Below are 280,327 nucleotides of genomic sequence, written 5' to 3'. Positions count from 1 at the left end.
CTCCCCAGCCAGACTTTGCAAATCCTCCAGAGAGAAAATCAGCACAAGATGTTGGGCTACAGAGAGCCCAGAGCAGGCAACCTTAAGTTTCCCCTTAGACTTGGAGGAGTTAAGTGTCAGAGCAGAGGGAAGCATCCCAACACTGCTGTCAGGGATAAGAGCTGGGGAGGGATTGCAGAGCTTACAGGATGAGAAAGAAATTAAACTGCAGCACACAAAACCCCAATATCCCCGCTGCAGGCTCATCCATTCGGTGAAACCAATCTAATTTGTTGGACTCTTTATTCCCAAAGCCTCCTGAGACCTTGGGGCAACAGAATGAAGCTTCCTGGGGAGAAAAGAAAGTTTCCAGCCCAGAGGAGCAAAAGGGATGTCACGTTTGTTTAAAAAGAGAGAGGGGACAGTGACACAGGAGGAAATCCTGGGTGCCTCCAAGCCCTGCCAGGCAGATCCCAGAGGACAGGTATTGTCAGAAGTTGGGTTTTACTGAAACAGCTCTGATACCACCAAAGGAGGAGCCCTGGGTGGTGGCAGCAGTGGGAAAGGCGTTGGTGCAAAGGTGAAACAAGAGCTGGAAGAGCCAGTCCCAACCTCTCCCTGACAGGCAGCACAGATCTCACCTTTGGAGAGATCATCCTGGTTTGCTGCAGGCAGCTGTGGAGGAGAAACAGCCCAGGGAGAACAGAGCAAAGGGCTGTGCTGCTTCCTGAGCCATGGGGAAGTGGGAATAAGCCAGCTGGGAAGTGGGAATGAGGTGGGCAGGAAGGAGCAGCCTGGAGGAGCAGAAGTATCCAGGAGTTTTCTTGTGGGCCAGCTGGTGTGGGAAAGAGCCGAGAGGAAAACACTCCAGGCTATGAAAATGATTTCCTTAACAGGCTGAGAAGAAGGCTTGCTGTGGATCACAGAGGAAGAGGCTGGCTGGGCAGCAGCCACTGGCAACATTTCCATGAGCACTCCTGGGAGCTGCTGTGGACATTCCCCCAGTGCACAGAAGGGAGTGATTATAATGGCTGCAGCTTCCAGGGGATGCCAGAGCCTCAAGGTGATTATTCAAGGATTTGAGACTGTCCTCTCTCAGCCCCTCAGCTGGACTTGAATCCAGCTCCACATGTGCTGGAGATCCATGGTCTCCTGTTCCAAGCCTTGCCCAGTTGAATTTTTGATATCTCACAGCCTCTTTTGCACCCCTGCTTCAGTGTCTGATCACCCTCAGCATGGTTTTCTTTCCCCTTCTGGCTAACAAGGATTTCCCATGGTCCCACTTGTGGATTTTGACCTCTTCCCCATGAACCTCTGGGAAATGCAACCTCATCCCCCTCCTGTCAGGCCATTGCAGACTACGATGGGATCTCAGCTTCCCCTTCTCTTCTTCAGGCTGAACAGCCCCAGCCCCCTCAGCCTCTCCCTCCCTGATCATTTTGTTCTCCATCCCTGCCCATTTTGTTCTCCATCCCTGACCATTTTGTTCTCCATCCCTGACCATTTTGATGGCTGGACCCACTGGCCTTGCACTGGGGTCCAAGAGGGCAAGGATCCCTTTCCCTGCCACTCTGCCACCCTCACTGACAGCTTTTGCAGGGGTTCAGTGTCCATTCATGCCTCACTTGTCCACCTGCAGCCCCAGCACTTTTTCCTGCAAATCTTTCCCTGGATCCAGCAGTGTCAGCTCCTGGTGTTCCTCTCAGGATTTTGCTTTTGAATTTATTGACCTTTCTGAGGCTCCCAGCAGCTGCCCCATGGCCAGCAGCCCTGTCCTCAGGGTCCCCACTGACCCCAAAACGTGGGGAAGCTCATCCAGTGCTGCCAAGCTGAGAGGTTTTATTCTGAAACAGCTACAAGAACATTGCTATGTTTCCATACAATTTAAACCAGAAAATAATAAGATTATTTTTAATTGAAATGGAGTCGGCATTCTGTGCTCCAAACTCTGCCCAAACCAAAATTTCTGATGCCTGACCTGTTCATGTGTCTAAATCTGCCTTCCCTCATTGAGATGAGAGCTGCACACATTAATACATTATTCAGTGGTTCAGTCCTTCTGTCCAGGAGCCAAACCCATTTTTCCAAATGTATTCATTGCTCCCTCCTGTTTGTTGACTTGTTCTGTGAAGGACATTCAGCCTGGGGGCAGGATTTAGGAACACTTTGCTTTGTTTGCCAAAGAGGGGATGCAGAATGAGAATTATTACTCAGGGGATGACTGAGCTCAGTGCCACCCTGACATGAACCTGTCCCACATGGCTGCCAGGGAGGATTGAGCCCTCAGGAATTCCTGAGCTTGGCCTCAGCTCTTGTTGTCCATGTGCTGGCAGGGCTAGGCCAGAGAAAATCTTGGATTGTGTTTCCATTATATTATCATCAGATTCCTTCATTTGGCCATTGAAGCATTTCCCCCTTCCCTGGTTATCTTACTGTGATATTTTTTGAAGTGCTACTTTTAAAATTTCCTATCAGGAAATGCCCAGGATTTGTCCTCTCACAGAAAGATAAACAATAATGTGCAAAAGGAAAATAATCACATTTTCTTTGAACAGAAATGTCCTTTCTGAGTCCTCTGGGACACCTACAGATCTGGCACCCCTGGGGGTACCCCTGGCCCCCCTCCCACAGGCTGGAGCCTCTGTCCCAAAGAACATCTGGATCCTACTGATAGTAAAAGATTTTAAAATCATAGAAAATCTGGGGAGTTAGAAAGAAAGTTAGGTTTGGTAGGCCCTGGGAGTGTTAAAGGCAGGCCCTGGGAAATGTTAGGCCTTGTGCTTGCTAAGATCACGTGAAACTGCACTTGTGTAGTCAGTGTATGATAAATGATATAATTGTTAGATGTGATTAGATATAATTATTATTTAAAGAATCATGAAAAACTGTATTAGGGGTTTGGGGGGATCTTGAGAAATCCATGCTTGGATGGAATCAATGTATACAATAGAACAATGTAAGTTTAATAAGTAATATGTAAGTTATATAATAATAGAGTATAAAACATGTTTACCTTGAAACCAAGTCGGGTCAGATTTGGGTCTGTGTACCCCTGACACCCAGAGCTGTTTAATAAAAGCACCTAGATATAATTATTTTGTGATTTTGTGTTCCTGAACACTAACAGCACCTCTGGCAGCCCCCAGGGCTGTGCACAGCCCCAGCTCCCACGAGCCCAGGCAATGTCCCCCACTGGAGAAGCCACTGCAGGGGCAGTAATTTGGCCATGAATTGTTGCTGGAGGTCTGCTCTCCTTCCTGCCCAGGGTGAAGGATTTACAGTGTTTTGGACAGGCAGGGTTATCCTTCACGAGATGGGAACAGTGACAAGCTGGGTTGTTTCATCTTCATTCCCCTCCTGAAATCCCTCTTGATTCATTACACTTTGTCCTTCCCGTTGCTGTAATGAAATAAAAATGTTTATGTTGATATATAAAGATAGCAACATTGATTTTCCTTTCTGCAGGAGATTTGATTACTATCAAGCTTCCAAAGCCTTCCCGAGGTCTTTCTTTATTTTATTGCAACACCTTTTCAAACTCACAGCTTTTTCCTAATTGTGTTTTGTGCTGAGAGAAGCATGTGGAAGGACTGGAAAGGGAAGCAGGTGAGCTCTCAGAGGGGTCCTTTCCATGCATTAAGATGTTGAGATGCTCTGATTTTACCAAAATGTTGCTCCGCAAATTCCATATTTGCAAAGACTGGAGATGAAATTATAAATATGAGACTGCAAACAAAGTTATTTCAGATTTATTATTGCTGCCTCTGGATTTTCATTTCATCTCCCATCCCTGGGGGTTTTAGAGGTTTACCAATATTCTGACACTATTTGTATTCCTGTCTCAGTGCAGGATACTTGCGATGTGCTCGTAGGAAGGGATGAGCAGCTGTGGGGAAAATGTTCAGCTGCCTTAAAAACAATCAAAACCAGAGCCAGATCAAAAGTTTAGACAGCATGATTGTGTCTCTGTGTTAAACCAGAAGAGGGAATTCCAGCCTTGAAACCTCTGGGAGCACAGAAGGAATTGATATTTGCACCTGAATTTTACACATTGGTCTCAGTTCTTTATCCCTGTGGCAGGGGGAGAGGCTGTGCTGGTGCAATATTCCCAATCCTGGAGGTACAAAAAGCACTGGAATGTTCACAGTGCCTGTGCTGTTCCAGAGCAGGACACAGGAATCACCCTGAGGCTCTGGGACAGCTGCTCTGGTTCCAGGGCTAAGCTGGTCCTACAGCAAAGCCTGCCTTGTTAAGCTGCTTAGAGTTATTGATTACTGAGGCAGAATGTTCATTATTCTGGAATCCATGGAAAGGCTGCTCCTTTCCATTTTTTCCTAATGACCAGTGTTCCCCAATTAATCTTGGCTTTGTTATGAATGCAGGAAAGATTCCTTGTAACTGCTGAAGGAATTGATTTTTTGGGTTTCAGTGTGTTTCTGTTCACAATTTCCTTGTTTGCCTCAAAAAGAAAGGGATGTCCACGAAGCCAGAGCAGGCTTTTCCCTCCAGGTGTTCATTTAGTGGTTTAAAGATCAGTTTCCCAACCAAGTGTGCCTGAAAGTTCATGTTTGAATAAGGCTGGATTCAAAATGTTTGTGGAATTCAGCTGCTTCCCGGGAAGATCCTGGATGAGCCTTCCCAATCCTCCAGCACAGAATGTTAAATGTGCATAGACATGGCACTGATGGCCACACATCTTTCTTGGGAATCCTGGAATTCTTCCATGGTCCTACAGTAGCAATTCCACAGGTTTTTCCTAAAGTCCTTTTGTTTTCCAAAAAAATCACTCACTGGAGATGAAATCTCAGCAAGCCAGCAGAAGTTTCAGAACATTTCCATTCAAAGGAAAGATGATTATTTTCTTTTTTGCACATTATTGTTTATCTTTGTGTGAAAGGGCAAATCTTGGCCATTTCCTGCCTCAGAATTTTTAAAGTAGCATTTCAAAACTGCCTGAAATATTATTACAAGATATTTAGGCAAAGGGAAAATGCTTTAATGGCTAAATGAAGGATTATGATGCTAATAAAGGGGAAACACAATCCAAGATTTTCTTCAGAGAGTGGTTCAGTCTCTTTTCAGATGGTTGACTTGGGGATTTTCCTGTATCTTTTCTGAACGTTGATTTTTATTTTTTTTTTCTTACTTCTAACTTAAAAGCTGTTAGAGAATGCCCAAAGGAGGGATATGAGGATGATGAAGGGCAGGCCCATGAAGAGCACTTATTCTGTTCAGCTGGAGCAGAGGACACTGAGGTCAGACCCCTCTGCTCTGTGACAGGGACAGGAGCCAGGGAACAGCTGGAGCTGTGCCAGGGAGGATCAGGCTGGATGTCAGGGCAAGGTTCTTCCCCAGAGGTGCTGGCACTGCCCAGGCTCCCCAGGGAATGGGCACGGCCCCGAGGCTGCCAGAGCTCCAGGAGCGTTTGGACAGCGCTGCCAGGGATGCCCAGGGTGGGGTTGTTGGGGGGTCTGGGCAGGGCCAGGGCTGGGCTGGGGGATCCTGGGGGTCCCTCCCAGCCTGGGACAATCCATATTCTATGACCCCCACGGTCTGGCAGCCCAGTTCCCTGCTCCTCCTTTCACCCAAAGAACTGAGTGTGATTCCTCACCCCACACATGCTCTGAACCCCAGCTGGTCTCAACAGAGACACGAGGAAGTGATGATGTGACCCTAAACCTTCCCCCATGCTCAGCCTGAGGGGCTGCACTGCAGGACCAAAGAATGACCCTGAGCTGGAGCTTGAAAAATGTCAGGCATGAAGTCACAGAATCCCAGAATGGTTTGGGTTGGAGGGGACCTTAAAGCTCATCCACTGTCACCCCTGCCATGGCAGGGACACCTTCCACTGTCCCAGGCTGCTCCAAGCCCTGTCCAACCTGGCCTTGGGCACTTCCAGGGATCCAGGAGCAGCAACAGCTGATCTGGGCACCCTGTCCAGGGCCTGACCACCCTCACAGGGAAGAATTTAATGTGTTTCTCTAATCTAAATTTCCCCTCTTTCAGCTTGATCCCATTCCCCCTTCTCCTGTCCTGACAAAAAGTCACTCTCTGGCTTCCCTTCACACCCTGGGAAGGTTCTGGGAGGTCTCCACACCTTCTCTTCTGCAGGCTGAGCAGCCCCAGCTCTCTCAGCCTCTCTCCAGAGAGGGGAGCTCTGGGCAGTTCCACACCTGCTGACAGGCAGGAGTTTTGCTACTGTGGTTTTGGTGAGATAAATGCTGGTGTCTCTTGGCTATTTCCACCCCCAAGACCTACTGGGGGAGGTGACAACCTCAAATTTCAACTCCAGAATTACACCTCCACCAACATAACCCTGAGCTGAACACCTTCACTGGGCACTTCTTGTCTCCAGATGCATCTGACTCCTCAGGAAACTCCCTCAGCATGAAAGCCTTTGGCAGCTGGATTAGCCCAGGAGGTTCTGGAAAGGGAAGCATTGTCAGGGCTGCTTTTCCCTGTCAGAGATGCCTTCACACACACAATCCTGCAGCTTTCCTGCCAGTGGGCTGGGCACAAACCCCTCACTAAGCTGTCTTTTCTGTAAAGTCAATTACTGTAGAAAATCCAGCAATACAATGGGCATAATGCAATTATTTGGAATTGATTTCTAATAAGCTTATGAATAGACACGTGGGCAAGTTCAAGTTTGCTGAGGGAGTTTATAATAATAGCTGTCACATTCCCATTAGCTTCCATCCCAGGGGATTTCCCTGCACTCTGCAAATCCTGAACTCACATCCCTAAAGAGGAAGTGTTGCCCAACACCCACTTGCCTTTTGCTTGGGAAATCTGCATTTAATTCCTCTTTCCACCACCAGCACAATCCTCCTCAAGTCTTCCAACAAAGCAAAGAAGAAAAAACCATGTGTTCCTTCTGCAGGAGACTGGGAGGAGAGACCCCACAAGGAGCGAGCAGGGACAGGAAGGTGTAAAACAAGGTGAGAACCTGGGCTAGGGGAAGGGACAATGACAGGGGCTGGAATGACATTTAAGGTCCCTTCCCACCCAAACCATTCTGGGATTCTCTACATTTGAAAGAAGCCCATTTGGACCAAAAACAGCCCTAGGAGGGAAGGATCAATCCAATCTCCAGGCCTAAAGTGGGAGACATGTCCCACTGCCAGCTTCTCTCCGTGGGCTTTAAAGGAACATGAAAGGGAAGAACATGGATTGACACTCGCAGCTTTTCACAGCCTAAAGCTCCTCCCCACTCTGCCATGAAGTCCCAGCACAATTCCAAGCTGTGGGCATTTGGATTCCAGCAGGAGAGCCAAATGAGGATGGTAGCAGCAGCCACAGGGATGGTAACAAGCCCAGAGTGTCTCCAGGAGGATGCAGCACCTGCCAGCCAGGGAGGAGGGGATGGAGCCGGGCACAGGGCACAGATGGCACAACAGAGCTCGGTCCTGAGGGCTCACAGGGGCTCCTGCTGCCTTCACTATAACTTTTTACTGTTTTCTGATTCTGCTTCTGTACTTCTCCTCACTCCTGGATTTCTCAGCTTCTCAGAGCTGAGCTCCTTCGGGATGGCCCCTCATGGGGAGTTCCACTCATCTCAGTTCTCTGGCTCTGAAGAAAACTCCAGAGCTCCTCAGGATCTTGTTTCTTGTGTTTATCAGGATGTTATCACAAAACTTGCCAGGTCTCTCCAGACTTTCTGCACAAGTTTAATTCACTACAGCCTGACACATTTTGGGCTCTGATGGCACAAAATGGCCCCAAACTGTGCAGCCTTTTTATCTTCATACTTATTCTTATCCAATTAATAATAGACATGTACCCAAAAACCTCGAGAAGAAGAACATGAAGAAGAAAGGACAAGAGACAACACCCTAACTCCTCCATCTTGTTTTCTATTTTCTAAACTATTTTAAACTCTAAACTTTAACTTTTTCACCCAGTGACTTAAGAAAACTTTCTAATCTACACACTCCCACTTTTACCTTTTCTATCTAACTTTAACAGTTGTATTCATGTAACAACATGAAAACATGCCCATAAATTTTATGTTATATGAAATTCAGTGTTCTCCTGGATCTCAGAGCCAGGCATCAGAGACCAGGGCACACACTCTGTATCTCAGACTCCAACATTCATCAGAAACTTAATGTGCTCACTTTGCAAAGCTCCAGAATCAGCCACAGGCAGGAGATGCCCAGGGAAAGAGAAATGACAACAGCAGGAGCTTTAAGGAGGCTGCCAGGGCTGGTGTTGCCCTTTCCTGCCCAGGGCAGCCTGGCCCTAGGAGAGATTTCCTGGCAAATCTAAATAAGGCTGAGGCACCCAAGAGAAACTGAGGCATTTATGCCCCCTACAGTAAATATCTCCTGCTCTATAAGGAACATGGAATCATGGCTTGATTTATTTTTCCTTCTGAGATGAGCTTCACTTTAGTTTGCAGACTAGGAAAAGCAGCAGCAGCATAGAGAGGATTGTGCTGGAATAAATCCATTTCTTCATCTGGCATCCCTCATCACATTTATTTGGCCTCCTGGTCTATCCTTTTTTAGATTTTTGGGGTTTTTTTGGTTGTTTTTTTTTTTTAACAGTTGCAATGGACATGAAATAAACCTGACCCTTCTTAATTTATATGCATCTCAGCTGATGCCATTTGAAGAAGAGTTCTCACTTTCTAAGCAGACCAGATAATAATTAATAGACTGGATAATTGCACCATCAGGCCTGCCATTTTGCATGAATGGGGATGTGTTACTTTAATATTTTAAAACTTCCCAGATTGTTTCAGGCATATGGGGATTTTAGAATATTTACTGTGCCAGGCTGCTGAAGGACCAGGCTTAACTGAAGTTATTGTAATCATGCCATTGTTTTCAAAAAACCCTGAAAAAATAGACATTGTAAAGAAATATTGACAGATTCCAGGATGGGAACTGGGAAATTGCTCCATTAGAGCACGTGTGGATTACAACATGAGGCAATTATTAAATTAACAGATGGCACAGGCTGCTCAGAGCCCTGCAAACAGAGCCCAGCAGCAAGTGAGGAAGGGAAATTCATGCTAATGCAGGCAGGAGCCTGAATACCCCCTCAATCACTGGCCCCTGGGAATTCCAGGGATTAAAGGGATGCCTTGGTCTCCCAGCAGCAATAAAGTGATTAATCACTCACTAATGGAAATCTGTGCATTCCCCCACTCCCCCAGTTTGTGGCAAATTGGTCCCCAAAAGGTGATTTTCCTGGTTCCCCCAGCAGCAGAGGGAAAATAGAGAGGAAAGAGAGAAGTCACAAAATAGGACAACGCGGATTTTCACCCAGGAGCGAGTCTGGGAATGCTCACGGGGGACACAGCAAAGTCCAGAGAGACCAAAGACACCTCTCCTGGAGGGATCCCAACCACATCCTGCATCTCCACCACAAACTGCTCCACAGCACAGCCCTGGGGACACAATTCCTGTCCCTGCTCTGCGCATGGAGGAGGATTTGGAGCCTCCAGGAGAGGGACTCTGCTCCTGCCGCTGCAGTTCCTCAGCTGGGAGGAGTTTAATCCTTGGTAATTCCAACAGCAAAAGCTTGGGAAAGGCTCATTAGCCTGGAGGAAGGAACAGGAGCTTGGGAAGAAACAATTCTGAATTGTTTGGACAAAGCTTCAGAGCTGGAAAAGTGGGATTTTCCATGGAGGCATCCAGGGCCTCTCCTTGGAGTGCCTGTGGCCAGAGCACTTTCCTGGGCACATGGCTGAGCCCCTAAATCCCTCAAGCAGCAAGAAAATTCAGATGACACCAACTTCTTGGGCAGTCTATAACCCCAGCCTCTATTTTCAGCATGAGAAATTCTGCATGAAGTGGAAAAGCATGCATTGAGCCACATGAAGTATTTAGGAGCTGGATTTTTGGGAGATGGACAGTGAGTGTTGTTTCAGCTCTCCAAAGCTCAAGAGTTCCTCGAAAAAGTTTGGGTTTGGCTGTCACATGGAACAAGAAATCAATCATTCACACCACTCTAGAAATTATCCCCTTTTTTAGAATTAATTTGTCAAAATTGGAACCCTGGGGTTCAATTCTAGCCCAAAATAGCTGTTGCATTGTTCCAGACTTTACAATATTTACTAATTTCATATTCTATAAAATATAAGTAAAATTTCTCTTTTTTACATTTTTTTCCCCCACTCCTGGCAAGGTCTGGTCCACACACAGATCTCCCCTGGATGGCAGCAGGGATTAAACCAACCCCTGCCTGAAGGAACTATTGGGTTTTAAGAATGAAATAGGCAATGGGTGCTTGGAGGGGCTGTACCCACAGCCCAGCCTGATCCTCCCCTGACACAACCCCATGTCATTAATATATCTGTGATTAACTTCTATCTTCTGATTTAAAGATCAGCCACAGCTTGGCTTAAAACTCAGAACTCTTCCATTCTCCCAGACAGGGACTGGGGATGATTTACCCGTGAAGAACATGGAAAACAAGGACATTTTGGAGATTTAGGAGCCCAAGTTGTGTTTCAGCAGGGCCATGGAAACTCAGGCATGCTGAGGACCAGATTCCCAAAGGCATTTGGGGGTTTAGGGATGCAGATGGACAGGGGCTGCTCAGAGGCACAGCAGGCAGGGAAAAGGATGGTTTCAAAGCCAGATGCAGGAACAGGAAGAGCTCAGATGCAGGTCAGGGATCTCAGGCTGTGACCCAAGAGCTGTGGGGAGGGGACAGGAGGTTGAGGACCAAGAGCCAGGTCAAGGGAGTCCACAGGGGACTTTAAAAATGACTTTCACCCACACAGCTGCACAATCCACAATTCCCAAGTGTTTGCTTCTCCACCCAAAGCTGAAGTAGAATCCACAGAGATTCTGGAGATGTTTGAAAATTCCTGGTCTGGCCCATTTGGAAGACCCAGACTCCATCAAGAAGGGCAAAACAACCCTAATGATCCTTCTCCCCAAAGAAATAATTTATGCTTGCAGAGAAAGTAGGAACTGAATTGGGCATTATGAAAAATTCTGTGTAGCTGCAACTACAACCCAGATAATTCATTTAGGCTAAATATACGGCTGTAATTGAAAAATCCAAATAAGGGATGCATATGCATTGATCCATATGATTTAAATCAAGCTATAAAACATCAACATTATCCAGCAAAAGCTGCTGAGGAAACAGCAGCCAAGCAGAATATGAAATTCCAGGGAGACCATTGCACTGGCTGGGAGGAGGACTTAATTGATTTTGACAAAGAAACCTATTTGCTGTTTAATTGATTCCTACTCTAAATTCCCAGCACTTTCAGACCTAGCAGAGAGAAGCAGCAGAATAGTGATTACCCAGAGCAAATTACAGCTGGCCAGGGCTAGAGTACTTCAGGTCTGGTAATTCTCTATTTACCAAATTACTGCGCTGTGGATTTTCAGAGAAACACTAAAATGAGCTCACAGAAGCACACAAATCATCCTGAGTTACAGGAGGGTTGAAAGAGCTGCCAAGGCCCCAGAAGGACCTGGGGGGAAGCAGTAACATCCTCACTTTATCCCAAAAGTGTCCCTGCTCTTCTGCACCTCTTTAGGGTACAAGAGCTGTGTTTGCTGGGAGGGATGAGCTCATAAATTGTGCCAGTGCTGTAAAATCCTCTTGGAATCCCTTCCCAGCTTTCAGAGGTGTCTGTGGCACACTTCCCCAGGAGTTTCCACCACCTGACTGAGCTCCAGGGTGTCTTCCCTGCTCCTGGAGAGAAGCTGCTCAGCAGCCCCAGGAGCAGCAGCACATCTGGGTACAGATGTGTAACCCCAAGTTAGGCTGAAGCCCTGGGGCTGCTGCCCCTCTCACATCTCCAGAGCCTTCCCAGGGGCTTCCTGGGCATCACTGAGCCTTTGCCTTCACATCAGGGATGGGGAGAGAATGATTTCCTTCCCCCCCTTAGAACAGAGAAGCAGCCCCTGCAAGTCAGGCACTGATCAGTGATGGTGTGAAGGTGCTCAGCAAAGTCATGGAAATGGAGAAGGGACCTCAGAAATTGCTCAGGACCTCAAAATTGGGAAAAGAGACAGAAATGGGAAAAATACCTTAATGGTGCTCTCCACAGCTGCCTGAAAGGAGATTGTGGCACCGTGGGGGTCACCCCCTCCACCCAAGCAGCTGCAATAGGACATGGGAGAACAGCCTCAGGTTGTGCCAGGAGAGGTTCAGGGTGGAAATGTGGGAAAAAATTCTTAATTGAAAGCCTTGGAAACAGCTCCTTGGGACAGTAGTGGAGTCACCATCTGTGGAAGGTTCAAAAAGACAAAAAAAGAGCAGATTTCACAATCTGGTGTAGAAGTCAGGATGGAGCTTGGTCAAAGGTTGGGCTTGATGGTCTTGAAGGGTCTTTTCCAACCCTACTGTGATTTCCAGGATGATGAGGAATGCACAGCTGGACATGTGGAGCCAGGCACAGCTCCACGGGCCCTTTCCCGTGCTGGGGCTGTGCCAATTCCAGCTGTGACCAACAAGGAGCCAAATTCCTTCTGCTGCCAGCCCTTCAAGCACAAACCAGCACCCCCAAGGCATCACCTCACTGTTTGTTTCCCCAACACCTCCCTAACAGTGACCAATGGACTCAGGGCAGAGATTTCTCCATTTGAGAAATCCCTTCCCATTTCTGAAGGCCTCCCCCTCCCAGCTCACCCATTTGTCCCACGGTGCCAGGCAGAGCTGGGGCTGGCACACTCCTCTGCCACAGGGAAGCAAAGCTCCATGGAAAGCTGGGGTAGAAATGTGACAATTACAGCCCAGACAGAGAGAATAAATCACTGGCTTTAGTTCAAAATAATTAAGGAAAGGATGTTTGGAAGCATTAAGGGGCAGGCTGGACTTAGGAAAATATTATTATTACCTGGCAGGAGGGTGCAAGCAGTGGGGGGGTCAGGCTCTTCTCCCAGGGAAGAAGGGACAGGACAAGAGGACACATCCTAAAATTACAGCAGGGGAGGTTCAGATTGAAATTGGGGAAAATGCCTTGACTGAAAGGGTTGTGAGCATGGGAAGAGGTTGCCCAGGGAAGCAGTGGAGTCCCTGTCCCAGGAACATTCTAAAAACGTGTGCATGTGGCACTTGAGGACGTGGGTTAGTGGTCAATGTGGCTGATGGCTGGACTCAGTCTCAAAGGTCTTTTCCAAACTTAGCAATTCTATGATTCTGTGATAATTATCATCAATATTTTAGGACAGATCTCATTCTTTCAGGACTTAGACACTTCTTCCACCTCTCCTGCCGAAAGCAACAGAGCACAACCACCTGGAGACCTCACCTCAAACCTCACCCAGAGCTGGGACTTGTCCACAAACCACTGAAGTTTTCTGTAACCTCCAGAAAATGCTGAAGCCTCCTACAGCCCCACCAGTTTGGGAATGTAGATGACAAACTCTGCAGATTGACCTTCTGCAAGCTCTCCCCTCATTAAAAGGAGAAGCTCTGACCATCCTCACCAGAGCCATGGCCTGAGGGACTGCACCAGCGACTGAACTCCTCGGTGCATCCTTTCAGAAAGATCTGGCAGACCTGGAGCCCCCCCTGGAATTTTTTCCCCTCACAGATGCCCCACTGCTGTGGGTACCAAACCAGAAATGGAGCCTCTGATCTGCTTCAGCAGAGAACAGCCTGAAAATTTCCTTCCTGCTTCCAACAGAGCAACTTCCCAAAGCAAAGCAGTCTCCAGCCAAAGGAGAAGGAGCAAAGAGAAGCAGGGCTTTGCTGTTAAGACTCACTGAGCTGCACTTCCAGCTGAATTTCTCACAAATTCCAGAGAAAGGAGGATGGAAACTGTGGTTTGGATGGGAAGGGACTTCAAAGCTCAGCTCATGCCCCCTTCCACTGTCCCAGGTTGCTCCTAGCCCCATCCAGCCTGGCCTTGGACACTTCCAGGGATGGAGGTCACTGTAACAGGTTCCCAAGGAAAGGAGCTTTGAGAGATGAAGCTCAGTGAGGAGGGATAACCCCAGGAAAGGCTGAACCCCTCCACCTCCCTGCAGTGCTGGGGCAGGCCATGAATTACAGGAGTCCTGGAACCCCCATTCCCTGGGCCTCTCCACCCTCCCAGGGAACAATTCCTGCACCTTTTCCCACCTGTATCTCCACTCTGTCAGCTCAAAACCATTGCCCTTATCCTGTCAGAGTGAAGCAGGACTGATCCTTCCCTGCTTTAGCCACTTCTCCAGTGCCCAAACCATCAGTGAAGCACAAAACCCTTTGTGCTCTCTGCACCTGGGGCTCACCTGCCCTCCTTGGGGGCACAGTTCAGCCTCCCCAGGAGGATGAGAGTCCCCAAAACAGCCACAACACCACATGAACTGAGTGTCACACCCTGACCTGCTGGGGATCAGTGGGAGGGGACACAAGACACAGCCAACAGGAGACATCACAAGCAAAAAGACTCCAAACCCCTAAAACTGCTTTTTTCTATTCCACAAACTGGCACAGGTGTTCCCAATCCATCTCTCACAAGGTAAACACTGCATTTGGGTTGTAATTTGTTTAGCAAACCTTACATTTCCAGCTATAATTACCCCATCGAGGCAGCTAAATGAAGATGGCATTTCAAGTGACCTTCAGCTCCCAGCTGCAATCACCATCCCACGGGAGAGATGGAGCAGGGAGGGGAGGCAGCACAGGGTTCCCCAGGTGAGAGGTGCCTGGATCTGCCAGCCAGGTGTTCCTCCAAAATCAGCCAGCTCCAGGCAGAGCAGGGTTTTAGGGAGGACAGCAGGCACAAACCCAAAATGTTGGATTTCTCTGCTGGGAAAAAGGCCACTGGAGTTGGTATTTCCTCAGCTGGGAGAGCTCAGGATGTGTTTTCTCACAGAAACATCCTGCAGAGCCAAGGTGTGTGAGGACAGTGCCCTGCAGGATGGTCCATGCAGTGTAAATATTTTGGGGTTCCTCTTGCAGGGGAATAGGGGAATCAATGTTTCTCCAACACTCCCTTGCCAAGGGGCAGAGATGGTGCTTTGCCTCGCACTAAGACACCCAGTGAATCAACTTGATAAGAAACACACACAGTGCCCTTAAAATAACTGTAAAAAAGGAATTTCCAGCTCCCTTCCATCTGTTTCCTCTCCTGCTCTCCAGTCCTCTGCACCCTGCCCCAGCTCAGCCCCATCCCAGTCCAGAATTCCCTGCTCCCATCCTCCAGATACTCAGTTCACTCCTCCTCCTCCAGACTCACCGAATTCTCACCTTTATTCCCAATCCATCTTGGAGGATTTTCCACTGTTTTCTCTCCAGCCTCTCACCTGCTCCCCAGCTGTCCCCAGCCCTCCTGCTGTCTCCTCCTCCTCCTCCAGGTCTCCTTTTCCCACTCCACCTCATCCCAGCCTTAGTCCCAAACTCCTCCCCAGCCTTCCCAGCTGTTTCTTTCCCAGATAATTTCCTTTAAGAGCCCCCATGCCACCCTGCCTCCCAGGGCACCTGGGGGGAGCCAGGCAGGAATCTGCTCCTCCTGCACAAAACTCCTGTCACTATGGAGCAAAAACATGAATTAAAAGTGAAATCCATACAGAGAATGGCACAAACCCCAGCCCTGTCAGCATCCAGTCACCCTCTGGATCACCTCCCCTCCAATGCCACTGCTGGATCTAAACAAATACAGGAATCAGAGGAAGTCCAGCAGATGAACTGCTCCTGCAAATGGATTTTCCTTTCCACAGGGGCAGCTCCAGAGGCAGCACAGCAGGGCAGTGACTCCCTGGCTGTGCTGTGTAACCCCCAGGAGGAGCAAAGGGCAGCCCAGCATCGATCAGGGCAGCAGCCTGTCAGTGCTGGAGGCATCAGGGGCTTTTACAATCCCTGCAAAGATCGTTTGGAGCTGTCACAAGCTGACACTCGGTTTGTAAAGAGGTCTGAAGTGGATTTATTGACCCCCCACACCACCCACAGGGCACAGAGGGACAGAAAGCAAAGGAATGCTCCAAGTCCAGCCCAAAGTCCTGCCAGGACCTGCCACAAGCACCTGAATGGGGCAAGAGCTGAATGCTGCCAGCAGCAAAGGTTCTGGCTGGAAAAGCATTGGAATGCTTCAATGGGAGAGCAGGGCACCCAAAGTGATGGCACTGCAAGGACCTGTGTCCTCTGGGGCTCCCAAAGCCACACTGATCTCACCTGGCCACTGCAGGCTGGCACAGAGAGCAGGGAAATCCCTCCAGGGCTCTCTCCCCTGCCCTGTGTTATAAATGAAATTAGAATTTTGACAACTAGGTCCTTTGAGTTAACAGTGGTTTAATTATAAATGAATAAAATTTAGTGAATTGAATAGTGACTTGGTATAAAAGAATACAATTTAGTAAAAGAATATAATTTAATAAAAAATACAATTTATAGATATAATTTGCCAGTAATTAAGTGTGATTAAAGCATAAGCAAAACCCATCAGGGTACGGGGAGGGCTTCTCACCCCACCTCACAAAAACACTTCAAGCTAAGCCTACATACTGTGTGCTTATACATATTCATTAATGTTGCCTGTAAGTTTCCTCCTATTTCTGATTTTTCTGACTTTACATCACTTTTCTTCATGGCCCTCACTTGTTGTTAGGGGGTCTTCAGTCTTCTTTTGGGGGTCTTTTGGCAAAGGCTTCTCCTCTTCCTCGCTGTCCTTTGGATAACCTCACAGGTTTGCACGTGTGTACTAAGTGTTGTGTTATGTAAATCTATTAATTCGTCTTACATTTTATAATTTTCAGGCCCTATACTTAAAGTTGTTCCAATTTTGTCCATCTCAAGGTCATTTTTGTCTTGGGACATCACTTATCTTCCAAACTACACCCTGTCCCTCAATTTTAACATGTAACATCTGTAAAGGGGTACATCTGCTTTGTAACACTGATTCTTTTGGTTGCTTCTAATAATAACTTTAATAACAGTTACAATTTAGTTAGCACCAATCAATTCCATTTATTACACCTGGAACACTTGGCTTGCTCTAATACAAGGGAAGCTGCAGTAGGAGAGGGGACACAAGGAAAGCACAGAACCAAGTGCAAAGCAGCAGAACAGAGCTCCTGCCTGCCCACATCAGCCACCACAATCTGATTTTGCTCCCACACTGACCAGCCACAGCCACTTCAACCCATCCCATTCCAAATGAATTCCTGTGAGCTCTGAGCATCTTGAATTTTCCCAATCACAAGAACTCAAGGTGACACAGAAGTTGGAGCCAGACAGCTCCTGGCTGTGCAGGGCCTCACTCAGCTCCCTGAGCAGCCCTTCAGGGAGGCCTCAAACCTTTTATATTCTCAGTGTATTTTGCAGCAAGCAATAACACAGCTCTGGAGAAGGGATGACAATATCCAAGAGTGACAGGAAACATGAAAGGGAGAAGAGGAAATTAAGCCCCTTGCAAGCAACTACAGAGCTTTTGCCTTCCAGCACTTGCTGAGAGCTTCACTTTCCCAACCTATTGCCTTAATAAAGCTGCTTGGGAAACTCTCCTTAAGCCCTTCCCTCTGCCAGGCAGGAAAACACGGACACAGGTTGGTTAATGCCTCCTAATTTCACTGATAAAAGTGTCAGCCTGCTGGAGCCATGGCCTGGAGGCAGCAGCAGCACACTCAGGCTCTGAGCCACAGGTCAGGCACTGGGGCAGAGAGCAGCAGGGCTGGGAGAACAGCAGCAGGACGTGGATGTGAGAGTGAAATCACTGAAGTGTTAAGAAAACCGGCACAGGGATGTGGTGGCATCCACCAAAAGTGGAAGAAGAAGCAAGTGCCCCCTGTGAGTGCATTTAAAGTTGAAATCAGCCCAGAGGTGAGCTGGCACAGGGGCACAGCAGCAGCAGGGGAGGGTGAGACACAAGCACCAGGGCAATAATGACCAGAATCAAGGAGCCCTGCATCACTCCCCAGGGCTGCTGAGAGCCAGAGGAGATGCCTCAAGGCACATCTTCCCTGCCAAGGTGTTTGCTTAGGGTTGTCACATTACCAACACATTTCTCATTTCTATCCAAAACTACTCAAAACAAGCATGGATAATCAGACAAGCTTGGAGACAATGAAGAACAACCTGGATACTTTCCCAGAGCTCAGATGAGCTGCAGCCCTAAACACTGCAGGAAGCCAGTCCATTCATCATTCCCAGCTTCTCCCCACCTCTATCCCCTGCTGTTTCTGCAGCATGGATGAGAGCAGCTCAAATAAAAAAGTCCAACTATTCCCATGTGCAGCTGCTCAGACTTTTCCCTTCTAGTTTGGTGTAAGAAGTTTCCATGGCTCCCTGAATCTTGGGATGTTAAAGAGTGAAAGAGGGAGAGGCTTCCACTCCTCAAACTCTGCTTGAGGAGTCTCCTCTTTTCAAGCAGAGCTTTAGGAGCTGCCACAGGAAGGTCATTTCAGCCTGTGGTAGCTCTTCTGCTACAGTCTCTGTAGCCTTTTTTAGCTTTCCTGGGCTGTTCATCACTATCTCCAGCACAGGGAGGTTCTGGCCACACACAGGACTGGAGTTCCCAGAGCATTCCAGGAGCTGGGGGCACAGGCAGCCAAGAATATTCTCTGTAAAGGGATTTAATGACCATGCAAGAGCACATCCCACTGATCCATGGGCAGGAGCAGCAGGATTTGCTGGGCTAAGCACTATGTTAGCATAGCTCAGATGTGCTGCACTGACAAATCAATACCAAGAGCAGGAACGCCCAGCTATTCCTTTAAAAATCACTTTTATAATCAGGCAAGTTTACATTTCAAGCATTCCTAGAGGTAAGACACAACTTTGCTATTAAGAAAACAACACAGTTTACTCCCACCAAGCAGCAGGACTGGTTCCAATATCCCCAATTCCCACTCCAAAGTTCAGCAGGAGTTACAGGAGGCAGAACTGCTGAGCTTTTTTCCAGGGAGAATTCCCCCTGCAGCTGAGAGCTCACAAGGATGCCCCCTGCAATTTCTCTCTCACATCTCAGCAACACCTTGGCCTGGCAAATTAAACTGCCTGATGATTTTGCCTTCAACACAAACTGGTTGCTACAAGAGGAAAACCCTTGTTTGGTACATGCTGAGCTCAGGGGATCTGGATCCAAACCTCCCCTCCATGAGGGGGCTGTGCTGCATAAAGGAATAATTGCTGCCCAAGCCCAGAGCCCACACACTGCTGCCTCAGCACAAAGCCTTTACACACAGGGCTGGAGGATGAGGAGTGCTGCTGGAAAAGGGGACACTTTCATGTGAGAGGGGAGGAAGTTCCAGCTCTTCAAGCCTGCATTAATCATCCACAAAAACATCCCCAGTCCCTCTTTCTGACCCCTGCCATGAAACAAATTTAGTTACCTTTAAATTAAAAAAAAAAAACACTTTTAAATAAAAAAAACCCTCACTTTTATTAAAAAAAAAAACTTTAAATAAAAAAAATAACTTTGGAAAAAAGCAGTACTCACATGAGAGCAGATTGCACTTCTGGTCTTAAATTCAGAAGGATGAAGAGTCAGGAGCAGAGCTTTTCTTCTCAAAGTCCCACAGGCAGCTGCTCCATCAGCCCAACCCACAGCATTGCCTGGCCAGGCTGAAGGCATTGGGCTCCTCATCCTCTTCCAAAGGGGGCTGGAAGAGCTCTGAACTCCCCAGAAACCCTGGAGGGGAGAGGGCAGCAAGGATTTCACCCAGAGGCCGGTGCCTCCCTGGGCAGCTGCTCCCACACCTTCCATCCCACCAAACAAACAAACTGCTCCAGGCAGCAGCAGATAAACACAGGAGGAGAATTTGGAGGAGCAATGCCAAGGGATGCCAGGGCTCTGACAGCTCCCCCAGGCACAGGGCAGTGCCAGCAGGGCACACAGTTACCTCTGGGGACAGAGAAGGAATTAAGACTTCCCAGGACATCAGAGGGGCTCACAGCTGTGATCCTTCCTGTACCACCTTCCTGCATCCCTGAGCCCACAGTGCAATTCCATCAAGGAAGAGGTGGGAAGAGCACAGTTCACACCCACTGCTCCCAGGCTTTGTCCAAGAGAGACCAGAGACAGGGTTTTTGTATGCAGCAGTTTTATTTTAAGCAGTTATGACCCAGTACAAGCAGCTTTTAGGACAATTCTTTACACTTTGAGAGCTTAATGCCAACAGCAAATATTGTTTTATCCTTCACATGGGGGTGCTGGAGGTTTCCGGATGCCCAGCTCCTGCTGCCTCTTCCTCCTGGGAGGATTGATCCTCCTCCTCCTCTCTGGGGGAGAAGGGTCCCACCAGCCAGGACAGAGGAGTGTTGTTCTTCAGGTAATGCAGCAGCTCCTCCATGTACTCCTGGATCACAGCCAGCTCCCTCTGGCTCTGGGTCAAAACACCGCTGGACAGATCCTGGAAGGAGTTTGCCAGCGAGAAGGCAGCATGCAGCTCCTTGGTGGCAGCAGGAGCCCATTTCAGCTTGTCCTGCAGGCTGCAGGGAAGGCCCTGCACGGCTGCCACCACCCCACAGCAGGTGAGGTGCAGCTGCTGCGTGACCCTGCGTGCCATCAGCAGGGTCAGACTCTCCAGCTCCTGGGAGGAGACAGGAAGGACACGATCAGGAATGAGTTATTTAAAAGTTAAAAATGCAGGGGATGCCCAGAGCCCTTTACCTCCCTCCCCAGGAAGGTACCTCTGGCTCCGCAGAGCTTTCACCTCCACTCTCTTTGAGATACTTCCTACTCCAGTCCAGCCACATCTGGTGTAGTTTCTCCTGTCCCTCCTGAAGCTTTTGATTAAATCCTTGCTTAAACGCCTCAATCTGTGGCAGGGGAAGATCAGAGTGCCAGGACAGAGAGATCAGCTGGGGAACTGCAAAGCTCCTCAGCACAGCAATGAAGCTGAGACAAGACCAGGGCTTTGGTCCCATCCTTCCAGGGGCTGGGCTCTACCTACCAGCTCGAGGATGCAGCTGAGCTGTGCCAGGGCCCCCTGCATGCCCTGCCAGACCTGCTGGATCCTGGCTGTGGAGTGCAGGTGGGCAAAGAGCTGAAGTTCCTCCGAGAGAGAGCCCAGGCGCACAAAGTACCTCCTCTGCTCCCGCTGCTGCTCCAGGGGCAGCGCCTCTGTGCCCTCCTCACACACTGCCAGCTGGGCTGGGGACAGAGACACGGCCTGAGCACAGATGGCACAGCAACAGGCCCAGGAGAGCCCAGACTGGCAGCCAGGTACCCCCCAGTGAGGCCCTGGCACAGGGTGCCCAGAGCAGCTGGGGCTGTCCCTGGATCCCTGACAGTGTCCCAGGCCAGGCTGGACAGGGCTTGGAGCAGCCTGGGATGGTGGAAGGTGTCCCTGGCCATGGTGAGAAGCCCAAAATGAGCTTTAAGGTGCCTTCCACCACAAACCATTCTGGGATTCTCTTCTTCCACCACAAACCATTCTGGGATTCTCTTCTTCCCCCACAAACCATTCTGGGATTCTCTTCTTCCCCCACAAACCATTCTGGGATTCTCTTCTTCCCCCACAAACCATTCTGGGATTCTCTTCTTCCCATTAGGCCCACTCCAGAGTAGCAGGGTGATGAATGGGGCTGACCATCCCCAATAGTTCCCACTTCCACAGGCACATCCCCCTTTCCTTACCTAGCTCCTCATTTCCAATAGGGAGGGAGTCACCTGGTGCTGTCCCCAGCACAGCCTCTGCTCCACACACACCCGCTCCAGGCTCCAGAACCAGCCCAGCAGCGCCGGTCCCAGCGGGTCCTGCAGCCCCCTCACTGCTCTGCAGAGCATCCCTGCTGACATCCAGGGCCTGCAGCACTTTGCTGCTCACAGCCTCCTTCACCTCAGCCACTCTGGATGACACCAGCTCCTTTGTGCCAGAGAGGATCTGGGGAACAGAAGGAATGGCAGATATTGGAGTGGGTTGTGTCTCACACTGAAATTCTGAACTGCACCAAGAGGACAAACAGCACAGTCAGGTGTTTACTCTGCTAGGAGCTCGCATCACACACTCAGGTGTGTGAGCCTGCATCACTCCCTAGCTGAGAAATCCCACAAGAGCCAGGCCCCTCTGCCTGCCAGGGACAGCACAGCCTTTCATTCTTACCTGCTCCACTGGCTTTTGAAGGAGTGGCAGCTTCTCCCCCAGTTTATCCAAACCCTTGGAAGCATACTCACTCACTGCAGCAACTGAAGAGAGAACCAAAAACGTGTCAAAATGTGGTTTTCTGCAATTTCACCTCAAGTTCTACCTCGCAAAAATCAGTTTTAGGAAAGCCAGTCAAAGTCAATCAGCCAGAAAGTCAATCCCTGACTCTCCATCTCACTGCTGGATTGGGGCCCAGCTGTAGCCTCATTTATAAGCCAGGAGTTGTCCTTTCACTGTGGCAATGGAGAGGTGCATTTCCTCACCCCAGGACTCCTCCCAGGTGTGGAAGGAGCCAGAGAATCCCTCCCATGACCTTCCCCAGGGATTTACCGTGGGGCTCCAGGGTGGCCAGCACTGGCTGCACGCAGCTGGCCGTGGCCTCGCTCACGCTCTGCACTCCCTTCTCTGCAGCATCACACACAGACCTCACAAAGGGGTGGCTCTCCTTGCTGGAGGCATAAACTGCAGAAACCACATCACAGGCAGAGCCCACCAGGCTCAGATTGGCCACCTCCTTCACCACAGCCTGGAAGAGCAAAGAAAAGTGCAGCCATGAAGCTCCAAACATGGCCCTGGGCAGTTCTGCCCTGAAACTCCCTGTTTGGGAGGAATTGTCACCAAATCACCTGGCCCACCTGAAGGAGAAACTCTTGCCTTGCTCACACACGTAATTAAATCCATAACTCAGCTGTGACACGAGCTGGGGAGCTTTGCCATTATTGATTGTCCACCCCAGGAAAATGTTCCTCTAGCACAAAGAGCAACCAAGTCTGGGGGCAACCTCAGCCCTTCTGCCACACATCCATCTCCACTTCACCTGGAATGGTTCTCTGACCAGCCAACATGACAAGAAAAGCTCCAGCAGCCAGGACTGAGCTGGTTTTAAGCTGACAGATGTCACCCTTGCCTGCAAGGATGCTGCTGGTCCCAGAGCAGAGCAAGAGCAGCAGATCTCAGGGAGGCTGAGACATTGGAGTCTTTCCCTGGGAGCACTGCTTGCCAGGAGCCAGGCTCTTGAGTTAGAGACTTTCCTAGCCAAGAACCAGGGAATTTTGCTGAGTCTAAGAGCTTACAGGGACTTTAGGTCCACATCTTTGTCTGGGTTGCCACCCAGAAGCTGCAGGGCACAGCCTGAGCAGAGGAAACTCCTGTTTTTGGGGCTCAGCTCCCCTCAGCCACAGCAGGACCACCTCCTCACATCCCACAGGGAGCACCAACCTCCTGCTCCTCCTCCTCCTCCGGGGGGCTCTGGGCCACCTCCTCCTTGTCAGGCACAGCAGAGGCCATGGCAGCTGGAATGCAAGGAACACCGAGGCTTTAGGGAGAGTCCCCCTTCCAAAGGGACACTCTGAAGTCATAAAAGAGAGAAGTTCCTTTACTGCCTGCTCAGGGGAAATCCCAAAATGGCCTCATAGGAGGGGCTCTGTGCCTCTTGCAAATCTACCTGGTTTCAAGTTTAAATTCCAGGTGGTTTGTGATAATCAAAGGAACAAGGAAAACATTCTTTCCTCACCCTAGAGGCCAAACATTATTAATATATTTAGGAGAGGCACAGGGTCCTTCCTTCCTCTGATTCCTTAGGATTTTAGCTGTTATATTTTCCATCTATTTGTAACCCTGCAGTTCTCAGTGTATAACTCTAAACTCCACACACAGTGGGAGCTGCTGCTTTCCCAGTTTGGGCAGACACAACAATTCCTCTCCAGGCCTGGCAATCAAGGACACCTCACTGCCTCAGGCCCCCAGAGATGGAAACAAAAGGGAGTTGTGGGGGAGCAAACCTGGGCTAAATGACTTCATTACCTGAAGCTGTAATTGGAATATTAACCCCCAATATGCAAATGAACCAAGTTTATAAAAGTGTGACACCCCTGTGACCCCTGATCCATTTTGGGTGCAGCCTCCAAGGGGCTTCATCTGCCAGAAATGCACCTGGAGGCCCTTGAATATATAAAATTGCTTTTTCACTCTCTTAATTTTGCCCAGCCTCTGTTTTTAGGTAGCCACAGAAAAGGCATCACCTCCCTACCAAGGTTTTAAGAAATTCTTGAATAAAAGAAACAACAACAGCAGAACTGGGAGAAAACAGAGCTCAGGGGGCTGCTATAACACCCCAACACGTGAATATTCCAGAACAGTACCTTTTTTTAACCTGTTGGAGGCAAACAGACCAGCAGCAAGGAAGAAGCAGGCACCCAGCATGCTCCATCAGCCCCTCCTGCCTTTTTATAGTGGCTGGGATGGGGCAGGGCAGGAGCCTCAGGGACTGACAGCTCTGGGGAGCAGCAGGAAGGAGCCCAGCCCTGTCCTGGGCAATTAGAGGGGAATGGGGCTGAAATGGGCCCTGCTGGAGCTCATTAATTCCTCTGGGTTAGGCTGGCACACCTTGCCTGGGTGCAGCAGCTTCACTTGGAGATCTTCACTTCATCAGCAGTGACTACGGGAATGTGTGAAAGCAGTTTCCTATTGCTGCATAAATGATATTTAATGATTATTCATGCTCCTAGATTAGGGATGAGCAGTAAGATTTTGGGTTATTTAAGGGCACCTTAATTCATAAATTTGTCTGAGGTGCCACAATCCTTTGCCAAGCATGTTCAGGGCTCTCTGACCTGTTGTCTACAGCTCTCCTTTTAGATTCTGAATCTTCCTGGATTCTGAACATTTCAAGTAATTGAGTTTTTTTTAATTTGTTTATTAAAATGGGTTTTCTGATGGCAGACAGTACCAAAGATCATAATTTCTACACTAAATATATGGCATTATCTGTGCGTTCTCAGGCACATCTAATGGTAAACTCACTGTTAGAAAAAGGTAAAAAAAGACCACTTTGGAATGGCCTGGCTGCAAAAGATCACAGTCCCAAGCAGTTTTCTATGTGCTGAGCCTGGCTGATCGTGGGGCTGCCAAATAAACCTGTTTTAATGGCCATGGAGCTGCTGCAAGCTCTCTGCTGGAGGCTCACCCAGGAAATCTGGGGGTTCTGACACACTGGCTGTTATCAGCTCTGTTATCAGAGCTCACTATCCCCACAGCAGAGGCCAGGAGAGTGATCAGTGAAATGTTTCTGTGTATTCCCTGGGGTCTGTGCTACAAGAGAGGAGAAAACCCCTCCAAGCACCTCCTGTCCTCCAGAGCAGCCCTGGAGCAGTGCTGAGGTCCTGGAGGAGGATCCACCAGCCCTGGAGGGGGGAGCAGTGGTTGTGCTTTGCCTCCAGGTTCATCTTTCTGCTTTAGGCTGTGACAGCAGCAACCCTGGAAGGTGTCACCCCCTGCACAGAGCTCCCACAGCTCAGTCTCACTGCTCCTGGAAGGCTTTGGATGAGCAAGCTCACAGTGGTTGTCACCTCATACAGGGACAAAGAGGTGGCCTGAGATGTCCAGGCAGTCCCCTCTGCCTGCAGCAGCAACAGCCTTGAGTTTCACCAGGAGGGGTTTAGGGTGGATATTGGGAAAAAATTCCTCACCCAAAGGGTGGTCAGGCATTAGAAGAGCTGCCCAGGGCACTGGTGGCATCATCATCCCTGGAAATGCACAAAAAACCTGTGGGTGTGGGGCCTGGGGACATGGTTTGGTGGCAGTGCTGGGGGAATGGTTGGACTCCATGATTTAAATGCCTTTTCCAACCTTAATAATTCCATGATCCCATGATTCTGATTCCATCTTCTGAGGATGTTTACATGGGAAATTGGATTTTCAACCTGCTGAAATGGGAGCTACAATGTTCCAGAGGATGAGCTGCTGTCACTGTCAGACATGAAAACACGGATGCAGCTCAAAGTGTGGTGAAAAAAGAAGTTTATTTTTTCTTTCAGTATTTATAGGTTTTTGACCAGGGATTGGATAGTCAGGTTAACACCTTCCCAACCACACTGGCCATGAGAGACATCCATCAAAAGGCAAATCTTTAATGGAATGTATAAACACCTGTGTTTATAGTTACTTTCCTGGGAAAGTGGCTGGAAATTGTGAAAACAATGTGGAAAGGCCTGATTCTCAGGGCAACAAGCCTCCAACCATATTCCAGAGGATGAGCTTCCTCTGGCTCATCAGCACAGCACAAGCCAGGCCCCGGGGCTGCCAGAGCTCCAGGAGTGTTTGGACAATGCTCTCAGGGATGTTCAGGGTGGGGCTGTGGGGGTGTCTGTGCAGGAGCTGGACTCCATGATCCTTGTGGGTCCCTTCCAGCTGAGGATATTCCATGACCCTATGAAAAAAAAGTGCATGGGAAGAGGCCAAAACAGGCTTTGGCTGCACTTTTTCCCCATAATCCAGACGATTTCAGCTGAGTTCTCAGCATTCCAGGTTGGTTTTCACCTGCAGGGGATGCCTGTGTGTGTGTGTGTGTGTGGCTGGGGTGTCTCTCTCCCCCTGTTTTGGAGGAAAGACACCCCCAAGGCAGGGGCAGGGAATGAGAGGTGCTGTGGTGCTGGAAGGGCACCAGCTGTGTGTAAATCCTGCAATTTGGATTCCAGGATGGATGGAGGTGATTCCAGGATGGATGGAGGTGACTCCAGCAGGTCCTGGCAGCTGTTGGTGCTGGAGAGGTCTGTGAGCACCAGCTCGGTGGGTCCAGAGGTGCCAGGCTGGGAATTAATCACCCTGCCTGTGCTGATGGCTGCTCGGGTGTCTGAAGCCCACAGAGCTCCTGTGGAAGAGCACAGGCACAGCCTGTGGATGCTGTATCCATGACAACAGCTCCTTCCATCCACCCTCAGCCAGCTGACAGCAACTGAAGTGTCCATCCCAGTGCTGGTGATGGGAATGGGAGGGCTGGAGCACTGGGCTGGGCTTCAGGACTGTGGGGCTGAGTGTGCAGCCCTGCCAGCTGCCTGTGGGTGACTCTGTCTGAGGCTGCTGGGGTTTGTGTCTCAGCTTTAAAATGGTGTCCACGATTGTGACCTTTTTCCACAACAGGCTTTGGGATCAGCTGATGCAAAGTGCCAGGGGAGAGCTGGGGTCACTGCTAATAAACTCCACACTCACCACTAAGAAAGCACATCCTGCTCGAGTCACAGCCCCTCAGCCAGGGAAATAAGAGTTTCCCAGAGCAGATCTGGCCAGCACAAGTTGCCAAATCCTTGGATTTGCTCCCCTCTGGGAGGAGGAGGCACAGCCAGTCTCTAACATGGCAGAGTTCTCATGCAGGAGCTCCAGTCCAGGTGAGAGCAGAGCTGCCAGGAGGTCAGGCTGGGCTCTGCTCTCCAGCCCATCCTGCTCCTCCTCCAGATAGGAAACACATCCAGCAAGGGCATGGAACCTTCTGGAGGGGCTCCAGACAAGCACCGAGGTGATCAGAGGGATGGAGCAGCTCTGCTGTGAGGAAAGGCTGAGGGAGTTGGGGTTGTTCAGCCTGGAAAAGAGAAAGCTCTGGGGTGATCTAATCACAGCCTTGCAGTGCCTGAAGGAGTCAACAGGAAAGATGGAGAGAAACGATTGACAAGTGTTGCTGCTGAAGATGAACAGATCACACGGACACAGGTCGAGGTGTGGTGAAAAGAAGAGCAGAGTTTATTTTTCCCCCCAGGATTTATAGGCTTCTGACCACAGCCAGGGATTGGATGGTCAGGATAACACTTTCTCACTGCACTGGCCATGAGAGATGCCCATCACAAGACGTGTAACAGAAAGAATGTACACATATCTATGTTTACAGTCACTGTCCTGGGAAAGTCTTTAGAAAACCATGTCAGCAAGCTCAGAAGCTGAGTTTTCAGGGCGACAGACAAGGGCCTGGAGTGACAGGACAAGGGGCAATGGCTTCAAACTGAAAGGGAGGTGGTTTGGATTGGGTATTGGGAGGGAATTGTTCCCTGGGAGGGTGCTGAGGCCCTGGCACAGGGTGCCCAGAGCAGCTGTGGCTGCCCCTGGATCCCTGGCAGTGCCCAAGGCCAGGCTGGATGGGGCTTGGAGCAGCCTGGGACAGTGGAAGGTGTCCCTGCCATGGCAGGGGTGGCACTGGATGGGATTTAAGGTCCTTCCAACCCATTCTGTGATGATTCTATGATGAAATTGGTGCCTGTCCCCCAGAAGGTGCCTTCCACCAGCACCCCCTGTATCCAGACCAGTCAGCTGGACCAAGCTATCCAAGCAGGCTGGACTGCTGGACAAGTTCTGGCTGCAGCAGGCAAAGTGGAGACCCAGAGGAGACCATCCACACCCCTCCAAGAGCATCCTTAGAGAATTCAGTACTGGAATTGGAGGATTGGCATGGTGCACGTGCACAGAGGGAGTCACAAAGCAGAAGAGGAGCTCTGGGTGCCCCTCTGCCCCATTACACACTTGCTTCGAGTGCCCTGGCCTCTTTCAGACATCTCCATATCATGCCATCAGCAGGTGGCATATATTTGAAGAGGGTGACCAGCAAACTGTCATAAACAGCCCTCAGAAATATGATTCGAAGTCCTTTCCATAAAAAGAAACTGGAGCTTGATATATGTGCAGAGCACAAAGAATGGGCTCCAGCAGCACATTTTGAAAATCACTGCTTTAGGCAATCTCCTTAGCAGCTTGTTAGATGTTTTATAAGTGTCCTTCCCAGCTCCAAAAGAAATAATACCACTAATGATTGTGTCAGATACAAAATAATTTCACAGCCTTTTTTTGTCTGCAAGCTTTCCAATTTCAATAAATCACGTGCCCTTCTGTGCAGCTGAAGGAATCCAAATCCAAGGAGCGGGCAGCTTGGCTGGGAAAGAAAATAAAACTAGGAAGGACACTGGGGCCATTTTTTCGCTGTATTAATTGCAGCAATACTTTGTTGGCCTTAGCAGGACAGGCCGTGCTGAGCTGCGATTCCTGCTCTGCTCAGCACACCCAGGATCCCACAGGGAAGGGATTAAACATGGAGAGGGATAATGAGGGAATCTGCACACCCCTGCAGGGCTCACCAGTTTGCAGAGAGGACTGGTGTCCCTGAGAGGGCTGGGGGACATCCCAGCTCCTGGGGAGGAGTGGGAGCTGTGCTGTGACAGATCTGTCACATCCCAGGATCTGCACGGCTGAGGAGCTTTGGCCAGGGAGCTGTGGGGACCTTGAAGCTCCCTGCACATCCCCCAGTGGCCCAGAGATTGTCCTTGTGGACACAGCCCCACCTGAGGGGCAGCATCAACCCACCAGGAAAAGCTTTCCTGCCAGTGACATCCCCGGGGACAGCAGGGATGAGGCAGGGCAGGATGGACACGAGCAAAGCCTTTGGGCTTTACCTCTTGGATTTAAAGATGGAATATTGTACAGGGGAAGTAGGAAACTCATTGCACACCTCCCTTGAATCATAAAATCTATGAATGGTTTGGACTGGAAGGAAACCTTAAAGCTCATCTTATTCCAGCTTCCCTAAAAGGGCACCTTCCACTATCCCAGGGTTCTCCAATCCCGGTCCAAACTGGCCTTGGACTCTTGCAGGGATGGGGAAATGCTGAATAATTACAACCCAGGCCACAGTTATTTTAAATACCCAGAAACAATCACTAGAAATTCGTATTTCTGGGAAACGTGCATTTCCAGTTTTTTGAGACTCCCTGTTGAATTTTCACTGGGAGTTATGGGGGAAAGGGCCCAGGAAAGAATTGTTTACAAACACAAATAAAATGAGATGCATTGAAAAGAGCAGAGGATGGCGCCTCTCCAGGGCCCAGGGCAGCTCCAGACCATGAATAAATAACATGCACTGCTGGACCACCCTTCCTGTGGTGCCTGCATGCACCAACTCCTGCTCTCAACAGCAGCAAAAACCTCTCCAGGCTCTTGCAGAAGGTGGGGTAAGGCCAGAAGTTCTCTGGCATCAGGGCCTGATGCTGCAGAGGCTGTGGAGCACTTGAGGAGGATCTCAGTCCTGTGTGTCCCCACGCTGTCCCCACACGCTGGGGCCCTGCAGCAGCTTTAATCTCATCACTGATTCCAGCTCCTGGCTGAGCTTCCCCTGGGATTTGGACACTCCCCACCCAATCCTCCAGTGGCTGCTGCACTCCCAGATCACACAGCGATGTCTCCAGCACTTAGGATGCTTCCCCTGCCTGTCTCTTAGCCAGCTGCCTATTTTTTTAACATTTTGTAAGAATTTAATTACCTTTGAAACCTTTTTCGTGCTCTCTAAGATCTGGTTGAAATTTAGTAATGGATGCAGAAAGCACAATTTAAGCACCCAAAGGAGACAGTTACTCTGCAATGTGAAATAACAATTGATCCAGCTGAGTATCATTTACCCACAGAAATTACAATTTTTCCTTTTTAGCTGACATCATGATAGAGTTTTGAGAAATTTATTCCAGTCCTGCATGACCCCTCATTTCCCACTGAAATTTCTGGAGTGCCTGGCACCACCAGGGAGATGATCCCACTCAAGGAACCTCTCTCTGGGCAGAACAGCAGCCTCAGCTCATCATCTACAAAATAAAAAATATAACTCAAATGAGAAGGAAAAGCTCAGAAAGCACATAATTAACTGAAGTTTTTTGTGTGTGCGTGGATATTTACGTTTTTAATTGTAAAAGCTGTCCCTGAACTCCTGGGCTTTGCCCCAGAGGCGAGTGGGTAACTCAGGTGTGATGATCTTCATCTCCCACCCGTGGTTTTTGCAACTGCTTTGGGTTGGGGTCTTCTCTTCCTTATTCCCCTGGGCACAAATGGTGCTAAACCCCCATAAAATCCCTGTTCCCTTCATCCCTGGTCACTGCCATGGCTCACAGGCTATGGAGAGTGTGGGATGCTTCTTCCAGGCAGCAGAGACTCCCAGGAACTGCAGGAGATGGATAAGAATGGTTGGGGCATTTGGGTGTTCTGAATCCTCCTGTTTATTGTCTTTATTTTTTGACAATCACCTGACCATTATTGTCTGAATTGTACCTCTGGCTGATCCCAAAGGGAAACCTCTTTTCCCCACAGCTTGAGGCTTTCATGGGAGGATGAGGATGAAATGTAGAGCCCTGGAAACATCATTCCCCAGGGGACAATCTGTGCTGTGCCCCTTGGCAGGGAGAGACCAGGGATGGGAGTCACTGACTGTGTGGGTCCCAATGAAGGTTTCCAGTGGAATTCCAGCTCCCAACCCAAACCCTGAGGCTCAGAATGCCCACAGAACACTTGGGATTTATTTCCCCATGGTTCAATTTGAAATTTAATCAGGGTCAGGATGGGTCACAGCCATTCCCTGTGCCCTTGGCTGGAACTCCAGTGCCAGGCATTCCTTGCTGGATTCCAGGAAGTTTTTGGGAATGTGGTGGGGATGGAAGCAGCAGCCTGTGCCCCAGCTCAGCTATTCTGCATTTGAATTTCAGACCTGGCGGCCTGAGGGCTAAAACAGCTTTAATGCTTGGTTCTGCAAATAAACATCCAATCTTACATGGCTACACGATGGCAGGCAGCCCAGATAACTTATAAATGTAGGAATATTATGGGATAACCCCGCTGCAATCAGAGGTGACTTGCCTGTAACACTCACATATTGCTTCCCCATTTCCCAGCAGCTTTTTCATTGCCTTTTTTTAGTGGTTTGGATTTTTGAGGGCAGAAGTCACAGATGTTAGAGCTGACTTTAGAGTGATGCCTTCAGCTCCAAAGGGGGATTTTTCAGCAGCCCCATTTCCAAGCTGGTGCTGCCCTGGCTTTGTGGCAGGATGCTCTGGGAGGAGAATGTGCATTTCTGTAAATCTTTCTGAGGCCCTGGAGGCTCAGAGCTCCCGGCAGTGGTGAGCCATGGCCTGGAGCTCCTCTCCCTGTTCACTGGGATCAATGGCACTGCAGACTTTTCCAGAAATCCCTGTGTTCCATGGAGCTCACAGCCCACGAGCTGCTGGGGTTTTATCCCAGTGGTGCTCTCAAGGAGCCTTTGTTTGCGTTTTTATCCCGAGCAGTGGGATAGGGCTGCCCTACTTTGCCTCCCATAAAAATAGCCCTGAAATAAGGTTTGATCTTTTTCCAGCCACAGAAATAATTGTGAGCTGTTTGCTTCCACGCTCTTCCCAGTCAGTTGCTGGAGCTATTTTAAAATTATTCTTTCAGTGCCTTTTTTTTTTTACTGATGGGGTCACTGTGATTGCTGGTAAATCTCTACACTTGTCAAAACACCTTTTTTTCCCACTAACAGAACATTTTGTATTCGATGTTGCAGCATTAGTGTATTTTAATATGTATCCCTTTCTTTTGCCATTCTCTAAAGTAGTCGGAAGATGCAATTTTCAAATCTTTTATTGTACAGCCTTTTATCAAACCGTCTCTATAGCTGCTGCTTTTTTTTTTTTAAATCAGATTTCTCTCTGATAGGATCAGATCTGAAATCATTTGTTACATTCCTTGCATTTCTCATTTCTAAAGCCAGGCATTGCTTTTTTACACAGTTTCTGTGGGGCTTTTTTGAGCCTTTTGTACTTCTTCTCTCCCCTTTTAATATAGATTCTAATGTTTGTCAGACTATTTTATTTCTGCCTTCTTTGTTCTCTGCTTTTTTGATCTTTCCTGTTGGTGCTTCCCTATGAGTTTTATAACTAAATTTCTTTAATTTCCACTTGATGTTCTTTCTTAAAGTACTGTTGATATGGAAGAAAAGCAGAAGAAATGTGATAGATTTTCTGCTGGTTTGACAGTCTAAGAAGAGATGGAACAAACCACACACTCCAGCTCCTCATAAATCCTACAGATTCCTTGTAATGGGAAGAGAATGTGTCTGAAAAATATGAGTGACATCCAGGGAACATCATCAAGGTGTGGATCCAGTTAAGACAAATTTGGAACATAAATTGCTTTACAAAGCGGATCTCTGTTTCAGGAATCATAGAATCATGGAATACCCTGAGCTGGAAGGAGCAAAAAAAATCCAGTCCAAGCCCTGGCCCTGCACAGACACTCTAACAATCCCACCCTGTGCATTCCTGAGAGCAAAAGGAGGAGAACTGGAGAGACTTCCAGCAGATTCTGAAATATGGTGTACTTAGAGCTGGGTAGAGATGGATCTCTTCACTCCCTTCCCAGAAGAATTCAGGAGAGGGATTTGTCACACAGCAGGCTGAAAGTCCAACTCCAATAATAGAGTCTCTGAAGAGTGATGTGAAAAATTAATGAGCAGTTTAGAAAAGCTCAGTATCCAGCTGCTGAGGAAGGCTGGGCTGCCTCGTGCTCAGCTGCTGCTCTCTCCATTCCTCATGCTCTGCTTCTTCCTTCCCTTCCTTCCCACCCTCTTTGTTCTGGACCTTGTCTTCACGTCCCCATGCAGCCCAGCTGGGCTGGGGTGAGCAGAGCAGCCCAGGATCACAGAGGGGCACTCCCAAACCATTATTTAATCCATGAAATCTGTATTTTGCAGCCCTGATGTGGAACTGAGAGTCTGGGCTGTGCTCACACACACAGGATGGGGTGATGCAAAATCCTCCAGGCAGGACAGGGCAGGCAGCAAGCAGAGAAATGTCAAGACACTGTTCTGATTTTAGTGCAAAATGAGCTGGTTTTTGAGCTGTTGCTCAAAAAGTGAGCTGTTTGCTGATAAATCCAGCCAGGGGTGGCAGTGCATGGCAGGGAGCTCGGGCAGTGCCAGCCACACCGAGGTGTCAGGCTGGGGACATTGGGGAGAGCTGACAGAGGAGGTGACAGCCTGGGAATGCCCTGGAAGGACAGGGATGGCATGTGCTCACTCTGGAGTAGCAAGGCAAAAAGAGCTGCTCTCCTTGCACTAATTCCAGCCAGGAAAGGCATGGAATATTTTTCTTTTTTTTTTTTTCCAAAATGCTGAACTTCCCCATCCCTCAGCAGCGTCTCCCCAGAGCCCCCTTGGCTCGAGAGCTGCTCATTTCAAACCATCCTCTTCTCTGTGTTAAGGGGAAAGTCCCAGGGCTCCCAAAGGAAAAACTCAATAGAAATACAACCTTTTAAAAGGGCTGTTTTCTGTGTGAGGAAACCAAGCCAGCCACAGAGAAATTGTTCCCTGAGGAGCTGGAACATCCCGAGTCCTTCCCTGCGTGTTTCCAAGAATGAACCCTTGCTGCTGATCAGGCACAGCCTCCATCCATTCCCTGCTTCCTCACTCAAGAGCCTGCTTTAAGAAAGATACAACTCAGCTGCTGGGGCTGGAACAAAGGAGGAAGTGACAGGAATTCTGCTGGAAGATGCCACTTGCAAATGGTCTCTTCTCCCACCCCTTGGCAAGCCTGGCCCTCCCTGAGGACTCATCTGAAAGCAGGAATAAACACTGCACTCAACAGCCCAAGGGAGGAGAGGTCTCCACCACCTTCTCCTGCAACCTCCCCCTTCTCTTTAGACAGAGCAAAAAGAATAAAAGTTAAAAAAAAAAAGCTTTTATAAAATTATAAGATGATGTAATTTTTATTTTTTTTTTTGCTTAGGAGAGAATTTTTGATTTGGGTTATCTTGCTGCCTTTGTTAAATTGCAAATAACAAAATGGGGTTTTCTTTAGGAAGCCTGGAGGTGGCACATGCCCCAGCTGTGCCAAATATCCATAAAATTTGGGTTTTACCAGAGGTTCCAGTGCCCAAACTGATGGGCCGTGAGACACACCCAGAGTCCTGCTAAATCCTCATCCCCATATGAGCCTTTTCATCATCCAGGAATGCAGGATTGCAGTTTAAATCACTTTGGGCTGATGAACAGCCCAAAGCCAAAACTGCCCATGTTCTCCTGTCCCAGCCCTGCTGCATTGTGCTCAGAGCAATGATTTACTGAAGTGCAGCTGGCACAGGGCCCCAGCCATGCTCTGAGCCCCAGAAAAACAAACCCTGGCAGAAAACTTATTTCCTTGCAGGCAGAAGAAGCTGGACCAGCAGGAGCTGCTCTGCAAGTCAGGAGCCATTGAGATACCCAGCTTGAGGAAATTAATGCAGAAGGGGGTGCAGAGTTGTTCAGAGAAGGTTTGGTGAAGATAAAACTGAGATAAAAAAGAGATTTTCTGCTTCTTTCTACCAAATTTCCAGTGTTTGATGTGTTTGCAAAGCCCCTGCTTTGGTCAAGTGGCACATGACCATTTTCTCTCTCTCAAGAGGGGGAGCACAGGGGAAAGAGGTGCCTGTGTGGCAAATCTTGATATTTCCTGCAAAACAGTGGATTGCCTGAGTGTAAAAATAAACATCATAAACATCAACATATTATAATAGCAAATAGTTGTAGTAGTAGTAGTAATAATAATAATAATAATAATAATAATAATAATAGTGATGATGATGATGATGGCAGGGTGGAGGCAAGGGCTCCCTGCTTCTGCAGCAGTGGGAGCACAGGTGGCCAAAACCTGTCTGGCCACAAGCTTCCTGAACTTGGAGAACTGGTGAGGACTCTGAAAAGCCTCTCCACTCCAGACCCCTGCAGCCAAAACATCTTCGAGACAGCAAGACAATAAAATTCCCTTTGAAAAGATCAAAGGGCAAAACTCCACTTAAAAATACTCCAAGTATTTTAGGGCATTTTTCTTTTAAATCTTTTTTCTCGCTCAAAACCATTCAGTGAACCTCACCCTGGGCTGTTTCACGCCCTAGAAATGTGGTTTTAGGGCAAACACCCTGCAAATGACAATGTTTCACCCAGCTCTTGTTTTATAGCCAATGAGCATCAAATTTACAGATGCAGGAGGCACAAAGGTGCCTTATCCCAGTGCCAAGAGCTTGGAGCAAGAGGCCTGGGCTGTGCAGTCCCTGCTGTGAGCAGAACTGAAATGAGTGCAGGTTTCTATGACAGCCCCCAAATGGCAGATCTGTGCCTGTCCATGCACAATCCTGTTTTCTGAACCTCCAGCCCTGAATCTCATCACTCTGGGAGGTTTTGTTATCCACATCCTATCCTGACACTGAAGATCTCAAGGAGATAAGGGCTCAGATGCTGCTGGTATTGGACACCAGCACCATCTGCTCCCCATCCTCATTCACTCTACATTAAAGGCTAGAAAGATCTCATGAAGTCAGAAGAAAGAAAAAACCATGGATATGTCATCTGGGATTCCTGCTGTTTGCTGGTAATTAAGTTTGTCACGATCTTGACAGAGCTGGGAACGATGGAGGGAATCAGAAAGAAAAGGCAGAGGGAGGGAAAATATAATAAGAGTCACTCTGGAGCTTTTTCCTTCTGATTCTCTTGCCAAAGAAAATGATTAAAGGAAATAACGTTATCTCCATGGTGGTTGCTCTCCAGTTCCACTAGAGATAGGAATTCAGCCTAACAATTTGTCAATTTTTTCTCAAGCTCAGGTAATGTCATTCCAATATTTACTGGGCTGCACACCACTTCCTGGGGTTTCTGTCAATTCAAACCCAGGCTCTCCCTTTTTGTCTCTCCCTCTTTGTTGTTTTGTCCTACTTTCAGCCTATCTTTTACTTTGGGAGAGAAAACAAAGCTGAGCCCAGCTCGGCAGCAGTGTCCCAGTGTTGGGCTGAAGGGAACCTCAGCAGAAGGACTTGCCCATCCTCATCTTCCTGCAGGAAAAGGCATCACTGGAGTTCATTTTCATCTCTTGCTGTGCTCACTGCAGCTCATTTGGGCTGGGAAAAGCTCTCAGATCATCAGACAGTGTGCAAGGATGCAGCAGAAGCAGGAGGTGTTGGCAGAGCTTCTTTTGGGTGCTGAGAGCTGCAGAGCCCAAACCAAGGGACCACCACAGGCTTTGCCCTGCAGCATCCACAGAGTGCAAGAAGGGCTCTGCTGCTGGGGCTTCTCCAGTGGAGAGGAGTTTCTGGGCTGGAAAGACACATTTCCAGGGAAAACAGCAGCCTTGGTACCAGGAGTAGAGGATTCAGGAGTGAGGGGGGGTCATTGGGAAGCAGTTCTGGACTCGGCCTCATCCCTGCTCTGTCACAGCTCTGGGGCTGCTGCTGGCACCTCCCTCTCCATGGGATCACTGGTGGGCCTGGAGAAGTTGGCTTCATGGTTGGATTGGATCTTAGAATCTCCTAGATCTTAGGATCTTTTCCAACCTAAAAACTTCTGTAACTTCTCCTTATGTTCCTTTAGTTTCCTGGACCGAATAATAATAATAATTTGCTCCTTATTTGAAAATACCCTACCAAAATAACAGCAGGAAGTTGGAAGAATTCTCGAGGAAACAGGAGGAGAAATTGAGTCCATCTCACCTGTGTCCTCAGAGCTAAACTTTAGAGGCATTTCCTGTGCATTCATGGCCAGAGTTGGGACAGGGTCTGGAAAATGTGGACACCACAGGGCTGCTGCTGTGATGTGCAGCTCGTGCTGCCCCACCTCCTCCCAAACTGCTACATCTGCAGAGGGTTCTCAGAGTGGACTTTGCAGAGGGCCATGAAAACAGATTTATTTTGGAATATTTTCACTTGCCATTACAATTAATCAGCAGAAGCCAAGGAAAAGGAGTGGAGTTTATGAAAACATCAAGCAGGGAATGTGCCTGCAGGAACCTGACAAATGGGACAGCCACACAGAGAGATGGTTTAGAATAATCCATTTTCATGCCAGCTCCAGTAAAGAGAACAGGGAAAGACTGAGCAGCATCCTTCCTTCTGACAACCTCCAGAGCATAATTGTGGCTCTCATCTGAAACCTTGCAGTGGCTCCTCAGAACATTTTTGAAAGACAAGGCACTGTATTTTTCAATCTCTGTCTCAAGCAGGAAACTCAAAAGAGTTCCTTCTGCTGTGAAAAAATAAATGTTCCTCTATAAAAGAAGTAAATCCACATTTTTCAAACCCAGCCTCAACTCTGGCCATGAAGTTGGGAATACACAGAATAATGCCTTCTAAAGTTTTGCTCTGAGGCATTGGTGAGATGGACTCAGTTTCTCCCCCTTTTCCTTGGGAATGCTTTCACTTCCTTCCAGCACCTGCCAGGAAGCAACAGGCTCCTCTGGGATGGGTCTTTGTAGGGTAATGATGGGTTGCCATCATTAGGATGTCAGAGAAGTGGGGAGTGGCCTTTCCTCACTCAGCCTGGGTGTCCCTGCCCCAGTGAAGTGTCCCAACCTCCAATTTACCTGTGATGATGAAGAGAGCAAGGAGGAAGAGAAGATCCCCTTGTAGTGACACCACCTTTGGCTCTGAGCAGTGTCAGGCACTCACAGGAGAGCAGATGGTTCAGGCCAATAGGAATTCCTCCACACTTTCACTGCACACACCAGAAATGGATTTTGTGTCCATCCAAACCAATGTCTTTGTTGCATCCTGGCAGCTGAGCTGTAAAAGCAAAATAAACAAATGCCCAAAGTGCAGCCCTGCCTTGGGGAATCAGCTCCTAAATGCCCTGGATGCAGGTGTTTGGGGAAGGCTGGGGGGTCTGCAGTTTGCCCCCTGTGGGACAGAGGTGTCGGAGGGTCAGTTCATCATCACGTCGGGGTCACCAGATGTCGTTCTAATTGAAAACAGCAGAAAGAACGACAGGGACTCTCAAGGGAGTCAGAACAGGAGAGAATCTCTAGTTTATTGCTACAGCCATGTTATATAGACTAGTTCATGGAAAGTACAGAAAAGAAACTCTTATTGGTTAGTAAAGTGCTACATTACCATCATTGGTCAGTGGGGTTCACCACCCCCTGACTTTCTCCTGCAAGGAAAACACGGGGACAGACAAACAGCACCTGCAGGCTGTTTTCTGTCTTTGAGGATTGTTTGGAATCCTCCCATGAAATTCCCAGGCTAGCTCTCAGGCAGGGCTGGCAGGCCATGGGCCTACAGCCTGCTCCAAAGCTAGCCTCCACACAGAGGGATGGAGTTCCCATGCCTGGGCAGTCCAGGGGAGGATGATCCAGAGCCTCATGGCTCTTGTCAAGTCTCTGTGTGAGGCAGATTTCCCCCAAGACCTCACTCCAGCCTTCCAGGAAGCAGACAGTTCTGTGTTCTGCTCCCCCAGACCTCTGTCTCTTCATCTGCTCCACCCTCTGAGTGCACTCACAGCCAGGCCAAAAATAATTAAAAAGTTTTTTGTGGCTGGCAATTCAAAAACTATGAAAGCTCACAGACATATTCTGTGGGGTTGGGGTTGGTTGGAAAGACAGAGAGAGTTTTGGAGGGTCTTTGTTCTCTTTGCTCTTCATCTGCACAAGTCTTCACACTTTCCATTACAAGTCCCAGCCAGAGCTCCTGCTGGGGGAAGGAAAATCTCCATAACCATGAAGTGGAGCATTCCCTTCATTCCAGCAGCACCTCATTGACCTGGAACTCCACAGGTCACTGTGAGGAAGTTCATAGCCAAATTTCACCAGGAGTAATTCATAATTCATAATTCATAATTCATTTTCATAAAAGGCACCCCTGGGACCCCCCAAACTCCTGAATAGCTCATTATCCAAGGCACAATGCCTTCTGAACATCCTCCTAGCAAGATACACCAAAATCCTCTCCAGCATTCCCCAGCAAGGAATCCCTCAGCTGGCATCTGCAGAGGGAGGGAGCTCATTGCTGCAATAGCTGAAATTTAATTTGACCTTAATAATTAAACCTCCAAATAACAGCTTTCACATGCCAGCTGAACCATTAAATTCCAGGAGTGGATACAAGCCTTTTTGCAGCGAGTGGAGTTTACTCATGTGGAAATTTCCTGGTGCTCTACTGGACTTGTTATTGATGCAAATTTTGTGGCACTGAATAAAAATGTTTCTTTTCCCTTTCAGACTACGATAGAATCCGTGAGTTGTTTGGTTGGGTTGGTTTGGGTATTTTTAATCCACTTGGCACAAAGAAACTCCTCATTGTTTGAGCTGTGCCTCAGTGCTGATGCACAGGACCTTTTCCAGAGCTGGTTTTAGAACTGGAGTCACTTCACAGCAGCCTCAGCTGGAATCTGTGAGGGTAAAAATCAACAGTGGTGCCTCCAGAACCCCTCTGAGAGTCTTCTGCAGGGCCTTGTCCTCATCCTCCAGGACACACCACCCAAAAAATGCAGTGGGACCACCATGGCACCAGCGCTCCCTGATAGACTCAACCACAGGAAATTAAACCAGAGGGTCTGAAATATCAGATTTTCTCTTGTCCCTTGCTCTACTCAGTGCCTGTGGTTGTACAACACAGCCAAACATCCATCCCTGAGTTTGGCTCAGGAATCCTGGCAGCTTTGGAAAAAACCACTTTGCCACCACACGTGTAAGGCCAGCAGAAAGGCTTCCCTTGAGCAGCTCCTCCTGGATTCCAACCTCTTTTTAAACCTAAATAATTTAAAAGGCACAAGCAAGACCTCTCTAGCTGCTCACACACCCATATCTGAGTATCTTTACTCACCGAAGAAGTGCACTAATGAAATTGTAATGTACATGTTAATTAATGTACATATTTTCTCTGTAAATTTTGCACAGCTGTAAGTGGCCAAATAAATAATGAATGCCGTGGAATAATTTATGTGAGCTCTGTTTCTTACTGTACATGTTTTAATTACCGATATGGACGCATCTCGATGAATTATTGAAAGTCAAAGAATAAATAATATTAAAATTAAAAAGTACACGAGAAGCAAAGTTCAAATAGATATTTAATTCTACTAACACGCTGCGGTGTAATCCTTGCCCCATAATTGGCAGCAGGAGAGGAAATGTTCCTCCTGGCCAGCTTGAGCTCCATTTCTTCTGGGGTTTTTTGTGCCTTTCAGTGTTGAAACTCATCAGCTGAAGCTACAAAGATGCTTTTCACCATTGGACCTTCAGAAAGAACTATGTTAATTATGTTAATTATGTTAATTATGTCAATTCTTCCCTGTGAGGCTGGCACAGGTTTCCTGTGGCTGCCCCTGGATCCCTGGAAGTGTCCAAGGCCAGGCTGGATGGGGCTTGGAGCAGCCTGGGATAGGGGAAGGTGTCCAGGCTCCTTTGTGATGCCCCAACACCCACTCAAGCAATATCAGCAGCTTGTCACACTCAGATCCTCCAGCAGAGAATTCCACACCACTCAGGGGTTAATTGGGGAAGCTCCAAAATTCCCACGTGGAGCTACAAATCCAACTTTTACACAGTCAGCCAAAGGCCAGGGATGTTCTGGGCCTCCAAATGCAGTTGTTGCACAGTGTGGGCTGGTTTTGCAGCTGGGACCAGAGGTGAGGAACAGCTGGGGGAAGTGGCCGGTAATTAACACTGCTGGTGATTAGCATGCTTGATTACTTACTGCTTATGCACTGCAGAGTAATTGTGTGCAATCTGCTGTGAACTGTGGGCTCCTCAAAGGCGCTGCCTTTGCAAGAACTGCCCTGGATGCTTTGCCCAGGGAGATGTTGGCAGACCTTGGGCAGAAGCTGTGCCTAAGGGCCTCCCTCAGGAGATGTTTGACACACACTGATGTTTCCTGAGTGGATGGGTGCCCTCAGCCCAGCAGGAATCCTCCAGCCAGAACTGCTGCTGGCCTGTTCATCCTCCCTTCACTCAGTGCAGCACCAGGATGGGTGTCACTGCTGGACACAAAATGAGTCACAGGGACACAGTTCAAGGTGTGGTGACAGAAAGTCCTTTATTTATCCTCTCAGTATTTATGTATTTTTGACCACAACCAGGGATTGGATAGTCAGGTTAACACCTTCCCAACCACACTGGCTGTGAGAGGCATCCATCAAAAAAGCAAATGCTGGCTTGGAGATGCCAAGTCCAGATCCCTGCACTCGTGGGTGCATCCATGGGGATCAGGAGCTGCTTGCCCAGAAGGAGCTGGGCCACCAAGCCCAGTCTCTGCTGAGGGACAAAATTCCCTCTCCCTGCTCACGGAGCGATCCCAGCCCAGCACAGGATGGGAGGCACAAACACCAGGGCAATGAGACAGACTGGAAGTGACATTCTTAAATGCTGTCACTTCCAATTAGTCTTTGTGCCTGCAGAATGAGAACTATTTTTAAGTTATGTTGGAGATTTGTTTTCAAGTTTTTCCAAGGTATATCAAACATTTTGCTTTCTGAGATGTCACAGCTTGCGCTTTTGATCCTTTTTATGACTTGTCTTTGCTTCTTTTCCTTTTTTCTCTCTCCTGTCATATCCCAAACATTCACCAATTTTCCCCACAAAGACAGTATCCACTTGTGATTTTTTATAAAGGGGTTTTCTATGGAAGTTCTCAGTGAACAATTAATTCTTTGGCCAGCTCTACAAATGGAAAATACTTGATTGAAGAGCAGCAATATGTGGACAACTCAAGAAACACACAAAATATCCTTAAGACATTATCTATTTTTCAAACAAAGATGCAAAAATAAATTGCAATTTGCAAATACACTGAAGGTAAAATTCCCCCACAGAATGGGTTGGGTTGGAAAGCACCTTATAGATCATCTCATTCCACCCCCTGCCATGGCAGGGACACCTTCCACTGTCCCAGGCTGCTCCAAGCCCTGTCCAGCCTGGCCTTGGACACTTCCAGGGATCCAGGGGCAGCCACAGCTGCTCTGGGCACCCTGTGCCAGGGCCTGCCCACCCTCACAGGGAACAACTTCTTGTGTATTTCTAACTTAAATTTCCCCTCTTTCAGTTTGATCCCATTCCCCCTTGTCCTGTCACTGCAGCTCCTGAGGAAGAGTCACTCTCCCACTTCCCTGGAGCCCCTTCACACCCTGGGAAGGAGCTCTGAGGTCTCCTCACATCCTTCTCTTCTCCAGGTTCAGCTTTCCCAGCCTGTCCCCACAGGGAAGGAGCTCCAGTGCCCTTGCCAACATCTCCTCCTGGTTCCTCGTGGGACACAACCGATGGAACTGCTCAAGCTCAGCTCATGGACAAGATCCCAGCAGCCCCAAACCAGGACAATCCCAGACACTGCAATTTAAACCCAAAATGCTCGGGATGGTGAGGCTGAACATGAGGCAGCACAGCCCACATCTCAGACCATATCCATCATTTTATTCTGGGTTAAATCCTCCACTGCTGACATCCCCTTTCTCACGTGTCCACCTGCAGGACTGAGCCAATCCTCTCTCCTGGCTGAGATTTCCTTTGCTTCCCCAGAGGGGAAGGAGATGGAAAACCAAAGCCCTGGAGAAGAAGGAGGTGGGAAACCATCCCCTTTTCACCACCTGGGAGCAACACAAAATTCTGCTGTTCCAAACAACACCTGGGGCTGTTTGCTGAAGAGGAGGAGCACAACACAGGGGCTGTTCAGCTCCAGACCAAAAATAAAGTCAAAAAAGCAAAGTTAAAATCCTTTCCAGGCTGTCCCCTGCCCCCTGGCCAGCCAGGTGACTGTCACTGAATACTGAATTCGTGCATCTCACAGGAACTTTGCCTCAAATGATAAATCAAGCAGGTTTTTTTAAAGCTCCACCTTATCACAGTCTCTCCTCCAGCACTTCCATGGGAAGGAATAATTATTTTGTGCTCACTGCATGTATAATGAATTTTCAGGCATACTTGTTTGATCTATAGCCTTGAAAATAAAAATCCCATTAGTCTAACAAGCTCACCAATTATTTCCTGGGATCACTGAGCCTATTCCAGCAGAGAAAGTTGCATAAAATTGAAAGTGAACAGGGAACAGTGCAATATGTTGTTTTACAGGGTAAAACATTCTAAAGCAGTGTTTCACATCATGTTTGGGGGCAGAGGAAAGAGAACTGGAAAGAGCAGTGAGCTTGGGTCTGCCTTAGCTGGGTGGAAATACCTGGGCAGGGAAGAAACACATTTAAATTTCCCTGAATTTAGATATTAACTACTCATGTAGTTAACTGCTCTGTCCAAGCTAGCTTTTGCAGGTTCCATGTTTTAAAAAAAGGCTTTTCCAGGACACACATTCTCACTCATTTCAGATATTGAAATCCAGGGTGATGAATGGCACTCCAGAAAAATCAGTGTCTCTCTCTCAGCTCCAAAGAAAGCCTGAATAACTTGCTCAGACTGCACTGGAGGTACACAAAGTTGGATGATGCAGATTTCCCCTCCCCACCCAATCTCCCTCAGTCCCCATGAGCTCCTGGGGGCGGTGGGGACACCACTAAGCTCTCTCCAACCTCCAAATTAGTCCTGCTGCCCTCTGGGGTGACCACCTCTCTCCACTGCTGTGGCCAAAATAAAAAAGAATTCAAATTGCTCCCAGGAGCTGCCTCAGCTTCAGCTGGAAGCTGGACCCAGCACACAAAGGGATTCATTCACTGAAGGCAGCAAGGGGCCAAATCCAAGGCAAAGATTCCCAAGTAAGTCTGCAGCTTGGAATAAGCTGGGGGTTGGCATGGACAGGTCACAGCTTCAGTCTGAGCATCTGTGTCAAAGCAGCAGTAAAACCCCCAGAAGTGAGTTATTGCTGGGGGTTTCCATCAGGATCACACCCAAATCTTGCTCCACATTTGGCAGCTCATGGATCAACACACTGAGGAAGCACCAGGAAAGAGGCTGCACGTGGCAGAGGTGGCTCCAGGCTTTCATCAGCCCTTTCCCTGCCACTCTGAGTGTTGGAAAGAGAACATATCTGAATTCAAAGCACAATTTAAATCTTGTTTGCTCTTTAGGGATGTTGAGAGATGTTTTTGCTGTGGTTCTGGAGGGGCAGCAGCAGCAAAGGCAGGCAGTGATTAGAGAAATGCCTAAAATAGACAATGTTATACACACTGGCATTCCTCACTTCCAGCACTCCACACTACACCCAGAAAGGTGGAAGTGACTGCTCAAACACCCATGAAAATTACAAATTAAACAAACCATGAAAACAGAACTATTTTGTGCTGGGGGATGGGGTCAGCAGCAGAAATGGACCTTCATGGACAGAGAGGATGATTTGACTTAATCTAACAGGATAACTGCAGGCCTGAAGAGTTTGGGGATTGAGAATGAAGAGTTTTGAAGGTTCCATGGCACCAAACCAAGCCCAGGGTTGTCCCCAGGATGCCAGCCCAGCCCTGGGAGAAGCCATGGCCAGAGGCTGCAGGATCTTGTCTGGGCTCACCCAAACTGCTGCCTTCTCTTTCAGCACCAGCACATCCCCTTTTCCTGTGCCTTGGAGTATCCATCTGTGTTCCTGCCCCTCACCCTGTGCCTCCCTGCAGGTCACAGCTGCTCTTCTGCTCCTTGCAGCCTCCTCCTCCTCCTCCTCCTCACAGCACTGACACAGAGAGGTGTCCCCAGGTGGAACAGGATGTGCTGAACTGCTCTGGCTGAACAGATCCCACCAGGAATCAGGGGGTGCAGAGCAACACCAGCACAAATGGGCTCTCTGGGGGCTGGTGCCATCCCTGCCCAGGTAAATGACCATGTGCAGAGTCAGACGAGTGTATTTCTATTACAAAAACATTTTTTGTATGCAAAATGTATGTAAAATATATGTAAAATGGGTTTTTACCCACCACCACCAAAAATCCCACACATTTTCTCCCTGTCCCTGTCTCTGGAAAAAGATCCACAGCTAAAAATACAACAAGGGAGTCTTAAAAACAACCAGGAATGATGAGAGAAAGGGCACAAGTGGAGTAATTGAGGCATAAAAATGGGGTTTTAGCTTGTCACATTCAGCACTGCCTAGAGGACCCTGGAAATACTGACCCCCCTGTCACCTATCTAAACTTTAGAGATCCATCCCAGCAGGGCCATGAGCCATTTCTGGCTAAGCTGAGGTCTGTCAAGCACTCCTCAGGCACACAGCAGGACACCAGTGAAGGCTTTGAACAGCTCTGGTCACATCTGCTGAGGTGCAGGGTGCCCCACTCTTCCCAGCTGATTCCCAGCACCAGCAGCACATCACAACCCCCCAGCTGTGAGCAGGGCTGGAGTCTGGCTGCTCCAAGGAAAGGTTTTCCCAGCTGCAGGAGAGCCGAAGCCCAGCCTGTGTTTGCCAGCCCTCCTGGCTGTGAGTGAAGTGCTTTCCCTGGGGGAGCAGCGCTGTCAGATTCTCCCTCCAGCTGCCTTGGCTGGCTCTTACTGACCCCTTCAGCCACAGGGCTCTTCCTGGAGCACGTCCTGTGCAGCAGGATTGTCTCCCCACACCTCCTGGCCAGCACTCCTCAAAGCCTGGCCACCCAGCAGCTCTCCTGTGTCGTTCTAATTGGGAACGGCAGGAAGAACGACAGGGACTCTCAAGGGAGTCAGAACAGGAGAGAATCTCTAGTTTATTGCTACAGCTATGTTATATAGACTAGTTCGTGGAAAATACAGAAAGGAAACTCTTATTGGTTAGTAAAGTGCTACATTACCATCATTGGTCAGTGGGGTTCACCACCCCCTGACTTTCTCCTGCAAGGAAAACACGGGAACAGACAAACAGCACCTGCAGGCTGTTTTCTGTCTTTGAGGATTGTTTTGAATCCTCCCATGAATTTCCCAGGCTAGTTTCTCAGGCAGGGCTGGCAGGCCATGGGGCCTGCAGCTTGCTCCAAAGCTAGCATCCATACTCCTGTCCTACAGGACCCAGCCCGCTGGGAACCTTCCCTGGCCCTGGGGACACTGGCAGCTTCACCTGCTCACGTGGGATGGTCCAAATGGGATTTGTCCTGGACCCAAATCAGCCCAGGACTTTGCCCACATGGAAGTTTCAACTCACTCCTTTCCAAAACAGAAGCACACTCTGACACTGAAGAGAAATTTTTTGGCAGCCAACCCTGCTTCTGCCAGGAATTGGAGACCCACTGGGGATGGACATCTCCTTCATCCAGGAGCTTCAGATCAGGCCTCAGCAGGTCCCAGAAAGTCACACAAGGACAAAGCACTGAAGTGGAAGTAGAATTCCTGGGCACAGCCCTTCCCTGGGGACCCTGGGGGGTGCTGGCTCAGTAAAGCAGAAGGATTTTGGAAAAGTCTGCTACTGGCCTTGAAACTGGGCTGGCTGCTAAGGCTGGGAGCAGGGTCATCAAGAAAAGGGGGCTGGAATGTTCTGAGGCAGGAAACTGCTCAGGGAAGCTGGGACAGGGAGGTGGGACACAGCCTGACCCAGCCACGCAGCTCCTCTGCCCCAGCCAAGGGCTACACGGGGAATTTGGGAATTGCACACCCTGTGATCCCCCTGTGATGCTCCCAGGAGCCTCAGCCTGGGCTCCAAAGGAAAACTGCTGCTCCTGAGGAGCTCTTCAAGGACACTCAGCAGTGGATGAAGGAGGCTCAGGGAACAGAGGGCAGCTGAGAGGCAGGGCCAGGGCTGGGGCTCATGGTGTGTCCTCAGAAAAAAAGGGAGACAAGATCTTCTCTCAGAGCTCAGGACCACTGGGAGACTCTAAGGCATCACTTTTTAGGGACATCACACCACAGAGAAGGAAAGGAACAGAGCTCTGGAAATTGGTCCACTTGGTCTTCACTTAAAAAAACAACACTGACAATAACTGGGGCTGAAGAGGAAAAATTATCACAGAAAGGTTTGTGGTGGAAGGGACCTTAAAGTTCATATTGTCCCTCCCCCTGCCATGGCAGGGACACCTTTCACTAACCCAGGCTGTTCCAAACCCCGTCCAGCCTGGCCTTGGAGACTTCCAGGGATCCAGGGGCACCCACAGCTGCTCTGGGCACCCTGTGCCAGGGCCTGCCCACCCTCACAGTGAGGAATTCCTGCCCAATATCCCATCCAGCCCTGCCCTCTGGCACTGGGAGCCATTCCCTGTGTCCTGTCCCTCCATCCCTTGTCCCCAGTCCCTCTCCAGCTCTCCTGGAACCCCTTTGGGCACTGGAAGGGGCTCTGAGCTCTCCCTGAAGCCTCCTCTTAATTTCTGCTGGCCCAAGCAGTTGCTCTGCCCACAGAAACTCCCAGAGCTCCTGTCTGGTCTCCAAGAAACAGCTTTTCACCTTTCTTTCCCCTTTAAAAGCCTGTTTATCATTTGCTGTCTATCAGGCTGTCTTCCATCACCCAGCTTTATTCCTACCTGTGAGTCCAGCTGGAAATCTCCACATTTACTCTTGGCCACCCAAGACCAGAACCCCAAAACCAGAGAGCCCAGCCCAGCCCCCCCGAGCTCTGCAGCAGACTTGGTTTAAATGCCAAGGTGAGGCTGTTGAATTCTGCCTCAGTTTCAGATATATTATCCCAAACCCAAAAGGTTTCTTGAATAAAACATGAAAATCCAGAATGCCATCTGTGCAATATCATTGAGCTAATTAAGTTGATATTAAATACAATTTGTTTTACCCAACTCCTACATTTTTAATTTTAAGCGAGTTACAGAATATTCTGGGTGAAATAAGTGTTAGAGAAACTGTTACTGGAAGCTCCAGCAGCTGAGCTGGAAACACCTGGGCTGTACATGAAGGGGGAGTCTGAGCAGAATCTTCCTGGAGCTCTTGTTAGCAAAAGAAAAGTGACAAAGCATCCCTGGTAAAAGTGACCCTGCCCCCATGGGGCTCTGTTTGGGAAGAGTCCTTTGGAGCCAAAAGAAAATTATGTTTTTCCAGGAGCAGCCCTGGGGTCTGACTGAGGGAAAGCTGCCTCAGCATCCCCACGAGCCTGTCCAGCCTCTGCCACTTTCCTGCATGAAAAAAAAAATAAAAATCTTGTAATCCAGAGGCAGAGCAAGCAGCCCTGGGCAGGTGACCCCAGCAGCTCTGCCCTGTGCCTTGCAAACCTCAATGAGAAACATCTCCATGGGCTGCCCAGCCACCCCTCAGACCCATGGGGAGAGGTGCCAGCCCCCAGATCCATGCTGTCCCCAGATCCATGCTGTCCCCAAACCCATCCTGTCCCCAGATCCATGCTGTCCCCAAATCCATGCTGTCCCCAAACCCATGCTGTCCCCAGATCCATGCTGTCCCCAAATCCATGCTGCCCCCAGATCCATCCTGTCCCCAAATCCATGCTGTCCCCAGATCCATGCTGCCCCCAGATCCATGCTGTCCCCAGATCCATCCTGTCCCCAGATCCATCCTGTCCCCAAATCCATGCTGTCCCCAAATCCATGCTGTCCCCAAACCCATGCTGTTCCCAGATCCATGCTGTCCCCAAATCCATCCTGTCCCCAAATCCATCCTGTCCCCAAATCCATGCTGTCCCCAGATCCATCCTGTCCCCAGATCCATGCTGTCCCCAGATCCATGCTGCCCCCAGATCCATGCTGTCCCCAGATCCATCCTGTCCCCAGATCCATGCTGCCCTGGGGAATTCCATGCCAGGAGAGCACCAAGGGATGGCTGGGAGCTGCTGAGAGGGGACAGGACTGGTGGAATAACAATCTGTTGGTTTAAGGACCTGCACACATACCCAGAGCTGTGCAAAGGCAATTCCTACAGCCTGGGCCAGCAGCAGGAGGTCTGAGTGCCCCCAGGTCACCTTTCCAGGGCCAGCCAGCCCATCCAGACACCAGCTGCCCTTCCAGGAGAGGGAATATATCAATAATGCCCTTTGCTCTGACACAGGGGATGTGACATTCCTGCAAAGCACTCACAGGTGAAAAGACTCTGGAAGCAACAGGCTGGAAAATTCTGCTTCTGCCAGAGACACCAACCCCTGCCCCTCTCACAGCTCTCTGGGGGAGAGATCTGCACCTCTCCATCAGCAGGGACACATGGAACACCTGCCCCAGCAGCCTCCATCCTCCCACTTCCCAGCCTGCATCCACAGGACTCACTGAAACACTTGCAGGAGATGCAGCAATGCAACTGCCTGCTGCTTAACTTGAGGTGAGCAGTGGGATTTTCATCAAATGTATCCCAGTAAACCCCTGCCACAGGCTAAGGCTGCAGGCAGCCCTGAGCAGATGGTGATTTTCCCAGTGCCACCTCTGTATCCCAAGGGCCCAGCAATGGATGTGCTCAGTGCAGGGAATGCCTGCAGGATGCAGTTCTCAGGCCAGGAACAACCTCCTGCTAAAATCCAGGACAGCTCTAGGAAATACTGGACAAGCCAGAGGAGTGCTGTGCTCTCACAACTTCATGGGAGGATGGAATTTTCCATAGTTTTGGACAAACACTGAAAATGCTGAGAACTTGGTATTTGCCACCTAAAAAAACCCAACCAAACAAAAACCCTCACCCAAAAACAACAACAACAAAAATTCAGCTCTGCAGAACAAGTTGTTTTGTTACATCAATGGCAATTATTGGTACACATTCCTGTGCACAGGCGGGTTCTGAGCAGGGTGAGTTTATCCTGCAGCGCTGCAGGGCCTGCAGGAAAAGCCTCCCTGGTTATGCAGGGCTGGGACACATCTCCTCACCTTTTCCTTGTGGATCTAACAGGATTCAGGCTCCCAGCTGCCATCCCAGCCCCAGCTCTGTGTGCTGAGCCCATCCCAAGGATCCAGCCGGGATGTGATGGAGCCCAGCAGAGCCAGGAGGCAGCAGCACCTCTGGAGGCAGCGCCAGCTCTGCTGCCCTGCATGTGTCCCCTGGCTGTGCCCAGCTCCAGGGCACACAGCAGAGCTCCTGAAGCCACCACAGCTCCGTGGCACTGGTGTCTGCCCGGCTCTGCCACGTGGGATCGCTGGCAGGGACAGCAGGAAGGGTCCCTGCTCCTCGGCCACCACCCCTGCAGTGCTGCACAGTGGCTGGGAAGGGACCTGGGCTGCTGGACACGAGCCCAGGTGGGCAAGGAGAACAATCCTGGCTTGTGTCCGAAACAGAGAGAGCAGGAGCAGCAGGACAGGGATTGTCCCCTGTGCTGGCACTGCTGGGACATCCCCAGTGCTGGGCCCAGTTCTGGGCCCCTCACGAGAAAGGCACCGAGGGGCTGGAATGTCCAGAGGTGGGAATGGAGCTGGGGAAGGTTCTGGAGCACCAGGAGGGGCTGAAGGAGCTGGAAAGGGGCTCAGCCTGGAGAAAAGGAGGCTCAGGGGGCCCTTCTGGCTCTGCACAATCCCTGCCAGGAGGGGACAGCCGGGGGGGTCGGGCTCTGCTCCCAGGGAACAGCAACAGGAGGAGAGGGAACGGCCTCAGGCTGGGCCAGGGGAGGCTCAGGGGGGAGATCTGGAAGGATTTCTTCATGGAAGAAACTGATTTCTTCATTGTCAGGCACTGGAAGGGGCTGCCCAGGGAGGTTTGGAGTCCCCATCCCTGGAGGTGTCCAAGGAAGGTCTGGATGTGGCACTCAGAGCTCTGGACTGGGGACAAGGTGGGCATTGGGCACAGGTTGGACTCAGTGACTTTGGGGATCTTTTCCAGCCTCAGTGATCCTGGGATTCTGTGAAGGGGTGCTCACATCAGGAACCTCAAACATAACCAGTGTTGGTTTCACCTGTGCTTTCCCCCCCTCCCCACACACCTCTGCTCCTTTGGCCTCTGGGAAGAGCAGGGATGTGCCTCAACTCCAGCAAATCCCAGCTGTTAAATGGATCTGGGGCAGCAGGGAGGCGGCACAAAGAGAATCCCAAGTCCAGCCACTCACAGCCAGGCCTGCCATGCCTGCAGCTGGTGAGATGGGCACTCCTGGACACACAGCAGCCACTGGGACACTCCTCACCCCTCCATCCTACACAGAACTACAAGTTCTTGATGTCAAAGAGCTTTCTTTGCTATGGATAGAGGGGAAAAATGCAGGAAAAACAATAAAAAAATAAAAGCCAACCTGAGGAAGTCCAAGCAAGAGTTGATCTGACTGAGGTTCAGGACACTCTTGTCCCCCATGATTCCTCCCAAAACCTGCTGAGCTTTAAAAAGGACACTGAAATAGGCTTAATTTTGTGCCAAAGTCTCTCACAGCCTCTCCAGCACCAAGTTTTAGTGGATCAGCCATCAGGATTCCCACCAGGCTGAGTGAGAGCTCCTGCATTCCCTGGCACCCTGAATTCCAAGGCCAAAGCCAAACAAAACAAGCAGAGCAAACCCTGCTCCTTCCCCTTCCCCCTCCCAGTCAGGTGGGCAAGGCAAACCATTCCTGCTGAAATACAGCTCTGAACTGGAAAGGGCTCAAAGATTGATGTGTCCCCTGGACGAGAGAGCTGGCAGGAGGGGGAAAATATTATTAAAAATAAAATACATCAATCACTCCACAAATTATACTCCAATACGTCCTTCAGGCAGGAAGGTCCCTGCTTGGTGCCATATTCTCTTTCTTTGGAATTTGCTTTCTTTAGGGAACACAGGGATTGCAGCAGCTGAGTGGATCATTTAGGTGGATCCTGCACATAACAGACACAAAATGTGTGTGGGGCATTGCTGTGAGGTGTTCTGGGAGGGATGGGATCATTCCAGAGCATCTCTGGGCTCATCTCTGCAGCACAACACACTGAGAAAACCAGCAAGGGCTGGGGAGCACTGGGAGAAACCCCTGAGCCGCTTTCCTTCCTCCTCCCTCCTTGCAGAGGATGCTCCTTCCTCATCCCCTGAGCCACAGGGCTTTTCCCTCTCTTGTCATTCCTTCTCTTCAGCTGCATCCCAGTGCTTGTGTTTGGATTTGATTCTGGGAATGAAAAACCAAAGCTTTCCTGGTGTTCCAGGGCTGGCTGCAAACCCCTCACAGGGACCAGCCGGGTCTGGCACAGCACCCTCGAGTTAAAGCTCCAAACAAGATCTGTTCTCACCTCTGCTTTTCACATCCAGGTAACTTTTCCTTTTCCATTTCCAACTTTTACTATTTAAAGGTGAAACGTACTGGGTTTTGTGTCTGCCTGAACTGTTTGAGAAGGAAAATGGTTTGAAGAACATTGTGTCATTTTTGGGGTTTTTTGGGAATTGAAAGATGCTTTCCCCAGTGATTTGAAAGGAAAATAAGCATAGATGCATTTTTCAGAACTGGAATAACACCAGTTTAAAAAAAAAAAAAAGCACAATAAACAGTTTCAAGTGAAACACTTGAAAATCAGATTAATAAATCAGGTCACTTCTGAGCAGGAGCAGCTGATCTCTGTCCCTTCAGTCAGCTTCTGTGTGATGCTTTTCTTTGCTTCTTTCTGTAGAGGAGCCAAACTAATTCCTTTCCCCTCCACTCCTCTTCTGGCACTGGTGGAAAATCTTCTCCCATCCCTGCTGGAGTGTTCTGCAGGAGGCTGGTGTGGCTTTGTCAGGGGTAAAAGCAGTTTGAGGAAGGTGCAAAGTGGGAGCCTGGGAAAGGATGGAAGGTCTGCAGCCTCTGTGCTGTGTAAAATGCTGCAAAAACTGTCCTGAAGACTCCAAATCCCCCCTCCCCACTGTTAAACACAGATTTCTGTCAGGAATGAGGGCTCTGGCCTCAGCTCAGCACTTGGGGACTCCCCATGGAGCCACCCCAAGCATGCAGAGGGCACTGGCACTCTGTGGGATGAGGTTTGTGTGGATACAGACCCCAACAGCAACCAGAGCTCCCTTCTTGGGTTCCATAAAGCAGATTTTGCTCCTAACCCATCTCTAATATGTCTGCTCCTCGTAGCCAGATGAATAATGAACAAATATAAATCACAAGGAATTTATCTGATGATGGCAAGGAGAGAAAGGGATGAATAATTTATTTGATGGATATTATTCATCCATCCATGGAGCCAGCCAAGTAATGAAAACATTTATTCACAAATCACTCTGTTGACAATCGAAAACTTTGTACAAGAAGTAATTCATATGTATGATTTGACTCCTGAAAAACCCAAACTAGAGAGCTGACCTTGCTGAGGAGCAAGAAGTGCTAAAGCTGGGCTTATCTTAGACACACCCCATGATTTCCATCTCTTTTCCATCTCTGGGACTACAGAAAACGGATTTCCAGCTCTGAACTGTGGAAAACCTGACTTTCACCCACAGTCACCACCAAAAATCATTAAAACATGGCACATGACTTTCCCATGAAGGCAGAGATGCTCTTCCCACCAACCAAGCCCCACTCCAAGAGTGCAGGAGCTCCCTCCATAAATAAACCACTAGAAAAGCCTAAAAATAACTTTTTATTTTTCTTCCAGAGGACATTCAGCTGCTTTCCAAGCCCTGTGCAGTTTATTCCATTATCAGAACTCCTTCCTCCATCCCATCTTGGAGCTTCCAGACTGTTTTATTTAAATAACCCAAAGTGTCCATATTCCCTCTAAGTAACAGGGAACAACAGTCAAGCAAAGTTAGATCTGCCACAGATGGAAATATGCTATTTATGGCCCCCTGAATTTCAGTCACTATTATATGGCCTCAGCTCCTCTAAAAAGGATCACAAATCTACACAAAGTCCCCAAGTGCAGCTCTGTGCGTTTGGGTCCTCCAAGATATTTAAAATCCTATGGAGATGGACTGCTCCCTATTGACCATCCAAACACAAAGAAACACACATTATCCCAACATGACTATGGAATAAATCACCATCTGCTACCAAGAAGGTGAGGAGGAAGAATTCCTACAGCCACAGCTCTGGAGCTGGTGAGCCAGAAAACTCGTCATGGTTCAATTAATCTCACAAAAAGAATCAAAATCATGGCTGTCTCTCTGAAATAGATGCAAATCTCCATTTCCCTCTGGTGAGTGAAGCAGGACTGGCAATCCTGTCTGAGCAGGTTGCTTATGAGATTTTAGTGCTTGTGGGAAAGCACAAGGGCACAATCCTGGGCATCTGGCATTTGCAAGGTGCTGTCTCCTCCCAGCTGAGGGCAGGAGAATGAACAGAAAAGCTCGGGCAGGGCAGTGGCTGGGGGCTCTTTGTAACAGACCCCAAAGACCTAAATTTGGGGGAGAAAGGTGGGAGGGATTAGAGAAGCCTGGGATGATTCAGGATGCAGAGACAAGCTTCACACTTAATTCCCAGCAGAAGCTCAATAAAGGCAGATGTGCTCACAGGTAAGAAACTGCTCTTGGAATCTCAGACTGGTTTGGGTTGGGAGGGACCTTAAAGGTCACCCAGTGCCACCCCTGCCATGGCAGGGACACCTTCCACTGTCCCAGGCTGCTCCAAGCCCTGTCCAGCCTGGCCTTGGACACTGCCAGGGATGCAAGGGCAGCCACAGCTGCTCTGGGCACCCTGTGCCAGGGCTTCATCACCCAGAGTAAAAAATTTCTTTCCAATATCCAATCTAGGTTTGTCCAGTTTCAAACCATTCCCCTTGTCCTGACACTGTCTGCCCATATGAAAAGCCTCTCTTCCTCTATTTCATAAACCACTTCAGGCATGGGAAGTGGCTCTGAGGACTCCCCAGAACCTTCTCTTCTCCAGGCTGAACCTCCCCAGCTCTCCAGGTCTGTCTCTACAGATCAGAGGTGCTCCGGCCCTCCCTCATCCCTATCTCCACCTGCAGCAGGATGGGATCTGAGCAGCAGGACCTCAGCCAAACTCCCAGCCCAGGCACTCAGATTTTGGTCCAAATTCAAAAACCCCTCTGTCTCTTTCTCCCCAGCACCCAAAGGGAGATCACCCAGAGGGACCATCCCCTGCTCAGAGCCAGCTCCAGGGGTGACCAACCCTCACCCCAAAGAGCAGCTCCCTCCTCCCCCATCCTCAGCCAGGGCATAGTTCCCATGTTCCCATGTAAGTTTTCAGTGGCCCACAAAAACAGCCACAAAATTAGCAAAATTTCATCTGAAAAATAACCCAGAGCTGGGCTTGGAGCCTTCCCTGGAAACAGAGCTTTGGTTGAGACACAATTCCCTGTTCCCCATGGGAATATCTGATCAATTAGAGAACAAAAGATGCTTTATCCAGCTCTGCTCTCCCGCTGAGGGGCCATACTGAATACCAATACTCCTTAAACCAGAGAGATTCCCCATTCCAGCAGCCTCTGTACAGCCCAACACCTTTGCCTAATAGATAATGCTTCCATTTCTAGAGCCCTTCAGTAGCACTGTACTCAAAAGAACTACAAAAATAATCACAGTTAATATTCTGGAGTCTTAACAGAGGCTTTAATACCATTTATAAGTGGAATTTGTAGTAAAACCACTCCTGCCTGGAGAGCAGGATCTCACTGAGAGCCCAAGAACTTCAGAAATATTGAAAAGCTCCACCACAACCATTCACCTGCTGCATTTTCATTCATTCTCCCCTAATTACAAACCCAGCCCTTCCTATCAGCTCAAATTAAACCTCCATAGGTGTCTTCTAAGCTGGATTTAAGGGAAATTTGAACCACAAGAATTTGCCAGCAAATTTTATTTAAAGAAGCAGAGAAATCTCTACCCTCAAGTAAATGTCTCCAGATTCAGCCAGCAGCAGGAGAACTGAGGGCAAGATCTGCTGGCACTTCTCTGTCCTCATTCCCAGGAGGATGGGATGGGATGCTCCTGCCTCAAGCATGGGGCTGACCACAGGGATGGAAGAGGAAAAGAGGAGTTGGTATTTCACATTTTTTAGACTTTTTTTTGGTTTTGCAGGCAGCCAAGCCAGCCTGGAGGCACCAAACAACATCAGCTAAAGGCATCCTGAGGGCTTTGCTGGGATGGGCAGGGTGGTCACTGGTGTCCTTGTGCAGGTCACGTCCAGCAGCTCCCTGTGTCCAGGCACCTGGCAGTGCTGGGCAGGAGCAGGAGCTGGGCACTGAGCAGAGCCAGCTGTCCTGGAGCTCCATCTAGTGCAAGGCACCCTGGGTTTATCCTGTCTCCACATTTGGGGAAGCTCCTGCAGCCACAGGATTTCCAGAGACTTGTGCTTCACAATTCCCCCCATTTGCAGCTGTTGCTGCTGCTGGTGACACCATAAAAACACAGTTCAGGTGCATTTACAGCCAGGAAGGTACTAAAACGACAGGGATTCTCTCTTCTTTTAAATCCTCTGGTTAGTTTTCAACTTGGAAGTACTTGGGGCTGCAAAAAGTGTTGTTCACAAGCTCTGCAATCTCTGAAAGAGCAGAGCAGCTGCAGGGCTCGGGTGGCTCAAACACAGCTCTGGTTTTCAGAAGGATTCAGACTTTTCACATCTTGACTCTTGCTCCATTGTCTTTGAAAGCCTCCACCACACCAGAAGGGCTCAGAGCTTCAGAAAAAGGTGGTTTCCCCTGAAAATCTTGCTGGGAGGTGCCAGCAAACAGGGAACCAACCACACCATGAGCGTGAGAGGGTGAACTCCTGGCTTTATTTTAAATACCAGTATCAAAAAGGGGGGGAGAAAAAAGAAAAATAAAGAGGCCTTTTTGGAAAAACAGAAATGTTAATTTTCAAAGGAATTACAGAAAAAATGGGATGAGATCCTTCTCATTGCTTTTTCCCCAGATACACTGAGCTGGACACAGAGACTGAGGATCTCTCTCCCCAGTACTCAGTGAAAATCCTTTTCCTAAAGCCCCTCTGCCATCCATGGCCACCACAACATCCCCAGATCCCAGTGTTTTCCCCTCCTCCTGCACAGCTGCTCCTCAGGGAAGCCAAGACTTTGTGCACCTCATTCTATTTTTAACTACACACAATATTCAGGCACTTTCAACTCCTGAGATTTAAACAAAGGGAGTTGTGTAAATACCTGAATAAAGACATGAATGATTAACAGAAATAACTGTTAATAACTGTTAATTGTTTCCATGCCAATTGCCAAGATGCATTAAAGAGGCTACAAGGGATTTCCAGCTATTAACAGGTGAGGAGGCAGTGGTGTTAAATGAAGGTCAAAGAGTGATTTATACAATGTGCTACAACACTTTTGCTCACTTTTTTATTAAATGTCTCTGCAGTGTTATTACCTGGGAATTCCTGTTTTACACAACTTAAAACTGCTCAGCTTTCCATGAAATCACAGGATCATTAAGGTTGGAAAAGCCCTCTAAGATCATCAAGTCCAACTTTTAACCAAACACCAGCATTCCCACTAAACTGCATTGCCAAGTGCCACAAATACTTGGTTTTTGAACACTTCAAGGGATGGTGACAACAAAATCTGTGGCCAAAATGTGAGGGTTTGGAGCCAACAGTGGGATAGCCCCTAATGCACAACTCCTGCTGGAGAAATCTCAGGGAAACTCCATGCTGCCAGGCTTGGGAGTTTGAAAACTCTCAAAACCAAAAAAGAAATCAAAGCACAAATGTGTTCATTCCTTGGAATAAAATACCTGTGGTTTCCTGTGCTGGCTGCAGCCCCCATCCCAGGGGATTCTCCATTTTGTGTGGGCCCATCAGCTGCTGGTTTAATTTGGCCTTGAGTTCCATATGTCTCACAAAACCTCTTTAAAGAACTTCCAGAAATGCTTTTATTCTGAGGATGCTCTGACTTGAATGCATCTGATTCATCCCCCCCCTCTAAATGACCCTTTTACAGCACAGCCTGAGCAGCTGAAGGGAAGCAGAGTTGTTTTCTCCCTGCTATCACAATCAAGTTGTTTGGTATAAAATGTGGCTGAGGAGTGAATCCATAATGTTCCTGGCCATGTAAGGAAACTGCTATTACCAGGAGGAAAATGCAGGTAGTAACTCTGTGGGTTTTTCTCCACTGGAACTGTAATTAATGTGGATGCTGTGCACTAAGTACAGGGAGAAATACAGACTTCACAGCAGTGAAAATGCATCTCATTAACACCGGAACTACTGTATCGTCCAAATGCATTATGTTCAGCAAGGAAAAGCTGGGTAATTGAATTCCCACCAAAGCACAGTTCATCTGCATCAAACAGCACCATGCTCATCGTGCAGCTCCTTCGGGCTGCTGCTGGAAATGAGGATTAATTAGGATACCTGCTCGTTACTCACCAAGCAGGCACACACACTGTGGTCAGGCTGTAGTGCAAAGCTCTGCTTAAACCCCAGCCAGGCAGAGCAGGGCAACTCCAAAAATTTGGATCTTCTTGCACTCAAGATGCACCAAGAGTCAACAATTTTTTTGTCCGTGCAGAAAAAGCTGGCAAAAAACCCCAACAATTCACAGGAAGACACCTCTGCTGCATAAATATTTCAGTAATAACTAATAAGTGATTTATGGAATTGGTTTTGAATTATTCTAGGCTGGATTGGCTCGAGTGGCAGGGATGTGCATAAATCATTCCATGCACAGCACCTCCCAATCCCAACATGCAGCTAATGAACCCTCCGGAGCCAAACACGCTCCTCCTTCAGGAAGAACCCACTGATCTGCAGCATTTTAATGGGTAAATTATTATTAATTTAAATAAATACATTAAAAACTCCCAAATACATCAGAGGAGAGAGTTTGGGAAGGGGAAGGAGGCATCCAGACAGAAACAGCAGAGAGGGTTTGGAGGTTTGGAGCTGGAAATCTGTGCTTTGAGCAGTCTTTCAGTCAGATCCAAGTGGGACTAATCCATCCCTTTGCTGCAGAACCTCCCATCCATGAGCCCCAGCACTGGGGTGTGTAAGGGCAGCAGGAGCTCGTTAAATGCATTTTAACTCATTATCATCATGTATTCTCCCTTTTCCTCCCCTGTCACACGTTCACCAGAGCCCCAGCACACGGCTCTCCAGTATCCCACCAGCACAACTTCCAGGCTGAGAGACCCCTGCAAAGCCAAACCCCAGAGTTACTCTGGGCAGAGGCATCTTGGGGTAAAGCAGCACAGAGAGTGGAGGTCACCCCAACTCATGCTGGGGTCCTGGTATGATTTTCCTCCACATTCACCCCAGACCCTGATTCCCCCAAGCCCCCCACAGTGAGAAGGGATCAGCCCCCTCAGCATTCCCTTTGAGTGTCATTTTGGGCTGTAGGGGAGGCAGTGGGAGCAACCCATCACCCTCAACCTTTGGAAAACCAGTGACTGCTGGGATATCATTTTAAGCTGCCACTTGGGTGAATTTTACTCCCTAGAGGTGCAAGGGATGCTGAGCTCTGGCTCATTCTGGCTCCCTAAGGTGGGACATGATCCCATCACTCCCAAGACCTCACTGTGCTCACCAGTGCCTCAGCTCCCATGCAGCCTGGCACACCCCATTACTTCCGTGCTTCAAATCCCATTATTCAGCTCTAACGAGGAAATCATTTTAATTAAGGAAATTAAAAATGTATTTGCTTTGGAATTTTAAGTAGGTGTTAATTTGAAGGGATAAAAAAGAGCCCTGCAGCCTGTTTGTGTGAGGAGCAGCAGGGGATGGGGATGGAGGAGGGGAAGGGCCCTCTGCAGCACCTGGGGTCCCTGGGGAGCAGGGGCAGGGCACTAAGGCAGGAGCAGCAAAAGGCAGAGCCAGCCCCCAGCTAAGGAGGGATCCTGCTGATTCCATTCCTGCAGGAGGGTGGAGCCAGGTGGGAGTCAGGATTTTCTCCCAACAAGTGACAAAAGGAGTAGAGCCTCCAGTTGCACCAGGGGAAGTTTAGGTTGGATGTTAGGGAAAATTTCTTCATGGAAAGGGCTGTCAAACACTGGAACACCTGCCCAGGGCAGTGGTGGATCCTCCATCCCTGGAGGAATTTCAAACCCCTGTTGATGTGGCACTTGGGAACATGGTTTAGTTTAGCAGTGCTGGGAAAACAGCTGGTAGTCAATGATCATAGAGCACTTTTCCAACCTTAATGATTCCACAGATCTATGAAATACAACAAAAAAGGTGTTGGAAAATCCTTCAGATAAACTCTGATGCCGTGAGGCCACAAGGAAGGACAAGAATATTCCCAAGCTGGCCCCGGTCCCCATAGACTGCAGTGGCCTCTCGTGTCCCCTGGTCCCCACGGGCTGAGGTTCACCTGGGGGTGCCAGGTCCTGCCTCCATTCCCTCCTTCACTTGTTGCTGGTCTCCAACACCACAAGACTCCATCAGCAGTGTCCCAGGCTTTCCACAGGTGCCACCAACCCACTGGGAGCTCAGCTGAGTGACAGTGCCACGGGAGGGGTGGCTTTTGGCCAGAAGGAAGGAGATGATTCTCATTTTGTGTCCTTGCAGCAGAGACAGCCCAGAGAAGGCTGCAATGCAAGGCTCAGCTTAATGCAGCAGGGTAAGAGTCCTATCAAAAACAGCAGCTAATTAGTTAAGTAATACCCAGTGTTATTAATGCTGCAGCTCTGCCATCACCCATGTATTTATAATAATAGTGTTCCCACTGTAATAGCATTAATCATAATGGATTTACTAAGAAATTAAGGGGGAAGGGATATTATCTCCCTCGGGAACAGCACTTGACAGCAGCCCTATTTAGTGTGTGGATTTGGATTGGTTTAATTCTCAATGTCTTGCTCATTAATCTGCTTTTCCAACAGCCCCTCACAAACACCCCTCTGGGAGCACAACCACAGGAGGAGGGAGGCAGGACAAGCACAGCCAGCTGGGGGGGCTCAGACAGCAGCCCCAGGGAATCCTGGCACAGGGTCAGCACAAGCACCAGGGCTTTCTCATGGGGTGTGAGATGGTCCTCTCCTGCCTTGGTGGGCAGTGTGCACATCTGGCCATCATCCTCTTCTCCAGCCAATCTGCTATTCTCAGCTCCATGCTTAAAAACTCCTTAGCTTTACCTGCTGAGCAAGGGATATTCAGCATCTCTTCCCAGCATTTATAACAAGAGCTCAAAGGTTTTATTGAAACTTGTTTTCCCATATGCCTTTCTCCTCATCAGGCTTCTGGTTAGGGACACTTGGACCAAGAGCAGCTTGTCCAAGACAGGGAATGCAGTGAGACACCCACAAAGCTCAGGCCCACCACCCTCACCAGAACCCATCGAGCTTTCACCAACAGCTCCTGTCTGATAAAAATGAAAGCTTGATGTATGTCCTGAAAGTCAGATGATCTGAGTAAAATTAAATCCTGATGAAAATCAAAGCTTGATAAAAATTAAAGCCTGAAGTCCAAAGTGATCCAGTGATTTTTACCAGGAGTACGGCTTTCCTTGGTTAGTTTATGGCTGTGAGTAAAGACAGAGACATTTTATCACAACTTGCATTAAACCCCTCTGATGCCTTGCCTGGGAGAGTGGAAGTGGCCTGGAAGCTGTGCACCTGTCAGCAGGAAAACAAGCTGGAGGAAAAATGCTCCCAAATCCCAGAAAGCCCTGGAGCCCTCGGGGCTGGTGTCCCCAACACGGGCACCTGGCTGTCCTCAGTGCTGGTCTCCAAGAAAACACTGGGATTCCACTGGATTTATTGTACCTATCCATTGCATCACACAAAGGATCTGAGGACACCTGGCTAATTTTTTCACCCCAAGTTCTTGATACACAAATAAACACACTTCCCCCTTTTCTTTGTCCATTTAATATTTTTTTCTTTCTATTTTCTACTTGAGGACAGGGCTGGGCTGAGATTCCTGAGTGCTCAGGAACACCCCCATGTTCAGCCCCCAGCCAGGGAGGCCGCAGTGAAGCCTCCCTGGAGCCTTCTCTCCTCCTGCCTGAGCAATCCCAGCTCTCTCAGCCTTTCCTCAGAGCAGAGGGGCTCCAGCCTGCAGCATCTCTGGGGCCTCCACTGCCTTCCCTCCAACAGCTCCAGCTCCTTCTGTGCTCAGGACCCCAGAGCTGGGGCAGGGGTGAGTCCGGGAGGGGCTGCAGCTTCATGGGCACCAGCAGGGAATTTTGTGTTATCCCTGGAGAGGAACTAAATGCACTCTGGTGTTGAGGGATAAAATGAAAGGAATCAAGCCTGCCCTGGGCAGTGTTGCCACCAGCACCAGCATTTCTTTCTGCTGTCTGAAGGGATCTGTCAAGGGCAGATCCCAGGGCTCCCCTTGCTCCAGCCCCCAGCCCAAAGCAGCTGCAAGAGTGGCAGAGCTGGGCTGTGGGTGCGTGCCCAGCTCAGCTCGGAGCTCCCTGTGCCCCACAAGCACAGGATCCAAAGCAAACCCTGCCCATGGGGACACAGCAGCGATGCCACGCTGGCACCCTGAAGCTGAGGCCGAGCCTGCAGCACCCTGGGGTACCCACACAGCCCAGATTTTCCATCAATGCTTCCTGGAGCCTGAGCCAGAAACAGAGGCCGCTGTGCTCCCTTCTGGGGAGCTCCAGAGGAGCCGGACTGAGAGAGCCTCGGAGCCCTCAGCAATCCAGCCAGCAACCCACGGGCAGGAGGACACAGACGGCCCGTCCTGGCTGGGAGCAGCCTCATGCCCATCTCCAGGCACCACAATAACAGGGATCCCCACAGCTCCAGCCCCTGCCCAGCTCCTCTGTGGGCAGCGTTAAGGCTTCAGCAGAACCACCAAAGGCTGAGGGCCTTCTGGCCATTTTCCCTTCCCCACTCCTCCCCTGGGCAGCTTGCCGAGCACAAGCACCCTTTTCCCCTCTCCCCCTATGCCCTGCGGACACTGGGCACCAGAGAAAGCTCCTGGGACACTGGGTATGAGAACAGATTCTGTATTTCTATATATAATTCTATATCTGTATTCTATATATTTCTATTTCTATATTTCTATATTAAAGAAGAACAAAGAAGAAGGAAAAAAAAACATCCTAAAGAAAAATGCTGCCTGGCTCGGATGGCCCCGGCAGACAGAGAGCCTCTCAAATCAGCTCTCCTCAGAGCTCCAGCAGCACAGCCAGCCACGGGCCCACAGACAAGGCCGATTCTTGCGTGCCCTGCGGAATCCATCTTGCCACTTCTGCAAGATGGAGCCTGGAGCTGTCTCTACTGCCCGCAGGACAAAGGCTGTTTCCAGAGCCAGCCTTCCGATGGCAGGGCTGATGTCCTGTGCCTTGTCATCAAGGGCTGCAAGAGAGAGGAACAGAGCCACGGTCAGATCTGGATCTGCGGGGACCCGAGGAGAGCCCCGTGCCAGGGCCAACCCAGGTGCCTCTGGCCATGGCCAGGAGGGAGCAGGGACCAAAGGGATCAGCCCAAAGCCACTGGACACTATTGGCACTCGTGCCCCTGAAATCTCTGTGTGTGCCCTGGCCACACCAGGCCTGGTCCCCACAGGGAGCAGAGCCCTCGGCAGCCGGGGCAGGGATTGCAGCTCCCCTTGGCAGCCGGGGCTGGCAGCCCGCTGCCCTCACTCACCCTGGCAGATGCTCTGGAGCTCTCGTTTGTTCCCCCGGAGGTGCTGCCCGGCCATCCCTGGGAACACAGAGCCTGTCAGGGTCCCAGCAGCACAGCTCCCTGCCAGCGGCGCTGCCAGCCCTGGGGCCACACGGCCTCGTTCCCCGGCAGGGCTCAGCCCAGCCCTTGCCGCATCCTGACTCAGCCCAAGGGCCCGGCTGCCAGAGGCCGGCAGCAGCAGCCCCGAGGGCAGCCGGGGCTCCAGGGCCGGGGCAGCAGCCGGGGCCGGGGCCGAGCTGCGGCGGGGCGGGGAGGGAGCCCAGCCAGGTTCGTGGCTCACCGATGAACCTGATGGCCGCCGCTCGCAGGGACTCCTGTGGGCTGTCCAGGTAGAGCAGGGCCCGGTGCAGGTGCTCGGCCGCTCGGTTCCTGTCCTGAGCCAGCTGCAGAGAGCGGCAGGAGGGAAGGGTTGGTGCGGGCTCTGCCCCTCGGCCGGGCACTGCCTGCGGCCAGCCCCGGCCTCCCGTGCCCGCCCAGCCCTGAGGCACCGGGCAGCAGCCGCTGGCGCCGGGCTCTGGAGGGGGCAGAGGGCCGGCTGCTGCCCGGGGAGCCGCGGTGCCGCCCTGCCCGACAGGCCAGCTGGGCCGGGGCTCCATGGACACACGGCTCGGGGCCACAGGGGGCTGGAGTAGAGCCCACGGGGCCCAGGGAAGGGAGCAGCGTGTGGGGCACAGGCTGGCGCCCCTGGGTGCGGCACTGGGCAGGGCACAGCTGCCAGCCACACACACTGAGCTTCTCCAGCCTGGGGCTGGGGCTTCCAGCCCGCCCTTACCAGGCCCTCGCCGAACCTCCAGGTCTGATCCGTCCGCAGCATCTGCTGGAGATCCTTCCTCTTCAGGAAACGGGCGGAACAGAGCAGCGTTTCCCGGGAGGCCTGGAGAGCAGCAGAGACCCAGAGATGGCACCACAGCCCAGGGCGCAGGACCCATGTCCCTGGACCAAGACCAGGAGGGAGCTGCAGCCTGCGAGGCAGCAGAGCAGGAGGCACCGAGCGCCCTGCCAGGGAGCCACGGCAGCTGCCGAGTCCTCACATCAACCACGCGCTGGTTCTCGTCATGGCAGTGCAGGGAGAGTGGGAGCAGACTCTGCTGCACGTGGGACTTCAGGGCCTTTTTTCCCTCCTTTGGCAAGAAATGCATCATCTCTTGAAAGATGAACATGGAGCACAGCTGCACCTGGCTATCGTCCTGTACGAAAGGAAGAAAGAAAGACCTCAGCATCAGCTGCTTCAGGCCCACCTGGGCACAGGCCTGCAAATGCACAGGGCACAGTGCCTAGGCAGCAGCCAGCGGCCATGGCTGGAGACACAGAGCCTTACATTGTCGAAGAGCGGCAGGAGCGCCTCAGCCAGCTGCAGGCCGAGGGGGATGGTTATCGGGCCAGCGTTGTACAGGAACAAACGGCTGAGGAGAGCGATGCTCATCCCCAGCACATCGCTGTCATCTTCCCTCAGGAGCTCCACGAGCCTTTCATGCAGGCTCCACATTCTTTTGGCCTGTGTGGAACACAAGGGTGTGAAATGCCACCCTGCTGCCACAGGGCCCAGAGGCCAAAGGCCTGTGCCAAAGCCCTGGGGCTGGAGGCAAGAGGCAGGAGGCAGGAGAGCTGGCAGCAGCTGCCTCAGTGGCCAAAGGCCAGCCAAGCGCAAGCCACTGCCTTCCCCAGCCCCACGCCGGCAGCCGCTGCCCCCTTCTCACCATGGAGGAATTCTTGCCGAGCACCACAAGGCCTCTGAGTGCCAAGCGACGCCTCTCCCTGCACTCGCTCTGCAGTTTGTTTGATGCGATCTCCAGGACGCTGTCACGGTATTGACTCGAGTCCAGGCACTCCAACATCTGAAGAGCACAGGCCGGTGATGGGGCAGCACCGCACAGGGCTGGGCCCAGGCAGCAGCACAGGGCGTGGGCTCCATCCCGGGCGGCTGCGGCACCGAGAGGGCAGAGAGCTGGGAGACAGCTCAGCGAGGCAGCGCTGGCCTTCAGGCTCACCTCCACAAGGAACGCCATGGCAGCCAAATCCCCGTGTGCCACGTCTCTGCTGAGCAGCCCGAGCAGGTAGAATGCAATTGCAGAACACAAGGGTAGGGACACGTGACGCATTTTTCTGACGGGAGGAAAAAGGAACCAAGACCCTGAGCCAATGGGACAAACCTCTCCATGGAGCGACTCACAGGAGGAGCTTGGCCCTTCTCCACCACCCTGCAAGGGGACCTGGGCCCTTTGGGAGGCAGCTGCTCTTGGGCACCCTCCTCTCCCAGGCTTTTGCAGTGTCCTTGGCCATCCCTTGGTGACAAGGCCCTCTGGCCCATGACCACGGGGACTGTGTGGGGCACCCCAGGCACAGGCCACAAACGCTGTTTGGGGGCAGCTCACCTGGCCAGCACAGCCACGGCACAGTGGTGCGTGCCAGCACAGAGCAGCGTGTCCCAGCCACACTCGTCTTCCACTGCCGCCACCACATCCTCATAGTGCAGTCGGCAGAGCAGGGCCTTCAGGGTCTGCACTGCAAACCTGTGTGCACAGCAAAGCTCAGGTGATGCTGGGAGCACGGGCTCCTGCCCTGGGGACATGGCAGGGACAGGAGGACTGGCATGGAGCACCTGTTGGGGCTGATGGCAAGGCCGTGTTGCTCCTGGCATCTCTTCCAGAAGGTATCGACCTCCTCTGGCATATCCAGTGTGCTGAAGAGCACTTGCAAGAGCAGATGCACCAAGAGGCGGGGGAAATACACTGTCACTGCCTGTGGGACACAGGGCAGCTGCAGCATCTTCCAGATCACCACAGTTGCCTGCGAAGGACAGAGCAGCCCGAGTCAGCGCTCAGTGCCCAGGTGTCCATGTGGCAGGGCCCGAGCGTGGGAGGGAGAGGCCAGTGGAGATGTAGGGACAGCAGCCGGCCTGGTGGCCCTGGAGCTGCTCCTAGGCCAGGTTTGAGCCCAGTGCCTGAGGCAGGGAGATGCCATGGGAGGAGGGAGGATGGAGACCTGAGGGAGAGGTGACCTTGGGGTGAGCAAAGGTCAGTTGCAGAAACTCACAGCCAGGGCAGGGACAGCCGTGTGGTCCCCATCAGAGGTGCACATGCTGTGCTCTGGCCAGTTGCCCAGCACATCCAGGAGTAACAGCATGGCCGGCTCTGCAGCCCTGCACGAGCACATGATGCTCTTCCACATGGTGGTAGCAGCTCTGTGGGGTCAGAGTTCTGTGTCAGGGGGGTCTGGGACACATCACCGTGGCCTGGGCAGCAGCAGGGAGCTGAGCTGGCTGCCAGCCCTGCCTCTGCCCACTGCCCCTCACTGGCAGCCCAGCCCTGTGGGGACTGGCCCCTGAGGGCAGCAGGCTCGGGGGCTGCTGTGCCAGGGCTGACAAAGGGAGGAGCCACAGGGCCCTGGAATCCTCTGTTTGTCAGACACCTGGGCCAGGCTGTGCAGGGTGATGCCCTGAGCCCTCTGGGCACGTGGGCCCTGTACCTGTCACACGATGGGGCCACACGCAGGAGAGCCATCACCACGTCAGCAGGCTGTGCCTCTGTCAGATCCAGAAGGGGCCTGCACAGATTGTACTCAGGAAACTCATTAGCATTGAGCCACTGGTGGATGTACCTCACCATGCTGGGCACCTGGAGAAGGCACAGGGAAACTTGGAAAGCTGCCAGCGGGAGTAATGTGCCAAGCTTCCCAGAGAAGTGCTTCCCTTCCCACCACACTGCCACGGCCTCAAAGGCTCACAGTGAGCAGCTGGCGTGGCCAAGCAATTCCTGGAGGATCGAAGCCAGGCCACAGGCTGCTTACTTGCTTTGGACTGGAAGGACCCTCCTCCACAAGCATGTCCAGCAGGGCAGCACAGGTCTTGGTTTTGAAGATGGGAGAGTATGGTCTGACCATAGTGCCCATGGCACTGGTCTCTTCCTCCCGAATTCTCTTCATGAATTTGCAAATCATCTGCAGCAGAAGGGCAAGAAATGAGGGACATTGCATGGAGCGCTCCAAGCGTGGTGCTGGGCTGAGCAGGGACAGCAGGCCCAGCCCAGCTGGGGATGGCTGCAGGTACCTGCGCTGTTGTGCGGAACAGGCCACGGCTGCGTCCCTGCTCTCGAGTGCGCTCCATGGCTGCTCCTGGCAAAGAGCGAGCGCAGCCTGAGCTGAGGGGCTGCGGGAGAGGCCGGAGAACACAGCCCAGCCCTGCACTCCCCAGGCAGGGACAGCCTCGGGATGCCCCAGGGCACAGAGTACAGCTCCAGGGTGTCTGCCCCAGCCCCACTTCTGTCCTGTCCATGGGCGTGTCCCCAGGGGATGGGATGGGATGGGATGGGATGGGATGGGATGGGATGGGATGGGATGGGATGGGATGGGATGGGATGGGATGGGATGGGATGGGATGGGATGGGATGGGATGGGATGGGATGGGATGGGATGGGATGAGATGGGATGGGATGGGGCGAGGCCAAGCTGGCTGCAGGCACCAGCCCTGTGGCCCAGGTCTGCCGCTCACCCTCCTGCAATGGCTGGAATTGCTCCACCTCTCCAGGCTGCTGTGCTGGGGCAGTCCCAGGGCCTTCTTTCTCCTCCTTCACCCCGGTCATCTTGGGGACACTTGGAGGTCTCTGCTCAACAGCACTGCCTGGATTCATGGCTACTTGCAGCAGAGGTGGCTCGGAAAAGGTCAGAGTCAGCAAGTCCTGCAGCCGTGCCTGGAAGGCACCTGCAGGAGTGAAGTCTTGGCAAGGCTGCAGGACAGCAAGTCCTGCACTCAGGTCTCAGGGGCTCGTGCCACAAGGACAGGAGACTCCTCGTCAAGGACCGCGGTGAGGAAATGCCGCGGTCTGGCCTCGAGCACACCTGAGAAGTGATGGTGCTTCACCTCACCAGAAGTGAAGCCTCGGGAAGGCTGCAGGTCACCGAGTGCTGTGGTCTGGCCTCGAGGTGACCTGCAGGAGTAAGGCCTCGGAAAGGCTGTGGGTCAGCAAGGAATGAGTGCGCCGTGCGGGGGCTCCTCACAGCACCACTCTGTCCCGTCCTGCCCTGTCACGTGCACCAAGCACTGTGGCGTGGCTGTGTCACTGCCAACACTAATGTCACCCCATGTCACAAAGGGCCCTTGGACACCCTGTCCCGTTCCATTCCATGGTTACCATGCTGCACTGTGTCACCAAGGGCCGTTGCACACGCTGCCCCCTGCCCTGGGGCCACACCCAGCCCAGCCAAAGTGGCCCAGCTTGGAAGCAATGCCTTGGCCCAAGTGTCTCAGACAGCCCAACAGGATCTTTAGGAACAGCTCAAACCATCAGCAAAGGCTGCCCTGCTCTGTGGGCTCAGGGCAGCAGAAGGAGCCCCTGGGCTGCCGATGCTAAATTTGCTGATTTCCAAAAAATTCTTCATTCACATACCCTTTTACAAAGTAACTAATTCTTTCTGCATCCAGCTTTTTGCATAGCTGAAGCATTATCTCACTGCATCGGCACCAGCGTGCCTGGTGTCCAGCCTGGTGTCAAACTAGGACACTCCAATAAAATGGAACAAGCCAGTGTTGGTACCTCCAACACAACAGTGGCAGTAGAAAACAGGGCTGTTGTTATCCCAAGCCAACCATTTGTGTGTATCCACTGGAGTCACAGAAGCACCTGAGCATTTCTGCAGCTCATTTAGGATACAACTGGGAGGCTCCAACCAAAGCAGCAGGGCTGCAGTTGATTTGTGCCCTGCTCTAGGAACATCTGAAGCCACGGATGGCTGCTGAGGAGATGGGGCTGTGATGCTCGCGTGCAGCCAAGAGAGCAAGAGCAGCACCTTTGCAGGGTGTGAAAGGGCTACAGAGAAGTGGGAGAGTGACTCTTTGTCAGGAATTGTAGTGACAGGACAAGGGGAAATGGGTTCCAATGGAGAACAGGAGTGGATTTGATGTTAGGAAAATATTCTTTGGTGTGAGGGGGGTGAGGCCCTGGCCAGGCTGTGCAGAGGCATTAAAGGACAGGCTGAACAGGGCCCTGAGCAACCTGCTGAGGTGGGAGGTTGCTCAGAGCTGAACAAGAGGACCTTTAGGGTCCCGCCCAAGCCAAACCATTCCAGAATTCCATCATTCCAGGCCCTAATGGAAGTGGTCCCGGGACTCCTGTAACATCACTGCCCCCAGAGTTGTGATGTCTCAGCCCGTGTTCCAGCAGCAGAAACGCAAGCAGGGCAGGATCCCCTTGCTTGGCTTTTGTCTCTTGAACAATCTGAGCACGGGGCAATGCAAAGCAGAGGAGGGCCAGAGCTTTTGGGGGCTCCAAGCCCTTAATATCAGCCCCTGCAGCTGCAAAAGCTGCTCCCCAGATGCTGGCTCCAGCAATTCCCAAGGCCATAAAGGCCTTCAGAGCCTGAATGTGGATTTTGCATCCCTGTAGCTTGATGCCAGCTCTCAGCCCAGGAGTCCCTGTGGCTGCAGCAGGAAGGGTGGCAGAAGGTTTCCTGCCTGCTTTGCATTGCTGCAGGGGCTGCTCCTGTCAGAGCCCCCTCTCTGCTGGTGACAGCTTTGCTCTTGGGGACAGCGCTCTGCAGCAGCCCAGGAACACGAGCAGTGCCCAGTGCCGGGAGCGCCGCCAGTGGTTCCCTCCTGTGCTCGGGGACCCAGCCCCAGGGTGGCTGTGCCAGCACCCCCAGGGACCTCCAGCCTCAGGAACCCAGGGCAAGGGGAAACCACAACTGTGCAAATGCTGCCTGTGCCCAAAGCAAATGCAAAGACAGACAGCCTGTGACAAACAAGGACAATTTATTTACACAACAGCACCACCAACACCAAAGAAATACAGAATGTATTTACTTTATAAGAATCTTCATAGCAACAATCTATAAAATGTATTTACAATGAAAGGACCTCTATAACAATTGAAATCTAAGAAATGTATTTACAGAAGAACCTAACTACAGCCTATAGAACATATATACTGAAGGGACTGTGTCCATCATCTCTGTCATTCCTGCAAGAGAAGGAGGCATCTTGGCCACTCCAGCCCAGCCCTGAGGGCTGTTCCTGTGCACGCTCTGGTGCTGTTTCTGCGCTGTCCAGAGCCGCCTCAGCAGCAGTGACTCAGCAGCGCTGCTCGAGGAGACATCACCACCCTCCCCATGGAGGCAGAAGCTGTGCAGACACAGAGCTCTGTGTCAGGGGAGCCTCGGTCTCAGCACCGTGGCCTGGGCAGGCGCGGGGGCCTGGGCTGGCCGCCAGCCCTGCCTCTGCCCACTGCCCTGGCAGCACCCAGTGGCCGTGCCCTGCCAGGGCCTCCTTGGCCTCCTTGCCCTCCTTGCCAGCCCAGCCTGGGCACCTCGGGGCTGCTGAGGCCCAGCCTCGAGGGCTTCTGCCGCAGGCATGGGAGTCTCTCAAGGGAAGCACCAGAGCAGCGGGTGGCAGGAACAAGGCGACTGCCTGGGGGCTGCTTGTGGCCTCTGACACCCAATTCCTCAGGGCTTCCACCAGCCCGGCCCCTCAATGGCCTCTTGTGCCCTTGGAGCCTCCTGCCACCTCCTCCCTCACACCTGCCCCTTGTGCCTTCCCACTGCCTTGTCCCGTCAAGGCCTCTGCAGCACCGCATCCCTTCCGGGCCTCCCTCCACCCCGTCCCCTCTGGTCTCCCCCAGCCCGGCCAACCTGCCCGGCAGCGGCGCAGCCCCAATGGAGCTCCAGAGGAGCCGGACTGAGAGAGCCTCGGAGCCCTCAGCAATCCAGCCAGCAACCCACGGGCAGGAGGACACAGACGGTGCTTCCTGGCTGGGAGCAGCCTTGTGCCCATCTCCAGGCACCACAATCACAGGGATCCCCACAGCTCCAGCCCCTGCCCAGCTCCTCTGTGGGCAGCGTTAAGGCTTCAGCAGAACCACCAAAGGCTGAGGGCCTTCTGGCCATTTTCCCTTCCCCACTCCTCCCCTGGGCAGCTTGCTGAGCACAAGCACCCTTTTCCCCTCTCCCCCTATGCCCTGCGGACACTGGGCACCAGAGAAAGCTCCTGGGACACTGGGTATGAGAACACATTCTGTATTTCTATATGTAATTCTATATCTATATTCTATATATTTCTATTTCTATATTTCTATATTAAAGAACAACAAAGAGGAAGGAAAAAAAAACATTCTAAAGAAAAATGCTGCCTGGCTCAGATGGCCCCGGCAGACAGAGAGCCTCTCAAATCAGCTCTCCTCAGAGCTCCAGCAGCACAGCCAGCCACGGGCCCACAGACAAGGCCGATTCCTGCGTGCCCTGCGGAATCCATCTTGCCACTTCTGCAAGATGGAGCCTGGAGCTGTCTCTACTGCCCGCAGGACAAAGGCTGTTTCCAGAGCCAGCCTTCCGATGGCAGGGCTGATGTCCTGTGCCTTGTCATCAAGGGCTGCAAGAGAGAGGAACAGAGCCACGGTCAGATCTGGATCTGCGGGGACCCGAGGAGAGCCCCGTGCCAGGGCCAACCCAGGTGCCTCTGGCCATGGCCAGGAGGGAGCAGGGACCAAAGGGATCAGCCCAAAGCCACTGGACACTATTGGCACTCGTGCCCCTGAAATCTCTGTGTGTGCCCTGGCCACACCAGGCCTGGTCCCCACAGGGAGCAGAGCCCTCGGCAGCCGGGGCAGGGATTGCAGCTCCCCTTGGCAGCCGGGGCTGGCAGCCCGCTGCCCTCACTCACCCTGGCAGATGCTCTGGAGCTCTCGTTTGTTCCCCCGGAGGTGCTGCCCGGCCATCCCTGGGAACACAGAGCCTGTCAGGGTCCCAGCAGCACAGCTCCCTGCCAGCGGCGCTGCCAGCCCTGGGGCCACACGGCCTCGTTCCCCGGCAGGGCTCAGCCCAGCCCTTGCCGCATCCTGACTCAGCCCAAGGGCCCGGCTGCCAGAGGCCGGCAGCAGCAGCCCCGAGGGCAGCCGGGGCTCCAGGGCCGGGGCAGCAGCCGGGGCCGGGGCCGAGCTGCGGCGGGGCGGGGAGGGAGCCCAGCCAGGTTCGTGGCTCACCGATGAACCTGATGGCCGCCGCTCGCAGGGACTCCTGTGGGCTGTCCAGGTAGAGCAGGGCCCGGTGCAGGTGCTCGGCCGCTCGGTTCCTGTCCTGAGCCAGCTGCAGAGAGCGGCAGGAGGGAAGGGTTGGTGCGGGCTCTGCCCCTCGGCCGGGCACTGCCTGCGGCCAGCCCCGGCCTCCCGTGCCCGCCCAGCCCTGAGGCACCGGGCAGCAGCCGCTGGCGCCGGGCTCTGGAGGGGGCAGAGGGCCGGCTGCTGCCCGGGGAGCCGCGGTGCCGCCCTGCCCGACAGGCCAGCTGGGCCGGGGCTCCATGGGCACACGGCTCGGGGCCACAGGGGGCTGGAGTAGAGCCCGCGGGGCCCAGGGAAAGGAGCAGCGTGTGGGGCACAGGCTGGCGCCCCTGGGTGCGGCACTGGGCAGGGCACAGCTGCCAGCCACACACACTGAGCTTCTCCAGCCTGGGGCTGGGGCTTCCAGCCCGCCCTTACCAGGCCCTCGCCGAACCTCCAGGTCTGATCCGTCCGCAGCATCTGCTGGAGATCCTTCCTCTTCAGGAAACGGGCGGAACAGAGCAGCGTTTCCCGGGAGGCCTGGAGAGCAGCAGAGACCCAGAGATGGCACCACAGCCCAGGGCGCAGGACCCATGTCCCTGGACCAAGACCAGGAGGGAGCTGCAGCCTGCGAGGCAGCAGAGCAGGAGGCACCGAGCGCCCTGCCAGGGAGCCACGGCAGCTGCCGAGTCCTCACATCAACCACGCGCTGGTTCTCGTCATGGCAGTGCAGGGAGAGTGGGAGCAGACTCTGCTGCACGTGGGACTTCAGGGCCTTTTTTCCCTCCTTTGGCAAGAAATGCATCATCTCTTGAAAGATGAACATGGAGCACAGCTGCACCTGGCTATCGTCCTGTACGAAAGGAAGAAAGAAAGACCTCAGCATCAGCTGCTTCAGGCCCACCTGGGCACAGGCCTGCAAATGCACAGGGCACAGTGCCTAGGCAGCAGCCAGCGGCCATGGCTGGAGACACAGAGCCTTACATTGTCGAAGAGCGGCAGGAGCGCCTCAGCCAGCTGCAGGCCGAGGGGGATGGTTATCGGGCCAGCGTTGTACAGGAACAAACGGCTGAGGAGAGCGATGCTCATCCCCAGCACATCGCTGTCATCTTCCCTCAGGAGCTCCACGAGCCTTTCATGCAGGCTCCACATTCTTTTGGCCTGTGTGGAACACAAGGGTGTGAAATGCCACCCTGCTGCCACAGGGCCCAGAGGCCAAAGGCCTGTGCCAAAGCCCTGGGGCTGGAGGCAAGAGGCAGGAGGCAGGAGAGCTGGCAGCAGCTGCCTCAGTGGCCAAAGGCCAGCCAAGCGCAAGCCACTGCCTTCCCCAGCCCCACGCCGGCAGCCGCTGCCCCCTTCTCACCATGGAGGAATTCTTGCCGAGCACCACAAGGCCTCTGAGTGCCAAGCGACGCCTCTCCCTGCACTCGCTCTGCAGTTTGTTTGATGCGATCTCCAGGACGCTGTCACGGTATTGACTCGAGTCCAGGCACTCCAACATCTGAAGAGCACAGGCCGGTGATGGGGCAGCACCGCACAGGGCTGGGCCCAGGCAGCAGCACAGGGCGTGGGCTCCATCCCGGGCGGCTGCGGCACCGAGAGGGCAGAGAGCTGGGAGACAGCTCAGCGAGGCAGCGCTGGCCTTCAGGCTCACCTCCACAAGGAACGCCATGGCAGCCAAATCCCCGTGTGCCACGTCTCTGCTGAGCAGCCCGAGCAGGTAGAATGCAATTGCAGAACACAAGGGTAGGGACACGTGACGCATTTTTCTGACGGGAGGAAAAAGGAACCAAGACCCTGAGCCAATGGGACAAACCTCTCCATGGAGCGACTCACAGGAGGAGCTTGGCCCTTCTCCACCACCCTGCAAGGGGACCTGGGCCCTTTGGGAGGCAGCTGCTCTTGGGCACCCTCCTCTCCCAGGCTTTTGCAGTGTCCTTGGCCATCCCTTGGTGACAAGGCCCTCTGGCCCATGACCACGGGGACTGTGTGGGGCACCCCAGGCACAGGCCACAAACGCTGTTTGGGGGCAGCTCACCTGGCCAGCACAGCCACGGCACAGTGGTGCGTGCCAGCACAGAGCAGCGTGTCCCAGCCACACTCGTCTTCCACTGCCGCCACCACATCCTCATAGTGCAGTCGGCAGAGCAGGGCCTTCAGGGTCTGCACTGCAAACCTGTGTGCACAGCAAAGCTCAGGTGATGCTGGGAGCACGGGCTCCTGCCCTGGGGACATGGCAGGGACAGGAGGACTGGCATGGAGCACCTGTTGGGGCTGATGGCAAGGCCGTGTTGCTCCTGGCATCTCTTCCAGAAGGTATCGACCTCCTCTGGCATATCCAGTGTGCTGAAGAGCACTTGCAAGAGCAGATGCACCAAGAGGCGGGGGAAATACACTGTCACTGCATGTGGGACACAGGGCAGCTGCAGCATCTTCCAGATCACCACAGTTGCCTGCGAAGGACAGAGCAGCCCGAGTCAGCGCTCAGTGCCCAGGTGTCCATGTGGCAGGGCCCAAGCGTGGGAGGGAGAGGCCAGTGGAGATGTAGGGACAGCAGCCAGCTGCTGGTGGCCCTGGAGCTGCTCCTAGGCCAGGTTTGAGCCCAGTGCCTGAGGCAGGGAGATGCCATGGGAGGAGGGAGGATGGAGACCTGAGGGAGAGGTGACCTTGGGGTGAGCAAAGATCAGTTGCAGAAACTCACAGCCAGGGCAGGGACAGCCGTGTGGTCCCCATCAGAGGTGCACATGCTGTGCTCTGGCCAGTTGCCCAGCACATCCAGGAGTAACAGCATGGCCGGCTCTGCAGCCCTGCACGAGCACATGATGCTCTTCCACATGGTGGTAGCAGCTCTGTGGGGTCAGAGTTCTGTGTCAGGGGGGTCTGGGACACATCACCGTGGCCTGGGCAGCAGCAGGGAGCTGAGCTGGCTGCCAGCCCTGCCTCTGCCCACTGCCCCTCACTGGCAGCCCAGCCCTGTGGGGACTGGCCCCTGAGGACAGCAGGCTCGGGGGCTGCTGTGCCAGGGCTGACAAAGGGAGGAGCCACAGGGCCCTGGAATCCTCTGTTTGTCAGACACCTGGGCCAGGCTGTGCAGGGTGATGCCCTGAGCCCTCTGGGCACGTGGGCCCTGTACCTGTCACACGATGGGGCCACACGCAGGAGAGCCATCACCACGTCAGCAGGCTGTGCCTCTGTCAGATCCAGAAGGGGCCTGCACAGATTGTACTCAGGAAACTCATTAGCATTGAGCCACTGGTGGATGTACCTCACCATGCTGGGCACCTGGAGAAGGCACAGGGAAACTTGGAAAGCTGCCAGCGGGAGTAATGTGCCCAGCTTCCCAGAGAAGTGCTTCCCTTCCCACCACACTGCCACGGCCTCAAAGGCTCACAGTGAGCAGCTGGCGTGGCCAAGCAATTCCTGGAGGATGGAAGCCAGGCCACAGGCTGCTTACTTGCTTTGGACTGGAAGGACCCTCCTCCACAAGCATGTCCAGCAGGGCAGCACAGGTCTTGGTTTTGAATATGGGAGAGTATGGTCTGACCATAGTGCCCATGGCACTGGTCTCTTCCTCCCGAATTCTCTTCATGAATTTGCAAATCATCTGTAGCAGAAGGGCAAGAAATGAGGGACATTGCATGGAGTGCTCCAAGCGTGGTGCTGGGCTGAGCAGGGACAGCAGGCCCAGCCCAGCTGGGGATGGCTGCAGGTACCTGCGCTGTTGTGCGGAACAGGCCACGGCTGCGTCCCTGCTCTCGAGTGCGCTCCATGGCTGCTCCTGGCAAAGAGCGAGCGCAGCTTGAGCTGAGGGGCTGCGGGAGAGGCCGGAGAACACAGCCCAGCCCTGCACTCCCCAGGCAGGGACAGCCCCGGGATGCCCCAGGGCACAGAGTACAGCTCCAGGGTGTCTGCCCCAGCCCCACTTCTGTCCTGTCCATGGGCGTGTCCCCAGGGGATGGGATGGGATGGGATGGGATGGGATGGGATGGGATGGGATGGGATGGGATGGGGCGAGGCCAAGCTGGCTGCAGGCACCAGCCCTGTGGCCCAGGTCTGCCGCTCACCCTCCTGCAATGGCTGGAATTGCTCCACCTCTCCAGGCTGCTGTGCTGGGGCAGTCCCAGGGCCTTCTTTCTCCTCCTTCACCCCGGTCACCTTGGGGACACTCGGAGGTCTCTGCTCAACAGCACTGCCTGGATTCATGGCTACTTGCAGCAGAGGTGGCTCGGAAAAGGTCAGAGTCGGCAAGTCCTGCAGCCGTGCCTGGAAGGCACCTGCAGGAGTGAAGTCTTGGCAAGGCTGCAGGACAGCAAGTCCTGCACTCAGGTCTCAGGGGCTCGTGCCACAAGGACAGGAGACTCCTCGTCAAGGACCGCGGTGAGGAAATGCCGCGGTCTGGCCTCGAGCACACCTGAGAAGTGATGGTGCTTCACCTCACCAGAAGTGAAGCCTCGGGAAGGCTGCAGGTCACCGAGTGCTGTGGTCTGGCCTCGAGGTGACCTGCAGGAGTAACGCCTCGGAAAGGCTGTGGGTCAGCAAGGAATGAGTGCGCCGTGCGGGGGCTCCTCACAGCACCACTCTGTCCCGTCCTGCCCTGTCACGTGCACCAAGCACTGTGGCGTGGCTGTGTCACTGCCAACACTAATGTCACCCCATGTCACAAAGGGCCCTTGGACACCCTGTCCCGTTCCATTCCACGGTTACCATGCTGCACCGTGTCACCAAGGGCCGTTGCACACGCTGCCCCCTGCCCTGGGGCCACACCCAGCCCAGCCAAAGTGGCCCAGCTTGGAAGCAATGCCTTGGCCCAAGTGTCTCAGACAGCCCAGCAGGATCTTTAGGAACAGCTCAAACCATCAGCAAAGGCTGCCCTGCTCTGTGGGCTCAGGGCAGCAGAAGGAGCCCCTGGGCTGCCGATGCTAAATTTGCTGATTTCCAAAAAATTCTTCATTCACATACCCTTTTACAAAGTAACTAATTCTTTCTGCATCCAGCTTTTTGCATAGCTGAAGCATTATCTCACTGCCTCGGCACCAGCGTGCCTGGTGTCCAGCCTAGTGTCAAACTAGGACACTCCAATAAAATGGAACAAGCCAGTGTTGGTACCTCCAACACAAGAGTGGCAGTAGAAAACAGGGCTGTTGTTATCCCAAGCCAACCATTTGTGTGTATCCACTGGAGTCACAGAAGCACCTGAGCATTTCTGCAGCTCATTTAGGATACAACTGGGAGGCTCCAACCAAAGTAGCAGGGCTGCAGTTGATTTGTGCCCTGCTCTAGGAACATCTGAAGCCACGGATGGCTGCTGAGGAGATGGGGCTGTGATGCTCGCGTGCAGCCAGGAGAGCAAGAGCAGCACCTTTGCAGGGTGTGAAAGGGCTACAGAGAAGTGGGAGAGTGACTCTTTGTCAGGAATTGTAGTGACAGGACAAGGGGAAGTGGGTTCCAATGGAGAACAGGAGTGGATTTGATGTTAGGAAAATATTCTTTGGTGTGAGGGGGGTGAGGCCCTGGCCAGGCTGTGCAGAGAGGCATTAAAGGACAGGCTGAACAGGGCCCTGAGCAACCTGCTGAGGTGGGAGGTTGCTCAGGGCTGAACAAGAGGACCTTTAGGGTCCCGCCCAAGCCAAACCATTCCAGAATTCCATCATTCCAGGCCCTAATGGACCAGGGACCTCCAGCCTCAGGAACCCAGGGCAAGGGGAAACCACAACTGTGCAAATGCTGCCTGTGCCCAAAGCAAATGCAAAGACAGACAGCCTGTGACAAACAAAGACAATTTATTTACAGAAGAGCAGAAACAATAATAAAGTATGGAAAGTATGTACAATATAAGGATTTTTATAACAACAACAATCTATAAAAATATTCAAAGATCTATCTAAAAACAGTAACATAACAAACATATTTACAGACTAAAGGACATATATAAAATCAGCAAGTTCAGAAATATATTTACAGTGTAAGGGCCCTAAAGAACACCTGGAATCTAATAAACGTATTTATAGAAGAATCTGACAATTCAGATATCTAAATACAGAAGGGACTGTGTCCATCATTTCTGTTATTCCTGCAAGAGAAGGAGGCATCATGGCCCCTCCAGCCCAGCTCTGAGGGCTGTTCCCTGTGCCCCCAGGCTGGCACACACTGGCACAGTGGGACTCTGCTGCCAGCACTGAGCCCAGCTGGGGCTGGGAGCCGGGCCCCAGGCGCTGGGATGGGGCTTGTGTGGGACAAAGCAAGTGCAGGGCAGGACAGGGGTGGTGCTTGTGCCACCACAATCCAGGGACCCCCTGGGCACCGACCGTGTCCCTGAGCGGGGCCACCCAGCCCTGCCCCAGCCTGGCAGCAGGGGACCCACTCTGCCTGTGGACAGGGCATGGCCAGCACCTGCGTGTCCTGCTGCTGGGCTCGGTCTTCATCCCAGGACCATGGGCTCCTCCTCCACTTGTTCACCATTTCCATCTCCTCAATGTCATCCTCCATATCAACCTCCAGCTCCTCAACAAACTCTTCAACATCCACCTCCATCATTTCTTCATCATCTACTTCTTCATATCTACTATATATATATAACTATATAACTATATAACTATATAACTATATATATATATATAAGATATATATCTATATCTTCATATCTACTTCTATTTCTCCTTGATCTCTGTCAGACTCTGTGAGGCAGCCCAACCTCACGGTGGGGTCCCTGTCCCACCCCATCCCCACAGAGCTCCAGCCTGCCTGGGCAGTCAGGGGGTGCTCCCTCCCTGGAATGGCACTGTACCTTCACTGGGACAGGAGTGCACATCCTGCTGGGGTTGGTGCTTCAGTCCAGACAGCAGGAAAATTCCAGAAGGCAGGAACAGCTCAGGACTGATGGGCATATCAGGGAGCAGGTGACAAGTGAGCACTGGTAGCAGGTGAAGGGCATGCTGTGCTCATTTCCAGCTGCTGGCAGTGCCATCTGGAGCACTCTGAGAGCTGTGATATCACCAGAATTCCAGGGCTGCTCCGCAGTGGTGGACAGGGATCGTAGAATGATCAAATCCTTGAATGATTTCACTTGGAAGGGTCCTAAAGATCATCTCATTCCAACCTGAGCAACCTCCCACCAGACCAGGCTGCTCAGGCCCCACCAAAGCTGGCCTTGAACGTTCCCAGGGACGGGGCATCCACAGCCTGTGCCAGGGCCCAACAGCCTCACAGGAAACAATTTCCTCCCATCATCAAATCTGAACCTACTCTCTCTGAGTTTGATCCCATTCCCCCTTGTCCTGTCACTGCAGTTCCTGGCAAAGATTCCTCTCCCACTTCCCTGTAGCTCTCTCACACACTGGGAAGGTGCTGGGAGCTCTCCACACAACCTTCTCCAGCCTCAACAGCCCCAGTTTTCTCAGCCTTTCCCCACAAGGAAGGTGCTCCAGTACCCTCAGCAATTTGTGACTTTGTCTGGCACTCAACATCTTCCCTGGGAACAAGAGGGGATATCGGCTATGGGGGTGCCCAACAACCCATGGAAGGCACTAGCCTTGAGATTGCAAATGCCTGGGAGCTCTGTGCTCCCCAAAGGTTTGGAGAGAGGGGACAACAGGAGCAGTGCAGGGAAGGTTGGTAATCCTGGTTGCCTGCAGAGCATTTGTAGAGGGTTTAACAATGCCCCTGGGTATCTGTTCCAGGCTTGTGAGGATGTTTCTGGTGGAGGAAATCCTGGACAACATTTTTGATCAGGAAATGAGCTTTGGAAGAGGCAGAGATTGAATTGTTCTGGGATGGGAAAGGCAGGAGATGGTTCTGTTTCGGGAAAGGGAAGCTGAACAAACTGCTGCCCCATTGTGGTGTTTCCCTGTTGGCAGCTTGAAGTGCAGCTCTGCAGCACACAGAGCAGCCAGGCAAAGAGGGAGGTGAGCAGAATCCCTTGGCTTTTTACTTTGCCACCTACTCAAGGGTAAAGGCAAAGGACTTTTTGTTTTCTGGGGCTGTGAGAGGCCCTGTGTTGGTGTGGAACAGGGCTGCCTCTCTCTGGGACTTTTGACTGTCTCTGTGTCAAAAACAGGGCCTGGATTCTTGTGAGATAGTAAAAACAAGAGGCCAAACCCTTTATTTGATGACAGAAGAAATACACCAACAGAACCGGGACCCGCTCTAGCCTGACCCCTGCAGTGCCAGCCCAAGCAGGCCGAGCCCCCATTCCCGTTCCTCGGTCTCTTTTATGAGTCTGCTCCACCCACCATTGGTCCATTTCCAATCCGCTCCCCCATTGGTCCCTGCTCGGGGCTCTCATTGGCCCTTCCCACGGTGCATCCTGGGCCAATCATTCCCTCAGCGCCTCGAGTGATTGGTTCTTCTCTCCACCAATAATTGTCCTTGATGTGAACGTCATCCTCTGGGAGCCTGCCTTCCAGAATGTTCTTTGCTTTATTGAATCCATCAGCACCCGACATCTTATCGACTTCTGTTTCCATCCCTTCTCTAGGATCCCCAACATCCCAATCACAAGTGAACAACCTTCAACTCCCAACTCAACACCATTCATTAACTCATTGAAACAACACTCATAATATATATATCATAACATATACACATAACATCTGGGCTCTGTCACACAGCTCGCTGCAGTGTCCCTTTGGTGGCCTCCTGCCTGTCCTCAGCACCCACCCTGGGCTGCTCCCTGCGCTCCCAGCGCCTCTCAGCAGCTCCTGGCTGGGAATGGCAGCAGCTGTCAGAGCCTCAGCTCCGCAGGGCTGATTCCCTGGGGACTCTCAGGGAGCACGGGGAGCAGAGCGGGGCTAATGAGGGTCCTGCTTACGCTGTCTCGGCGGGGCACAGGGTGTTTGGAAACTCTTATTAACGAGGCTGCCAGCCCGCTGTGGAAGCTGTGCCGAGTGCTCGGGGCTGTCCGGGCTGGATCCGCGGGGCAGCGGCAGCGGGAGGGTTTTGGTGCCGGGGCAGGAGGGTTTTGGTGCCGGGGCAGGAGGGTTTTGGTGCCGGGACAGGAGGGTTTTGGTGCCGGGGTAGGAGGGTTTTGGTGCCGGGACAGGAGGGTTTTGGTGCCGGGGCAGGAGGGTTTTGGTGCCGGGGCAGGAGGGTTTTGGTGCCGGGGCAGGAGGGTTTTGGTGCCGGGGCTCTGGCGGAGCTCGGGGCTGTCCGGGCTGGGTCCGCAGGGCGAGCAGCGGCTGTGGAGCAGCGGCCGGAGCTCAGAAGGCACCGGGAGCTCCCCGGGGCTCTGGCGGAGCGGAGCCCGTGCGGGGCCGCTCGGGAGGGCAGCGCAGGGCGGGCGGGGCCGGCGCTGCCGCAGCCCCGGAGCCTCCGGCCGGGCCGGGCCGAGCCCCCGCAGCTCCGGGCGGGGACCGCTCCGCCAGGGCCCCGGGGATGCTCGGGGAGCGCGGGGCTCGGGGGGGAGCTGCCCGGGAAGGGCTGGCCGAGTCCGGGCACCTGTTGGGCCACGGGCTTGCTGCGGAGCGGCCTCGGCTGCTGCGGGAGCCCCGGGCCCTGCGGTCCCGCAGCCCCGGCCGGGCCGGCATCGCCTCCCGCCGGGCTCTGTGGCAGCCGGCAGAGCTCTCCCAGCGACCCCGCAGCACCTGCGGCACCCACGGGGCACAAAGCCCCCGCCCGGCACAGCCAGGGCTGCCCCTCCACAGAACTCCTGGGGCCACTCCACAGTGGGAGACAGGGATTGATGGAATCCTTGAACGGTTCGGCTGGGATGAGACCCTAAAGAGCATCCCGTTCCATCGTCAGCAACCTCCCAACACACCAGCTTGCTCAGGATCCCGCCCAGCCTGATGCTGAATGTTCCCAGGGATAGGGCATCCACAGTTTGTGCCAAGGTCTCACTTTTCCAGCCACACTGGAAAAAATCATCTTCCTCTGATGGAACCTAAATTGCCCTCCCTCAGTTTTCAGCTGTGCTCTCTTCTCCTCTCCGCACAGGTCCTGCTGAACACTCTGTCCCCACCGTTCCTTTGGGCCCCTCCAAGTCCTGCTCAGCCGCTGTGAGGCCTCCCAGGCTCCCTCATCATTGCTGCTGCTCCTTTCCCAGAAGCCGCCTTCGTCCGAGAGTCCTTATGGCTTTTCTCTCCCAGGCTGATATCACCCTTACATCCCCACAGCAGCTCCTCCCCATGTTTCTATAACCATGCAATAACACAGCCTGTCTCCACCACGCCGCTGGGTGTTAAATACAGAGCTGCTTCCGTAAATAAATTTCAAAGCAAGCCCTCAGTACTGTTTTTTCCTCATTTTTTGGACCTTGTTAGAAGAGAGCATCACCTGTGGGTGAAGCTGGGATGGTTTGTGGGGTGTAGGAGCAGTGGGTGACACCCCAATAGGTGGGAGAAGGTCACAGACAGATTGAGGGAAGCTTTTAAAGGAATTTAAGGGGACGATTTAAGTGAGACCTTAAATTGAGAGCAAACATCTGGAGATGAAGCCTCAGCTGCAGGGTCAGTGTTTGTGCCCATGCTGAGACGCCACCACGGATTGTGGATCAGGGGTGGGAGGGGTGAAGTGTGGAGAAAGAGAATTGATTGAGCAGGGATCGGGAAGATTAGTGCTAACACCCAGCGTTCCGCCAAGCAACGCTGCAGGAGAGAAGGATTAAACTATGTATAATGTATAGATGATATATAAACTGTATAGATGCCATTTGTCCCCAGTGTTTGAGCAGGGAACAGGCTGATGTGGGTTCCAGGTTAGGATTAAACTCCACTTGGAAGAGTGATCCCTCCCTCAGGACTGGGGCATGGCATAGGTGAAGTACACGGAGCATGGATGGGATGCAGGGAAGACAGAGATGTGAGTCAAACTCAGCTTTTTTTCCCACAGCTGCTTATTGAGTTCTGAATTTGTGAATTTGGGGCTGAGCACTGTGGTTCTGCTACTAAAAATGAACTGCCAGGTGCCACCAGCAGGTCACTGACTTGATGAAGTCCTTAACCACCTTTGTTTTCCACTGCCATCCTCCTGCCAACTGCCCATCCATCCATCCATCCATCATCCATCCATCCATCCATCCATCATCCATCCATCCATCCATCATCCATCCATCATCCATCCATCATCCATCCATCCATCATCCATCCATCCATCCATCATCCATCCATCATCCATCCATCATCCATCATCCATCCATCATCCATCCATCATCCATCCATCCATCCATCCATCCATCATCCATCCATCCATCCATCATCCATCCATCCATCATCCATCCATCCATCCATCCATCATCCATCCATCCATCCATCCATCCATCCATCATCCATCCATCCATCCATCCATCCATCATCCATCCATCCATCATCCATCCATCCATCCATCCATCATCCATCCATCCATCCATCCATCCATCCATCATCCATCCATCCATCCATCCATCATCCATCCATCCATCCATCCATCATCCATCCATCCATCCATCCATCATCCATCCATCATCCATCCATCCATCCATCATCCATCCATCCATCCATCCATCCATCCATCATCCATCCATCCATCCATCCATCCATCCATCCATCATCCATCCATCCATCATCCATCCATCCATCCATCCATCCATCCATCATCCATCCATCCATCCATCCATCCATCCATCATCCATCCATCCATCCATCCATCCATCATCCATCATCCATCATCCATCATCCATCATCCATCCATCCATCCATCATCCATCCATCCATCCATCCATCATCCATCCATCATCCATCATCCATCATCCATCATCCATCCATCCATCCATCATCCATCCATCCATCCATCCATCATCCATCCATCCATCCATCCATCCATCATCCATCATCCATCATCCATCATCCATCATCCATCCATCCATCCATCCATCATCCATCCATCATCCATCATCCATCATCCATCATCCATCATCCATCCATCATCCATCCATCCATCCATCCATCCATCCATCATCCATCCATCCATCCATCCATCCATCATCCATCCATCATCCATCCATCATCCATCCATCATCCATCATCCATCATCCATCCATCCATCCATCATCCATCATCCATCATCCATCATCCATCATCCATCATCCATCCATCCATCCATCCATCCATCCATCCATCCATCCATCCATCCATCATCCATCCATCATCCATCCATCCATCATCCATCATCCATCCATCCATCCATCCATCCATCCATCCATCCATCATCCATCCATCCATCCATCCATCCATCCATCATCCATCCATCCATCCATCCATCCATCATCCATCCATCCATCCATCCATCCATCATCCATCCATCATCCATCCATCCATCCATCCATCCATCCATCATCCATCCATCATCCATCATCCATCCATCATCCATCCATCCATCATCCATCCATCCATCATCCATCCATCCATCATCCATCCATCATCCATCCATCCATCCATCCATCCATCCATCCATCCATCCATCCATCCATCCATCCATCCATCATCCATCCATCCATCCATCCATCCATTAATCCCAGCTCCACACATCCATTGGCACCATCCCCCGGGTGCACCCTGCAGCAGGATTTGGGCAGGGTGAAGGTGCTCTGGGTGCCATCTGGGAGAAGTTCAGTTGCCTGGCTGCATGAGGAGCACATTTTTTGATGGAGAGGGGCCACTGGAGCACTCGTGGTGCTGACAAATGAGCAGCACTGGCTGGGCCTGGTGGAGCTGAGGCTGGGGCAGGCCCTGCCGCTCTGCAGTTCCCCAGAGGTGCACAGATGTGACAGCAGCTCCACCACGGTCACCTCTGCTGTGGTGAGATGTGCTGGAGCAAAATGGAGGAGTAGCAGATCCTCCCCTGCATGGGAAGTGAGGCAGTGGGTGACACCAAGCAGCCACCCCAGGAAAGAATGTCCCTTTCCTTGCAGTGATGCTGTGACACTTTGGGGACCCTCTTTGCCGTGAGATCCCGAGGATCCCGGCTGGACCCTGCACCCAGCAGCCTCCAGACTCCCCTGGAGCAGAACCACACCAGGCGCTTCCCAGTCGGGTGTTGGGGTTTCACCTGCAAGGTTCGATGCTGGACCAGCTCTGCCCCTTGGGTGCAGCCTTTGAGGTACAGAGAATCCCAAGGAAGGACTCAGCTATTCCTGGTGCATCTGGAGCCCCAGGGTTGAGTAGCAGAGCCTGGATGCTGCTTTGCCCTGAGCTTGGCTGAACCAGACACCGGCTCAGTATGAACTGGTGCCAACCATCAGCTTGGTTGGGATGAGAGAACCTTGAAGGTCTTTTCCAACCCAAAGCATCCTGTGATTCCATGGTTCTGGAAGCACTGAGCATCTGTGACATCCATGAGGATAAGCAGAAAACAGAGGAGGCCTTCACCCTGCCTAAGCCAAAACCTTTAGCTCTGGTTCAAGGCAATAGATTGGAGCCAGTTGATGCCCACAATGTCACCAAACCCCAGAACCCCAGCAGGAACAGCCCCCAGCTCCTCGCTGGCCACACAGAAGTGGTGGGAACCCTGTCAGCTCACGTCCAGGAGAAGCTGCAGCGCTCCCTTGGTCTTTATCCCAACGCTCCCATCGCTCTCCCTGAGCTGGAATTGCGGCTTGGCGGGTTGGTAAAATAAAAACACCCCAAACTTTCCAAGCAATAACGTGAGCCCTGGTGCTGAGGAGCTGAGTTAGGACCTCCTGGCCTTGCTGAGGGATGGTTTGACAGGGGAGAATAATGTCAGGTGAGGAATGGAAGAGGTGGGTGAGGGAAGATTTGTCACATTCTCTGATAGCAAATGTGTCCTGGAGGGTTTTGAAGCTGGACCGGGGCACTGGAGTGAGTCCCTGGGCACAGGGGATGCCCCCACAGCCACCCTGTTGTGGGCAGACACGTGGGGAGAGCATCCCTGGTCCCCACAAGCCCTCACAGCAAACCACACACACACACAGCCCCTCTGCCCTCGTCCTTTTGCTCTTGCAATTGAACTCTGTGCTTGTGTCCCTTGGCTCCTGGCCAGGGGATATGGAGGTCCTGAGCTCCCTGCAAACAAAAGGAAGTTCTCCAGGATTGCTCGTGGGATTATCTGAGATTTGTCAATATTTGCTCAGGACTGAGGTGCAACTGAACTGAATGAGGCTGAAGAATGATGTCAGATATTGGATTAGGAAGTGCTGTGACAGCCCATGGAGGTGGCTACTGAGGCATCACCAGCTGTTCAACTAAAAATGCTCTTCTTTTTTTCCCCTTTTTCTCCTTCTTTGTATTTTAACTTTAATTTTGTATTTTAACTTATGTGCCAGGCAGAGCTGCTCCCTGTTGCAATAAAAAAGAGTGTTTTGAATTTTATCTCGGTGTCATTGCTGGTCAGGTGGAGCTGTTACCAAACCATCCCCGGCACGAGTGAGGACAAGAGCCAGGAGAGGCCGTCCTGACCCCAGGGATTCTGGCACTGGGGATCACAGAATTCCTTAGGTTGGAAAAGACCCCCAAAATCACCGAATCCAACCATTCACCTGGCACTGGCAAACCCAGCCCTAGGCAGAAAGCCCCAGCCTTGATCTGTGTGACCTGTCCCAACACTCAGCATCAGCCAGGATCTGCCCCAGCTTGGTTTGGGGTACCCCAACCCCGCTGCCCGTAACAGGAGGGTGGCAGCTCCCGGTGGCAGCTCCCGGTGTCACCTCCAGCCCTCCCCGTGGGGACAGGGACGGGGAGACAGGGACAGGGACACAGGGACAGGCACACAGGGACAGGGATGGGATGGGCAGGGGCGTCCCCTCCCGCCGGGGCTGAGGCACTTTCGGGGGGTTGAGATCCCAGCATCTGTCACCGTCCTCCTCCCACGCTGGAGCTGTTTCAACACCCTGAACTGCGCAGGGAGGGAAACTCATCCCGGCATTGCCCTCTGCTGGCAAATCCCTCTCGGATAAGCTTTTCCTCGGCTGTGTTCTCCCAAAATATCCTGGGGAGGAACTGCGCTGGCTCTGGATGCGCATCTGGGCACGCACAGCATCCCCAAATGCCGGCGGCACCAGCGGCCGCAGCCGGAGGGGCTGGGCCAGGAGAAGCTTCCTTGAGGCTCTGGGTGCCCAGGAAAGCAGCTGAGTGACTGGAAACAGGGACTGGAGCTGTTCAGGGGCTGGGCTTTCCCTCGGGGAAAAGGGGGCTGAACATTAAAGTGGGGAAAATGTTTTTATTAAAAGGCAGCAGCCAGTGACCCCGTGAGAGCAGGGAAATATTGGTCTCGAATTTGCAGAAGTTTGATGGTGCTCAGGAGAGAGACACAGAGTGGTTTGTTGGGAGATGGTTTTCCAGAGAAGCGGGATGCTGGTGATGAGCCGCTGTTATTTAGGGTGTGGGTGGCCTTGTCAGAGCGGCCTCAGCAGCGTCTCCCGTGCCCCAGCACCTTGGGCACCCTGGGCAGAGCTGCCCGGGTCAGACCCTGCATTCAGGACAAGTGGATTGTGCCCAGGAGCTGCGGCCAGTGACCCCCGAGTCCCTGGGGAAGGGAGGGCAGGAGCCTCTGCTGTGTCCAGAGCAGGGAGGCGTCCCGGTGTCCCTCGTCTGTCTGTCCTGTTTTGCCTCCAAGTGTTCGAATGGGAAATTGCAGGGACCGTCCCGGGCTCCAGCCTGGCTTGGGGCGGTGTTTGTGTTCCTGCAGGGGCTGAGCCGGCACGGGGAGGGGAAACTGGGCAGGGAATCCTTCCTGGGAGGGTGGGGAAGGCTGGCACAGGGTGCCCAGAGCAGCTGTGGCTGCCCCTGGATCCCTGGAAGTGTCCAAGGCCAGGTTGGACAGGACTTGGGGCAGCCTGGGACAGTGGAAGGTGTCCCTGCCATGGCAGGGGGTGGGATGAGATGGGATTTAAGGTCCCTTCCCAAACAAATCTGAGGATTCTCCAAGCACAGCAGAGATGATGGGCCAAGGCAGGGCAGCAGGACAAGCTTTTAGGGTGGGTCTCTGCTGGACAGCCCAGTATAAACCCCACTGGTGCCTGGGACATTTGGGATCCTGACACCAGGGTGCTGCCAGCCCAGCACCCTAGAAAGCCACAGAAGCCTCAGTTCTACCTCATCCCAAAGCCATCTCCTCCCTAATGCCCACTGGGGAGTCCCAGGAGCTGCAGAGGTTTTGGAAAACTCGCTGTGGATGGGGAAGATCTGCCCAAGCCCTGCACATCATGTCCCCGTTTCCTGCTGACCAAACCCCTCTGGAACCTCCTCCCATCTCACACGGAGCAGGATGGGGCCAGGAGCAGGGGAACAGTTCAGCAGAGGGCAGGAGAACCCCAAGGACAGCAGGAGGTGACATGAGCCAGTCCCAGCTGGATCCAGCAAGGGAAGCTCTGGGCCACAGCTCTGAGGTGACACAGGGGAGGTCACCAAGTTCCCTTAGCACAGACAAGGAAAGGGAAACCTCTGATAATGCCCTAAAACACGGCCTCAGAACCCTGCCAGCTGAGCAGACTGGGAGATGTGCAGCTGAGCTGAAGGCCTGGAGCCAGGGGAGGGAAGGAAAGAGGGAAGAATGGGGCTAGGCCACAGAGAGCCACAAGATTTGGAAAGCATCACTTTGATTTAATGGACCTTGATGTTTGAAAATTAAGTTGAGAGCTCTTTTCTTTGCCACAGGGCTGAACAGCAAGCAAGATTTAGAAGGGCAAGAGCTTTCCAGATGAGCAGTGCAATTTTGTCACAAGAACGAAAATAATGATAAAAATAATGAGCAGGGGAGGGAGGGAGTGCTGGGCTCACATTGAAGTGTTAACCCGAGGGTCCTCTCAGCAGAGCCCTAGTAAAGGGATTAACCTGTTCTATCAATTAGTGGTGTTACATCTCTTGAGTGGGAATAAACTCATCCTTACAGACTAATTCCATAAACACGCTGCATTCGGGGCCTTCAGAGTGCTTTTAATGAAAGGAATGAGATTTCAACACACCTCTGCAAAGGGATTGGAGAGTTGCCACTGGTGTTGGCATCTCTGCAGCTGGAGCCACGTTGCCACAATAACCCAACAGGGATGGGGAGTGCATCCCAGGGGAGCTGTGGGGGATGGAACCACCCTGGAGAACCCACAGCCAGGCAGCCCCAGTGCAGCCCAGGGGGTCCCCAGCCCCCTCTGCTGTTTGGATGTCCTGAGCTGTCAAACCCTCACCTGGCAGCAGCAGCCCAGGGTGACAGAGGTGTCCCCAGCACCCCAGGATGTGGCACTGGGGTTGTGCCTGGGCACGGAGGAGCTGCAGCATCACCAGAGTGCCCAGTGGGATTCTGTGGGGGGGTTTAGCAGAGGGGGCAGGTCCAAGGCAGGGAGAGCAGGAAGAGAGAAGCACAAGCAGCTTAGCCCAGGCCACCAGTTGTGTCCTTCAGCCTCCCTGCAAAGCTGGAGGCTCCAGCTGGGGCACAGCACATCCCACAGCCACCCACTGTGGCACCACCAGCCCTGCAGGACAGCCCAGCACTGGGACCCTGCAGGGCTGGGAAAACTGGGAGCAGATGGAACCAGACTTGGGTGAGACAGAGTGGGGCAGAGCCTGGGGGCTGGGATGTGCTGCTGGGAGAGCTGCAGCAGGGCTGGGCTGGCACTGAACCCAGGTCAGCTGGCCCCAGAGCAGGACCAGGTCCCAAGGGTGAAATGTCACAGGAAGGGGAATGTGGAAGGCACCTGATTTATGGCACTGGCAGCCACGACCTCTCACTGCTAAGGAAATGCCACATCCTGTGAGTTGCTCCAGGGACACTTCCCTGCAGGCAGAGCAGACAGGGAGCTGATGGCATTTTCTGGAGAAGCTGTGCTTTCCCTCCAATGCTTCAAGTACCAAATTGCAGATGATGGATTTTAGTGAGGACATTCCCTTCGGTGCATCCCAAGCAGCTCCCTGGCATGTTCCTGTACCCACCTGCTTCCATGTGAGGCCAAAGGCTCTCCAGAGAGCTCTCAGCACCAAGCACCTCCTCAGAAGCCACTCCTAACCCACACACACACTAACAACTCACCAGAGTGAAGCAAGTGAACAATTTTCCTCCCCAGTGGCTGATGGAGCCCCCCATTCCCTGCCTCTTTAACACTGCACTGAACTTTAATGTCCATGTCTTAGGACAGTCCCAGAAGAGCATCTCCTGGAGAGAGGAGCAGGAAAGGCCCACAGGAGAGCCATTTATGCTCCTGGAAAGGTAAAGATCCAGCTGGAGATCATTCTGACAGAGGGCAGTACTGGGCAGAGCTCTGGATTCCCATTATTCCTGGAGGGAACAGCCCCCAGCTGCTGCACAACACGAAGGCTCTCCAGCCCCAGGGGTGAAGTCTGCTCAGGTTTATTTATCCTTGGTTTGTCCACCTCACCTCAGCCTCTTTTCCAAGTGCTCTGTGAGTGTTCACCCTGTTCCCAGGGTACAAACACAGATCCTCAGTGTCAGTGGACTCTGAGCCTTGAGCAGCCACCAAGGAGGGATCTCCTTCCCAATTCCCCCGACCCAAATGTGCAGCTCAAACACCAAACACTTCCCTGTCCCTCCCAGGGTTGTGCTTCCCTTGGATCCCAGTACAAATGCCATGTCCTGGCTTCTCCACCTGCACAACAGCCCCTCTCTCTGTCCTGAAAGTATTCCAAGGGGAAAGCAGGGATGAGACCCTTCAGCCCAGTCTGTATTTTCACAGATTCACAGAACGGTTTGGGTTGGAAGGGACCTTGAAGTGCCACCCCTGCCACAGCCAGGGACACTTTCCACACATCCCAGGGTGCTCCAAGCCCCATCCAGCCTGGCCTTGGACACTGCCAGGGATCCAGGAGCAGCCACAGCTTTTCATGCTGCTTCAAATGAATCATTCTGATACACACATACAACAGTGACAATGCTTTCCACCTTCCCCAGAGGAAAAAAACAAGAGCATTCCATAAACTGAGAACACCTGGATCCCAGATTTCTGCTTGCCTCCTTTAACAGCTCCACAAGAAAACACTGGCACAGCTGCTACTTGAGTTTTTGAGGTCAAGTTAATTGAGCTGAGTTTCCCAGCAGGAACTGGAGTGGCTTTCCCAGGAAAAGGGACTGAGTGGCAGCTACAGCAACTTCTGGCAGGCACAGCTGCTCCCTCCTCCACTGCCCTGTGGGGCTCTGGACAGGGAAGTTCTGCCCTCAGAACCACTCTGAGCAAGGCAACAAAATATTCACTGTAAACATTCCAGCTGGATATGGAATGGATAAGGAACTCGGTGATATCCAAAGCAGAAAGGTGATCAGTCCTCAGACACAGTGTTAAACTGAAGGATTAAGGAACCATCCCTTCACCACTGATTAAAAGGATGAAGAAAGAAGAGGGGCTGGGGTTGCCATGGCTCAGGGCACACAGGCTCTGTGCTTGGGTCAGGCTGAGAGAAGAGCAAACCCAGCTCCCAGGGGCTGCCTCTGCCACAGCTCCCACACCAGGACACTGCACAGCGTGAGTGGTGCTGCTGGGCTTGGGATTTCCCCTCCCAGCTCCACCTGAATGCTCCTGCACAGACACTTCAGTGCATCTCAGATGCTCCCCTGTAATTCCTAGAATAAAACAGAGCTGCTTTAACAACATCCATTAGCACAGAGCACAGCAGAGATCATTTCCATGATGGAAAACCAAGGGCCCCAGCTCTGTCCCTAAACCTCTTGCTTTGAATTTAATTCAGCTGATGTCTCTTTAGTGTGGGCATTTTCACACAGAACAGAATCCCAGGATCACTGAGGCTGGAAAAGATCCCCAAGGTCACTGAGCCCAACCTGTGCCCAAAGCCCACCTTGTCCCCAGCCCAGAGCTCTGAGTGCCACATCCAGACCTTCCTTGGACACCTCCAGGGATGGGGACTCCAAACCTCCCTTCCAGTGCCTGACAGCTCCTTCCATGAAGAAATTCCTCCTGATGTCCAACCTGAACCTCCCCTGGCACAGCTTGAGGGTCTCTCCTCATGTCCTGCCCCTTGTTCCCTGGGAGCAGAGCCCAACCATAGCTCAGCAGGTTTTAGAGTGCATGTCCCTGGTGTAGAAAGAGGCCAAAGGACACCTAAAGCACAGCCAGATCACTTAAACAGGACACAGAATCGAGCACAGCAGCCACAGGTGAAAATTAATCGAGATATTTAATACAGTGCAATCCATAGTAGTTTCTTAATTAAAATAATTGTGTGCATGTATCTGAATGGGTTATCAATTATCACAAAAAAGCAATAAACATTGTAGTGCTATGTAGAAAAATGTACAACTGAACTTGAAACCTTCCCTACTTCCAAGAGAGTGTGGATCAACTGCAGATCATTCTCACCAATTAAAATGGGCACAGTGACTACGTCGTTGCGGTGACAGACACAGGGCTGGCCACACAGCAGTCAAGGGATATAAATAGAACTGGCAAAGAACTAAAAACCTAAAGCATTCTTGCACCTAAAACACAATAAAGAAGCCGATGGGGGCTTACGACTTTTCCTGGTTTTTAAATGCCTTACAAGACTCCTAGACACACTTAAACTGACTTAAAATTACAGAGTGTTTTTCAGCTTATTTCAATTCAATATATGGCCCAAATTGAAGATGAAGATCCAGCAGTGGCAGGAGCACAGTCCCAAAGCTGAATGTTTGATTTTGCAAATACCTTTTCTACAGAAATTCAACCGTATCGACAGCAGGAAATTCCCCTGCTCCCCCTTCTCTCCTCTGGGCAGACTTTTTTCCATGCTATGCAGAAAACAGCAATGCAGTTCCCACTGCTCTGGGTTAAAATTAAAGATAAAGACATTTTGCTTATGCTTTCTCCTCAACAAAACACATTTGCACCCAGAATAGGTAACCAAAGTCTTTTTTCCAGCCAGGGCTGCTGTGGTTACATGGTTCCTGCCCAAGCTTCCAGCTCTTTCATGTCATCATCCTCTTCTTCCTCTTTCTTCTTGGCTGCAAAACCACAAAAGAGAACAAGTGAGTGGGAATCCTGACAGAACCCAGTGGCCTCTGTGCCACTGACAAACCAGTAAATGAAGCACCTAAAGCCAGCTGTGGACAAAAAATACGCAAAACTTTTTTGAACTTTTTTTTTTTTTTTAATTAAAAGGTGCTTTGCTGAAAGAGGCCTAAACTTCCTGACAGTCCAGCTCTGTGAAGACATAGCTCCCACAGGAAGAAGGCAGTGGGCAGGAAAGTTAAAGGGTGATATTTTTTCATAATTTTCAAGCCTCTTTCAGAGGAGAATACACCTTCTTACAGAAACTCATCTGATGTCTCCAGTATTAATCTGCTCCCCATCAAAAATTAATTCTTTATTCCATCACTGAGTACTGCAAATGCAAGAAATGAGGTGTTTGGGTCAGGTATGGAATGTGGGAGGGCTGGGGAGCCCCAGGAACATCCCAGTCCCTTCTCCTGCTCCCTGGCAGCTGGGTGGATGTGGATGGGAGGGAGCAGCCTGGACACCACACTCTCCTCACTCCTGCTTGTTCCAGGGCAGAAAATGCTGCTCTTTGTCATAACCTGACATGTCCAGTTTCCATTAACTCAGCAAAAAAAGGTTGGAACCCACAAATAACTGCAATAATTTTAGAAAATGTCAAAAGAAAAAAAAAAAAAAAAGTGTGAAACAATTCCTGGTCCAAGTGGTTCATGTCATTCCAAAAGAAACATTTACATCAGGAAAACTGAGTCAGCTCCAAGCTCCAGACCCTTCATTTGTACAAGCCTGGAATTTGGTTTTCTATATTAAGCTGCTCCAGCCTCCATTAAACACAAACAGCTTCTGCCTGAATTTCTCCTGACACCACCAAAATTCTTCATTCAAAGCCAAAATCCAGACAGCTCCTGAGAACTGGAAAAGCAGGAAAGCTCATGGTCATCTTTCCTTCAATGGATAAAAAGGAGGCAACAGAGTCAGCTCTACCTCAAAAGACACATTATTATTCCCAAAAGACAATTACCCATGAACCTGAACCATATGGACAGTATTCCCTTTGGAAGTCTGACCATGATAATCACAAGCAAACTTTTAATCAAGTTTTAAGTCAGTTTTAAGTGAAAAACAATTTAGGTTCAAAAAATAAACCCACACAAAATCCCCACCCAACACCACCCCAGAATCCAAATTTTTCCCAAGTGCCAGCCTTGGAGGCAGCTTTATTGAAGCAAAAAGTGCTATTCAAATACATTAATGGAATTCATGGAATTCTCATTTCCATCCAAAAGCAGCTTAGCATAAATCCTGTGAAACACTGAGCTTTATGCCTGAAGCTTTTACTATCAAAATTGTACACAATTTCTGTTATTTTAGGGAGTTTCCCTAAGTTTTATGCTGTGTAGCTCCTTAAATATGTCCACAATTACACCACCTCTTACTTGTGTGCAGTCACAAAATGCAGAGTAGATCTGGGTCCAAGACATTTTGTTTTAAGACTATTTAGGGAACAAACCTCATTGACCCAGCCAGACAATAAAAAGGCAATGCACTGCTTCATGTAATCTATTTCTCCTTAATCTGATAAAGTCTCAGATTTCAGACGTTCTGATAGAACTCCCTCCCCAGCAGTTCTGCCTGGCAAAACACAACCAGGAACACACAAAAGCAGTGGTGTCAATAAAAGCAGAGTAACACACAAGGAGCACAAAGCAGAACCTGTTCTGGCAGTGCTGCTGCTTCCCACACCCATCCAAGCCTGGAAAGGCAGCAAGAGAATTACAGATACACTGACCAGTTGAGATTATTTTCATCCACTGCTTTTTTGGACTTTTTTTCCTCTCCTTTTCCAAGTAAGGACATGGAATCTACAAAATCTGCAAAATCTACAAATTATTCATCATAGGCATTTTCAGCAAAATGGGCTTGTAAAGCTTCATATCCCATTAGTGCTGCCAGAGGTGTCCCAGCTCAGCTGAATTCCATGGGGAATGTTCATACAAGAGCTCAGATTTAAGAGCAGCTTTTGAACCACGTGTAAATACAAATATTTCTTGTCCATCCTCCAGGTAAAATCCTCACACCAGCTAAAATTCCCTGGATATGTGTGCTCCAGGATTGGGATGACCCTGAGTTTGGGACTGCCTGGCCTGGGTACTGCAGAGGAGCCCACAGGGAGATCCTCCCAAAGGGCAGAAAAGCAGGGATCAAATGAAAACCCAAAGCAGCAGCAAGGAAGCATGGATCCATGGGGGAATCTGAACCTGCCTGGGACTGGATGACCCTGAAGGTCTTTCCCAACTTCAATGACTTCATGAGTTCATTTACTCTGCCCTCCCTTTTACAACCTCAGGGTATCTTATTGAGATTTCTTCCTTGTTGGCCCAGCAGCACCTGGAAAAAGGCTCCCTTCTCCCACACCTCCAGTGCACCCTGAGCATCATCCAGGCTGCAGATTACCTGGATGAGCTGGAGCAGAGAACAGCTGCTCCTGTGGCAGGGAGTGATTTTTGTGCTTCTTCTGAAAGGCAGGTGCACCTCACAGAGAAGTGGCACTGGGTGTGATTTGGGATTCAGGAAGCAATTTCAAACAAAATGTCTGTGCTGCCTGCAGCCAGATACCCAAAACCCAAGGAATTGGCAGATTAAAAAGCACACTTTTAATGATCCAGGATATTTCAGTAAAGGTTGATCCATACCTGGCTTGGAGGGTATTGATATTGAGGGCACATTTGGTAGTGGTACTGTCTCCGGACCACTGATTTCCAGCAAGTTTTTGTCTAGTTCTTCTTGTTCTAGTTCCTCTAACTCTGCCATGAGCTCATCCTAGGATTTCAAGGAGAAAAAAGAAGGAACTTTAAGTCATATTTATTAACAGTCAGATATAACTGATCATACTGTTAAAGAAAATAGCACTAATGCACAGGATGAGAGCAAAGTGAGGAGATGAGGAGTCTAATTCTGATGTGATTCCTGTACTTGATCTCTAGGAGGGTGAGGAAAGCAGAGGAGGGAAGGAGAAATCCAAATATTCTCAGGTCAGGCCATCCAGACCATTCTGAGCATAAAGTCCAGGCCACAACCACCAACAGTTCCAGGAGAGATTTCACAGCCCAGTCCTGCACCCAGGCACACACAACGTGCAGATCTCCTGAGAAAGCTCTCCCAGGGGGCACAATTCCTGGAGGGATTTCAAAGCCATGCAGATGTGGTGCTCAGGGTTGGAGATGGGACTGGCAGTGCTGGGTCAGTGGTTGGACTCCCAGCCCAGAGGATTCCATGACTCACTGGTACAAACAGAAGCAGGTTGAAAGCCATACCTCATCAAATTCCTCCCCAAATCCTACTGGCTTGGAGATGGCTGTAGAGATCTCATCTGCCAGCTCTTGCTGTTCTGCAATGTCCTGCATTAATTCATCTACTTTATCAATGTCCCTGGAAAAGAAAGGAAGGAATTCAGTATCAGCAGGCACCTTCCCAATCAACACTATTTCCTGGCTTCTGCAGAAATGCCACACCACAGTTACATTTCCAAGGCCCTTTCCCAAAATACAATTTGCATGCAAGTCTGGGCTTTACCCCCCTGGTCCCAACACAATTAGAGATGTGTTTTTATAAAAACACAGTTATAGATGTGTTTTTAACTCCTCCCTGCAAGCTTAGTTCCCAGCAGTTAGAGACACCAGGGAGAGGTTTTGTTCTGCACCACTGATATTAATAATAATCTGCTCTTTTCCCTGATTCAGCATTATTATATCCACAATATTTGCTTGTGGAGCAAGCACAACGTTCCCATAATGCAGTTTTACCTTTAATTATTGCTACATACACCAACTCCACTGCAGAACAACAAGTTTCAAAACCCCCCTTGAGGCTTAAAATTCTTGCTGCTACGAGATGGATCTGTAACTGCTGCAGGTTCCCATTTTCTTTAGACCACACTGGTGCTACCCAGCTTTTGGATAAATGTAGTAAATAAAACAGTAGTAAACTGAGGAAGCATCAACATTTGTGTATTTAGTTCAATTTTAGTTTAAGTGAGAGACTTTCATAAGGAGGTTTTGCTGCTCCAGCTTTTCCTTTGGCTTGAAACACCTGGCATTCAGCAGCTCTACCAAATGCCAAACTACAGATCTCATGGAAAGATGCAGGAGGGAGTAACTTACATGTTGTCATGAGCAGCTTTCATAGCCTTAGCAGCAAAACCCATGTTCTTAAGCACTTCAGTGTTGGTGTTGGCATTCTCCAGGGCTTCCCTCTGGAATTCAATTGTTGATAACGTGCCATCTATCTGTGCCAGCTGCTTCTCATACCTCTTCTTGCGCTTCAGGGCCTGCAGGGCAGCTGTACAGCAAAGGACAGGGTAGGATTGATGAGATTTCTGCCCAAAACACAAATTCACACTTTGCAGTCACACTTTGCACCAAGTGCCACTCAGCCCAGAGAAATATTTAGCATCTTCTAGTATTTGTTGTCTATTCTTCCCAGGTAAACTATGATGCCCAACCCTTGATTTGTCTCCTTCAACAAAGTTGTTTTGAGGTGGCTGCTGCCCTGTGGCCATCACCTGTCACAGCAGGATGCCAGCCCAGACAGAGACCATGCTACAACAAACAGAAAACTTCAATATCCAAGCTCATTTCCAAAACCACCCTTGTTCACCCACACCCCATCACAGGAAGGCAGCACTGCTGGTGCAGCTCCTTCCAGATGAGGTCTTTGTGCTGCTGCAGGTCCCCAGCTCTGCTGAACCCCTGGGAGAAGCAGCTTGTTCAAATCCAAGGAGAAATATTCCCTCAGCTTTGCGCTTAAATGTGAAATACACATTCTAGAAATGCTGGTATTTATGGATGTTTTGTCTTACTCCTCCAAGAAGGTATCCACACAGCAGCCTGAGCTGAGAGAAGCCCTCACTGAAGGTGGTTTGAGCAATTTGCTGCTTGTGAGCACTGGTACAATGTGGGCTGTGCAGGAGGAGCCCACCCAGGACAGCTCCCACCCCCGAGGATCAGTGTGGGAGGACTGGTCCAACCTGCTCTACCCACCCCACCCACACAGCAGAGCAGCCAGCAGGGGACAACAGCCCACAGCCAGCTCTTCCCAAGGCACCTGGACAGAAATCATGGGCAAGGCCATTCCTGAAACACTGACAGGGAACACAAGCTACCTTCACACAGAGCTCTACCAGGTGTGATCGATGCCACATCCCTGGAAGTGTCCAAGGCCAGGCTGGATGGGGCTTGGAGCAACAAACACCTCGTGTCACATGGAGTAAGACACAAATACAGCTTCCCTTCGTGGCACTGCCACTCCCCCCTGCTCTGGATTGACCTGTCCTCTCCATGACAGCCCTGGTCATACAATACCCTGTGTACTTTAAACCTGACCTTGGGCCCAAGCTGCTGCTCCAGCAGCCTCGCCCTCAGCTCCTCACACACACACACTTCATTTCTTCAGTGCTCTGATCTCTGAGAGTCTCCCAGCAGAAACCATTTCATGTGACACAGGATTAGCTCTGCTAAAAATCAGGCTTGGCCCTCCCAAAAGCTCAGTCACACACACCAAGAACAGTAGTAAATAAAAGCTTTAAATCTTTAAATCTCTGAGAGATGTTATTTCCAAGCAGAATTTTTTGAGGAGAGCAGGAAACAAGGAGTAGGAAATCCTGACAAGAGACAGCTTCCCTTATCTCCCCTTCCAGAGGGTGCTAACTCAGGGATGTGATGAATATTTTTCTGCAGCACACACACAGAGGCTGCTCTCCTAAAAACTGATGGAGCCCACAGGCACCCCAGGTGTTTTGGCAGGTGCCATCCTGAGATGCTGACAGTCCTGCAAGATAAAGTCCTAAACAGAGTTCCAGCTCTGCAACTGGTTATAAATATGCTGTATTTGGTTAATTTCAAATTAACTAGTGTGTTAAAGAACAAAAAAAAAGCACTTTTTTTATGGGAAGGCCCAGCTAAGGATGCCAAGCACATGAAGTAGCTCAGGATTATTTAGGAGAAGCCAGTAAAAACCTCCAGTTCCAAGAGGAGCCCAGGACACAAAACAAACCTCTGCACTGACTTTCCCTCTAGTGGCCAGCAAATCTCCCCTGCTTTGGGACCAGTCCAACATCCACGTGTCTGACAGGAGTGAGAGCAGGGGGTTTTCAAAGGACAATGTTTGCTCTGCAGAATGAGGCACAACACAAATATCCCAAACATTCCAGCTTTATGCCAGATCATAAAGTGATGAGCAACACATTGCTGGGATATTTAGGCTGGTTCATTCTGCACTAATGGTTTAATTATGGATATAAGAAGTTTTCTTACTCAGAAAGATAAAAACTGTTAATAGCTGTATTTATATAGTGACAGATGCTGGGGAAATGCCTGACAACAAGGGGATATTCTTCATTGAGAATTTTGCACCTCACGGAGAATTACTGGCAAAACCAGAGATTTTATAGCATTATAGAACATTATACAAAGCCAAGGAAAGTGCTACAATTTATGTACAGCTCCCCACTCCAGCTTTCTCTGAGAACAATTACAGTTTGTCTGCATTTCATGCTCGTGTTTAAAACAAGCTGCTCAGACACCAAACATTGCAAGAATCATCATGAACGATCACAAGTTCTTATCAGAATTGTTGGGTAACCCTGGCCCTGCCATTCCCACCCACACCACTTGAGCACCAGAACTGCACTGCCCTTAAACTTAACATGGATTTGTGGTGTTTTCTGTTTCCCTCCCCTTTAGCCCAAGGAAAATAAACTTACTTTCTCCTCTCCTTCCTAAGGCCAAAGATCAGGAACCTACTGAAATATGAACTGCCAGAGTAACACGTTATGTATTTATTAAAATCAAAGCTATAAAAACTTAATCTGAAGGGAATTACATTGGCTCTTTTTCTCAAAAAAAAAATCCAAAATCAGAAATAAATAAGAACCAGAGACAGTGGGGTACAAATGTCCTGTAACATTATGCACATGCAAGAATTGGGTGTGTTTGAAATCAGAGTGGGACAGGGCCTCTCTGTGCCCTTCTCAGAGGCATCTATCACATCAAACAGCCAAGGCAGAGGCTCTCCTCAGCACCCACACCCCCAATTATGCCTTTACTGCTTCCAAGACAGCAATTACAGAAGCAGAAATGCAATCTCTAGCCAGCTTTAATTGCTGTAGAACTGCTTCAGCAGGACCTGTGACCATACACTAAGTGAAAAGCATTTATCCCCTGGCCAGCCAGAGTTCACTCAAGCCCTAGAAGGTTTTGTAGAGATCACCCAGCACAATTTTCTAGAAACAGCTGACCTCAGCCTTCCAGCAGTGGGACAAACTCCTTATCTTGGAGCCAAAAGCCAGGCAAGATTTGCAGATGGCCAGGCCAGCCTCTCCCAGCAGCTCCTGCACAGGGCCTGATATCCAGAGGTTCAGTGCCTGAGCTCACCCTGGAATATCCCTGTGACATAAAAACCAGCTCAGCAGCACCTGCTGTAAGGGGGATTTAACATTTAATACAACCCCCAACAACAGCAAAAATATTTGATCATTCCATGGGAAGTTTTCACAAGACAAGAGCAAGAACCTGCCAATAAAGAGAGTTTTAGACAACCTTTACAACCCATACTTCCTTACCAGGCACAGAGGGTGTTTTAACTTGCAAGTCCAATGTGCAACATGAATTGCAAGCACTTAAAAGATCCTCTAAAAAAAAACCAAACAGCAGATAACAAACCTTAGCTGCACTTTATCTGCATTGTAATAAAGCTTTCAGATAATACATATGACTGGGGGGAAAACAGATATATTCACATATAATTATTATTATAATTAAATTAAATGTAATACATTTAACACTACCTGGTGACTCCTGCTATCTATCAGGAGACAGTGAATAGGCTCAAAATGCCCTTCTCCATATGACATATGATATATTAATTGTCTTTATTACCAGCTATGACACGATGTTGGAGCCAGGTTTATTCATAAGGATTGCCCCCCAGAGCTCTGACCAGTCAAAATGGATATCAGTAGTTTATTACCTCTTTTCCACTGGCAAAGGAATGTAAAATTTCTCTGTGTTAATGAGCATCAGACTGTGATCTCTGTAGTTCCTTTTTACAGAGAAAAGAAAACACCAGATTCCAGAGAGGAATAAAACTGCAGCTCAGTCCCGTGAGATCTGGGTTGGCTGCTTCCATTTCTTGAATGCAAAACATGCCTAAAACTACATTCAAAGAACATTTTTTCAAACTTTTTAACACACAAAAAAAATTATTCCTTCCTCTGCTTTTTGGTTTGGGATTTTCTGGGGGATGGTTTGTCATTGTCTGTTGGTTGGATTTTTTATTTCCAGTCTTTGATTGAACTAAAAAATACAGTTTTAATTGTCTATATAGTTGAATTTCTGTGGTAAATACTGATTTAAATGTCTGTTTATTTTGATTTCTGGGGTAACCCCCACTGCTAGAAATTCCAGCAGAAGTTCTACACCTCCTGTTTGTCCATGGTGATTCCCGAGAATCCCACTGGGATGTCACCATGACAGGACCCAGCCCTCCAGCACAAGTGAGGAGCAGGAATTCGTGTCACGGTTTTCAGTCACTGCTCCTGATTAATGAACACCCAGAAATGAAAAGAGCAGAGTCATTCAGCCACACTCTCCTCCTCTGCCAGCAGATCAGTCAGAAAAACATGACTGCTCACCCAGATCATTTCACTTTGTCCTCCACAAATGCTATCTGTAAGAATTGGATGTATTTTGAATTATTTTAACCTGTGTATAGGCAAATTATTATTATTAAATGAACTGTTGTAAGTCTAACGATTTTCTTTGCAATATTTACAGCAGTTTGTTAGTCAAATGAGAGGAAGATTCACTGTGATAAGCAGCTTGCAGTATAATAAAAATGTAATTTTACTACATGGTATTGCATTGAGAGAGGAAGAATTGACTGTGACTGTCAGTGGTTTTGTTAAAAATCAACAGCCCTCCTGCAAATAAATATTCCTTACACACTGGCAGGACAGGCAGTGTTCCTGGGATATTTATGTACACAGCAATGCTGTGGAATTAATGCTTTTAAATATCATTAGTAGAAAAGAGAAGATCAGCAGATAAAAACCTGGGTGAACAAGGCTTTCTCTACTTAATTGGAACTTCAAGTTTTGCTGGCAAAAACACATTTCAGCTTGAGAGGAGCAAATAGCACTGGGAATAGAACTCAAGAGTTTCACTGAATTCAAAAACACCCCTGACTGAGGTTGAAGTGTTGATGATGCCACAGGATTTGGCCCCACACAGTGCAGGTGTCTCCTGCCTCTTCAAAACCCTCCCAAAACTCACACTGCCACCTAAAATAAAGAGGCTTCTCCCCCAGGGGAAGACACTGCAGTTAACAGCTCTGATTACTCCAATTGAGGGGAAAAATAATTTCATCTCACAGCTAATTCTTGCATTCTCTCTGGCAGAAATGGCAGCAGCACAGATGCCAGGGCACAGGGACAGCAGCAATATTCATATGGCATGAGAAAATTCCACAGCAGCCTCAGAAAATAATGTGCACCAAATGTCAGCCACGCCAAAATAATAGAGAGTGCAAGAGCTGCAGAGGAGCTGCTCAAATTGGGGTGCCTTGGCCCCTCGAGCTGCAAGCCCAGGCACTAAATGGGATTGAGATAATCAATTTAATAGTGTTAGAGCATTCCACGTTACCCTGTGCATCCATCTAGAATTTGCTGCGCAGAAAGAAGCAGCATTATTTTTGCTGCTTCTGAAAATACCATTCCATCTTCCTGGCACTCGCCTCGGCATCAAATTTAATCAGGAACAACATCCTGCCTGTCCTTGGAATGGGATAAACAAGGGGCACTGGGAGGTGGAAGCAGTAATTGCCTGCCTTGCCTGCAGTGAGGAGCTTTGTCCTGGGCAGCAACTGCTCATCTCTCACTACTGAGGTCCAGCAAACTGCCTACAACATCTTCAAAAAAAACCCTAAGAAGGGAATTTAAAGCCATTGACAAATTATCCCCCAATGCTACCAGCAGATAAAAAGACTGGTCACTACAGACTGAGCAAACTTTGAGTTTTGCCTTGAGTAAGAACCTTTCTGCACAGGTGTGATGGCTCCAGGAACTGTTAAACCGGGATTTGGTTCAATCCAAGGGCATCCAGGCCATACCAAGGAAGGCTCATCCCAGGTGAGTCTCAGAACACAAAATGTCACAGGTCCAAAAAGCCAGGTGTGATACTAAGCACTGTGGTTGGGACCCAGAGGTACCAAATGATGGTTATAAATAAATCCTCATCAATTCCAGCACTGATCCTGTGCACAGCACAGGAGTTCCTTTCCCATGGGGATCACCTCCTGAGAGCTCTGCTGTCTCAGGGATATATTCAGGTCTAAAAGTCATGGTCCACATTTCTCCCTATCTGCAGCAGCCTCCTGTGCCTTGCTTTTGGGAAATGGGCACTTTTAGCAGGGAATTGTGAGCAGTTAAGACTTGGTCCTTCCTTTGTCTTTCTCTGCCTGTTGATGAAATCTCTAATAAAGTTTCCAAACCCTGCCCTCAAAGGAAGGCAACTATTCCCAGCTCAGAGATTGTGAGTGATTAAAACTACCTCAATAAAGTACCCAAACCCAGGCAGAGAACACAAGAAGGTTTCTGCCTAATCTTTTAAAATACGAGATTACAACTTCCTCTTGAGCAAAGCAGTGCTGGAACATTTAGTCTATCGTGCATGAGATGAAACAAAACAATAAACACTCCTGCTCTAAAGATATATAAATGCACAAAAGAAAAAACCCAAAGAGATAAAGAAAAAAGTATCTGTAGAGAAGCATTCAGGGCTGTGATACAGGAACACCCAAACACAGGAGGAAGCACCATCTTCACAGCACCACATCTCTGTCAGAGCATCAGCTCGACCCTGCACCAGGGACTGCTGATGTTGTCCCACATCCACACCTCCAGCCTTGGAAGGTGATTCCTCTGGCCTTTGAATGTCAAGGCAACACTCCTCTGGTCAATAATCCTCTGTAAAATCATCTCCAGGCAACTCTGGGACAATTCTGACCAAAAAAAAAAAAAAAAAAAAAAAAAAAATCATCTACATTTAGCCTTGAAGTTCAAATGAGAAAACCAGGAACAAGAAATCCCAGTTACAGAGACAGCTTTGTTCCACCCAGGAGCTGGAACGAGTCTAAGAAATGCTTCTTCAGCCAAAAACATCCAGGCCTGAAGCTTCAAACCATTCCTTGAAATGTGATCCATGCTCTGGAAGCAAAGCTTGCACTGCATTTCCCAATTTTCAGTGTCTCACTGCTCAGGGTCCTGCATGTCTCTGGATGATGGCAGGGGATTGCAAAGCATCTGCAAAGCTGATCTACCCAAAACACATTCCTTCTTCCCAAATTAAATTACGGATTTTCTAAGGCTGCCTGAGTAAATTATCCTCTCTTACTCTTTCCAACTACCACTAAATTTGCTAGTTAAAAATTTGCAGCTTCTCTGATACACACATAAAATTTTGATGTGAAATGAGATAATTATTCAGTATTCAACCAAAGTTTAAACTTTTAGGGTGAGAAATGTATGTTCCCTAAGGTGTCCCTGAGATTCTCACAGCCTCCAAATACTCTTTATGGGTTTTCTCCTTTAGTTTGTGGTTGCTGAAGATACCTTGTTAAAGAGAATTCCAGTGAAAACTCAGAATATTCCTTTGAATCCCTGCCAGAAAGGCAATCGGGTTCAGCTTTGCAGAAACAGAAGTAGCTCTTAAGTATCTCAAAATGCTGTTTTTTCACAGGAATAAAACCAAACAACCCAGTTCCCTAAGCTGAACTGTGTTTTTGTAATTAATTTACAAAACTCAGAAGATCCTACCCTGAAGTGGCACACTTCAAGACCTTTTCTTGCTGGGGAATTAAAAGAGTGGCTGCCTGGGAATCCATCAGGCATTTTTCAGTCTTGGACTATTATTATTAGAGTGTTGCCAAGTCTAAAAATTTCGTTGATGCTGTCATAATATTTAGCATTTCTCTTAACAGCCTAACTTCCCCAGATGAGATATTTTAGGATGTGAAAAAGCACTTTTTTTGTGAATGCCAAAATTCTAATGCTGATGACTACAGGGGAAAAGTTCAGAACACAAACCTTTAGAAAGCCAAAAGTTATAAAGCAAGTAAGTCAAATAAAGCAAAGAAGTCAAACTTCTTGACTCAACCTCCAAACACTCCAGTGGCAACGCTGCAGTACATTTTGAGGCTGAATTGCAGTTTTTAATAGCAATCCCATGCTCTGAGGCTGGGATCAGCTCCAGAGCCACAATAAGCAATAAACTCTGTTCCTGCTCATGGGGCTGCCAGGGAAGCACTCACAAAAAATCCTTTCTGCCTCTCACTGTCCTCCCAGGACAGGGCTCGTGCAGAGCCCACCATGGAGAGGCTGCCAAGGCATTTTCAGGAGGTACCACCTTCACTGGAGATGCAGCGACTGTGCACAGTTCCCAGGGAGCCCACAATGAAGTTTGCTTTCTATTAATTTGTTTTATTTCATAACCAACCAAAATCACCTCCAAATGTTTGAACACCACTGATGTTCCTGTCACTCTGACACTTCTCTTTTCAGTTCCATTACATTTGAGCAATTAGTAATTAGGCCTGGAGTTTAATGAGATACTAGAATCCAGTATCTAATACATTTTGAGAGAAAAAGTAACAAACACTGTTGGTAGCTGCAAACATGCCAGGTTTCCCTCCTGACAGAGAACAGGACCAGAGGAAGGATGTATTGCATCAAATACAGTTACCAAATCATATCTGCCAGATTCACAGGGTTTGGGGGTTTTTTTGGGCCACTTTTTAAAGCAGTTTTTAAAAAGCTGTTTGTGAATCCCACCATTGCTCCCAAACTGTTTTATACCAGAAAGTCTTATCTCCAAAAACCTCTGCTAAACATAGGTGGGGTAGAGTCCAAAGGAGAATGTTCCTCTTGTTTTTTAGGATCTAATTAAAAAGAGCAATTATCTCTTTTCCCAAGCCAGGTGGTGAATGTCCATCTAATCAACCTCGGGGGAAGATGAAGGACTCAGGCCTGCACTGCCATCAATATTCCTGCACTGAAGCCTTGGGTTATGGAGAAGCACCTGCAACTCAAACATCAATTTTACATTAGAATGTGACTTAAAACACAGAGGGGGCAGGCTGAGTGGCTAAAGATGGGCTGGAAGTGCTGCAGAATTTGTGCTTCCCTGCAGCAGCACCTGATGATTCACAGAAACAAAACCAGGGTCACATGTGATTCTGGGAGGAGAATCACTTCTCTTGGCAAGCAGGATCTCTAAAGCACGCTCACAATCCATGGCTGAGGCCCTCTGAATCTCTGCCCGTGCCCAGAGCTGAGGCTGCAGCTTTCCCCTCCCTCACTGCCAGTCTGAACCACCCAGTGCTCCAAACGAAACCATCCCAGCCATCTGCAGGCATTGCTGCCGTGCCTTAATTAATGATTAATGATCCCTGTGTCCCCCGCTGGGAGATCCCACGTCACCCTCAGATGTTATCACAGGTAGAGCCTGTGAGCAGAACTGCCCTCCCTCCTCCTTCCCATCAAATTCCTGCCTCCCTCTCCCAGCCAGCTCCAGCACTTGTGTGGTTAAGTGTGGAAAACAACCTTTCTTTTTTTTTTTTTGTAAGACTTGGGTTTTGTCTGGCTCAGCAACCTAATCCAAGTCATGCCCTGCCCACACAAACACCAACAGCAGCACAGAGGAACAGGCAGGGCCTCTCCTGAGCAGCCTCAGTCAGTCCCAGCTGCACATTCCAGACAGGTTCCCTGACAGGGGCAGCTCTAACACCAGAACCCTCCAGCTGCAGGGAAATCAGACCAACAGACTGATGGGACACCTTAAAAAAGATAAAAGGGATGTAAGCAGTTAATTTCCATCACACACCATCACCTGAGGCAGAACTGAGAGCCCAAGGTGGGCTTAAAGGACTTCAGCCTATGCCCAACCTCCTGGCTTGTTTGGTTTTGGTGCTGGGTGGAGAATAGGAGTGTTCTCTTTCCAGGAAAAGCCTGAATTATACAGCAGGAATCTAGCAGTAGGTTTGCATCTATTTTGTGTACTCAGTGCTGGGAAAAAAACCCAACACTGTATTTATGTACAGTGAAAAGACATACTTTGACATCAGGAAAGAAAAACTGCTCACTAACAGAAACCAGAGCGGAGGAAAATCCATGAAATGTCACTCTCCTGCTAAAGCCTGAATGTATTTTGGCACAATATTGTCTTTTCACCCATTCCACTGTTTGTGGACCTAGTGCTAACTAACACAAAGGTAACACCAGTGGCAGGCAGGCACAAAACTGCATCCACTCACTCAGGATCTGAACTCAAACTGCTTTTGTCACTGGCACTCTAAGGCAGCACCAAGTTTCTCTCCCTGCTGTAATCTTCACACCAAGACATAACTTGAGCTTTTGGGTTCCAGGAGAAACAGACTGTGGAACTGTTATACCCAAGGTAGTCAGAGCTCAAGGAATTAACCCCTTGTTCCTCTGTGTGCCTGTGCTATTCCTCTGGCAGCTTGGCTTGCGTGACCAGGCACAGCCACAGGAACAAAAACACCAGAGCAGCAATGATTAGGATCAGCTTAAACTCCCCTGAAACTGAGAACTGAACCCCAGAGCTCCAGAACCCTTGGAATAGATGGAACAGCTTAGTTTGTATCACGAGGTTTGAGCACTGAGGAAACATCCCAGATGAAACAACACCGCGGACAAACTGGAGCGGAATAAAAGGAGGCAGCAGCAGCACGGGGCTCCCAGAGCATCAGGCTCACAGCTGCACTCTGCTTTTGTTAGAGCAAAGTTGATTTTCAGGGCAGATGTAAAATGCAGCGAGATACTGGCTGATTGGTGCTCAAATTACTCAGTATTGCTACCTCTTCTAGAAGTTCATTGAGAGGAGTAAATCCATGACTCGTACGGTAGAGCTGAAGTGTGGGAAGGCTTCTTAGAGGGGTGGGGACAAACCCCAGAACACTGTTTTCAAAAGGTGGAACATTTCCATGAGAACACAAAACAAAGCACAAGCATAACCCAAGTTCCTCCCAGAAGAGGGAAGAGTAACTTGCCTGTTTTAAAAAAACCCTTCTAATGATGATTAATCTTGATAGCTTTTCATCCCATGGACAAAACACAGCAAGCACGTTAAAGCCATCACTGCTGCTCTCCCCAGCACACTCAGAACTTTTCATATAACTTGAAAGCCTCCCATGCCAAGAAACAACACAGACTGAGGAAATTTATACTACAAAGTTCCTTATTATAACCTCAGAATTTCCTGAGTTGTCTGGTTACACAGCCTGGATATCTTAAATGCGGACTACGGAAAATACACATGTAAAGTAAGTTCATAAATTAACAAAACCCTGCATGTGCTTGGGGCAGGCACAGGAACCAGAAGCCTCTAAATTTCTTAGATTAAGCCTTCCTTAGACTCCAGAGGTGCTTCAGGAATGAGTGAATGAGCCTTTGGAAAGGCTCACTTGGCACCTGAACAATCACCCAGTGTGCTGGGGAGCAGAGAATGTTTCCTTTTGTTTCCTCAAGTGTGCCAAACACCCGGCTTTCCTCTGGGACAATAAAAACACCATTCCAGATTTTCCCAAGGTGGCTTTAAGCTTCCAGGTAAGCTCCCTGCCCCACTGTATCACCTTCTTTTGGCTGTCCCACAGCAGCTTCCAGGACCATCAGCAGAACTGTCCGGCTGAGATCACAAATGTGCACCATCCACAGGAGATCCTCCAGGAACAGCAGGGATTCCAGAGTGAAGTGATTAAATCTTGGAGAACTAAGCCCAAGGATTCTTCCAATTTAATTGTTTAAAAGTTGACCCAACACTTAAAATAATCTCTAGATAACTTTCGTTAGTTCAGTTTTACTTAAAGGCGTTTTAATTATATCAAAGTATTTCCATTCAAATAACACTTTCACATATAAAACAAATATATTTTTATTTTCAGTTAAAATATGGATTTAAGTGACTTTGCATTAAAATCGCATAGAGTATGGATTATAAACCAGCCTGAAGTCAGACAGGGGAAAATCCAGTATCTGGAGATAAAAAAAATAAAAAAATAATAAAAAAAAAAGCAATTTGTAGGAGCTCAGCTGATGACTGACAACTTGAACTCAGAAAAACTGAGTGTGTCCTGAGGGGCATTCACTTCCCAGCCAGCCATAGACAATCAGCTGCCTTAACTCACAGCCCAGTAAGAACAGTTATCCTCTCAGTTCCAGAAATGGAAAAAAAGTGGTTTCGTTTTCCAGCAGAAACCCATCCCTACCCTTCTCCTATTCAGAGCTCTTTAATTACTCCTCAGGCTCCTGTGCTGCTGCAAGCCCTCAATTACTCTGACCCAGAACCCTGCCGGTAAATGGGCAGGTTTTCCTCCTTCCTCCACCTCCAAGGAAATTTAATCCCTCCCCTGCTCGAGGTTCTGAAGCAGACAGAGAGATGGCTTTACAGCAGAGCGAGACAAAGACCTGAACAGAAAGTTTAGAAGTTCAAGAGGCCCAGTGTGACCGAGAAGATGAAGAAACTGCAGACAGACACATTTTAGTTCTCCTTTTGAGCTCATTACCAAACTAGGCCAAAAAGCACAGCACAGTCTCGCTTATTAGAACTGTTGCAATGCATTTGATTTAGAACAGACTTAGTTAAGCCTGAAGTCAGGCTTTGCTGAAGTCCTCTGATGCATCCCTGAGCCCTCGTGCGCCGGCTCCATCCACGTCACCCACACACAGGGAAGTTCTGGAATCTGGAAGGAGACTAAAAGTGCTGACTGAAGGAGCCACATGAAACTCCTAAGGGTAATTACTGCCAATTAACCCTTGCCAGATATGTGTTTGCAGCTCCCTGTGCCACAGGCAGATCTACTCCTGCTCCTGCACACAGAAATCGGGATGTGCTTTCCTGAAAACTTTTAATGACCAAGCTAAAACAAACAAGAAGTTTGTTTTCAGAGCACTGGAATACGTAACGTGACAACTGCCTTATCTCCAGACACACAGACACATCAAGCACTGCCTGGAAAACACAGCCAGGCCTGCCAGGGAAGCAAAGTTCCACCTGGGAAACACCAATTCCATTTATAAGCTTAAGGAGTGTGTGTGGAAGAGCCTCTTGGCAGGGGCTGAGGAGTGGGAGTAAACTCCAGAACAAACACCGTTTCCAAAAGAATGAGTATTTCCATGAGAACATAAAAAAAAGAACGAGCATAACCCATGTTATTCCCAGGAGAGAGAATATTAGCTTCTTTATTAAGAGGGTTTATTCCAGAAACCCTTTTAATGCTGGCCAGTTTTCTCCCTGGAAGTTCTTCATCCCACGGACAACACACACATTAAAGCTGTAACTCCTGCTCTCCCCAGCACGCTCAGAACTTTTGGTAAGAGCTGACAAAAACGAACATAGATTTAACCAAAGTCTGACATCAAGAAGGTTTTGGTGAAGACTTTTGTTGGTCAGAAGAAAAACCAGCAGGGCAAACCAAGGCCTGCCTGCACGGTGCTGCCCTGCTCTTCAGAGCTGGGATATTTCCCTGAGCTCTCCCCGAAGTGAGGGCAGGGGAGGAGGAGGGAGCGCCACGGAGGAGCCGAGCACTATCGCGACATGGGAATCGCGAGGGAGGGACGCGCCAGGCAGACGGGGCAGCCCGCGGGGGAAGGAAGGGGAGCTGTCCTTCCCCTCAGAGTGAGGAAACACGGCCGGGGCGTCAATGCCGCCGGGAAGGGCGGCACGGCCGCGGGGAGGGCGCTGAGGGACAGAATAATGGCAACTAGGTACGAAAGAAAAGCACTGAGGTATAAAAATAAAGGCTCCAGGTATAAAATACAGCAGCACAGACGCGGCTGCGCTGTCCAAGGGCCCTCCCGACCTGTTGCCCGGGTTCGGGGCGGCGCGGCCCGGCTCCTCCCGCTTACCGCGCTTGTTTTTGGTGCCGTGCTTGCGAGCGGCCGCCAGCTCCTGCTCGATCTTCTTTTCCAGGAACTCCTGCTTCTTACTGAGCATCTCCTCCGTGTCGCGGAGCCGCTGGATCGCCTCCTGCGGGGACGGGCCCTTCCCGCCGCCCTTCCCGCCGGCGCCCGTCCCGAACAGCTTCCCCAGGAGCCCCGACATGGCTGCGCGGGGCCGGGCCGAGGCCGTGCAGCTGCAGTGCCCGCTCCCCTCACTCCGCTCCCCGCACACACCGACCCGAGGCCCGAGGCCGCCGCCGCCCGACTCCGCCCGCCCGCCTCGCCCCGCCGCCCCCGCGTCCCCTACAAGTCCCGGCGTGCCTTGCGCCGCAGCGCCGCGCGCGCCGGCAGGCTCTGCGCGCGAGGACTGCTGGGAAATGGAGGCGCGGCCGCAGCGAGACGCGGGGAACGCCGGGAAGGCGGTGTCTCCCGAGCGGAACCCGGCGGTGGCGCTGGGGCGCGCGACGTCACGGGCCCGGCGACGTCACGAGGCGGTGTGACGTCACGGGGCGGGGCTGGGCTGCGGCCGGGGCGGGAGGAGCGGGGGGAGCGAGGGGCGGCTGCGGCCGGGGCCCGGCCCAAGGAGGGGCTCAGGCGGGCAGGGCTTGGGCAGCGGGCCCGGGAGGTCACAGCCCAGGGAGCCGCGGGTGTAGGGTCACAGAGTCACTGAAGCTGGAAAAGCCGGGCAGGGTCGTTGAGAGGTTAACCTGTGCCCGATCCCCTCCGCCCAGAGCCCTGAGCGCCACGGTCAGTCCTTCCTTGGACACCTCCAGGGACGGGGACTCCAAACCTCCCTGGACAGCCCCTGCCAAGGCCTGACAACTTTTTCCATCAATAAATTCTTCCCACTATCCATCCTGAGCCTCCCCTGGCCCAGCCTGAGGCCGTTCCCTCTCCTCCTGTCGCTGTTCCCTGGGAGCAGAGCCCGACCCCCCCGGCTGTCCCCTCCTGGCAGGGATTGTGCAGAGCCAGAAGGGCCCCCTGAGCCTCCTTTTCTCCAGGCTCAGCCCCTTTCCCAGCTGCTCCAGCCCCTTCCCCAGCTCCATTCCCTTCTCTCGACATGCCTGAAGTGACCAAGAAGTGGCCACAGGAGCCTGCCCAGGACCAGCCTCCTGTCCCTGCCAGCCGCCTCCTCCTCCAGCACCCATCCCCACTGCTGGGGCGACTCCCCTTGAGGTCCCCCTCAAGCCTGCTCCTGTGCTGAGATAACGTGTTGGGAGAAATTATTCTTTCAAACTTCTCTTTCTAAAGTGGCAACTGTACAAAAGCAAGTCTTTAAACCCACAGGCAGGGTTGTTTAATGGGTGGTGACTCGCTGTGAGCTCATTTCCTGGACACTTGAGTCACATGCTCAGAGCTGTGGGGATAGCATGGACATAATTCCATGATGTAATCCATAATTTCACAGTACCTATGTTCAAAATCCCATGAGGAAATTGAGACTTGAGTACCTAAGCCTGGTGCCAACCGGGTACTTTTGATTTCTTTTTCTTTGTGCTTGGCCTCAACCACCTGTAAAAGTGATAAACTCCCATCTTCAGTCACAGCAGGGTTGTGACAAAGTTAATCAATAACAGACTTAGACAATAATAATGTTTGTCACTGGAAATCACACAGGAAAATTAATCACTGCTTTGGAGCAGGGCTGGGATATCACACACCACATGGAAAAGAGGAAGAATGACCCAAACAAATGCTTGTTGGGTAAGAGAGCTTTTTTTGTGCCCTGAGTGAGAGGAAAAAGCAGTGCTCTGGAAAACACAAAGAACATCCTGCCTAGCAGGTGGGAGTTCAGCAACTGTAATGGCTCCTGCCCTGTTCCATCTCCAAAACACTGCAGGTAGTTGGGAAAGGCAAATATACAGGAAAAATCACTGAGGCTGATGGAAACACTGCCAGGGCAGGAAAGCTCCAGCTGACAGCACAGGAGGCTGAGGAGAACGGGAGCACATTTTACATGCCCTTTTCTTCCTCCCACACAAGTGTCTGCTGTCACTGAGCACCACCGACCTTTGCTTTGATCCAGTTCTTCCAGGGCATAGCTCTGGTTTTTGGAACTTCCAGAAAATGCTAAGACACTTCTGAAGCTGGGTTTGTAAAGAAAACAGCAGTGCCCAGGACACAGGATGGAACCAGGGAGAAAATCATTGCCCTGAGCACCTCCAATCCACCCCAGCCAGTGGGCAGGGCTCTGCCAGGGAAACAGAAACAGAGGGAACTCAGGAAGAAATCTCCCCTGAAGGAAATGGGAGAGCTTGTAGACATCTGAGTTTGCAGGAGGTGAGGCAGCTGGACGAGAGTGGGGCAGGGACAACAATCACTCCAAGGTTTACTCTAAGAGGACAATCATTCTGCTCAGGATGAAACTTGCTCTGGTTCAACACTGCCCCATATGTAAACACTTATCAAGCATCCAGGGTGGTATCTCTGAGCCCTCGTCTCCCACACTTATGTTAGGAGAAGTTGCCAGCCTTTTATCCCTCAGTAGCCACACTCGAGGCAGCTCTGTGGCTCTGCTCCCACTCCCCGAGTTACACCCAGTGTTGCCAGCTGGGTTCCAGCATCCCACTGAGCCGGGGGAAATCAGGATTTGGGAAGGGCAGGCCAGGTCTCCAGACAGGGCTTCTGAGCTGAAGGAGCTGCACCCACACATCATCACCTCAAAATAGACCTGACTGCATAGACCATGTAATGACACCTACAGTGTGGGACAGAGGGGAGGGAAACAGGAAAAGTATATTTAGCCAACTACTTCCTGATCTGATTCCACTCCTGGAAAAGCAGAGTAAAATAAACACTGTGGGTAAATAACAAAACTTACAGGTAAATAAACTCTACCCTTCAAAGCAGACAGGAGCTTGCACTGAAGCACAGACACACCTAAGGAGGAAGGACCACTGGGATGTCCCTGGCCCTGTCAGCTCATGCCAAGCACATCCACTCAGGGCAGGATGTTCTGTGCAAATTGGTAATGAGATCTCAGGACTTCTCTCTGCAGCTTCCTTCCTTATACTGAGTCAGAATCATGGAATCAGAGTGGTTGGGGTTGGAAAGGACCCCAAAAGTCATCTCATTTCATCCCCTACCATGGCAGGGACACCTTCCACTGTCCCAGGTTGCTCCAAGTCCTGTCCAGCCTGGCCTGGGGCACTTCCAGGGATCCAGGGACAGCCACAGCTCCTCTGCATAACCTGTGCCAGGGCCTGCCCACTCTCACAGGGAAGAATTTCTTCCTCATATCACATTTAAATCTTCCATCAACTTGAGGCTGTTCCCCCTTGTCCTGTCACTCCAGGCCCTTATGAAAAGTCTCTCTCCAGCCTTTTCACAAGCCCTTTTAAATATGGGAAGTTGCCATGTTTCAACACGTCCCTGTCACCTCTCTTGCCATCCCTGTGCACCTCTGGAGCCTGGCTGGCTCCACCTTCTCCACCCTTTCTATGAGGTGGGGCAAGACTTCTCCATAACCTCAGGTAAACCCTCAACAACCCCTTCTCCCAGCCTCCCCTGGAAGCCCTGAGCTCCATTTCTGCCCACCCAACAGTTTGAGGTGCACAAACATCACCAAAAACGTGAAATGAGCAGAAAGTAATTTAGGAAGTGAGTGAGCAAAGTGAACTGGTGGCAGGAGTCATCCAGACTGGAACTGTGTGTCCCAGGAGTGCCAGTGTAACCCATCATTACCTGGCACAGCTGGGGAGCACAGCGTGCAGCCCTCTGCCAGCTGCTGTTTTCAAGATTTTAAGGAAGGAGACAAAAAGAACATCTTGAGGTCAAACAATGGGCTGGGTCAGACCAGTCATGCTGGGCTGACTGCTGCAGTGGCCAGAACAGCCAGAGTCCCAGACACAGCCAGGATTTCCATACCCAGGACTGACTGAACCCTGCAGTCCCTCTGGATAAACAGGCTGGGAATGCAGCACTTTGCACCCACAGACACTTCAGCAGCTCATCACACAAACTCACCTGGGAAAGCCCAGCTTGGCTTGCTCTGCACTTGGAGCAGGGAGAAAGTGTGGGAGAGCAGAGCACAGGGACACTCATCCCAGGAGGACCTGAAGGCAGCAGGGATGTGCAACTCCCAGTCCAGATCCTTCCCCAAAAGCCAGTGCATCCTGTGGCAGTGGAAAACAAGAGGCTGAGGGCAGTACAAGGAAGGAGCTTGGCAGGGCATTGGAGCAGGCAGCAGCACCCCTCACCTGCCTGGGCTCCAGACCCACCCCCATGCACCTCTCTCACCAACACTGCACAACAGGAATTCTCACTTTCTGGGTTTGGTGCTCCTGTGCTGGCTTTGGGACTCCTGCTTAGGAAATCAGAGAAGCCAAGAGGACAACAAATGTCCCAGCCACAGCAGACTTCCTTGCTGCGAAACGACACCAACTCCCCACTAAAACTACTGACAAGAACTGAGCTGAGGGAACACAGAGGCTGGGAAGCAGCTGCCAGAGCTTCTCTGCAGCACCTGGCCCAGAGCTGACACTGGAACATTGGTCCTGGATGCCTCACAGGTTTCCTGTGCTACCCTGGCCAGGTGACCTCACCCAGCCCTTAGTGCCCTTGCTCAGCACTGGGGTCATGTTTAACTGTTCCCAGGGACTGACTCATTGATGTCTAAGGCACTCAGAAATCCCTGGATTTGGGAAAATCCAATCCCTGGATGGGGAAAAACCATGAACAAACACTGTGGAGAGAACAGCACCCAGAAAGAAGAGCCCTCCACACACACAGGTTCCCACACACTGACTCCACACGTGAGGTCCAGGGTGTTTATAACGTGTAGTACAGACACGGTGATCTTTCTACTGAGACAGACAGAGAGAAGATACCAGACAGAAGTCTATCAGGGTATTTCTGAACGGTGTTCCCAAAGGATCTCAGGATGAACTTGCTTCCACTAGGAAGGATGTTTGCTCTCAGAAGGGCCACCCAAATACTGGGCAATACAGCTTTTAGGCCAGAAAAACCACAGATGGGACAGGCTGTGATTTGCAAAGCCACCTGATTTCAGCAGCTCTGTTTGTTCCAAGTTTGCATGGTCCTTCTTCTTGCCCTGATTCAGGGATCTTTGTCTTTCTTGCCCTAAGCTGACCCGTGGTGCAGAGGGACAAGAAATAACGAAGCCACTCTCTTCAGTGCCTTGTAGGCATCAGTGGCCTCCAAGCAGTCCTCTGGCCAAGGATGGGAAGAACCAGTGGAGATGGAAGCCATTCTCTCCCATATCCATCCACCTCCCCAGAAGAGCTTTGGTCTTTTCCACGGGGATAAATTTGAGCACCAAGTCGGACAGTGCCAGCAGCACCCCCAGCCACACAGTGGCTCTGGGCATTGTCACTCTGAGGTCTGGATGTACACGGGGACAGCCAGCATGGTGCAGGGCCCGTCTGAGGCCGTCTGCAGCTCTGCCAGGGCCAGGTTGGAGGCCATGCTGTTGGGCTGCCCAGGGACCAGCTCCGAGTCAGCAGCTCCTGACCCGCCAACCACGATGGACAGGACGGCGTCTGACTCCTGGAAGGGCTCTTTGTTGGGGCCCCCCTCGGGCGGGCTCTCCCCAGCAGCGCCATCCTTGAGCTCCGGCAGCCCCAGCGCTCCGGGCAGTGCCAGCCCTGCCTTGCGCCCCCGCGCCACCCGCTTCTTCTGGGCCTTCCTGAGCTGCAGCTCCTTGTCCTTGGGCGAGCCCAGGCGGCACTTGTGGTCCCTCATGTACTTGTGGCGTGTGAAGCCCTTGCTGCACGTGGGGCAGCGGTATTTGTAGTTGCCGGTGTGCGAGCGCTGGTGCTCCACCATGTGGGCGCGGCGGCTGAAGGACTTGTTACAGTACTGGCACTTGTGGATCTTCATCCCTGCACACAGAGGGAGAGCTCAGTGAGACCCAGCCATCCCACCAGGGAGAGCGGGACAGCTTTTCCTCCTCCTCCTCCTCCTCCTCCTCCTCCTCCTCCTCGAGGGAGCAGGAGGTGCTCCCTGATCAAAGGGAGGACACACTGTGCCACACACAGTAAAGGGTGGGTGGCTACAGCTTCAATGTCTCTGTTTAACCATTGTTTTAATCCTTTGTAAAGTCATAAAATGTCCTGAGGTAGAAGAGACCCCCAGGATCCCCCAGCCCAGCCCTGGCCCTGCCCAGACCCCCCAACAACCCCACCCTGGGCATCCTTGGCAGCGCTGTCCAAACGCTCCTGGAGCTCTGGCAGCCTCGGGGCCGTGCCCATTCCCTGGGGAGCCTGGGCAGTGCCAGCACCTCTGGGGAAGAACCTTGCCCTGACATCCAGCCTGACCCTCCCTGGCACAGCTCCAGCCATTCCCTTGGATCCCATCTCCTGCTCGCAGAGAGCAAAGATCAGTGCCTGTCCTTCCACTGCCCTTCAGGAGGAAACTGCAGACTGCAAATAAATATTCTTGCCCCAAGTAAGAGCATTAAAATATCACCAGAAAAACATGTCAGGTAACTGTGATGAAAATGCAAAACAATCTTGAAGTATTGTTTTTTTCAAGTGTATCTAGTAAATGAAAAAAATTTCACTTTTTTTCCCCTCCAAAATATGGGAATGTACAGTCTGAAAGAACCCATGACTGCACTATCAGCCCATCCCACCTAATTCCACTTTGCAGGGCTTTGGGCACAAGGAAAGATGCCCAGTTTTACCCCAAGAAATAAAAGTCTGATTGTTCCCTGGGGCATGGGAATAAATTGTCTTTATCAGAATTGGGAGTATCATTTTTGGAACACAGGAAAGGAATCTAATCCCATGAGATTTTCTTTTGCCTGTGAGATGGGACTGGGGAGAAGTGGACAGAGTACTCTGGATATTCACTTGGTAGCAAACAGACCAAATAATCCAGCTCAGCTCCTGAGTCTCACCAGCAGGCCCTGCCTACAGATTATATTGTCTTAGAAACCAGCCCAAAGCTTAGACATAAAACTGAAGAGACACTCACTTAAACAGGCCTGCAGCAAAACAGAGACAAAAAATCTACTGCTAGTAAATGATTCTTATTTCTCAGGCTTAGTCCTTCTATCACATCCCCTGCAGCACCCCAGGGAATCCCAGTCACTGCATTCCCAACCACTCACCTGAATGGGACAGAATGTGAGCCTTCAGCTTGTCAGGCCTGTTGAATTCTTTATTGCAGCCTGTGTGGCTTCTGCAACAACAACAAATGCTGGTGAGATGTGGGAATCAGCTGAGGAACAAGGTAAAGACAGATCTCAGATCATGAAGAGATCCATGATCCTTCTCCTTAGCAGCACCTAGATGTTTCTCTCAGTGCAGCCTTAGCTGGAGTGGAACTCAGCAGGAGTTTCACTATTTCAGCCTTTTTGGGGAGGGGCAAGGACTAATCAGGCTGCCACAAGGATATGTGGCTTTTCCTAAATTACTCATGGTCTGTGTCTCACTATGTCTGAAATGCAGCAGGTTCAAGATCCCAGCTGGAGACAGAAGTATTTTGGAAGGAGGTATGAGGTTAGTTGGAGCAGGGAGAAGCCAGTCAGCCTTGGCTATCTCAGAAAGTCCATGGTTGTGCCATGGATTTGGGACTGCACCTTCCAAAACTCAGGTCCTCTGGCTCATACATGAGGTCCTATGTTGTCACATGCTTTTGGAGACACGGCAGTGAGTGAGAGCCCATCATCCAGGGAACCTCTGTAGTCAAATAATGCCCCTTCTCTTTCTAGTGCCCCCCCAAGCCTCCCATGAAGGCAGGAGTTATTTTACAGGGCTGATGAAATGATGAAATGTGTGAAATGTGGCCTTACAGGAAGTCAGTAACAAAGAATTGGGACTCTCTGGTTGCCAGTTCAACAGCACACAGCATTCCAATCTCCCCAGGCAGCCTGGTAGGAGCCACAGCATCCCCTAGGATCCCTGCAGGGGACATTCCCCCCATCCCAACCCTGTTCAGATATATGGTCATGTGCAGACACACTACATACGAGAAGGGGCATTTGTATTTCTTGAAGGGCTCGTGGATGAGCATGTGGCGCTTGAGCTTGTCCTTGCGATTGAACGCTGCGTCACACACCGAGCACTTGAAGGGCTTCTCACCTGGGGAGGAGAGAGATCAGGGCTCAGGGACAGTCCAGCCACACAGGCTGCTCTGGCCATGGACAGGGCACCAGGCCAGCTGTACCACACTATAAAATTCCTTGCCCTATGGATAAATCACACAGAATTAGGTTGGAGGAAACCTTTGAAATCATCCAGTCCAACCTATAACTAACACCACCTGGTCAACCAGACCATGGTACTGAGTGCCACATCCAGGCTTTTCTTAAATACTTCAGGGATGGTGACTCCATCACTTCCCTGAACAGCCCATTCCAGTGCCCAATCACCCTTTCTGTGAAATTCTCCTTGATGTCCAGCCTAAACTTCCCCTGGTTAAGGTGGCACAGCTTAAGGCTGTGTCCTCTTGTCCTGTTGCTGGTTGCCTGGGAGAAGAGACCAATCCCTACCTGGCTGCAGCCTCCTGTCAGGGATTTGTAGAGTGAGAAGGTCTCCCCTGAGCCTCCTTTTCTCCAGGCCAAACAGCCCAACCCCATCAGCCACTTCTCAATAAAATAATAAATGGATGGGCACAACCCGTGCTGCACACTGCTCCTGCTTTCCAGGGCCAAATTCCTTAGCTCTGCCACCACAGCAAGTGGGGAAACCACCTGTGCCCCCCCATTTCTAACTAGTGCAGTGCTGGGCATGAGGCCGAAGCAAACCCATCCATCTGAAACCACGTTACTACAAATGACTCAGAGCCAACTCTGTCATTGCTGCTGCCAGGGCACAGAGGTGACGAGCACTGGGAGCAGGGGATGTGTACCCGAGTGGATGTGGGCGTGCAGCTTGAGGTAGTGCTCCCGCCGGAAGAACTTCTTGCAGATCTGGCACTTGAACTTGCTGCCCCCGCCGTGCGTGGGGATGTGGCGGCGCAGGTACCGCTCACAGGGGAACACCTGCAACACACAACCACAGGCTCACAGGGGAATGAACACTGCAACACACAACCACAGGCTCACAGGGGAATGAACACTGCAACACACAACCACAGGCTCACAGGGGAATGAACACTGCAACACACAACCACAGGCTCACAGGGGAATGAACACTGCAACACACAACCACAGGCTCACAGGGGAATGAACACCTGCAACACACAACCACAGGCTCACAGGGGAATGAACACTGCAACACACAACCACAGGCTCACAGGGGAACACTGCAACACACAACCACAGGCTCACAGGGGAACACCTGCAACACACAACAACAGGCTCACAGGGGAATGAACACTACAACACACAACCACAGGCTCACAGGGGAATGAACACCTGCAACACACAACCACAGGCTCACAGGGGAATGAACACTGCAACACACAACCACAGGCTCAGAGCCAGCACCACACACAGGACATCACGGAGCTGGCACGGGGGGTGTAGCTGGGATAGAAAACATAAGAATCATGGAATGGTTTGGGTTGGAAGGGACCTTAAAGATCATCTAGTCCCAACACCCCTGCTGTGAACAGGGACACCTTCCACTATCCCAGGTTGCTCCAACCTGGCTTTGGACACTTCCAGGGATGGGGCAGCCACAGCTTCTCTGGGCAGCCTGAGCAAGAAGCTCACTCACTGTTTTCCCAATAAGGAAGAACTGTGAAAATCTTGCAGGATTGTATAAAGAAAGTACATATAGAGTTTTAAATACAAGCTAACAAAAATTCCAAACAGAAAAAGTGCCAAAACTTTCTTAAGAAACACATAAGCTGAAAGCTTGCTGTCAATCGTGTAATGCCACAGTGCTGAGGAGCAGCATCCCAGAAGGATGCACAGTCTCCCACCAATGCCAGCAGTAGGATGGGCTGGACAGGGATCCCCAGGAGTTCCTACCCTCCCCACAGGTTAACTTCACTTTCTGCTTCCTCATAATCTGTTATCCAAGGCTCCTACTCGTGGAGCTGAGGGTTCCTGTTTCCCCTCAGAGCCCTTGCCAGGTGTCCAGGCCTGGCTCAGGCCATGGTCAGCACTCACCTTCTGGCAGTGAGGGCAGGGGAAGTTGTGCGTTGCTGTCTGCAGATGGTGCTCCAGGGCTTCTGGGGTGGAGTATTTATTGACACACTTCACACACCTGAATGTGGAGAGAAACAGACAGGACAGAGCCTGTGAGTGAGGCTACTGCAGCAAACCTCACACCACAGGCAGACCTGCCCAGCCCAGCCACCTTCCAGGGTGATCTCTGACAGGACCAATACAGAAAATAACCACTCAGGTGCTCTAAAACCTCAGCAACCCACGCGCCAGCTCACACTCACACTCAGCATCCTTCAGAGAGAGAGATGCTGGAAAACTGTGTGGAGGAGTCTTTAAATACTAGTGCACTTGCCACAGGCTGCCATGAGAGCACCCAGACCTGAGCACATACTCCACACTGCTTCCTCGTGGAGACAAGCCTAAGGTAAGGACTTCACTTCAAACACCATCTTCATTGCTTGAAGACATCAGCCCCCAGAGAAGGAGCTGAGAGTGAGGACACAGCATGGCAGGGGTCACACATCCCAGTAGTGTTTCTGCCAGAGCTGATTGACAGCAGGCCCTGGGGACAGGCATTATCAGCAGTGAGGACAGAGGCACTCACAACCCTGTTCCTGCTGGGAAACCCCTTTTTCCTAGGTCAGACTAAAACTTCCTCATACTCAAGCAAGGCTCTGATCTCAGGGATCCCCACTACCTAGCTGTGGGGTACAAAGCTCTGTAGTGCAAGGATAACTAGAAACCATGATCTAGGCAAGAATTAGCAGATATTTATTCTGTGAAGCTCCTAAATGACTCCAGTATCTCCTGGGCTTCCTACTCTTCCTGAATATCTCTGTGGGCATTCTAAAAGCTATGTGGAGTTCTTTGTGGAACTCCTCACACTTTCTCTCCACCCTAGTAGAAAAGCTTTCCAAGGAAGAGATCCTTTTGCAGCAATTTTTTTCTGGGCATGGCTTTTACAAACTACGATCCCTTTGCTGCAGGTGAAGAGTCACAGAGAACAGTCTGGGAAGGGTTTCCCTGGCTCTGTGACTCAACCCAGGGCACATTCAGCCGTGCCCATCTCACTCTTGTCCAGTGATAAGAGGAATTGCAGTGATGGGATCTTCCCACATAACCAATCCCAGCTTTTCACTGTCATTCAAAGAGACTCCCTGCATTCAAACTGTTTGGCCCTTGCAGTCTGGTGGAGGGACCCCTCCCCATGTTCCACCTGGGTGTCCAAAAGCACCATGGCCACTGGAAACAGGGCCCCATGTCCCCTCTAAGGCCCCACCAACCATGCTCTGCACCCACTCACTCCTACAAGCCTTGTGAGCAGCGATTGTACTGTACTTGTACACGGCCATGTCCTTCTTGGGGCTGTGCTGGGGCAGCAGGCTGTGCGAGTACTGGTGCACACCCAGCTCGTACAGCGAGGGGAAGTCCTTGCTGCAGAGGTGGCAGCGGTAACTCAGCTCCTCCTGGTGGCTCTTGATGTGCTCAAGGAAGGACTCCAGCTTCTGGAAGGTCTGGGCACACGTCTTCACCACACATTTGTACACCTGGAAGAAGAGAGAGCAACTGGAGAGGCTCACCACGGAAACAAGCAGGGAAAAGCCTCTGCCAACAGGCAGAACTGCCTTCCTTTCTGGAAAGAAGCACAGACTGTCAGGGCACACCCCTGAGAAAGCAAGGTGGGACAAAGGGGTGTTGATGTAAGGGCCTGAAACCACTCGAGTGGGTGAATGTCCCAGAACCCAAGAGCTGCCACTTACACTGAAAATTTCAGACTTCACAGAATTATAAAGGTTGGAAAGGACCTCCAAGGTCAGCGAGTCCACAGAACACCACCTTGACAGAACACTGACAGAACAGCACCTTGTCAACAAAACCACAGCACCAAGTGCCAAGTGCAGTCAGTTACTGAACACTTCCAGGGACGATGACTGCACCACTTCCCTGGACGGCCCAGTCCAATGCCTGACAACCCTCCCAGTAAAGAAATTCCTCCTGATGTTCAACCTGAGCCTCCCCTGGCACAGCTTGAGGCCATTTCCTCTTGTCCTGTCCCTTGTGGGAACAGAGCCTGACTCACCCCTGGCTGCACCCTCCTATCAGTAAGTTGTGGAGAATGAGAAAGTCCCCTCTGAGCCTCATTTTCTCCAGGCTGAGCCCCTCCAGCTCCCTCTGCCTTACTCTCTAGAACCATTCCCCAGCTCCACTGCCCTTCTGTGGACAGGCTCCAGTACCTCCACATCTTTCTGGAAGTGAAGGGCCCAGAACTGGACGCACTTCACTTCTTTGCTTCCTATTTAGCCACCCAAACCTCCTTGTTTGAATTGTCACTCAGTTTTCAAAGGAATTTTCAAAGCCACCCAGACCACACAGCTGCAGCCTTGAGAGCTGAGCTGCATGTGAAGAACTGGCAGCTCTAGAGACCAAAAGGCTCAGGACAGACCCCAATAATGGGTGCATTATATGAAGCCAATCCAAATATTGCCACCCTCACAGACACCCTCTGTCCATACCTGCTCATTCTTGTGCTGTGTCATGTGTGATTTGAGCTGGAAGTAGGTGTTGAACTTGCTGGGGCAGAACTGGCACTGGTAAGAGCTGTCGATCAGGACAACCTGCTTGGCCTCCAGCTTGCCTGCCTCGCTCTCCTCCAAGGGGCTCAGGTCCTGGGGTGGGGGCACCACATTCCTGGAGGGCTGGGGCAAACCTGGAGAGAGGGAAAGTCACAGCCTGCCATGAGACAGCTCTGAAAGCTGCTCTGCAAGCACCATGCTGCCAGGACACACCAGGCCAAGCTCTTCCTCCTTTTCAAAGACAGACTCTTTAGATCAGATTAATCTCTCTAACAGGGTTATTTAAAATTTGTTGACAGATTATTAAGAGCTTTGATTACTCCATCTTCCCCTCCCTAGCCTATTCTCTTTCTCCAGGGATATAACTGTGCTCTGTGGAGCAGCCAGAGAACCGGCCACCAGCAGCGAACCAGAGCCAGATTTACTCCTACCACTGGTGGAAGACAGGAGGTAAGATCCAGCCAGTGGTTCAGAGTCCATGATGCCTACAAAGAGCAGCTCCAGTTGTCCCTTGTCCTAGACATGACATTGTCACTGCATTCCCTCCCCTACCAGGTCTGGGGCCACCAGCAGAAAGGGGATCCAGACACCAGCAAGGGGCTCTTCTCTGCCTCAAGTGATTACAGTGGCCACTGTGGCCAGGTCCAGCCTAGGCATGACCTGCACAGAGCAAAGCCAGAGCACTGGGCTATCCTAGACCAGCAGCTGTCTGTCCCCTAGGCCAGAGCTGTCAGGTGTGGCTGGTGCATTGCCAAAGCTGTAGTGCCAGGGAGTGAGAAGGGGAAGACACCTTGCCCTGTTTATGCACATACTGGGACAGAGTTTGGAGCCACTGTCGCCACCAGCACCTGAACCCACCATGGAGGTGTGGAATGATGCAGCTTCCAACTGGAGCTGAGCAAATTCCACTCTTAGTGTGAGATGCTAAATACCACCAAGGAATGCAAACAGCACATGCAGCTCCCCTCCCTCCCTCTGTGGAGGTGCTGAGACCTGCAGCCTCCTCACACCACTGCTCTGCCCCACACACACCATCCCCAGGCACCACACCTGTGCTCTCCTCATCCTCAGGCTGGTTGGGGTTCAGGGCCATGACCTGCACAGTGATGGAGTTGCGGGAGATGGTGCAGCCCAGCCCTGGAGGCCACACTTTATGGGTCTGCATGTGCTTCTTTACATTGGACTTCTGGGCAAAAGCTCGGCCACACACGATGCACTGGAAGGGCTTCTCACCTGTGTGACTGAAGGGGAAGGCACCAGGTCAGCAGCTGGTGGAGAGAGGAGACAGCCCCCAGGCAGGGCCCGTGAGGGAGTGGCTGCCAAAGGACACTGCTGGGCACCTGGTTTGGCAGATCACACCTGGACCCACCAAACAAGGGCTTTGAGACCTGATTCACCAGAGGAGGTGGACAGTGAGAGGCCTGGGGAAACAAGGCTGGTGCACAGACAGAACACCTGTGGTCTGGGAATGACAAGGAAGAAGCAGGAGAAGAAAACAGCTCTGCAGCAACATTCAGGGCATTCACAGTTAGGGTCCCTGAACAGACCTTGGGGACCCCATCAATTTCTCAAGAGTACAAGCCTTTTCTTCCCTGTCACCCTTCTCTCTCCTGCACACATTTCTTCTGCTTGCAGCCCCCTGCTCTGCCTGAATGTGTTCTCCTTTGTCCGTATCAAAAAGCTCTTTCTACACTTCCCTTCTGCTTAAAGAGAAAGTAAAGAGTCCAGGCTGGGAAGAGGTGCAAAACCCACCACTTGTTCCTTCGCATCTGCTCTGAGTCCAGCTGACTCCACTGGGGGAAAAAACTCTGCTGATTTCAGCTTCCACCTGCCAGGGAAGAGCTCTCTGATTAGAGCTCCCTGTAAAGACACTGAGCTTGGCTTACACTTTGCTAACAGCAGCAAACAGGAAGGCTGCAGCTTGCTAAGGAGGGAAAGGAAAGGGAAGGGCAGAGGCAAGCAGTGGGAATGCTGCTACTCCAGTGATCAGGTGACACAAGGTTTGGCTGTCAAGGTCTCATCAGCAAGGAAAATGAGCCTCTAGTCCCAGCACATAATCAGCATGAAGATTACATCCATGATACAGCCTTCACTCCAGTCCCTGGGGAAAAGGTATCCTAGGGTGAGAGGAAAGAAGAATCCCTCCCACTGCAGCACAGATTCTGGGACATACCAAACTGGACTGCACAGACTCCCTCAGCAGAGCTGTGCCCTGCTCCAGCACAGCCACTCTGCTGTGTGCAGGGTAGGGCACTGTTACCTCCTGATGTGCTGCTGCAGGTCGAAGTTCTTGGTAAAGGCCTTGTCACAGTATGTGCATTTCAGCTTGGGGGACTTGGGTTTTCCTGAAAGGAAAAGCACACACAAGAATGAGATCACGAGGCACAGCCCTGTCCCCACTGCCCTTGTGGGGCCCTCACCCCAAGACATGACCATTCAGGACCAAGAATAAAGAGCTTATGGAAAGATAACATCTGCCTGGCCAGACTGGGGAGTGGTTATGGGCACAAACATTCATTTAACACAGCCTGAGCCAACTCTGCAAATCCTGAGCAGTGTAGTCTGGTGGGGCAGGGCATCTCCCTCAGGGAACAACCTCTGCCTTCCAGGGACCTTTCCAGCTACAAAGCACCAACCTAAAAGGTGCTTTGGGCATTGGGAAAAGACACAGCATGCGTGAAAGGAAGGGCCTCAGCTCTGTCTCTGCTGTGAACCCACCAGGTCACCCACCAGTTTCATGCAAGGCCACCGTGTTCCCCCTCCAGAGCTGCACAGCCAGTGCCACCCTCCAGGGAGCCCATGGCTGGGACAAGCCCAGTGCCCCACAGGGCAGGCGCCAGAAGGGACTCACCTTCCTGCAGCCCACTCAGGACAAGCCCAGTGCCCCACAGGGCAGGCGCCAGAAGGGACTCACCTTCCTGCAGCCCACTCAGGACAAGCCCATGACCCACAGGGCAGGTTCTAGAAAGGACTCACCTTCCTGCAGCCCACTCTCATTCTTGCAGCGGCGAGTTTTGGCAGCAGCAGGGGAATCAAAGCCAACCACAGAGCCTCCTCCTGCACTGCTCAGGGCAGTGGGAGCACTGGTGCTCTTGGCCTTGAACCCCTGCTTTCCAGGGCTGTACACAGGGGGAGAGGGGTACACAGGGCTTTCCACACACTGGCTTGGTACCTGTGAGAGGGCAATTCATCAGTGGAACAGGTTTGCTACAGAGAATCATACCATGCCCTAACTTCCATCTCCACCCACACCAGGCTGCAGTTGGGTTGACTTTTCTTCTGCCAAACTGGATCAAATTTCTGGTTACCAGTCCAACAATGTCTCTCTAACCAAAACTAACACCCTGCACAGTGTGAAACTCTGCTGCTGAACATCAAAAAGCATCCAGAAGTTATTACAGCAGGAACAGAGACACAAAGAAACACTCTGAGGGAGCTGTCTTGTCCCTCATCTATGTCTTAATGCCTGGAAGAGTTTCTTATCCCTCTGGAGCAGGTTACCAGAAGGATTACTGAGCCTGTGGGTTCACACCAGTCCTGAAGCAGGGATCTCCAGGTCCTGCTGCCAGTCCTGGCAGGACTGCAGAAGGGAAGGAAAGCACAATGAAACGCCAGGTGCCAAAGCACGGCTGTTTATGTCAGCATCAAGATCAGGAAAGAATACTGAAGAGACACAGTGATTAGTTTGGGGTGATAGTTTAAGGGCATTTCTGCTGCCCACCCTGATAAATTAACACAGACCATTACTTATCCAAGATCCCCAACCATTCCTGTCCACTGGCAGTTCCAGATCAGATTGCAATTACACAGGTAAGGAAGCCAAACCTCAGTCACATCCAGCAGCTCTCGTTGTGAAAAGTAGTGCAAATGTATAGACTGCAAACACCTGATCCACCAGTAGATCCACCCTGCCTGTGCCATTCTTTAGCAAAAGCCATCTTGACAAGCTCATTGAGATTTAGACTTTTTCTCTCCACATAAGCCTGAGGTGTGCAGTGTGATACTTTGTGCTTCTATAGAAGGTGAATCCCTCACCTCTAGTCCCTCTCACTCCCAACATAGGTAGTTGTCATACTACCCAACATATTGAGGTAGTCCCTCAGCCAGAAACAAATGTTCAGGTCTCCTAAACCTGTGCCAGGCCTCTGTCTCTCTTAGGTGCTTCTCCTGTTCTCAGAATCCTCATCATCTTACTGAGCCACTTCTGTTTGCTACCTTCTCCCAGAGAAAATAATTGTTGTCAAATAACCTAGCCCACCTTCCCACACTATAATCCCACATTCCTCAAGGCCAGATTGGATGGGGTGCTGAGCAATCTGATCCAGTGGGAGGTGTCCATCCCAAAGGCAGGGGATGAGCTTTAAGGTCCCTTCCAACCCAACCCATTCTGTGATTCTCTGAGGACCGATCCTTACGAGCAGCCCTGGCCTTACCTCCATGGGTGGGTAGGGCTGCATGCCCAGGGTCTGGATCTCCACGGTGCTGGATGCTGCCATGGGTGCAGGGGCACTGTACACCTCCACCACCCCGCTGCCGCCGCCGGGCTGCCCGGGAGCTCCCAGGCTGGGCGGGGGAGGCGGAGGCTGCGGAGGGGGCGGCGGCGGGGGCGGCGGTGGCGGCGGGGGCTGGGACAGGTAGCCAGCCCCAGCGTGCATACTCATGCTGCTCTGCAACCAGAGAGACACGACACGTGTGAAATGCAGCAGCCAGGAGCTGGAGGGGCTGCTCCCTCAGACACATTCCCCATCCCAATTCGCCTGCAGGAACAGCGGTGATGTCTTGGCACAACATAGCACATCCAACTGGCAGGCTGGACCAGGCTGTGCTGGAGGCCTGGCATGACCGCTGGGTACAGTCCAAAACCCAAGCCCTCAAACCCCACTGCTATCATTGCTTTGTCTTTAAAGTTTTCAATCCTTCTGGCTACAAGGAATATTTTCAGAACATGGAGAGTGTGTACAGCCCAGCCAGCTTGGGGAGAGCCCAGACAACGCTCCCAGGAGGAAAGGAATCCATGGAGTATGCTGACAAGGGCCCTGGAATCCAATCATTATATGGGGGTTCAGAACACAGCTGGAGAGAGCACATTACAAAGATCTGAGCATCCAGCAACAAGCAAGTTTGTGAGCAACACCAAGCTGTGTGGTGCAGTCAAAACACTGAGAGAAGGAATGGGGCATCCAGAGAGATCTGGATAGGCTTGAGAGGTGTGTCTGTGTGAACCTCAGGGAATGCAAATACAAAGTGCTGCACCTGGGTCAGGGTGACCCCAAGCACAGATACAGGCTGGGCAGTGAATGGATTGAGGGCAGCCCTGAGGGAAAGGACTCAGGAGTGTTGGTGCAAGATAAAGCCAACATGACCCAGCCGTGGGCACTTGCTGCCCTGAAAGCCAAACATGTCCTGGGAGGCATCTTCAGCAGTGTGGGCAGTATCCCTGGAAGTGTTCAAGGCCAGGCTGGACAGGGCTTGGAGCATCCTGGTCTAGTGGAAGGTGTCACTCCATGGCCAAGGGGTTGGGATTGGGTGACTCCCTGGATCCAGACGTGCCCCTTACCTGCACTGGGGGCTGCACTGTTGGCATGGGCTGGTCCAAGGAGGTGAAAGCAGACATGGCTGACATCAGCACCTCGTCACTGACCAAGATGTTCCCCTGCACCAGGGTCTGAATCAAAGGTGATGGGGGAACCGTGATGTACGTAGAGATTTGCTGAAACAAAAGAAAGATACAATGCTAACCAGCAACAGGACAAATCAATACCCAAAAAACAATGACACTGCCTTTTACTGAGCCTCAGGGTCTCTGCTTTCACAGCCTCCGGCCAGCAGTGAGCCACAGTAATTATCTGCAGCTTTCTGCTGAGTCCGTGGGAGTTCTTAGCTCCACAAACATTCTTCAGAAAGGAGGAAAAAAATATCACAGTGGCTCAGAAAGTGGCCATTGGCTGCAATTCAAATCAGGGGCTATTAAACCAGATTTGCAGGACAAACTGGTCACAGACAAGTTCAGGCCTCTCCTGGGTGCTTGCCCCAGCAAGGGAAGGTGGAAAACTCAGGGAAGCTGCTCAGGCTTAGATGGTGAATGTCAGGCTCATCTCTTCACACTCAACTCATATTATAACAAGGGAGGGAGGCTGTTGAATTTTTTGGCAGTAAATAACCTGTGTTTGCAGTCCTGGGGAGAAGCACCATCCACTGGGACTACATTAACTTGCAAAAAGCAGTTGGTTTGAAAGTACTTTGGAAACCACAACTGCAGGCACATCACATTTCATGCACCAGGGACTCACACTGGAGGATTCTCTAGGGAACAAGAGTTGCTCCAGAGGGGATATTCCCAACATTCATCACACCACATTACGTGGGCTAATTTGCAGGAAAGAGAGGAGGGATGCAAGGACAAAGCTGCTCCACTTCTGCCCACGAGCCAGACCAAGGCCCAGGGGACAGCAAGAGCCACGGCCCCCTGAGCACTGCGAGAGTACACCCAGGCTTGTGGCCAGGCCCTGACACTGGGGCTCTTCAGTGGAGCCAGGGTCTGGCTGCAGCACAGACAGAACACAAAACCTTCTGTCCCATCCTGAAAAAAGGCTGTCAGACACTCCTGCTGGAGGACACCTCACTGCAGAGGGTTCCATTCTAACCACGAGGTGAAAAGCCAACAAAGGGACAACAGCTCAGCCTTCTAGAAAAGAGCTCAGTCATGAGTCACCACTGGATGTAAAATCATCAGCCCCAAATCCCAGCAGCAGAGGCTGTGCCTGCAGCACAGTACCTGCCGGCCAGCACTGGGAGCCTGCTGCACCGAGGTGATGGATGGGGTGTACACGCTGTTGGTGGCCAGAGATACCGAGGAGAGGGATGGGGCACTGCCCTGGCACTGCTCTCTCTTGTGGGTCATGAAGGCAGGCAGGGAGTTGAACTGCTTCTTACACTTCCCACACAGGAACACATCTTCGTCATCTGCAATGAAGAGCAGAGCTTCAGGCCTTCTGAATTCCCCAGTGCTTCACCCAGCAAACACAATGTAGGGCAACAGGCACCTTTGGATCTCAGCACCTCGAGGACATCATCACCAGGAGCGAGCAGCCGCAAGGGCCAAGCTGTCCCTCCTCCCCAAGGCCAAGCTCTCCCTAAAGCAAAGTGATGGGACTGAGCCCAGCTTAGCCCTGCTCCCATACACAAACCCCACTGTCTCCCTGGGACACACTGATCTCACTGTCTGTCTTCTCATCCCAAATGCAGGAACAACCAACCTTGCTCCTGTAGCACCCTCTGCTTTTAGTGAAAGCAGCTCCTTCCAAAGCATCAGCATCATGTTGGCTGAGGCATATTTTATTACTCAGGTTGCACAAAGCACAAGAAGTACCTTGGATAAGGGCACAGAGTCACTGTCAGCTGGTGTCCTAAAGCCACCCCTCCACACCACTGCTGGTTTTTGGCACCTATGCCTGATGTTAGAAGCAGTAAGAAGACAAGACAGTTACATGCCCCAGCTGAAATCTGCAGCGTTAGCAAACCACACACCTTTTGCACTCCATCCAGGCAGACTCACAAGGCTGTTCCCCTGTCTGAGCCACAGCCTGAAAGTGACCATTTTTGGGGACTGTAACTCCTCAGGGCATAACTCCCCATCCACCCAGCAAGTTCCAGTCCAGTGCTATGAGGGTCCACATGCACATAAATGACCAGCTCCCATATTCACTCACACTGAGATGCTCCAGGACTGGAGCACTTGAATGTTTCCAGAGGAGGAACAGTAAATAAAAAACATGACCAATAACAGGCACTAGAGCTAGAGACAGTGGCTTTTCCCTCCCTTTGTGCCTTTACTGGAAGTGCATGGTCAGGTCTGTTGTCATGACTGCCTCTGAAAACATCACTGCTCGCTTAGGCACTTGTCCCTTCCTCCTGCTCTGTCTGGTCCTGCTGAGAGCTCACAACACTCATAGCAGCACCCTACACACCCAGTTGTTCTGCCAGCTGTGCATGCTGTAGGGGAGATGTGCAGCCCTCCTGCCCCTGTCCCGTCTCCCAGGGCCACCAGGACTCACCCATGGGCTGGATGGCGGCCGAGGAGTTGACATTGGGAGCAGACGGATCCGTGACACCTCCTTGCCCATCCAGTAAGGACTGCACAGCCAGCACTGTCTGATTATCCATCCCTGAAAGGAGACACAAGCATGGATGGTAAACTGAACACAGCCAGACAGGGCGTGTTTGGGCACTGGGAGCTCACTCCTGAGCCATTCTCCAGTTGCTGCTCTCTCCTCCCTGAGCCACTCTCACCTTCTCACCCTCTACTCACAACCACACAACAGCAACACTCCCACCTGTCTTCAGAACTCCTTTGGTGCAAAAAGAGAAGGGAAGAAGGGCAAGGAAAGCCAAAAGAGGGTTTGGTTTCAGGTACTAACTGCAGAGAGGAAGGATGGTTATAACACTGGGTATGAAAAGAGCTGAGAATGTCACAAGGAGTGTGGGGATGTCCCAGGGCAGAAGCCTGGGTGGAACTGCCCAGGGATGCAGCACAGACACCGAGCTCAGACAAAAGCCTTGTGTGCAGCAGCTCTCCCAGCAGCAGTGTCACTAATGTCTCCCTGTTCTCAAGGCCAGCATTCCCAGCTCTGATCAGACACAGGGCACACACAGCCAGTCAAATTTGTTGTTATAATCAGCTTATTTGCTTTGGCAGAAACATTTTTCACTACAGCTAAAATGTTTTCAAATATTCCAAATGCAGAAGATTGGGATTGCTTATTTAGGGAGACAACCTGGCCAATAGCATGGGACTGTGGATTAAGCATGACACTCTTTAAAAACTGAATGATGCAAAGGACAATCTGATTTTGAAATAAAAAGAGCAAAAAGGGGTGATTTTTATGCATCACTACTTCCTATCACTCTTATGACACAGAACTCACAAAGGAAGTAAATGGCACAGCAAGGTTGTATGCTTTATCTTTTGGATTAGGGGAGGGAAGAAAGCTGGGGGGTTCTTAGGTGGTTTTTCACTTCCAGATCTTTGCAAACAAAACGGCAAAGCTCTGAACTCAGAATTATGTGCCACAGGAAAGGAAAATCAATTGGTCTGATCACTCCTAAGTAGTGAGGTGAGGACTGTGCTGGGATGAGGAGAGGTTGCTCAGCAGACAGCAGCAGGAAAGACAGTGAAGCACCATAGCAGGTCACAGCATAAGGGATCAGCACAGCAGGAGCATCTACCACTCCAGGCTCCTCTCATAAAATGTCTCCTGAACTGGAATGTTACCTTCTTGATGAGGAGTATAATCTACAGCCATTTAATCTACAGCCTTTTAAAGATACCCTAAATAATCCTTTCTTCTGCATTTCCAGTGTGAAGTATGACAGATTAAGAATCTGTGTTCATCCTTGCACTAAGATGCTGCAAACCCTGCTTGTGTCCCCAGGAGAGAGCAGAGCACCATCCTCCAAGGGCACAAGCAGCTGCTGGGAGGCAGCAGATCCCACTACATCACACATTCCCATCAAATTCCCACCATGCCTATGGGAAGCCTTTCACACAGATGACAGAGTAAAGCTGCAGGTCCAGTTCTACAAGCCTTGGCTTGCAGGGAGAGCTGGAGCCAGCCCTGCAGCTCAGCCCCGCCGGCAGAACGCTGCTGGAACAGTGCTGGGAGAGTCTCCTCGCTCCAGGCAAAGCCCTGCTCTAAAATACACCTCCTCCTGCATGAAGAACATCTGGAGCTGCAAAGGGAGTACTGCAGGCTTCTGATGGCACAGCCAAAGCAAAGAGTGGCACAGAGCAGCGCTTCTCCAGCAAAAATAAGCTAGAAGGAAAAGAAGGATGAAAAATTCAGGTGAAGTATAGTATGGGGATAATTACAATTACACAAACAGTGCCACTCTTGATGTGCCTGGCACTGGACAACTGGATTTCCTCCTGGCACATAATCAGACCTTCCAAGGAAAAAAGCCAAACAATTGCCTTGATCCCGCTAGGAGGAAGCTTGAGGAGAGGCCAGGACCTGAACACAATGGTGCAGCAACATCATCAGTGTTGCACTCAGCTTCTTGATGGAGCAAAATGGCCCAGAAGAACAGAAATATTTATTTGGCAATTCAGAGCACCTGCACATCACTGAGTAACTGCACGCCACACTTCCCAGAGGGAAACCCCTGAGGACATGGCTAGCAACCCATGAAGACAAGCTGGCAGTTACTTGGTTACATGGATGCCTGTCACAGCCATCCACAGACTCCAGGAGAAAGCTCTGGATCGATCCTGCCTCCAGCCAGCACCAGTCTGCAGGATGCTCTTCAGTCACGGAACTTAAAAAACAGAGCTCCCGCTCTCCTGGCAGCAGCAGGAGCTGAGGTGCCCAGAGCCTGACAAAAACAAGGTGATTTGGGGAAGCCAAGATAAAAGCACAGGACTACTGATCTGTGCTTTTTGTCTTCCCTTTCAAATTTCTCTCAGCTGGAGATGAAACAAGACTGCCCATGTTGCCCAGGTGCTAATTTGCCCTCGTGATAAAGTCTTTTTTTCTGACAGGAGGACCAGGTGCTTTAGTGACAGGTGAAGATGCACCTGTGTCCTGCAGCACCCTGAGACCAGGCTGCTCTAAGAATGCCAAGCCACCATCGACCTGTAATCCAATCAACAAGACAAAACAAACAAGCTCAGGCACTAAAAGCTGCCAATTGCTGTGGGCTTAAAAAAAACCCCTCTTTTCCAATTTGCTAAAAAGCTTTGCTGTCCTGAATGCTGCAGGGAAACTAACACAATGAGGAGCTGATTGCAGAGAGGAAATAGAGACCTGATTCTACACAGGGTGCTGGCAAATGCACCAACTAACCTAACAAAATAGAGGAAAAATATTTATTCTCTGCTCCTCTCTCTGCTGCTGTGGCCACAGGTGATATTCAAAAGCACAGGTGACAATCCCAATGCCACGCCTTCCAGGCAGTAGTGTCTCCCCGTGTAAAGGAAAATACATCTGTAATCCGATTTAGAAAATCAGGAAATGACTCTGAAATAGTTTCTCTCCAAAGAGGCTGACCCCTGGCCCAGTGTCAGATTGCCACAGCGTGGCACATTCTCCTCGGATGGCACCTGGTTGTGACAGTGTCCCCACACTAAAGCGAGATGTATTTGAGCACAACCTGTGCACTCACACAACAGGCACTGTCCAGGCTGTGTCAAAGAGCACAGCACCCCTCAAAATACACGTACAGGGGCCAGCACCCACCCAGGCACTATCCCTGGGGCTGGCACGGAGCATGGCACAGCGGTGGGACCGGCAGCGTGAGCCCTGGGGCACGGAGAGGATGGGGAACCCCAGCATGCAGGGACATGGGAGGCACAGGAGTGTTTAGAGCGCCCTGGGCATTGCTGGTGCTGTTTCCTGGGCACAGAGCCGGGGGTGATGGGAATGCCCCCATGTGCAGGGCACAGGAGCAGGGAGGGGATGGAGTGTCCAGGAGCACCAGGGACAGGGAAGGGATGAGGTGCCCTAGAGCAGCACGCACAGGGCAGGGAGGGCACGGGGCAGGGCAGGGATGCGGTGCACCGCGCACAGGGTCCGTGGTTAATGAGGGCTACCCGGTGCTCAGGGCACCGCGCTGGGCGGTGCGGGGATGCCGCGGCGCACGGGCAGGAGGTGGCACAGGGCCGGGGGACCGGAGGTGACAGCGGTGCCGCAGGGAGCCGCGGACGGCGTGGCGAGCCCCGGGCTGCGGGGGCTGCCGGCGGGGACTGCAGCTGCAGCTGCGGTGCGGGCAGTGGAGGAGCAGCGCGGGAGACAGCCCGGGGCTACCGGGAGCGCCGCAAGCCGCGCCGGGCCGGGCCTCACGGGGCGGCCCCGCGGCGGCCCCTCGACCCGCGCGGCGGCGGCGCTGGACAGGGGGAGCTCGGAGGAGCGGGGGTCGCGCACCCCGGCTGTCGCCGCGGCCCGGGAGGTCCCGGCGCGGCCCCGGTCTGGCCCCGTTACCTTCCAGCGCCTCGAAGATCGCCTGCGCCATCTTGGAGCGGCGGCGGCAGCGGCGCCGCCAGGGGGCGCCCGCCGCCCGCAACGGGCCCACAGCGCGGGAGAGGCGGGGGAGGCCCCGGGGGCAGGGGGGTCGTGTTCAACTCGGGCCGCGGCGGAGCGGCACTGCGACAGCCCGCGCACACCGGGCAGGGACCGCCCGGGGGCCGCCCCTGCCCTGTTCGGGCTTCCGGCGCGGCCGTGGCGGCCACGATCCCCGGCCCATGACCGGGCTGTGCCGGGCCGGGCTCTCAGCGGCGCCCGCCGCCCTCACGGAGCGGGTGGGCGGGACACCTCCCTCGACTCTCCTATTGGCTGCAGAACAGGCTCTTCCCACCAATGAGGGAGCGAGGTGGTGCCGCTTATTGGCCGAGAGCAGTGATTGACATGGGTGAGAGCCTATAGGAGCGGCGTGCGGGGCACCGCCCCCGGAAGCGGCGTGCGGCGGGGTGCCATGGCCGGCGGGGCCATGGCGGGCGCTGGGGATTCGGTTCGCGCTCTGCTTCGCGCCGCCAACGCGCTCCTGCAGCAGCGCCGCTACCACGCCGCGCTCGCCGTCATCAAGGGATTCCGTAACGGCGCCGTGTGAGTGCCGGGCCCGCTCGGTGGGGAGGCCGGGGATGCTGTGGCGGGGGTGCGGGGAAGGCGACTCCGCCTCCCTCAGCTGCAGTTGGGGCGGTCTGAGCTGGGGTTCGGGTCGCCTTCGGGCCTGGCTCGCTGAGGTGCCTGTGCTCTTCACCCTCCGGCTGCCTCCTCCCGGTTTGTTGTGCTGCTGCTGTTGGGCAGTGTTAAAAGTAGTAGATATTTGGCTAAGTAACCTTTTTCGGCTGTTAGTAGAATAGAAATGCAATAATTTCATGGTGTAATACAAACTCTATGAAATGTCTATCCACCTTTTCAGTTATGGAGCCAAAATCCGTGCCCCGCATGCCCTGGTGATGACTTTCCTGTTCAAGAGTGGAAGGTATGAGCCCTAATTCTGCATTTCTGTGGTGCTGCTTAGAATGTTTTCATCACAGCTCTCTGTTTTTCACCTTTCCAGAGAGTTTAAAAAGTTGAGCCTTGACCTGATAGTGAAGCAGACACAAATGTATATAATTGAGGGAGTTAATCACTCGTGGAATGGTTGATGCAAACCAGAGGACAGAGGGGGAATCAGCAGATGCCAACAGCAATGTTCTGTCCTGTGTTGAAATATGGGAGCTCAGGCTATAGCAGTGCATTTTCCTTAGTGCCAGAGGTTTGCATTTAGCAAAAAAAAAAAAAAAGTTTTAAAAGGGCTGTTTGAGTAGTGAGAAAATGAAACACAGTCCACAGTCTGTGCTCTGGTGGGTGAGCCTGAGCTGAGAGGATTTCTCCTCCTTCCTAAGACATTCCTGGGATGCCCAAGCCATCGGGGTAGGTCAGGGGTGCAGTGACCAGGCTGAGTGAGTGCTTTTTTGCTCTCCTGATTGTCTGTTTCTTTCCCTTAGCCTAAGGGAGAAGCTGAAATCCATTGCCCAGGCCACGTACGCTCACTCCCGGAACCTGGCCTATTTTGTGTTCACCTACAAGGGGCTCCTGGCAGCACAGTCTGGGCTGCAGGGGAAAAAAATCCCCTTCCATTCTTTCCTTGCAGCCTGCATTGGGGGCTGGCTGGTGTTTGGTGACAACAATCCCATCAACAGCCAGGTAAAGGCATTTCCTGAAGGTTTCTTTGGGCAGGGAAAACAACAGGTGTGCCAGGTTGGTGGCACCTGTTTCTTGTGGTTCTGACCACAAAGCATTGCTCTTTTATCGTATTCTCTGCACAAATTGCTGTTTTCACTGCTCTGCACCCAAGTCCCAGCTGTGGTTGTGTGTCTCCATGAGCAGTGTGGGCAGCTGGAGTGCTGGAAGGCCAGGTTTGCCTCCAGAGATGTGCTGAGTCCTTAGGAAAGCAGTCAGGTGATCCAAAGCTGTGGGGTTATCCCTGCTATCTCCTGAGCTGTGGTCACTCCCTGTGTGTTCATGGTCTGGCCATCACAGGGTTAAACACTTTACCTGAATTCTTGTGAGTGTAGGCTGTGATTATTTAGATCTGTGCTGGACTAAACTGGCTAAACTGACAATTAAACTGGTTAAACTGAGGAAAGCTGCTCAGGGGGTGTTTGATTTAAAGCTGGTTCTTAACACACAGTGACAAACCAAGGAGTAAAACACAGAGCTGCAGATTAATCCAAAGTGCTCAACTTAAGCCGGGCCTTCAGGCTGGTGTTAGGCTGTGCCCAGGCTCCTGAGCTCACACCTGCTTGGCAGGACATCTCTGGGTCTGTTCCTCTAGCACCACCTGAGGTGGCATGAGCTGGGCAAAGACAGAAGTTGTGCAATTGCACAGGAGTGTTGCATGAAGTGCAGCCTGGTGGTTGCTAAATCAGAGCAGTAGGGCTTTGAGGGGACACAAATACCGGTGGTTTTGCAGACTGCCTAAACAAGAAATTACAGCCTGTTTGCTTTGAAGTGGGGGAATTGTTGCCATCCCTCCTGGCTGGATTGTCACTTCTGAATCCCTGGAGCTGGCTGTGCTCAGTACTTACCCCTGCTCTCTGGGTTTCTTCTCCTGCAGATCATCATGTACCTGCTGTCCCGGATCCTGTTCGGTTTGTCTCGGCTGGCTGTGGAAAAGGGCTACATCCCACAGCCCAAGCAGGATCCCTTCCCTCTGGTGGCTGCCCTGGTGTGGGGGACAGTCCTGTGGCTCTTTGAATACCACAGGGAGACTCTGCAGCCCTCCCTGCAGTCCTCCATGACCTACCTGTATGAGGACAGTGAGGTGTGGCACGACCTGTCTGACTTCCTCATTTACAACAAAAGGACAGACAGCAAGTAGGTGCTTCACTCTAAAACAGCTCAGAATGGGATGGGAGCACCCAGCAGCTGAGGGAAAAGGTTATTCTGTTGCTCTTGACCTGTGATTTTTTTAAGTTAACGTCTATCAAGCAGAGTTGGCTCTTGTGTCCTGGCCAGAATGTTGTGATCAGTCTTTTGGCTCCTTTTAGAGCAGGCACACGCCTCACAGAAACTTGGTGGAGTCTTTTTAAAGAGGCCTTATTTTCCCTACAAGTGTGGTGTTGGGGTTTGTTCTTTAAAAACTAAATCTATTTATAAAATGACAGCCTGACACTAAGTGGAGAGTATGAAAACATGTTCTAGGGCTCATCTGAATGTTTACAAGTGGGTTTTTTTGTGCTGCTAAGCTCACTGTGGTGTGATTGAGGGTGAAGGGAGTGGGGGACCTGCTGGGCTCTGAAAGCAGGGCCATCATTTCTTCATTGCTGTGGATGGCTGGAAATCCTGTTTAAACTATTACAAGGACAGCTCCTTGGGAGAGTTCCTCTGCAGTTTTCCCTCAGGGAGACAATGAAGTGGGTGAGAATAGAACTGTTAGGATTCTCTTGTACAAGCCTGGTAAATCAGGCTTGGAAAGACTATTTTTGCTTGGTTTCTTTCCTGCACTTGGGCTGAATCTGTGCCTCTGCACTAATAAATACCCTGTAATTATTTTAAACTTGTTTGTAAAGCTTTTAAAAGCTGCTTGAACTAAATACCAAAAAACAGTTACACAACTTGGGCTCCTCTATAACCAGGCTGGGGACTTTGTGTGTCCAGGGGAGAAACATTTACCAAGCACTTTTATTTTGGTGAAGCATGACAAGGGTTTCTCTGAGGTCCAGAATCTGCCCTCTGCAGTAGTGGCACTTGTTGGCTGTAGCCAGATTTGAATCTGATTTTGCACCTGTAGTTTGTGCAGGCTCGTTACTGAGCCAGGCTGAGGCTATGAATTCATTTATTAATTATCTTCCTCTCAAAAACACTCTGCTGAGCCCCAGGATAGGGCAGCACACCCTGGGCTGTGGCACAAGATTGACTAGATAACTGAGAAAGCACAAAAAGGGATTTAATTAATCAATTAATAAATTCAAACTCCTAATAGTGCAAGGCACTCACCTGCCATATAACACTACACAGTTCACTCAATGATGTGCACTGAAATAATTCCTGCCACTCTGGTTTGATGTGTTGATATTTCCAAGAGAATCATGGCTCAGTTGGGACTATTTGGTTCACTTTCCCTGTATCCACCTGCTTTTTCCTGACCTGCCCATGTCATTTCATAATCCTGCTGATGTTCTCTTCATCATCTTTTGAACTCTTTACCCTCCAGGCTCTGGCAGTTTCTCCTATTCAATGGTACAGCTGAAATGGTACATTTAACTTCAGGGAGCTTCTGAGTAGAAAAAAAAATCTCAAGTTCTTCTTAAGTCATTTTGCCTTGTCCTCCTAAACTCCTTTATTACTGTTGTTCATATTCAGAGTGCTGTTTTGCTCTTTATTTTTCCACTTTCCGTCATCCATGCAAATCCATGATGTACGTGGTGGCCAAAAACCAAGATACTTCTTTGTCATAATAACTCTCGATCTCTTTAACTTCTAACTTCATTGCTAACTTGTAATTAACTGCTGTTACAGTCTGGACTGAATAATTGAACTGGGACATCCATCAGACCCCATGAAAGCTGTAAAATTAGGAATTTGGTTTCTTTCTTTTGGTTCAATATTTTTCTCTGTATAGAGAAGCATAAAGATTCAATACAGAAAACCTGAAGCTACAGGTGAGATCTGATTCCTTTATAAACATCTTTATTTCCACCACTGCTGGGTATTTGAAGCATCACAATTTTTTCTGTTGGAACCTCAATATTGTTCCAAATAAGAGCATTGGTATTCTGCTAAAATTGCTGAATTCCTGCAAGCTTTGATGGGATTTCAAAAAGCTGACAGCTGTGGCTTGGGAATTGCTCCCTAAAACTATTAAACTCACAAATCCTTGACCATGTGTAATTATTGCAGCAAAAGAAGCTGTGGGCTGGTTCTGTGAGCTGGGTGTCTCTGAGAAGGTTTTGATCTGTTAAATTTGTAGCTGGTATTTCTTTCTCTGAGAAAAGCTTGTGGTTCCCTTAGAGGTGGAATAATCTTCCTGTGCTGGGAATTGTAGCACTGTGGCTGCTGCTGAAGCACCTCAGTGTCCATGAGAAGGACAAGGGGCCTTTCATGACCATTCCACACTGCTCTCTGTCCTCTCTAGAAAATAAATCCCAGCCAAAAAACCAGGAATCAGCCTGGCACCAATGACCATGACTTCTCCTTGGTTCAAAATGCCCTTTTTCTCTTGGGAATCTCTCCCTTTCTAAGGAAACAGTGCCTGAGCTTCCAACCATCTGTAGTGGAGCTGCAGGAGGCAGCTGCCATCCCTGGAAGCCCAGCTCCTCCCGGGAGCACAGCCTTTGGGGCTCTGCTGACCGTTGGTTTTCCCGCTGTGCTGGGGCAGGACGTTAAGCTGCAAGTCACTGCTTTCCCCAGGGAAGTAATTGGGACAGCTCCTTAATGACATCAGCCCCCATGGCTGTCCCTGGGACCAGATAGCTGGGGATGAGCCCCTTCTGCCACCAAAGGTGTTGGAACAATGCAGGCGTGTAGTAGGGAAGTGAACTAGAAGTAATTTGTCTGAGTCAGACTTTTGGGATATGTAAGTGACACTCCCTGCCCTCCCCCAGGGCATTGTGTGGGGAATGGAGTGGCCTGTTTGGGTTCCCTTTTTATTAGCATTAAAAGCAAAAGAAATAAAGAGGCAGTTGGGAAGCCACCTGCGTATGGCCAAGTGTTTAAGGATCACAAAGAAGGGCCATTTTCTCCCCCCAGCCCCGACTGGTTTTGAATTTTAAGATGAGCATGGGGTTGTTTGCCTACAGCAACTTTATTTTCCCATGTTATTTCTTCCTTGACACCTGACTGATGCTGAGTGTCTCTAAGGAGGAGCAGAGTGTCTCAATCTTAGCTCAGTTTGTCAAAAGCGAGGAGGACTGGGTAAAATTGAAGTGTTTTAAAATTATGCTTCTCCCTCAGATTTTAAGCTTCTCTTAGAGGCAGTTTTAAAGGTTAATGAATCAAACTGATCAAAAGTTTTCAGCCATCCTGAGCTTTTCAAGCAGACTGACTATCCTGAGCTATTAATCATTTATTTTATGAAGGAACAAAGCAGGCTCAGGGTTATTTACTGCTGCTGCCTGCTGCCCTGGCATACCCACTGTGCTTCCCTTTCCTTTGGAGGACAGCTTGTGTGCTGGGGCTGGCTCTGGGGATGGCTGGAGAACCCTTTCCGGGACAATTGCATTATTTAACAAAGGTGAAAATGAGACAGCTGCCTGACATTTGGGTTAGGGAGGGTTTTCTGGGCTGTGTTTGATGCTGGCAGTGAAGGAGAGGATATTTCTGAAAGCAAAACCTGTGTTTGGCCATTCAGTGCTGCAGAGAAGGGCTGGAGGAGGCTGGGGCTGCTGAAGGTGTGACCCTGTGTCTATAACAGGATTTGTCCTGGTCACCATCCCTGTGGCTGTGCAATAAGCACAGAACTGGCCCTGTTCAGGGCATTTATCACAGAATTGTGGGATGGTTTAGGCTGGATGGGACCTTAAAAACCATCCCACCCCTGCCAAGGGCAGGGAAACCTTCTACTATCCCCAGGAGGCTCCAAGGCCCAGTGTCCAGCCTGGCCTTGGACACTTGCAGGGATGGAACAGCCACAGCTGCTCTGGGCACCCTGTGCCAGGGTGGAGAGGCTGCAGAGAAGCTTTGATATTGGTGCTATGAGATTTTCCTGCCCTGCTAGAGTAGGTCAAGCTCTACTTTACACCAAGCTGGGTGTGGGTGGAACGGCAGAGATGATCCCTGGCTGCTGAAAGAGACCCAAAGCAGAGTCTCTCTGTGCAGAGTGAGCTCTGCTGCCAGCTGGGAGCTGCTGTGGCTGACTGGTGCTACTGGAGCCACCAGAACCATGTGCAGATCCCTCACCCAGGAGAAACTGCTGGGACTCCAACTCATTTTCCCTTCATCAGCACAAAGGTGACCTTTGGATAATACCCTGAGCTGTGCACTGCTCCCTATTTGTCAGCTTGTGTTTGTCTCCCTGGCTCATGCCAGCCCGAAGCAGAATGTGTTTTCTGATGTTGCTTTTGAAACCCAGCAGATAAGGGAGGAGGGAAAATAAGGTGTCATGTCTGTCTGCCACTGTTAATATTTCTGGGGTGTTAATCTTGAGTTTTCAACCTGTGTGTTCCTACCAGATTGGTGGAGGAGGTAACTTTTTTCTTTACTTAGGAGAACTTTCATGTATTTGGTGATGAGGAGGGAGAAAAACAAACTAAAATCTCTATAATGCAGGTATCATTACCTCTGCTTTTATATATATATTTTGTATTCATAATTGCTGTGTAATCCAGGCCCAGATTTTCTGACAGCATAGAATAAAGAACATAAACTCAGGTAACTTATGTGACACTGATCAGAATGCTTGTAGAAATATCTTGGGTTTTGGGTTTAAAACAATAAAAAGAGGAGGCAGTGGGTTGTTGACATGGCTCTGTCCATAATGAATTGCCTTCTTGTGGTTGTTATTTCTGTATAATCACTCTTTGACTATTACAATACTGTGCTTTTTCTAAAAATAAAAATCCTAATTTTTTGTCTTTTTTTACTGTCATCATTTTTAGGCTAAAATCTACAAAGCAATGCTTGATTATTGCATGTCTCTAGTTCTGGATGTAGAGAAGCCATGCACAAGATGCAGTTTTGGCATGGTTTGGGCTCTGATGTTACCAGCTTGGGAACAACAGCCAGTGCTGTTTGACCCCACCATCAGATTTAATTCCTGCAGGAGTAAGGATGTCAGCTGCAGAAACAGATTGGGATGGCTGACACCCTGGGGTTTGTTTGGTTTTGGTTTGGTTTTGTTTTTTTTTAAGATAACAAATAGAGAAAATAAGAATGCCTATGGATGGTTTTGCTGCCTCTTCCAAGCTAAAAGTTCAGAGGGGATGTGTTGTAGAGGTGACTGGGGATGAAGCAATTGCTGAGACCAAACCTCCAGCTTTGTATCTGTTGGAATGCTGGAGTGTCCAGCCTGGGCCCATGAGAAGCCCAAATTAACAGCTCCAAACTGATGCCAGTCCTACCTTCAAGTGTTTTTTTTCTCCTCACAGAGTGTCACTCTGAGCCCTTGTTCTGCTCTGGGTGCCCTGTAGGTTTTGTTCTGACAAAAGCAAAAGTGTTCCAACGCTTTTGCTACGTTTTGGGTTCTCAGTGCCAGTGACCATGCTCTGAGTGCTGGGAAGTGAACCTGGAATGGCTGGAGACACTAAGGAGAGGTAGAAGGTAGAGCCTGGCATATTCCCAAATCACCCCTGGGTAACCCCCAGGCTCCCCAGAAACACTTCAGCCTCTCCATTTTTCCATGGGGTTTGAGTGAAGGAAATGGATGAGCCTTGTGGAATGGAGTGGCTTTTAGTGTTTGTGGTGCTTTGGCTCAGAGGATGAGACCTGGCTGCCCTGGCTGGGTGTGAGGAGCAGAGCAGGAGGGGAGCGGGCTCTGTGCCCTCGCTTCCACTGAGAGACACTGCATGATGTGAGCTTTAGAGACAGATGCCACCACAGGAGAGGAGGAGATTGCACTGCTGAGTCTCTTGTGCCCAGCATCCAAAAGAGGAGCTGACCTGGTGTCCTGCAAGGAGAAGGGCTGTGCCATCCTCTGTAGAAGATGCAAGGGAACAGGCACTGCCTGGCTTTTGGGACTGGGATCTGAGAGGAGACACCTAAACCGGGGCTGCTCCCTTCTGCCACAGGCCAGCTTTAGACACTCAGTTTGTGCTTCCAGAAAATCGCTTTGGTTTGCACAGAACAACAGTGATGGCTCGGGTGGCAGAGGTAGGGGACTGTAGGGTCAGGGCAGCAGAACTGGGGGGGCTCTGGGCTGTCCCCACCACAGGAAGACTGTGTCACACTGCCAGCTCACCATCCTGGGAGCAAATCAGTGAACTGGGACCAGGAGCATTGGCAGGAGACCCAGGGATGTCCTGCTGCCAGTCATGCCCTGTGCACATTCCATGTGACAGCTCAGCACACTCCGTGTGGGAACTGCTGCGGTGACAGGGACAGTAAATGTGCTCTGGGACACCCAGGAGCTGCCCTTAACAGCCCAGGGGTGCAGGTTCACATCCTGCCGCCTCTCCTCCCACCCTGCTCCCGCTGCCAGGTGATTTTCCAGCGCAGGTCCCAGCTCTGGCTCCACCCGCAGACTTTTCCCTGCCCTGAGTCTATCCCACGGTGCAATCCACCCAAACTCAGCGGCTGCCGCGAGCTAAATCCTGTTGGGGCACAAAGTGTCTGAGCAGCCTTCCTGATGCTCTGCAGGACCGAGCGGGGCCCTGCAGACAGGACTTTATCTGGGAGCAGCACCTGCCACACAACTAATCTTGGGAGCACGTCTGCGCTCCTTAGCAGGGCTGGGGGGAGGCTGCAGCTGTGCAGGAGACAGGATTCATCTGCTTCCCCTCATCCACATGCAAGGAAAGCCCCTGCCCGCCCTTCTCCCGCCGCCGTTTGCCTTTCATTTGTCTCCACGGCCTCCCCTTCTCGCGCCGCCGGCGCTGAAAGCCTTGGAGAAGGGGCAGCGCAGCCTCCGGGAGAGGGGCAGAGCTGCTCCCCCCGAATGAGCTCCTGCATGAATTAGGGGAGGGTGAAGCCAGCCTTTGTGAGCCGAGCGGGAGCAGCTGGTGCAGCAGCTGTGTCCCAAACCCTGCCTCATCCCAGGAAGCGCCGGGCTGAGGCTCCCCAGGGATGGGGAGAGCCCCGCCAGCCATGCGCTCCCGCCCGGCTGCCGGGGCTGCCTTTTCCCCCCTCCCCAGATGGAGGAAGCATTAACTGTGTGCAAACATCTGGTCTAACTGTTGCTTATGCTTCGCAGTAATGATGATATTGCAGTGGAAGGGCTCTGGAGAGGGAGACCTGGAATATTAGAAGGGCTGAGTGTTAATTAACTGTATTAATTTCCTTTAAGCAAGGCAGCGTTTCTATTTGCTCTCTGCTGATGAAGAAATGAGGCACAGCGAGTTGATTTGATTGGTCACGGACATGCACCATGTTACTGCCGTATTTAAGGATGGAGGGATCCAGGGAAATCGCAGCCCTGCCCCGCGTTGGCTGTCCCCAGGGGAATTGCAGCCACTGCCAAAGTATCCAGCATAAAATCCTTTAAAGCCAGAAACCTGTTAGGCCGGCACAGGGACACTGCTTGTCGGGATCTGCTCCGCAGCAGAGGAGTTAACTCATCCCTGCGAATGCCTCCTGCATCCCACGCACTGCTGGGAAAAAGAGCCCATCTCCCGCATCCCGGGCAGGTCAGGCTTGGCAGCGGGGCCGGGGCAGGAGCCAGCGCTGGCTCACAGCCCTGCCTGGCAGCAGCAGCGGGCTGGGGGCCGCTCTGCTCCACCCCAGACCCCCAGGGACACATGGGGCAGCTCATGGGGGAACACAGGGGTGGAACCCTGGGCTTGGCTCAGCAGGGGTTTGGATCAGACCCCACTTTCCTCATGAGCTTCCCCACATCTGGGCCTTGTAAAAGGCCTAATCTTTAAATGCTTTTTTTTTTTTTTTTTTTAAGCAGGATGTACTTTTTTCCTTTTTAATTTTGCTTCCTTATGCAACAGAAGGTTATCAGTGTCCTGCAGGCAGGAGATACTGGCTCTGGGAGCCGCCTGTCCCATGTCTCGTGGGTGGATTCGCATCTTTCTCAGTATATGGGGCCACTCCCGGCTCCGTCTGCTGTCCCTGTGTCCCTGCCCCTCCCCGGCCACACGATCCCGCGGCCGCAGATAGCACCTGGCACGGTCAAGTGCAGGTTGTGCTCCCGGCAGAGCTTTTCCTCTGCCCTGTAAAGGGTTATCAGCCAGTCCTGAAGGAGCTGCCGAGATCCGCAGCTGTTTGGTGTTTGGAAACACAGAATGCTGTGAATCATCCACCAAACGGATGGAGCAGATTGCAGCATCCCAGTCCTTCCGTGCTCGCTGGACCCCTGGAGCAGCATCTGAGCCTGAAGCCTCCAGACTTGCCCGACAGCCTCATCCATGGTCTCGGGGTGCTTTAAACAAGGGAGATGGACAAGCCTGAACTGATCTCTTCATCTTTTAGATAGAAATCCTGCCGACACCTTGCCCCACAGTACAGGAGAGCCCCTGCCCCAGCACGCTGAGCACCCACGGATATCCCCCAAAGGCTGCGGGGGATGCCACGGGCCTGGGCCACGCTGGGCTTGCTGTCACCCCCGGGGAAGGGAAACACACTGGGGGCAGCCTGCGCCACCCCGCAGAGCCCAAAGCCGCCCTCTTCCCCACCAGTGCCACCCGTGGGAGGGTGGAGCCCGCAGGGCGGGGGAGCGATATGAACTTTGCTCGTGGGTGCGTGCCGCTGTCCTCCCGGGCCATCCGGAGCCGGGAGCAGCCGCGCCCGCAGCAGGAAGCCCATCACCCCGGCGGGGCTGAGTCCGGCCCGGGACCGCCTCTGCCTGAGGCTTGAAATCCCCACGGGTGGGCAAACCGGGAACCGGGACCGGTTCGGAGCGAGGAATCCGCGGCGGCACACAGGAGGGGGACACCGCCATGGGGGGCACAAACAGGGACACGGGAGGGGACAGGGAAGGGGACACCCCCGGGGGGGACACAGAGCGCGCCGCACCCACGCGGCGCCCCCGCCGCGTCCCCGAGCCGCGCTCCCATTGGCCGCCGCCCCGGCGCGGCGCCGCTGATTGGCCGCCTGTCAGCGCGGGCCCCGTCCGCCAATGGCCGCGCGGCACCGCCCGCCGCCCCGCGCGCCGCGGCCAATGGCAGCGCGCCCTCGCCTCCCCGCCGCGGCGGGCGCAGCCAATGGGCGGCCGGCGGGGCGGCTCGCGCCGCTTTTCGCGGCAAAAAGGATTTGGCGCGCAAAGGCGCGCGGGGCCGGCGCGCCGAACAATCCGGCGGCGGGCGCGGAGCGGAGCCGAGCGGAGCCGGACCCGGAGCTGGAGCGCGGCGGCCCCGCGCCCGTCCATGGGCCGCGCCCCTGTCCGCGCCCTGCCCGCCGCGCCGCCCGCCGCACCGGCGGCACCGGCTGCCATGTGAGCCATGGCGGCGGCGGGCGGCGCGGCGGGGCTGGCGGCGCTGCTTGGCAGCGCCTCCCCGCACCTCCTGATCGTCTCCGCCGCCGCCGAGGAGCCCGCGGGCGGCGGCCACCCCGATTCCGACCTCCTGCTCTTCGCCACGCCGCAGCCCGCCCGCCCCGGCGCCGCGCCCAGACGGCCCGCGCTGGGCCGCCCGCCGGTAACCCCCGCGAGCGGGATGGGGAGGGGGCGGGGGCCGGGCGGGGGCTCCGAGGACCGGCGGGGCCGGGCCGTGTTTCGGGCTGTGCAGTATTGGGCCTCGTCGAACCGGCCGTGTACCCAAGGGGCCGTGTACCCGACCGGGCTACACCGAGGCGGGCTGTACAATGGGCCCGGCTGGATACCGGGCCGTGCGGTGTAGCGAGCCGTGCCATACCGAGCCGGGCTGTACAGCGAGCCGTGCCGGACACGGCTCCATACCGGGCCGGGCCGTGCCCTGCTCCGTGCTGTGCCATATGCCGTGCCCTGCTCCGTGTCAGCCCGTGCCCGGTGTCCCCGGCCGTGCCAGGCTGTACGGCCGGGCCGTGCCACGCAGCACCTGCCGGGCCGGCCCTGCCCCGCCGCCGCTCCGGAAGCTGGGCCGTGCTTTGCCTCCCCACCCACGGCCCACGCCGGCTTTGGGGCGCTCCCCGCTGCGTGGCCGGGCCCCCGCGGCTGGGACAGCCCCCCATCCCCGCCGGTGTGTGTGACAGCTCCTGTCAACCCCCTCCTGCCGGCATCTGGGGTGTCTGTACCCCAGAGTGCTGCGGGAGGTTCCTCACAGAAACCCTCCATCAGCAGTGGGGCCCTGGGGGTGGCTGTCCCTCTGCTGACCCCATCCCTTGCAGGTCAAGAGGAAGCTGAACTTGGAGACGGATCACCAGTACATAGCGGAGAGTTTGCCAGTGAGCCGGGGCAAGGCCAGGAACCCTGCTAAAGGTATCAACTCCACTCCCCCTGGCCCCTCTTTGCCAGAGCAGAGGTCCAGCAGCCCCTCTCTGCTCCCTGGTAGGTTTTTCCAGTCCCTTTGTGTTGGTCTGGATGGGCTGTCCCTGGGGCTGGCCTGTTTCTGTCCACTCTGCAGTCACTGCTGTACCCTGTGCAGGTGCCATGGCTGTCCTGCCCGTGTGCTGGGCACCACACTGGCTCTGTCCCTCCCTGTGGGATGGAGCTGTAGGTGCCAGCATGGTGTCAGTGCAGTGTCCCAGCTGGATCTGCTGTTATCTCCCCCCTGAGCCCTGCCTGGCACTCAGTGTCTCAGTTACAGCTGTGGTCACCACGGAGCACAGGTGCCACAGCCTGTGCCAGCTGCTGCAACATCCCTCTTACAGGGGCTTTGGGCAGCTCACCCCATTGCCCTGAGAAAACAGGTTGGGTTTGGGGTGCCAGTCCTGGTCTACAAGGCACCTGCAAGCGTGGCAGTTTTGTCACCTTTCAGCTTCAGCTCTGGGTTTCCCCTGTGGCTAAATGACACTTGTCCTCCATGTCTGGCAGGGGCAAAGTCTCCTGGAGAGAAATCCCGCTATGAAACCTCCCTGAACCTCACCACCAAGCGCTTCCTGGAGCTGCTGAGCCAGTCCCCAGATGGTGTGGTGGATCTCAACTGGGCGGCCGAGGTCCTGAAGGTGCAGAAGAGGCGCATCTACGACATCACCAATGTCCTGGAGGGCATACAGCTCATCACCAAGAAGTCCAAGAACCACATCCAGTGGCTGTATGTCCCCTGGCCCATGGGGCTGTGTCTGGCTGTACCCTGGGGTGGGGGAGGGTCTTACTTGGGTGAAGAATTTCGGGGCAAGGTCACCAGAGCTTCTGCTGCAGGCCAAGTGGTGGCCCCCTGTGGGAAGGGCTGTGCTCAATGGCACCAGGCTCCTAAGCTGCGTTGGTATCAAGCTGCGAGTCCCCCTGGGGCTCCCCAAGTCATGCAGGGGAGTGGGAGGCTGCATCCAGCCTTGGAGAGCGATCTGCTGCAAAATCCCTGTGGGTCTGGTTCCCTGGGCGTGGGGTGGGATGTGGCCTGGCCTCGGTGAGGCAGAGGAAGCTGTGGGGGTTGGCTGCTGATGGACACGGTGCTCCCCAGGGGCAGCCAGGCCACGGTGGGAGCGCCAGGCCAGCACCGGCTGCTGGAGAAGGAGCTGCGGGAGCTGCAGGCGGCCGAGCGGCAGCTGGATGACCTCATCCAGATGTGCACGGTGCAGCTGCGCCTGCTCACCGAGGACCCCGCCAACCAGCAATATCCTTTGCTTCTGGGGTGGGGCTGGCTGGGTGGCGGCTGTGGTTGAGCCTCGGTGTCACAGGCAGGCTGTTTCTCAACCCACATCCCCACATCCCTTCCTTGACCCGCCCCACCGCAGCCTATGTGACCTGCCAGGACCTCCGCAGCATTGTGGACCCCGCGGAGCAAATGGTGATGGTTATCAAAGCCCCCCCAGAGACCCAGCTGCAGGTCTCAGATGCAGCGGAGGTGAGTTGGGGTCAAGCTCTGCTCCTCCTCTGCGCTCCCTGAGCAGCCCCCCATGCCCTGGGCATCCTTGTGCCGCCTTGTCTCACTCCTGTCCCCTTCCCCAGGCGTTCCAGGTCTCCGTGCGAAGCACTCAGGGCCCCATCGACGTGTTCCTCTGCCCCGAGGACAGCTCGGGGGTCTGCAGCCCCGTCAAGAGCCCCTTCAAAGCCCCTGCAGAGGACTCTTCTCCCAGCCATTCACAGCCCAGAGCCTCCCTGCTCCTGCATCCCGCCCAGGATGTGAACATGCCGCTGCTGCCCGGAGAGCAAGGTGGGGCTGGGGACACGGGGAGCTGGTGGGATGTCACGGTGGCTTTCATCAGCCCCTCTGCTGTTGGCACAAGCAAAGAGCTGGCATGACGCTTGGGCACCCCAGCGAGGCAGGGAGGTGGGAAGGCAGGATCTCCATAGCCAAAAAAGCTTTTTTGAGGGTTTATTGGGAGAGTATTATGGGATTTACAGCTGCTCTTCATCCCCACAGAAGCGCTGCTGCCAGGCCCGAGTGTGCTGCCTGGCAAGAGCCCGGAGGAGGAGGTGAGCCTGTCTCCACTGGCCTCCATGGACATCCTGCTGGAGCAGAGCAGGGAGGACTTGGCGGGTTTCTTGGCCGATGAGTTCATCAATCTGTCGCCGCCGCAGGCGCAGGACTATCACTTTGGGCTGGAGGAGGGCGAGGGCATCAGCGAGCTCTTCGACTGCAACTTTGGGGACTTCACCCCCTTGGACTTCTGAAGCTGTGCCCGTCCTGGTGCTTGGGGGAGCTGCCAGGGGAGGGGGCAGCCCTGGCAGGGCGGGCAGGGCAGGGCAGCCCCTCCGGCTCCAGCGCCCGCTGTTCCTCCCCCATCCCTTTTTGCAATATTTTCTCCTTATCCCTCCATCCCCCCCAGCCTGGTGGGGGCCGGTGGCATCCTCAGCTCCAGCCCCACAAGGAGGATGCCAGGGTGGGGTTCCCATCTTGGGAGACCCCCCCCACAGGGCCCTGATCGGGGGAAACTGCCCAGGGCAGAGCCTCTGCCCCCCAGGAGCCCATTCCAGAGCTTTAAGCAGTCCTGTGTATAGATTAATGATTTGATTAATTTATTATTGTCCCCTGGGGACAGCGTTTCATTTCCATGGGGGTTTGGGGGGGCTGTACAGCAGACTGGGGGTGCTGAGAGTTTTTGTTGTGCTGGGAAGGGGGTGGTGGAGATGTGGGGGGTGCTGGGCCAGGGCTGTCCCCCTGCGTGGGGGCTGCCCACAGCCTGGCTGAGCGTGGGGTATTTATTTATTATTTATGGCGTGTGGAGCTCTCCCAGGACATGGAGGGGGCAGGAGGGAGCAGGAGGACAGTGCTGGTGGGACCCAGAGGGTGCCACCAGGGTCTCACCAGCACATCCTGGCTTTGCTTGTGTCCAAAATGGGGCTGGCAAGGCCATGGCTGTGGCAGGTGGCTGCAGGAGTGGGGATGGGGCTGGTGGCCCTGGGACCATGTGCGTGTCCCCTGGGGGCACAGAGGTGTCCCGGGGAGCGTCTCTGCAGGTGAGCACCCAACGCTGTCTCCAGGCTTTCCTTCCCCTCCCTGTGCAGCCATTCAGCCCTTTGGCTCTGGCTCCCCATCCCCAGGCCACGGGGGCTGGGAGAGGAGGGGAGGGGGGTCCTGGGGTCCCCCGGGCTGAGCTGGAGACGCACTTTGACTTTCACTGCCATTTAACAAGCTTGTGTTCCTCTGAGCTTTGTGTTTAATAAAGGTTTCTACTGACTCTGTCCTTTGGCTGTGCTCAGGTGCCTGGGGGTGTGAGGGGTGGTGCTGGGGACCTCAGCTGAGAAACCAAGAGGTTTGGGCTTATTTTGTGGTCTGTTTTCTGCTTTGAATTTGCAATACACGACCGGGTATGTCTGTCCCTGAGGCTGCAAGAGGTGCTTTGGTCTTTGGTCCCACACAGGGTGGGATCTGGGGCTGATCCTGCCCTCCCTGCTCCTCCAAAGAGGCTGTGCTGCAGGAGGATGGGGTGGTGGCTCTGGATGGGGTTTGCTTTCCTTTCAGCAGTCCCTGTCCCTCACTTGGCTCCTCTCCTGCCTGGTCTCTTCCCTGCCTTCCCCCAGTTTTGGGGCAGCGTTTTCCTGGCTGTGGCTGCAGCATGGGGCCATTGTGAAGACACTCCATCCGCTGAGTTCCCAGTGTCCCCTGTTCACTCCAGCTCTTGGTGCTGCCTCAAGGCACCTCAATGCACCAGTTTCTGGCCCAAAGTTTGATGTCCCTGTGTCCTTGCTCTCTGGGGAGACACTGCCAGCCCTGACTCTGGTGTGCCTCTGCAGCACACCAGGACTGAGGGACATTGGGGACCCCAGGGAGGGATTCTTGCAGTTGCCAGGACAGCCAGGCTGGGGCTCAGCAGGGCCATGGCCACTGCCCCAGTGGCAGCCAGGGGTGTGCTACCTCCTGCCCGTGTTTGTGCACTTTCTGCCCTTCTCCTGCCCAGCCTCCTGCCTGGTTTTCTTTTAAACAGCCTGATAAATATTTCACCCTGACCGTGTTGTGTAAACTTACCCTGCTCCTACAGCAGCAGGGAATGGGATCCCAGGCTCAGGACAGGCTGCTGGTGGGTGCACAGAGAGCTCATCACCACTGCCTGGCCTCCTCCTGTGCCCTATTCCCACCCCCGAGGCAGTGCCTGGCTGGCTGTGCAGCCCCTGCATTGTTCTTACACGTGGGGATGGCAGTGTGCAGGTGTGGGGTGCCAAACCCCACGGCTCAGCCCATACCATTCCCTTTGCCAGCTTTCCCAGCCCTCCAAAGCAGGGCAGCAGGGCCAGGCAGGGCCAGGCAGGGCAGTGGCACACACAGGCTGCCATGGGTGAGCCCTGTGCCTGCGTGGGGAGAGCTGGTGCTTGTCACGCTGTCACCCCTTCAAATGGGGCTTTTTCAGCCAATGATGCTGGAACAGTATTCCTGCTGCTCTGATCCATGGGATTCCTGCCCCACAGAGCCAGGGCACGCACCAGGTGGGAGGGCACACACCCAGCTGCCTGCCTGCCGTGTCCCCCACTGCAGGGCTGGTGTTTGTCACCTGAGGTGGCAGGTGCTGGAGGTTTTATGAGTTACTGCAGGGTGCCCAGCCATATGCCAACTCCTCCTCATCCGTCCCTCCTCCTCCTCCTCTGCTCTGCTCACCTCCATCGTGATGGACGGCGCTGGTGATCTGCAGTGCTGCCAAAGGGGAGAGACCCCGGCACAGGAAAGGGTTTTTATTGGAGCCAGGAGGCACAGGGAGAGGGGAGAGGATTTACACTGACATCCCCAGCTCCACAGGGCTGCTCCCACAGCCACCCAAGCCCCAGCAGCGACACAGCCCTGCCTCTTTCCCCTGGGCAAACCTCTCTGATGGCATCCCTGGAACCTCCCTGGACCCTACATCTCTTGGCACTCCCAACAGCCATGGAAGCAGCCCCGGCAGGGACAGGGCTGTGCCCCACTGCGGCAACACAGCCCATCCCTGGGGGCTGCATTGGCAGCTCCACGTGAGCCACAGCACCGTAAAAATAACCACTCTGCCTCCCAGGATGATTCACGATGCAGCTGAAGGGCTTCCCTGCTGCTATTTCGGATGGCTGGAGGGGGAGCTGATGGGAGCTGCTTTGGAAGAGCACACGGCAGCGTTGGGAAGCAGCCCCAGGCGAGCCTGGTTTTATTCGTCTGCTCCAAAGATGCTTTTCACGGTCAGGAGATGCACACCTTGCACACATCCTGCCTGCTCCGTGGGCTCTCAGCTCTCATTCCCAGGCACTGTGACCCCCACGGGGACCACATCCATCCAGCCCTGGGGTGCTGTTGGGCAGCAGTGGTGATTCCATCAGCCCTGGAAAATGCTGTGCAGGATCTGGCCACGGTGCTGCGCCCAGGCAGCCCCTGGGGTGTCCTGTCCCTGAGCTGCAGGGTTGGGATCTGGGGTGTCCTGTCCCTGAGCTGTAGGGCTGGGATCTGGGGTGTCAGGAGAGCTTGTCCTGTCCCTGAGCTGCAGGGTTGGGATCTGGGGTGTCAGGAGAGCTCCACAGTGGGATGAGCTCCAAGACAGGCTGGCAGTGGCAATAGGTGCCCCCCAATAAGGGGTTTGTACCTTTAACCTAATCCCCCTCAGAGGGTCCTGTAGGGGTTTGGGATCTCTCCAGGCAGGGCTGTCCTGCTCCATGTCTGCATCCCACCCCACGCTTCCCTATTTCCACTTCCAAAAATCTCTCATTTCCTCCATGAGGAAGGAACTTAGGGAGGTGAAGAGAAGCATCATTTATTTCTGGGATGCTGTTGAGTGGGTGCTTCCTTTCATTCCAGCCTGTTGTGGTTTTCTGGGAGCAGAGCAGAGCCCTGGTGCCCCCCACAGCTGGGGCCATGTCCCCCTTCCCTGCCGTGGTTTTCTGGGAGCCCCTGTGGAATTTGGGAGCACCTGTTACCTCCTGCCATCAGCAGTTTTCTGAACTTCATCCTCACGCTCAGGCTGCTCCTTCCTGCATGGAAACTCACCCTGACTCCAAGGGATCCCACTGGACTCCGAGCATGGATTTTTGGAGCAGATGGGAGCATGGGAAGCCCTTGCAAGGGTTTAATCCACGGCAGAGCCCCACCATCACCCAAGCCCCTTCCAAGCTCCCTGGCAAGGTGATTCCCCTGTCCCTGCTGCATCCCTCGCCTGTGTTTTGTTCCCATTCCCATTTCAGTTGGATTTGATGATGGTCACACTCAACAGCTCCAGCCCTCGGACCTCTCTGCCTCCCTGGGGACAGCCCAAGTGCGGGGAGTGCACGTGAACCCTGGAGCCCTCGGATGCCCCTGCCAGGGCCCAGCTGCGCTTTTTCCACCTCTTTTGCCTTGAACACACCTGGAACAGCTGGGAGATGGTAAAAATAGCTGTGATGCCGTGGGCTCAGCTTGGAGAGCGCTATCCCAGAGGGAGCAGGAGCTCCACGTGCCGCAGATCAGCACGTTGGGGTGGGGAAGGAGCTTGGAACAGAGGCCTGGCTTAAGCAGAGCTGAGCTCAGCAGTCAGGGTGTCCTGGAGGGCTCCATGCAGGAGCAGAGGTGCTGAGGGAGGCAAACCTGCCCGGGATTTTGCAAAATCCAGGCAAAACTTGTCCATGCTCCTTTCACAGTAAGAGAAATTCTGGAATGCAGGACAAGTGCCTGTGCCAGGCAAGGGATGGGGACAGATCCTCCTCCTCCTCCTCATCTCCCCCAGCCTGCTGGGGCAGGGGGGGTTTCACATCTCTGGAGCTGATGGGATCCTGGCGTGTTGCTCCGGAGGGAAGCAGTGCGGAGCAAAGGCTGCCTGGCACTGTGGGCATGGAGGAGCTGGCACCACCAGGAACTCATTTGGAGCCACCCTGGGTGTCAGGGGACCTCTCCAGGACCACCAAAACCATGGTGGGACCACCTGTGGTCAAACTGGGGCCAGCCCAGGGCCAACTGAGGAAAACAGGACTTTCCCAGTGCCAAGAGTGTCCATGTTGGGACCACCTGCAGTCAAACTGGGACCAACTGGGACAATCAGGGCTATCCCAAAGCCAAGAGTGACTGCACTGGGACCACCTGTGGTCAAACTGGAACCAATTGGGCCACAGTGGGACAACCAGGGCTGTGCTAGGACCAGCCATGACCACACTATGACCACCACGGTCAAACTGGGGTAGCCCCAGGGCCAGTTTGGGCAGTCAGAGCTACCCTGGGGCCAAGAGCAACCACACTGGGACCACCCATGGTTCAACTGGAACCAGTTGGGGCCACATTGGTGTGATCAGTGTTACAGTGGGGTCAACAGCAACCACACTGGGACCACCCACAGTCAAACTGGGACCACTTGGGGCCTCACTTAAGGCACTCAGGGCTACGGTGGGGTCAACAATGGCCACACTGGGACCACCCATCACCAGACTAGAGCCACCCTAGGGCCGGCTGAGCCACCCAGCGCTACTGCAGGGCCAACAGTGACCACACTGAGAGCACCCGTGGCCACACTGGGATCGACTGGGGCAACCAGGGCTACTGTGGAGCCGACACTGAGCCCTGCGGTCACACGGGGACACTCAGGGATGGTCACACAAGCCATGCGTGGGAACACACCGGGCTCTACTGGCTCCAACCGGGACCGCCCCAGCGGCGAGCGGGCAGCGGGACACGGCGGGGCCCCGCCCCTCTCCCATCTGACAAGCGCATTGGCGGTTCTTGGTGCCAATCACGGTCCGTGACCAATCGAATGGCGGCAGGGGCGGGCCCTCCGCGGAGCCAAAGTTGGCTGTGGCGGCGGAGCCGCTCGGCTGAGTCGGGATCGGCGGGGCGCGACCTGCGCACGGGCCGAGCCGAACCGAGCCGAGCCGAACCGAGCCGAGCCGAGCCGAGCCGAGCCGAGCCGAGCCGAGCCGAGCGGAGCGGAGCCGAGCGGAGCGGAGCCGAGCGGAGCCGAACCGAGCCGAGCCGAGCCGAACCGAGCCGAGCCGAGCGGAGCCGAACCGAGCCGAGCCGAGCCGAGCCGAGCCGAGCGGAGTCGAACCGAACCGGACCGAGCCGAGCGGAGACGAGCGGAGCCGAGCCGAACCGAGCCGAGCCGAACCGAGGGGAGCCGAACCGAGCCGGACCGAGCCGAGCGGAGCCGAACCGAGCCGAGCGGAGCCGGGCCGAGCCGAACCGAGCCGGGTCGGGCTGAGCCAGGCCGAACCGACCGAACCGAACCACCCTGCCGAACCGAACAGAACCGAACTTATCCCTACGGCACCGCACCGAACCCGTCCCTACCGCACCGAGCTGATCCCTCAGGCACCGAACCAAACCCATCCCTACTGCTCCGAGGCCATTCCTTCCGCGCCGAGCCCACCTCTACGGTACCGCACCGCGTCCTCCGGCACCGCACTGCACCCCGCGGTGCCGCACCGAACCCATCCCTACATCCCTGCCGTGCCACACCGCTCCACAGCCGCTGCACGGCCCCGCACCGCGCCCTCCGGCACCGCACCGCATCCCGGAGAACTGCATCCCGGGGAACCGCATCCCAGGGCACCGCATCCCAGGGAACCGCATCCCAGGGAATAGCACCACATCCCAGGGCACCGCATCCCGGGGAATAGCACCACATCCCAGGGCACCGCATCCCAGGGCACTGCATCCCAGGGCACCGCACCCCGGGGAACCGCATCCCGCGGAACCGCACCGCATCCCAGGACACAGCATCGCATCCCGGGGAACCGCACTGCATCCCGGGGAACCGCATCCCAGGGCACAGCATCGCATCCCGGGGAACCGCACCGCTCCGCACGGCCCCGCGCCCCCGGTGCCCGCAGCACCCGCCCCCGGCAGGACCATGATGTCGTGTGCCGAGCTGCTGGCCGTGTGCCTGCTCTCCGCAGATCGCGGCCCCAAGCCCCACCGCCAGCCGCTGCCCATCTTCCACGACGTGAGTACCGCGGGCGGGACCCCCCCGCACCCCTGGCCAGCCCCGGGGCCGCCGGGCCCCCCTCGGGCAGCCGCAGCACGGGTGGGTGTCGGGGTGAGGCTCCTTCCCGGAGGAACCGGCCCCAGGGATGCGCCAGAGACTCTGCTCCTCTGCCAGCCCGGAGCTGTGCATGGTCGTGATGGCTTAAATGATGATGTCGTGTCCTTCTGCTGAACGCTGGGCCTCTGGGTGGTTAGAAACAGCCCACGCCTCATCCAGAGCCGGCTGTCACGACTCCCGGAGCGGGAGCTGTGCCTGCTAGGAAGGCTGTGGAAGGTTCCCTGGAGCTGTTGACAGCCATGGGATCCCGCAGAGCGTTGCCTGTTGCAGCCCCCGGGTGCAGCCCCTGTCCCTGGCCGCTCCCGGATTGTGGAGGAGGATGCTCCGTGTGGGTTGGGGGTCGCCCGGGCATCCTGGCGGCTGTGGGTGGCACGGGGGAGTTGAAAATGCAGGTGGTGGGTGTCTTTGTGTTCGGGGGTGCTGGCACAGCTCCTCCTGTCACACCGTGTGCCCTCCAAGGCCGGGCTGCTCCTGTGAGAGCACCGCGGGGCTCCGGAGCTCCATCCCGGTCATCTCCCGGGGCCAGAGCCCGCCTCTGGAGCACCGGAGCTCGGCGCTCCTGCTCCTGCCCGTGTTCCGGGAGCTGGGCCGGGTGGATAGCGCTCAAATCTCCCTGGTGAGAGAGCCCTGGCATTGCCGTGCGCTCTGTCACCCTGTGGAGCGGGGAGATGTGCGGGCAGAGGTGCTGCCCCTGCCCTGCCGCAGGAGAAAGCCAGCGAGGGTTAAGGATGGGGGCTGGTGCTGCCCAGGTCGGTGCCAGCTGTCACCTCCCAGCTGTCATCTCCCCCTTGTCCCCATCACCTCCGTGTCCCAGTCCATCCCGGAGAGGGGGAACAGCACTTTGGGAAGGTGAATGCCACATCTGTTCCAATCCAAGAGCTCCTGGCATTCCCAGGGAGGCTCAGGGAAGCGCGGCTCCCCCGGCCGTGGTGCTGCCAGCTGTGGGGGTCAGGGTCTCTCTCCTGCCGGGGGGGATTCGGGCTGCCAGGCTCGCCAGCCAGCATCATTAACCGCACTAATTACTTGGCTGAGGGAAGATGGGCAGGAGGGGGGCGGGTGGTGACAGCTGTGTTCCAGCTCAGCTCCTCGGGGCACTCGTTGAGTCGCACATCCATCCCTCAGGGTGTCATTAAAGCAATTAAAATGGGAAATGTTAACAACGCTAGCAGCTGCTTTCCGGGTTCTGACGGCTTCTCTTCCTCTGCCCTGTGACTCCTTTGCTGCCACCTTTGCTCCAGAGCTTGGCAGGGTGAGTTTAATCTCCGCACTTTGGGTCCGGGCAGTTGGCCGCTGTCCAGCCGCCCCCTCCTGCCTTCCCGGCAGCGCTGCCCACCGCAGATCCCGGCGGCTGCTGCTTCCCCTGGGACCTGCCTGCTCATCCCCTGCCTTTGGGAGAGCTGAGGAGGAGGAGGAGGAGGAGGAGGAGGAGGAGGAGGAGGAGGAGGAGGGCTTTGCGGTACGAAGCGCAGTGCTGCCATGGGGCTGTGCAGCATCTCAAGCCTCGGGGAGATTTGTCCCTCAGGCTGGTGCCCGGTGCTTGCTCTCTCTCCCCCCGGGATTCGGGAGCTCCGGGAAGGACGGGGTCCCGGTGCCTGGTCACAGCCTGCCTCAGCTGCCGTGGGTCGATGAGCTCGCTGTCCCCAGGGCAGCTGTCCCCTCCCCAACAGCCCCTGGCTGCCTGTCCAGCAGCTTCCAGACCTGCAGGCAGGGAGAAATCCTATCACCTCCTTCCTTCCCGGGGTACGTGTGGGGCTCATCCCGCAAATAAATGTTATTTCAGTGCCTCTTCCCTCAGTCCCGGCGAGGCTGCGGCTGCTTGGACACAAGCCCAAGGGCCGAGGGAAACATGCCGGGCTCCAGGCAGTGCCCCTGTGCCTCTGAGGCTTGCCCTGAGGCAAGGCAGGGATTGCTTGTAGGGCCCTCCAGCAGCCCATGAAGAGCTAACCCCGCTCCCAGCCTGGCTTTGCATCACTTTTCCCTGGCTTTGTCCCAGGGCTGCTTTCCACACGGGGACAGCGCTCACCTGCCATGGTGCCATGTGCCTGTGCCCAGGGAGGGGACAACCCTGGAAGTGGCTCTGTGCTGGTTGTGCTGGCTGGAGGGATGCTGGGCTCAGCCAGGGACTGCAGGACATTTGGGATGAGGCTCTGCCATTCCGGGGGCTCTGGAGCAGACGTGGCCTTCCCTCGGGGGCACTCACAGCTCCCTGCTTGTGCCACGTTTATTCTGAGCTGCAGGAGCTGTCGTGTGTGCACTGGCTCGTGTAACTCTCTGAGCCTTGTGTGTGAGGGAGAGGCGGCCACTCTGGTTTCTGAGGCTCCTGCTGAACTCAGGGTGGGTTCACCCTGGATTAGAGACCTTCTGAGCCCCAGGAGATCTTCCCCAAAATTGTGTTCTCCCTCTGAGCCCACGGGTAAACCCTGCTGAGCCAGGCCAGCTTGTCAGTGGGAAATGTTTGCCCTGGCTCCAATCTGCACCCAGTGCCTGGGTGACACTTGACTGTCTCTGGGCTAGGTGGCCTCTGTGACATCTGGAGCCACAGAGGTGTCCTTACACGAGTCATGTGTCCCTCTGATAACACAGAACTCTGCAGGATGGAGCTTCTGATGGAGAGTCCATGGACATGTGGGACCCACGGGTGCTGCCCCTGCAGCCTTGAGACCCCACAAGGATCCCATTAGCCTGGAGAAAGCTTTGCTTTAAAATCCAGAGAAATCACCAGTGTTTGGGAGCTGCAGGTTCCCATCTCAGCTCCAAAGTGTATCCAGCAGCTGCTGTGCCCTGCTCAGGGAGTGCCTGCCCTGCTGCAATCCCAGGGATTTGGTTACCTAATGCTGCTCGGCCCAAGGGGCAGGAGGAGCTCACCTTGTTCAGAAGAGCATCCTCCAAGGAGCTGCCCCTGCTCCTGGTTTCAGTCCCAGGGAAGGAACCAGCACTAGAAAAGCTTCTGCCCAGTTGCATGCTAGAGGCTTAGGGGGTTTTCCTGGGCAGCTCTTTACCTCAGAGCAGTTTCTCAGGGAGATGTCAGGGCTGGATGTGGGAGCATGGCCTTGGAACATGGGGCAGAGCAGGCAGAGGGGCAGTGGTGCTCCAGGGGCTGCGTGTGGGCAAGAACAGAAACATTCTGTCTCCTTTCCCAGCCTTTTTCTTCCCTAGTCTTTCTTCAGACCTGCAGATTTCTTCATCACATATAAGGGACAGTTGCCACACAGACAATTTTCTGTCATTGAGTCCATTAGGATGTGCTGGACAAAACGTAGGAAAACATTCCCAGGCTTTGGAAGTGATGCTGTTCCTCACTGGAGTCAGCCCCAGACCTGGCAGTAATTCAGTGGTGAAACAGATCCCAGCAGGGCTGAGCAGCCCCAGCTTTGTCCTGGGTCATGGGCAGAAGCCTCGTGGTTGGGAATCTGCGTTGGGACCCTGAACTGGAGCAGCTCTCCAACCGTGCTCTGTGGCAGAAGCAGTTACAGATTAATTGATTCATTAATGATTCATTACAGTGTGTGTGCATGCCGAGGTGCTGCAGGAAGGGCTGTGCTGAGGTGTGGTTACAAAGCTCAGGGCAGGAGCTGCTGCTCAGTACAGGTGATGGTGCTGGTGATGCACAAAGTGCTTCCTTACAGAGTGCATTTAAATCCAGTGTTCTTTCGTTTAAGTGGGCTGAAAAATTAAACAGTTGCCATCACAAGGATGTAGCAAAGTCGTTTCTGCTTCGCCTCTGTGTTCTCTAAAAGGTGCTTGTTGTGAGTGCCGGGCTCGCTTGGCCAAGGGCTCTGTGCATTAGAGGCAAGAAATGGGTTTAATCATTGGCAAAGGGGAATTTCCCAGAGCAGCCTGTGCAGTCCCAACAGCTGGAGCTTCTCCACGGCTCTGTGAGCTCCTGGAGGAGATTTTCAGTGGTGCTGCCTGGCTCAGTGTTCATCTGCCCTTCTCTCCCTGCTGCCACATTGAGCCTTGTTGTGTTTTGTCTTGCAGATTTTCCGGCGAGCTGACAAGAACGGTGAGTGCTTTGCTCCTGCTGCTGCCTCCCCCTCCCTGCCTGGCTCTGGCTGGAGCTCGTTCCCTTTGGGAGGTTTGGCTGGAAGAGGGAGGGTGGAAAATGCTTTTCTGCTTCACCTGGATCCCAGAGCCTGGCCAGGGAATGGGCTCCCCAGTTCCCCATCCAAGCACCACACAGGACACAGCCCCTTCCAAGCCCTTCTCCTGCCCATGGGCTGTCAGGCTTCTGCTCAGTCCCTCACAGAACTGCTTCTGTCTCCGTGTTCAGGCCAGGGTTTTGCAGGTGCTCCTGTTTCTGGGTGCCCCTGGAGCCCCTGGCATTTGGGAGTTAGGCTCTGCTACCCGGTTTTTAATCCAGCACCCAGAAACCAAGAGGTCCAAAATCACAAGTGGCTTCCCTGAGCCTTCCAACACTCTCTTGGGCTCCTTTCCTTCATGGCAGCTTAGGAGATGCTTTTATTGCAGATCACAGTGCAGCCCAGGAGCTGAAGTCCTCCAGAGAGAAGAAGGAAAAAGCTCTTGAGTCAATGAAGAGCACTTTGTTTCCATGAAAATCTGACAGTGCTGTTTATTCTCTGACATTCTGCACTCATGTCTGAGAACACCACAATGGGAAATTCTGAAATTTAGGAAAGGGCTGAAATTCCCAGCTGCAGTTCCAGCAGCACTGCTGTGTTTTTGCTGGGCTGGTGGGGCAGGCTCTGAGGGAGATATGTGCTGGAATCACCATGCAGAACACGCCCTGCCGTCCCACACGCCCGCTGGAGCGGCTGCGGCTCGCCGGGGCCGGGATGCTGCTTTCCACAGATTGATAATTCTTCTTCCCTTTTATTTGAATGCAGATGATGGGAAACTGTCATTTGAGGAGTTCAAGAACTATTTCTCTGATGGCATCCTGAGCTCGGAGGAGCTGTGGGAGTTGTTCAGTGGCATTGACAGGCGTCACTCAGAGTGAGTACCGTGGTGGCACGGAGGAGAGGCAGGAGAAGCTAAAACTGCCTGACTGGAGATGGAGGATGTTTGGAGGCGGGTGTGATAAATAATCAGGGTGAGACAAACCCACCTCTTGCCACACGCAGGTGTTCAAGCCCAGTGAACACCAGCAGCGAGCCCTGGTGCTCAGACATTTTGAGAGCAGCCACCAGATTTACTGCAGCTCTGGAAAGGGAGCAAGCATGGGAAATTCCACTCTTTTTGCTTTGGAAAATGGAGTCCAGGAGTACCTGGAGCAGGCTGTGTGTCTGCAGGAGCCTGTGGTGGTGTGGGGACATGGCACAGACTGTGAAAAGTCACAGACTTTGCCACTGCTGACTCGGGGAACTGCTTTTCACTTACATAAGAGCTGCTTTCCACCATGAGTGGGCCTGGTGCGTGTAACGGGGAATTGAGGGCAGCTACTTGTAAAAAAAAAGAAAGCCCCGAAGAGCAGGAGAAGGAATTGTGTTTAGCTCTGCTCTCCTCATGAGTGGTGCTATCCAGAGGGGTCTGTTGGGCTCAGCTGGGATTCTCATCTCACATTTTTTGGGTATTTTTGGCCTCACTGGTTGCTGTGGGTGAGTCTGGCCTGGCACTGGGAGGAGCTGGTGCTGCTGAATTGCATGGCTGGGGTCTGTCCAAACATTGGGGAGCTGCTGGGGGACAAGGGGCTGAGCTTCTGGGTGGCAGGTTTGGCTTCCCCAGCACCCCAGCACCTCTGACACCCTTGAGCAGGGCACAGCTCCCTGCCAGGGTGAGGAAATTTGGGGCAGCCTGAGCTACACACGCTGGTCCCAGCGCTTTGCAGGCAGCCAGGGCAGTGGCACAGAGGGCCCTTGTCACACTGAGAAGCCACCAAATGCCACCAACAGCAGACACCCAGCGTCATCACCCCCTCAGGGCTGGGGCAGTGGCAGTGATGGGCTCCCAGTGCTGTGGGAGCTGGGTGTAGTTCCCACTGCAGAGAAGTGGGCAGGTGTGGGCAGCCTTGTGCTGCTTTCCTTGGAGCCTGCTGCTTGAGCTCGTGGATGTGGGCAGCAGGAGGTGTCTCCTGAAAACATCTCTGTCTCTTTGTGATCCCAGGAAGCTGGCAGTGAGTGCTCATTTTGGGGTGATCCTGGAGTCACAACACCCCTGGAAAACACAGGGTGCAGCAAAGCTGGGAGCTTTAATCCAGCTCAACACTGAACAGGGAAGGTCTCCTGCCTTCAGGTTGGGCTTGTTCCATCTGTGTGGAGCAGCTGAGGAGGCCTGAGTGGGTCTGTGCTGCCCGGGGAGCCGTGGCTGCAGCGGTGCCCCCACAGCTCGTTACCTAACGAGGGTGCTGTAGCCATGACAACGTGGCAATGGCAGCATCGAGCTGCTGACATCCATCAGCAGGGCATGAGCCTTGGCTCTTTATTCTCTTCCTGCCACCAAGGGCAGAAGGGACCCTCAGAGCTGTTTTCAAATTCCTGCCTTCAGTGGCTTTCAGGAAATGTAGGAAATGTGGCGTTTTGGGGTGTGCAGGATTTGGTGGCTCATGAGGGCTGTGCTGGTGTCCTGCTGTGCCCATGGTGGGGGCAGCAATTCTCCCCTGGCCTTCTTCCTTGCACTGGAATTAAGTTCCTTGCACTGTCAGGAACTTACTGTTTCAGAGAGCTGGCCAAAATTTGCTGCCAGCTACAAGCTCTCCAAGCAGATCTGGTGTGCTGCTTCTGTGTCCCGAAGCTTTTGTGATGATGGGGAAGTTTCACCCTTAACCCAGCAGGTGTTTTTGGTGCTGTGTTTGTCATGTCTAGGCTGGAATTTGTGTTTCCTCATCCCTGCCAGCCTGAGCTGAGGAGGGGCAGTAACAGAGACCTCCAGCACTGCTCAGAGCCATCCTGACCCTCTGCCATCCCTGGAAGCTGCAGCTGCTCCCCTGGGCCCCAGAGCTGACAGCTGGGAACATGGATATTCCAGAGGGCTCCCCCATTTCTTGTTCTCCTTCCAGAGAGCCCCCTGCTCTCCTCTCTCCACCTCCCACCCCTCTGGCTCTCAGGTGGGGCTCTGGAGCCTGTGCATCACACACCTCTGCTGGGGTCACTTCTGATTCTACATTTCCACACGGAGCTGCTCTTGTTCTGCATTTCAGAAGATGGTTCCATTTTGGCATAAACTATCCCCTCAACTTTAATTCTGTGACATTTAAAAGTTTATGTTGAAACCAAATTCAGCTCTGGATGGCAGCTGGTACACCAGAAGGTCCACAGTTTTGTTTGGCTGCTCCAGAGCTCCACACCAGTTCTGGCAGTGGCACAGTAAAGTTCATCTTCCTGGAAAAGAGCATTTTCATCCTCTGAAACATCTGGGTGAGAAGAGACAGATGTTTTTGGAGGTATGAGAGCTCCATATCTCATCCACATCCAGAACTGCAGGTGTTGAATGCCTCCACTGTGAAACCTGCCCTGGGAATTGCTGTTTGGATTTTAGCTGGCCTGCTGTCCTGCACCTGCTGGGGAAATTTAGAGAAATAAGGTCTAGAAAGTCCATCTTTCCATGAGAGTGTTTAGGAATTGGGTGCAGATTGCTCAGAGCCCTTGACCTGGAGCCACAAGGGGTGGAAGTGCTGACCTGGCAGCTCTTAAAGTCTCCAGGTGGAAATAACCTCAAGCCTGTGATTGTCTGGATTTGAGTGAATTCCCTGCTCTCTCTTTACTCAGAGACTCAGAGTCTCAGCATCTGCCAGTCCCTGATGATGGAGAGTGACTGAAACACTCTGTGTCACATGAAAAGGGTTTGGAAACCAGATCTGTGATAGCACTGGAGGTTCCCAACATGATAAATGATTAAAAAAAATAAAAATAAATCCCGTCTCCTTTTCTGCAGCTGATTGCTGTTTTCTTGCATAAATTCCAGGCACATTCTGACAAAATCCCAACAGCATAATGATGACAAGATCCTCCATCATCAGTTCAGGCTTAATTACAGTTAATCAGTGGTTTGAGCACAGTCAAAATACAGCTATGGGAAATGTGGAGAGTCTCAGGATGAGTGCTTTGGAGGCAGAGGATGGCTCTTCTCTTGGAGTGGGAATGGCAGAGAGGAGCAGAGGAAATCCTGCTGCCCCTGGCAGCCCTGCAAAGTGGGTCAGGCTTTGGTGTGCACATTCTGTCCGTGAGCTCCACCCGGTTTTCTGTGTCAGTTCGTTCTGGTAGCATGAGAATGGCCTGGGGTTTGCTGCTGGGCTCTCTCCTGCCCCTGCCTGTGCCCTGGGGCTGCTGATGGAACAGGCTGCAGCAGGGAGGGAAGGGAGCAGATCTTCCCCTGGATAACTCCCAGAGGGATGATTTTTTGCCACGAGATGTCGTTGGTTGGTTCAAATGTTCAGTGGTTTAGTGACTGATTAGTTAACATTTCTTTTTAAGCAGCAAACAGCTGAGATATAAAGAGTTATTAATAACTTTAGAAGCCACAGGGTGGGAGTTGATGGCAGCTCTTTGTCACACCTTGCTGGAGCTGAGCTGGGAACTGGCAGTGGGTTGAGCTGGTGGCTCCTTGTTCCTGCTGAAACTGGTCCCAGCCCCAGGTGCTCACTGGGACCAGGGCAAATGCCTGGGTAACGTGGGCATGAGGTGTCCACATCCCCTCTTTGGTGACTTTTCCCCTTCTCTCAGGTGGGAGCCAGTGTTTCCCTGCAGTGACAGCTCTGGGCATGGCTCTGTGCCGTGGCTGCTGCAGTGCCAGGGCTCTTGCAGCACTGCAGCAGCTCTGCAGGCTCAGACAGCTGCCAGGAATAAAGGGGAAAACTTCAGAAGGAGCAAAACCTTTTCCCAGTGTACACTGGTGCTTCAAACCTCAGTGTCTGTCTAGCAGAGCTGCCCAGAGATGGGATCAGCAGAGATGGAGTGGAGCTGGCAGAGCGAGGGGCTGTGGCTTTGCAGGTTTATCTGTACTGAGTCTCGAGGGGAACACGGCTTTTTTATTCCCTTTAAGAAGTGCCTGCAGTGCCAGGTCAGTGCACAGAGCCCTGCCTAAATCAGCTGCTGTGTGTTTAAAATAGCTGAGCTGAATGCCAGCCTCACACTGCCTGCAGGGCTGCAGGTGCAGTTACAGAGCAGAGGGGCTGCAGTCCCCCTGCCCTGCCTCTGCCACCCCTCACACCAAACATCCCCATGCTTTGAAGCACTGCCCACTCTTAAAGTGCTCTCCATGGAAGCCCAGCAGAAAGTGAGAGATGGAAATCAGCCTTTAAAGTCACAGGAAAAGCTGTAGGAAGATTTTTGTCTTAATTATTTCCCCTTAGATGGCATTTTGGACACTTCACACGCTGTCATCTAATTTTACATGGGGCTGTTTTTGTCTCTTTGGCCTGTGAGCAGTGTCAGAGGGGGGACAGGGTGATGTGGCTGTGGTTTCCCACCCCCTGGGAAGCAGCACTGCAGCATTCCTTGTGCTCGGAGCCTGGCAAACTCCAGGTACTGCCAATTCCCCCATGTGTGACAGCACTTAAACACTTAAAAAACACTTAAAAAGCTCTCTTTGGGGCTCTCTTCTACTTTCCCAATCAAGACTAAAAATGGTTGTAATCATCTGGGGGATTTTGAGGCAGCAGAATGCCTTGAGCAGAGGCTGATTTGAATAAATGACGTCCTGGGGTCTGTCCCTGCAGGCTCTGGGTGATGCTGGGCATCCAGAGCAGCTCTGCCTCCGTGGCTTTGGCTGCCTGAGCAGGTCCATGCAGACCCATCCCAAAACCTGGGGCTGTTTTTGAACGTTTCCTCCTCCCTCTCCCCCCCAGCAGCACCTTTAGCAGCCGCAGGAGGGATCTGCCTGAGCCCTGCAGGGGGGATCCTGCAGTGCTGTGCTCTCTGATAGTGAAAAGGGGTGGGGGTCTGCCTTCCACCAGAGCCAGATCCCTGATTTAGTGTCCTTCAGGGCAGGAACAGCTGCTCTGGAGGGCTGTGAAGCCCCCTGGGAGCCTGCAGACAGCCCCACATCACCTGGGCTCTGAGGGAGGGAAGAGGAGGAGCTGCTGGAGGGGACAGAGGGGAGAAGAGGGGGTCTGGTGCCACGGGGAGGATCTGGGCTGAGGTCAGGGATAAACAAGGAGGGAGCCCTGGCTGGATGCTTCCCTGCTTTGCGGAAGAGGTTGGGTTGAAGAAGCAGCTGCAGGGCTCAGCTGGCCAGCCAGGGGTGTGGGGCATCTCCATCCCAACCCCACTCTGCTGTCACAGATGCTTTCCCAGCACGCTCCAGCTCCAGGAGGTGTTGGTGGAGCAGATTTTCCTGCTCCTTCAGCCCCTGGGTGCTGCAAGGGCTGGGCAAGGCTCCTGAGCTGCTGGCTCTGAACCTGTGCAGCTCCTTATTTTTCTGATAATTACAGCTTCTGAAAATACATGAAGAATCAGTACATCCCCTGGGACTCAAACCCAGCCCCCAAACCCCCAGCACTGTTTCCCCCACACCAGCCCCACTATCTAACAAGAGCTTTTTTGTGTTTCTTGCAGCAATGTGGACACGGAGAAGTTGTGTGGTAAGTGAGGGATATTCCTGCCCTGGAGATCTTCCCCTCCCCAGGGTGTGTGTGGTGGGTTTGTGTGTGTGTCCTGTGCAGGGAGGCATCCATCCCTGGCAGGATCCCAGCACAGAGGTGCTGTTCCCCAGGGCATAGGAAAGGACTTTTCATTTCAGTCCAAGTGGGAGAATGATTCTGGAAAAGGAGGGGAATGCCCCCCTTGCAGCTCTGGGCTGTGTGTGGGGAGCAGCAGCAGGGGAGGCAGAGCTGGAGCTGCTCAGGAACCTGACCACGGTGTTGTGTCCTCTCCAGATTATTTCTCGGCGTACCTGGGGGAATACAGGAATGTGCTCTCTGCCCTGGAAACCCTCAACGCTGCGGTGCTGGCAGCCATGGACAAAACCAAGCTGGTAAGGACGGGGCCAGGGGAGGGCAGCAGGGTGTGAAATCGGAGCTGTGGTGAGCTCAGCTGCTGCTGAGTGTGAAATCTGGGGGTCAGAGGCAGCAAACCCCTCAAATCAAGGGGTGCCAGTGTGTGCTTGGGCTGTCTGCATGTGCAGGTAGTGCTGCAGGCTCACAGCCTGGAGGATGGGGAGCCAAGCCTGAGGAGGAGAAGGGTAAATCCAAAGCTTTTGTGCTCTGGAGACATCATCCTCCCCTTGCAGGGCTCTGGCAGAGGCTGTTCCAGGAGCTCCTCGCAGGGTCCTGCCCACAGACGCTTTCTGGGAGCATCACTGAGAGCCCATGTTGAGCTCTGAGCCAAAGCAAAGCGATTCCATCCAGAATGAGCCCTGCAGGGTGCTCAGGACAGACCCAGCACAGGCTGTGCTCACAGCACCAGGTGCCAGCTGCAGCAGAGGGGCAGGAGCTGCTCTGGGGACTGCTGCTCTCCCAGCCTGCTGCAGAGCTCATTCCTGCTCCAGTGCTCTCCCTCTCACCCTCCTGTGCTGATGGAAGCACTTTGGGGGCTGCTGATGAGGACAAGCTCTGAGCCCTGCTGTGCTGGGCAGCGTCAGGATAAGGACAGGGGGGAAAGGCAGTGCTGGAAGGGCCCTGCTCAGGGACCAGCAGCCCCTTTTGCACCTGAGATCTATCAAAGGGCTCAGCTGTGTGCTTGGGCTGGTGCTGAGCCAGGGAAAGACCCTTTCTTTGCCATCAGTGCTTTATTCCAAGCAAATGAGGGGCATCATCCTTGTGAATGCTCCTCTGACTCTTGGTCAGACAGGGAAGAAAAGGGGAACCAGTCCCACACTCATCAGAGTGGTGTTTGTGCCTCTGCAGTGTCAGTCCCTCTCTGAGCTTTCCCCTGGCCAGAGCCAGCCTCAGCAGTGTCTCCCTGTATGGGTGGAAATTTCATGCCAGGAGAGGGAATCTCCTGAAAATGCATTTTCTCATTGGTTCAGGTCCCTGGCCCCACTCAGAGTTATTAAATACAAGTCCAGAGGGAGAGGAGGGATCCTCTCCAGAGAGCTGTGCTTTATTTCAGTTCCTCTCTGTTCTGGTTTTTTGGATAATGAACGTGTATAGTCATTTATTTCTCCAAAGGGCAGCACAGTCACTCCCTGCTCCACAGTTTTGGTGTGAGGCATTCACTCCCTCCACAGCTTCTGGTGCCACTGCTGTTCCCTGGAAAAGAGAAGCAAGTTTTTCCTGTTGAAACAAATTTTGATGGATTCATTTCTCCGCCTGTTTGGATCTGCCCGGAGCCAGGGCAGCCCAGTGTTCCCAGCTCTCAGCCAGGGGGGCTCTGTGCTGATCAGGTGCCCTGATCCCAGCCCTGCAGTGCCCCAGGACAGATATTGATCCTCCTGGGAATCTTTTCCCTGCCCTTCCCCGCTGTGCTGGGCTCTGATCTGGGGAGAAGGCAGGAGCGGGCAGGGCTCTGCAGAGCTGTGGGACACCTGCCACTGCTGGAGGCTGCTGGAGATGATAAATGCTGCATTCCTACCTGCTGGGACCTGAATATATTCCCACACTTGTACTTCCAGAGTTGGACTCGAGCTTGAGTTATGATGGGATTAGTGGGCTGGACTTTAGCCAGAGCTCACACCTCTGTGAGCCAGGGCAGAGAGCAGATGTCCCATGTTACACCTGCCCCTCAATTCTTTTGGTTCAAACACCTCTCTGAGGTCTGGGAGCCCCCACTTTGGCACAGGGAGCACCCTCATGGAAGAACCAGATAAATTTTCATCCCAGGGAGCTGCTTGTGCACTGAGAAAACTGGAAGAGCCCTGCTGAAGGATCTGCAGGCCCTGCCTGTTGTTGCCAGGCTGCATTTACCAGGACTTTGCCTGACTCTGGAGCAGGCAGAGATGCCCAGGCTGGCAGGAAGAAGGAGAAGATCTCTGGCTTGAGCTGTGTCTCAGCACAGCAACTCTTGGTTAGAGCATGATCCATCTCCAGCAGTTCCTCAGGATCAGATCCTCAGGCTGCTTAGCCCTGCACCCTCCAGGGAGCTGGAATCTGAAAAAGAGCAGGAGAACAGCTCTGGGGGGACTGCTCAGACCATGCCAATGGAGGGAAATGAGGAAATCAAGGCTCAGAGGGAATGTGCCATGGGGGTATTTGGGAGCTGTGGTTTGAGGCAGTGCTGCCAAAAGCCTTTTTGGGATGGAATACTCCCAGCTGTGCACGTCAGGGCCAGGACACCTGGCATGGATCACTGGGCTGTGTCCCAGCTGTCTCCTGGCTGGCAGGCTCCTGATCTGCTCCCACGCTCCCTGTCAGGAGAAACCCTGGGGTGAAGTGTGGGAAGTGCAAGCTGGGTTTGTCCTGTGCAGTTTCTGCAGAAGTTGTGTGTGTGAGTGAGCAGCAGACCTGCTTGGGGTTGTTTTTGTGGATCTGCAGGTCAGCAGGAGGAAACCAAAGCATTAGGGGTTCCCATGCCTCCATCCTTCCTCACTGGGCTGCTAGGAACTTGCTGAAGGAAATATGCCTTGTCAAGAAGAGAGGGTTTTTCCTCCACATTCTGTCATTCCCACTTATTTGTAAAGTATAACTTGATGGCTGTGCTGTAGTGTGCTAATTACACCTTATTTTGTGGCTGAACTTCATGTTTGCAATATAATTGCATCAGGGTAGGAAGTGAACAGTGGAAATACCTCAGAAAACAGCCTGATGTTTCTCACAGGGGGTCTGTAGGCTAAAATCTTTCCATTCTCCAGTGTGCAAACACTGCAAACCCTCACATAAATACCTCTCCAAGCCAGGCAGCCCTGTTTATCCTTTGACAGAAATTATGTGGCCACCCATTCCATTCTGTCCTGAGCTTAACTGTCATCATAAGAAACCAATAAAACCCCTCAAAAGCAGAGTGTCCTAGTTTAGGGCAAATTAGGAAGGAAAACCCCAAACTGCGCGCTTCTTCTTCCCCCTCTCTTGCTCTCAGAGCCAGTCTTAAAGGTGCAGAACTTAATATATAACATAAACCAGACGATTGGGGATACCAGTATCATAAAGTCACCCCAGGACACAGAGTTATAGCAGCTCTTGGCAACTTGGTGATTTTCATCTGGGTAAACAGAGCTGAAATACCAGTGCCCAACCAAAATTCCTCGTCCTGTGCTTGCTGGGTTATTTCTTTTGTGACTCCCAGCCATGGGGCTGTGCCATGAGCAGAAAATGCTGTGCTTAGAGTTTATTGAACCTCTGATAACAGAGGGTTTGACTTCTGTGCAATATCTGATGAGAAGATTTTGGTATTTTGCCCCAAAATGAGGCGTGTGATGGGGGCTGCACTTGGAGTTCTTTCTCTCCCCTGGCATGCAATTTTCCAAATCGATGCTGAAGGGTGAAGCAGCATTTGGAGCTCTCCTGAGGGATGGTTATTTCCATCCTTGTCCCAGCACATTCCCCTGGGTGTGCTGTGTTTGATGAGGCAGGAGGCAGCTGGCAGTGCTGCTGTGTCCCTGTGGGACCCTCTGGAGCTGAGTCCCCTCCAGGCACAGCGTGCCCTGCACTGGCAGTGGGATTTTGGGGGCTGTCACCCCACACTGGTGCCTCTGTGGTTGGGGTGTAGGGACAGCCCTGGGTGAGCTGTGGGGCTCAGGGCAGGCTGAATTCAGCTGAGAGCAGCTCAGCTCTGCCATAAAACTGCACCCATGGGGATGTGAGGCTTAGGCCATTGAGGGTGGAAGCTGAGAGGATGGGGAGTGTTGGGGGGCAGGGTTGGTGCTTCTCCCAGAACCTGGCCCTGGCAAGGGGAGTGATGTGCTTGGGGAGAAGCCTCTGAGCAAGGGGGAGTGTCCGTGTGCCCAGGCTGTGGTAGGGCTGGAAGGACATCCCTGAGATGGGAGCACATCCCTGAGGTGAGAGCTCATCCCTGAGGTGAGAGCACATCCCTGAGATGGGGAAGCTCATCCCTGAGGTGAGAGCACATCCCTGAGGTGAGAGCACATCCCTGAGATGGGGAAGCTCATCCCTGAGGTGGGAGCACATCCCTGAGGTGGGAGCACATCCCTGAGGTGGGAGCTCATCCCTGAGGTGGGGAAGCTCATCCCTGAGATGGGAGCTCATCCCTGAGATGGGAGCTCATCCCTGAGATGGGGAAGCTCATCCCTGAGGTGGGAGCACATCCCTGAGGTGAGAGCACATCCCCGAGGTGGGAGCACATCCCCGAGGTGGGAGCAGATCCCTGAGGTGGGAGCACACCTCGTTTGGCTGCTTGCTGGGGGAAGGGCCTCGCTGGTGCCAGGGGGATGGCAGTGTTTGCTGCCATCCTCTTCCTGAGGCAGGAAAATGAGATTCATCTTCCAGATGGGATCAAAACCCCCATCCCCCTGGCCCCTGGTGCTGGGAGGGGCTCTGACCATCCTTTCCTGACTCCAGCATGAGCCCCAAGCTTGGGGGATGAGCATCCATCCTCTCCACTCTCCCCACTTCCCTTCCCACCACAGCTGTGCCCAGTCAGACACAGCTCCTGGACTGGGCTGGTGGCACAGAGCAAACAGAAAACCATGAGGAGCTCAGGACCCTCCCCACTGCTCCCTTCCTTTGACACCAGCAGTGGAAGGGTTACAGCGAAATCCTTCTGTGTGGAGCTTCTGGAATTCCAGATCCCCAGTGTGCTGGAGAGAAACACAGCAGGAATTGGAAATATTTGACCCCAGTAATGTGGAGGCATTGCTGGACATTATTTTGGACATGGTTCATGGAGCCTGGGGGTGAGGGCAGCCTGGCTCTGGGTGCTGCAGCCTTGGGGTCACACGAGGACACCATGGGGAAGGCAGGGATGGTGCTCCAGTCTCCTGGTCCTGTCGAGGAAAGGGGTGGACCTCTCCTGGTGGATGCTCCTGGGGAGCAATCAGCCCTCCTGCATCATGTGGAGGCTCCTTCCTCGACCTCCTGCTGCTGGTCCTGTCTCTCTCAGTGCTCACAGGGACATGCTGTGTCCCTTGAGGAGTTGGCACGGGGCTGGCCATGGGGACAGGAGTGTGCTGTGACAGCTGGGCTGTGCTTCCCAGCTGCTTCCTTCACAACCTCTGATCCCTTTCTAATCATCTGCCGAGCTGAGTCAGTTCAGCCAGGTGAGAAAATGCCTGTTCAGGGAGCTGAATCGGCTCCCTGAAGCACCAAACGACCTTTAGACCAAAATTACAAGGAGTGAAGCAGTTCCTTGGTTTGCAGCTCATCTTCCTCAGCCAGGGCTGACCTGTTCCAGTGCCAGGATGAGGAATCAGTAAGTGGCTGCAGTGCAGGTGCTCTGTGGACCTTCCCCTGCTCATCTCCTTCCTCCCACACGTGTGGCTCCCCCGGGGGTTCTGCAGTGCTGACAGCTGGAGAAGGTCCCTTCCTCGTCCTGACAGCTGCATTTCCAGTTGGGAAGTGCAGCCTGGAGCATTGGGATTGACTGAATGTACCCAGACCAGAGAGTCAGTGTGGCCTGGATACCCAACACGAGCCCCAGTTGTTTTCCAGCCTGACTGGACACACCATTGTTAGATGGTGGGAAGGAAATAACCTGGAGTGTCAGTGGAAAGCAGTTTGTTTCTTTTGGGGCACTTTAATTGACTCTGCACTCCTGCAGCAGCACAGGAGCCACTCGGTCAGCGCTGCTGCAGCTGGGCCCTGAGCAGGGCAGTGTTTGAGTCACTCCTGTAGAGGCACACAGTGGGACGGCTGCCACCTCCCTACTGGAATTTGGTGTGCACGTACTCGGCCCCGTGCTCCTGGTACTCGGCCTTTGTCATCCACGTGTGCTGGAAGGACGTGAGCGAGGCTGCCATGGAGCCCCCTGTCCATGCTGCCGTGCCCCTCCTGGGGTTCGCCAGGACCTCGATGTGGACACCCGCGTCTTGGAAAAGGAAGTTCAGCTCCAAGCACATCCTCTCGGGAAAGCCGAGAAACATGGAGGAGCCTCCTGAGAGCACGATGTTGCCCAGAATGTGTCTCCTGACGTGCTTAGACATGGCCTGGAGGCTCTGCCCGACCAGCTGGTGCAGGCCGGGGCAGCTGTGCTGCAGCAGCTCGGGCCGGAACAGCGGCTCCGGGCAGCAGAAGCGCTCCTTGCCCAGGGTTATCCAGTGCCCATCGGGGGTCTGGAAGCTGGCTGGGCGATGGGACTGCTGGAGGTCTCCCTCAAAGTCCAAGGACACGTAGCAGCACTGCTCCTTCAGCTGGGTCAGCACCTTCTTGCTCAGGGCCTGCAGCACCGTGGGCTCGGCGGGGCTCTCCAGCAGCAGCTGCCACAGGTGTCTGGACAGGTGGTCCCCGGCCACCCCCAGGCAGCGGGTGCCCTTCCTCAGGGTCTGGCCCTCCCAGACAGAGGTGACGTGGGACAGGGCTGCCCCGGCCTCCACGGCCAGCCCGGTGACCCTGCCGTGGGCACAGAGCGACAGGAAGCCGCTGTTGGCCACGTGCAGGCCGGGCACCCCGAGGCCCTCGAACAGCACCTCGGCCGCCCTGGCCCTGTCGGCAGCGGGGCAGGACGGGGACTCGGCCAGGAGCACCGGGTGCTCCTCTGGGAGCACTCTGAGGCAGCAGCGGAGCAGGTGGCTCCACAGGGTCTTCATGCCGTCCCAGTCCTGGACAACGCCGAATTTGAGCGGGGAGGAGCGGGGGGCTGCGGCAGGAGGGCTCTCCGGGGCAGGGCAGTGCTGCTGGGCATCCCCCGGGCTGCAGGGATGCACCTGCACCGTCCTCAGCACACACTGAGGCCGCTCCTGGCCCGCAAAGCCACCCCGGGTGAAGCGGCTGCCGCTGTCGATGACCACGGCGGGCTTCAGCAGGGACGCCGGGCACACAGGGAGAGTCTGTGGTGGGACAAGAGGGGACTCGTGAGGGCAAACCAGACTCAGGTGCCTGCTCTGCAAGGGTGGCTGGCTCAGCCCCACTGCAGGACAGCGCTGGCTGCTCTAGAAGTGTTGGGGAACATCACCCTCCTGTCTCCTCGCTCCCTGGCTCGCTGAGCATCTCCCCCTGGCTACCTTGTCACCCTTCTCAGGGGTTCTCTAACAGTGCAAGGACAGAAGTTCAGGTGGTTTGAAGAAAGGAAATGAAAACTGGACAGTTGGGTGGTTGGACCAAATCCCAGGCTGTATCTGAAGGAGAGGGGCCAGAAGGTCAAAGGAGGTGACTTTCCTCCTCTGCTCTGCTCTTGTGAGACCCCATTTGGAATATTGTGCACTGTTCTGATATCCCTAGCGTAAGAGGGATGTGGAACTGTTGGAGCAATTGCAGAGGAGGCCACAGAGCTGCTGAGGGCACTGGAGCACCTTCCCTGTGGAGACAGGCTGAGAGAGCTGGGGCTGTTCTACCTGGAGAAGAGAAGGTTGTGAGGAAACCTCCCAGCACCTTCCCAGGGTGTGAAGGGGCTCCAGGGAAGTGGGAGAGTGACTCTTCCTCAGGAGCTGCAGTGACAGGACAAGGGGGAATGGGATCAAACTGAAATTTATGCTGGGTATTAAATGCAAGAATTCAATTAATTAATAAATTAAAGAATTAATTAAAGAATTTTTACTGTGAGGGTGGGGAGGCACAGTGTGCCCAGAGCAGCTGGGGCTGCCCCTGGACCCCTGGAAGTGTCCAAGGTCAGGTTGGACAGGGCTTGGAGCAGCCTGGGACAGTGGAAGGTGTCCCTGCCATGGCAGGGGGGGATTGGAACTGGATGATCTCCAAGGTTCATCCAATCCCTTAATATCCTATGGTTCCATGAATGCTGCTGCCAGCAGAGCCCAGAACACATGGAGAGGGGCTGAGAGGATCTGTGATCCCAGCTGGCAGAGAAAGGAAGGAGTTTGGGGTGCCTCTGTGTGTGTCCAGGCCCTTCCCTGGCTCTCTGTGCCTCCCACACCTGCTCCTGTGGCATGCTGTGCTTCTTGACCCATTCTTTGGGCACTCTCCAGGCCGGGTGACCCCCGTGTTCTCCCCAGAGCTTCTCACACCCCTCTGGATGCACTTTTACACCCCCAGCATAAGCACACCTCAGAAATTCATCAGGGAATCTCCTGGAAGCAGACAGGCTTTCACTGTTTTCCTGGGCAGAGGGGGCACAGAGCCAGCCCCAGCCTAGGCCTGCCAGTGGTTTTCAGGTGGTTTTCAGGTGGTTTTTGGATCCCTGGAAGGAGCTGCCAGCACCCAAGGGGCCACCACAGGTGCCCAGCCTATTCCCCGAGCCCTGGAGTGAGCAGAGTGGGGCACAAGGGATGCTGTGCCAGCCCTGCAGCCCTCCCTGGGGCTGGGAGCTGTCCCTGAGAGTGGCCTTTACCTCATGGCTTGTGTCCATCTGTCCTTCTGCACGGCTCCTGGCGCTGGCAGTGCTGGGGCTGCAGTGCCCATGGAACCGTGGCTGCATCCCCCCTTGTGATCTCACAGGCAGTGCCCCCCGAGGGTTCTTCCCACAGCATCACTGCTGTCCTGAGGGTTACTTTTGGTGATAATTAAAATTTGATTGAAATCCACCCCGTTTGGTTTATTTAAGGGACAGCCCCTTCCAGGTGTGGTTCTGCTGCCCCTGCAGAGAGCCAGATCTGACAGATCCTCCCCCCTGTCCCCCAGAGGTACGAGACCTCCTCGAAGATGGAGCAGTTCCTGACCCGGTTCCTGCTGCGGGAAACCATGCACCAGCTGCAGTCCCTGCAGGCATCCCTCGAGTGTGCCGTGGACACCGTGGAGGAGCAGGCGGGACGGGAGAGGTACCGGGGTGGGATGTGCTGGTCCCCCTGTCCCCAGCCCTGCTCCTCACTGGGAGGGACAGCCAGGAGTGGGATGTGCCCTTTCCCAGCCCGGTGTGGAGCTGACACCTCTAGGAATGATTTCAACCCCTCCTTTTGCTTTTTTTTTTTTTTTTTTTTTTTTTTTATTCCAGAAAGGAGATCAAGAAATCTGAGACTTCTGTTGGCCTGAGGTCAGGGAGGCGATGTGGGCGCAGGGGACAGAAGAATGTCTGCCTGTCCCCAACAGACCCCTACTCTGGGATGCTGACAACAGGTACCTGCTGTTCCTCAGGTTGGTTGTGCCCTGCAGGAGCCTGGAGGGGGTGTGGGACCAGCAGAGAATCACAGAATCCATAAGGTGGGAAAAGATCTCCAAGAGTGAGTCCAATCATTCCCCCAGCACTGCCCAGGCCACCACTAACCCATGTCCCCAAGTGCCACATCTCCAGCAGCACTGGGCAGTGAGGGCTCCTCCAGAATGGAGCCTGGAGCTTCTCACCCAGATGCCAGCTGGAGCTTCTGGAGGACGTTGTATCTCTCAAAAAAATCAGAAAAAAAGAAATCAATCAAGTTTTGTGGGTTTGAGGTTTAGAAGCTTTTGTAGGTTTTGGGTTTTGAGCAAGCTTTGGCCATGACAAAACTGAGCATTTTTTGGGTGACACCTCGGTGCCCTTTGCTCTGCAGGTGTTCGTGTCGAGGACAACAGCCAGTGGATGGCTCAGATCAACAGGCTCCAGCAGCTCATCGAGAAGCTGGAGTGCAAGGTGTGTGCCCATCGGGGTGCTAGGGCTGCCCCACACCTGGGACCCCCCTGTGCCATCAGCCCCCTCTGGCATTGTCACAGAGCTGCAGCCACGCACTGGCCCCAGCCCTGCACCCGCAGAGCTGCCCCTGCCCCTCCGCTCTGCTGACCCTCTCCTGTTTACCCCATGATGCTCACGGGTCTGTCAGGCCCCACTGACCCCAGAGACACCGCCCTGTTCCCCCACAAGTACCGCAGGGAATGTCCCTGGAGCGGGACCCAGCTGTCCCCTGGGTCAGAGCCTCTCCTGCTGCAGAGCTGTCCCAGTAACTCCAGTTTCTCTCTCCCCTAACGCAGAGCCCACGCCTGGAGCCGCTGAAGGAGGAATCCCTGTGCAAAGGCCAGGATGCTGTAAGTGCCTGTCCCTGCCCTGTGCCACAGCTCTGCTGTGCCCTGCTGATGGAGCAGGGTGGCATTCAGGCTGTGGGACCATCCATGGGACAAACCCCTCCTGTCCCTGCCAGCCCCGGGCAGTGCCCACAGCCAGCCCAGAGGAAGGCAACCCCCTGCTTGTGAGAGCCCAAATCCCCCAGGAGTGCTCTGGGTGCCCCCAGGCCCAGGTGGAGGGGTCCCCAAGCCCCTTTCTGCTGAGGGAACTGCAGCAGCCCCAAAGCAAGAACCCCTCACTGGACATGGAGCATCTCCCGTTGGTCCTTGTGAAGTCAGCCTGGCCAGGGGGAAGGAGCTGCTCTGTGTCCCCACTGTCCCCAGCACAGTGGTGCCACAGGATGGCACAGCCAGGGGCAGCAGGGAGGGCAGGAGGGGACAGTCCCTGTGTGTCCCTTGGCAGCACATCCTGGTGGCCAAGAGGCAGATCTCGGTGGCCACGAGCAGCATCGAGGAGTTCCGGCAGGCGTTCCGCTCCTACACCGAGGGCACGGCCGGGCACAGCAGCTGCCTGCAGTAAGTGGGGTACTTTGGGGGGGCTCTGGGGCTGGCTCCCCCAGAAATGGGGCTGTTAACACCCTCGGGGGACACAAGGGTTTGTGTGGAGTGTTTTGTGTGCTGGCCAGGGCTCGGGTGTGGCAGGCAGGATGAGTGTCAGCAGTGTCTGCTGCAGGTGTTCCCAGGGAGAAGCAGTGCCTGGTGAGGAGTGGGAAGAGTTTATGCCAGCCAGAGTGGCCATGCTGTGTTCCTGTGAGCTCTTCCAGCGCTGGAGGACTCAAGAGCAATGGCAAGGTCAAGGGCAGAGCTCCTGCAGAGCACTGATTTATGGAGAGCATGTGGGCAGCTGCCACGAGCACCTGAAGTTGCCCCTGGGTGAGGCCAAGGCTGCCCCAGAGCCTTGCTCTGCCTGCAGGGATGTGGCAGTGCCAGCCTGGCCCTGATGGCACAGCTGCTCCCTTCCCCTCTCCCACGGGACACTCCAGGCCCCTTCCAGCAGGGAACGTTCGTGCTGTTCCCGTTTCAAGAGTCCTTTTTCAGCTCTTCACTTTCAACAGCACAAATTCACATTTTCAGTCCAAACAAAAGGAAGATGCTCGCTGTGACACGTGTGGTGGAGAGAATGGGAGGCTTTTCCTTTGGAATTGATTGGTTTTTTTGTCATCAGGGCTATTTGTGGAGACAGCGGGGTGTTGTTGCGTGGGCTGCCTCTCCATGTGAGCGGAAAGCTGGAGCCGAGCCTGGGGAGGCTCCGTGGGCCTGGGTCACTCCAGGGAATCTCAGAGCCCCTCTGGGAGCCTCAGAGCTGTGCTGTGCCCAGGGGCTCGGCCCCCTCCAGCAGCCCTTGCCAGCAGCTGCAGGAAAGGCTGATCCTCAGCTGGAATTGCTGCTGCTGCAGCCCGGCACAGCTGCTTCCCCTGGCCCTGCAGCCTGAGCGCTGCACTGCTGGCTCCTGCTGCCTGGGGAACAGCCCCAGCCTTTCCTGGGCGGGAGGGAATGAGGGAAGCATCATTTTGGGGGCAGAGAGCTGTGGGTTTGTGCTGTGAGCTCAGCTCCTGTGCCTCAGTTTCTCTCCTGTGTGAAGGGTGGCAGGTGACACACACCTACTCCAAGGGGCTGGCAGGATGAGCTGTGTCAGTGCCAGGGAGAAATAATAAAACACAGAACGTGCTGCAGCAGCAGCAAAGACCAGTGTAAGAGCTGTAAAGCTCCTCTGCCACCTGGACACAGGAGCTGTGAAGCAGGATTTGGGTTTGGGACCCTCTGGAGCTGTTCACAAGCTTTGGGAGCCTCGTGGTGAGGCTGATGTGCACAGCTGTGCCCTGCTGTCCCAGGCTCGTGCCAGGGCCGTGCCAGGGCCGTGCCAGGGCCATGCCAGCCTGCCCAGCCCCGGCTCAGGGTCACTCTGTCCCCACAGTGTCTCTGCCTGCAAGCTGACGGACGAGGCCTGCTTCATCCTGTACGAGTTCTGGCAGGACGTGACCTCGTGGAGAAGGTGGGACAGTGTCCATGGGTGGGGCTGGGGGCTCAGAGGGGTTGCCCACTGCTCCCTTTCCGTGCCCAGCCTGTCCCACTGCTCTCCCCTGTGTGCCCTGGGGCACCTGCAGCTCACAGGGGTGAACACCCCGGTGAAGGATTTGGGGAGCGGGGCAGGAGAGGGGCTGGGGGGTGCAGAAGCTGCCCTGTCCCTGTGTGTGGGCAGAGGGTCCCAACACCACATCCCCCTGAGCCTGCACCCTGTTTTACAGCCACTTGCAGTCCAGCTGCAGCAAGACTTTCCAGCAGTCCATCCTCAGCTTGCTGGAGTCCCCAGAGCTGCTGACCACCATGCTCTTCCCAGGTGAGGGGTGCCTCAGTCCTGCTCTGGGTGTGCTGCAGAGCCCAGGAGCAGGGCAGGAACAGGCACTGTGGCTCCCTTCAGAGCAGAAGATTGGTTTGGGGTGACCTAAATGAGGTTTTTCAAGCCAGGGTGAGGCCAGTTGAGCCCAGCAGGTTTGGCTGTGTGAGCTGGAGCGTGTCCCCTGCCCAAGGCTGCTCTCCAGTGGGGACAGCAGGGACACTGCTCGGTAGCAGATAAGCTGAGTCCTGTCCCAAAAACACCTGGTGCCTCATTTGGGTTTTCACCTGAGCCCTGAGCCTGCTCTGCAAAGTGCTGATGCTCCCAGGTCAGTCCCAGGGGTTACAGCCCAGTGCTGGGGCAGGGGGAGGCCAGCACAGGGAATGGGCACATTCCCATGGTACCAACAGAAACAGGACCAGGTGTGGGAACTCTGAACCCAGTTAAGGCCCAGTTTGCTTTCAGGGATCACTTCAGGGTCTTGTAAAATAGTAGACCATAAAACATGGATTAATTTGGACTGAACCCTGACCTGCCAGTGCTGCCCCTGACCTGCCAGTCCCACGGAGCACATTCCCAGTGCTCTCCTGCAGGAGTTCCAGGGGATCACCCCTCTCCAGGCCATGCCATGGCCACGCTCCCTGCCCGGGGTGGGTGCTTTAGAGCCAGGGACCTGCAGGGTCAGTTCCCCCATCTCTGCCACCCTAAATCCCCATTCCCAGTTCCACACTGCCCTCACCTCCCTGCTTTCCCTCTCTCCCCAGCTTCCTGGTGGATCATGAACAACAACTGACCCGGGGCAGCCGTCTCCAGGACACCATCAGCATGCGGGAGGACATGGAGCCCCGGGCACAGCCGTCACCTTTGTCACCTCCCTGTCCCTCCATTCCCTCCTGTGGCCAGCGGGGGCTGCCTGCCCTCGGCCCTGCCGGTGTTTCACTCCTTTGCTCTTTTCATGTCAATTTATTTATTTATCCTGCTCCTAAGACAGTGTCCGAGCCGAGTGTGGGGGTGGCAGCCTGGCCCTCGGGGGTGCACTGGGCTGGTGCTGCAAGCCAGGAGCCCTCAGTCCCTCTTGCACTCAGCTCCTCTTCCTCCTGGCTCTGAGGCTGCCCAGGGGCTGGGATGGGCAGGGGACACGGCCCTGGCCAGCTGTGACATCCTGCCCGGGCAGCCAGGTGGCCTGATACAGATTGTGAAGAGCGTTTTGTAGGGAAAAAAATATTTCATGAAGGGATTCTGGCAAGCTGCAGCTGATCCTGGCCTGCCATGCTGGCAGCACGTGCTGTGGCTTTGGGACTGGCTTTGTGCCCCAGCAGCTGTGCCCGTGGCTGAAGCTGTCCCCAGCACATCCCACTGCCAGGGGAGGCCAGAGTGGCTCCAGTCCCTGCTGCTTCCTCAGCTCCATAAACCAGCACTGGCAGCTGGCAGTGCCACCAGAAGCTGGAGCTGAGCTCATGGGGAGGGGTCAGGGGGTACTAAATGAGGGGGGAAGGGTGGAGCAGATCCCACCTGCTCCAGGGGTGGCACTGGGGGTTTTTTTGGTGGATCCTGTGCTGAGGCAGGGAAAATTGCATTGCCACAGCCAGTGTGGAGGGAGTGGGAGGGCCCAGGAGGGGCACCAGCCACCCTCCTGGCATGGGAAACATCATCCCTGTGCCCCTGCCTGCCCCCAGCACCAGTGTGGCCCCAAGGGTGCCTGCACCCCCATCCTCACTCACCCGGGACCTGGTACCACCCCCAACCTCTTCTTCCTCTCCCTGTGGGTGCTGCTCCACCAGAAACCTTCCTTTGAGTGTTTCTCCCCCAGCCCCTGGATGCAGCCAGTAAAATCTGTGCCTGAAGGGGCAGCGGGTGCAGCTCCATCCTGGGACCCCTCATATCCACTGTGCTGGGTGGGTCTGACCCGGTGTCACCCCTGGGAGGGTCACTGGGTTTTAGGGTGCTTGTTTTGCTGGCTTTGGGGTGCCAGGGAGTGACCTGGCTGATGCCAGGAGCAGCCTGCAGAGATGGGATCAGGGAAGCTCCTGCTTGGAGGAGCAGCAGCTGCTGGGCACAGACCCCAGCCCAGGGCAGGCTCAGCACCCAAACCACAAATGGCCCTGCCAGGGATGGGGTGTCCCTGTTCCCGTGGGGACCCATCCTCCAAACACCCAGTTGTTTACCTGATAAACAATACCTGCTGCCTTCCCTGGCCAAAGCCAGGATTTCTGTGATCAGGGCCACATTCCTGCCCCTGGGAGCGACAAACAAGGGATCCAGGGAAGTGCTGGAGCTGCAGCAGCAGCACGGGCCAGAGCAAGGGATGAGCTGTGCCAGGGCACAGCCAGGGTGGGTTGGAGAGGGGCAGACACAGAGGCAGAGCTGCAGCAGGCGCTGCTTTGGGATTCCTGAGCTGCCTCCCCAGCCCTGTGTAGGGTTTACCCCTCAGCTTTGTGTTTCTCCATCACTGGATTAATGTTTGCAGCAGCCTGGAGACCAAAATCCTGAGATTTAGCCAGGGTGTGGGCAGGGGGAATCCCTGGGGGGCACAGAGCTGGCAGTGACAGCATCTGCAGGCTGCTCTGTTCTCACATAAAAAAAAAAAAAGATTATTTAAGAAAAGCTCAGAAAACAACACACTGACCTATAAACGCAAAGAAATCACTGATAGGGCTGAACTCCAGCTCTGCCTGCACTTGCTCCCAGGCTTTGCCCACAGCATCACCACTACAGGGAAGGCAAATTTTGTCCCTAAAAGTCCCCTGGCTGAGGTCAAGGTGTGGCAGCATTCCCCAAAAACCCCAAGAGCTGCCTGAGCACTGCTGAAAACCTCTGCCCCTTCCCAGAGAGAAGGGGGAGCTGGAGGATGAATATAGTCTTTTTATTGACTACTTTTGAGTAGAACAAACTAAATACATCTGTAACAGTTTGGGTTCCTTTATACAGGACATTAAATAAGTTATGCACAGGAATGAAGTAACAAATTTCTATTACAGAATTAAATGTCAAAAAAAAAATATAAACCTCAACCCAATGTCTTCCCACGCCCCAAGTTCACATTTATCATTCCATCTTTAAAAAAAACAACAAAAAAAGAAAGAAGCAATCATTCTAATCATGACTGTTAGTATTTCATTCATTTACACTGGGGTTAATTTTAATACACGGCCATCAACGTTGCATGAGAATTATGGAAGACAATCTATTTACAAGCAATTCCTTCCAGCCCTGCTCTTCCCACCCCACCCTGGCACTGCCACCACAGCTTGAGGCTGGGCTGCAGGTGAGGAGGGGACATCACAACCACCTGAGGCTCCAAATGTGTCCCTGTGCCCTTAGGGCAGGAAATGCCCCCTGAGTGCCCTGAACACCCCAGGGATGGGCTGCTGCAGGGCAGGGTGGCTCCTGTGCCACCCCTCTGGGAGCTCAATGCCAGGGCTGGGCTCCAGCACCAACTCCTGGCGACACAGGGGAGACATCCCAGGGCCACTGGAGCTGTCTTCAACACCAGGAGACCTCGTGGCTTCTTAATGAGACCCTGCAGCCAGGGAATCACCAGCTCTATCCCACAACAGCAGCTTCCCAAGGAGCTTTCCCGAGGGGCCAGGCCTGGAGCAGCAGGTGCCCTGCTCAACGCCGTGACGACTCATTAAAGCTCCATTATTCACCTCCAATTGAAAAAGTGATCAGAAATAATTTGGGAATTACTCGCCTCATTGGGCTCCAGCGCAGCAGTGGCACACACACAGTCAGGGAAGCACAGCTCTGCTGAAGAGATGGATTTCCAGAGCCCCTGAGTGAGGCTGTGGGAGTGGGGAGCGGTTCCTGGAGGGCATGTGCCCTCCCTCCCATGGGCTGTGCCACTGCCACCCTCTGGGACCCTGCTGGGCCAGCCCTGCTGCAGGGCTGTGCTGTCACCTGCACTGCCCTGAGGCCCTCCAAGGCCTCCTTCCACACCACAGGGACTCTGCTGGACAGATCTCCCCAGGCTGTCCCCCAGCCCCAGGGGACCTCACTCTGGTCCTGTTTCTGGGGCAATCTCTGAAGGTGGATGCACATCCCTGGGCATGTCTGGATGCAGCACTGCAGGAACCCCCTGGAACTGGGGATAAGAATCGACACCAAGTCCTGCCTTTCTTTTACCAATGTGGCTGATGTGTGTGGAGAGCACAGGCTGTAAACAACCCCTCGCACCAGTGAGGATCCCTGGGCTCAAAAACAACAGCAGGAACTCACAAACCAGCAGCTTCCAGGCAGTGAAAAACCAAAACAACGGCCCCCAGGTGGAAAGGGCACCTGCACCCAGCCCAGATGTGCTCTGCACGTGTTCCCCCAGCACAAGGAAACACCCAACTGTCTGTCTCACCACAGGCCAGGATGAAATCCAGGCCATTCAGCAGTACCTCCCTGCCACTGCCACTTGTTTTAGAGCAGACAAATCCTCTCCTCCCTCTCTGCAACCCTCAGCTGCCAGCCTGGAGGAGGAGAAGTGGGCTCAGCTTTTGCCATTGCACAGAGGATGAGATGCTCCCACTGGGAAATTGGCTCTGGTCTGTTCACAACAACAATCGGCCTGCACAGCCACCTGAGGCTGGGAGTAGGGAAAGAACACTGGATATGATGGAGGAAAAGTGGTGGAAGGAGGCAGTGGTGGCTCTGACACCTTGGGAAGCGAGCCCGAGCATGCCACAAGGACAGGGCTCCCCGTTTGGGCACCACACTCTCAGCATCTCCGGCGTGTGCCAGCGCTCTGCCCCCAGTCCAGGTCCCCAAGCGGGTGCCTAGTGTCCCCCAGGTCCTGACTCTGCTCTGGTGTCCCCCTGAGAGGAGCAGAGAGATGCTGCAGGCGAGGCTCACCCCAGGTCAGGAACCACAAAGGAAAAGGCAGGATGAGAGGGCAAAGGCGGAGCGTCTGCGCTCCGAGGAGGCGGCGCGATGTGTCAAATAATGTCAAGTGATAACAGTTACTGCGGGGAGGTTTTCAGCTTAAAAAACCCCAGGGATCTCATCCAGAGCAAAGCAAAGCCTCCCTCCTAGAGTCCGTTCGTGTCTATGGCTGTCACGGATGCCGGCGTGGAGGAGCGCGAGGTGGTGGCCGAGGTCTTCTCGAGGGCCGGGCTGGGGATGCCATCGAGGCTCTTGGTGGCCGCTGCCACCCGGCCCGTGGGCAGTGCCAGGGGCTTGCTCTGCCCGTGCAGGCTTTGCCCACAGATGCGGTGGTGCCTCTCCCAGTCCTTGTGCTGGCAGAAGGAGCCGCAGTACCGGGCGATGTTGCAGCCGCTGCACGTCTCGCTGGCCTTGCGGCCGCAGTTCCAGCAGCTCTGCAAGACCAAAGACACCATGCTTTAAAAAGGTTTAGTTTCCCTGAGAGCTGCAGGATGGTGCTGACTCAGCACTGGAAGGGACTGTTCATCCCCTCTGGCCCAGATTTGGGAATATCAAAATGAGCAATCCATTAATTCCCGCTATTTCCCAGCTCTTTGCCAACGGTTCTAACCCCCACTGCTCTTTGCCCGCAGCCTCTGTCACACTGCTCCAGGCACATCCTCTCCCCTCAACCCACCCGAATGCAGAGAGGAAACAGCAGGCACGGACTGAAAAACACGCTGCAGATGCTGCTATTGGGCCTTTTTATTTCCTGTTTTAAGCAGCTCTATTTTGGTCTCGCTCCCAGCCAAGCGCTCTCCACAGGGATCACGGTGCGCTGCACAGGCACCATTTGCTCCGCACCCTGCCTCGCTGCACAAGAGGTTGGAGCAGGCCAATTTGGAAAAGCAAATGCTCATTTGAAAGCCTCCCAGCCAGGTGGAAGCATTGCCAGAACCCAAGCTTCAATCTGGAAGCGGAGCAAAGCCCCTCTGGCCGCCGGGAGAGGTGTCAGCTGGTGGCTCCCGGCGTGCCACTGCTTCCCTGGGAGCGGGGGCAAGGGGCCAGCGCCCGAGCGGCGGCTGCAGCTGCTCCGGGGAGGGGAGGAACGGCGGAGCAGCTTCCCTGCAGCTGGACCAGGGCGTAGCAAACACACCCTGGGGAGGGCGAGCTCAGCTGTGGGAACGCAGCCGCTGTCAGAGCCGGCCTTTGTGGGGACACGGCTGCGCCATGCAAGGGCTGTGGGAGCGGGTGCGGGGGGAGGCTGGGCTGTACCAGGCAGCCCTGGTGTTGGGAAGGGCTGTGAGGTTCCCACTGCCAGGCTCAGCACTGGAACCACCAGCTCACCGTGATGATTTATGGGCTGGCAGTAAAGCACCTGAGCGGTTCACTTAGGAGTGAGCTGCTCCAGAGCCTGCGTGTCCCCAGGGGTCCTCCACCTTCCAGGAGAAGCAGGGATTGTGGCCAAAAAGCCCCTACCAAAGGCTGTGGTAGTTTTTGGAAAACTGGGTCACTGCTTCGCACTGTTTACACTTCAAGTGTTTTTCAGCTGTGTTGCACAGGTCACAAGATGTGCCAGAAGATGGGACAGCTTTTAGACAAGGGCTCTAGGGCTTGCACAGGGGTGCTCAGCAGCTCCTGAGGTCCCAGGCTGCTCCTCAGCACAGCTGGAGGAGAAGGACACTCCTCTGCTATTCCCCTATGGAGAAATCACTACTTGCCTCATTCCTTCCATGGCTTCCTGAGCAGTTCCACCCACTCCCATCATGAGACTGGTGTGTTCAACCCTCAGCAATCTCACTGGGAATTGCAGTATGGACATAACTCTCTGGAATGACACCTGACAATTCCATGGTTCTGGCCACATTCCTGAGCCCCAGCTGAGTTGAAACCCACCAGGAGGAGGGGATGGACCTGCTGCCCCTACATCCCAGCAGATATGAACAGCATGGTCCCATCAGATTTCTGCTCAGCAGACACAAGCCCTCTGCTCTTACATGAGTAGAGAAATTAAAATATGGAGCAAAGCCCACATGGATTGGATGTGGTAGTGCAGGAATGAGCCATGTGATTCCCTTTGCCCAAAATCTCAAAAGCTCTACCAAGTGAACTTCCTGTTAATTAATAGGGAGGGTAAGTGAAGAGTAGAGAGATTCTCTGAGGCACACATTCAGCACATGTCACTGGCTATGACAAACCAAGAGCCATCCCTTCTTTTCCAACATGCAAGTGTGGTACAGACCACCAGGAATGTCCAAGAGCTTTTCCTGCAGCCCACCTTCTGCCCTGCCCTATTTTCAATCCCATAAACAGCAATTTCTTTTCTGCAAAAATCAAGTATCCCACCATAATTTCTGAACTAAACTGTTGCATGAACCAGCATCGTTTTCTCTTTGCTTCTACACCTCTTTCAACTCCATAAAATCCCCGCTCATTACAGAGTCCAGCTCAGGGTGCCCAGTGTTAGCACACACACATGTCCACAGACATTGTTCAGGCTGATTCCCTGCCAGGAAAACCTAAAAAGGATTTTTGTTGATATTGGTGCATTGCCTTAATTATTGATTGGAGAGAGACTTCTAAAAGGAAAAGGTGTTGAAGACTGGATGGAGTTTGGAGCACCCTGGTCTAGTGGAAGGTGTCCCTGCCCACGGCAGGGGCTTGGAATGAGATGATCTTTGAGGTCTCTTCCAACCCAACCCATTGTGTGATTTATGATTCTGCAAAAAGGGGTGGGGGACCTGCTTGACCTGGAGCCTTGGAAAGCCCTTCCCAGGCTGTCCCCTGGCACCTCACCTCGGTGGACTCCTCCTGCTCGTTGATGACGAGGAAGGCATCCTCGGTGGCCTGGCGCTTGGCGTCGGCGATGGTCTGCTCCATGCGCGCCCGCTCCGACGCGATCATCTCAAACGCCTTCTGCTCCGCCTCAGCCACCGCCTTCTGCACCTCCGACATGGCCTGCCGCTTCACCTCGTTCACAGCTTCTTCTGGAAGGAAAGAGCAGCCTCACCCACCCACCCAGGGAACGAGGGGAGCCTCCCAGAGAAACACAGTTCCAGCAGCGTGCTCCCAGCACCAGCACCCCGACTGCTCCCGGGAGCGGCGAGCCCGGCCTCAGTCCCACGGACTCCCTGTAGCATCCCAGAGGAGCAGAGGCCTTTGGAAAAGCCATGGTGGGGATGCTGGCAGCCAGATGTGCACATTCCTGCAGCTGGGCTCCTGCTGTTTCTGCACAGCAAATCTGCAGCACCCGTGTTTACCCCGAGGGGTCCGGCAGGATCCCCGGCCGGGGGCACCGCAAACACTCACCGGCTTTCTTCCAAATCTCCTCCGTGACGTAGCCTGTTCCCGACCTGCTGCTGAACTCCCGCAGGGAATCTGCTGGAGTAAAGGACACAGGAAAGGTTGGCAAAGCCTCATCCCAGCCCACCTGCCACTCACGTGCCCAGTGATACCTCAGGACATCATGGGGCAGGGAAGGATTGACCAGCTAAAGCTCAAAGCAGAGGATTTCTATGGTTAAAGCCACTCCTCAAACACTCAGATGATAAATTACAACACTTAATTAGCACCTTGCATAATTTATGATGCTGTATAACCTATCTCCTGGTACTCTAAAACAACAGGCAATGCTTATAAATATATGTTATCCAACTTCTGCACTGTCCAGAGGCTGTGAGCATCAATCTGTAGACCAGCAGTTTACACTAAGCACAGCACTTCCCAATCCCAGGGCAATTCAAAGGCTTGAACTGCTGCACAAACTGTCCTCCAAGACACCTGGAGATGCTGCTTGATGCTTAACTGCACTTTCTCACAAGAGAATAGAGCTTGAAAATTATTTTTAGGTCCCACAAGGGGAGAAAGCAACAGTGTTCCAAATTTAAATAAAAATTTTTAATTATATCACCTTAACAATACAGGGCTGGAAGTGTATTAGTCATGATACATTTAAATATAGAAGGGCTAAAAGCTGGCTGTGCCCCCCAGGCTGTCACACACACACATTGCTCCTCAGGCTGTGTGACAACTGGAGCCAGGGGCACTTGGATTCCTTGCAGGAGGATTCACTCTATATTTTGTATACAAACAAGTAGAATATGTATCAAATTGACATTTATTCTTGCTGGAAGAAATCCACTTTTATTACTGAATAATCAGAGGGCTTTTTTCCCCCAGAAGTTGATTTGTAGTGAGTTTGTTTGGATGGAAATCAGAATTGCACTGAAATAAATCAACATTTTAGACTTGTTTTTGTATAGGGTCAAACCCCTGCATACTGGAGTGGGAAACTCGTCAGCTTTGATAAAGTTGACTCATGATACAAAAACAGAATTAGTAACACAGGTAGCCATTACACTCACAAAAGCCCTTGGTATGTTTAGAATAAATAGACCTTGACATTTAAAATCCTTCAGGCTAGAGGGACTGGAAGGGGGAGAGTGGTGGAGACTAACACCTCTCCCCTGCCTTTTTACCCTCAGTTTATCAGCTTTGGACCAACTTTGGCAAAGCTGACAAAGGAGAGGCTCTCCCAGCACGAGCAAAGATGCCTTTAGGCGTTGACAAAAGTCGCTTTGCTGTGTTGCCTCTCTTCAAACCCTTGAGAAAAAAACACTTCAGAGGTGCTTAACCAAACTGAGCCCGGAGTGGCACAAGCAATGACCCGTCTGTGGCCGTGGCAGCCGGCCCCTGCTCACCGCTGCCCGCGGAGTCGGCGCTGGCGGGGCTGTGCTGGCGGCTCAGCAGCTCGGTGCCCGCCTTGCGCGCCTCGGCTGTCTCGGAGCAGCGCCGCTTCCAGTAGTTGAGTTCCTCCCTGTCGGCCTCCTGGCAGCGCCGCAGCACCGCCATGGAGCGCCGCGTCTTCTCCACCATCTCCATGATGCAGTTCAGGGCCTGCCGGAGGGAAGGGTTCTGGGTCATCATGCCAGGCAGGGGAGGCAGGACAGAGGTGGTTTCCCAAGGTTTGGGATGCTGCCTTGCCCAAGGATACAGCACCAGGTAGCTCAGCACCTCCAGGCCACGCTCCTAAAAGCGGAGAGGAAAACCCCACCCCTTTCCTATGGGATATGGGGTGGTTATGATCCACAACATGGGGCCAGCGCTCCACAGTCACAGCCTCACTCCAAATATTCAGCTACAGGGCCTCTGCTCCACCCCAACCCCATCCCCTCCAAAAAACCCATTAGCTTTAGACCATGAGGTCTCTCTGCATTTATGATCAAAGCTGAATTTTAATCCCATCTCTTTGAGAGAAACAGCAGTGAAGTGCCTTGAGGAGCTGCCTTGCTCAGAAGGAAAAAGCTCAGCATAAAATCTGCCAGAAGCACCAGGTCTTGCTGTTGGTGCATTTTTTGGTCTGTAACAGGCTGGCACCCCAGGGGAAAAACATCTTAAAATACAGTTCAGTTTGTAAGTCTGTATCCTGACTGCACTTAGCACATCTGTGCACTTCTGCTGGCCAGTTCTGGGGCAGAAAAGATCCCAGTGAGGATAAGGCTGGGTTTGGTTGCTCAGCCAGCCATGGCAGCACTTGGCCATGCTCTGCAGGAGAAGCTCCCCAGCTCCAGACACTTCATCCACACTGATTTCAGTTTCCACTGACTATGGGCAGAGAAAACCTGTCAGCAAAGTGCTACAGCTCCTCTCAGCCTTCCCCACCATCCACCTGCTTGTGGTGGCTTGTTCCTCCACCAGGAGAGCCTGGATATGGTATCAACAAGGAAATCACCAACTGGAGCAGGTGGAACACTGGGTGGCTGCTTCCCACAGCCCCTGCCGTTCCTTACGTGATCGAGATGCTTCCATTCATCCGCCCACTCCCTCTCTGTCAGGCGGTGATCCACCAGCTCGTCCTGGTAGCCTCCATTCAATCCTGCAACAAGCCACAGAGGGATCAGATGGACCAGCAGAAAGAGAAGTGGCCCCAAAGCAAGAATAAAGAGTTCTATTTCCAGCTCCACACAGCTGGGATTTTAAAAGACATCTCCAGGTGGCAGCTCTACAGGGGTGATTGCACACTGGTGCTTTTTTATCCCTGTCTGCTTCACTGTCTGGGAAGTGCTACAATCCACTTGTGGCTCCAGCTCTGACCTGCTTGTGGAGCTGGTTCTCCTGTTATAAACCCACAGCAGCTCAGAGTCTGTGATTCAGGCTGTTGTGTTGGAAACACATCATGCACCTCCCACACATCCCTTGGAGAAACAGGGCAGGGGGTCAATCTCTGCTCTCCTGCTTTGGAGATCTTGGAAAAGTTAATTTCTATTTTCCTGTCCTCTCTTCCTACCTGCTGGGTTGGCTACACTCAACTCACACACCAAGTCCTTCCTCCTCACCCTCAGTGACTCCAGCCTTCATTGAGGGAAGTACAAACTCTCAATCTTCCTATTTTTAACTTCCCATGGGGAACTGCTTCCTCTGAACTCCCTGCAAAGACTCAGCTGTGAGGACATGCCCAGCATCACACATCTTTGGGTACAAGTGGCCAAGCACAAACCAACACCAGAGCTCAACAAGGAGCCCTCCAGGCTCTCACCAAGCCCGCCGTGCCTGTCCCGGATCTCTCTGTGCTCCAACATCTTGCTGGGGTCCCTGTAGAGGTGGGAGGTGGCAATATCTTCCAAGGTGTAGTGCTGGAGGGGTGGTGGGGTGGGATGGAACTGCCCGCTGGGGTTCATCAGGGGGATGGTGAGGGCAGGGCTGTGCCGGGGCGCGGGGCTGATGGTGCAAACCCTCTTGGCTGGAGGCTCTGTCGGCAGCGGCTCCCTCTCAAAGCTGCTGTCTTCCCTCCTGCAATCACACCAGCAGAGACAGGCATTCCTTAGCATCCCATAAATGTACTCAGAAAGATGTAGATTTAGAATCAGTAGGGTTTGGGCAGCAATGGTTTTACCACGGGGTAAATGCAGAGAGCTCAAACAAATGCGCTCGTTTTGTGAGGCAATGCACAAAGTGACCCTGTCAAAGAAAAGGGTTCAGGATGCCTGAGTGCTGTGATTCATCTCTCTGAGCATGACCAAATTAAAATTTCACAGTTTTTATAAATTTGAGGCATGCTCCACATAATTGCATAACAACTTTTATCTTGGAATAAAACGTGGTGAAAATGAAGCGCATCCTTCCCAGCCCTGCCAATGCCTCCGTTCATTGCCTTGGGGGTGGGAAACTGCTCAGCTCTCTGGCTCGGGGCTTTACAGTGCTACCCTAAAGTCCCTCTGGGACAGAACCTGCCTGAAAGAGGAACCCAGCCTGAATTCACAGCGCAGTAGGAGCAGTCATTGGAGTCTTAGAATAGCCTGAATAGTTGTTGGGAGCGATAAAATCCTGCACTCTGCTTAAAGCTTTGTCAGCAGCAAAGATAAAACAAACGTCACGACTTCAACAACTGAGCAGAGTGACAAAAGCTGTTTTTCACCTGTCTGGACTGTGCCTCTTGCCATTGCCATTGACCTCGATGAGCAGCTCGGAGGAGTCAGCAGGAGATGTGGTGTTGGTGTTGAGCAGGATGTGCTCGTGCTGTGCCAGGTACTGGGAGGGCGTTTGCTTGGCAGCGCGGGCACAGTGCAGCAGCTCCCGCTGCAGCAGAGGGAGGTTGGCCTGGAAAACAAGCACAGGGCTGGATTACAGCAGGGCAGGGCTTTCCAGCTGTTCCAAAAGATTTGGCCTTCATTAATACCTCAGAACAGTAACACCTGTGGCCCATGACCCCCCCACTCAGGATCCAGCTCCTGGTGTCTGCACTGTCAGATTTACCTGTATTTTCCCAGGAGCCTGATGTTGGTAGACCCAAAATCCAAGTGTTACAGGAAGCACTGTGTGCTTCCAGCATCTAGTTACCCAGAGATGTTGTGGAATCCCCATTCCTGGAAGTGCTCAAGGCCAGGTTGGACAGGGCTTGGAGCAACCTGGTCTAGTGGAAGGTGTCCCTGCCCATGGCTGGGGGCTGGAATGAGATGGGCTTTAAGGTCCCTTCCAACCCAAACCATTCTGCGATTCTGTGATTTAACCATTCCAGACAGACTCCATGTGCCAGCACTTCAAACATTCTAGATCTGAACATTTGCAAATAAGATTATAGGCTCAGAAGCTGCCACATGGAGCTTGGTTTGCCTCCTTTATCTCCAGTACACAAGCAGACATATGTGGCACACGGCACAACGTCAGCCAGTCCCACACGGCCAGCGCTACGCTCTGTGCAGTCTGTCTTGGACTCCAGCAGAATTGCTGTGGTGCCTGCAAGGAGAGCTTTCCCAGCAATGTCACACTGCCAAGAGGCACAGGCAGGCACAGAGAGTGTCAGCAAGCCCCAGCAGCTCCCTGTCACCTTCAGGAAGGGGATCACGAACGGCCGGAGGGGGAAGTTGGTCGCCTCTTGCAGCTTGCAGTGAAATTCCTCGATTGTCACCGTTGAGTTCTGAGAAAAGAAATTAAGAAATGAAATGGCAATTTGTTCTTATTTTTAGACATGTGGGAAATGGCTCCAAATGAACAGAACTGGGAGGGAGACAGCATCTGCCGCTCCAGGACTGACAGTGTTTGCATTGGATCCTGCTGGGTGCAGCCAGCAAGGCTCAGGCCAGCGGAGCAGGAATGCTGCACTAGGAGAGGGGTGGGAACTGCCTGGCTCAGCACCCTCCCAGCTCCAGGGTGGGGGCAGAGGCTGGCTCCAGGGCAGCAGGACCCAGCTGGCATCTGCTGCATGCTGGGGCAGACTGTGGAGTCAGACCTCAATCCCAGCTGCTCAGAACTGCACACCATCCTCCCCTTCCTCCCTTTCAGTTCTCCTCATGTAACCTATCCACGGAGTCTCATCAGCCTTCTGCTCACCGTGGTCCTCCCCTGGTCCAGCCCTGCCTCCCCCAGGGCTGCTCAGGCTGGGGAATCCCTGGGACAGCAACATTTGATAATCTGCACATACAGAACTCACCCCTATAGCAATAAGCATGGTCTGGGGTGAGAACAACAGCCAAAGGGACCTGGACAGCTTCTCCTTCCCTCCCCAGAAGGATGGGTTAAGGTACTAACCTATATCCATGGAATTAAATATGCTATATAAGTGCAGCAGCAGCATTTTACATCAGTGCTTAAGCCCTGGGAGTGACCCTGAGGACATGGACAGACTCAGGTTTGCTGCCAGCCTTGGAAGGAGAAATGCTCCAGGCTGCTGCAGTCTAGCTCCCTTCAGTGCCTGCTGAGCCTCAAAAGAAAATGTGCCAAGAAGCAGAGAGCATTGCAGGAGCCCCACGGGACCACAGCTGCCCAGGGCTCCAGGGCCTCAGTCCAAGGTCACAGAATGGCTTGGGTTAGAAAGGACCTTAAAGCTCATTTCATTCCACCCCTGCCGTGGGCAGGGACACCTCCCACTATCCCAGGCCCTGTCCAACCTGGCCCTGCACACATCCAGGGATCCAGGGACAGCCACAGCTCCTCTGGGCACTCTGGGCCTCCCCCTCACAGGAAAGGATTTCTTCCTAATATGCAATCCAAACCACCTCTTTTTCAGTTTAAAGCCATTCCCTCTTGTCCTGTCACTCCATGCCTTTGCAAAGCATGTGAAGCATCATGTCTAATGCAGCATTCCTCCCAGTTAATCCATATAAATGCAAACACTGGATACAATTCTACACCAAGACCTGTTCATTTGGGTTTGAAGGGTATTCTCATGGCAGAGAATGGGATGATCTTTAAGGTCCCAAATCAAACCATTCTGTGATTCCATGATTTATAGAAAAGCTTTGTCCAATTCCTTCCAGGTTTCCTTAAGTTTAGCTGCACTCAAGCCACTGGACCAACAGCTTTTTGAAACATAGCAAGGGCAAGAAAAAGAAGTCATTGTGTTCCCCAGGAAACACAAACCCTAGAGTCTTGTTCAGCAATGATGTGAACAGACAACATTGTGTGCCAGGACCTGGAAAAAGCCGGGATGGAGCAGGACTTACCACGAGTGCCAGGACAAGGGTCCGGACCTTCTCCCCGATCTCCGGTGAAATGTCATTCCCAAACTGCTGCAGGGTGGTGAGGAAACGCTTCAGCTTGCTGAGCTGCCGGGCTCCACACGTGGCTGGGAGCTGCTGGTTGGTCAGTGAGGAGGAGGAGGATGAGGAAGGGCCATTGCTGAACCTCTGGGGTGGGGATGGGGCCCCATTCAGTGTCGGCGGGGAATGGTTTATTCCGTTGGGCACTGCAAAGGGGAGACAGAAGCGATGCTGAGCACCAGATGGGCACATCCCTGTGCTCTGCTGCTTAAGGGGATCCATCCTCCAGCCTGGAGACTGCTGCTGCTGCTGCTGAGGGGCAGCTCAGGTGGCTCCACCTCACCCGAGGAGGGCTGACAGACCCTGCCCCTCCCTGGGGATTTACAGGGAGCTTTGCAAACACAGTTGTTTTTCCCAACCTGGTCCCATCTGCAATTTTGCCTCCTGTAAGTGGTGAGCATGTCGAAACAGACTGAAGGGCTGGAAGTTCGGGAACTCGGCAAGGGATTAGGATAAATTGTTGACATCCCCATGCTGTGGTTGTGCAATGTTGAGCCCTGTCTGACGAGCAGCTGTGCACAGGGGCCCCAGCTCGGTATAAACCCAGAATTTCAGAGTGAAAAGCACATCATTGGAAACAGTCACAGCTGATCCACTGGGTTTATCCTTAAAAACCCAGCTCTGAATCCCTCATGGATTTAAGTGCTGACAAGGGGTCACAAGGTATAAACACATCATTTCAAGTGATGGTGTTCAGAGAAGCCCTGAAAGCACCTGGCAGAGCTGCCCCTTGGAGGAGCAGAAACTTGTGAGAAAAGATGCCAAAATTTCTGCTGCAGCTTCACGAGGATCATACCAAATCCTGGTGAACCCAGTGAGGGGTTTTTCAGAGAAGACAGGAGGTACTTGAACAGTTAAACCACTCTGGAGCATGCCAGAGTCAGAGGCTGGAAAAGCTCCACACACCTGGACCTTGGTGGTGAACACAGGAGGGAAACAACCAGAGTCAGTTAAGATGCAAGGAAAGATAAGGCTACAGAGACCATCAAAGGTGGTTCTGCTAACCAAGGGGTGACAACCCTCACAGACAGATGATGAGATGAAGGTGAAGGACAGCACTGAGAGGATGGAGGTACAAAGGCAATGTGAGCTCATGCCTTTTGTTATGGAACAAAGCAACCTGAAAATCTGTACACAGCAGCAAAGCAACAGGGATGTCAGGATGTACCCACAGGTACAGCTCCACAGAGTACACCAGAGCCGTGGGAAAGCCAAGGCCTTTCTGGTAATTACTCATAAAGGCCTTTATTTCACTATGGAAGGGTTATAAGTAGGGTGGAGCTGCCAAGAGAGGCTCCTCTCAAACAGCAGAGGCTGTGCAGCTCCGTGCTCTCCAGCAGCCACAGCTGAGGCGCTTTCCCCCTTCTCTATTTCACTTCCTCTTATTCTTTCAGATGAAAGTCTGGGGAGAGCAACGGGCTCTATTTATACCTCAGGAGAAAGAGGGGCTGTGAGACACCCCTGGGGCTGGGGGGACCCTCGGGAGAGGCTGCCAAGGAGGGATTTGGACAGGGGGATGCCACGGAAGCGGCGCGGGGCCGGGGCTGCCGTTAGACATGGCCCCGTAACCGCGCTCTGCCTTCCTGGGCTCACCCCTCCTGACCCTCTGCCAACGGCATCACCGCAGGGCAGCTGGCACTTACTGATCCTGCACATCACCAGGAGCTGCTCCACCACACACCACACAGCTGGGCTGGCACCTCCACTTCCAGGTGGAGAGCACAGCGAGGCAGTGCACCGAGACCAGTGGGACTGCTGGTTTGGGGACAGCAGGATCATAAAATTCATGAGAAGAAAGTCCTCAGCTTAGGCTACTCTTAAATGCTGCCTTAGGTCCTACACAGTCAAAGGGTTTGCTGCTTCTCCAACCCTGTGTTAGTGATCCATGGGCAGGCATGGCTTTGTTCCAGCTGCACCACCTCACCTGCCCAAGCCATGGGCACTCACAGGACAGGTCACACTCCCACTGAGTGACCAAGACCCTCTGGTGCAACTGAGAAATGAAAAAGCAAGAATGAACTTCACCACAGGTCGCATCTCTCATCTATCCTGGAAAGAGGCAATTAAGTCATCTGCAATCAGCAGATTCAGGCATCTTGGCCCTTAACAGCGTGCCAAGCATCCTCATTGGAAAAATTAATTTCTGTCACTTTGCTAATGGTCTTTTTCTGCCTGAGCAAAAGGAGAGCCATTAAAAACGCCTGAGCACATAAAGATGGGGACAATGTGTCTGGCGGGATAACCCAGTGATTAGTGCTGCTGCCAGCACCACGCAGCACATCACAGTGTGTCCTCCAGGAGGCTGGGCTGGAAATCTCTGAATCCCACTGCCAGCATGGAACTCTGAGATAGCCCAGACACCCTCATGGACTGCACAGCAACACAGAACCAGCTAGGGAACACTCTGTGCAGGGAAAAGGGGTGAGGAGAGCATGGAAAATATGTACATGCCGTGTGTGGGGGTCAGATAACTCCATGCCCAACAAAGTAAAGCAGCTTTGCTCCGGAACAATGCTTTTAAAAAGACATTAAATGGCTTAAATGTTGGCTAAAGAAGGAAAAAAAAGACCCTTTTTAGGCTGTGAGAAAAGGCTGAAGGTCCTTTCCATCCATGGAGTCACCTCTGAGAGACACTCAGCTAGAAGTGGGTGCAAGGCTGCACTACAGCTGGGGAGGATCAGGACTGACTGTGGCTTAATAGGAAAGATTATAAAGAGAAGATGGAGAAAAGAGAATCTGGATGGACAGCAAGGAATTTTCAAGGCTGGGAAATTAAAAAAATGAAATACTTTCTAATCTCAGCTGCAGGAATGGTGCCTGCAAAGTGAGATACAGCAAAGTGGGAATTAACTCCTCCAAAAGATAAAGAGAAAAGCCCAGCTCTTGCCTTGCTTGAAGCTGACCTGATAAAAGATTCAATTTTTTAAAGGAGTTTATGGTGGAAATCAACGCTGTACCTGCAAAGAGAAAGACTCAAGGCAGCACCAGGAGCAAGGCAGGAGCAGGCAGGGGGAAAAGGAGGATTACACACCCTGTTTTATGTCCTGCATGCACTACAGAACTGCAGGAAAGCCCCGGTCCCCCCTCCCTCACAGGCAGGCAGCACCGCCTGCCATGCCCTGGCTGATGGCTGAGACACCCCAGTGAGTTCCATGAGCAGAGCCTTCCCTCCTGGCTAGAGCTGGTCCCAGGACAAGCAGCATCTCTGGGGTCTTACGTGCGGTCGGAGTGAAGGACACGGGCCGGGGGCCGCCGGGGTTGACGGGGGGCAGCGGCGGCATGTTGGGAGGAGAGGACCTGGACTGTATCTTCACTTCCACGGGCGATCCGGGCATCACTGGCACCCTCTTCTCACCAGCAACTGTACCAAGAGAAGGTGGCAAGGCTTAGTGACAGTCACTGACACGCATTTCCCCGCCCAGCACGCCAGGAACAGTTGCAGGGGCGAAGATAAGAGCTGGGGGAAGTCACGCAAGGCTCCCACGCTGCTCTGGAGGGCCCCGAGCTGGGGACAGGCACCCGGGGTCATGCTCATGGTGTCTGTGCTCACCACCCCGCTCTCCTGACTCCATCTCCTCACCCTTCATACACAAATATGCTGTTCAGGGCTTCTGTCAATTTGCTTTGCCCCTGTTTCAGATCTCTCTGAGATCCCCAGATGTGCCCACACACACCTCGCTGAGCCTTTCCAGAGGAATCACAACCTCTGGGAGCCACACAAATAATCTGGGCTTGGGCTGTGCCAGAAGTGACTGGAATGGGCCTGGGGCTGTAGAGATGAGCTGATATCAGCGACTCAGCCCCACTCCTAGTGCAGTGTCTGGTGTCTAATCTATCACCAGCTCAATCTGCAGCTTCCTTTCCATCCTTGAGGGATGTCCCAGCTCAGGGGAACAGTGTGACCACACTCCCAGCTCCAGTGGCTGGGATCAGCTTCACAAAACAAAAAAGGAAGAAACATCCTAATATAATTGAGGGATGGTTTGTTTTTTGGTCTTTTTGAGAGGGTGTTTTGGGGTATTTTTGGTTTTTAAAATGCAGACAACTCAGAAGACAAAGCCTAATGATCTCCAAAGTGCAGCTCCTGTGGAAGCCAGTCCTGTTCCAGGGGTGCTCTGTATTGCACTGCCAGCATCTCCAGTGTCCATGACCCCAAAGAAATCACCCCTCTGAGATGATGTCCCTGCTCTTCAAGCTGCCCCTCCCCTCCCTCAATTAACTCACTAATGAGATGTGAGCAGCTTGTCCCACCCAGGAACGCGGCCGGGTCCCCAGCACGTCCAGCTGCACCCCAGCTCAGGCTGTGAGGGAACTCAACTCAGCTTCCACCCCTCCAGTGATCCAAGCTGGGCTTGGGGATCATTATCATCTAATTTGTTAGCCACAGTTCTTACCAGTGTCTGTCAGCTGCAAGAAACTCAGCTTTTGAGCCTGGGCAAAGCAATTAAATGCTGCATTCCCATAGAGCGCTTAATAGGTAGCAAAACTCTGCACTGAAATACAACCCAAACCTGGTACTTCTCGACTCTCAACAACAAAAATGCTGCTTTCCAGAGCAGAGAAAACACAAACTGGCACCTGAGCCCTCGTGTTGCTGCCTGGGATCTGCTCTGTCAGCCCCAGCACCTGCTCTGCCACTGAGCTGCCTCATTTATTTTCCTTATGGCAAGTCATGGCGAATGCCAGCGAGGTAACAAATGAACTTCGTTATTCCCAGCACTTCTTTCTGCTGTTTGCAGGAAGGGGAAGCAGGAATGATACACACTGAAAATCCATGTTTTCCTGCCCTGTCAGTACAGGTGGAATAACTTGGGTTGGAATCGCTACAAAACCACGTCCCAGAACATTTGTGTCTTCATTTATCTAAGCCTGCTTTCAAGAAAAGGAAAAATATTCTAGGTTTTGCTTTCATGAAGTGGGGAGATACTGAAGCCATGGAAACTACTATTAATTTTAACATATAATAACTACATTAATCCCATATTGCAAACTACTGTACATGTGATCCAGCTTCCACACAATTGAACCCTGATGTGCAGACTGTCCCTGTCGCTCCCATGCACGAATATGATATTCAGATTAATAACCATGCATTGATGCAGGAACATGACATCATTTATACATGTAGGTACCTATTCCAGCAGGTGAGTTTATCAGCAAGAACAGGGAAAACCCCCTGACTTTCTCTCCTCTCTAAATAAATGCATCAAAACAGTGAGATTTTGTACACAAAGTGAGGTGTATTTCTACCACAAAAAGTTTGAGTTCCCTCACCCAGGCAAGGAAGGGACACATTGCTAAATGACCCAAATTTTTCTATCAAAACAGCACTACCTGTGCCTGTCCAGCACTCGGTGCCAGCTGCCTGATGGCCATCCAGGGACCCACTGCCACCCACCTGCCTCCTCTTCATCTCCCTCTTCCCATGAAACCCCCTTTCCCAGGTGTACATGGCCAACCTGATATTGCCATACTCTGGAGAGCATGAAATCCTTCAGTTTTCTCCTATTCCTTCCTAAAATGCTCCTAGGGCACATTAAGAAAGCAGAACTAATTTGGTTAATTTACAGGGAGGGAGATAAATTTCGCATAGAATTTATAACCCCAAAATAAAACCAGCTACTGTGTGAGACACCAAAACTGAAGCCCACAAGAAGCCAACACCTTCCTTTCCAAGCCCACTCCAACAGACAAGAAGCAAACAGGATTGTTAAATTTAAAAGCTTCCTGCTAATGACCTGGGGCATCTATAAATGCAGATAAAAACCATCTTTCTGAGGCTCTTCATTTTTAGCCTAAACATGTCCATTTAATGAGAATCAGCTGAGCAAACCAAGGGCTTGAGTCAGCCTTGAGTTGACCTGGGGCTAAAACTGAGCCAGTGAGCTGCTCCCTGGAGAAAGGCTGCCTTCCTGGTCTCATTCTTTCACTTCCACCACTCAGAAATATTTACTGGCTCACCAAGAGCAGCTTTTCAGCACTGCCTCAGATGCACAGGGAGGATGCAGAGATGCTCCTCAAAACATGTGCAAGTCACTCAGCTGTGTCACTCACCTAAACAGTCAAATGCCATCATAGATTTTGGATGATACTCTAACAAGAATAATTGATGTCAATGACTGAATGCTCCAAGCACCAGGTACCTGCCCAAACTGGAAACATTGCACTGTTTTCCTTCAAAAACTCCTCCTTCCAAACCTTACCTGGATTAGAAACACAAATGCTGTTGTTACTTCTCAGCAGTGCCTGCAGGAGCAGGCCAGACGTGTTTATGGCACAACACTTTGGCTGCCAAATGTCCAAACTTTGCAGTGACACGTGCTCAGCTCTGCACCAGGACCTGCCCAGGGTGACCTGGGAAAACAATGTGAACACCTGGGTGGGAGAGCTGCCTTCCCAGCCTCAGACACACTGGAATTTCCCATGGGAAGATGACTCAGAGAAAAGAAAACCTGAAGAGACCTTGTTTTAGTCTTGGCTCCATGCAAGAGCTCCCTCTCCTCCCAGCAGCAGCGGGTTGTGCAGGGCACATCTGGCAGCGCCGAGTTCCAGATCTCAGCCTGGGCAGCTGCAGCCACAGACCTGTGCTCCTGCCCTAGATATTCCTGTGTCCCATTTAAGGAACCCAGGTGTGCAAGAGACCAGAAAGCCCCAGAGCTGTGGCAACACCTGGAGTCCTCCCTCCCTCCCACCCTCCCCGTGCGCTGCAAGGCCCCGGCTTCATCTGCCTCCGCTCTGGCTGTCGGTGTGCACCAGATTTCCTTCACTGCTCCAGTTCCCATCCTGGCGTAACAAATTAAAAAGGAACATATGTCAGCATTAAGGGCAGCTGATGGTTTTCCTTTCTGGAGAGGAGAAAGAGCAAAGTGAGACAACGGGACAAGACGCCAAGAGAAAATCTGGGGTCTCAAGTGATCCTCAGAGAGGTCCCACTCCTGCCCTCGCAGCTCTCCAACACCACAGCACATTTCACAGGGGCAGTTTCAACACCAACTCCAGACAGGTCTCATCCTATTTATTTTCTTTAAAGAAGTCTTCCACCTATGGTGTTTAGTACAAAGAGAGTGTTGCTGTGATGAGTAACCTCAGCATTTACTTGCACTGTAAACTGTATAAAGAAGCTGCCTTATTAATCTCTTTATGCCTGTGGGCTTGGGAAAAGGCAGAAGAAAAAAACCAGCAACAAGTTAGGGAGTATCTCGAGTACATTGGAATTTAAATGAATCCTTAAATTCCTTTGGCAATTAGAGAATAAACTAAATGATGAAAAAGAAGTTAAAACTGTGCATGAGGAGAACTAGATATTACCTTTCCCAAAAAAGCAAGATAAAGAACTGGAGAAGAGTGACAGTGAAGCAGACAGACACAAATGGTCTCCCCTTCATCCTCTTCCCAAAGTTCAAAATAAAATTCAAGGCAGTATCAGGAGGTGCCCCACTCTGCTCAAGAAAAAGCCTTGATCTAGATTTCCTGGCAGAGCCATGGATTTGCTGAATCCAAGGGAAGAGAGGGAGAGCCACTGCTACAGAGCAGAAAATGGAGCTGCTTTACATGAATTTACACTGTAGTGTCTGCACAGGCACAATTTAATCCAGTCACCTCCCTGAGTGGTATCTTCAAGCCATTCCTGCTGCATGGGTATGATTACCCTTGATTCCATGGCACGAGAGTTAAGGAGGAAGGATGAACCTGCCTGCCCTGAGAAGGATTTGGGAGCTCTCATTTGTAAATAAACTGCAAAGAGTCAGAACTGTGTCTCACCAACCCGTGTGCCAGACTCAAGCTCTCCAGCTTTCTGTAGAAGTCAAACCATGAAATATCTTGGGAAAAATAAGAGAAAACCACATGAAACATGAAACAGCCGTGCAACACTGGCAGCTATGCCCAGGTAAGGCTTTGCTTTTCCCTTTGGCAGCTTGCAGGACAAGAGAACAGGCTCAAAATCAGACCTTGTCAAGGCTTTTACCACTGAGTGGTTACATTGCAAACCTGTAAATTAACTAAAGTATTTTTGAGTAAAAAGCTGTGTACAAGGGTTTGCCCAGTGGTCTGGTCTCAGGAGGGAAAGCATGTAATGATTTCAGACAGAAAGAAGAGGTTTAATCAAAGCAGATGTCTTCAACCTCCATCTGGAACAGGCAGAACATATTCATAATTTAAAAAGCCTCTCCTCACCCCAGGAAGTTAAAAGCCCCAAATTCATACCTGCCTCTTGAGACCAAGGGACCAGAGAACTGTCCCAGTAACAACAGCCAAGGTCATGTCCAGCAGGAGAAATTCTTTGGTCGTGCACGAGCCAAGTCTGAGCTTATTCCAGAGCCAGTGGATGAACAGACACCCTAAAGGTGATCCAGCCCATCCCAAAACATCCCTCAAAGCAAGGGAGATCAGCCACACCTCTCCTTCCACTAGCCCTGACACCTTGGGCGAGCACTCATCACATTGCCTGGGTTCCTTCCCCACCATTTACACGGATCAGAGTCCCCAGTTTTCAATAAAGCAACTCCAAACTCGGCTAAACAGATAGAGAGGCCATTGCAAAGAGGGAAACGAAGGAGGGACAGACCTTTAACAGCCCCCTCTGACCCAAACTGCTCTGTAAGTCCACAAGCAGCTCCATGTCCCAAGCTGGAGGGCAGGCCAGGGAAATGCCCAAGCCCAGGCATGGCAGCCCTGCCGTCCCCAGCGAGGAGGACGCGCTGCAGTTGGCTCGTCACAGGGTCCCTGTTGATCGTCTGAATGCAGACGAGAGGCAGCATCAGTGTAACCTGACCTGATAATGTAAATAGGGTGAAATGAAATATGGTTCGCCACCTCCCCAGCTTTGGCGAATGTTTATTTTGAATAACATGCTTATCTGCTCCAACTGCTCACCATCTGTTTTCAGTCTCCACCAAGCTAATATTTTTCACATTTAGGAACTGAGAAATGGGAAGAATTACATTTAAATTTTATTAACATCTTTCCTCTGCTCCAAGGTTGCCTTTCCCTCCCCTTGATGGCTCTAAGCCATCTGTAGAGCACCTTTGCAGTTCTCCAAGGCATGCAGATGAGAGGTGATCGACATGCAAAGCAAGAGCAACATTACTCAGGCTTCCAGAAGATGCCATTTACCGCTTCTCCACTGCTATTCCCTCCCTCACCTGCTTCCAGACAGCTTCCCCCAAGCTCAAACTCAAATCACTTCATCAAGGGAAAAGTAATATTTTATCTTTTTGCAGCATTGCTGCATCAGAAAGCGATGGAGGGGGAAGACTGAAGATAAGCATCAGGAACAAGGCAGCCAATACAGCAGCTCTCAGAAAAAACGGATGGTTGGGTCTGTCCCAGTTTGGAGGAGAGTGAGATACTGGGAGGTCTGTAGCCAAGATGACTTCTCTCTACAAATACTGACATTTGTTTGCTTGTGGGGTGGTTTCTAGAGGTCTTTCTTTGCTTGAGTCAACAAAAGGTGATTTACAGCCAGCACTGGGGGACACAAGTGTGTGGCATAACCAGGTCACCAGCAAGGGCTGGTCACATGAGGTCCCTCTCCATCCTCCTCCCTCCATGCCATGGAGATGGCCAAGATGCTACTACAGCATCAGTGGCAGTGGGTAACTCATGCCACTGTACAGATATTTCCTCCACCCCATGTGATCAGCCTATTTTTACCCTGTTTAGCTGTGTTTTATGGCACATCCCGGCTCCTGAGCTGTAAGATGCTGTGGGAGTGGAGAGGACTCGGCCCCTCTCAGGAGAGCCTTGCATCACACAGGAGGGAGCTGCTGAGCCTGGGATAGGCATTTTATAAATCAAAAATAAACGCGTGTATCTCCATTGCCATCTAGTCCTCTCCCACACACAGCTGTTTCACTTTAAATCTCAATTCAATGTGAAACTCAGATAGAAGAACTTGAAAGAGCAAAGTATGTTATCGTTCGCAAGCAGTCCAGAAAGCAGTTAATAAGGGAAATAAGATTAATAATTTATTCCTGAAGGCAGACTGCAGATCTTTATCCATCCTGGCCTTCAGTGATTTTTATAAAATCCTATTAATGTGCCTGGCTCTCCGAACTCAGCGGTAGCACAGGTTGGATTTCGGAGCAGTTCCCAGCCATGGCCATGTCAGAGCACAAACCTGCCTGCATGGCACTCCTGCCTCCTGAGCTCTGCTTTCCTCTGGGGCCACACTCAGGCCAAACCTGGATGTGGGATTCACCCCACAAACCATCACATCCAACATGGCCCAGAGCTGTTGTACATCAAGCCCCCAAATTCTGGTCATGTCACTTCTACAGGAACACAAACCATTCCCACTCTCCTGCTCTCCTTCCCATGAAGGAGGCAGGGAATAGTTACCCTGACAGCCATTTCCACCCAGGAGCTGTTGCTGTTGTAGCCACCACACCACACCTTCCCACACTGCTAGCATCCCTACAAATAAATGTTGGGGACCCCAAGTTCATCCCTTGATGTCCCTGGCAGCAGCTTTTGCTCATCACTGTCTCAAAGGGATGCTGTGAGCTCTGCCAGGGAGCCCGTGGTGTTCTGGGGCACGGAACCCTCCTCATCCTCACCAGCTTGTCAGACAGCCACCCTGGAGGGAGGCATGCACTCCTGGAATATAGCCCAGGAGAATACATGCCTGGAACCCAAGGCCTGCAATGCAGTTTTAGGATAGGAAGCACTTTAGGGACTGAGGGGAGTGATGAGGCCTCCCCAAACCACCCCTTTGGCTGGGTTATAACCTGGGACAGCAAAGCCAGAATTGCTCACTAATTCATTTCCTTAGTTACTGCTAAGTATTTTGGTAATTTTTCATTAATTCCTTCTTCCATTTAACATTACAGAATCAAGACTATTTTTTTTTTTTAAATCACCCACTCCTGTAACAATATTAAGAAATATTTCCTCCTCCACATTATTTACTCCTTGGGCTAAAGCGCTCAGAATGAAAAATGAAAGCAGTTACAGATATCAAACAGGCAATTATCACAATCATGGCAAAAAAATTAGTTCTTAAAAGTCTAAGCCTGCTGCACTGCTCTCCAAAGCCTCTGACTTTGAGCAGAACAACGGTGGCGGGAGCAAAGTTTCCAGATGGGAACATCTGTGTCTCATTTGCCGCAGGGAAGAAAACACCAGGAAGATTAACGGCTCCTGGGGCTGGTGGAGCCCAGACACAACACGTACAGAAGGGATACCATGGAGAAAGGCTTGGAGCAACAGCCTGCTAGCAAAGATTGGGCTTTTTTATTTAATGATTATTTTGCGGCGCTTCTGCCCGTGGGGAAATGAGGTGTCGGGGCAAAAGAGAGTTTGGGTTTTACTTGTAAATGCTGTGTAGAGTGGAAGCAAGAATTGAGTTAATTATGCTTGTATTAAAAAAATAAATAAATAAAAGGAGCACTTTTACCATCTCAGCTCCTTTTTAGATAGAAAAAATTATTTTAAGAGTTGGCTTTAAGGGGTTACACCCCCCCAAAGGTCTGAAATTGCTCCCTGCCCAGAGCATCAAGGCTATGGATTCGCCCCTCTGGGGTCCAGTGAACACCAGGTTTACACCAGAGAGTAAGAAGTGATCCAACAAGTGGGAAACTCATGGTTGAATGACCAAGTTTCCCCAGGCAAAAGCCTGTTCCCCTTAGGAGCATTCCTTAAATTTTGCCACAGTTTAGGGACCACATTTCCGAAGGTGGGCAGGCGTATAAGCCACAGGTTATACAGAACAACTGAACACTGCAATTTTGAGAGTGCAAATCTGTTTTTCATTCTGCTTAGGCTAAACACCATGGAGTAAATAAAGCTGGAACTTTTGTACCTGTAAAATTTTGGGAGGTCCAAAAGAGGGGAAACACAGTGAAACAAACTCTAAGTTCAGAAAGCATTTTCCACCTTAACAGAGTCTTCAAGGCAGCCTTTAGGACATGATTTTATCTAGCCCTCATAAATCCTTTTAAAACATGGATTGCTGGCTATTTAACAAGCGGCTCCACCCTTCTCCTGCTCTCCAGATGAAACACACTCGCACTGGGCTCCATTTTGTTCCCTCCTTCTCCAACCCAGCAGTACCAGCAAAGCAGCAGAGCCTGGGGAACCGTGGTTAATTGGCATCCTCTAATTACTAATTAGCTCCAAGGGGCTCTCTGCAGCTCCAAACAGTCAATAAGAATGCATCCACTGATTTAAACAGGCTTGGGAAAAGCAGAGCTGCTGGAGCAGGCTCCTAGGAGTGACCCAAGGAACTGCACAGGGAACCCACAGCTCCCCATGGAGGATCCAGCACGGATCCACCACCACTGCTGGGCTTCTCAGGAAGGACTCTGGAGAAGCCTCAGGGAGGGTTATAGGGTTCTCTCATCCAGGGGGAGCATTCCCAGGGGGTTCTGGCTGCTCTGCAGCTTCTCCTGTTCAAGAACCTCTCACACAGATGCTGCAACCAGAGGTGTCTGAGCAGTGTTTGTGGTTTAAACATCCATCATAAGAAATTTAAACCACAAATTCATCCCACCACCACTCCACAAACTCCATTTAGGACTCTGAGCCTTCTCCCTGCCAGTCTTTACCCTTTACCAGAAGAGCTGAGGAAAGGGCAATGTGCACAGAGCAGATCCCAGCAGGAGCCGACAGCTGCCGGCACAGCACAGGCAGCGAGGCCACAGCTCCCACTCTGCAGCCCTGCCCTTCTCCCTGCTGAGCTGCTCCAGGAAATCCAGGTGAGCACTGCAGGTCTGGCATTCCCATGGCTTCCCCAGGAGAACCCCTTTCCCAGGGGAATCCTGCAGCTTCTGCACTGTGAGTCTGGTTCACCCCAAAAGTGACGGTCACCAGGTCAGCGAGCCTCCTTTTCCACTGCCTTGTGTTTTATATCCCAGCTCTCAGTTTCAGTAGGAAGAGTTGTGGAAAAGGAGGACGTTTTCTAGCCAATCCCATGAGAAATTTAGGAGGTGCTGAGATGGATGCTGTTTCTGGGTCAGGACAGTGAGCCCCTTTGCTGGAGGCTTCCCACCAGCAGTCCCTGCTGTGCTCACTGTGGGATGAATCCCTGCCTCTCTGAGGACAATTATTTTGGCTCTGAGAAAAGCAGCCCATCGAGCAGAGGCCACTGCACTGCCTGGCTGACTTTTAAACCCAAGCAGCTGAGGGTGGTGTGATATCCCTTATCACAGGGCCAGCTGAGCTCAGATCCCAATCCCACAGCTCCTGGCACTTCACATCCTGCCCACCCCTGTGCCTCTGCTCCCGTTTAGCTGCTGGGAATGAGTTTGGCCACATGCAGGACAAGCTCCTACAGAAACGTGCACGGTCTGTACAAAAGCTCCCACAGATTGTTAAGAGGGCAGCAAGGTTTACTCCAGTTTTTTGTTATCAGAGAACCCAGAAATCCTTCAGCCACAGCAGCTCCTTCGGGAGAGACAGCCTTGTCTGTGCAGATGTGTCCTTACCCCAGGCATCCCTGAGATTGGATTGGACCTCCACAGTGAACCTGCCTCACTGGGTACAACAAACACAGGCATTGTCCATGACTTGGACAGGTCCCCATCCCACACTGACACACCCCAGGGATCTGCACAGCAGGGCAGACACAGCCTGGAGCACCTCAGAAGTTCAAGCAACACAAGGAAAAAGGGGAACAGCCTGAAAAATCATTAAATCTTTCAAAATAAAAGGATGACTTCAAACCCACCTTAAAATCACCCAGTGATTGAAGATTTGGGAGCTTTAAAGCTGATTACTAAAGACACACAGGAGGAGTTTAAAGTCAAGCTTGGAAACCATTTAAGAAGACATCCCTTTTGCTGACCTCCATGTTCCAAACCCTACTGCTTAATGGTTTGGTCCCAAACACTATAAATCAACCTTAAAATCAGCACTGACCTCAGGAAAGAACGAGTACTGAGCAAATCTGGATTTCTTAGAGCATCACGAATATCACTGAGCACACAGGGACCTGGGCTAATGAGAGCAGGAGCAGCAGGTCTGGAGTTTAAGGGTAGGGGTATCCAGTGAGTAGGGAGTACTCCAAATGAGTAAAACACAAACTGGGATAAAAAAGTCTCTGCATACCAGGCAGACACAAAGCAGCAGTGCCAGCAGCTCAAGCACCACTACCAATAACTGTAAATAACAGCAATTAAAAAAGCAAGGTCACTTCTGAAAGAAGTGAGATCTCAAGGCAGAAAACCACATTTAATCCATAACAACCAACATGACCGCAGAGAGGCACAAATAATACCAAGGACACCCAAAGCTATTACAAAACCCTATATTAAACTAGAAAATAAACAACAAAACTAACAATAAACCTGTTTGTTAAGCACAGACCAGGTAGAAATCCTGACCATCTGGAGAAGGAAGCAGTCCAGAATAGTCATAGTCAGAGGGGCCAGTTCATGTGAAAACAATGGTCATTTTAGCAAAAACAAAACAGAAACCAAATCCAGTGCAAAACAAACCACTAACCAAGTTCTACCACAAAATGAAGCAATCAAGGAAGGATACAGAAAAACATCCCCCTTGGGTCCCTGAAGTCATACCATTTCCAAATATAAAGCAGAGTCCAACACAGTCTCCCTTCTCCAGATGGAGGCTGAAGAGCAGGAGATCGCCACTGCCAGCCAGCTCCAGGGCTAAAGCTCCACCAGACTTTATCCAAAACTGGGCAAGTTGTCCAAGAAATCAAGGAGGAACTTGGGAAAGATTTGGGAAATCTCTTTCATCCTCATTATTTACAACCTCCTGCAAGTGCCAGAGGGGACTCCATCCCTCTGCCAGTGCCTGCAGGGAAGGGTCAGAGCAGGGAGCAGACTCTGCTCTGTGGGACAAGAGGAACAGGCAGGAGCTGATGCCCAGGAAGTTCCACCTGAACGTGAAACACTTCTTCACTGTGTGGGATTACTCAGGGAGGGCAAATACCTCCCTCACTGGAGGTATTCCAGAAGTGTCTGGACACAACCCTGTGCCACGTGCTCTGGGATGACCCAGCTGGAGCAGGGATGTGGGACCAGAGGCCCCACTGTGGTCCCTTCCAACCTGACCCACCCTGAGACTGTGTGACCAGGAGTGTCCCTTGCCCCAGAGCCAGGGTGGCTTTCCCAGGCAGCCCTGGCACGGTGCTGGCAGTGCTGCCCATGCCAACACCCCTCTCACTGCCCTGCTGATATTGCTGAGGTAGCCAAGCCTCACTAATGAGCCCCCAGCTCTGTGGAGAGCTCACTTCATTCACTTGGGCGCTAAGTGCATTCAGTGCTGCCCAGCTAATAGTCCCTGCCATCAATGGCACACACAGGAGCCCTGCCAAGATGACAATTCTGCCTCTTAAAAACACTCCTCACACTGCTACACAAATGGCTCTTCCTCTGTGCCCCAAGCCAGACCAGCCTGTGGGGAATTTCCACCATCCCCGGAGCTGGAAGCACAGGAGGAACACATTTAGGGATGTGTTTTTTGGAGGGGTGTAGGAGCCTGATGAGGTAAGAGGTGTCCCTACACACCTGGAGCCCCACGAGCCAGCATTGCCTGCAGAGTCCAGGCACAGAGAGATCAGGATGGACAGGAGAACTATCAAAGTTCACTATTTAGAATCATGGAATGGCTTGAGTTGGAAGGGACCTTAAAGATGGCTCTGTTCCAAACCCCATGAATGCCTTCCACCAGACCAAGTTACTCCAAGCCCTGTCCAACTGGAACATGAACACTGCCAGGGATGGAGGATCCACAACTTCTTGGTCTGCTCCCAGCAGAGATGGATGGACAGCAGTGACTGTTTCTGCTGTGCCTCCTTCCCCTCCCTCTCGTGGGCAGCAGAGGTGGAGAATTTCCATGGATAACCTCAGGAGACTGAGTGATGCAGGGACTGGAGAGTGAAGGCTGGCTCAGCTGCTGCTGCACTTGCTTTCAACCCATCACACAGCAACACAGCACAGACAAGCCTTTCCAATTCACCATTCTTGGGGCTGTCCTCAAGCAGTTACCAGTAACCTGCATTAACCCGCTCCCCATCAGCTGGAGCACAGGGGAAAAACAAAACAACAAAAAGCTCAATTGTCAAAATTGTGAGACCAGAGCACAAAACAACCCAGCAAACCCCCAAGTTTGTTTTAAACTGCCCTTTTCCTCCCCTGGCCACAGCAAAGCCTGTGACACAGTGCCTATAAATTTCCTTTAATGATGCAGCAGTGAGGCAGAGCCCCATCTGTGCCTGGGCACAGGTGAGACTTTTCACTATCATGTAAGTGCAGGCTGCCTTTCAATTACACTCAGCAGCCCATTAGGCAAATTAGATTTGCATATGAGAGGATAACTAGAAAGTCAAGAAATAGGCCCTGAAGGAAAATACATTCTGTAAGCTACATGTCCCTGGGAAGATGTGGACAGGGAGTTTGCTGTTCAACCCTTTAGGGCTACTTTAGGCTTTCATGGTGTTCGGGTTCCTCTCAGCGCTAGCGTGGGTTTGAGGACAGCCTCTCCACCAGGCAGAACTGCAGCCAGACAAAGACATCTGTGTTCCCTGCATCCCCACCTCCCTAAAAAGATGTCCATTTCTGCAGGGCTTTGCATCATTTACAGGTTCTGCCTTGCAGTATGCTGGAAAGGAGATTAAAATATTACTGGTGTGAGAAAATTTCAACTGATTCCACCTGGGTTTCAATAATACTTCACTGAGCTACAGAATTATTTCCAGTACCCTAAGAAGGTCCAGAGGGACATGATACCCAGTGGTATGGCATTACAGAGGTGTCCCATGTCACTGAGGACACTCTTGTGGACTAAACAGTTCTGCTCAGGTGATTCTGAAGAATTCATCCGCCTGCACACACTTTTTTTTTTTTCCTGGTGAGTGTATGCAAAACAGAGACAACCTAGCTCATCTCCCAGAATCCAGATGGCACTTGCAAACCTTGTCTGTGTATCAAATGTTGTTTTTTAGATCAAGTGTCCCTGGTTGACAACACAGAACTTCACGATGCTATCTTTAGAGAGGCTTCTCTGCAAAGAAACACCCTTGGAGCATACGTTGCAGGAATATGCTAATGTGGCAGGGTGTTTTCAGCGACCACAAATGGATCTGTTCCTGGGAGCTCAGACACCCCACAACAAGCTGAGACTGGCTGGAGATGAAGGGTCACCCAGGCCCTATGGAAAAGATGCACCAACGAGTTAAAAATCTCAGAGAAAGGTTCAATTATACCACTGGAGAGATGCAGGATGAGCTCACATCAAGTGCACTCGCACACAAATTATGATTACTAAAAAACCCTACTAAATGAGTGAGGACAGCTCAAAACAGACAGCAAAATCCAAGACTTTCAATTCCTTGACTTCTCCTACAAGTTTAGAGATTCTTACCCTATTTCCTGTTCAGCTAAGTGCAAGGATCTTATAAAAACCCAATGATTTTTCTTCCTCAAGGTCTTCACTTCCTCCTCCACATTTCATGCAAAGATAAAAGCAGCACATGCAAAGTAAAAAAAAAATCTTTAAAACCAGCCCATTAATAAACAACAAAACTATACAAAACTTGCAATTTTAAATATTCCTGAGATAGTCATGTTACCTTCAATGAAAAAAAATGGTGGCAGCTGTTAAAAGAAAACATCAGCACCCCCCAAAAAACCCACCCTGAGTTGTTTTCTATTTTCCTCAGCTCCAAGAACAAGAATCATCACCTGCATGTGAAAAAGCATGAAAAAACCCCTGACTTATACACACTCCCCACTAAGCAGCAAAATGGCCTAACAAAAACCAAGAAAAAACAAAGAAAGCTGCAGAAACAGGTTATGGTGCAGCTCAACCCTGGGATCAGAAGGTGACACCAACATCACCAAGGTGGCAGAAATAACCCCTTGCGCCGCTGCTGAAAAGAACATTTCAGAACAGTGACATCAGGTAAAGCAGCAGCTTTTGAAAAAAGAAAGTGATCCAGGAGGTAGCTCCTTCCATATTGCAGGCGCTCACAGTAAACACCATATGGCCTGTTAATTTAATTAGGGAGAAGAAACCCCCTAAGTTTGAGATTTGACTTTGAAGGGTTTAAAACGAGTCTGAGGAAAATCGCTCGAGATATTCCATGAGGTTGCCTTGCCTCCTTTATCCACCTTGTGCCCCGCTGTACCTGGTACCAGGGAGTACCTGGTGGCTCTCCCCATGCTACTCAGCATCTCTAAGAGCTGGAATTTTTTCAGAAGTTCACCACCTTCCCCACCCCTGCACCTGCACAGATGCTTCCCAGGAAGATCTGGGTGGTCCATGCCAGGCAGCCAAGCCAGGAGAGGTCTGGATCAGGAAGGAGGGATGTGCAGTAAATAAACCAAGTAGTTCAGCTGAACACATCTTCTCAGATAGCAACCACAGTTTTTATTTTAAATCCTCACAATCTACACTGGCAGGTCCCAGCTGTCAAAGGGAGGATGGAACTCATGGTGAAGGTCAATGTGACAAATGGTGGAGCACCGATGCCAAGACACAAAGGCAAGTCCACTCCCCATCCCTAAGTAAGTTTGCATCTGTAATCTTGAGATCAACCAACCAAACTCCAGCTGTCCCTAAAGACTTTTGTATCTGAGCAAAGTCTCAAGTGCAGTGTCTAATTCCAGACTAGCCATGAGACTCTGTTTGCTGAATATTCATAATGCACAGTGACATTTTATATCTTCCATGTCTCTCTGTGAGCAGAGAGGGACATCTCTAGGATCATTTCCAGCTAGAGGTTTGCTCTCCTTCATCTGCACCACGATGGGACACTGCAGCACCACTGCCACGCTGTGCAGGTGTCTGCAAGAACTGCTCAGTGATTCTCCAGCAGGAACAAGAGAGGTCCTGTGCAAGTGGCTGCTGGGGCACCACTGAGAACACAAAGACACAAAAGGGGATGATTTCCTGAGGAACAGCCCCCCAAGCTGTAACAGCTGAGGCTCACGAGGCTCTGGTAAGCTCTCGCCCTCAGCAGCCCCACGAGGCCCAGGAGCAGCAGGAACATCTCTGTGGTGCTCCAAGGACCACCATCCCCTCACGAGCTGCTCTGCCAGGAGCCTCCAGCACAAACCTCACCAGCACAACCTTTAGGGCTCCCAACTGGGCAAGGGAAACCCAGGAGAGGTGTGACTGACCCACCTCGGGCCTGGGACAGGGCTTTGGCACACAGGCTGCTGGGGCAGGGGCACAGAGGGAAGCTCTGCCTGATGCCTCCAGCGTGGGCATGAGCTGCCAGGCTCCTCTATTCCTGCCTGGCACAAAGTAGGTCAGGGCTGCGTGGGCTGATCCCATGTCACAGGACGTGACCCACCTGTGCCTCCCACCAGAGATGCTCCGTGCATTTCCCAGGTAGGGCAGCAAGGGATGCTCCCCCCTCCCTCCCTCCCCTTACCAACTCCAGCCCATCTTGTCTCCAGGAAAACCCAGGATGCTCCATGGCAGCACCACCCCAGGGGAGATTTTGGGAGTTTTGGACTTTCAAGGAACCTGCTGCCCCGTAGATAAATTGTACCAGGAGAAAATCACATTGTTCCTAGAAATGTGTAACCTCAGTTGGCATGGAGTTTCTCCTTGGCTCCTCTCAACAGCTGACTATGGTCACAAATTAATATCCTACTTGCTTAATGATGTTTTCCTTTTCTATCCAGACCCAGGCTGGGATCTGTGTGTCCCTTTAATAGGTGTGTCACAGCAGTATGCCCATTTTCTAGAAAAAAAAAAAAAAAAAAGGCCAGAAAACAATCCCAAACCCAAATAACAAAACATCTGAAGCCAGCAGACTTCTTCCTGCTAGCAAGGAAACCTCCTCTCAGGACACTGCAAAGATTTAATTTACTACCAATTGCCCTCTGGTTATTTTACATTTATGGGGTGGGGGCTGAAGAAAGGAAGAAAGCAGAGAGGGTGTAATTAGCTTTGCTTGTAAAATGTTCATCCCAGTTGTAACAGCAACTGGAGCCTATCGGGGGCTTAATAGATTTCAGGGTTTTGTTGAAGCTGAAGGGTCTGTGTGGGGTGGGAATAAAAAAAAAGGGGGGGGGAAATATTAAAAAAAAAAAAAAATCAATAAGTGGCTCCTACATCTTGCCACAGCCCCATATGGAAGTAATCAAGCACAAGGGTGGCAGCTGGGGCCAATAACAGTCACCTGCAGTTGAGGGACGTGGGGGTTTGGGATGGGTTTTTAATGCTAATTTGCTGGCGGAACAATGCGGGCGCGGGCTCAATGGGAACAATGGCTGCACCTGGCGCCGCGGGCAGCGCACGGATGGGGCCGGCACATCTGTTCGCACAATGCCCGCTCCCCCCGCAGCCTGCAACAGGTCCGAGCTGCTGCCTTCCTCAGCCACCCCTCCGGGACGCTCAGCAGCACTTTCCTGGGTTTTTTGGGGTTTTTTTTTTTGGTGGAAGGGATGGTTACGCGGCATCCCGCCGGCAGGTTGCGGCATCCCGCTGCCACTGAGGAGGCGAGGAAGGAAAACTGGCTCTTGGCTTTGAAGATCTGCAAGTGGTGGTTCTTCTACACGGTCACCTGTGAATGTTCTCCTTCAATACCCCAAGTCCTGCTGCAGCCAGCAGAGATGGGAATTCCTCGGCCGGGAGCACGCCGAGGAAATTCAATACGCGTTATTCTAAAACCTTAAGCTTAGCTTACAAAAATGCCACTGCCCGGCCCAATAAAAGGCATGATAGTTACACTTTAAAATGCTTTGAAACCTCTGAAATCGCTATTGTCCTGTCGGACGAAAGCTGCTGACACACAAAGCCGTGCTAAGGTCAAGGTCCTGCTTCAGAAAATTGTTTGCAGACCCAGGAACTGAACCCAAGCCTCTCCGTGCTGCACTTTAACTGTGGGATCACCGCTCACCATTTCTTCCTGGCTCCTGCTCCCACTCTAAACAAAGGTTTTTCCAGCCATTCCCTGAACGCTGCATGAATTAAGGCAGTCTCCATCATAAAAATAAAAGTTGAACAGACTCCCAGAGACCTGCAGTGACGCTGCCTCCAGGGACTGCTCCGGAGTGTCTGTCGAAACACATTTCATACCTAGCTCCTAACAAGCAATCAGATATGGAAATAGTCACTAGATAAAGGCAAGCTTATGATCCAGCCCAGAATGAGTAGGGATAAGCCAGCTCTTAGAATGGGAAAAAACCCAACAGGCAACAGATTATGACCATCTCCTGCTCAGATTTAAAAACTAGCCAGCATTGACTTAAATCTGCTGCATGTGCCCAAGTCCTCAAATGACTGTTCAGCTCTCCAGCTATACTATAAACATCACACATACACGTCAAACAAATCTTGTGTTTTGTCCAAACCTTAAAAAAAACCAGATCTGGAGAAAACAAGAAGCCACCTGGCTCCCCCATCCCATCCTATAACCGTGGGAGAGCGCTGCCTCCTGCTAAATGCTGCTGCTGGATCCTGCATTTATGGGTCAATTCGGGGACTGCAGGGCTGATTGACATGAAAGCTCAGCTCCTGCAGTCAAACCACACAAACCTGTCAAACCAGTGATAACCTCTACAAGCCAAAATCCACCGTGGGCGATGCCAGACAAAGCTCTGTGAAGCAGCAGTTAAATCATTTGGGACTCGCGCTCGATGCGACAGGCGTTAAGTGAAACCCCGCTCTCTTGGGGACACCGGTCCTGTAATACTGAGAATAAACCAGAAAATAACCCAAACCCAACAGCCTGACCCAGGGCTCACGTGAGCAAAGCTCCCTTTGCTCTGGCGGGTTTAAACAAGCCTCTGCAACACCGGCAGATGCAAGTTGCAAAAATAGCAGCATCTTGGAAGTGAGCAGGGGCTGTGGCTCCAGTCCCTGGGCAGAGCAGAGCCTGGCTTGGCAGCACTGGTTTGGCCTTTTCACTATTAAATGGAGTTTCTGCTCTTTTCCTCAGGGCATTCCCTGTGTAATAGAGTTCTCAGATTAACGATTTATTCTCCTTGCCTTCAGCAATTCTGCTCCTTCCTCAAACCCTTCAAATCCTTCCCTTGGCTTAGCTGCACTTTCCTGTTGGCAGTACTTGCTCAAACTGCCTTTGCTTTACTCCTTTTTCCTTGCTTCCCACACTGGAGTCTCTGAGCTTTGCATTATTTGTGTGTTTCTCTAACTGCTGGAGGTGCTGGGCTACCTGCCTGTGAAGGGCACACAGTCATTTCAGTGAAGTCTAGGTAGCTCCAAAAATAAGACTAAACATCTTTTTTATATTAATAGTGAAAATCATGTCATCTAGCAGACAATAGTGGGGGGGAAAAAGTGTCTACACTCGGATGTCCTGCACCATTTCTATAAAATTATTAGGACTGGCAACAGTTTCAAGCCACCCTCTTCTTCAAAATACAACCACACTCATCTAAGCACTCAGCTCATCAGGAACCCTAAATCCTTTTTAAAAATAAAGGAGCCTGAGGAAAAAAAGAAAGTTTCCTGCAGGGCTTGAGCAAGACTCTACCAAATTAGATATTTAATGGCCAAATTGTGCTGCCCTGATGCCGGCAGAACTTCCGTTCACTTAATCAGGGCTCGACCTACAAGGAGACCGCAGGAGGAGCTGCTCCTACACCCTGCACTGCCCTCACAAACCCGGGAAGTGTCCAGGAGAGCAGCAGTACAGGAGCACGGCTCTTTGCTCCCAGATATTATCCCATAATATCCTAGATATTATGGCTTTGCTGGACATTTTTGGGGTTTCAAACTCCTTCGTGTTGGTGCACTTTGAGACACTGAAGTGCACACACTCCTCTGCCTCCTCTCCAGGGACACACAGGAGGTGTTTGGTGAGTCTCTAGAAGCAGATTTGTAATACTCAGTATTTTTAAAAGCCTCTACCCAAATCCTTGCATGCTGCAAAGAAGGAAAACCTTAAGGTGGCTCATGGAGTGGCCAAACTGGCCGAGCACAGAGCTGCAGCCCAAGCACACTGCCAAGGAGCCCAGCCAGGCTCTCCCTCAGGAAAACCCATCATTTGGCATGTTTAAAGCTAACCTGGACAAAGCAACATCAAAGGGAATCATCCTGCACCAGGCAGCCCAGCAAATATTCCTCTCTTTCTTTTTCCAGCCTCACAACAAGCGATGCTCAGCCACATTTCAGCTCCCCAAACTTTGAGTGCTGATTTTGGTGCATCTCCTGGGGCTGGGCAGGATTTCTCCAGCAAAATAAAATGGACTGAGAATCACTGCAAGGAGCTGAGTGGTGTAGGGGTCAGAAAAAGCAGGTAATATTTGGGGGAACAGCTTAAACATGCAGCAGAGGGATCTTTACATGCTACACCAGAGGGTCAGAGGACTAATTTCAACTGCTGAACCTTCCCAAAAGACAGGGAGGGGGAAAAGGGCAGGTTTAAACTAAATATGCAAGAACCAGGGATTACAATAGAAAAAGAAAAAATACAGCCTATCTACAGCCTGACAGTGAGAATATATAGGGGAGGTGTGTTCTGCTATCACAAGATTGATCTGGGAGATTTAGATGCTGGGAGCATCAGTTGCTGCTCAAGGAGTGCAAAGACAAAAAGGGAGCAGCCTCTGCCACAATGCAGAGAAGCCCTGAAAACACAGGGAAAATTAAGGAAATTTGGGAGCCAATGGAAGAAATCCACCTCTGCAGTTTACCCCCCGCCCCCCCAGCTTCAATACCAGCATGCAGAAACCAGAGTAAGCCTAGGCACAGCAGAAAAACACGTTCTGCTAAAACACACAAAACCCTTCCTGCTTTGCCATTTCCCCAGAAAACACCAAATCCCAGCCCTCTGCTCATGGAGGGGGGGGTGGGGGGGAAGGAAAAAAAAATTAAAATAAAAAAAAATAACCATTCCATAGCAACCCAGAACGAGCTGTACCGCAGCTCTCCTCAGAGAGAGTTTAGTGTTTTTTCAGCTGCAGAATCCTCGCATGCAGCCGGCTGGGCTATTGAAGTTTTCCCCAGCACTGCAGAGGACCGAGGCAAGGCTGGCAAAGCGCTGCGGCCGCCGCTCCCGGCCTCTCCCTGTACCTGATCCCGAGGTGGGGGCTCTCCCCAGCCCGCCTGCAACAGCCGAGGGGCTCCCCAAACCTTCCCGGCGGCTCCAGGGCTGAGCATCCCCCCGAGCATCTCCCCGAGCATCCCCCGAGCGCCGCTTAAAAATAATCCCAGCCCTTGCTTACCCTACCCAGCGAGGTTGCGAGGATCCAGCTGCTGTGCAATACACCTCGTTTCTTTCAAATAGAAAGAAAAGCGCTCTTCCTCCTCCTCCTCCTCCGCCGCCCGTGATCTTCGAGCGCAGCCGGAGCCCAGCCTGCCTTCTCCTTTCATTAGCTGGACATGTGTCAGGTCCCGCACATCTGCGATTTCTCACTGCCTGGAGCCGCCTGTCCGATTCCAGGGAAACACAGATGGATCCCAGATGGGAAGGTCCTGCCAAACAGACCAGCTCTCCACCTTGCCAGAATACCCAGCTTAGAGGCACACACCCTCGGCTCCCTGCCTGCTCCCTGCCTGCGCCGCGCTGCTGCCAGGCTGCTCGCCAGCTGATGTCACCAGGCACACACCTACCAGCGCCTCGCCGCCCGCCTGACATTAACTTGTTAAATACACCCAATTTGTTTATGGCCGGCAGCAACAGCCAGGCACAGGCAGGAGCAAAAGAAGCCGCCGCTCTCCCCAGAGCAGCCCTGCCTTGTGCGGTACCGGCGGCACAGCAGCCTCAGCCCGAGCCCTGCGATTTGGAAATCGGGATGAGCTGCTGGCTAAAGCGGCGGATTCATTTCCCGAAGGTTTCCCCATGCGCGTAAATCTCCTCCGCGAACTCCCCCCAGCAAGCCCGGTGCCGGAGTTTGCGGCGCTGGAAGGCTGGCATGTGTTAGCAATTAGAAGCAACAACAAGATAACAAGATACTGATGTTGCAAGGGTACCAAACGCGGACTGCAAAATTCAAAGGAAGAGCAATTAAATGTGTAACATACTACCCGGCTCGAAGAGGAAGTGTTAAAGGAAAACGTAAATCCGAAATGTTTTATACCGGGAGTAAACTCCAGCGGGGATGTCAGAGCAGCGAGGGAGGCTCGGAGCAGGAGCCCAGCGGGCATTTCCCCCCTGCCATGGGCGCACAGACCCCCCGGTAATGCTGCCAGGCTGCTGCTCCCCGAGGTGCGGAGCGAACAACACACATTAACTGGAGGCCCCTGACTAATCCCATCAGCCCGGCACCATTCACCGCCAGCCGGGCGCTGGGCAAACACGGATTTACACGGCAGCATTCCTGGCCATGTCCCGAGCGGGGACTGCCACCCCTGCAGCCTGCCCAAAGCACCCTGCTCCAGCATCCCGCTGCCAGCTCCCGGCACTGCGCCCCGCAGGAGAGGCAGTGCTCGCATCCTGCCTGCACACCGTGCACACACACACAGTGTAAGAGCTCAGGAGGGATCCACCGCTCCAGCCCGCACAGCTGAGCAGCTTCAGGTCTTGATCCTTTCCAAATCTCTGCAGTCAACAACAGCCTCTCTGCCGGCAACACCGCCTTTCTCTCCAGCTACTTTTTTTGAGAACCAGGGACTTCAATGCTTTCTCAGCTCAGCAAACTAAGACCCTTGCCACTGCCCAAGCTGGGGGATGCTGCTTTTTCACAAGTCCAAAAATCATACATGCCAAATTCTCCACAGCAGGCATGACTGGATAGTTACTTGTTCATAGCAAAATGCTCCTTTTTATGAAATTCCCAGTGCTCTGGCAGGCTACTGCTAACTGCTATGTCCATAAACCTTCTGGAGGTACTGCCCCCCGGCATCTCACCTAACCCTTCACCCTGCCTTCTCTGCTGCTTATTCCTAATTAGTTTGAGGTACCTCTGCTTCCCTTTGGGAGGGGAAAAGGCTGTAAAGGGAGAAAATTGCTTTAAAGGAAGCATTAAAAAGCTTTCTGCAAGCAGGCACAGCATGAGATCCTGAACACAGCGGCCACCATCTCCTCCTGCAGAGGACAGGCCTCCCAGTACAGGATGCTGCAGGACAATAGGGCAGCAATTTGGGCAGGAGACTTTGGGTGCTGTAGGAGCACACGAAACTTCCCTGGCTGGGCAAACACATCACTCTGAGAAGAGCAGCCTGGCTGCAGGCAGAGGGGGCACAGGTTTACAGCAACTCTCCCTCCTCCAAACCTCACCCAAGAGCAGTAATTCTACATGTTTCAGTTAGGGAAAAAGAAGTGAATCACATTCAAGTATCAGCACACAAACATCTGGAGCATCCCACGAGATGCTCAGGCAGCAAAACAGGTTGGGAAGAGACAGAGGCAACAGTGCCTCCCAGCACCCCCTTCCAGCACCCCAGTCCCCACTGGAGGGGCTGCAGGCAAAGGCACCTCAATAAAACATTTAAGTTCAGAAAGTTCAGCTCGCTGGGGCTTCTGACACTTCTGATGGAGGTTGCGCAAAATAGTGAAGCTCTCAATATTTCATAAGCTGAGATGGAAAAACCATCTCTAAATTACACAGACAATGAAGGGAGGCACAACCCAAGCAGCTCCACCAACACCAGAACTAATAAAGTTATTTTCCTATGGACTTGCATCTCATGCTTGGCTCCCTGGCACCTCTCACTATGAGGTCCCCAACAGGAGCCGTCCCCGGCCGGGCCGTGGTGACAGCGGTGGCTCTCATGTGGATTCTCTGATGTCTTCTAAGCAAGCTCATGTTGCAGCTCTGTCCCCACTGGAGATGGTACCAGGCAGATGGATGCAGCCCTGTGCTCCCAGCATTAAGGATCCAGCATCAGACACAGCTGCTCCCTGTCCAGCCCTGTTCCAACATCTCCAAACCAGCCTGAAACAGGGGAGTGAACTCAAAAGCTGACTTAGGCCTGAGTGTGACAGAGGGGGGGATGCCGAATGATGAACAGCAGATGCTCCAGAGATGCAGCCTGGGATCTGTCAGGTCTTTGGGTCAAAGCCAGAAGAGAAGTACCCTCAGAAGGCACAGGGACAAGTTTGGGGGCTTTATGTGAAATAGGTAACCAGCACCAGGTGTTTCCTCGCCTCCTTTTTTAATCATATTTCAGCTTAAGGACCTGAATGCTTCACACAAACAAAAGCTGTCCACAACAGTGACAACTGGGTTCTAACTACCCTTTGTCAACCCACAGCCAAATAAATCTCTTCAATGTTTTTACAACCTAAAGCACTTTGAAATGTCAAGAACTCAGGTCACTGCAAGTATTTTAAGTGTAGTTACAAGGACTTTTTAAACTTTTATGAAAAGGCACACAACTCTTTGTCACGGTTTCCACAGCCCAGTGTCCACCAAACCCCACCATCCTCAGGGGAGACATCCCCACTTTTTACTAGGGAGGCAGGAATATGCCAGACCTCATGGTTCACCACTGGAGTAAGGAACATGGGTGTGTGCTTTTGGGTTCTCCAGGTATAAAAACTATGGACACCAGGGTGCCCTGAGTGGATGTCACTGCCAAGCCTCCTTTGAAAGGCTCATGGATTGTGTCTCACACACAATCCATGTGCCTCAGCTCACCCAAACCGTGAGATATCCCTAAGCTCATTCCTGAGCTCACCACTGCCAGAGGCAGGTCCGTTAAGTATAGAACCACAAAATCCCACAGTAGTCTGGGCTGGAAAGAACTTTAAATCCCATCCCATTCCACCCCCTGCCATGGCAGGGACATCTTCCACTATCCCAGGTTGCTCCAAGTCCTGTCCAGAGCAGCTGTGTCCAATGCCAATTGGACACTTCCAGGGATCCAGGGACAGCCACAGCTGCTCTGGACACCCTGTGCCAGGCCTCCAGGTTGCTCCAACCCACATCCAACCTGGGATGGAGAGTCCATGCACATGTCATCTACTGACCCCCTCACTGCTCCCAAGAGGTTTATCTGCTCCTAAATAGGTGTTAGAGCAGATTTTGCAGCTCAGACATGACAAGCACAGCGGAAGGAAGCAGAACTGCAGGCAGCATGGGGAGAACTGCTTTCCCCAGCTCACCATGCTAATCTGCTTCTGCTTTCTTCTCCTGGGAATGTTCCATGGAAAGAACGATGCAAGCAAAGTTTGAACACTGGGAGCTATTGATACCTGCTGCTCAGTGTGGTTTCTGAGGAAAGCGAGGAAATCTGAAGAATTTTTCCAGTTTGCAGTGGAATTTTTATGCCTATCACAGCCCATTGCCACAGTGAGCACAAGAGACCCGAACTGCTTCTGATTTCTCTGCTATTCCACAGATATTTCATGATGTGCCTCGGCTTTATTTTTTGCCTGCTGTGTTCTTACCTCAGAAAGAGGCTTCACTTGAATTCAAGGCAACCCTGGAAAGCCTTCGCCTTTTTAAGTTGACCACTTTCCATCACACAGAAAAATAAATCCAAATGCACTAAAGGCAGCCAAAGCCATTTATCAGGCTAAGTAGAAACCGTAAATTCATGCTAACTGGAATCTGATGGAAACCAATTGGGATCCTCCTCCAGGCTCAGGTCTGGCAGAAAAGTCAAACATTTTATTGCCTTCTTTATGCCTTACAAGACAGTGGAGCCAAGAAGGGATTGCTCCCTTTGAAGTGATGCTGGTGGGGTTGCAAGGGACACTCAGTGACTTGAGTTCAAGCTCAACCCCCAAAACAGAGATCAAACCTCTCCATTCCTGGCAAATTTATCACATTTAACAAACATCCTCTTTTCAATACATCCATTATTTGAATTAGCACATGGCAGATTATGTTAACAAGCTTAATTTGTCACAGAATCATGGGGAAAGGTTTGAGTTGGAAGGGACCTTGAAGCTCATCTCGTTCCAATCCCTGCCAGGGACACCCTCCACTGTCCCAGGGTGCTCCAAGCCCTGTCCAGCCTGGCCTTGGACACTTCCAGGGATCCAGGGGCAGCCACAGCTGCTCTGGGCACCCTGTGCCAGGGCCCCACTGCCCTCACAGGGAACAATTCCATCCTAATCTCCTGTCTAACCCTGCCAATGCACACCCTCTTATCACTTCCAGGCCCTTGTCCAAAGTCCCTCTCCAGCTCGCTTGGAGCCCTGACAGGCACTGGAAAGGGCTCTAAGGTCTCCCTGGAACTTTCTCTTCTCCAGGCTGGACATCCCCAGCATTCCCAGCCTCTCCTCAAAGCAGAAGAGCTCCAACCCTCAGCAAAATCTAAATCCAATCACATTTTGCCTCCTTCAGGAGTGAACATGAACAGTGTTTGGCTTTTGTGCCATTTCAATCTTGCCCAGAGAGGAGGAAAACCACATTAAAAGTTTGCCTTAACTGAGCTGGAAGAACTTTACACCCAGAACATCCACAATCAGCCATTGCCAAAAAATCCCCAAAACAATCAGGGGGAGCGAAGATGCAACAAGGAATTAAACACAACTTGAGGAAGTTACTGAAACTACTCCTGGCTACCCCTTAAGGGAGGGGACACACATCACCTAAGCACATGGTGCTTTATTCCTGTGGCCACATATGTAAAGAAAAAAACATGCAGGAACTGATGTCCTATGCAAAAATATCCCCTCCAAAACAACAAACCAATTCCTAAATCTAACACCCTTGCTCTGATTAGAAATCCAAGCTTCTGTAGCTGTCACGGGTATTTAAACCAAACACAGAAATATGGAAAAAATGAGTAATCCTATTTGGAGAGAGTAAAATCCAGCCTGCAGAGGATTAATTCTAGTTCAACAGCCCTGCAGCTTGACAGTATTTTCCAGATCAACAGCAGTGCCATTTGATTACAGAGATTTGTTCAAATACATACATCCACTCCCCTCCAATTGTCATTTCGGTGATTCTCAACTTCAGCTGCCCGACACCCAGACCAGGAGCATTCCTGGCACTGGAAGCTGTGTGGATGGAGCTCTGCTGCAGCTCCCAGACACTTCTCCACTACTTCAGAAAACCCAATTTCCTGTCTAAATCTGAGAGCTCTGCCCCACTCCTTGCAGGACCATCCTCTTTAGCACCTGTTTATGGTGCAGACAAGCTTTGGAAGCCAAAATCCTCCCTTTTTCAGGGGAGGTGGTGGCTTGAGAGCTGTGTCCTGGATCAGGCACCCTACTCGGGGCTCCCAGTGCTCCTCACCACCAGATGTGGAAGACCATTTACAATAAGCACAGGTTAAAGCCCAACACAGCAGCAGAGTTTGGGGTTTTTGCCTCATCCCAGGGGCCACTGTGAGCACTAAAATGCATGTGATGGATCCCAAGCCCCTTCCCTACACCAGGCTCACTACATCCCAGTCTGCTTCCAGCACCTCCCTCCACTGGTACCTTCCCTGCCACAAGCTCGGGCTCTTCCCCTGAGAATTGCTTTTCCCTCTTTATCTTGGGCTCTTTTAACAGAAGCCTTTATTCCCAATTTCACCCTGAGCTTCCCTCTGCTCCAGGCCCTGCACTCTGTGAGGGCTGCTGGGGCTCTGCTCCTTTCCCTGTGCTTCTGAGGAAGAAAGTGCTACCTCCCTACCATGCAGCCACTCAAGGAGGGTTCTTTCTCATTAATTAGATGTCACTAACCTGGTAAACCTGATTAAAAATATCCCAATTCCAGTCTCCTTTAAAAAAAATAAATAAATCCCAAGTTGTTTTGTTCATTACACCCAGCAAAACCACCAGCTGAGGATTTTAAGCAAGGCTTCCCAGTAGCATCCCAGGTTGTTGGCTTTGCAGGTTTAGCACCGAGCAGGGTTCCCTTCCTTCCAGCCTCAACCAATCAAAAAAACCACATTTCAAACGTGTTTTTTTGCTAGATTTTCCTACATTTATTTTTTACCCATATTTTCTTTGCCAGCTCCCTTCTCCTGCTCCCCGCTGACCCTTTAGACCTAACAAACTCTGGCTTTGGGGAGAGAAAAAAGAAGAAAGAGCCCAGCGCAGCCCTTTGCGCCTGGCCCGGCATTCCAGCGCCGCGCTCCCGGCTCCACAAAGTCTGATTTAGGAGCACTGCTGGGAGCTATTAGTTTACGAAAGGCCCAGCACGCCCACCCAGGCACAGGGACGGCGAGAGGCTCCCCTTTCACCGCTGCCATGTGCCTCCCATCCCGCCCGGAGCGCTCGGCGAGGCTGCGGCCGCGCTCGGGGCATGGAGCCAAGGCTCAGGCAGCCCGAGCGAGACCGCGCAGAGGTCAGCGGAGAGGGCTGGAGATCATCCACAGCCCCGTGCTGCTGCAGGAGAGGAGATTAATTAATGGGATGCTCATTAAGAGAGTTCTGCCTTCACCCAGAGTCTCCTTTTATCCTGCCATTGTTCCTTGTTGCCATGTCCTGTAACCACTTCTTCTTTTTTGTACCCTTTTTCTGTTTCCACTAGCGTGCTTTTAATATCTTCTTTTAATCTGCTTTTTTGTCTTATTTTTGCTTCTTTTCTCCACTCTCTGCTTCCACCATCTCCAGGCTCCTTGTCTGCCTCCATCCCTTCCCTGACAGCACAGAGAACCCCCAGCAGCCCTAAGAGCAGGTCCTGAAAATCATCCCTGTCCTCCCAACCATTGGAAGAAGCCCTTGGAATTTGCTGAGCAAGCTCAGCCACCTGCCCAGGTGTCTGCTACCTGACCCTGTTACCCTCCCAGAATTAGAGCATGCATTAGCCTCCCAAAAATGTGTGGCATGGGGAACTTAATGGCATGTTCTGCCAATAGGTGCCAGACTTTGGCCAGCTCCTTACCCCAAAATGCCTGGTGTGGATGTAAAATGTAGTTAACGCCACAAAACTGAAGATCAGCTCAGTGGTGGGAGAGGCAGTGAGAAAGGAAAGGGGAAAACAAGCAATGAGGCATCGTTTTGGAGTCATCAGGGTTTTGACATTCTCCAACTGGCTTCTATTAGCATTGCATCTGTGTTTGGGTGCCTGAAGGAGAAAAAAAAAAAAATACAAGGAAAGACTCATTTCCAGAGGTACAGAGCTACCAGCAGGTTTTCTGTGCTGCCACTGCCTCTGGAGCACTTGGATACAGCTCAAGGAGGACCAGGCACAGTGAACAAGGACCTGAAATTTTATTACCTTCCCCTCCTGCCGGAAGCAGAGCCTATTTGCAGATTTACAGCTCGTGTCAACAGGAAGTTCGTGTTTACAAGTTTCCTGGAAGAAAAGCCAGCATTCCTGTCCTCCACCACAGCCTGGTGGGAATGCTGCCTCATGGGGGAGTGTTCAGATTGGTATGGGAGACAGGAATGAGTTTTAGCCATGTAAAACATACACACTAATTGATAAAGCTATGAAAAAAAAAATAAATCTAAAGGCCAGAAGGAGAACAGTAATTCAGCAATTTGATGGAAAATGCACAGCAAGACAGCACAGCCGTGTCTGGAAAAATACTTTTGTAGCATCTGGGATTCACACTTCAAAGAAGCAGAAGAATTTTAAGAGGATGAAAAGCTATATTCAATCTAACATGAATTTTTCTCCTCTGGCCCAACTCTCCTGTCATTCCCATTACACTGTTCCTCCAAGAGTCACAGCCAAGCTCAGCTGGTCACACTGGGGTGGGGCCTCCTCTCCCAGTAAAGGCACGAATGGTGTGTCTGGTGGTGCTTCTGGATCCACCAGGATCCATCCATCCCCAAGCTCAGCCCCAGATGGAGCTGAGGACATTGTTTATTGCCTCCACAAACTGGAGCCCTGGGCCTAAACAGCCCTGTCTTGTGAAACCTGGATTTTAAGTCTTGCCCTTTAATATGGTTATTAAAAAAACCCTGAAACCAAATTTTAAAAACCCCAATATTTGTTCCAAAATTACACAAAACAAGAGGACATGAGGACAGCCAAAGGTCCAGCAGCCAGAGCTCTACCAGGATGCCAAATACCCAAATCAGTAAGTATTTATTGAGGCTGTGCAGTTTAATAAGGACAGATACGGAGTGCTTAGGGTGATCTCCTGAGAACATAGTGCTCCCAAGGAAAGTTTCTGACTTGACAGATGGACATTTTCCAATAGAAGCATGACCCAATCACAAGATCCCTCTGAAACAAACCCATTCAACACCACACAACAGGTACAGAAAACCAAGTCTCAAAAAGCCACATCTCCCTAGAGAAAGAGCTGGAGAAAACCAAGCTGGGAAAGCACTCCACACCACCCAGCCTTACCGACTTCCAGCACTTAACATGCAGAAGTTTGAAACAACTGAGCTGAAGAGGAAACTCAAAACTGGTACAGGCATCAGGTCCTTCCAATAGCTGTCCCCAAGTGTCCCCAGCACAGATTTAGGGTGACCCCCCTCAGCCAGAGCTACACGTGTCCACTCATTCCCTGGGTATTTGAGCTCTTACCACATCAACCAGCAGCGCTAAGAACAAAATTCCCAGTAGAATCAGAGAGATGAGGAAGAGAGAGTCATGCAAAGGTCCCAAAACTTGTTTTTCCACCCTAAGTCCTTAGCAGGAAACCATTACTGAGGAGCATTTCATTCCATTTCACATGCAGGTGTCACCATCGCTGTGCAGGAGAATGGAAGTTCAAAAGGAAGATTTTGCAATAGGCTGAAAGGAGCATTTGCTGAAAGCATCCCATCAAAGCAGGCAGGTGTCTTCTACCCCACACAGTGGACATACGTGTTCAGACAACTTCAAGAGCCAGAAAAACCCAAGCATCTGTATGGTGAACTTAATTTACATACACAAAGACGAAAAAGCAAGAAAATAATTACCTTCAATCCAAACCTCAGATTTACTAAACTCGAAATTTCAAAAGTCATCAAAATCTTCATTTTCTACACCACGAGTTACATTAAAGAAAACCAAAAAATGACTCAGGGAGAAGAATAAGAAAAAGACAACTTAAAAAACAACAATAAAAACCTAGAGCAGGAGATAAAAAAGAGAGATTCATCAGCAAAACTCCTCTAAGTTAGGGTTGGAGTGGACAGCAGACACAGTTAAACTGCAGCATTCTGGAAAGAACTAATTTGATTTGCCTGTCACTAGTGGGTGGGAAAAAAACCTCAAAAAAACTAAAGCAGCTCAAACACACATTTACCTCCTCTTTGTTTCATTAATCCTAGCCAGGGCTGTGGCTGAGGTGAAGCTGAGTTTACTGCCCCTGAGCCAGCTCTGGGCTGTGCTCTGCCCAGGTGAGCCAGCACCTCCTGGGGCTGCTCCTAACTTCTCCCAGCTGTGTTTTCCCCATGTCCCAAACGTCTCCACCTGGTTCTGCAGATGGAGCAGCTGCAGTTGAAGGCAAACACCTGGTGAGGCACAGCCCTGCCCTGCCTTGCAGGGGGAGATCAGAGCTGCAGCAGCTCCTGCCCTATTTAAGGCCCTTTCAGGGTTGTAAGTGGTGTGTTTGTGGTTAATAATCTGCCCCCTTTGAGCCCAGGGAACCTGAATTACTCAGCTGGGCAGGTTTACACCGACCAGCCACCAAAAATCTCCTGAAGATGTGGAAAGGAGTGCTAAATCCAGCACAGACCACCACTGGATGCTGCAATGCTGGTACCTTTACAACAGCTGCATTTCTGACACACCAGCTTTGGGCTGCACCAACCCAGCCAGCACAAGAGCTGCAGATGTGACCAAGCTCCCTGACAGGCTCCAGGCTGCCAGGAGGCTCCCCTGGGATAGAGGAAGACCCTCATCCCATTCACTGCTGGTGTCTGACCTACTGAATACTTAGAAATTCCCTTCTCTAGAAAAATATTTGACAAATACTCATCCTCCAGGGAATGTCATGATGGGCAGAACAAGAGAAATGTTTTTTAAGGGATTTTTACAGCAGTCATGTCAAGTAACACCTCTGTTTAAGTCAATACTGCAGTCTGAGCAGGCTTTTAGTCCAACAGTTCATTCTTCTTGGAGACTCCTTAACACTGAGCAGCAGTGTCATACAACTCCCTGGTTAACAGTGCTGCTTCTGCATTTCTTTGCACCATTTTCCTCCAAGTTCTTGGTCAGTGATGGCAATATTTATATTAAATACACAAGGGTATATAGCTATAAGTTACAAACTGGAGAGGCAGACAGTACATTAAAAAAAAACAAAAACAAACCCACTTCCCAGCAGGCTCCAGATATTTATTGTCACTAAAGCACCAGCAAAAGAAGCTGTTTGTTACTTAGCAGTAATTTTCAAGTGACTTGAATTGAATTCAGTACTGTAGTCACACAGGAAAAAAAAAAAACCATGAGAAATGCTCAAGGCCAGGTTGGAATGGGCTCTCAGGAACCTGGGATAGGGGAAGGTGTCCCTGTCCACAGCAGGGGTTTGGAACAGGATGATCTTTAAGGTCCCTTCCAACCCAACCATTCTGGGAGTCTGTGTAATAAAATGTTGGGGGAAAGGGAGATAATTTAAGCATTAAATTAAATCTTACAAGGCCAAACTGACAAGAATCAGTTCCAGAAAGCCTGCAGGGTCAACTTGTATTGACTATAGAAGATCCTTGTGCAAATTAAAAGGTTTCCCTGCCTGTTTGTTTCGGCATATGGGAAAGCTGCAAATTCATTCCCTGAGGTTTGCATGGAGGAGGCTGTTAAATGCCAGGACGAGTCTCAGGACTGGGATATTTGCATGGTAAGGAGTGCTGGAGGTGCAGCCTGCTGCCATTCTCCCACGTGCTCAGGAGTCAAGTCAAATCAAGCTGACATTTGTAACAGCCCCTCTTGGGCCTCGTTTCCAAACACCTGCATCCCTGTGTCTCCTGGTCCCCCAGCTCCTGGCTCTCAGTGCATCTCTGCAGGCAGCAGCTCACTATGAAAATGCAGAGTGCCTGTCTTCCTCACCCATGCAGAACTGCTAATCCCAGCAGGATAATCCTGCTTTAATGAGAAAACTATAGAACCTCTGATAAAGCATATAAATCTTATAAAAGCCCTACTACAACATTCCTTAGTCTCTGGGACTGGATGACCGACCTCTAAAATGAATTTTGCATGTGTCTGTCTCAAGCTGTGGAAGGTAACACGTGGCAGGGAGAGCAAACTGCTCCCTCTTGTTTGCAAGACACCATAAAGTCTGTAACAGTGCCAGAGGCAAATTTCCCATGCCTCTGGACACGTGTGCCACTCCATCAACAAAATACCTCATGCTCTGCCTGCCAGGAGCCAGAGGACACTGTCATCTCCCACTGCTTTTCTCCAGCTCACAGCACACCTCCCCAAATGGGAATGGCCATCTAGAGCTGACCTGCCCCAAGTCAGTGGCTCCAAAGGTCCAGTCATTTCCTACAGCCCAACAAAGAAGCTGGGAGATGGCAAGAACTGCGTCAGAGCCAACCTGGGCTGCAGCACAGCTGCTGAGCTCCAAGATAAACTTTGGAGCCTCTGCCAAACTGGGAATCTGTGTCAGGTTTTGTATGACAAAAAAAAAAAAAAAAAAAGGAAAAAAGATTTGAGAACAATTTCTCATTACAACTAAGGTGTAGAAATCCACAGACAATTTTTTCTGACCTCACAAGACCTTGCTCCAGCACCAGAGAAGAACCCAATGAATTGACATTTCAACACTTTCTTTTGCCCTCAAGTACAAACACACAACTACTGAGAAAAAGCAGTGATGCTCTGACCTGACACGACCAGTCGTGTTGAGGGATAATTCCTGTGCTGTATCAGTGACTGGAATTACCAGGGCTTTGCCAACAGCTTAATGAGATGGAAACTCATGCTCCCACTGCCAGAATTTGTTTGTCGGGCTATAAACTATTTAGATGCCCTGAATATTTTGCTCCTGTGTTATAAAACAGGTGTGAAGAGGTGCATCTCCCTTCACTGCTGCTTGGAGCAGCATGGAGCTGTCCACCGGCTCGTCCTTCACCAAAAGGGGCTCTCAGAGCCTGGATGGGGACTGGGTCACACCTGCCCAGAGTCCACCTGGAGCTGGAGCAGCTCTGAGTGGTGCTGCCAGGTTTTCCAGGCCTTCCTGAGCCACCTCAGCCCAGCAGGAGCAGCAGCAGGACAGCAGAAGTGCAGTGCTGGTGGAAACGGAGGCAATTATTACACATGCACATGGGAAAAGGGAAGATTCTGTGCCAGCCAAACGATTTTGTTTGGTACCTGTGAGACTGAAGGCAAGAATTCCTGTATGGATCAGATCCTGGTCTTTGGTGCTGAGCTGTCCTTACGCCCCTAGGATAGTCTTCAGCACTGATGGAGGATTAAGATGTGGTAAACAATGTTCAGGAGCAGTGACTGAGACTTTTTGAGTATTTTTTCTGAGCATATTTTACCATAAAAACATAACAAATTTCATTCCATCGATTTTATCTCAAACTTAGCTTTCTTAATTAGAAGTAGAGGGCTCGAGGGAAACTGCTGTAATCATTAAATGAGAAGTAAAACCTGATGAACATAGTAACTGCAGTGACTGAAAAGCTAAGTAAAACTGGTAGAGGACAAATCAAGAAATATCTAAAAATCACCTGCTCAACAGTTTGTGTGCTCTGATAGTTATTTACCTATTCACATACCCAAAGAGGATTTATTCTCCCTCTTGCTAAAATTAATGTTACACATGGAAAAAAAAAGGGTTGTTCAAGGAGACAAATATATCCAAGAAAACAGTTAGAGAAGCACCTGGGAATGCTTTTGGAGTACTGCAGTGCAAAACCAAGAAGATTCAGAAGATTCCATCAAATTCCCTCAGCAGATTCCATCAAATTAACTTCTAGGTGCTCAGCATGCCTAGATAAAGGGGGAAAATCAAGCCTTCATGGAAAAAAATCATCCCCTGGGGGAACAAAAGGACACCACCAGTGTATTCTGGAATGTGGAAACTCAGGTGGGCCGAGGGCAGTAATCTGAAGTCAGGAGTTTTGCAGCAGAGAGGTGAATAAATGGATGCAGGTGATCCACCCCCAGCTCCAGTGAGGAGTGGGAGTGATAAGAACAAGGCACTGGCTGTGTGTGCTGCAGCACAGCTCCTGACCTGCGCTGCTCCAGGAGTGGCAATGCCTCTCTGGAAGAACATTCCTGAGGATGACACAGTTTCCCAGCACCACGTAAAGTACAGCGTGTCTCCTTACTCACCAAGGAAGGTGATCCATCAGCATCTGTAGTGTGAAGAGGGAGACAAACAGCAGAAGGAAAGCAAAGTGCTAGAAAGAATTCCTGGCTAGAATTTGCTGCTTTAAATCTTCCCATGAACACGGGCTGTGAGCTGCAGAACGACACACTCGCACCGGGAAAGCAAAATGGGTACAAGGCTCCCATCCAACTCAGATTTAATGGCAGAGAAGATAGATCTGCTCTTTGAGAAAAATCCCAATTGTTGATTTCTATTTTGTCTGGCGATGGAGCACAGTATTCCTCCCTCCTTCCTGCCAAAAGTGGTGGAAGTACGATGTGCTTTAAAGTAATTACAGCAGCTCATCCCAGAAGTGGCTGCATTTCAAACGAGGCAGGAGATGCACAAGTGGGGAGTGGCTGCTCCCAGCTGAATGTTGAACCTGCCTTCAGACTTGGGGGTGAAAAGGTTCTCTCCAAAACAAACCACTGCATTTGCTTCCAATACCTGTCCAGTTTGTGCCCTTCTGGTCTGCCTAACCCTGCTGCACCTCCATGGATGGCTGGAAAAAGCAGGGCAGCACAGCCCAACGTGGAACCCATGGGCAGGATGTGCCTTCCTACAGGGATTTAGCTTGATCCAAGTTTTTTGAATTGGTATCTCTCTGACTCCTCAGCAAAACTGGCAAACATTTGGCTGTGCCAACCCTGTACCCCGCTAAACTGCAGTATTTGGAAGTGTACAGTATTTTCATTATTGGAATAACAGCCATAATTATACAAATAAAGCTATTACTATACTGGTCCTTTGATCATAAATAGAACTTAATGGATTTTATTACATCCCAGGAAGTGAAAGCTACAGAAGGAAAAGTATTGCTAAATGTGCTTTGCTACTACCTATCAATTTCTTCTAAACACTCAGCACTTAAGAAATACCCAAAGAAACGCACCGCTCTCACTGAATAACCATTGCAAGTTCCCCTCTGAGCTCTTCCCCTTTAGCCAGCTCACAGGGGATATTTCAGCAGCTGAAAATTAAAGGGTCACAATATTGAGCCTTCAGGTATCAAGTTCACAATGGAAATAGCAGCTGACACAGAAAGGGCTCCGCTGAGCACGGCGGTGATAATTCTGTTGCCTCGGAGCTGGAAGCAGCTCACTTACACAAAGTTTGTTATTTAACTCAGCGAGGAACGAAATAAAATGCCACAGCCATGGATTTATTCCTTTCACAGCCTCTTTCAAATCATACTCCACACCAGAGATGCACTAGCAGTGAGTCTTTAACTCTGGCTGTAGTATCCTCTTAAATCCAAATAATTCCCTGTCAAGTGCCGGGGAAGGCGGTGGTGGCCTGAGCAAGGGCTGCCTGTCCTGCAGACTCTTCTGTTGGAGCCCATCTTCCAGAAAGCTTCACTGGAGCAAAACACCACTAGATGCCACAGGTCCATGAGCAAGTGACAACAAATCCGGGATATCCGACAGCCACCGGTCCAAGTGGCCTCATCGAGAGGGGCAGAACAAGGAGGACTTCAGTGGGGCAGCCTGATATGCCAGCTTCCCACTCACCCTTGCTCACATAATCCAGGAAAAGCCATCTTGCCACCCCCGGGGACTCCCCACCTGGCCCCGCTCCGCAGTGACAGCCCAGGCCTGCTGCTATCTCCCAAACAGATGCATTTATTCTCCTGAGAGCCTCCCACGTCTTATCTGGCTGGCAGTTTCCAAACGTCGAGCGCCAAGTCCGGCTAAAACCACTTTAAGCTCTTTTAGGCAACAATTCCTGAAAGCGTTTTGGCAGGGGAGCAGGGAGGCGGTCCGGCAGCAGGGTCCCCCCGCGCTGTCCTGCCGGGATGGGCACGGAAAGCAGCCCCTGCACCCCACTCCAGAGATGCTGTAAACAGGACCTGGCACAGGGATGGATGTACAGTTTACAGAGATGCCTTGCTTCAAGCAAATTTGCCTCTCAACACATGGCCAAACTCTCACGCAATAAATTAACTATTTGGCAGCCACCGAACTAGCGCTGGAGCCAAACCAATTAGGGTTTAATGTGATCCCAATTTCCTATTTCTGAGACGGGGGTCGGGGAGGCAGGGGGAGAAGAGGAGGGAGGGAGAGCAAAGTAAATCCCCTCCTGGTTTATAAATCCTTGCCAATCATCCCAGATAAACCTGTCACCCACAGCTCTAAATCTGTATTTGCACTCGCGTGCTCCGAGGGACGCGGTGGGAAAAGGAGCATCGGACGCAGCCAGCCTGACTCCTGACATGTGTTTTCCATACTTGGGAAATTCAATCATTTAAAAAATATTTACAAAGCTTTGTCTTTAATTAGAAAAACATGACGACGGATAAGGCGAGTTATTGTTTCCAAGCTAGAAATGTCAGAGATCCTCATGATGTCAGAAGATAAACCCCATCAGCGACCCGCGGACCCGCTGCCAGGGCCGCAAATGTTTCGAGGGATTTTTTTCATCTCCCCTCAAAGTTCAGCCCTTTCCAGTCACAATTCATGGTTGGCTTCTTGGCCCCCAACAAAACTAATCATGAAGGAGGAGGAGATGGAGGGAAGGCTCCTGCAGCAGATCTGCCAGACGGATTTGTTTTAATGCAAACGAGCTCGAACAACAGGAGAGGAACAGAGAAACATTTGACTTCTTTGTGTTTTAACATCCTGACTCTGGTACCTCCCCTGCACAAGTAATTACCTGCCCTCAACTAAGATAAGCAAATTAATCTCATCTGCACCTGGAAACGCTGCAGGCTGAGCTGTCCCCATACTTTGAAAAAGTGTAAAATTAAGTTTCTGCTTAGCCAAGACCCAGGCAAACGCTCCCTCTCGGGACTACAGCCTCAAAATATTGCAGCCCACAATACCCACCTAAGAAAAGGAAGCTGCCTGTGCTCACAACCAGGAGTTCTGTCTGCCCAGGACCGTGTGTGAATCTACAGCTGTACCCCCAGTACAGCCCCCGCTCCACCTCTGTTTGATCCAACACCTGCGGCCAGATCCGGAGAGGCTCCGCAGGCAGGATGCACAACTTTAAAGTATAAAGCAAATATTTGTTGGCCAGCAAACAAAAGATAGCTGGGATGTAATGAGCTGTCAGGCCCATTTGTGTGCTCACCACTCCCGTTAAGGCGACTGAAGAGTCTCTGCTGACCAGGTGAGGGTCAGGAAGGGTCCCTGGACTGGCTCCTCAGCGCTGCCAGGCTGCTGTGTGCCACCAGCCCAGTCCCACCAGTGCCAGTACCTGCTCGACCCAACCACCCCAATCCCACACACCCCAAACACCTACAGCCTCCCTGCTTTATCTCCTTCAGGGCTTTATCCCCCCTCCTCCTCCTCCTGTTGCCTCCTGGCAGAACAGGCGGGATCAAACACACACAAAGGCCAGGTGGGAGCGTGTCAGGTGATGGATTTGGAGGAAGTTCCTGCTGCAGCAGCCAGGTGCACTGCTAGGAAGTGAAAGCCAACTCCCATGAGATCATGAGGATTAAAAAGTATGGATAAGCAGGGAGAAGCTGGTATTGATGCAAATAAACAAGTGTATCTATCAAGTCCAATCTCACAGCAATAAATCTGCAAGCATTCACTAAGTATTTTCTGATTATTTTATATCCACAGGCAAAAAAAGGTTAATCCTGCATTTTCTATTCAAAACTGTTCCTGTAATGAGAGAATTCTGTAATGTTTTTGAAATTTTTTTTCAGCAAGCTTTGAAGCATCACCTATGGCCCCAAAGCCAAGCCAAGAGCATGCCAGTATCTTGTGAAAACACCCTTGCAACCCAGGGCTGAGGGCTACTAGCAATGAGTACCTTAAATACCAACATAAATCTACACTGGAGAAAGCCTCTGCCTGAACAGTCTGATCCTTTAAATTATCCCAAGTGTAAAAAGCACATCACTGAGGAAAACACATGTGCAGAATTTGACCTCGAGGTCCGAGTGCCAGAAAAGTTGCTACCTGCAGAAGTTAGTGCTGCTCTCTCATAAAATGGAGTAAAGGACATTTTAATGGACTTCCAAGGTCAGGGTTGATTAACCTGGAGTGCACAAACACAGCAAAAAATGATGTCCAGGATACCTCTGAAGCTGAATCAAACAAGGGTGTGAACACACTCAGGATGTGGCACAGAGATGGGAAGGTGACAGGGACACAGGAGAAGTTTTAAGTCCCAGACACTGGCTGGATAAATGCCCTCAGGAAGGTGGTTTTCTGGAAGAGTTCCAGTTCCACCCAATCTGGGTGGAAACCTTTTCCCTGGGACTTTTTACATCAGAGAGGGAGAGGTGGATTTGTGCCTCACCTTTTTGAGTCTTACAGCCACCTCCTTCTGAAGGGGAAGAGTTCACCTCTGGTTCTTGCCAGCACGAGGGAAACCTGAGCAGTTCCCCCCTCCAGCAGCTCATGGCAGCCTCTTGAGGTGCCTGTGACTCCTTGGCAGCTCAGGATGACAGAAAGTACTCAGCCCACTATTCCATTCCAGTCCTGCTTCCAACAGAGTCAACTCCACAAACTCTTCCCCAAGTACGAGTACTCCTTTCGATCCTCAGAGAACCTGCAAATCAAAAAACTCTTTTTCTTTCCTCTCACTGCTTTAAAATATGGATTTATTTCACTCTCCTGAACACTGGCACAAAGGAAGAGGAACACCTAAAGCCTTTCATTTTACATCATATGAAAATCAAGACTAAGTCACTAAGTCCATTTCAATTTCTGGCCACTGGGAATATCCACGTGAGAAGAGCACACTCATGAGAGCCAGTATGTGCCTTACACAAACACCCCAAAATTTCAAAGCATTCCCACATTTCTTCTTTTTTTCCCCATTGTTAGTTTCACACTGAGCACTGATCCACCCCTCTGTAACACACACCCAAAGAAATCAAGCAACCTCCTGACATTGCCAGGATCTGTAAAATAAAGCAGAAATCATTGGGCTATGCAGATAATTAGATTTATAAAAATTATGAGTCTACAGCTGATTATTCACTTTCCTGAGACCAAAGATAAACCCCAACAGTGTTCTTGGGCTGACACTGGGCCCAAGAACTGAGTGAAGTCTCGTGCAAGTGTTCACAGTGTTCAATAGCTGGCACTAACAGGGCATCCTTACCTGATTTATCTACAAAGGTGCTGATAAGTACAGCATAAATCTATGTGCTTATCATTATAAAGCAGCTCACCAGGCTTATCCTTAGCATTCCCCAATGGATGCTGGGCCACAGACACATGAAACTGAATAAAAACCACTTTAGCTCCCACTGAGTCACTCCAAGCATTCCCCTCTCCTGCCAGGGGCTGTGGCCTTGCTGTCCCTGCTGCCATAGGGCCAGTGATTGCTTGCTCAGTTCTGTCAGCAGGACCCAGATGAAAAGCCCTAATCACAGAATAACAGAGTGTTTCAGGCTGTGAGGAACCTGAAAGGTCACCTTGTTCCATCCCCTGCCATGGGCAGGACACCTTCCACTGTCCCAGGCTGCTCCAAGCCCCATCCAGCTTGGCCTTGGACACTTCCAGGGATCCAGGAGCAGCCACAGCTTCTCTGGGCATCCTGTGCCAGGGCCTCACAGGGAGGAATCTCTTCCTAATTTCAGACATGGTTTAATATTGTAAAACTCAACAGCCACATACAGATCCATAGGTTCCTGCCACAATGCAATAAAATACTCAACAACTTGTCCCATGTTGTAGAAAGTGTCACAGCTGAGCAGAACCAGTTTCACATACCCACCCTGAAGCTCTGATGGAGGCACAAGATCCCTGTCTCCCTTAGCTCCAAATATTTTTAGCAGGATTTCAAGGGTCTGACTCTCCTCCCTGTGCTCAGTTGAGGGAAGCAGGGAATCTGACCAGTCCCTGCAAGCACCACTGAGCTGCACCACGAGCAGACACACTGGGTGGGATTTGTTTCATCCAGCTCCTCACTGCCAAAGCCTCAGCCAGCTCTCCTGGAGTCCCCTTGCAGTCAGTGAAAAAGCCCAGGCACCTCCAGTGCGGAATTGTCTCACTCAGAGAGGTGTCTGAGACCGGAGAGATGAATCACCCTCAGCAGCGCCTGTTTCTCAATGAGACTTCAAAGGGACCTTGGGGAGAGGAGATTAGGCACAGACTCTGGACAGCAGGGTTAAAGCACATGATCTCAGCCAAGCTCCTTCTGTGGGGTCTTTTCTTCAGGGCTAACAAAATGAAGGGTAGGAGCCAAGTGCCAGGGCTCTCCAAAGCCACGTGGACGTGGACACGGTGCTCTCCAGGCACCAGCTGAGTAAAGTCCACACGCCTTGACAGACTCATATATTTCTAATTTCCTCAAGGGGTAACAGCCTCACCCCAACATCTCCCCACATCCTGCCCTAAGCAGCACAATAAAGTCTAAAACCACCCTCTGCAACTTCTGTCACTTGGTAATTCCTTCTCCATATCGGGAATGCAGCTTTCAGAGTGGCTTCCACATTAGCATCAGCATCTATCTTTACACTGCTTCCCTATCACACTTCATTTTAAAATTATTGAATTCCCTGAGCTTTGGGTGTGCTTTTAATGGCTTTTCTCCCTTTCCTGAGCAATGGCTCATCCACAGAGTCACCTTGAGGCCACGACCCAGCCCATGGGTAATGGACATTGCTACACACAGCCCTCTCCGCTCCGTCCGGCTCCTCTCTCCCCATCCCGGGATGGTTCCATTTCCATCCCCAACTGCGGACAAAGAAGCACAGGCCACCGAAACGCCCAGGAGGCTGAAACACGGTGAGAGGCACAGGCTAAACACGTGCTCTCCTGCCAACCTCGGGGCGTCCAGAAGGCACAACACTTCTGGCACCAAACCCAGGGTTTTGGGGAGAATTAATGCAAATGCAGCCTAAGATATCCACCTTGGCAGCTCCACGCAGGAGAGGGCGCTGGGACAAGCAGGTTTGTGCTCACAGGGCTCACTCGCACACAGGTGCTGCCCACCCGAGAGCCTGCAGCTCGCAGGATGGGAACCACTGGTGCCCAGCTCTGCCGTGGCTATTTCGCAGTGGCAGGGCTCCCCGGGACACCTCAGGAACGCGTTTTAGTGCGGGAAGTGCCGGGAGGTGCAAACCCCTGCCCGAGCTCGGGCACCGCCGCTGCCGAGGGCCGAGCAAGGGCCGCCTGTCCCAAAGCCCCTCCAGCCTGCAAACCGCACAGAAACCCGGCTGGCGGTCCCCGAGGCCCACACTTGGGGCCATGAACCCGCAGGCTGAGGAGCACACATTAGCCAAAGGCACAGGCAGAGACCGCGATACGAAGCGCCTGTCCCCCGCCGCGCTGCGGGGCCTCAGCCCCGCTGCCCCCGGCCCGGCCTCCCGCCCGTGCCCCGAGCCCGGCTCTTACCCTGGCAGCTCCCCGGGATCCCCACCATGGCCCGGATCCTCGGCGCCTCCTGCCCGGCCCTCGCCGTGACGAGCGCGGGGCGCGGCCTCCCCCGGCCCGCCCCGGGAGCCGGGCAGGAAGGGCGGGCACGGAGGCTTTGGGGCTGGGTTACAGCGGGGCTGTGGGTTACAGCGGGGCTGTGGGTTACAGCGGGGCTGTGGGTTACAGCGGGGCTGTGGGTTACAGCGGGGCTGTGGGTTACAGCGGGGCTGTGGGTTACAGCCGGGCTGCGGGTTACAGCGGGGCTGCGGGTTACAGCGGGGCTGCGGGTTACAGCCGGGCTGCGGGTTACAGCGGGGCTGCGGGTTACAGCGGGGCTGCGGGTTACAGCCGGGCTGCGGGTTACAGCCGGACTGCGGGTTACAGCGGGGCTGCGGGTTACAGCCGGACTGTGGGTTACAACCGGACTGCGGGTTACAGCGGGGCTGCGGGTTACAGCCGGACTGCGGGTTACAACTGGACTGTGGGCTGTGGGTTATAGCCGGGCTGTGGGTTACAGCCGGACTGTGGGTTACAGCCGGGCTGTGGGTTACAGCCGGACTGTGGGTTATAGCCGGGCTGTGGGTTACAGCCGGACTGTGGGTTATAGCCGGGCTGTGGGTTACAGCCGGACTGTGGGTTATAGCCGGGCTGTGGGCTCCGGCCGGGCTGTGGGTTACAGCCGGACTGTGGGTTACAACCGGGCTCTGGGCTCCAGCCGGTGTGAGCTCCGGCCGGGCTGCGGGCTCCGGCCTTCACACCCCACCGGCCGCGTTCCCCAGCTCCCCAGAGCACTCTGCCTCCCCTCAAGGTGTTAAAATACCTGTATGCAATCCCAAAGGTGGTACAGTAGCTCTATGCCCCCAAAAGGTGTAAAAATATCTCTACACACAACCCCAAAGGTGCTACAATATTTGTACACCCCCAAAAGATGTTAAAGTACCTGTACATGCAACCCCAAAGGTGGTACAATACCTGTACACCCCCAAAGTGTTACAATACCTGAGGATGGATCGGTTTGTCCCCAGCCCAGCCCCAGTGCCTCAGGCTGTGTAACCAAAGTGATTTTGCTCCCTCCTGGCGCTTCCCACATTCCAAGCCGACCTCTGAACCACATCCACAAAGTTTCCCAGGGAGTTTTGATGCAGCCAGATATCCTTGGCAAAGGTGAGATGGTGAGATGTGTTTCCACTCCTACAAGCTAAAGGTACCTCATAACCTGGAAATGCCAGAGTTTGGGATCATGAGATCTGCACTAAAAGCCTGAGACTCCTATTCAGGGTTTATCAAGGCTGCAGCCTCATGGAATCCTGGAATATCCCTGAGCTGGGAGGGACCCCCAGGATCCCCCAGCCCAGCCCTGGCCCTGCCCAGACCCCCCAACAGCCCCACCCTGGGCATCCCTGGCAGCGCTGTCCAAACGCTCCTGGAGCTCTGGCAGCCTCGGGGCCGTGCCCATTCCCTGGGGAGCCTGGGCAGTGCCAGCACCTCTGGGGAAGGACCTTTTCTTTATGCTGAAGTCGAATTGGCATCTGAAAATGAATCACAGCTTTCTTCCCGTCCTCGAGGGATTTGCCATTTTAGGTGTTCTCTGGGAAGCTGAAAATATGCCAGCTAGGTCAGGAACATCCCAAAAGACTTGGGATTAGCTGTAGGAGGAAGATATGTGCTTGTAAATTGGGTTATAGCTGGGGTTTCCCTTCCCAGCAATAAAATATATGTGTAGTTCTGGGAGCAGGGCCAGGACCCAGTCTCCTGCCCTAGGGAGATGTCCTCACCAAGTCATGCTGGTGGCAGTGTGGCTATGGATGCCCTGCTTCAGCCTAGGAAGAGCTCACTGCAGTGAAACAGAGCTCTTGGGATGTGGCAGGAGATCCAAACCGGCCGCCCTCGAGCACTGTCCATGCCCTGAAGTCAGTGCCTGTATAATCAAGGCATTGAGACCTGTGAGCCCTCCTCAGGGAAATGAGGGCACACGGGTCAGGGCTGCAGTTTCCAGTAGGACACAGCAAACTGGGTTTGACCTGCCCCAGCTCTGGGCTGGTGGTTGCTGGCAGCAGCCCCTGGGCAGCCCAGCCCTGCAGCTCAGCAGTGTTTCACTGCTGATGCTCAGCAAGCCACAGGCTCCGTTGGAGTTTGCTGGCCAGGAGCAGGCATCTCTTGGGCCCAGATGTCCCAGGATGGAGCAGATCCAAATTTGCTGTGAAACCACTGGACCATCCATCCAGTCCCATTGTCTTGGTTTCAACTTTGTGGCTTTGCCTCGTCCCTGGCCCCTCTCTGCCAGAGCCCACATCCCCCGCACCGCTCTTATCTCCTGCCACGCTGGCTGCAGCTTGGCTCTGGCCTGTGTTTGTCACCACTTCATTTCTGTGTCATCTACAGCCTCGCTGGAGCCAATTTGACACCGGTGAAGCAGAAAGGGCCATTGTGTGGGGCGCTGATAAGGGCTTTGTTTTTATTTAGCTGGTCCTTAAAGGCTGTGAAGCTCCTTGGAGAGTGGCAGGCTGGGCTCCATCAGAGCCCACCATGATGGGAGCAGCTTTCCAAGACACCTGAGTGTGCCAGTCAGAGCCTGGCATCTCCCCGAGGCTCACCCAGGCTGGAGCCCTCTTTGTGCTGAGGGCACAGGAGATGGAGCTGCTGTGGTGACAGTCTGGGGCTGTTGCTGTCCTGCTCCCTGTCCCATCCCTCCAGAGCACCACAGCCTTGAGAGATGAGCCCTGGCATGAAGTGTCACTGCTCAGATTGAGGAGAGGGTGATGAGGATTGGGAGAGCAAAGCAAAGCACTGGGATGTGCTGGGGAAAGCTTTAAAGGAGCAGCAAATGTTTTCATCTTCCTTTCTCTTCCACAGCTTTGATGGTGCCTCAGGTGAAGCCATGGTGGGCACAGGGCAGCTCCATGACAGGGTCTGCATTGCTGCTTGGTTTCTAAAGATGAAACAGCTGCTTTGGAAACCCCAAACAGGAGAGGATGATCTAAATAATACCCCTGAAATACCAGGAAAATGTACACACGAGGCTTGGTCTGGCAGGCCTCAATGCTGATGAAAGGTGTAGATGCTCAGGACAGCAGTTTTAGGGACATTTCCATAGGTTTATGAGACTTCCCCACAGAAGCAGGATCATATTTGAAATGTGGCCATCCTGCTGCTCCTCCAGCTCCCCTTCTAGGGAGAGGAAATGGTGTGAGCAGGGAATGGGGGCTCTGTGCTCTTTGTCAGATGTGAGATGAGTGGTGCAAGGACCGTGGGTGAGACATGGGCATGGTCTTGTAGGGAGGATGAGCTCCAGACCCTGATGTTCTGTGAGCAAGGGGAAAATGTCACATGGAGATAACCCCTGCCACAGCCTGCCCTGCAGGGAGCTCTCCTTCCTCACCTCCACCCCCTCAGATTTTAAGCTGTACAGAGAGCTGAGCTTGTCTTGTGGCCTGTGGAACAACAGCCATCAAATGAAGGTGTCAGATGCAATTTTTCCTCTGCTGGTACATTGGTAGACAGAGCAGGGTTTATTTGCTCCAAGAGAAAAAAACCCACCCAGCCTTTATGAGTCTGGATTTCTGTGCTGCGTCCAACCGAGCAACACCTGTTCACTCAGCTGATGCTGCTGTATGTCCTTGAAATAGGCTGGTGGATGAGAGAAGAGGCTCTCCAGGCATGTGGACTTCATTTGGAACCCTTTTCTTTTTATCACTTGAATACATCATGTATTTGGGGCAAGAAAAAGGCTTCTCAGCCCAGTGCAGTGTGTGGGGACACACATGCTGGAGAGGTAGATATATATGTCTCAGTATTTTTATACATTTATCACACCCGAGTGAGCAGCCACAGTTTTGCAAACAGCATTTTTAGGACTATAAATACACAGCCACGATTCGGGGTATGTATCTATGTCCAGTAAGCCAACAAAACATTCATACATGCCCTCCAAAAGTCAAGAGATGTTTAGAACATTTAATTGGATATCAGTTGGGTCACAGACACCTTTTCCGTGGTGAATTCTCTGTCAGGTGCACAGGGAATGGTGCTTGCTGTATGAGCAGGTACTTGTTGGCCTCTGCTCTGGTTATTTACTGCCTTCCCACGCCTCAGCTCGGGCCATGCTGAGTGAGCTGTGCTCTGAGGATGGGTTTTTTTCAGTTCTGTTTGCTGTCCTGCCACGTCCTTACCCCTACCTGAGCACTGATGTGAGGCACCATTCTGGGTTTGGTGTTCCTTCAGCTCATGCAAAAGTTCTGCTGAAGGGAAGAGGATGGGCAGGAGGGACATGGAGCTGTTGGAGTGAGTCCACAAGAGGCCACCAAGGATCAGAGGGAAGGATAAGTTCTGCTGTGAGGAAAGGCTGAGAGAGCTGGGATTGTTCAGCCTGGAATAAGAGAGGCTTCAGAGTGAGCTAATTGTGTCCTTTCAGTACCTGAAGGGAGCCTGCAAGGAAGATGAAGAGACTGTTTACAAGGGCTTGGAGAAACAGGGGAATAGAGAATGGCTTCAAACAGAAAGAGAATAGCTTTACATTGGGATATTGGGAAAAAAATTCCTCCCTGTGAGGGTGGTGAGGCCCTGGCCACAGAGAAACTGTGTCTGCCCCTGGATCCCTGGAAATGTCCAAGGCCAGACTGGATGGGGCTTGGAGCAACCTGGGGTAGTGGAAGGTGTCCCTGCACATGATGAGAATGAGATGATCTTTAAGGTCTTTAACCTTCTCTAATGAGACCTCATAGCCTGGAGTCCCCCTCTGAATAAAACCAACATGACAAAGGTCAACAGGCTGCTGAGCTAGAGGGAGGGGAGGTCTCAGCTGATGACTGTGGCCCTGGATAGAGCAAGGTCTCCCAGGAAAAGATGTATGGCCAGCCTTGCTCCCCACAGCTTTGTCCTGCCTCTTCCTCACCTTTTTTGCTGACCCCTCCCTGTTCCCACAGCAGCTCAGTCCTTCCATTTCCTCCACAGTGAGGGCACATCTGATGGCAAAGATTAATGGCTTTGCTCAAAGAACAGCAAACACAAAAGCAAGAGGGAACGTTGTTTGGAAATCTCTCATCTTACAGGTATTTGTAGCTCTAAAAATGCTGAAAAAAAGATATTACTGTCATAGAAATGAGTGGGAAATTAGAAAAAGGATTTGTCTCACAGGGCAGGCCAGAGTACCCTGCCTGCTTCCTTCACTGAGATATGGTTTTCCAAACAAGGAAAACAGAAAGTTTAGTACAGGCATCATGAACAAGGGTGAGAACTGAGTGAAAGGAGAGTGAGGCAGATGGTGCCAGAAGGGAGGTCTGGAGGTCAGTGGGGTTTCCCAAGGTCAGTCCTGGTGTCTGGTCAGTGTTTCTCCTGGCACAGTGCGAGTGGTCAGCATTGCCTGCAGAGCACTGTGTCCAGGGGGAGGGGATGGGATCTCATCCAGCAAAAACTTCTGGAGCAGGGGATGGGTGGGATGAGACCTGTTCAGCAGGTGGGAGGCAGAGCACTCAGCGGCTGTCAAGCCCAAACAGGCAATAATTCTGTGATATCATCTTGGGACATTATTTACCATGCAGGTCCCTTTCTTCAAACAGTAATGTTTGAGCAGGAAGGTGTCCAGCCGAACTTAGAAGCTGTAATCCTGTCCCTGAAACCATCTCAGATCTTCCTCGTTTGGATATTCAAGCTGATGGGTGCCTGCTGCAGCTATAAAGAGGCTGATACTGTTTTGAATATCTTATTTGTTTTCTAGAGGCCATCTGTCTGCATTTCTTCATTGTTTGAGAAAGCAGTGACACTGCCAGTGCTGCATTACCCAAAAAAATGCCCTGTGCTGGGAGAGTGAGTGACTGGAGAGGCAGAAAAGAGATGTGTGAGCACTCAGCAGTGGGAGCTGCACATCAGGGCTGTGCATCACATTATGGGATCTCTCAGCAGCTCACTGAGAGGAGCAAACTCACTGCTCAGGACCCCAGGAGCCAGCAAGCAGCTCCTGTGCCATGTCATCCACTCCTGTGCCATGTCACCAGCTCCTGTGCCATGTCACCAGCTCCTGTGCCATGTCACCAGCTCCTCTGCGATGTCATCAGCTCGTCCATGTCACCGGCTGGCCAGGCACCCCCAGCTTGTGCAGCTCAGGGTTTCAGCTCTGGGTGTCCCACCCAGTGCATGCAAACTGGGATGGCTGCTGGCATCCACAGATCTGCTCCTTAGGGAGCAGTGAGGGAGCTCAGTGCCAGCAGGATCTGGCCAAGGGGATCAGACTCCAGTGCCTGGCAAGAGCTGAGGAAAGCCCAGCCCTTGCCCTGGCTTGGACTCGTCAGAGGATGATTCCGTGCTTGCCTTGCGTGTTTGGGGGCAGGGACACCACCCAGCCTTGGGGACACAAACCCACAGTGTGTTTTGGTGTCATTCAGGAACCTGCAGCCACAAAACTGCTCAAAGTTTTAACTTTGCAGCCTCAACCCAGCCCCTTGTCACGCTCGGAGCAGCCCCGAGCTGAGCCCTGTCTGTCCGTGCAGGCTGCCTGCCATCTGGCACGAGCAGGGCCAAGGAGAGTTAAATAAATGTTAAATACACACTAATGCCATGTGACACCAGCAAAAGGCAGTGAGTTCAAGCTCCAAGAGTCTGCTTATGTAAACAGCATCCTGAAATTAATATTTACCTTTTAAAACAAACAGATATTTGGGGTGTTTCACAGCCTTTCTGCCTAGCAGATGCCAAGAACAACAGCTTGGTACTGCAGGGAATTGGCTTGACAGCTCAGGGGACAGTAAACTCCCCACCAGTCTCCAGACTGCGAGGTCAGAGCCAGTCCCTCTCTTTTCAAGCAGATAAATTCGCACAAGTGCCAGATTAATCTTTGCTCAGGGGCTGCGACCTCTAATGAGGAGTGGGAGCCACCCTGCCGTGGCAGCCGGGGAGCGGGATTGGAGCGGCAGATGGGCTGGGGATGAAGGATTTGGGGATGCTCGGAGCGGTCGCTTGTCCAGAGGGGCCCTGGGGAGGCAGAAGGGCTGTCTCATGGTGGCTCCTTGGGTGGCAGCATCGCCAGCAGCCTGGCTGCTGTGCTCCTCTTCCAGGCAGACCTGCACCTGTGGGGTAAATCCCATCATTTCCCTAAGGAGCCATCGTTTTGCAAATCACAACCACAGCCCCTGTCGGAACACAGCCAGGCTTGGGGACGGTGCTCACACACCCTGGCTTCTGCTGCTCCTCCAGGAAGACAAAGTGGCCATCCCCATCCTCATGTGAGCACCCAGCACTTTTGGGGGTTTGCTATGTTATTTTAAAACATATTTCATCATTTTCCATCAATGGGATGTGAGCAGCCACAGACACAAAGCAAAAGTCAGCTGCCACCGTGGAGGTGTTTGGCAGTAAACAGTGAATGAGCAGAAGCTGGGTTGGATTTTGGGTTTTATTAAATATTTTTTGCAGATGTCTGAAGCAGAAGGAGTTTTTGGTGCATTTTGAAGATTGCAACTTCTACCATCACTCCCTGTTGGATTTTGTTTCAGCCCTCTGCTCCTAATGCACCTTTATCCCTGGCACTGTGCTTCCATCCTCATCCTCCCAGCTTGGGATGACTCTTCCCTCTTGGCTTTGGTGCTGATCCCCTCATGATCCTGTCTCTGGGTGCATTTTTCCCAGGGTATTTTGGTGTGGCTGTGCAGAGTCCATGCTCACAGCCGCCATGTGCCTGTCCTTGTGCTCAGCTGGCTCCTACTTTGAATTTTCAACTCCCTCCAGCAGATTCTTGGTGATTTTTCAACCTCACGTGGAAGGAGAGAAAGGAGACATGAGATGCTGATGGGCCAGGGATGCACCAGGGCTCGGAGCAGAGCTGGGAATCCCGAATCCACCCTTCCAGGAGCACACAGATCCCACAGACACTGCACCCTGTGTGAGGGGACACGGTGCCAGCCACTGTGGGATGACAAAGTGACAACGCTTTTGGGTTCCTTACCTGCCAGGCAGGACAAAGCAAACCCACGGACACCGTGCGTGGGAGGGAGGATGTGGTGAGGCTCTGTCACCCCCATAAAACCAAAACCAACAACGCCAGCCTGGGGCACGGGGGTGATGGGACTGATCAAACAGATGGCACCCCAAAAGTGACAGCCAGGCAGGCTGAGCTCACTCAACCACATCAAGTAGAGGATGCTCAGGTGCCACGGAAGGGCTGAGCCCAGCCTGGGCCGTTCAGCGTTTCCAGAGTGGCTGTGCAGGAAGAACAGAAAAATGAGGGTGTTTGTGCACGGGTTCATGTTGAATACCTCTTCCTTTTGAAATCAAATCCTGTTTGTGTTGAAACTGCTGACAGTGCTTGTCAGGGCTTGCAGTCACGGTGATTTAAAAGGTGATGGTGAGTGGTAAGGAATTCATCTGCCCTGCACACGGGGAGCTGTGCTCAGTGCTGGGGAGCGGGGCTGTGGTGCCACCAACGCGCTGTGACCCCGGCACCCCGGCAGGATGGGCCGCTGGGCTGGTCCCCAGCTTCCCTTCCTACAAACAGCTCAGTTTGCTGATGAGGTCAGCCAAAGTTGAGCTGGAGAAAGAGAGGGAGTTTTTCTACTGAATGACAACTTCAGGCTCAAACAGGGAGGATGTGATCAGGCAGGTCTGTGGGGACATGGGGACAGGACACCGTGGGTGGGTCTGGGGAATGCCATCAGCCCTCCAGCTTCCCATGTCCGGCTCCAGAGGGGGTGTCCAAAACACCCTTGTGTCTGCACCACACCTCAGTAACCCTTTACAAAGAAATTAAAACTTAGTTATGATGTTTGGTGCATGGTAATGGGTGCCAATTTTCTCTAAGTAGTGGCTGATATATGTAAGACAGATCTGTAATCTCTACTACTAAAATGAATAGGTAAACTGCATTTTACATGAAAACCTAAAAATCAAGGCTGCAAATAGGCAGATTCAAATAATCCTCTCTGAACTGGAAAAAAGACATACTGGAGTTTTGAGGAAGAGCCATGCCCCATATAAACAGGGATGTTTTTAGAACTGGCAGGGAGCAGGACTCCATATTTCTTTAGGGAATTAATCACAGAGCTTGGTTAGGGGTAATGGATTAGAGGAAGGTTTCCTGCCTGCTGATTTTGACCATGGACTTTAGTCACTTTGCCTTACCCATGTCCAGCTCCACCAAGGGTTTTGTGTGAGGATTTGTACACCCTGGGGTTTCCAAGGAATATTTTTATACTCCAGAAGAATAGTATAAAAGAAATCTTTATATATAAGACTAGAAAACATTTAAATATGACTATATAATTTATGTAGAATATATGCATGAGAGATTTAATTTCTCATCCAAACCAAACCAGAGAGCAGCAATTCTGTTACAGGTAGCAAGGGCTGAGAATGATGATGAGGGAAGGGCTTTGCTGAAGGTGATGAGTTGGATATGATCCCCCCCAGGCTGTTCTCTTGCACTTCCAGCACCTGTGCCCAGCGTTCCCTGTGCCCCGGACACAGGAGGGCACGGGGCAGCTGCTGTCCTGTCCTGCCTGGGGGGTTCCCAGCCCACCTGCAGCACTGCAGTCTCTCTGTGCAGCCAGAAGGAGCAGTGGGAGCATCTCCAGGCTGTGGAGATGCCCTGCAGAGGGGCATGGCAGCTCCTGGATGCTCTGCCCGGCGCTTGGCACGTGCTGTGGCCGCAGCTCCAGGCCTGGCCTCCTTCCCACGGAGATGCCTTTCCTAGAAAGCTGTGCCTGCTGCGGGCTGGCTGCTCCCGGAGCACCCGCCGCGCCCTGGCCCCCTCACCAGAGATGCCATCAGCCTGAAGGCGAGCGGGGAGGAGGCCCAGCAGTGCCAGGGCTCTTTCCATCCCTTCCCAGGGGCTGGTGAGCCCAAAATAAGACCTGCTGGAGCGCCCAGCTATGTTTGGGTTTGAGTGTGAAAAGACAGGTGGCTGTGCCTGTCCTGCCCTGCAACATCACCTGGCACTGCCAAAGGGCTTCAGGTGATGAGGGAATATCCACAACACAGTTTGGTTATCACTTCTTTTTCAATACCTTTCGGGGTAAAAAATAATCCAGGACCACTAAGGAATTAACAACAGTTGTAATAGCTGAGCCTTGCAGGCAGCCTTCTCTCCCAGCCTTGTCCTGCCTGGAGTCCTCTGGCTGCAGGGCCATGTGGCACAGGGTGGCTTCAGCTGGAGCAAGGGGACATTCCAGCTGGGAAATGTCCTGTGTTAATTTGGATGAAAGTTCATTCTGAAAAAGAGAAGTGAACAAGTGTGTGACATATTCATTCCAAAGTCAGGCTTCGCTTTATGTGCTAAACTGTGGAGTTGGAGATCAGCAGAAATTGAAATAATGAATTTCACTGTTACTGACTTAAAAAAAAAAATAATAAAAAAATCCATTAACTGGCAAGTTCTAAAATGTCATGATTTTTCTGGCTGTTCATCACAAAAACCAATCTGGAAGTGTCAGTATCCGAGCCCCCAGCAGCTCCAGAGGCTCCGGTGGATCCCAGACAGGTCCCCGTTTGCTTTGGCTTCCTCAGGGAGGCTCCTTGGCTGCACCCCACATCTCTTGCAGAAGGACATCAGCCTTGCTGCCATCTCCCAGTGGCATCTGGGGCTCTGCCCATAGCACCAGGAGTTTTTTTTTGGAAGTTCTCCTGGCTGGACCACCCTCCTCAGCGATGCAGTACCTGCCCCAGGATCGTGCCTTTCCCGGCCGGAGCCGGACCCCGGGGCAGCACAGGGTGCCCTGGGAGCAGCCAGCTCCACCCAGGAGTGGTGGGGAGCACAAAGCCCATATCAGCAATGATTTCCTGACAAACAGTGCGGCTCATTGTCTGTTCTCATTTATAAACTGCTCCACACCAGCCATCTGATATCCATTATTACAATTACAAACAACCCACAGTAACTCTCCAGCTGGTCAGCTCCATCCTAACAGCACTGCAGCCATTCAAGGATGCCATATGGTATCAGAGTTTCCAAAGCAGCATTGTCAATCAGCCTTATTAATTTCTGAGTTCATTTCTTTTCCTTTTAGGGATATATTTTTTCCTTTCTTTCTATATAAGACAGAGACACTTCCCTGGCCTCAATTTGGAATATGCAGCTTGACAGAATAATTGAAACATCTACATCTCTCAGGCAGCTGGCAGGGAAAGGAAGAGCCTGAACTCTGTGAGCAGCCCCCCGAGTACTGGTGCTCATGCAAGACCTCCAAGTGTCTCTTCCCATCTATACCCCAGTGCGTGCCACGAGAATATTAAAAACCCATTAGATCTGGAGTGCCGGACATGGCTGGCTCTTTACTGCAGATGGAGGGCTGCTAATGGCCATTTCTCTTCGATCTCTGAGTCTCCTTTGAGCTATATTTATTTTTTCCCCAACATTTTGGAGCCTACGGGTGGTGTCATTGGAGTCGGTTGGAGATGCTGAGACGCTGCCGGCTCTGCTCGTGCCCATCCTGTGGTGAGCAGGAGACTGGGAGAATCCCAGGGTGATTCCCAGCTGGATGGGCTCTTCCTTTGGAGTGATTTTTGGGTGATTTTTGGGTGATTTTGTGCTTGGCCACTTCCGTGTGGCACCACCGCATGGTGTATGTGTCACAGCGTTACTGTGGAGGGAAAGGGCTGTGCTGGATATGCCATTCCCAGCCCTGCAAACACATCCAGGCACTGCACCACAGCCACTGCCTGCAGGGACTGCTAGGCCTTAATTTTTGCTTTACTGTTGTACTTTTAAGCACAGTCAGAAATCACCTGAAGATGGTTTCTTTCCTTGCTCAAGGCAGTAGGATTTTGTGGCTCTGAAATGCTCGGCTCCAGCTAAAGCTCAGCACCTGAGCTCCAGCAGGATTTCCCTTCCCTGGGGGTGGGATAGAGGTGATGGGACGACTGGAGGTGGAGACCTTTCAGGACAAACCATGGGCACCCTCTAAGTGTCCCTGTGAAAATATCTCCACACACTTTCATGTTTTTTCTCTCCCCAGCTGACTGTGTGGTGTTCACAGCGGGAGCAAAAGCTTCCTGTTGAGATGTGGGTGCCTCCAGCAGCACCCCAAATGTGCTGGGCTGTGGGTACCCACACCTGGGGCCTGGCAGAGCTGCTCAACACAGGATTTCACTCCTGGCAGTGATACATCACCAGGGAAGAGGAATCAGGCTGAGAGGAGAGAGGAACCTCCAGTGGCTCCTTGTGCTGTGGTGGGTGAGAGCAGCAGGTTTTGGGGCTGTGCATTATGCAGATCATGTGGGATTATGTAAAACCTCTTTGTTCATCCTCCCTGTCAAGGGCAAAGAGCTCTGTGGGGCTGGGACAGTTTGGGGAGGAAATCTGCAGCCGCACAGATGGTGACACCGGGGCTCCAGCCACTGGAGGAGAATGTCCCCTGACTCCCTGTCAGTCCCTGCAGGCATTTCCTCAGTGCTTTTAGCTCTTGGGAGCCCAGCAAGGATCAGCAGCAAGGCCAAAGGGGCTTTTCTCCTCCCCAGAGCTGTGGGCAGTGCCCAGCTGTGGAGGGAAGAGCTGGGAATGTGTCAGGCCTGTGGAGCAGCATCCCTTCCATGCCAGCTGTGCAGTGCCACCCCTGCAGTGCCTGTGGAGCAGCATCCCTTCCATGCCAGCTGTGCAGTACCACCCCTGCAGTGCCTTCACCCACGGGGAGTGCAGCTGATGCTGCTCCTGCCTGTGCTTGCCCTTGGTGTGGGCTGGGAGCCCCTTTGACACGGCTATTCCTTGCTGCCATCGTTTTTGTCTGATGAGTGCACACGCCTTGAAGGGTACACTGAACGGGGTGGATTGTTTGATTGATCCCTGATAACAAAATAACATTTTTTTGTTGTTGTTTCACACTTGTTTGGCTCCCAGCACAGAGTTCCTGTTCCCACCTGGGCCTCTTCAGCCATGGTTTAGTGCCCAGCTTGCATTGCCATGGGGATACTGCCAGGCATGAGGTGCTGTCCCAGAGGGCTGGGAAGGTTGTGTCTCCATGGATCAATTCCCATCCCCAGCTGTGCCCTGATCTCACCTGCTGTGGCTCGTGGTGGTGCTGTGATGGGGCAGAAGCCTGAGGCCCTGCTGGTGCCTGTGGTATCCACGTGGGCTGGGTTTATGTTGAGTTTCCATCTGGCTTTTCCCTACCCTCTGGCTCTCTCCAGTGTGCAAGAGAAGGTTTCACAGCCCTGTTTACACTTTGACTGTGTGTCCTGTTTTTGGACACACAGTCAAAGTCCACTCTGCTGCCATTTCTCTGCTGCTTGGAGTTTGGCTCTGTCATTTCCCTGCATTTTCACCAGGACTGTGCATCCCAGCCTTTGATCCCAGCTCCTCTCCTTGGTCAGGTGTCTGGGCCTTTCCAGGAGGGCTGGAAGGGTTGGTTTTGATCCCAGCAGTGATGGGCAGAACCCCTCTCCCCAATCCCACCATCCAGCACTGCCTCCCCTGAGCGTCTCTTCCCCTCTCAGTATCTCCCTACAGGACACAGAGACCTCCTTTTCCTTTGAGCTTCTGAACTTGTGACATTTTGCTTGATTTTCCCCCTCTTTCCCCTCTGTCTCTTTGTGAACCACCCCATGCCTTCTGCAGGAGGCTCCTCACTTGCTCTGCATCTCTCTTGCCATGGCTGTGGGGATGTTGGGCCCTCCTGGCTCAGCCCCTGCCCTGTCCCTCCTGCTAAAGTGGCACAGATGATTCTGTCCCTCACGAGGTGACAGTGTGTGAGCCAGGCACTTACAGAGCCTGGCCTTGGGCAGCTCTATTGTTTCCCCAGATTCTCTGTGACACTTGTCCAGAGGAGTCCTCGTGCCTGTGACATTTCCCATGGGTTGGGAATGCACTGGGAGAGCCTCTGGGATCTCCTGTGTGTCCCTCCAGCCCACTGCTGTGGGGCCATGTGGGGCCCTGTGACTGTCCCACAGCAGAGACTCACTGCCCCAGGGTTAGTTTTCCTTTTTCCCCATCCCTGATGCAATCCTGCAGTTATCCCTTTGCTCCCTGAAATGTATTCAGTTGCTGAGCCCCTTCTCTTTCATGACTCTGCCCAGCACCGAGGCTCCAGAATCCACAATTCCTTTTGCTTGAAGGCTGTTTGGGATATTTTTCCCCCACTTTTTTTTTTTTTTTTTTTTTTTTTTTTCTGTGGGATTTTGCTGTTTTCTCAGCATTCTTCAATTATGATTTCACATACCTCCAGGAGCTGACTCACTGCTGACACCATCTTTCCTGAGGATCTGAGGGAAAACCAAGCCAACACAACTTTCTGGTCTCATTCCTTGGTTCCTTCTTCTGCTCCAGCCCTTCCTGACAGGTGTGGTTCCCTGTGTGCCAGCGCTTCCTTGGGAACACCTCACCCCAGAGCACCCTGGTTGATGCAGCCCACGGTGCTCTGGGTCAGTCCTGGCATCACCTGTACCCATCTTTCCAAAGGGAGCACAGGCTGGACAGGGGAAGCTCCACACCATCACCCCTCCTGACTGTGATTGCAATTTGTGCTCAGATCAACAGAGGAGAGAATATTTCCCTTTTTCTCCCCACGTTCTTGAGTGTGTTAGACAAAAAAATCCGCTCTGCCAGCTGCTCTGCCTGGAGCTTCCTGCACCAGGGATGGGGAGACAAGTGGGCAAGGGCGTGATGCCAAGGTCAGCGTTTGCTCCAGAGCCTGCCCCACACCAGCTTTCCAAGAAACTCTGCAGCAGGAAAGAAAAAAAAAAAACAACCACCTAATTTTTTCATTTGTAGCTGGAGCAAGGCCAGATTTTGCAGCAGAACATTTTTTTGGTGAAAATGGAGCCGTTGTCTTCTGGCCAGCACTTGTTGAATGGCCCCTGGCCGGACAGCAGTGGGGAATGGCAGAACCAGGGCTGGGACATTGAGTGAGGGGCAGCAGCCACTGCCTGCTGGGTTTTGGGGCCGAGCCTGGACCCCAAAGGGTCCCCTGGGAGGTTCCACCAGGGATCGGCCACCTCTGCTGCGGGCTGCGATCACAGCTCCGCTTTGAAAACTCTCCAGTGCTTTGTTCTCCCCTCGATACAATCCATTTGGAGCAAATGCAGTCTCGGAGCATCTTGCCAAGCCCGCAAGCTTTGGGGAGGGAGGCTGCTGCGAAGCATTAGAGGCAGATAAGGCCTCCTCGGGGATGGCTGCCTGGGGAGGGAGGGATGGAGGGAGAGGCGCTGAGGGAGTCTTGCCTTGCCTTGTCCTGACCCGGGGACTTCGCTGACCGGGCAGCCAGGGAATGCCAGCCTCCTTCACCAAATTCATCCTGTCACTCTCCTGGTCCTTCACCTGTGGTGCTCCAGGGCCTGACCCTGCTGCTCCTCACATCCCGTCCCCGATGGTCTCCTGCTTGCCAGGCAGCCCAGGGTGCTGCAGCATCCCCCACTGCCCGTGGGAGCAGTGCTGGACCAAACAAGGGACAGAGAGATGTGGTGCAGTGGCAGGAGGTTGGGATGGAGCCCCTGTGCTGGTCCTGAGCCCCAGGGCTGGACTCACCCCACCTGCAGTCACAGGTGTGCGGGAATTTCTTAAGCCCCTGGAGGCAAATTCCTTGTCCTGCCTTGTCCTGCCCATTCGTGCAGACAGAGGAGGTTGGAGGGGCAGGGAGGGATGCCCGGGATACCCACAGGCAGGGTCAGAGGGACAGCCAGGGATGCCCGGGATACCCTCAGGCAGGGTCAGAGGGACAGCCAGGGATGCCCGGGATACCCTCAGGCAGGGTCAGAGGGACAGCCAGGGGTGCCCGGGATACCCTCAGGCAGGGTCAGAGGGACAGCCAGGGATGCCCGGGATACCCTCAGGCAGGGTCAGAGGGGCAGCCAGGGATGCCTGGGATACCCTCAGGCAGGGTCAGAGGGGCAGCCAGGGATGCCCGGGATACCCTCAGGCAGGGTCAGAGGGACAGCCAGGGATGCCCGGGATACCCTCAGGCAGGGTTAGAGGGGCAGCCAGGGATGCCCGGGATACCCTCAGGCAGGGTCAGAGGGACAGCCAGGGATGCCCGGGATAGCCTCAGGCAGGGTCAGAGGGACAGGGAGGGATGCCCGGGATAGCCTCAGGCAGGGTTAGAGGGGCAGCCAGGGATGCCCGGGATACCCTCAGGCAGGGTCAGAGGGACAGCCAGGGATGCCCGGGTCCCTGTGAGGTGCCAGGGGTGGGTGAGGGATGTGATAAGTCCCTGTGGGATGCAGTCTGTCCCCAGCCTGGGGACCTGGGGCTGTCGGTGACAGTTGAGGGGGTGGGAGCGAGGTTAATGCCGTTATGAGCCGGGGCAGGGGGTCTCCAACAGACGAGGCCAGATGGGGAGACTCGTCTGCCGCCTGCCGGGGCCACAAAGGAGGGTCCCCTGTCAGCAGCTGGTCCCAAGGAAGAGGTTAAGGTGACACGTGTCAGGGCAAAGCCCAAGGGTGGCAGAATGGCCCCTTTGTGGGGGTCACCCCCATCTGACGGGGAGCAGGTGGGTGGGAGCTGCAGGAACCCAGGGCTGGAGGGGAGGTGGGATGGCTCTGTCATGGTCCTGCCAGGCCATTTGCTGTCTGCCCTTGTGCTTTTGCACATAATGAACCTTTTTCTCCCCTTTTTTTCTCCCAGAAAGAATGGCAATGGCCCCATGGCAGGAGATGCTGCAGAGGGTTACTGCATGGCCTGGCCTGGAGCTGGGGACAAGACAGGGGATAACGAGAGGGTCAATGGCTTGAGAGCCAGGGCAGGGGCTGGCCGGGCATCCTCGCAGTCTGACAGACACTGGAATGGGTGTCCATCCATCCTGCTTCCCAGTTTTGTGCAATTGAACAAACCACAGGCAATGCTTCATCCCTGTGGGCACTGCTGGCCCCAGGACCCACTCTGGAGGCCAGAATCCAGCCAGGGGTCAGGGCTCACCCCCTGCCACAGCTCAGCCCCCCGGGCCCCTCGGCTCCCCCTCGCCACGGGGCTAATTTCAATTATCTTCTCCAGGCCATATGAATTCTATTAATATCAAAGTAATGAGGTAGTTACTGCGATTCGGAGGAACGGCTGGGGAATTGCTCGGGATAGGGTTTCGCCAGCCAAGAGGGTAAATTAAAACCTCCCTTTGGGGAGGAGCAAAGGGCTGTAGCAGAGGTGAGCGGGGGCCAGCCTGGGGCAGGGGGATGGTTACGGGTGTCCTTCCCCTGGGGGGCCACTGCTGCCATCCCTGCCATCCCCCTCATGCCAGAGGGCTCCTTTGGAGGTGCCATGAGCTGGATGGGGAGCTCACAGCAGGGATGATGCCCCCCATTCCTTTTCTGCAGCCCCTCCAGCCCCTGAAAAAACCCTCTAAGGATCGTACCCAGAGCATCCAGCATCCACTCTAGAATACAGAGGGATGGATCCCCCTGCTCAGCCTTCCTGGAGCCTGGAGTGGGTTCCATCTGCTGCTCTGGTGTTTGGTTTAGAGCACCCCTCAAAGCAGCACTGAAATGGGCAGTGTGTGTCCTGTGGGCAGCAGCACCCCAGGGCTTGGGACAGTGCTGGGCTCCCGTGAGGCACACGGGGTCCAGCAGCCAGGAGGGGATGGGGGGTGACCACAGACCTGTCCTGGCACCCGAATCCAAGGACCTGAGGCTTTTCCAGGTCCAGAACCCTTCCATGACCATCAAAAAGACCTGGCAAAGCTGCCAGCACTGCTCCCCTGGGCAGCCCTGAGCTCACTTGAGAGACCTGAGAACGCCGTGAGGAAGGGGAAAATAGCAGGGAGGGAAGGGGAAATAGCAGGAATCATATATATATATGTACATTCTCCTATCAAACAAGTTCCAGCTGGAGGTCGGGCTGGAAAAAGAGCTTTTTATGGGGCAGTGGATGGACTCCTCCTGCATCCCTTCCTGGCTGCAGGGTGCTTGGGGACACAATCTGATCCCAGCTGCAGCGGGGACCCAGCCAGGAACTGCGGACACGGGGAGTGCACGAGGCTGAGCCGGGAGAACATGAATATTTTAAGGGTAAAAATAGCTCTTGTTGTGGAGCAGGGGTGTCACACACGCCTGCCAAGCTGGGAGGGAGCAGGAGGTGCCTCCCAAGTCCTTAGGAGAGGAATTGAGTGAGGAAGGGGAGGTGGGTAAGAGGAGGGTGGGGTTTGTGCCCTGGGTGCTGAGCAGAACGTCAAGGATGTGGGAGGATCCTGTTGGACACCTCCAGCCAAAATCCGGTGCTGGGGCTAGCCCGGGATAACTGAGCAGTGAGAAGAGGTGAGGATTCCTCCCCAGTGCCCTCTTAGCCCAGATAAAGAGGGAATATTTGTACAGTGGCGGTAGTGACACACAGGACAGGGTTTCCTAGAAAAGATATGGATGCCCCGGAGCTGGGACATCAAGGCCAGGTTGGATGGGGCTTCCAGCAGCCTGATTTAGCAGAGGCGTCCCTGCTATGGCAGGGGGGTTGGATTAGATGGTTTTTAAGGTCCCTTCCAACCCAAAGTACTCTGTGACTCTCATAAGCAGCAGGCTGAGGGGCAGCGTGTCCCCTGCCCCCGAGTGGCACGAAGGATGAGCCAGAGGGTCCCGATCCTCTGCTCGCTGCCAGAGGAGCGCAGTTCTGCAGTTCTGCAGTTCCTCGTGAGCTGAGCCTGGGGGTTCTCAGCTGGTGGCAAAGCCCCCCCGGATCCCAAGGCTTTGTCCCCCGGCAGGCAGCGCCCAGCCGGACGGTGGGATGGGGGCAGAAGGTGCCCCAGAGCCCAGGGTGGGGGTCCCCGGTACCCCCAGCCCGCGGCAGCGCCGGTGGCTGCAGAGCGGCTCTTTGCTGGCATCTGCTGACAGCGGGAGATCCTGCAGCTCTTCCCAGGGAGCGACACCGAAACTCGGCCCGGAGATGGCTCTCGCCCCCCTCCTGGGAAGGAGCAGGTCCCCGGGAGCGGGGGTCTGCCAGCAGAGCCCCTGCCAGGAGCACCTCGCAGGGATGTGGCAGGGATGCAGGGAAGGTGAAGCCCCACAGAAGGATGCACTTAGCTCAAAACCCTGATGCTGAAGGTGGCTTTCCAGCTAGAAGTGGGAAAACATCCCTCAGGCTCCAAACACAGCCTTTTCCTGGGATACAAGACTCTTCCATCCCTCCTGAGCCTCTGTTATGGGCTTAGTACAGGAAGCTCTTCCTGCAGCATCCCCTGAGTTACGGAATGAAATCACATCCATCAAGGTCTCCCTGTGCTCAGGACAACCTCCTGGAATCATAAATCATAGAATGGTTTGGGTAGGAAGGGACCTTAAAATTCACCCGATTCCAACACCCCTGCCATGAGCAGGGACACCTTCCACCAGACCAGGTTGCTCCAAGCTCCATCCAAGCTGGCCTTGCACATTTCTGGGGTTGGGGTGTCCACAACCTTGGTGGTGTCACATTGACAGGCCATCAGAGAGAGGTGGCAGCAGTGGAGAGAAGTGACATTTTTCAAAGCTCTACCTGTTGGGAGCTTTGAAACAACTCTTAACAGAGCTGTTGAATCTCTGTCAGAGACAGCTGCAGAATCCAGAATCATGAGCAGTGTACCCCACCAACTCTGCAGTCTGAGAGATGCTTATTTCCAGTGCCAGGCAGGAAGGAAACAGCATTTTCATTTGCAAGCTGTGAATTAACCAAAAAATGGCCCAGTCAAACTGCAAACATGACAGTGGATTTTACAATCTGCAGTTCATGTGCTGATTTTAATATTAATTTATGTCCATTATCTGATTGACACCCTTGCCACTGATACCACTTGGTCTTAGAGCATCAGAGAGCCAAAGATGCAGGAGGCAGTGGCTAGGCTTTAATGTGTGACAAATTTTGCCTTTCCAAAATTATTTTAGCTTCTGGGTGCTGCTTTTTCCCATCCATGCTTGTTCCTTGATTAAATGATCCTGCCCTGATAACATATGAGCTGCCAATAAGCATTTTCCCACTGTGAAAGCCCAGCTGTCTGTGGTTATCTTACAGGGATCCCTAAGGGAAGAGCCTGCATGAGATGGAAGAAACTTTGTAGGGACTAATTATGTCCCAAAGCAGACAGAAACACGCTAAAGGACTTGGAGATCCCAGTAATTCTAAAGTCAGATAGACTTTATTGCTGTGTTTCCTGCATAGTGAAGGATGAATCCATCTGTTAAGTACATATTGCACATCTAAATCTGTTAATATCTAGAGTAAAATCTATCTAGATAATAAAAGCTATTTCCCTTCCATCCCCTTGTAGGGTTTCACGAGTCTCAGCTCTGCAGGGCAGGGTTGGTATCATCCCCTCCCATGAATTCCCAGGAACACTGAGCAGGGCAGCCTTTCCCTGGTGTTAAGGGCTAAGGATTATCAGTGGCCTGAGATGCTGCCTGGATCCCCACAGTTTGGGAATGTTGTCCCAGGGACTGAACTTGAGCTCTTCAAGTATTTTCTTTTCTTCAGAAGGGATTAATTCAATTAACACAAGTAACAAAACAGCTCACAGAACTCTATAAATAGACTGGTGGGCTCTGACACAGCTCCTGGCTATGCCAAGAAATGGGACTAATAATAGCTGCTTAACGATGGGGTTCAGGGGACTGGAGAGAATAGGCAGACAAAATGCCAGGATGGCTTAAACCTGCCATGAAAATCATCTGGGGAAGTGTGGAATCCCAGAATCTCAGAATGGTCTGGGTTGGAGGGAAACTTAAATCTCATTCAGTCCCACCCCCAGCCATGGCAGGGACACCTTCACTATCCTAGGGTGCTCCAAGCCCCATCCAACCTGGCCTTGGACACTTGCAGGGATCCAGGGGCAGCCACAGCTGCTCTGGGCACCCTGTGCCAGGGCCTGCCCACCCTCTGTGCTGTCCTGACAGCCCCCGAGGAAGCTCTGCTGGAGGGGATGGCTCAGAGTGGGGGGCACGGAGCCCATCGCTGCCACACTGCCAGGTCCTGCTCCTGGGGACCGTTTGCAGGATGATGGAGCCAAGAGATGCTTTTTCCAGCTAAAAAAGCAGCAATTTCCCTCAGAGCCGAGGTCAGGGCCCTGGCAGCATCCCCAGTCCTGCACCTCAGCCTCCTGCACTCCCCAGCCCCTTCACCTCCCACTGCTCCTGCTGCCAGCAGAAATTCCCAGCTGGGCTTTTGTCACCGACGCACGCGTGTTTCTGCGGGAAGTTTCTATTTCTGTGAATAGCAATTTTTCAAGCAGCTCCTCCCCCGCCTGCTCGCTTTCACGGGAGCCCTGACGAACGCCGCTGGCATGCCTGGAAGCTGCGGCTCACTGCTGTGTGCCAGCCCCGGCCGGAGCCTCCGCCCTCCTCCTGCCATCCCAGCGCCTGTCCCATGGCACGGGAATTACGCTCATGGTACCTTGTGAGGGTCAAATCCAGCTGGGAGCACTCTGTGTGCTGGGCTCCTGGTGCTCACTGTGTGCCCTGGGACAGGAGAGGGCTGAAAAGAAGTGGGGAAGACTGGAGCAGCCAAGCCTGCAGGAAAACCCCAAAACAGCAGCACCTCTGCTTGAGGGGCACTGAGACTTCCAAGAAGGAGGTATGCCCCAATTTCTCAGGCCACAGCTCTTGCCAGGCCCAGCTGTGCAGAGGAGCCAGCAAATGATTTCTGTCTTTGATTAAATCTGGAGCCAAGCCCCCGGTACTTCACCAGTCTGTCAGCCCTGTTTGTCCCCTCCTGATGGACCCTCTGCTCAGGGTGAGCCTCCCAGTCTGGGACCAGGGTTTTAAGGGCACTTTGGATTCCCTGTTTCCATTAGAAGACACCACCTGTAGTACTTGTCTGGGGTCTCTATCCCACAAAAGTTGTCATAGGAATATTAATTGCTGAAGCAGGGGGTCCTACAGCCAGGCAGAAGTGCTCTCTGCTGGGGTCACTGAGCATCAGCCCCGCTGCACTCACAGGGTGAGGCTGTTTCCCCAAAGGAGGTGAAGTCAGAGTGCTGTGACCTGGATCCAAGGACCATGGTGCTTTCTCCATCCCAGCAGCAGGACAGGGAAAGGCATTGCAACCATCTGGATGGGTTCCATACATCCAGGCCATGCTTATCAGCATCCATGCCTTGGGGCACAGAGCTGAGAAATGAAAGGGAACAACCCAAACGGTGCCGTTCTGCTGCACTGAGAGCGGTGTTTAGTGATCCCACTGCTGGCTCAGATGGGAATGAGCCCTTAGAAGCTGGAATTATCAAAAGCAGTTCTTGGGAATGAAAAAAAGCTGGACAAATTGCTGATTGCAGCTGCCTGGCTGGAACATAAAGTGAGTGCTTCCCAGGGCATGTGGCACAGGGGGAATGAGCTCTGTGTCCACTCGAGGACCAAAGGACCAAATTCCCCTTGCTGTTCACAAACCGAGGGGCACTGGCAGCCAGAGTGGGGCTGGACAGGGAATAGGATCAGAGGGGAATATCCCTGGGGTGCTGTAGAAGTGCTTGTGAGCAGCACTACACTGCAAAGACAAAGTGTCACTTAAACCCCGGACATTTTAGTGAAGAGAAAATCAGGAATATGTAAAGCATCTGTTTTGTAAAGAAAACCTTCAGGGTTTCCTCTGCTGCAACCTCAAGAAATTCCACAGCTGCTACTGCGTGGGAGGGAGCCCAGGGAGCATTTTTCTCCTGTGTGTGAGGCTGATGCTCAGGGCTGCCCCTGGCTGGGAAGGGCTGTGCTGAGCTGCACATGCTGCAGCCCCCCTGCCTCAGGTGCTCAGAGCCTCTCTCCATCTCCTTTCCAGCCAGCCAGAAAGAATTCTTACGAATCTTATAAATCCTTGTGCTTTCCAGAGGGGCTGAGAGCTCAATAGTTCTGTCCCAGAGGCTCCTGGAGCTGCTTGAAGCACTCTGCAAGGGGCAGAGGGGATGTGCCAAGAGTGATTTGCTGCTCCTGGAGGTATTTTCTACTCCTAATTAATGCAGTAAAAATGGGTGTCTGCCAAGGAAGTAAAAATATTCCCATTTTCAAGATCCAGGGCAAGTAAAGGAAAAGCAATGCAGACTCTTCTGAATGCCTGCAGACACTGTTTCCCCCTGCCTGGCTCCTGTTTACACCCACTGGCACTGTTGGGAGGTTCCTGCCCGGGCTGTGGCTGCTGGGATGAGCCACAACTCTGTGCTCAGCTCCCTCTGCTCCTCCTGTGACAGCCCAGCCCAGGCACACCCAGAATGTCCAGGGCCAGACCTCGGACAAGCAACACAGTACTGGGGGACTGTGTCTCTCCCCATGCTGGTACCAGGATGGAGCGGGAGCGCTGGGAAGCACCAGGTCCTCCTGGGGCCCTGTGTCAGGCCAGAACAAGGAGCACTGGGGAGCTGTGTCCCTGCTGGTGCCCCATCCCAGGATGGAGAGGAGAACCAGGCTCTTCCAGAGTCCCATCCCAGGATGGAGAGGAGAACCAGGCCCTTCCAGAGTCCCATCCTAGGATGGAGAGGAGAACCAGGCCCTTCCAGAGTCCCATCCCAGGATGGAGAGGAGAACCAGGCTCTTCCAGAGTCCCATCCCAGGATGGAGAGGAGAACCAGGCCCTTCCAGAGTCCCATCCCAGGATGGAGAGGAGAACCAGGCTCTTCCAGAGTCCCATCCTAGGATGGAGAGGAGAGCTGTGTCCCTCGTGAGCAGGCATGGGGAGCCCATGTCCCTCTGGTGCTGCTCCATTCATGCCAGAGAAGGGAATACTGGGGAGGATCGTGTCCTCCCGGTGTTTGTGCCATGATGGAGCAGGGAGCACCGGGGAATTGTGCTCTTCCCTGTGCCCCATTCCATGATGGGGAGCACCGGGGAGCCGTGTCCCTTCCCGGTGTCCCGTCCAGGGCTGCTGCGGGGAGCACTGGGGAGCATCTCGGTGCCCCGTCCCCGGAGGGGATGGGTAGGGCCGGGGTCCCGGTCTCTCCCAGGGCGGTGCGTGGCGGTGCGGGACGGGGCGCTGAGAGGCGGTGAGGAGCACGGAGAAACTGTGCCGGCTGTGGAGAGGCGGTGCGGGGCGGTGGGCGGAGCGGGGCGGGACAGGGACAGGCGGTGCGGGACAGGGACAGGGAGAGGCAGCGAGGGGCGGTGTGGGACGGGGACAGGCGCTGAGGGGCGGTGTGGGACGGGGACGGGCGGTGAGGGGCGGTGTGGGACGGGAGGTGAGGGACGGGCGGTGAGGGGCGGTGTGGGACGGGGACAGGCGGTGCGCGGGGCGCTGAGGGGCGGCGCGGGGCGGTGTGGGACGGGCGGTGAGGGGCGGTGAGGGACGGGCGGTGAGGGGCGGTGAGGGACGGGCGGTGAGGGGCGGTGTGGGACGGGCGGTGAGGGACGGGCGGTGAGGGGCGGTGTGGGACGGGGACGGGCGGTGAGGGGCGGTGTGGGACGGGGACAGGCGGTGCGCGGGGCGCTGAGGGGCGGCGCGGGGCGGTGTGGGACGAGCGGTGAGGGACGGGCGGTGAGGGGCGGTGTGGGACGGGGACAGGCGGTGCGCGGGGCGCTGAGGGGCGGCGCGGGGCGGTGTGGGACGCGGAGCGCGCGAAGATGGCGGCGGGCAGGCGCGCCCCGCGCACCGGGCTGCTGGAGCTGCGCGGCCCCGGCGGGCAGTGGCTCCGCGTCCTGCTCACCCTGGCCGAGGACGTGCTGGGGGTCAGCCCCGCAGACGGCCCCGGGCCCGGCCCCGAGGCCCCGGCGGCGCAGCTGAACGGCGGCGAGCCGGGCTCCGCCGCTCCCGAGGCGCTCGCCAACATCAGGCGCACCGTGCGCGTCGTCAAGCAGGACGTGGGGGGGCTCGGCATCAGCATCAAAGGTGAGGCCCGGGGGTCCCGGGGCGGCGGGGGGCGAGGGGCACCGGGACCTGTTGCTGCTGCCGTCCCGCGGCTCGCTTGGAGCGAGCCCCGCTGTGACCGGGGCTGAGATCGGGGTCCTCACATCCCCCGGCCCCAGCTCAGGACGGGGAGGGACACACGTGGCAGTGACGGGAACCGAACCATTCCCAGCCTACGGAAAGGGCGATGATTTGGGGTGCAGAGTGACGGGCAGTGCCGGCCCGCTGTGCCCCGGCCGGGCTGAGGGGCCCCAGGGTTTGTGAGCCGGAGGGGGCTCCCGCTGTGCCCCGCACCCCCGGGTACGGTGCTGTCCCACGGGGCAGGTGGGGTGCAGGGGGACACCCGCTTACACGGAAGTTGCCCTTTTGCAGCCAGAGGGAGGGCTGGGCCGGCGTGTCCTTGTCCCACCGTGTTCCTGAGTTGGGAAATGCCCTTTTAATGCTGTCAGCAGAACGAAGGGAGCGATGTAAAGGCCCTGGAGATCTGCCGGCGCTGGGTGGGGGGTGTTTAACAGCGCACTCGGGTTTGGAGATGTGTGCTCCCGACAAGCGCGGACAGCCTCCCTGTTAAATGTCTGTTCTCCCTCCCGAGCTGTCCCGCTCCTTGGTGACTCGCCTGAACTTCAGGCTGGAAACTTCTTGGGGAAGGGATGGCGTTCCTGCCTTTCTGCCTGCCTTTGATTTTCACGCGACTCCAAGCGAGCTGTGAAAGCGGGATGAAAAGGGCAGCGGGGAGCCAGGGACGGGGCTGTCACGGAGCGTGGCTGTGAGAGGCAGCGGGCTCGGCAGCCCCGGGCGCACTCACAGGGCAGCTCTCGCCTCCTGACGTGGCTTCTCCCAGCTCGGAGGGGACACAGCCTCAACCTCCGGCTCCCTCTGGAAGTGGGGGGGATTTGCAGTGTGAATGTGCGGGTGTTGGAACTGGATCGACACTGCTGGCCGTGTCTGCGGGGTGCCCCAGCCTGTCAGCCCTTTTTTTGGGAAGCACAAACCCCCTTTCGTAACTCCCCTTGGCTGCCAAGTTATTGCTTGCTCAGTGGCTCTCCCAGGAAAGGAGAAGCTTCCCTTGGTTCAGTTAAAACTTTATTTTTGCAGTGACGTATGTGGAAAAGAAGTAGTTGCCATCAAAACCGGGCAGTGGAAGCTGCTGTGGAGGGTGGGGCAGCCTTGGTAGAGCAGGACATCACTGCTCACCGGGCTGATGGCATGTCAGTGTTCATGTGCGAGCCGTGTTTCACACAGGGACACTGGGTGCCACCCGCAGGTGAATGTCCTGCCACGGGACGTGGCTTGGGGCTGGCAGGACAGTGGGGAGCCGAGCGAGAGCTGGGCTGGCAGAGGTTCTTAGCCTGGCAGGGCTCTCGGCGCTGGCAGCCGTGCGAGGAGCCGCTGCCTCAAGGACGAAGCAGCCCCCGCCGGGGCCTCTGACAGCTGATAACCGGAGCCCTCGCAGGGTTTGGCAGGCGGCTGAGCGAGGAAATGCCTGTGGCACTGGCTGGGAGCAGCCCGGGGCGGGCAGTGACAGCGGGCGGGGTTCAGCATCTCCCTCTGGGATGAGGATCATCTCTTGGAGACTCCTCGGGACAGGCTGTCCCGGGGCGCAGGGCACATCGGGCACTGCTGATCCCCGGCTGCCTCGGGCAGTGGCTGCTGCATCCCTGTGCCCTGGCACGGAGGCAGCTCGGATCTCCCTGCGGGTTCAAAAGTCAATGTGCAAATTGATCTCCTGAAGCCGCCGGGGGTTTGAATAGCATTCTTTTAGTCGGGACGGTGGGGAGCAGCCGGTAAATAGGGCTGCTGTGTGGACGGGAACACGCAGCCAGAGTAGTTCACCTCTCCCTGGCTCTTTGGCCTCTCCAAAAACATTCAGCTGTCTTATCTGTTGAGATCATAAAGTCCTTGGAGCCAGGATAGTTGCTCAGCAGACATGATTAATAATGCAAATAACGATACACTTCCCTGCCAAAACTGATGGGGAGATGGCCATGTTATGTGTTCGCTCTGTGAATAATCTGTGACCAATCTGAGTGGTTTTAGAGCAATCGCTTCATCAGCTGTAAAGTCTCATGGTGCTTTGGCTGCTGTGGTTGGTACAGGTGTCCTGTGGGTATCTGGGGGAGTGGGCAGTGGGCTGACCTGGCACAGTGCACTGAGTGCCAGCAGAAAGGCTCAGCCTTGCTGGGACCATCTGCTACCAGAGCATCCCCCTCCCCACCCACGCTTCCAAGTGCTCCAACAGCCACAACCGCTCCCTGTCTCTTCTGTTTCAAGGTGGCCGAGAGAATAAAATGCCCATCTTGATCTCCAAGATCTTTAAGGGGCTGGCAGCGGATCAGACCGAGGCGCTGTACGTGGGGGATGCCATCCTTGCCGTCAATGGCACCGACCTGTCCGAGGCCACGCATGATGAGGCTGTGCAGGCCTTGAAGAAAACGGGCAAGGAAGTGATCTTGGAAGGTAGGAGACAAGAATGTGGTGGGGGCAGAAGGGTCCTTCGGTACTGGGATGACACAGGGGTGGCATATCATCTGCAGCTGCATTTGCATACTCTTTCAAATGGAAAACAACATATGCAGAGTAATTTGTCTGCTCATCCGGAGAGCTGGAGGTAACTGCTGGGATCTCCCAGTCTCCTTCCGAGAGGGAGGGATGTGTGTGCCAGTGCTCCATGCCCAGAGGCTCTGTCTCCCCACTGTGGGACCTTGGGCAGGCAGCAGTGGGAGGCGTGGGACGAGTTTCTGGGATTTGGGATTCTTTCATTGCACAGCATCACCCCCACGTCTGCAGTTCCTGGGGCAAGAGAAAACATTTTCTGCTTTTCCTGTGTTTTTAATTTAAACCCACATCCCTGGCTGGTGTAGGTTTATGCCAGCAGGGAGGGGGTGCACTGGCCCCCCACTCCTGCTGAGCACCTTGGGGTTTGCTGGGCAGGTTTTGGGCAGGTGGAGGGTGAGGCAGGGCCTGCTCAGGAACTACCCATCCAGGGGATTGCTGCCCACCTAGGGGATCCCTGGAAGCCAAGGCCACAAATATCCCAGGGATGCTGCCTTCACCACCCTGGAGCAGGCTGTTCCATGGGAACAGGCTCCCTCTCGGTACCAGGCAGGTGGTCCCTGGTGTCTCCCAGCCCTGAGGGGGCTGGCACACTGCAGGAGCCCTCCAGCCCTACTTGAGGACTGGGTGAGTGTTGATGGGTTTGGACCATGGGAGTCCTGAGGGAGAGACCCCATTCTTCTCTGGTTACCCTTCACATCACATCTGTCCATGTTTGCCCACCCTCTGCCAGCTCGGCCAGGCTGGGATGAGCATCTCAAATCTCAGAAAAAGAGCCTTCCCCTCCCCTCACTTCCAACCAGTCCCTGGGGTCACCGTGCTTGACAGGGGGGGCTTGGAACCAGAGACCCTTTCCCAGATCCCAAAGGGAGGTTTGATTTGGGGACAGTGCTCGGGGCTGTCCTTGGACAAAGCAGTTCTATGTGCTGTGCTGACAGCAACTACTGTGGTTCCGGCTTTCCTGTGCCTTCCCCAGATTGTCTCAGCTCCAGATTTTCATTTTTAGCTTTGCTCAGCCCTTTCTGCTGTGGGTTGTTCCTCTCCTGAGAGCCTCAGGACTACGGTTCAGCTGGAGGAATGTGCTGCTCTGCACAGCTGCTAGGAGCAGATAGGGTTGGTGGTGGGGTGGTTTTGTTGTTTTTTTCTGACCAAAGAGAAATACAAGAGCTTCTTTCTTTGTGAGTCTGCAAAATTCCTGCCTGGAGCCGCTGCTCTCAGACCACCCTCCCTCTGTTATTTTCTGTCCATTCTTTAGTGTGGGTTTCCTTTCTGACAGAGCTCCTGCCAGAGGTGGAGAGGAGCTGCCCTTTCTGGAGAGAACAATTTCTCTCCCTGCACCCCTCCTCCTCCTCCATTCCCTGGGATCCAGGTCCCCCTCCTGGGAGGCAGCTGCAGGCAGGGACTTTGCTGTAGCTTGCTGAGCTCAGGTATGACCTGCTGGGCTTCTTAATTATTTAAAACTCCCAGCAGGTACCCTTGGGAGGAGGCTGGGGCTGGGCTGGCTCCCGCTACAGCACTCTGGAGCTCTAGGATGAGTTTGTGTCTGATGTTGTTGGGGTCCACCCAGAGAAGGGAAGGGATCTTTGCTTCTCATCTGATCACTGATGTCACTGATAAATGTGGTACATCTCCATCCCTTCCCTGTTTTTGGGTGTGCTGGCACAGTGCAGCGCTGCTGTGGGGGTGGTGGGGCTGGCCCTGTGCCATGGTCAGGCTGTGGAGGTGGTGGCCCTGCCTTGTACCTGCCACTCCTGTGGTTCTCCAGGAGCTGGCTGGCCAAACACCCTGCCCCAGGGAGAGGTGGCAGGACTGAGGGGCAGGGGGTGGGCTTAAAGTGCCTGAAGGGTTTTAAACCAGGGGGTTCTCTGCTGCCTTCTCCTGCATAGAGAAGGCAGAGCTTAAAAAAAAGCTCTTGCTTAGACACTTTCTGGTCCCTGCATGGTGCATGTTTTCCTTATGGTGCTCTGAGTGCTAAACCAGAGTATTTGGCACAGCCAGTGTCTGTTCACTCCTTGCTGCTCCTGGCTGCAGTTATTCCTGGGATTTGGAGATTTTAGGATGGTTTGCAGGTGGCATTGCAGCAGGTAACAAAACTGGCAGAGCTGGCGCCTCCTCACAGGGCAGTGAGCTGGGCTGAGACTTCCCAAAGTGGCAGAGCTGGGAGGTGATGCGTTTTAATGTGAGTATCAGCAGTGGCTCCACATGCCAGATTTCACCCTGGGCTGCTCAGCTTGGCTTCAGGCTCCTGGGTGTCATTGCTGCCCAGGCGTGAGGACACGCAGATACCTCTCTGTGTGTCCTGCCAAGATTTTTTTTGGATGTGCCAAACTACTCTCTTGATATTTGCAGGAGGAGTTGGACTGTATTTATATTACATTGTTATTTCGGGGAGAGTTGTTCTCCCTTGCCTTATTTTTCTCTTTTTTTTAAATTTTATTTTCATTGCTTGGAATCCAGAGACTCTCCATAGCAAGGGGAAGGTTGATAAACATCCTTCCAGCTGCCTTGGGAAGGAGTGGTTTTCCTGGTGAGGCTGTATTGTTATGGGGGAAGAACTGGAAGCACTAGGGAGGAGGAGTTGGGGTAGCTGTGGGCATCTCACATCCACGGTTTATTTGCCACAGGGAAGCTTCTGGGACTGGCTCTGCTCTTTAGGACTTGCTTAGCTAAGTAATTGCTTGGAAGTTTGAAATTCAGAAAAATGGGTGCTGGGAGAGAGTGGAGCTGGGGATTCTCTGGAGTGCTGGTTTCCATAACCGTGGGAAGGAAGGCTTTGGATCTGCCCTGGGAATGATGCCAAGAGGTGATGGGGCACATATGCCACCTCCACACCTTTCTGCTCTGAAGCTTTGCTTTCTCTGGGGAGTTTCCTGGCTTTGTTTCTCCTCCCTGGAAACACGGAGGGTTGTCCCATGATCTCCCTGCTGACGGTGCAGCACAGGGGAATGTTTAGCAAAGAGCTGGGGCATGGAATGTGGCACTGAGTGCTGGGATGGGATCCTGGGGCAGGAGGACAGCAGCATGGTCTTCCTCCCTGGGGTAGAAGGACTTGAGCTGAGGCAGCTGGGACAGGAGCTGCTGTCGTGTTCATGCTTGGAGCCAGGGGCGAGGCATGGTACCAGGCTGGGGTGCTGGGGACTGTTACCTGTTTTGGAAGCACATCAGAGCATCAGGTTGGAGCTGGCAGGTCATTTCAGGGTGTCTCTTTAGGAAGTGTGTTTGCTCAGCCCCCCAAGTTTAACATGCCAATTTTGCCTCATTAACCCTGAGGCAGAGAGGGACCAGCTGGAGGTGGGATTAGCATCTCTGTAGGGCCAGCACTCAGTCTCCAGGAGCTCTCTGGAAGATTTCCTGATGGGGTGGCCTTGCTGAGCTGGGTAGATGCTGCTGGGAAGATTTTGTCAGGAGAAACAGCAGCACAATCCTATTCCTGACCAGAAATGGAGTCTGGAACTTCTTGGAATCCACGCTGTGATCTCCAGGCTGAAGCAGGGTGTGCTGGTGAACCCAAGCAGTGGGAGGGTGTTCTTGAAGCTGCTCTGGGTGTCCATGTCTGTTTTCCCACTTGGAGGAAGCGTTGTGGCTCCTCAGTGAAGCTCTGCAGGGTCAGGCTTAGCTCTGAGCAGTGCTGAGCCGTGGGGATGCGTGGGGCAGGTTGTGCTGACTCAGGATCCAGGGTGCCAGGAGCAGTTTGTGATTGTTCTCCAGCCTTATCAGGGATGGGCTGTTGGAGAGGGAGAATTTCTACCCAAGAAATAAAACCAAAAATTTTGATGGTTCTGCCCCTTTCTGGAATGCTGGGGAGAAAAAAACCAACAGCTGCAACACAGAGGCAAGACCCAGGGCCTTTGGTTAAACGTGTCCCTGGTGCAGCTCACTCCAGCGTTCAGGACACGTGGATGCTCCAGTGATTGGGAGCCCCTGTGCCACCACCTGGCCCCCTGCAGAGGCACTGCCCTGGCATGGGATGGGTGGCCACATACCCAGAGACTTTTGCTGTTCCCCAAAACCCTAAAAAATAAAGTTTTCCTTAGTGTAAAGCCCTGAGCAGTTAGAGGTCCTATTTGTCCCCTATTCTGGAGAGGATCTGTGGGACAGGCTCTTTCCCTGGAGAGCCCACGTGGCTTTGGAGACCATGTGGATTAGCCCAGCAGCCACTGAGGGCTGTGTGCCTGCTGTAGGTGGCTCTAAGCAAACAGCAGACAGGCAGTGTTTGCTGCCCAGTGGTTTTTGGAGGGTGCAGGCTGCCGGGAAGCAGGCAGGAGCCCCAGCACTGCAAGGTGTTAATTAGAAAGAAAAAACAGTTCAAGAATTACAGTTACCACTAGCAGAGGTGATGCATGATACGGTCTGAGTTGTTTGCTTTAAAGAGATGGAGGTAATGAATTCATCCATTCAATACCAACTGTAGTGAAGGGACTGGCAGAAGTGTAAGTCACCGCTGTGAAGGCAGTGCTGGGGTCACTGGAGGGGACAGCAGCTCCCATGGGATGGTGACCTGGCCTTGGCTGGAGAGCATCACAGACTCCAGCACCTCCCAGCTCCCCGTGCTGGCTCAGGAGCCCCCGTGCTTCGCTACCAGCCTGAAAACCTCCTTAAAGCCACGTACCCGAGGCACACACCCTGCCTGTTGCCTCATTCTCCGTGCCCTGTCCCGGACTGGGCACTGCTCCCGTGCTCCGCGGCTCCCTCGGGACGTGACCCCGCCACCGCCCCGCTAATGCCGGTGACGTCCCCCGCGTGCCCGGGGAGCCAGGGGCTGGCGCAGGGACGCCGCTCGGGTTTCAGCGGCTCAATGGCATCTTTCTGAACTCCAATTAGTTCCCAGGCACCGGGATAATGGCAGGTCCCCGCTGCCAAGATTAATGGCTCGAGTCAGATCCAGCGCGGCTCGGATGCCTGCGGGAACGTGGCTATTTTTGAAACGGGAGGTGCAGGACACGAGGCTGGTGGCCCCCCGCCGCCTCCTTGGCCCCGGGGCCACCGCGGGGTGACCCGGCCCGCGTGGCACAGCACCGTGGCCATTTATAGCCCGTCCCGCAGAGCACCCACAGGGCTCTGGCTCCCTGCAGCTCCTGCCGGGATATCAGGATTTAGGGGTTTTAGGGGGCTCACTGGGATAGGAATGAAAGGGGAGAGCACAGAATAGTTGGAAGGGACCCGCCAGGATCATCCAGTCCAACCCCTGGCTCTGCACAGACGCCCCAACAATCCCACCCTGTACATCCCTGAGAGCGTTGTTCAAACACTCCTGGAGCTCTGGCAGCCTTGGGGCTGATAGGGGGAAGATGGGTAGGAGATGGGTGGTGGCCAGGTGAAGTTTGGGAGTGGGTGGCTCTTCGTGCAGAGTCTTTCCTGGTGGGAAAAGGGCTCCTTTCTGGCAGCACATCAGGCTGCTGTGGCTTGGCTACAGCAATGGAGCTGGGCCCATCCAGCCACCTACAAGTGTTGGCTGCAAAGCCAAGCTCGTGTCCCCCATCCTGCCACCCACTCTGCTGGCTTGGACCTGGAGTGGAACCAGCCAGGATGACTGGGGACGTGGCTGCAGGCATGCGTCTGTCCTGTGGTGTTTTCCTAAGGGCCTCCAAAGGGAAGCCCTTCCCTGGAGTCAGTAGCTGGTCCCGTGCTGCCCCAGGGCAGGACCAGGACTGGCATCCTGCCTACTCAGCCGGAGTGTTTCAGCCAGCATTGCCAAACTCATTTTCAGGATGTGGTTGTGGGGCCCCATCAATTTGTGGTGCCTTTCATCTCCCCCTTCCCTTCCCCCAAACCTCTGGAGTCGGCTGCCATCCCAGTGTGGCTCTGAGGGCTCTGGCTCTGGAGCCAGGCTCACTGGGGACTGATTTCTTGTCCCTGGTTTGAGGCTTACAGGGCAGGGCTGTGTGAGCAGAGAGCACACTCTCCAAGGCTTTTCCTGGGGCCAAGCCAGGGTATTTGAGAGCTGTTCCTCAGCTGGCAGCAGGACTGGCTGTACCAGCACAGTTTGGACTGTGTAATTTTGGCCTGGGACTCTTTCCCATTCCCCACCCCTGGCTGTGTGTGCTGCCCCAGGGAACTGCTCAGGTCTGCAACTGTGAACTGATCTGGGTTAAAGGGAAGGAAAAAGGGGGAAAAGGCTGTTTTTTATCCCTCTTGCAGAGCTCCCCAAGCTGGGATGGTGGGGCTGAGGTACTGAGAGGGTTCAGGATGTCTTTGTGAGGGTGCTGAGGCCCTGGCACAGGATGCCCAGAGCAGCTGTGGCTGCCCCTGGATCCCTGGAAGTGTCCAAGGCCAGGCTGGACGGGGCTTGGAGCACCCTGGGACAGTGGAAGGTGTCCCTGCCCTTGGGGTGAATGGCAGGGGGTGAATTGAGATGGGCTTTAAGGTCCCTTCCAACCCAGACTATTCTGTGATAAGCAATGTTCTTCTGTTCCTAAAGCAATTGCTCTTATCACTGAGGCCACAGCCTCCCATAATTGTGTCTACCAGCAGAACCCTGACCACTCCTGGGCTTAGTGTCCAAATCCTCCATCCTCCCAAGAGCCACACAATGCTCCATCCCCCTGCACCCTGCAGGAAGGCCCCACTGACATCTGCACAGATCTTCCCCTTGTGCCCTGCAAGCTCTGGCATGAATGTGCCAGCATGAAGGTCCCTTTAATGCTGCTTGAAGTCCCCAGTAAATGGAATGAGGGGGTCGAATGTGCTGATCTTTAAGGTCTCTTCCAACCCAAACCATTCTGTGATTCTGTGATTCTGTGTCACTCCTTGTGTGAGCTCCCCACCAGTGCCACCCTTGCACCCACAGGAGCAGGGGACCCACAGCAGCCATGGGTGACAGCTCTGGGGAGCTAATGGAGGGGTCACCAGCCCTGATGCAGAGAGAGCACTGGGTGTTTCAGCAGGGCAGGATGAGGCTGCCCTGGCCTGTGCCATGTCCTCAGCAGGTGCTGTCTCTCTTCCAGTGAAGTACATGAAGGAGATCTCGCCCTACTTCAAGAACTCCTCGGCGGGTGCAACAGTTAGCTGGGACCCCTCTCCTGCTGCCCAGCAGAAGCGATCATCCCCGCTGCTGTCCCCTCGGGAGCTCCGGGAGAGCTGGAGTGTCCCTCTGAAGATGTGCTACGTGTCCCGCAAGTGCCTCCCCACCGACCCGGAGCACAGGTCAGCATGTGGCAGCGGGGCCGGCAGCGCCACCGCGGTGCCCCGGGGAGCCAAGGGCGGGCAGGGACTCATCGGGGCCGTGTCCCTGCAGGTACCTGGAGGTTTGCTCGGCGGACGGGCGAGTTGCCCTCTTCCTGCGGGCGAAGGACGAGGCCACGGCGCAGTCGTGGCTCGGCGCCATCCAGGCCAACGCGGCCGCGCTGCTGCCGAGGGTGAAGGAGGAGCTGCGGGCACAGCTGGCGGGGGCAGGCACGGTGGCAGGACGGGATATCAAGCACGTGGGCTGGCTGACCGAGCAGGTACCCCCTGGTCCCCCGGCACCCCGTGCCACCGTGCTGCCCGTGGCCCTGACCCAGTCCCTTTGCAGCTCCCCAGCGCCGGCACCAGGAACCTCCTGGCCGTGCTGACAGAGAAGGAGCTGCTGCTGTACGGGAGCCTGCCACAGAGCCGGGACGCCCTGGGCAAGCCCACGCACAGCTACCCCCTCATCGCCACCAGGTAGGGGCCACCAGCTCGGTGCCCTCCTGCCCCGCTCAAGGATGGGGTGGTGGCAGTCCCTGGGGGCAGTGGTAGGGTCTGGGAGTCAGGGCAGAACCCAGGGCTGGTGTCAGACCCCCAAAGTGGTGACGGTGACCAGGGGTAGTGTCAGGGGCTGGGGGTCAGGACAGAACTCCAGGATGGTGGCAGAGGCATTTGAGGTGATGGTAGAGCCCAGGGGTGGTGACAAAGAAGTGGGGATGGTGACAGTTTCCAGGGTTGGTGTCAGGGGAGTGGGGATGGTGACAGTGTCCAGGGGTGGTGGCAGGGCAGTGGGGATGGTGACAGTGTCCAGAGGTGGTGGCAGGGCAATGGGGATGGTGACAGTGTCCAGAGGTGGTGGCAGGGCAGTGGGCACAGTGGTGCTGAGTCGCGGGGTTGGGGCGGGTGTCGGGGCGGGTTTTCAGGACGGGTTTTCAGGGCGGGTTTTGAGGGAGGGATCCGGGGCGGGGTTTCAGGGTGCAGGCCGTGGGCTCGGGGCGGGGTCCGGGCGGGGTTTTGGGCCGGGGGCGGCTCCAGCGCGGGCTCTGCGGGGCCTCATCCGCGGGGCTGCAGCGTCCCCTGGCGGCCGCGGAGCGGGTGAGGCGCTGGGGCTGTGCTGGGGCTGTGCTGGGATGTGCTGGGGCTGTGCTGGGCTGTGCTGGGATGTGCTGGGATGTGCTGGGCTGTGCTGGGGCTGTGCTGGGATGTGCTGGGGCTGTGCTGGGCTGTGCTGGGATGTGCTGGGATGTGCTGGGCTGTGCTGGGATGTGCTGGGGCTGTGCTGGGATGTGGGGCTGTGCTGGGGCACTGCTGGGGCACTGCTGGGGCTGTGCGGGATGTGGGGCTCTGCTGGGATGTGCTGGGGCTGTGCGGGATGCAGAGCGGGGTTGAGCTGTGTGAGTAGCACCGCTGAGGTGCGATGCCGGGGCAGTGCAGGGCTGCGGTGCCGGGGCAGTGCAGGGCTGCGGTGCTGGGGCAGTGCAGGGCTGCGGTGCCGGGGCAGTGCTGTGCTGGCGCTGGGATGCTGTACGGTGCAGGGGTGCAGTGCTCGGGTACTGCGGGGTGAGGTGCAGGGTGCGGTGCTGGCCCGGCGCTGTTGCGGTGCCGGGGCCGTGCGGGGCGCGGTGCTGAGCGCTGGCCGTGCCGCAGGCTGGTGCACTCGGGGCCGGCAAAGGGCTCGGCGCTGTACGAGGCCGAGCGCTCCTTCGCGCTGCGTGCCGGCGGCCGCCTGGGCGTGCAGACACATCTCTTCAGCCTGGAGAGCCCCCGAGAACTCGCCCTGTGGACGCGCCTGCTGGTGGACTGCACCCACGGCGCCGCCGAGCTGGCCCAGGAGGTGTCAGCAGGTCAGCGGGGGCCCGGGGGGCCCGGGGGGTGCGGTGGGATCCCCTGCTCACCCCTGTCCTGTGTCTGTCCCCAGCCTGCACGTGGAAGGGGCAGGACTGCACTCTGACCGTCCACATCGACAAGGGCTTCACCATCTCCACCAGCGAGCCCGGGCTCAGCAGGACCATCCTGCTCCAGCAGCCCTTCGAGAAGCTGCAGATGTCCTCGGATGATGGCACCAAGATGCTCTACCTGGATTTTGGTGGACCAGAGGGAGAGATCGTGAGTTGGGTTTGCCTTCAACAGTCCCACCCACGCTTCTGGGGGCAGGGGAGGAGCAGAGCACCCGCCCTGCTCATGGCACCCTTCCTGCCTGGCATGGGAGTGGCACATGGCCCCATCTGCCCACCCCAACCAGGGTGCACAGCCCTTCCCAGGGCCCCAGTAAAGCCGTGCTGAGTTTGGGGAGTTCTGGGTGGTCCCTGGCTGAAAGCTGGCTGCTGCAGGAACAGCCCTCCCTGTTACAAACATCCCTCCTTTCGTTTTTTGCAGCAATTGGACCTTCACTCCTGCCCCAAGACCATCGTCTTCATCATCCACTCCTTCCTGTCGGCCAAGGTGACCCGGCTGGGGCTGCTGGCATGACGAGGGAGCCCAGCACTGGCCAGAGAAGCCCAAACCCCGGGCCCATCTATGCACCTCCCTCCTGGCCAAACCCAGCCCTGAGCCATCCCAAGGAGACTGCAGCCCCCATGGGATCACATCACCTCCACCAAGGAAAAGCACCAGCCAGGAGAACCCCTCAGGGTGTTTGGGGGCAGCGGTGGGGTGTAACCCCCTCTTGGATGGCAGCACCAGGACTTCTCTGGTGCTTTCTTCCCCCTCCTTCCTCAGCAGCTGGAGAAGCCCGTTGGGAGCCCACGAGTGGACACATGGCCATCACCCCAGTGCCTTGAGAGATGATATTTTCTGTACAAAGAACCCATTTGTATCCACGTTTTATATTTATATTGCCCACTTCAAAACGCTGATGCGGCAGCTCTTCCGCACCTGGGTTGGACCCCTCGGAGAGTCCCCAGGTCCTGCAGCACAAGGACCTGTGTCTGTGTTCCAGACAGACAACCCAAGGGCTGGAGGCCAAACCAGCTCTAAAATGCTTAAGGGACAGGAACTGCAAGATCAGCTGTATTTGCCAAATTTTTCTGTATTGTATGGAATGACAGGAACCACTTTTCTCTGTTGGAGTTGGACGGTTCGTTTGGTTTTGTGCACTCTGGGGTCACTTTATTTCTCAGTTTGGGGGAGGATTGTCAGGTGGCTGCTGCAGAATGACTTCTTTTATGAACCAAAAGATTCTGCATGAAAACGCCTTGTTGGGAGGGTTAAATAAACTGTGCAGATCACAACCAGCAGGAGCCAAGATCTGTCTCCTGGTTTCACTTTGCTAAGTCGAAAATCAGTTTGTGGGTGCTGCCTGGGCTGAGCCTTGGGGTGTTTTCCACCAGGGGAAGGGAGGGATTTGCCTGGAGGCTGCTGTGAGCTGGTGGTGATGGGGACACTGTGAGGGGTTCAGGTGGGGACGAAAAGTCTTTAAGGTGCCCAGCACTGCTGGGAATGGCACAGAGGGACAGGCTGATACCAGCAGCAGCTTTGGTTTGGATTCTCTGCACTTTAGGATGGTTAGAAGAGGGTGAGCATCATTTCCAAACTCCAGAAAGTTGTATTTTGTTTTTTATATTTTTCTAGTGGCAGCTGCTTGGCTGAGCAGCAGCAGAGGCTTGGAAAGTTATTGGGACAACAGGAAAAGGCTCTGTTTGCATCACTGCAGTGCCAAGTTCTGGGTTAACCTTCTCCTTTTGGACTGGCTCTGTCACGGGGGCACCTGGAGTCTCCCAGGAAAGCCATTAGCCAGGGACTAAAACTCTCTAAAAGGCTGCAGGCAGAGGAACAACAAGCAGCAAAATCATGTCAGAGCAGCTGTGGCTGCCCCTGGGTCCCTGGAAGTGTCCAAGGCCAGGTTTGATAGAGTTTGGAGCAGCCTGGGATACTGGAAGGTGTCCCTGCCCATGGCAGGAGGTGGAATGACCTGGGCTTTAAGGTCCCTCCCAACCCAGACCTCTGATTCTGTGGTTTTTAATGATGTCAGGTATCCTGCTGCCCTGTGAAGGGGGGAGCCTTGAGGGAGGTTTTGGGGTGACACATGTGGTTTTGCCATGTGCTGTACTGCTTCCCAGGGCAGGGACTCTGATGCTGTGGCAGCCTTTGGGGTGCAGGGGGAAAAGTTGCAGTAAAAGGAAGGAAATCCATAGAAATTGAGAGCAAAAAGGGCAGTGAGTGAGGTGTGTGTGGTCTGAGGGAGGAACCATAGAACCACAGGTTTGGGCTGGAAGGGACCCTACAGCTCATCTCATTCCATGGGCAGGGACACCTTCCACTGTCCCAGGCTGCTCCAAGCCCTGTCCAGCGTGGCCTTGGACACTCCCAGGGATCCAGGGGCAGCCCCAGCTGCTCTGGGCACCCTGTGCCAGGGCCTCATCACCCTCCCAGGGAAGAAGCAGCACAGTAAGAGTTTATTTGGTGTAAGAATAGTTCCTATGGGGTGGGTACATCAGCACTCAGCTGCACAGCTCCTGGCAGGACAGGGTGATGGAGAGGAAGGGGATGTCCCGTTCCTCCCAGCACAGCCCCGTGGCTGGCAGCAGGAATCTTTTATGATGAACAAGCCCTTACTTTTTATTGCACATAACTGTCAGATTTCCAGGAGACTTTGCAAAATGGATTTGCAAAAGAAAAAAAAAGAAATCCCCTCCGCCCCCATTCCTAACTGTTAAATCAATACAACAAGTAATTTAG

At 52.7% G+C, this 280,327-nt stretch overlaps 9 protein-coding genes across 15 annotated transcripts; 4 read left to right on the top strand and 5 right to left on the bottom strand.

The window, feature by feature from the left end:
* Window positions 1–20,021: 20,021 nt before the first annotated feature.
* LOC131585184 (perilipin-3-like) lies at window positions 20,022–24,173 on the bottom strand. The gene is made up of 8 exons (XM_058851002.1): window positions 24,116–24,173; window positions 23,190–23,272; window positions 22,302–22,497; window positions 21,930–22,012; window positions 21,464–21,710; window positions 20,778–20,977; window positions 20,515–20,643; window positions 20,022–20,414 (listed from the first exon to the last, which is right to left on the bottom strand). Exons 1-8 carry the CDS (start codon window positions 24,171–24,173, stop codon window positions 20,022–20,024), a joined length of 1,389 nt encoding a protein of 462 aa, XP_058706985.1.
* Window positions 24,174–92,520: 68,347 nt separating this feature from the next.
* Window positions 92,521–111,626, bottom strand: CHMP4B (charged multivesicular body protein 4B). The gene is made up of 5 exons (XM_058851012.1): window positions 111,311–111,626; window positions 97,497–97,674; window positions 96,651–96,765; window positions 96,030–96,156; window positions 92,521–93,344 (listed from the first exon to the last, which is right to left on the bottom strand). The coding sequence occupies exons 1-5, from the start codon at window positions 111,504–111,506 to the stop codon at window positions 93,277–93,279; spliced, it is 684 nt and encodes a 227-aa protein (XP_058706995.1). The 5' UTR covers window positions 111,507–111,626; the 3' UTR covers window positions 92,521–93,276.
* A 300-nt stretch (window positions 111,627–111,926) lies between these two features.
* Window positions 111,927–115,946, bottom strand: LOC131585040 (uncharacterized). The gene is made up of 2 exons (XM_058850715.1): window positions 115,310–115,946; window positions 111,927–113,534 (listed from the first exon to the last, which is right to left on the bottom strand). The coding sequence occupies exons 1-2, from the start codon at window positions 115,832–115,834 to the stop codon at window positions 112,953–112,955; spliced, it is 1,107 nt and encodes a 368-aa protein (XP_058706698.1). The 5' UTR covers window positions 115,835–115,946; the 3' UTR covers window positions 111,927–112,952.
* Window positions 115,947–116,098: 152 nt separating this feature from the next.
* On the bottom strand, window positions 116,099–136,238 carry ZNF341 (zinc finger protein 341). Its single transcript, XM_058850714.1, has 15 exons — window positions 135,919–136,238; window positions 131,998–132,108; window positions 130,719–130,906; window positions 129,501–129,653; window positions 128,377–128,610; window positions 126,920–127,115; window positions 126,204–126,288; window positions 124,994–125,184; window positions 123,884–124,077; window positions 122,709–122,917; window positions 121,371–121,467; window positions 120,161–120,293; window positions 119,280–119,391; window positions 118,419–118,489; window positions 116,099–117,186 (listed from the first exon to the last, which is right to left on the bottom strand). The coding sequence occupies exons 1-15, from the start codon at window positions 135,947–135,949 to the stop codon at window positions 116,675–116,677; spliced, it is 2,517 nt and encodes an 838-aa protein (XP_058706697.1). The 5' UTR covers window positions 135,950–136,238; the 3' UTR covers window positions 116,099–116,674.
* Window positions 136,239–136,390: 152 nt separating this feature from the next.
* PXMP4 (peroxisomal membrane protein 4) lies at window positions 136,391–143,491 on the top strand. The gene is made up of 4 exons (XM_058850446.1): window positions 136,391–136,539; window positions 136,856–136,918; window positions 137,427–137,625; window positions 138,539–143,491. Exons 1-4 carry the CDS (start codon window positions 136,409–136,411, stop codon window positions 138,800–138,802), a joined length of 657 nt encoding a protein of 218 aa, XP_058706429.1. The 5' UTR covers window positions 136,391–136,408; the 3' UTR covers window positions 138,803–143,491.
* Window positions 143,492–147,809: 4,318 nt separating this feature from the next.
* Window positions 147,810–152,212, top strand: E2F1 (E2F transcription factor 1). Of its 2 annotated transcripts, none has more exons than XM_058850444.1 (7): window positions 147,810–148,154; window positions 148,822–148,912; window positions 149,468–149,687; window positions 150,054–150,206; window positions 150,323–150,437; window positions 150,542–150,746; window positions 150,957–152,212. In XM_058850444.1, exons 1-7 carry the CDS (start codon window positions 147,960–147,962, stop codon window positions 151,205–151,207), a joined length of 1,230 nt encoding a protein of 409 aa, XP_058706427.1. In that variant the 5' UTR covers window positions 147,810–147,959; the 3' UTR covers window positions 151,208–152,212. The 2 variants fall into 2 exon arrangements, with proteins under 2 accessions (XP_058706427.1, XP_058706426.1); XM_058850443.1 differs by having other exon boundaries at window positions 148,822–148,981.
* Window positions 152,213–157,624: 5,412 nt separating this feature from the next.
* Window positions 157,625–183,847, top strand: NECAB3 (N-terminal EF-hand calcium binding protein 3). The gene is made up of 13 exons (XM_058850657.1): window positions 157,625–157,887; window positions 161,965–161,989; window positions 162,831–162,939; window positions 168,435–168,460; window positions 168,755–168,852; window positions 177,437–177,573; window positions 177,747–177,868; window positions 178,279–178,358; window positions 178,694–178,747; window positions 179,187–179,299; window positions 180,699–180,776; window positions 181,030–181,121; window positions 181,883–183,847. The coding sequence occupies exons 1-13, from the start codon at window positions 157,795–157,797 to the stop codon at window positions 181,909–181,911; spliced, it is 1,056 nt and encodes a 351-aa protein (XP_058706640.1). The 5' UTR covers window positions 157,625–157,794; the 3' UTR covers window positions 181,912–183,847.
* Window positions 183,848–183,967: 120 nt separating this feature from the next.
* On the bottom strand, window positions 183,968–241,321 carry CBFA2T2 (CBFA2/RUNX1 partner transcriptional co-repressor 2). 6 transcript variants are annotated; one of them, XM_058850653.1, is made up of 12 exons: window positions 241,243–241,273; window positions 220,114–220,363; window positions 199,218–199,361; window positions 195,905–196,146; window positions 194,290–194,379; window positions 193,381–193,562; window positions 192,502–192,755; window positions 191,756–191,841; window positions 190,667–190,862; window positions 189,276–189,347; window positions 188,763–188,953; window positions 183,968–186,421 (listed from the first exon to the last, which is right to left on the bottom strand). In XM_058850653.1, exons 3-12 carry the CDS (start codon window positions 199,333–199,335, stop codon window positions 186,134–186,136), a joined length of 1,719 nt encoding a protein of 572 aa, XP_058706636.1. In that variant the 5' UTR covers window positions 199,336–199,361; window positions 220,114–220,363; window positions 241,243–241,273; the 3' UTR covers window positions 183,968–186,133. The 6 variants fall into 6 exon arrangements, with proteins under 6 accessions (XP_058706636.1, XP_058706637.1, XP_058706633.1 ...); XM_058850654.1 differs by having other exon boundaries at window positions 220,119–220,363; XM_058850650.1 differs by lacking the exon at window positions 220,114–220,363 and having other exon boundaries at window positions 241,243–241,321.
* A 24,311-nt stretch (window positions 241,322–265,632) lies between these two features.
* SNTA1 (syntrophin alpha 1) lies at window positions 265,633–278,894 on the top strand. The gene is made up of 8 exons (XM_058850437.1): window positions 265,633–265,915; window positions 268,205–268,390; window positions 275,431–275,629; window positions 275,721–275,928; window positions 275,997–276,127; window positions 277,298–277,494; window positions 277,569–277,756; window positions 278,027–278,894. The coding sequence occupies exons 1-8, from the start codon at window positions 265,651–265,653 to the stop codon at window positions 278,117–278,119; spliced, it is 1,467 nt and encodes a 488-aa protein (XP_058706420.1). The 5' UTR covers window positions 265,633–265,650; the 3' UTR covers window positions 278,120–278,894.
* Window positions 278,895–280,327: the final 1,433 nt, after the last annotated feature.

Source organism: Poecile atricapillus, chromosome 15 (genome assembly GCF_030490865.1).
Source record: "Poecile atricapillus isolate bPoeAtr1 chromosome 15, bPoeAtr1.hap1, whole genome shotgun sequence".
Classification (NCBI taxonomy): Eukaryota; Metazoa; Chordata; class Aves; order Passeriformes; family Paridae; genus Poecile; species Poecile atricapillus.
Note: the sequence above shows the minus strand (reverse complement) of the source record. Positions and strands in the feature narration are given on the sequence as shown.

Bases quoted from the DNA above. Each gene is read 5' to 3' on its own strand.
- CHMP4B (XM_058851012.1), bottom strand. From the start codon at position 111,506: ATGTCGGGGCTCCTGGGGAAGCTGTTCGGGACGGGCGCCGGCGGGAAG. The intron at 97,675-111,310 runs GTAAGCGGGAGG...TTTGCTGTACAG, and splicing joins CGGCACCAAAAACAAGCGCG to CTGCCCTGCAGGCCCTGAAG. The intron at 96,157-96,650 runs GTATGGCTTTCA...TTGAAATCCTAG, and splicing joins TTGGGGAGGAATTTGATGAG to GATGAGCTCATGGCAGAGTT.
- E2F1 (XM_058850443.1), top strand. From the start codon at position 147,960: ATGGCGGCGGCGGGCGGCGCGGCGGGGCTGGCGGCGCTGCTTGGCAGC. The intron at 148,982-149,467 runs GTAGGTTTTTCC...CATGTCTGGCAG, and splicing joins CAGCCCCTCTCTGCTCCCTG to GGGCAAAGTCTCCTGGAGAG. The intron at 149,688-150,053 runs GTATGTCCCCTG...GGTGCTCCCCAG, and splicing joins AAGAACCACATCCAGTGGCT to GGGCAGCCAGGCCACGGTGG.
- CBFA2T2 (XM_058850650.1), bottom strand. From the start codon at position 241,270: ATGGTGGGGATCCCGGGGAGCTGCCAGG. The intron at 196,147-199,217 runs GTAAGACCCCAG...TCCCCTTTGCAG, and splicing joins GTCCTTCACTCCGACCGCAC to TGCCCAACGGAATAAACCAT. The intron at 192,756-193,380 runs GTGAAAAACAGC...GTGTGATTGCAG, and splicing joins AAGAGGCACAGTCCAGACAG to GAGGGAAGACAGCAGCTTTG.
- PXMP4 (XM_058850446.1), top strand. From the start codon at position 136,409: ATGGCCGGCGGGGCCATGGCGGGCGCTGGGGATTCGGTTCGCGCTCTG. The intron at 136,919-137,426 runs GTATGAGCCCTA...TCTTTCCCTTAG, and splicing joins TTCCTGTTCAAGAGTGGAAG to CCTAAGGGAGAAGCTGAAAT. The intron at 137,626-138,538 runs GTAAAGGCATTT...CTTCTCCTGCAG, and splicing joins ACAATCCCATCAACAGCCAG to ATCATCATGTACCTGCTGTC.
- LOC131585184 (XM_058851002.1), bottom strand. From the start codon at position 24,173: ATGCTGGGTGCCTGCTTCTTCCTTGCTGCTGGTCTGTTTGCCTCCAAC. The intron at 23,273-24,115 runs AAGGTACTGTTC...TCGGTGTTCCTT, and splicing joins TGCCTCCAACAGGTTAAAAA to GCATTCCAGCTGCCATGGCC. The intron at 21,711-21,929 runs GTAAGAATGAAA...TCTGTTCCCCAG, and splicing joins TTCAAAAGCCAGTGGAGCAG to ATCCTCTCTGGCACAAAGGA.
- ZNF341 (XM_058850714.1), bottom strand. From the start codon at position 135,949: ATGGCGCAGGCGATCTTCGAGGCGCTGGAAG. The intron at 132,109-135,918 runs GTAACGGGGCCA...GTCTCCTTTCAG, and splicing joins GATCTTCGAGGCGCTGGAAG to GGATGGATAATCAGACAGTG. The intron at 121,468-122,708 runs GTACAGTACAAT...CTCCACATTCAG, and splicing joins AAGGACATGGCCGTGTACAA to GTGTGTGAAGTGTGTCAATA.
- LOC131585040 (XM_058850715.1), bottom strand. From the start codon at position 115,834: ATGTTCCAGTGTCAGCTCTGGGCCAGGTGCTGCAGAGAAGCTCTGGCA. The intron at 113,535-115,309 runs GTGAGTTTGTGT...TTTCCCTGGCAG, and splicing joins GCCAAGCTGGGCTTTCCCAG to AGCCCTGCCCACTGGCTGGG.
- NECAB3 (XM_058850657.1), top strand. From the start codon at position 157,795: ATGATGTCGTGTGCCGAGCTGCTGGCCGTGTGCCTGCTCTCCGCAGAT. The intron at 177,574-177,746 runs GTACCGGGGTGG...TTTTTATTCCAG, and splicing joins GAGCAGGCGGGACGGGAGAG to AAAGGAGATCAAGAAATCTG. The intron at 181,122-181,882 runs GTGAGGGGTGCC...CTCTCTCCCCAG, and splicing joins GACCACCATGCTCTTCCCAG to CTTCCTGGTGGATCATGAAC.
- SNTA1 (XM_058850437.1), top strand. From the start codon at position 265,651: ATGGCGGCGGGCAGGCGCGCCCCGCGCACCGGGCTGCTGGAGCTGCGC. The intron at 275,630-275,720 runs GTCAGCATGTGG...GTGTCCCTGCAG, and splicing joins CCCACCGACCCGGAGCACAG to GTACCTGGAGGTTTGCTCGG. The intron at 277,495-277,568 runs GTCAGCGGGGGC...GTCTGTCCCCAG, and splicing joins GGCCCAGGAGGTGTCAGCAG to CCTGCACGTGGAAGGGGCAG.